This window comes from Nannobrachium achirus (assembly GCF_963921795.1).
Source record: "Nannobrachium achirus genome assembly, chromosome: 1".
Lineage (NCBI taxonomy): Eukaryota > Metazoa > Chordata > Actinopteri > Myctophiformes > Myctophidae > Nannobrachium > Nannobrachium achirus.
In genome coordinates, this window is record NC_137810.1 from 38139122 (window position 1) to 38395547 (window position 256426).

The 256426-nt window shown below is 42.4% G+C and overlaps 9 protein-coding genes across 12 annotated transcripts in view; 5 read left to right on the plus strand and 4 right to left on the minus strand.

Annotated features, from left to right (window-relative positions):
- Positions 1-3606: 3606 nt before the first annotated feature.
- Positions 3607-5617, minus strand: LOC308287563 (mitochondrial disaggregase-like; the record flags this gene model as incomplete). The annotated part of the gene is given in 2 exon segments (XM_080728787.1): positions 3607-3664; positions 3666-5617. Coding segments are annotated over 2 exon segments (2010 nt in total).
- Positions 5618-8365: 2748 nt separating this feature from the next.
- ccdc50a (coiled-coil domain containing 50a) lies at positions 8366-43861 on the plus strand. Of its 2 annotated transcripts, XM_080736682.1 has the most exons (12): positions 8366-8644; positions 12667-12729; positions 24809-24938; positions 27361-27451; positions 28228-28330; positions 34796-35749; positions 36739-36890; positions 37946-37990; positions 39403-39558; positions 39779-39861; positions 40577-40689; positions 40895-43861. In XM_080736682.1, the coding sequence occupies exons 1-12, from the start codon at positions 8596-8598 to the stop codon at positions 40912-40914; spliced, it is 1959 nt and encodes a 652-aa protein (XP_080592808.1). In that variant the 5' UTR covers positions 8366-8595; the 3' UTR covers positions 40915-43861. The 2 variants fall into 2 exon arrangements, with proteins under 2 accessions (XP_080592808.1, XP_080592809.1); XM_080736683.1 differs by lacking the exon at positions 34796-35749.
- Positions 43862-62204: 18343 nt separating this feature from the next.
- On the plus strand, positions 62205-67959 carry LOC308287572 (claudin-1-like; the record flags this gene model as incomplete). Its single annotated transcript, XM_080728799.1, has 6 exons — positions 62205-62418; positions 62836-63000; positions 63736-63811; positions 64421-64581; positions 65907-65917; positions 67852-67959. The coding sequence occupies 6 exons, from the start codon at positions 62205-62207 to the stop codon at positions 67957-67959; spliced, it is 735 nt and encodes a 244-aa protein (XP_080584925.1).
- Positions 67960-82725: 14766 nt separating this feature from the next.
- On the plus strand, positions 82726-188988 carry p3h2 (prolyl 3-hydroxylase 2). Its single transcript, XM_080733859.1, has 16 exons — positions 82726-83019; positions 83165-83380; positions 146510-146662; positions 149037-149226; positions 173982-174113; positions 177939-178066; positions 181184-181273; positions 182528-182568; positions 182799-182887; positions 183734-183861; positions 184464-184559; positions 185462-185612; positions 186493-186610; positions 186861-186936; positions 187482-187622; positions 188351-188988. The coding sequence occupies exons 1-16, from the start codon at positions 82810-82812 to the stop codon at positions 188459-188461; spliced, it is 2070 nt and encodes a 689-aa protein (XP_080589985.1). The 5' UTR covers positions 82726-82809; the 3' UTR covers positions 188462-188988.
- Positions 188989-191869: 2881 nt separating this feature from the next.
- ccdc181 (coiled-coil domain containing 181) lies at positions 191870-198639 on the minus strand (the record flags this gene model as incomplete). Its single annotated transcript, XM_080728810.1, has 6 exons — positions 191870-192041; positions 194549-194709; positions 195168-195317; positions 195526-196335; positions 196667-196882; positions 198535-198639. The coding sequence occupies 6 exons, from the start codon at positions 198637-198639 to the stop codon at positions 191870-191872; spliced, it is 1614 nt and encodes a 537-aa protein (XP_080584936.1).
- Positions 198640-200991: 2352 nt separating this feature from the next.
- cpox (coproporphyrinogen oxidase) lies at positions 200992-209714 on the plus strand. 3 transcript variants are annotated; one of them, XR_013961809.1, is made up of 8 exons: positions 200992-201644; positions 202836-202979; positions 204012-204122; positions 204230-204371; positions 206227-206445; positions 207839-207943; positions 208065-208808; positions 209334-209714. XR_013961809.1 is itself a non-coding variant. In XM_080721135.1 (7 exons), exons 1-7 carry the CDS (start codon positions 201095-201097, stop codon positions 208147-208149), a joined length of 1356 nt encoding a protein of 451 aa, XP_080577261.1. In that variant the 5' UTR covers positions 200992-201094; the 3' UTR covers positions 208150-209714. The 3 variants fall into 3 exon arrangements, 2 of the variants coding, with proteins under 2 accessions (XP_080577261.1, XP_080577262.1); XM_080721135.1 differs by having other exon boundaries at positions 208065-209714; XM_080721136.1 differs by lacking the exon at positions 209334-209714 and having other exon boundaries at positions 207839-207954; positions 208065-208123.
- A 3474-nt stretch (positions 209715-213188) lies between these two features.
- Positions 213189-219613, minus strand: prrg1 (proline rich Gla (G-carboxyglutamic acid) 1). Its single transcript, XM_080725570.1, has 4 exons — positions 219573-219613; positions 218605-218648; positions 216580-216740; positions 213189-214452 (listed from the first exon to the last, which is right to left on the minus strand). The coding sequence occupies exons 2-4, from the start codon at positions 218612-218614 to the stop codon at positions 213994-213996; spliced, it is 630 nt and encodes a 209-aa protein (XP_080581696.1). The 5' UTR covers positions 218615-218648; positions 219573-219613; the 3' UTR covers positions 213189-213993.
- A 10483-nt stretch (positions 219614-230096) lies between these two features.
- Positions 230097-241062, plus strand: tmem47 (transmembrane protein 47). The gene is made up of 3 exons (XM_080736703.1): positions 230097-230401; positions 239046-239186; positions 240435-241062. Exons 1-3 carry the CDS (start codon positions 230170-230172, stop codon positions 240611-240613), a joined length of 552 nt encoding a protein of 183 aa, XP_080592829.1. The 5' UTR covers positions 230097-230169; the 3' UTR covers positions 240614-241062.
- A 2740-nt stretch (positions 241063-243802) lies between these two features.
- Positions 243803-256426, minus strand: part of tab3 (TGF-beta activated kinase 1 (MAP3K7) binding protein 3) — a 13553-nt gene continuing 929 nt past the window's right edge. Inside the window, exons 2-7 of the mRNA XM_080733317.1 lie at positions 256304-256426; positions 254196-255456; positions 249575-249735; positions 247793-247877; positions 247568-247651; positions 243803-244735 (exon numbers count right to left, since the gene is read on the minus strand). The exon at positions 256304-256426 is cut by the window's right edge and continues 46 nt beyond it. Coding sequence (XP_080589443.1) covers positions 244611-244735; positions 247568-247651; positions 247793-247877; positions 249575-249735; positions 254196-255456; positions 256304-256405 — 1818 coding nt within the window. The 5' untranslated portion in view covers positions 256406-256426 and the 3' untranslated portion in view covers positions 243803-244610. The remainder of the gene's footprint in view (positions 244736-247567; positions 247652-247792; positions 247878-249574; positions 249736-254195; positions 255457-256303) is intronic.

The window sequence follows — 256426 nt, forward strand, 5'->3', positions numbered from 1 at the left end:
ATTTCGTTTACAATAATTAGTTCCTTAAATAGGTACGTCTTGAGGCAGGGGGAAAAGGAGCAAAGTGGATTGATTCTATCCCGTCCATAGCCCAACACAGGGTTCTCGCTCTCAGCCTTGTCTGCAGCTTTGATTTGGAGCTGTCAGATCATCCATCAATCACAGGGGCCAGCTCCACCACCCTGCCCCACCTTGAGTACTGCAGTCTATGTTTGTGCATCAAGGAAATCACATGTCACATCTCTGTCTGAGTAATGGATCCAGGGAATGAATGAATGAATGAATGAGCGGGCGGACGAATGAATGAATGAATGAATGAATGAATGAATGAATCAACGAATGAACGAATGAACGAATGAATGAAGGAATGAATGAATGAATGAATATGAATGAATGAATGGATGAATGAATGAATGAATGAATGAACGAACGAATGAATGAATGAATGTTACCCATATTACATTTGTGACATGTAACTTTACAGAGATGGACTTTAAGGAAAATTGTGTGTCTGGCATGCACTTGGCTGAGTTTGGCTTTTGGCCCCTCATAAATGTTCTTGGCTACTGCTCCATTATTCTTCGAGGCATCTCCGGAACCAGTTGACAGCTTCACATCTCTCATCCCGAAACCGTTCAACCCCTTGCCATTCAGCTTTCAAAAGTAAAGGATCTCAAGGACTTGCTGGAGTGACCCACCGTATGATTGAATCCTAAACATTGTGGAGATGCAACCACAATGGTTTTTCTGTTCAATTGTGCAGACAAATGCATAGCATGGATTCCGTTAATTTTAGCATAGCATGACAATCATCTTGTAGGTACTTGAAACTTGCTGTGGTAATTCACACTACAAATCCTGTGGTTATTTATCAAGTGTTTAAGTGTTTTGTTTTAATGCATTTAAAAAAAATGATTCTAGCCAAAAACTTAAGCTGCTTGCACACTGCTGCGTTTTTTCATTGCAAAATGCGTTTTTCAGGGCAAGGAGAGAGAGAGAGAGAGAGAGAGAGAGAGAGAGAGAGAGAGAGGGATAGAGACCAAGGGACCCAGTGGTCCAACAATTAATATGAAACTGGCGGCAGTGTGCAAACGTGATTGACATAACGTGAGGTTGATTTCTTTATTTATGTGCTCCAAAATTCGCTCTTATATTCAGCTGAAAAAGCGCAGCAGTGTGCAACAACCTTTACTATATGAACTAAAGCCAGATTATGATTAATTCTTTATTGTCTTCCACAGAGGACATTTGTTTTCCACAGTCTGTAACACTCAAAATAGGTAAGGCTATAGACAGATGTAAAGCACTGACGAAGGTCCCAGGACCGAAACGTTTGCTTTTTTTATTTTTGCACTGAGCACCTTGAGCACTATGGGCTAAAAATAAAAGAAACTATATTTAAGTCTCAGTCTAAGGAGTATTCCTTAAGTATATATGTAGTGTGCGAGTCCTCTACCAGCCTTCCTTCAAGGCTATAGACAAGACACGGTCACAACAACACAAATCTGTTACAGAGTGCATTTTCTATTGCGGCCAGAGGGGAGGAGGTTGAAGCATGGGTTGAGGGGTGTGGCAGGGGTTGTGTGCTATGTTCAGCAGTGTCAATGAGGGCTGGGAGGTTGGGAGTGGGGAGGCCAATTATTATGTGTTAGTGATTTCAATTCAGAGGTCCATGACCTGACTATGAAATTATGTTGAATCCGTTATTCTGCTACGTTATGTAATGTTTTTGTGAATTTGGATAAAATGTCGAAACCAAATTGTACAAAGTATTTATGTTTATGTACAAAACAATAGGAACAAAGCTGTGGGATGCATTGTCTTTTAAACATGAATGGTACATTGTAGTTTATTAGAAGTTAAAGGAATATTTATAATCAAACTTGTTGATGTTAGAGCCAAGGTCACTGGCCACTGGATATAAGTGAAAAAGCAAGATTTTAAGGGCAATCGACTGATAAAGGCATAATGATTAAATTCTCAAAAAGCAATTAGGGGTCTAGTGGTGTAATAATAATATTATCATGCAATATGGCAATATACGTTGCCTGCCATGGTGCAGATGATTCCAAACAGCATGGTGGCTATGAACCGTCACAGCTTGTCCGTAGACGTCCGTCCGGATGGGTAACGCCTGACACTGTGGTTCCCCTGACACATCACTGTGACATCACAGTCAGATACTCAGGGATCTCCATATATGGGCTTAAACAGGTGACATCACAGTGATGTCAAATACTTAGAGCAGGGATCTCCATATATGGGCATAAAAGGGATTCTGTTAGGGATCTCCATATATGGGCATGAAAGGGATTGTATCCCAGATGATGCCCTGTTAGGAGAACCACACTAACAGAATCCATATATGGCCAACACAGATGGCCCTTTAGGGCGAGGTCGCTTTTCGCCCTTAGGCGTCTTACTGGTTAGGTAATGTGTGACTGCAACCATTCCATTGATTAGCTTCATGGATGACTTCTAGACAATCAAATACATCAATACTTTGAGCGTTCAGATACATTATTATCTAGGCCAAAAGGCCTGTGTGTGTGTGTGTGTGCGTGCCTGCGTGCCTGCGCACGTATGTGTGTGCAGCTAATCCTGCAAACCACTGGACCAATAACAGCCAGATTTCTTGTGCATGCTGCCAGTAGGCCAAGGAAGTCATGCATCGCATTTTTTCAAATATCGATTGCAAGCATTTGTTTTGCAAAAAAAAACTTCCTTGGGCTAGAAATGGTCCCACAAAATGCCCACAAAACTCTGAAAAGTGATGACTCATCCCTAAACCATCGTTTTGTTAGGCCATTTTTAGCCTGAGGAAAGTTTTTGTGCAAAACAAATGCTTGAAAATGGATTCAGAATCATGACAAACCCCTCACATCCTGCTTAAAGCGGATTTTTTTTGAGCGGTGGTAAACTGCTCCATATAGTGGCTGTGCGTGTGTCTGTAGCCTTTTTCCTCAGCGTTTTGCCATAGCAAAACGTGTGTGTGTAGCATAGCCTGTACATCCTAGACTCAAATCCTAGTCTGAAGACGTTATGCAAGCACGACCACCGCTCACTTCACATTAGGTGTGATTTTTTTCCCTGTGTATTCTCCTCCTGTATAGAAAGTCGATGGGAGCCCAACTTGATTTGGCCGCTGTGGTAACCCCGAAGGTTGCAAACTCGGGCGCCCTAGCTAAATCATTAGAGCAAGCCCTGGACTACATTATGTGCAAAATTTTGCGCTTTTAGACTGATTTGCACGAAATGAGCATTTTCTCCCCTTAAGGCCTCGCACTAGTGCCTCCCATAGCCTCTATTTGGGTCTTGAAGCCAAGCACAACATTCATGGTGTAGCGAGGGCGCTTTTCCTTAGTCTACTTGTCACCTTCAGCGGCCAGAAGAACACATTTCTTGTTCTGGAGGATAGTGGGCTGCTTCTGGTAAGCGTTTGTGCGTCTGGCATCTGACTGATTTTAATCAAGGAATAAATAAATAAATCACTTAAACCCCCTTTAATTTGTGTGTTTGTATGGTTTATATATGTGCCTGTGCATTGGTGTTCATATGGCTTATGTCTATATAGTTTAGGACTCAGTGTTGTATTGCTTCAGTGCTTCAGTTGTCCGGGCTGAGCGGAGGCTGGATGTCTAGGGTTCGAGCTGAGCTGTACTCCTACGACCTCCAGGCGCAGTCTGGGCACACTCAGTACCTCAGGGCCGTTCTCCGATTGGACCCTCAGCCACATGGTACAGCCTTTGGGGAGGAGCTCCTGCTCATACGCGGCTGCCAATTGGTTGATGACTTGCTGCTCCACCTCATGTTTGATGGAGCGCGCTCCATAATGCATGATATAACCACCAGCCAACAGGTCCAGAACTGGCTGATCCCACTGGAGGGTGATGTCATGATGCTGTTTAGCCTTCTTAGCCCAGAAGTTGAGCTCTTTGCCGACCAGCTGAAGCAGCTCTGAGTGACGGAAGGGCAGGAAGTAGACAATCTCGTTGATCCGACCCAGAAACTCGTCCCTCCGGAACTGGGCCTTTAGGATCGGTCGGATCACTTCTTCCTTAAACTGTTGGGAGATTTTGACAGTCTTCTGTACGTCATCCTGTCTGTCTTTCTCACCTAGGCTGTCAGCCAGCTTCCTGCGGCTGACCTCCTGGGCTTCCTGGCGGAGCTGCAGTGCATGATTGGCTATGTCGTCGCTGGCCACATTAGACGTCATGATGAAGATGGCGTCCTTGCATTCGATGGTCTCTCCTTTACCGTCCGTCAGACGGCCCTCATCGAACAGCTGCAGCATGATGGTGAGGACGTCGGGGTGAGCCTTGTCCACCTCGTCGAAGAGGACCGTGGCGTTGGGGTAGGCCTTCAGCTGCTTGGTCAGCTGACCACCCTCCTCGTAGCCCGCGTACCCCGGCGGAGAGCCGATGAACTTGGCCACCTCGTGTTTCTCCTGGAACTCTGACATGTCCATTCGGATGAAACCTTTTTTGTCTTTGTGCATGTAGCGAGCCACCTGTTTGGACATCTCCGTCTTGCCGAGTCCAGAGGAACCCAGGAAGAGGAAGACCAGGGGACGTTCTTCATCGTACCAACCATTCTCCTTCCTCCTGATGGCCGAGGCCATTGCATTGATGGCCCCCTCTTGTCCAATGATGTGCTCCTTCAGCCTCCTCTCCAGGGGGAACCTCCTCCTCTCCTCAGCATCCCTGCGAGCCTGTACCTCCTCCTCCCACTCTTTCAACAGTGTGCTCAGCTCTCCATCTTTAGCGTAGGCCCGTGGTGTGAGGCCCTGGCTGTTGGTCTGCAGCGGGTTAGCACCAGCGTCTAGCAGCATGTGTACGGTGCGTGGGTCGTCAGCCAGCGTGGCGTAGTGGAGTGGTGTGGAACCAGACACTCTGGATTCCAGCACTTCCAGAGAGTCGATGCCTTTTTCGCGGGAGGTGTTGGACACGTTGTTGAAGTGGTCTCCTGCATTGGGGTCTGCGCCAGCTTCTAGTAGAACCTTCACCGCACTGTGCTGTCTGTTAATAGCACCCACCATGAGAGTGGTCCAGCCCAGTCTGTCTCTGTGGTTGGGATCTACGTTCTCCTTCACCAGCCAGGCTATCTGCTGGCTGTTGTTGATCCGTGCTGCCTCCAGAAGTGCATCACCTTTGTTATCAGAGTCTTTCTTCAGGCAGAAGGCCACAGCAGCAGCAGACAGAACACCAGCAGATGCAACTCCTCTGTATCCACTCCTTCCCCTCTCCTCTCCTCCTCCTCCACTCCTCTGCCCTCCTTCCCCATCCCAGTACAGGTTGTTATTGCGCCCCCTGCTGGCCATAGCGGCCCACGAACCGCGGCGGTTCTCGAGGTTGAAGAGCCACCTGGGGGCCAGGTGGTGGTACAGCACCGCCGGCTGGTTCATAACACTGGGACATCTGTTAGCCTCTTCGGCTAAAATACCTTTCCTGGTCCCCCGGGAGGACCTGGTGGAGAGCATGGCGGCGCTCCGGCCAAGGAGGTTCGTCTCTGTGCGGCTCGTGCCGGTCTGGAGGACGCGACTGTACGGCGACAGGCTGTGCGACCTTTGCACAAACAGCCTGGTGGCAACGGAGGATAACACGGGAATTAAAGTCATCGAGAACGCGACGCGGGCGCTATCCCTTGTCCCTTTTATGCCCATATATAAGTAGATCCCTGACGTCATCAATATTAAGCCCATATCTGGGAATGCCTATATGGACATTGGACATATTGAGTCAGTCTCTGTTGATTCAGCGCAAGATCGCTTCTCGCCCTTAGGGCGTCTTACTGGTAATGGTGTGTAAAGAATTGCACCCGTGCGAAGTGAGCGGTGCAAACACGACGGCAGATGTCCTTGTATGTGGTTAATGAGGAGGAGGAGTATGACAAACTATGACATCACTGTCGATATATTTATATATGTAGAAAACTGTTGCTTTCTCTGTGTTTGAAGTTTAGACAGGCACTGCTCACTTCGATATTGCAGCCAACTTGCAGGGGAAGCCACTAGTGGACAATCTGATGATGGAGCTACTGAAGTTGTTTGTTCAGCTGGGCCTGGAATCCCACCTAGACAGAACGATATCTGGGCATCGAGGAAGCTAAGAGCATTACTCAAGTTGCCAACTTGAGTGATGTTGAGCTAGTCATATTCAGATACTTTGAAGACAAAGCCATTCAAAAACCAAAGAGGCCAGAGAGCATAGTGAAGGACTTTAACGCAACACGGTGTAGAACAGTTTGCCTGTCTTAACTAAGCCAGGAAATAACCAAGGACCTAAGGACCTAATCAAGAGGGACAGCAGACATCACTCTCTCTTTCTCAGAACAGGAGAACTGCTCAGGACCATATGATCATATTAGGTTTTGATCCTACAAAACGTAATATCACATCTACACGAGGTCCTTGTCGTCAAGGTATGGGATGACCGTTTAACCAAGCCAGAAAAGAACCAAGGACCTAAGGACCCAATCAAGAGGGACAGCAGACATCACTATCTCTTTCTCAGAACAGGAGAACTGCACAGGACCATAGGACATGATCATATTAGGTTTTGATCCTACAAAACGTAACATCGCATCTACACTGAGCCCTAAGAAGTTTGGAAATCTGAACTGGTTTGATTAGCACAAACCAATCAAAGGCTGTTTATATGTATTTTAAACTTGTCTTAGCTGTGTATCATCTATCCACAATTTTCCCCGGGGGTTTACTGGAGACTATCAGGACCAAACTTCCGGGTTTAACAGCAGACATACAAGCTCACGTCGCGTCGCAGATGCAACCCGTTGTGAGCTTGTAAATCGGCGGCGGAAGATCGGTGCAAACGTCTGCGCAATGCACTATGGGGCGTAGGAAAATCGTGGATAACCTGTGAAATTAACCACAGTCTGTCTAAAAGTGTGGTTACTTTCTCTGGTTATGGGTAATATTCATCTCATACAATTTTGAAGTTCTGCTTGACCAATTCATAACAATCAAGTCACATTTCACGGACCAATCAAAGGCCACGAACGGTAGATATTTTTTGGCTAAAGACAGACAGGAAAACCAATCAGAGGCCTCTGTGTCTATGAGGTACTACTTTTTTGGCTAAACACATTCTTTGATTGGTCTGTGCCTCTGTGTCTATGACACCATGGACAAATAAGCACAAAGCGGAGCTTAGGCACCGCTCAAAAAGAAAATGTAGAATTTGACACAGACAAAACCAAGTCTTGCTACATATTTGTCTGTGTACGGACATGTTGATGATGACCCCTGGTCCAAATAAGTAACTGTAGGCTATAGGAGTAAAAAGTGCAATAGGCATTGGCAGATGGCTGCATTTGGAAATGTTTTACACTAGAGGGAGCAATTAGCCCGTGCAGTAGGCTAAAAGAATATTCATTTAAAAGACAGTAGTGAGTGAGTGTCTCTCTCTCTCCCTCACACACACACACTATTTGGTCCCCACAATGTCTATTTCTCCAATTCTACTATACTTTGGGGACATTTGGTCCTCACAAAGTAATATAAACCTGTCCCCCCCCCCCCCCCCCCCCCCCCCCCCCCCCCCGAGAGAGAGAGAGAGAGAGAGAGAGAGAGAGAGAGAGAAATACGATATAGGTCTATATGATATCTATTTTTTTTCCCTCAGATATCCTACAAACAAAAAAAAAAACGATGAATCAAAAATGCAACGTAGGCAGCAGACTAGGCCTATCAGCTGTCAAGTCACGTTAATGAAGACGTATTATGCCTTTTCATAGTAAAAATGGCCCACTATTTTAAACCATTTTTCATCTAATCCTTCCCAGATGGATAACTTGAAATTATTACAAGAAAAAAAATGTCTGAAAGCCTCTATCTAGCCAATATTATATCCCAAGGCCCACTGTCAGTAGTATCATATGGTATTTTGTGCAATTATTATGACATTAAGAATAGACTATAGATAAATTAATTTAAACCAATGTTATTAGGGTTAGGGAATACTTTAAATGGTGTAGTGTAGCGGTATAGTAGGCCATATCAAAATAATAAAAGTCAAGTTCGGGGGTCCGTGACATAGTAAAGTAGGCTACTAGTGAATATTAGTGACCACACACTTACCGAGCGAGGTGATACTGACCAGCCTGGCACTCCGGCTATCACAGCTGTGTCAGCTGGCCAAAAAAAGAACAGATCTACAAACCAGCAACGCGTCGCGCTACGACGCGTTGCTGGTTTGTAGATCTGTTCTTTTTTTCAGCCAGCAGGAGGCGGGTCAGGGGGGAAGGAAGCAGGGAAGGAGGGAGGGATGCTGCTTGGCTGAAAATCTGACGGCTAGCCGGAGTAGGACAGCTGCTGCTGTGCTGCTGCTGTTGCGACCCGCGCGACACGACGGTCACCGAAACCAATCAAAGGAGGGCCGTGCGAGTGACCTTAATCAATCGGGGGTTTGTGTGATTAAAGGCGATCAATCAGCCAGAGCAGAGCGACCCCCCGGCGCCCTGTCACCTTATCGGGAAGCAAGGAAGGAGGAACGCAGAAGGAAGGGAGGAAGCGAGTGTAAATTCAACGTGAAACGGGGGTTTTGACAGAATATTGTCACACTACTGTCTGTCAACATGGCTGAATTTAGCATCGACCAGAATAAACTGCCAGGAGTGAAACTGGGTAATGACAATAACGACACGTTTGGTTTGCTGCACCGGAGTAAAGCTATATAATGTTATGTTTTATTTATTTTACCTCTAACGTTAGCCAGCTAATGTTATATGGGGAATGTATGGACGCAGGTGTTATAGGGTTGGTGTTTAGCTAATGGCTAAAGCCGCTAGCACAGCAGTCCTGTTTAAGGTGTTATTAACTACATAATCGTTTTTCCCCCATCATGGCCGTACTGAGGCATAGTTGTTGTTGTTGCTGCAGTTGTGTGCTTTATTATTAAGCGTAACCTTCTCCATGCTGATCAGTCTATCAGATCACAATTGTTTGTTGTTTAAATTCCAGGGGGTTTGCTGCTCCCTGTCTCCAGAGATCAGTCAGTGAAGGTGTCGCCGACCTTTAAAATGTGTATATTTTCTAAAGACATAACCACTAACCAGACTTTGAGTGAGTCACACACAAGACTGGTATGTGTTGATCTGTGCGAATATATCACACGATGTGGGACATGCATCATGTCACCTGATAGGCCTCACAGTGAGTATTAGGGATTTGAGTCGAGCTGCAACAAACAGATTAAAGCAATGGTTCCCAAGCACTGGGTCGGGACCCATTTGTGGGTCGCGGACACATTTTATGGGTCCCTTAATTGTTTTGTTTCCTACATATTGTTTTTAATTATTTCAAAACATTTTCAAAAAACATTCACAAACATTTTTTATAATAATAATAATAATCATGAATTAAAAACAAAATTCAACGTTTTTTTCTCTCCATTTCATGAAGAAATCAAATAAAAATCTTAAGAAATTCCATAAATTAAAAAACAAACGTTTAAGATGTTAATTTCTCCTTTGGGTCTCCAGCTAAAAATTGCTGGATTAAAGCATGTGGTCACTGGTCAGTAGTCATTAGTCAATTACATCCACATTGACTGCCCCCCTCCTCTGTATCCTCACTCCCCTCCCATGGCTTACTGAGCCTGTTGTTTCCATTTCTCTGGTAGAAAAGCAGCTAGATTTATGCTGAACTTATGGCTTGTTTAGCTGATGGAAAGAAGATCCTTGAGTGGGAAACAGCTGCTCACTGGAATGTTTGAGATGCTGGAGCCTGGAAGGGAAGAATAGAATAAATGGTCTTTTTCCACTACTTAGAAGCTGGGCTCCAGAGAGTTTGAGTTGACTCAAAAAGTGTTTGGCAAAACGTCAGTTTTCCTGCCTCAACATTTTCGGGTTAGTTCTTTTGTTTTTGTTTCAAGGTTTAAGTGACGTGGAAAACGGGAGCAAAGATATTTTGGTTTCAGCTTTCTTTGCCTTCTGGGTCCCCTGATGCTCTGTGTTGACTTGTTTTGAATGAAATGTTTGCTCTAAGTGCTCTTTTTTCTTAACGAACAGGGAGCTGTGACTGCCACACAAACTCAGATTATTGTGCTGGCTGCACAAATTAGGCTGATTATGCAGTAGTATTAATTGGATCAAATGTCTGGTTCTTGGTGTAATGGTTGAAAGAAACAAGCTCCCAAGTTAGTCATAGGGTGTTGTTGAGACAGTGGGGTCTCTCCTCACCTCCATCTGTTCAACCAACCAACTCACTCACCCAGTCAGCCACGTCATCAAGTTTGTCTAGCCCAGCCATCTACTATTGGCATACTTATTTAATACTGGTTCAGCATCTGGGTTGACTATTGTGTTAAGAACGGGAACGTGCATGATTCAGAATGATTCCAAGCTGTTTTTCTGGCCATCAATTGTATTGGCAAGTGTGCTTTCAGTTTCTTACTTTCTTAGAACATTTTCTCATGCACAATGGTGAATGCTGGTGATACTTTGAAGTAGCCCACAGTTGTGTTGTCCTCATGCTTATTAAATATGCATATGGATGAGGTAATCTCTGTGAGAGTAGAGAATGCCAGGGCTCTGAGCCTTGTGGTGTGAGGTGGTTTAGTGATGCCACTGGGTTTATGAATGTTTAATGCAAGCTTGTAGAAAAAAAGAGTAGTAAAAACAGTAGCTGAAAGACGAAAAGCGCAATTATTTTTATTTTGAATATTTAGAATTTGATGGCTAGCTACTAGACAGGCACTGATCAGCATGACAGGAAGGTAACTTTTGTTTTCAGGCCACAGTGAATGCTTCATTAAGCCAAGTTCAGAAATTCACAATTCCACATTTACAGGATCTATAAAAAGATTTAATACCTGTCCTGTGTGCTAGGTTTCTAGTTGTTGCCAGATTGGATACATACCCCAATAGCTTACATTTTATGGATTATTAAATGAAGCCAAATGGTTGAACTCGAAGCACACTCCAGACGAGCAGGAACAAAGGTTACAGCCATTAATGTCTCATGGCATGCAGTTGTGTACACACTAAAATCAAATATAACCGCCAAAGGGAGGTTAAAAGGAAATGTCACCCAAGTTCAGTCCTTTCTTTTTATCTTTTTTTTTTATACTCCCAGTTGCTATATCTTTAGTCACAGTGGTAAATATAGGGTTAGGGTTAGAGTTATTTCGTTTCACTTCAGTGTTTTCTGTTTTCAGGTTTCTATGTTCTAAATAGAAGGCAGTTTAATCCACTTTACACAGCATGACACATACGTCATAAATGCACTGGCAGCTCACATCCATTTAGCAACTTTGCCGTGAGAATGTACTAAATCTAAAATACACCCGTAGGCCTTTAGTCAATTGAGCTATTCTGGGCCCATTGAAGTTGAACACTTAAAGGCAGAGCCAACCATGGTATTAATTTAAATAATCATGTTAAATCAGTTCATAAATAATTATGTCTCAGTTTCTGTGTATTTGTGTGAGAAACTTGAGTTCTACAATGCATGTTGTTTTAATTAAAATGTTATCTCTCCAAGGAAGACTGGAGGCTCCTTCTCAGCAACTCCCTGCCTCACATTCTGCTGCCCACTTGTAGAAACTGCTGGTTACTGAGCATTCATTGCATGTTGCTTAGAAGTGCACCTACGTTAGATCTCTTATTCATCTAGGTAATTCTTTAATGTCGCTCTAATCTGGAGGCTGCTTACTGTGACAGACGCCCATGAAATTTCATAAAAAGAGTACATGGAAAAATGTCAATGTGTTCTGTGTATGCCAGATCTCACTCTCAAAAGCAAACAATCAGCCAAGTTGATTTAGCCCCCAACTAGTCTCTTGAAGGTCAGACAATGCTTGCACAACCATAGTTTCACTTCGTGTTTTTTGAAGATGAAAATAACCTGTTGTAGAGAGACTGTCTCTAAACCACAAACACACCACAGATACTCTTGCGGGTGACACTCTTGGTGGTGGGGACTTCCTGTGTACATTAGGCAGATGTTCCATGTATCAGATATGATCTTAGAATATTCTTATGTTGATCAGTTCCTTTTTGTTTAAGCACACAGTTTTTATGAATAGTCTTACTTTGGCATATGTCATGCTCACTTATGGTAACCCTGAAGTATGTTGCATAGAGAGAGAAGATGGTTCAGTAGTTGTTTTCTAGTCTCTAGTTTCACTCTCGCTTTTAATCATTCAACATATGAGAAAAGCCCAGGCTCAAAAGATTAAACCATCTCCTCAGATCTATCAGCAAATGTCTACGCTAGTTGATTCTGGATGTTGTTTCTACTATCTACTCTGTCTGTATCTTGTCCTAGTCTTAGGTGCCGGCTATACACTTGTATGGATATTTATCTAAACACAATTTTTTTTTGTGCATTTAGGGCTTTCAGCCACACGCAAAAATGGTTCTTTTCCACTACCGGCTAGAAAACCAGCTCACTGCACATGCTCAGCACATTCTTCTATGGTATTACATTGCTTACGCCACCTACAGTACTGGCCTGGCATGCTTGCCGATCACGTTTTGAGGTGGTACATAGATATTCTTCTCGTGTGGACATGGATTTTCTTTTGTAACCGGAGAACGAAAATGTGCGTTTAGAAGAATATCTATACACGTGTGGCCGGGGCCTTAATATTGTAAAGTGAAAGCAATATTTCTGAACAGCTGTCTCGGTTTGTTTTTCCGCAGTGTGTCGAGACTTTGCAGTGCTGGAGGACCACTGCCTGGCCCACAATCTTCAGGAACAAGAGAGTAAGTAACGCAATACTCTGGTGTTGATTTTCCTTTTTGCGGTGTCAACCAATAACCCCAGGGCTCAAGACATTACAAAACAGATTTTTTTTGCAGCTGCGTGGCGATAATGACCACCTCCTTAAACTATATTCCTGTTGGTTGAAATACATAGGCCCTGTCCATACCTAAAAAATCCCCGGGCGTTTCTGACTTCCGTGTAGAAAAATATGTGTGTCCACACGGTATTATCAAAACGCTATAAATCCCTGTCTGCGCGTCACCGAAGCAGGTGGCCGGCTGGCCGCGTCCCCCTGCTCTCATGCAATCATTGCAGCAGCTTTCTATCTATAGGCTATGCATTGTCCAAGTTTCACAATCTTCACACTTTAACATGCACAATTGCTATTTAAATATTAATTTAATATACATTCGCGAACTATTTCTAGAGCAGGGGAGAGGAATCGTCGAGAGTGTGGTGCGCTCTCTCTCTCTCAGCATTAAACGAATGTAACTCGATCAATCAAAGAGAGAGAGGGAGAGAGAGAGAGAGAGAGAGAGAGGGCGGATTCACACTGCAATCCGTTTGATTAGAACTGATTCTGAAACCGGTTGCTGGTTCACGCTGGCCAGCATTCACATTGGCAGACCTTCTGGCCTCCCTGGAGATCACTAGCACTATACAGCCCGGTCCTATAGGTGGCGGTATGCACATAGTGTCATCAACTATGCGACATTGCTGATGGTGGTTGCCAATAAATTCAGGCACGAAAGTTGGTGTAACAATTCAATGACGCGCGACAGCGCAGTGTGGAACATTGTTGCAGTGGTCTTGGGTCTCGCACCCCCCACACCTCGACAAGACAAACAAGCCTATTTGCATATCAATTGACCTGTGTCGCTGATCTACAAGCTCACACTGACCTTGCATCCGCGACGCGTTGTGAGCTTGTAGATCTGCTATTTTCCAGGCGCATAAACGTGCAGAATGATGAGCGAGACATGCAGCGCAGCGCACGTTATTATTTTAATTATTTAATAATCAACATGGCTGAAACGCTTGTGGCTTAATATTCACATTAATGGCACGTCAAGCAGGCACAGCAGTGCACAAGCAGTGCCAAGGAATCTATAACATCGAAACAAAAGTCAGGGATAAAGGAATACTTTTAGGCTATTTTCTATCAACAGCGGTAAGTCATTTTCGGTTTGTTTTCATGGTTTAACAGTTCATGGTTTAACTTGTAGGCTAGTGCTTTCTCTTTCTGCTTTTCTTTCCCGACGGGCGACAGCGCACACACATGCATGCACGCACGCACCAAGCCCCCCCCCCTCCCGCTGTAAATCTGATCCCAGAGCAGCATATAACCATCATCTCACAGTTACAGCCATACTTCATGTCGCTGCCTCGCGGCTAATAACGGACCTGAATCTGATCCTAGGTCAGCCTAGATTACAGTCCCGTGTTCCGAATGTTTTAACGGAGCGCCGGTTCTGGCCGTCCCGTCTCACTTTCACCCCTGCCTCAGTGCGCTGGTGCGAGACAATAAATAACTGTTCGCCAATTGCTACTTCTCCCAATTGGAAGTACATGACACCAGTCCAGCGCACCACAGTAGTAGGCTAACTGGTGATATAAAACATATAAACGAATTTTAGAAGACAGTCCTACAAGCAAGCAATCTCTCTGTGAGATGAAGTCGCTGATCCCATGGCCATGTCGACAACTGTTACCCAGTGTTTATTTGTGCCGACGGCTGACTCGTCGACATTATATGAGGTCACGTTCAACATCAATACCGTTTTTGAGGCCGGTTGCTTCACACTGCGGCTCACCGGTCTCGAGGTCGCACAATGCAGTCTCGAGACTACCTCTTGAGGTGGTTTCGAGGCTATCCGTTTCTGAGGAAGACCGCACGCTTCACACTGTCAAAACCGGTTTAAACATCTGCCAAGTAGCCTCGAGACCGGTCTCGAGACCGCAGTGTGAATCCGCCCAGAGAGAGTGAGAGAGAGAGAGCTTTGTAAGACGGGACCGTTTAACGGTGCAGCAGAGGAGAACGTTGCATAGCTATTTATTAAACCACAATCGAATGTTCTTTACTTGCATAATGGGGACTCTTTTTTAAATTTGTAATAGTCCCTGGAAAATGTTTAGCCTATTTGAACATCTGATCTCTAAGTTGGAAATGAGAACATAATCATATGAATGCTTCAGTGCACTTGTTAAAGCAGCATCTATTACTAAATTAGAGTGACAGACACACATGTTAGAGATAGGAGAGAGATGGAAGATAATGTAGGCTACACAGCCTAGACTAGAGCCTTTTTTTTTGTGCTTGTGCTGATCGTGGAAATAATTTAAAAGGCAGCACATGCCGTGAATAAACAACATATTCTCACCTTCAAAGCGTCAGACAACTGGTGAGAATGGGCTGGAATAATGCCTGCATGCGTGCGTATGTCTCCATTATGCTTGAAATCATTTGATATTGGCAGTTTGATATCCAAACTTTGACAAAGAGAAGAGGCAGGCGCGTCGCGTCAGATATGCTCCGTTAACAAGACGAGGGCTGCATCTCGTTATTGATAATGAGCACCTTATCGATCCAGTTTATTGAGCCGGTGGAAAGATAACTGGTATATTTTGCAACTGTGAGTTCGTGGCTGGCCAGTGACCACCATCTATGAAGATGACATTTGACAAGAGTAACAAATATCATTAAAACAATCATTCATTAGGGCTCCATCCCTAAACAAGACAGCTGAGCTCTCTAATGTTAACATGTCGTGAATGCGCTCATAAATATGGATATTCTACAGAGACCGCCACGGGATTCTCTCATAGCAAGGAGGAGGAGGCGAGGAGCACAAGGTGACGTAAGCATGCAAGCAAAGAACTTCTCCGTTTACGGTGTCCACAAGGCAAAAGAAATACGCCCGGGTAACAAAAATGCACTGCAGCCGGAGTTTTGGAAACTATTCGGCTAGTCCTCCGTTTGCATGCGTCTGCATGTGGACACCCATGGGTGTTCGTGGTTTTACCTCCCCGGTGAAAAATAATCCGTTGTCGTCTGGACGGGGCCATAAGGTAATGATGCCTCTATCTGTCCCCCTCACACTCCTCCTCACTCATCTCTGACAGCTTTGACTGTTTTTCAACATTCAACATTCTTTTACTGTACTAGGGATGTTAACAATTAATCTAAAATCGCTGAATTGCTGTTAAGAAATTATTTTATTAAATTAAACGAATATAATTAATCGTATATTATTTTCTATTGCCTAGTGAAAGTTACAGGTATGGTGTGTGTGATATCAAATGTGATCAAACAATTTATTTTCTTGGTCTCAAAGAATGTTCACACACCACACAAACTCAAGTGGATGCTAGATAGCCTCACGTTGCCACACTATCACTGCGTGCGAGGCAGTGTTGTACCCGAACGCGTTCAAAGAACGATCGTTCATGAACACCTTCATATTTTGGGCGAACGTGAACTGAACGTTCTTGTTTTCGCTTGATGAACGATATTGTCGAACGCAGTCATTCTGACGCCCGTGAACGGCGTTCGTCGGCATTCGTCGGCCGTTCATGTGGCGGTCCGCGCCTCCGCGGTCGTCTGTCCTCTCGTCTCTTTTCATTCACATGCTCCAATAGTACGCACTGCACGCAGCTCCTCGTGAACGTTGATATGCGGTGCTGTCTGCACTCTGCAGCTGCACTGTGAATCTCCTCCTCGTTACGTCTCGCAAGCCTGACTATACTTTGTCGTATGTGTGTTGCACGGCGAAAATAGCTGATCTGCAAGCTCACAACGCGTTGCATCCACAAGACAACGTGAGCTTGTAGATCAGCTATTTTAACCAACGCGGACACATGCTGTGTGCGAGGTTTAGAAACTTCTGCCTTCAGCCCTTCACAATAAGGGTGCAGGAAGACTGGCCACTGGGCAGTGGGCACATAAATATTGTGGACACCTCATGTTAAGTTGGATGAAATTATTGCTGTGTGTGGTTCTATATGGGCTGTGTCAATAATTTTGACAAATAATAGCATGCAGCAACGTCTAAACATTTATATATATATATATATATATATATATATATATATATATATATATATATATATATATATATATATATATTTATTTATTTATTTATTTTTATTTTTTTTTGAATAGCCAAAAGTATAAAAGAATTATGGTTAAAAAGAACGAAAAAGAACTAAGTTAGTTCATTTTGGGGAACCATGAACTTTAGTTCAAAATATAGAATTATGAACTATGAAATGAACTAGTTCATTTTAGAAGTTCTGAAATTGAACTTGAACTAGTTCGTTTTTAAAGTGAACTTTCCCAACACTGGTGCGAGGGCCATTCAGGCTAGATCAGGTTGGCTGTCTATGAATGTGCTCTGGTGTGAACTGGTTTAGCCTGCAAATTGATTTTGACCCATTCCTATTTCTAGATGGTCTGCCTCACAGACTGTTCGGGTACATTATTGTTATTCTTCTGTGTCACAGAAATGACAACCTAGCATACTGCATTCCTGGGGCTCATCTCTCTTTCTTTATAGGAAGACAAGGTATTGAGCATTTTCCTAACGTGTCAGAGAGAGTAGTAGAAAACCCAACACCAATAATCCAGTTTCCTCCACAGAAAATGTGTCAAACTCTTGACAGTGCAAACCGCAGTGTCAGTGGAAACAGGCTGATTATGCCTGTATAAACCCCTGCTTTGCTACTGTGTGTGCATTATGCCAGTACTGCAGGATGCCATAACAATGGAAGAGTAGGGGTTGTGCAGCGCTATGGTGGACTAGTGCACTGTACTATTACCTGTACTATCTGCTTTGTCTGGATCACATTTGTGTGTGTGTGTGTGTGTGTGTGTGTGTGTGTGTGTGTGTGTGTGTGTGTGTGTGTGTGTGTGTGTGTGTGTGTGTGTGTGTGTGTGTGTGTGTGTGTGTGTGTGTGTGTGTGTGTGTGTGTGTGTGTGTGTGTGTGTGTGTGTGTGTGTGGCAGTGCACAGCAGCCATGGCTAGAGTATGGATTGAACTTGGACAGCAAAATTAGATTAGCAAGCACTCCTTTGTACATTAGCAGGAAACGCCCACTGAGACACTAGTGTCTGCACACACCGGAGCCCTTTGCACACAGGACAGTTGCGTTTTTTTCGTTTGCGGGATGAATAAAACGCATTGGATTTGGTGTGCAAGGCTGTGCGGAATCGGCGCTGCGGATCCAAAAAGGAGTCATAAAAGGAGTGATGAGTTTTTTACCGCATGCGACAAGACGCACGAATCGAACTGGGTTCGATCGAGAAAAAAACGCACGGCGGCAGCCACTCGTCGCACGGCTAATTCTGAGCCGGTGTGCATGAGGTCATAGAGAATCATTGTTTTCTTTTCAAAAAATTATATTGTCCGTTTTATCCGTGCGGTTAAACGCGCCTGGGTGCAAAGGGCTTGACACATGCATGCATACTGTATGCACACAGTGAAATGATCAACTCTTATGCTGCATTCACGCTGAGAGAAGCCAAGCTAATGGTTTGCTTGGTAATGTATTCTCTATGCAAACCAGCTTTAAAAATGTCCAAGCTTTTTTTCCAGCTTGGAAATTTTAAAAGCTCGTTTGCATAGAGAATACATTGAATTACCAAGCAGACCATTAGCTTGGCTTTTCTGTATGTGAATGAGGCATTAGAATTAAATGGATAAATTGAGACTGAGTATTTTACTGTGTTCCTTTATCTGTTGACTCCGTGTGTCTAGATATACTATGGGTTATCTCAGCAGCCATAACCCACAGCGACGCTCTTCAAATATTTTTAAGCATCCTGCGCGATAGAATCACATTTACACTGCATCTAAAGACTCCACCTTTTGCACAAAAATCGCACATTTTTACCCCAATGTTCCTAGCAGCTTCTCCTGAAGCTATTGTATTCGCACGATGTACACTTTGTAGAAAAGTGATGTGTGGGTTTGCTATGCAAATCTTTCTCCAGAGTGTCTCCTATGCAATTTTCGTCACCAAAGTATCAGGTTACAGTTTGCTTCAGCAGTGACGGGCGCAGCAGCGAGAGCCTAGCTAGCCGAGAGCCTGTATCTTACAAGAAGTTGGCGGCCCTTCGGGCCACTCACATCTAGAGTTCGGCCCACTCACCTCTTCACAGCAACATACTGTGTGTGTGTGTGTGTGTGTGTGTGTGTGTGTGTGTGTGTGTGTGTGTGTGTGTGTGTGTGTGTGTGTGTGTGTGTGTGTGTGTGTGTGTGTGTGTGTGTGTGTGTGTGTGTGTGTGTGTGTGTGTGTGTGTGTGTGTGTGTGTGTGTGTGTTGCTAAAATGAAAACATTGAAATAATGAAAATAAAACATTGGCAGGCCTATTATAGTAATAATAATAACACAATTAGGCCAAAACTTTTTTTTTTTTCAAAAAAACTTTTTTTTCTCAAAAACATTTTTTTTTTCTCCAAAAAATATTTTTTTTCTCAAAAAAAATGTTTTTCTCAAAAAAAGAACTACCCATATTTGCCCATTACAAATCCATTTGATTGCTGGTATACCGTGAGGGCCCCCGGAGGGGGCCCGAGCTCTAGATTTGAGGGCCCCCAAAGGGGGCCCGAAATTCTAGTTTGTCTTATTGAACTACAGTATCTGACTGACACATGGTGTTTTGTGAACAGTACACCTAGAATTGTTTAACAGCTTTTTTGTTAACATTTTCTCCATAGACATTTAAACACAATGGAGTCAATGTTGTCCTTGCGTGTGGTTAATACGTTATGGATGTTTGGATTTAATTCATAAACCAATCTTTTTTCCAGGGACTGCTTTCAGCTAGACTTTTCGAAGCAATCCATGCTTTAAAATGCATTAAAATGCAATGTTTCAAGTGGCTGCAAGTTGGTTTTCATACTGTACAGGAATGAGTGGAATCCAATGGTTCCTCCATTCAAATAAAGCAATGGTCAAGTATACCATCAGTCATAGGCTAAACATGATGGCAGTGTGATCCGTTTCTATCATGGTGAAGTATGTAAGACCATCCTACTCTTTGAGGTCAAAATGCACAACCTTCTGCCCAAATTAGATGGCATGCTCTGAGCATGACATGAGCAGCATGACCTTACTCCTACTAAACCCAGATGACCAGTGTGGCCACAGCATCCCTTCATGCTCATGTCACTTAACTTTTACATGAAAATGACAGGAACTGAGATGATCAAGTAAAACTGTTTTGTATTTATTTATTTTTGTATTTGTTGTTGCGCTTTGGTTTTATCTTTATGAAGCAAATAATAATAATAATAATAATAAAACTTTATTTGTATAGCACCTTTCATGACATGAAATGCAGCTCAAAGTGCTTTACAGAGCATAAAATGAAGCACACGTGCTTAACAGAGAAAAAGTAAAATAGAAATAAAAAATACATAAAAAAGAGATAAGTAAAATGATTACAATAAAGCAAGAAAAAATAAAAGCATAGAACATTGAAGAACAATTTCAGAGCCGTGCGGACGTCAATAGCAGCATAGGGATTAAAAAATTTAGCTAAAAGCAAGAGTAAAGAAATAGGTCTTGAGCTGTGCTTTAAAGCTATCCACCGAATGAAAGGACAGGCCTACAATCAGAACAATAACTGTAGGCCTAACATTCATACTTGCATGTAAAGTTTCAAGGTTGTTCTCTTGAAAATGAGTAATTTAATTTTGGACAGTGTAATACTGTTGTGCAGTGAACTCAACAAATGAGGCTTGTTAAAGGACAAAGTCGATACATAATTATGACATTCTAAGAAGTTCTAAGAATAGGAAGCCACAACTGTGAGCTGGAATCTGTGTTTTGACTTTGTAAACCCCTGGCCTGTACCCCTTTTTATTTACACAACAGACAGTTAGGCTTAGACTTAGATATCTATGAGCGGAAATGTTATTTGTTACTCTTCAATTATGCTTTCCTCAACCCACAAGCACCTGTGGAATTTGTCTGATTCCCCTGACATGTGACATGCACATGTTTGCTCTTGAAAGCAGCCTTAATGACTTCTCCAGACTACTGATTGTCAACGTGGGGTCCAGGGACTCACAGGGGTCCTTGAGAGTTGGTTCTAAGGTGGTCCCCAGCTAAATGATTGCTTTTTGGGAACCAAATGGACCCTTACAGTCCTTTACTGTAACTCTGAGTTAAATTAAGACTTTATCAAATCGAGGTCTGTGGCCGATTTACACTGATCATTATTTTTAATTCTGTCGCCCTTAAGGCGTTTTACTAGTAATGTTTGTGTGTTTGTTTTTGGTGTCAGCCTTAGTATTTAGGCTGAAATATGGAGGGAAACCTGAGAGAGGGAGGGAAGAGAGAACCAGATGTCACCCTGTCATACCCTACAGTGCTACACAGCAAAATCTGGGCTGTTAATTAAACTCTTGGTTTTGGCCAAAGACCGTCTTTGTGATCATCTTTTTGAGGCTTGTTTAAAAATCCACACCAGTGGAATCTCTTAACCCCGCTCGGCCGCCAGGTTAACTGATCTGGTTTGAGCTGGCAAACTGTCTCTCTTTTTGACCCTGGAGGTCACATAACACAAAGCGCATTGTTGCTTTTCACAGCCCAGCTGTCTTGTTTTTTCACTGCCTCACATCAACAGATGGCAACCCGCTCTGTCAAGCAAAGAAAACTGAATAAGCACATTGTCTTGAGTGTCCAATTGGTATCGTTTCGTTTTTGATCCGGAAGCCCAGAGTACAGTACTGTACAGTATGTAAAAACAAGGCTGCCTGAAAAGTAATCTTGCCAAGGTTGTGTAAACCACTGGTTCTCAACCTTTTTTAATGCCATGAATCCCCAGTTTGATATGCATTAGTCCACAGACCCTCCATTTGATTTATTTTTTACCTTTTCTTTTCTCTTTTTTTTTTCTTCTTTTTTAATCTCTTGGACCCCAATCTATAATGTAAAACCCTCAGTTCATTTAACTCTTGAGAGTGAACAAATAAGAGTGAACAAATGAGAGTTCTTAACTGTCTTATCATTTAACTGGGGGGGGCTAGAACCCCCTCAAGGACTCCTGGTGGTCTCCGGACCCCAGATTGAGAGCCACTAATATAATGTTGAAGGTCTTCTTTTGTTATTTACTTCAATGCAGATGGTTTTCTGAGTTCTGCCTTACTTGGATTTGTTAACAGTTCTGCTGCCGTTGACGATCCTCACCGGCATTTAAAGGGTTAAAATCATGGTGCCGTTGACGGTGAGGACTGTCAATCTTACTGTATTTACAGTAAAAGTATAATTACTTACAGTACGACGCTCCGGTCCCGCCCGCATCGGTAATGTCCGCGATTTGTTTACAACGCACGTTGAGCGTGCACGCGAAGTGAAGCTCCGCCATAGTAAATCCATTGAGAGGCCCATAAAGAGACTTCATTTACTCAAAAAGAGACATTTTGATCCAAAGGGTGGCCTGGTTACAGTAGAAAATACACTTGGCAGGGCGCAGCCATGTTTCTTTTCTGGGCCCACACTGTCATGTGACTAGATGAAGTAAACGTTGCCGTCAAGTGATAATCCAAAAAAAAAAAAAGAACCCCCATGCGGCCCTTCAAAATAATAGCGGCGGCCTACGGAGGAAGCGGCGCGGCACCAAGCATCCCTTCAAATATTAAAAGGCAGTAGTAGTGTTAATATGGGCCATTCACACCAAGCACTAACTAGAACTACTAGAACATTAAATATGTTGTTTTTGAAAAATATTGAAAATAATGTGGACAAAAGCTAAGCACCAAATTCTTTCCACATCCTCTCAATCTCAGCATTTTTTGGTGGCAGCCACATGGTAAGGTGGTTGAAGACGACCATCTTGGATTTCAAAGAGGGCCACTTAGGTCAATCTCGGTGTAAAGATATATATGTTTCTGGGGTCAAGGTCAACTTCTTCTTGAGTGCTTCTCAGTCATGTATGATTTATATGAGTTAGAATTTAGAATCTAGCAATGAAGCACTGGGTAGTTCAGTCAGTTGAGCTCTCGCCTTTCGACCACAAGGCCATGGGTTCGATCCTGGCCACCGCCAACTCTGCATATGAGTAGCACGGCTTGGGTGTGGCAAGTCGTATGGTAGGTTTTCCGGCCAAGGACCCCGTAGTTGAGAGATGGATGAAGCAGGGACCCCCTCAACTTTTTCGTAGATTCCATATAGTTTCATCGTTTCATGTCAATTTGTGTTTTCAGATATTTAACCACTTGAGCCGTCATTAACGCGAGGCGTTGTGAGCTAGTAGATCTGCTATTTTTGGTTTGGTACAGTTCTCAGAATATGGACACTAGGGTTCAAGTTGTTAATATAAAAAGGTTTAGAAGATTTGGAGGACCCCCTGTTGAAGACCCCTGGTCTAGTGAATTGTAATGGGGATAGACTCCTACAGTACACTCAGCTGATACCGCCAATCTCCGCCCTACTTAACGAATCACGGTGAGAGTTGTTTGGGCAGAAGAACAAAACAATGGTACACATTCCAACAACTCAAGATTCACTGCTGCAGCATGTGAAGCGAGTTGCCTACTAGTCTGGTCTCTGGGCCTCGTCTGAACTTGCCCAGCAGCCGACACCCAGTCCAGAAGGATGGGGATGGACATTGGATGTCGACAACCAAGTCTGGCTTGATGTTTGGAGCATTCTACTAGAACAGCCTTTTAGAGTCTAGACACAGTCCAATCTCACCTTTTCTTTCCCTGTTTGTGGAGTCGGACATGTTCAAGGCTGAAAAATCTATTGTCATAACGCACCATCCTGTCGTTAAACTCGAGAGACAAATCCGTATTATTGTTTTTGTGCAAAACCTCCTGTTGGATAAAGATAGCCTCCTATCTTGTCTCTTTGACGTCAGTTTTGACGTCAAACTTTTTTTTCATCTCCAAAGTGTCACAAACGTACACGATTGATCAGTATCATCCAAATAAAATCAATGCTGCCCCCTTGGCTTTTTATCAACTGTCGTGGCTGTGAGCCTGTGACATGTCTTCCTCTTTCCTTCCTTCAACGATGAAGAGGGAACTTTTATGAAGCCCTTCTCGAGAGGAAATTGTGGGATGTAATTTGGGATGTAATTTTCACAAGAACGGTGTGAGCCGATCGATGGCCATGTAAGGGGGAGCTGTTTGAATGAGTGAGTGATGCGCCCGTACGTACCGAGTGGCCGGAGTGCGTCAGCAGACAGGATTTATCACCTGTTATGCCGACACAGCCTTGGAATGGCACCTCGTCTTGAACAAATCACTTCAGTGAATCAGTTAATGGATAAAATAAAAGTTATTTTTAGTTAAGTTATTTTTGTTCCTCTCGCCTCTATTTGTGAGAGCTCAATGAGGTCATTGCCCTTTTCTATACATCTTATCTTTTCAACTACAGCAGGCATTCTAAATTAAATTAAATATAGTTGATATGCCTATGTTATGTGGCCAATTATAGAAACAAAATGTGCGATATGACTGCACACAACTAAATTTAGCATGACAATCGTTACATAGTGCACACTCTGTGTATCTTCAAAGACCAAAGCGGCACTTTATTGGTTTATCTCTTTCTTCTACCAAAGCAGATCTCAACAGCACAGCTGCCCCTCTCTTTAAACTTCAAAGTGTGTGTGTGTGTGTGTGTGTGTGTGTGTGTGTGTGTGTGTGTGTGTGTGTGTGTGTGTGTGTGTGTGTGTGTGTGTGTGTGTGTGTGTGTGTGTGTGTGTGTGTGTGTGTGTGTGTGTGTGTGTGTGTGTGTGTGTGTGTGTGTGTGTGTGTGTGTGTGTGCGTGCGTGTAAATAAACCTCCACTCATACGGAGTGGAATCCTCAATTCATCCCAGCTAAAGTACACACAGTCCAACCACAAAAACAAACTTGACGCATGCAGGTTTTCTCAAAGTGTAATTATCACCCCCTGCCCTCTCATTCCTCAGTAGCAGCAAGCAGTGCAGCTTGGCGGGATGACATGCTGTGTGCTTTGTGTCGTGTATACATGCAGTCTGAAGAGTGTGCACTCGTGCTCGTTACCGGTGTGCGTTTATTATGCGCGCCGTGCTTAAGGGTGGTGTTTGTGTCTGCAGTCGAGAGCCACTTGGCGTCCAACGTCCACAAGAGTCGCCTGGTGCAGCAGGACCTGCAGGTGGCCAAGAAGCTCCAGGAGGAAGAGGATAAGAGGGCCAAGGTTCAGAACCAGAGACAGTTCCGAGACATGTGAGTGTCCATCTCTCTGTCCTCATTGCCCCCCCCCCCTCTCTCTCTCTCTCTCTGTCACACTCATGCACAATCAGACCATGTATGTACTGTATGTTCATAGTATTTGACATCTAGGTCAGCGGTTCCCACACCTTTCCGTGCCGAGGACGCCAAAGAGAGGCATAGCCTCTGTCTGCCTCTGTCTAAAAAAGGCCTTCTCTTATAATTTTGACAATGATGCAGTAATGACGCGCTCAAAATAGCAATGCCAACAATCTTATGGATTTCATTTCAATTTAAATAATTATTCTTTCATTTTCCACTCCCTACCAATTGGCCCTCTTGGTCCCCTTTGTAAAGCACTGGTGTAGGATTGTAGGTGTCTCTGTCTCCCATATTTCTCTCTCTTTGCATGTGTTGCCTTTGTCAACTTGCAGAGGCTGTTCAGCTGCGGTGTGCTCACTACTGTACATTAGATACAAATTCATATTATGTAATACGAGTCCATAGCGACTAGCGAGGTATGTAACCCACAGCCATCACGTCTCCTGCTGGTGTCCACCACTACAGCACCCTGTTACACATCATGTGCTACATACAAGCCACAAAGAGGCTCCACTCTGCTCTCCAAGTTTTGTAAAAATGTGCTGACTCACAATTCAGCTTGCCAGAAGTCAGCTTCTCTTTCTCTCGCACACACAAGTCTTGACTATGCATTGACCTGAGCAAAATGACTTTCCCTTGTGGATAATAAATACGTCTAATCTAATCTCTCACACACACAAACAAATGCACACACTAGTTAAAGGTAATTGGCATTAGAATTTAGAAACAAGTCAAGCAACCATTACATGAATTCACTTCAATCAACAATCAGTTGATCTTAAATTGCTTATGGCTCAATTTCATACACAAGTGCAATTCAAAGTGCTTCATGTGCAGATGCTCTGCTGTTGTTTCAAGCAGGCCACCTCAGTTTTTTACCAGTCTTCCGCTCAGTTTGTGTCATTGTCAAACAGTCAAAGTTGCTCACTGCTCAAGGACACAAGATGAGCTTATCACCTGTTATGCCGACACAGCCATGGAATTAGATAGCATCATGAGCTGTAGAGTAACATCACAGCAGGCCTGGAGAATCCTGCCTGGAGCATAGGCAGGCATGTCATCCCTGATAAATTGATGACATTGTTATCTGATCTGAACGCAAGAGGAATGCTACTCCACCATGTGTTGACTCTTCAAGACATTTTGCTGTTTCCCACGCCATGCTGTTAAGATGATCTTCCATCTTTATACACTACATTTTACGATTATCAGCTGAGCTACCTGAAAACATATAGAGTTAAATAAGACTGGCGGATGATTTTACCAAGTGTATTCTCCTCGTTCACCAGCAAGACAAGCAGCCAATAGACCTTAAGTTGCCTCAAACTTTCACCTCTTTCTAAACTTGCATAATTATAAAATTAAATAGTGTTGTGAATGTTCTGTTTTTCCCCCTGAGCTCCGACTTTTTAACAACAGCCTCAAGGCAAATTGATGCAACAGGAAGAGTGTTACATTTTTTATGCATATTTTATGCAAAATGTGTATATGTAATGTGTACCTGCTATTAATAAACTTGCCACAAAAAGTTCGGAAATCTAACTTTGGTCGATTATATCTCCCCTTTAATAAACTCAAATGGTATTGTGTTTTATATCATTTTCATTGTTGATTTGTCACCTTTACAACGAGGTACAGCTTGTAAGCATCGGGCATTCGAGGCATGAGCTACACAGCCAAACGTGTGGGTTGCGCTGACCCAAAATTTGCCAACATTCGGTCCATTATATCCCCCCTTTAATTGTGCCAAATGGTATTGTGTTTGATATCATTGTTTGTTGATTCGTCACCTTTACAATGAGGTACAGTTTGTATGGATCTGGCATTCGTGGAATGAGAAACACAGCCAAACGTGTGGGTAGCGCTCCTCCAAAAAATGTCAAAATGGCCTGGCAGGCCTGCAATACTGTTCTTTTGGTCTTCACCTTTGTTACTTGGGGCATTGAATGATTGCATTCTCTCACAGTAATAAGGAAAAGAAAAAACAACACATATTGGCAATTTTTACACTTTATTAATGTTAAGCTCAGTGTCAGGGAAGCCCAAAACGAGAGTAAATGCCAGCAGAACAGTATATTGCAAGCCATTTTGGCAAAATTCTGGTCGGTGCTACCCACACGTTTGGCTGTGTAGCTCATGCCTCGAATGCCCGATGCTTACAAGCTGTACTTCGTTGTAAAGGTGACAAATCAACGATAAAAATGATATAAAACACAATACCATTTGGGTTTATTAAAGGGGAGATATAATCGACCAAAGTTAGATTTCCGAAATTTGTGGCAAGTTTAGTTGACTGCTCTCTGCCTTCCTTTACAAATGCATACACACACCTCAGCGAGCGCCAAGATAATGAGATTGCCCATGAGATTCAAGAAGAACTGGTCCGACAGGCAGAGCAACAAAGACAGCAGGAGGAGAAGGATGCGGTAAGAAATACACACACACACGCACACACGCACACATGCACACATGCACATAGCGCACTCACAAATGCCACAGTTAAAGTGGCTAAATAAATACTGTACACTCATTCACTCACTATTGCCAATTCAAGCAAGATATCATCTACATCCCATCAGTCAGCACCCAGTTTCGATGGTGGGTTCTGACTTAAATCATTAACATGGCATGTTTATTGTTATTGTTTCATTGGTTGAGAGCAATCGAGAGTGATAACCAAAGTCCAGAAGTCTCTCAAAACTAGGTTTTGTGGTGCTAAATCTTGCTTTGGGACTGGTTTACATACTGCTGCACATATCTGGCCTACAGTAGTCTCTCAAAACTAGGTTTTGTGGTGCTAAATCTTGCTTTGGGACTGGTTTACATACTGCTGCACATATCTGGCCTACAGTATAACATCCATCCTACTGAATAAATGTCTTTGGGAAAGTATGGAATTCTGAAATAAGTGTGCGTAAACTGTAGGTTCAGGTCTCTATAAATAAATCGATTAGTTTATTGACTTCACAGGTTCACGTTTGTCTTGCTGAAAATGACCAAAATGCAAGCAAAGATAACATTTCAGTACAGATGCTCTGAAGTTTATGTTGTGTGTGTGTGTATACAGTATACCGTAGACGGGACAGTGTAGAGTAGACAGAAAGTGGGAAGAAATGCAACCCAGTTCTACAGCCAGGATGGAACAGGGTTTTGAGAAGGCCATGTAAATCCTGTTATCCTTTTTATTTCCCTCACAATGTAGGCCATCGCTCGTAAGCTGCAGGAGAAGATGATGAAGGAAGAGCGGAAGAGACAGAAACAGCTGGAGGCCAACTTTGAGGAGGAGTACTTTGAGGATCAAGGAGGTGAGTTGGCACCAATTTGTCCATAGTGTGTGTGTGTGTGTGTGTGTGCGTGTGTGGGTCTGTTGTGCCACAGTCTATGATGTCTTCCAGGCATGTGTTGGTGTATGATTGCCCTGGATACCGTCGCTGACCTGGGGCTGAGATTTTCACGAGGGCTGTTCTAAGCATTATGCTGTAATTCACCTCCAGGGAAAGCTCAAGCACACCATTTGTTATCTCAATCTTCCCTTTCAAGTACTGTACAAACACTACAAGTTGACTGCAGAGGTTTGTGTCATCTCTCGTGTGTTATGAAAGATTATAAGGGAGGGAATTAGGATTATTTTAAGATGCCCTCTAACACTGTTTCTCAACCAGTTTCACTGGGACCTGAATTAGCTGAGGGTGACTGTGTGATTGAAGCTGTGTGCAGCTGTAAAAGTTGGTTCCATCACACATCACTTGGCAATCACATTTTGGCCAGAGACCGAGAAATTCACTGATATGGTTGCCAGAGTGCTCATTGTACTGTACTGTTGCATGAGCCACAGGTGTACAGATCAGAGAGACTGTGTGTGGGGTAAGAAGCTGGTAAGGGTTGAGGGCTGTTTGAAAAAGACCCTTTAATCTTCTCTGCTGCCTAATAAAGGCTCAGAAGCAAATCAGCTGTTTTATTATGCTACAGATGTAGTGCGGCCTGTCTGCCACACCACTGCTGGGAAAAAACTGTATATATATATATATATATATATATACTGTGTGTGATATATATATTGTGTGTGTGTGTGTGTGTGTGTGTGTGTGTGTGTGTGTGTGTGTGTGTGTGTGTGTGTGTGTGTGTGTGTGTGTGTGTGTGTGTGTGTGTGTGTGTGTGTGTGTGTGTGTGTGTGTGTGTGTGTGTGTGTGTGTATATATATATATATATATATATATATATATATATATATATATATATATATATATATATATATATATATATATATATATATACACACACACACACACACACACATATATATATATATATATATATATATATATATATATATATATATATGGGGTGCCACGGTTCACGGTATAAAACCGAACCGTACGGTACGCCCTGCACGGTACCCGAACCGTACGCCTTCATGTGAACCGCGGTCTTTTTGTGTTTGCAAATTAATTAATTTCTTACAGCTGGACAGCCACTGTGCATCGTGCACAAGACAATCTCCACTAAACCCCGCTCCGCAAGTAAACACGCACTAATGTCCCATCACCGTTAGCCCTCACCCCCACCTACTCTGTAACAAGAGCCGACATTCACACTCGCAGCAGAGCAAAGCAGTTGAGTCCTCACAGAGACAGAAAAACAATACGAAGCAGCTAGTCGCTAAGCTGTGCAGTGCGGAGCGCACGCATTGTAGTTGTTGTAACATGGAGAACAAGTCCAGGAGAAATCTGCTTGTTGTTGTTAGTCCCAAACATCATTACAGTCTGTTTTTAGACTGACCATAGCAGGCAGCGTTAGCAAGCAACAAAGCCAAACGTAGCGTAGCCCCCAGCCAGAGTGTCAGACACCCGCTACTAGTCTCACTCACTGACTGACTGGAGGAACAACGCATGGTGAGTGTTGTTGCCATGTCTGATTATTATAAGCCACGTTGAGCTTGTTTTTATGTAAAGTTGCTTGTAGGCTAAATAATGGTGGATGCGGTGGTGAGCTTGTAGATCGGCTCGGCCACTTTCAAATAGCCGACGTGTATAGGTTTAAAGACCTCACGTGGCCTATATTCACTTATTTAAGCCTTGTTTTCATAGATCTGGTTGCTTATTCCTCTCGCAAAGTTTGGCAACACAGTGAACACACCCGTCTATTTTGGTTATAGTAAAGAAAACTTACAGAGGCTATTTGCTCAAGCTTGTAGCCTACTAGTACTATAGTATCTCTTGTTGTGTGCAAAACAATTTGTTCATAAATAAAGCACTTTGAAACTGAAGACAATGGCCAATATTGATGATAATAGAAAAGAAAATAATTTTCCCCCTTTTTATTTTAATTTTATATTATTAATTTTTTTAACCCACCTTAAGGCTAAGAGGCACTGTCATAATTCAATTCGCTTAGAAGCAAAATAAAAATAGATTTTTGGAAAGTAATTTATTTGTATTTATTTTTTTAATGCAAAACACGTACCGAACCGTACCGAAACCGTGACCCCAAAACCGAGGTACGAACCGAACCGTGGGCTAAACGAACCGTGGCACCCCTAATATATATATATATTGGGGATGATCGAAAATCGACTCGACTTTTTTTTTCTTCTTATAATTATTCTTTTTCTAAAGTTTTTCCCCCAAAAATGTTTTAATCGCTTGTTCAAAAACGTTATAATCGTTAATGTTTTCCAAATGTGAGAGGACCGGTGTGTGTGTGTCTGTCTCGGGGACGAGTGAATGTCTGTGCTGTGTATGCATGCATCACAGATTCGCATGCATACGGCGCTAGTCAGGTCCGTGGACTACTGGTTGAGAAACACTGCTGGTCTGTTCGTGTGCACACGTCATAGCAGTGCGCGCTGACTGGATGTGTTTTGTTTACATGCCTGTGTGCATGCATGCTCGACACGAAAGCTCGCTTGTTAATGGCAGCGTTGCCTCGTGTGCAGTGATTTCGTCAAGATTGACAATAAAACAACACAAAATAGACTACACTACTCGTCGTTAATGCGACACACCCGTGGACGCGGTCGGGGAGCGAGGCAGAGGCCGGGGGTGCCAGCCAGAGCACTCCCACTACGTTCCATGGACTTTGTCACTCCGCTTCTAGTCTCTAGAGAACAGACTCCATGCTAACGCAAGGAAGAGCAATTATTTATTATAATTATTATTAGGGCTTTGATGCAAGTTCTGATGGGTGCAGCTGCATAAGTTGTGTTGCTTAAAGTAATGCACCGTTGTGCTCTCCTCTCAGCTGCTGCTTAGCGGATTATTTTTGGAGCGGTGAAAGCGCTCCCAATAGACAGGTATGTCTGTGGCTGGCTGGCTATGTGGCTGGCTGGCTGGCTGGCTGGCTGGGTATGTCTGTAGCCTGGCAATACCTTGAGTGGCCACACAAGTTAAAGGAGGGGCGCTGTTGTGCAGGCACAAACACACACACACACACACACACACACACACACACACACACACACACACACACACACAGAGATTCACCGCTCCACTTCGAACCGAGGTTTGATTTTTTTTAAAGTCGATCGACGCGTCGATTCACAAATAATGCGTCGATTAACATCCCTATATATATATATATATATATAAATTCATCATTAAAGGTTCAAAGTAGTCCAACAAATGTGCACATTTTAAATGTTGACAGTCTTTCTTTGTTAATTCGCCTCATGTGACTTATTTCCAAACATTACTTGTGCTGTTTTCTGGCTTCTGAAACTCAATTCAAATCATCGTAGAGAGAAATGGAAAGAGGAAGCATTTAGTTGACTTTTGTCTTGCTCTGCACACTTGTTATCTTTAGCAAGGTTACACCCACAAACTATAATACTGACAGCTGTTTTTCAAGTGCAGCAAACAAGACAATTGGAGTAATGTAGAGATGAGTGCAGCACTGTGAGTGTTGCAGGGCTGCTACATGTGGCCAACAGGCGCGTGCGTCGCTGAAGACTGACATAGTGCTGATATGACTATAATTGATTGATCTCATGTTGTGTGAATACTGTAGCTAACAAAAGAAGGTTGTTCAGTCTTGGGGGAAAAAAACACTTGCCCGTTTGTACAATCAGAAAGCAAACTCCATTTGCACAAATATTTATTTTTCCTTGCACCGGGCAATCAGACAAACCTTATCGTTCATTGCAGTTGAATGCATGTGCTGTCAGTAATTTAAGTTTATTCTGTTGTTCTGCCAAGTATAAATCCATCTGGATTAAACTGTCAGCGTGTCAAAGGTTAACTGAATGCAGGGGAGACATTGGCTGTACTGTAGAAAGTTGGTGTGAGACACCCTGCCATCCCTAATTTGGGCATTACATTATAAGAAAACAATCAAAACATCTTCAAAAATTATGAAAAAAGCAGAACTACATACTCACATGTTATTGTAATGTATTGTGATCTTATAGATCAGATATTTTCGCTATTATTTGCGTGACACGCAAAGTATGAAACAGAGCTTAAGAGGTTAATTATGGCTGTGAGCATGGCCAGACCTTAAGAGTTGTACTTTCTTGTCCATACAGCACTGTGTCAGTGTTTGAAGTGGGTCATCATTAATGACTCCTGTGTACTGCACATACTGTATGATGACTTAAGCCATCTTCCACTTTCTCTCTATGTAGCTTTTGGCTGTTTGCAGTGTGCAACACCATTCTACAATGACGTATGTTGACCGATTTCCTGAGCGGCACCCTGTAGACAGTGTAGAGGGTGCCACCACCATTAGCTGCAGTGTAGACCGTAGTGTCAAGTAACTTGTAGCCTACATTTACTGTACAATTTTGAGTATTTTTACTTTATTTCCCATGTTCAATAATTTTACTTCTACTCCAACACTGGCTGCTGTTTACAATGCGACAGGGCTCTCTACAGGGGAGCGCTCAGGAAATCTGTCTATATCAGGCATAATACTGCAACTTATTCAACATCTGCCATCTTAACACCGAGCTACGCGCTTCTATGTGCACACCTGTCCTGTATACAGTACAACTGGCAGTGTGGCGTGCCGTGAACGTGTACACAGCATAACAAAGACTCAGATTCAGCTGCCCTATTTGTTTTTGTCAAACCAAAGCTGTTGAAGTCCGCTTAAGGCAGTTGTAGCTAAGGCTATGAGTGAGCTTTCACTCAAAGCAGTCTTATGTTTATTCCTATCCACAAGTTTCCAACATCCCATCGTGCATTGCGCAGAAGTTGGACGGAGCTTCCGGCGCCGCAGCCGAGTGTGATCTACAAGCTCACAACGGTTGCATCTGCGACGCGACGTGAGCTTGTATGTCTGCTGTTAACCGGAAGTGTGGTGCAAAGAATTCCCCAGTAAATTCCCGCGGAAAGAGGTGGATAAAGGGACAATCTGAATCACTGACGCTGTCATTTTTTTATCATTTTCATTATCATCCTCTTTGGAGGATGATAAGGAAAAATGTCCTTTTGAACACACAGAGTAACACACACAAGCACACACGCACACATACACATACACATGCATGCATGCATAACTGCACTGCATGTATAGTGTATGGGTGCTCACACACACGCTTATACATACAATATGGATGTATTCTTCTCAATCCTGTCTTATCAGTGATGTAACGTCTCCCTAGGTGTGCGATAGGCTACTTCTCACAGGAAATGAGGAGATGCTTTAAGACAATCATAAAGCAGCATGATAAACCGACAGGACATTGTTTTTAAAGGAAGACTGGTGAAAGGATTCAAGGAAGTGCTATTTAAGTTTATAATGAAATATGAAACACTTAAAGACGTTGTAAATGGTGTCATACAGTTGCGTATAACAATCTGTAGAGTACTATCAACCCACTGACTTGCTTTCCCTTCCACTGTTGTGATAAACCTTGTTGACTTAAACCAAAATCTTCCAAGTCTAGTCGATAACCGAAAGTCTTAATTTTATGGAATTTTTAAATGGAGAACAGCACAGTCTGCAGAGATCAACATCCTTTTAGGCGAATCCTGTCCACTTTTGCAGGTAGTTGGCAGTTTGACTGTCATGCCCTACAGTAGCCACATTTTTTTTTCTTTTTTTCAAATGTTTGAAAGTAAACAGAGTAGATGTGAACCATGCAGTAGATAACTAGCATTCCATTCAGCTGACGAGCGTACTGGCTGGTTCGCTTTGTGCTTTCTCCTCATGATATTCCTTGTGACTGTTCTCACTCAAATGTTGGCCAGTCATATGCGAGTTCACAGGAGGGTGGTTTACTTTGAAATGTGATTCTTCTGCAATTAACTGGAATTCCTATTAACTTTATCTAGTTTGTCCTTTTTTTCTCTTGTGTTCATTCTTGCATTCAGCCTTAATACAGTACTTGGCTTGATGCCAAGATTTGCTTTGTCATGTATTGATTTTGGGCTAAGATATCAAATACCACACATTACTACAGGGCATATTGTGTGTTCCATATTTAATACCAAATGCCTTTGACCATAAGCTGAATTATCTTCTGTTCACCAGTAACGTTTCCATTGTTGTTATAATGAGGCCTGCAATATAGACATCAGTCCTGCAAAACCTGTCTTCCATTCTGGTCCAAAACCTGACCCCATTGCCATTCCTCTGTTGTTCTGCTATTCTCAGGGTAGCTCTGTCTTTTGTATGTATTACTTACACTCTGCTCAGTCGGTACTAACTCTGTGCATACTAACCAACTTAGCTTAGCTCATACTGTGTCTGTGTTGTCGTTCCTGTCTCCATGCTCTCATCAAACATCGTCCCCTCTACCATATGTACATCATCTCCACCTTGCCCAGCTGCACGAGGGCCCCATGACTTGGACAAACCCAGACGCCACGGCTCTGGCTCTGATAGACATTCCCCGAGTCGGCACAATGAACCATATGAACCAATCAGTGCCCATCGCGAACACTCCCCAGAGTACTACTCTGTGGAGCCCAAAAGGAGTAGGTACCCAAAACAGGACCCTGTGGCACCTCATAACCGTTCCAGATACCCAGAACATTACCCACCGGCTGATGGAGGACGTAGCAGGCACGCAGATCCATACCCAGAACATCTACTCTCCCCCAGAGGCAAACACAAGGATGGGTACCCAGACTACCAGCCTACTGAGACTGGCAGAGTCAAGGGTCAGAGGGGGGATGAAGTGGAGAGGGTAGTGAGGAGGAAGGACAGGCCTGCCCGACCGCCAGCACCCCACAGCTCCATAGAGAGAGACAGGGATCGGGGGAGAGAATATGACAGAGAAGGCAACAGACTTGGAGACAGAGAAAGGGACAAAAACCAAGACCGAGAGAAAGGCAGGAACGTAGAAAGAGACATGGGAAGAGACCAGAGGAGAGACAGAGACGATCCCGCCAGGCGAGACAAAGAGAGGGATAGAGGGCAGAGTGGGGACAAAGCGAGGGAAAGGGACAGGCCGAGGCAAAAGGACAGAGAAGGACACAAAGGGAGGACAAGGAGCAGGGAAAGGGTCCTTGAGGAGGAAGCGGTGCCTGGCCACAGCAGAGACTTGTTGAGGGAAGAGAGGGTGTCTCGGACAGAGGTGGAGATGGTGGATGACTATGGTGAAGGTGAAAGGGAAAGGAGGGCCAGGGGCCGGCATTTCACCCACCCTGGACCCGAGGAGGTCTTTGAGGAACACAGGAGCGGTGATGGGAGAGGGGAGAGGAGGGTGCCCTGGGACCCTCGAGACGGGGAGGGTCCCGGCAGGGAGCGCAGTGATACTGACCCTTCCCGGGAGACAGGTACAAGCCCGGCTGAGCCCACCTCCGGGTGTCTGTCCATCTGGGTGTCTTGTGTGGTTTGTTGGGGTGCGAACGTTGGGGCTGCTTTTCTCACTTGGGTGTCATCTTGGGGCTTTGGGTGGTGGTGCTGTAACCCCCTGACGACGCAATCACTACAATCAGCATTCTCTCTGAATTTACCCTCCTCCTCTACAGTACATTGCTATCGTCCTAATCTTTAATTGCGTTAAAGTTGGAGGAGGAGGAGGAGGACAAGGAGGATGATGATGACAATTTAAATTTGAGGCTGAGTGATTACTATTCCAATGGTCTTAAGCTGATCTCTGTTGATGCTGTGCGCGTGGTGTGGGGTGGTTTGCTTAATCTGCCTTCGTCAGGCTAGTAACATCACCCCCCCAAATATGCTTAGATGGAAATGTGTTTTTTCAATGTCTTGTATAATTTTGCTACAATATGCTTCATAATTAATTTCATGCCAGTACTCCCACGATTGATTCCCAAACGCAATATTACTCAAGAGCTGCCATGTCAGTGGGCTGGTTGTACTGTTATTTTCTAAAGTAGTACTTTGCCCCAGAGCTGCCCCATAAGGAAGACCATTTCTGGCACTGAATATATTTGTGTATAAACACACTACAGTGTATATATATATATATTTATTTTAAAAAAAGGAACTTCCAATTCTGACTTTGTCTCGGCATTCTGAGGTTTATTCTCACAATTGCAGCATATCTCAGAATTCAGGTTTCTTGTCAGATGAGTAATTGGGTAAATATATGATTTAAAATGTTGAGGTAAAAACAAAATTCAGGCCTTTTTAAACTTGACTCTCTGGCGAGTGTTGTTCCCACCCAGGCTTATAAAGGCATAACAACCAAAACGACAAGGTTCAAAACCAGCTGAGACACTGCAGCTCTTTTGGGCATGTTGGGAGAAAAACATGTACTCCTGTTGCGTCCATCTTTTAATAGATGTGGTTCCGTATGCAGGTCGCCTGGTCCACCGAGGAGGTGGCCCAGTGGTAGCAGGAGGTGAGTTTGGGCTGAAGGAGGCCACCCAGGGCCTCACGCGGCTGGACATCAGAGAGCAGGAGATCATAGACATGGAGGTCGCCAGGAAGCTACAGGAGGAGGAGCTCAAGGTGAGGCAGGAATAGAGTTTATTAACTGATCCAACTATGAAAACGAAATGCACAAGTAAATATATTACTATTAACTGATCTAACTATGAAAACGAATTGCACAAGTAAATATATTACATACACTACATGTTGTATTACATGTTATAGTTCAGTCATCATTACCCTGAGGAAGACTGTTACAGTCAGTTGGTGGTTTAAATAAATCATTTGCATCGTGGCTGGAGAGCTATGCAGCCTCTTTCTTCTGTTTAAACATTATTATCTGCACTGGTCATCACCTCACCAACCCAGGCGTGCCCTTTGTTTTTACCTGAGACCAGCACTCTGTTGCTGGAGGCTGGAGAACTGGAGGCGCTGAAATGCTGTCAACCTCTTGTCATTGCATTGCAACAATCTAAGTAGCAATTACAGTACCCTGGCCAAATGTAACTGTTACGGTCTGTGCCCACCGGGAGCGTTTATTTTGTGTGATTAATTTGCATGTATTTAAACTGCTTTTGATGAAGCAAGGTCGATTTTTCAGCTTGCATACAATCTTAAACCTGTGTGAATGTGGCATGATCTGGCATCAGCAAAATACGTTTGATGTGAAATGATTGTGACACATTTTTGTATGGTTTATTCACTCCGCTCCTGGTGTGTAATGACTTTGAAATGTACTTGTTTTGCACTTTTCTTGTATTGCTCTTCTAGTGAAATTGATTGTTTTTAGTTTAGTTTTTTATGTTCTTTAACACAAGGCTTGTGTTCCTAACCAGACGGCCTTCTAAATAAACATCACAATGACACAATGGATATTTAATGTCTTAAGCAATTTTCCGCCAACTTCAACATCTGGAACCATTTTGAATAAAACAATGGATCAGCTTCATTTGCTATGTGAATATAATAACTTCAGAGCTTTGGATGCCTTTGAAGCCATACGTGACTTTAGAAGTCTGTTAAAAAGGGTTGTCACTTCCCATGTTATATAATGACAGTCATGGGAACACGGTGTGTCCTGTGCCTGGAGAGAAGGACTTACAAGTTTGTTTTTTCTCTTTTGTTTCTTTCAGGCGAGCAAGGTCGACAAGCGTGCAGCCCAGGTGGCTCAGGATGAGGTTAGTAGCCGCTGGCGCCAAAGTCTGGAAACTTTCATTTATTTTTCTCACTCTTCTTTTTCATCCTCCTTTCTTCTTTATCCATTCTTTTCCACTGTTCAGTCAACTTAACTACACCGTCTTGTTTATTGTTTTGTAGCCACGTAATACACACCCAGAGTGCACACACAACCTTGATGTTTTTGCACCCCCAAAATTTGTAGCTCCTCAAATACCATTGCAATCTTTGTCAAATACTCCTAATAATAAACTAATACTAATAGAAACTATTAAAATCAAGATAACATAGAAGTAGCGACAATCAAAGCAACTACCGGTAATAAAGAACAACAAATGTAATATAAAGTACTGAACTCAAGTTCTGATGACACAGATATTTATCCTTGCCTAGGTGATAATTACCTGTCCGGACAGGTAACGCCCGACACTGTGGTTCCCCTATGGCCAAGACAGATGGCGCGACCTCGCCCTATAAGGCGAGATCGCTTTTTAACCCTTAGTTGTCTTAATGGTTTGTTTACTATAATGATGGTGGGAAAATAGCATTTGATCAATACGGCAGCCATGATTGACATGCTGAGTTCCTTCAGGGCGTGGTGGTGGCACTTCGGCTTGCGTTGATAGTTACTACTATATTGGCCCTAGGGTTGATAACCGCTGCTGACCTGACCGAGATCCCTCTCTCTGTAATTGTATCACTCTCTTCACCTCAAGACTGTGTCTGTTTTAAACAAGGTACAATACGACAACAATGTGAGTCAGGATTCGGAAGGAGGGTGATGTTTTGGGACTTGGTACCATTAGAGGTCTTCACAGCCTCACAGGTCCAATTTTAACTACCCAAACCCAAATGGACCCGGGGAAAATGGAGCCGGACCCAAATGGCCTGTCTATTATTTGGAATTTGAGAACCGTTACCCGGCTAGCCCCGAGACGTGATGAATCCGATCCGAACGGCCCTGCCTGTTATTAGAAAAATTAGATCCGATACCCGGGCAGAGATGTAGAAACCGGACCCGAGATCCGAATTGACCGAATGTCAAGGTTATTATGAAGAGGTGTAAATATTCTTACCGTTGCATGGTTCTGCTCGCCCCTGGACATTAACGTATTTCCCAGTCAATAATGTGGACAGGAACAATAAATCCACGTTTTCTTTAGATGTGTAATCTTTCTTCTTAGTCATTGTTAATGATAGTCCACTGTTAATTTATGTCGCAGCATAGGATATTGTTTTGTTTATCATTAAAACTAGTGTTTAAGGACTTCCTGACAAGTCAAGTGACGCAGCAAGGCAGCCAATGGCACTGACCGGAGGACGGGATCGGATCCCGAGTAATTTCGGATCTTGGACCTGCCCGAAGATCTCTAGGTACCATTAAACTATCTTTTTTTTTTTGTTGCTCTGACAGGAAATTGCCCGGCTTTTGATGGAGCAGGAAAAGAAGGAATACAAGAAGAACAAGGAGAAGGAAAAAGAGAAGGAGCGGGAGAAAGAGAAGGATAGAGAGAGGTTGGCGATGGAGAGAATGGCAATGGAGAGGAGGCGGCATGAGGGAGATTACAGGGTGATCTTTTTTCTTTAACCTTTTCTTCTGGTTTTAACATAGAATTTTGCAGTCTAGCTATTTAGAGTCAAACTCTACATCTTTCAAATGATGCTCTCAAAAGTATTATGTGACTCATAATTCCACACAAACTGTGGCTTGTTGTTGGCTGCTGTAACCGAGAGCGGCAGACCAGCATTTCTTTTAAAACGCGTTTCTTTTTTCCACTGTGCGTTTCCAGCCAAGCTCAGAGGAGGTGGTCCGACCCAGAACACGGGAGGAGCATGAACACCAGAGACAGAGGAACCACAACAAGCCTTCCAGGTACACGGACTGCTCATTCAGTGCTCACGTTGCTTCTTTCAATCTCCTGTCGTTGCGATAAACTAGGATGACGTTGTTGTTGTGGCAGTGAAAGCTGTCATTGTTACAACAACGAGGTTGCCCTTGCTGACCTGAGAATAATAAAGGCGGCTCGCACAAAGTACATATAACACAACCACACCTCAACAGCTATAGTAGGAGTCTAGGGAAGCCACCTAGTGGTTAAAGTGTTGCTGGTTGTTAATAAGCATGTGTTGTGCAGCTGTTGTATCTGGTTTGACCGTAATGTGATCTTCTGATCAGTTTTTGGATCTATTATGTATTGCACTTTTTGTGAAGATCCAAATAAGCGTGCGTGTGTGTGTGTGGGGGGGGGGGGGGGGGGGCTTTCAAATGTTTATAGATATCTTGTGTTATGTTCATAGCTAAATTAAAGACTGTTGCAATCAAATACACTTGCCCGTAGGGGTGACCTGAATGCAAACTCCACCTGCCAATTTTATTTACCTGCCATGGGCAGTCGGGCAACCGTTAGTGTCAGATATCCCTTGGGTCAGGCTCTAGCAACAGGCTGTTGAGGTTTATTTGTAAATAAAGCCGTAGAGATACAAGCCATGAGCTATAATGCAAAAATACCACCTGCTGAATCATCACTAAAAGAAGATGTGAAACTTCTATTATCACTCACACTGTCGTTTGTTACGTGTCCTGCCAGGCCTCCTCAACCCCGTGCACATGACTATGAGAATGTGAACAGCCCTCCCTATGGCTACTCGGAGAACCCCTTCACCCCCCGTGCTCCCTCCAGACCTGAGGCTGCTCACAAAGGTGTGTCCATCTACTAGAGGTCAAGGCCTATAGTAACACACTCGCCAAACTAGAACTATCCTACAATAAAAGGGTGTGGCTTGATTTTGATTAATAGTTTTTATTACGCCTCATATTTAGTCTTGAATCCTAGTGTGAATAAGTCGCAACTGGTAGCTTGATGAGTCAAAAAGCTTGTGTAATCTCTATCTCTCTCTTTTTCCAGGTGCCTACTATAGGCAATGACTCGGGCTCCCTGCGCTGTCCAGCCATTATATCAGTTCTCTTTTGTTACAATTTTTTAAAGTTGGATTTTGTTTTTACCGAACCCTCTCTGGGCTTTTGTCCAAGAGCCATGGGACAGACTAATGCATTGGAAATGGGATTTTTTTTTTCTAACACCCTCCAAAGTTGGACCAGAGTTGAGAAAAAAAAAGCATGTTTTCGAGTGCTGGACCAAGTTAACCTTTCCCTGTTTTTTTATGATCTTTTTATCATTTATTATTATTATTATTTTTCCTTTTTAACTGGCTCGACGCTAAGACGAGCCGAAGGAGCTGCTGCCTTGTGACATGAACTCCAAGGGTTCTTAGCTGTTTGAAGTAGAGGAACCATTCCTCTCTGGTTGTGGTCGTACATGTGCCGATGTTCCGTCCTTCATCTGCGCACCTTTTCCGTCTCATGGGCTTTATGGCCTCTGCTGGATTTAAAACTCGGTACCCTCATCTTCCTCTCTGTGGGATGTGCCTGATGCTCAATCCAACATGGCTGCTACAGTGTCTTAGATCCAACATGGCAGCCGCATGGGTCGTCATTCTCCCAGGCTGCAGCTCTTAACCATCTGTCTACGTGCCATGCTGTGCAAACAAGGTTCCAGGGGCATGTGGTCTACGTGCCACACTGCATATAACTCCTTTCAAGGGACGTGTTTCTATCGTCATAATATATGCACAAAACAAACAATACATACGCTATATCATATCAAGATGCTGGGTCTTTTGGCTGACGTGTTTGCTGTTTTTTCCGCTCCAGAGGAGATGGTGCTTTGTGATCGTCCGTGCATTTATAGCTGGCTGTGTAGACTGTCATCCTCTGCTTCTGAGGGGGATTAGATTTCAAATGATCGACCCTGATGAGGAAAGGTGCAGGTGGAGGAATGGAGGACATCCTGTGTGTGACTCTAAAGTGTTTCTATGTGCATGCTTACTGAAAGTGTACACCTGTGTACATGCATTTCTGTTGCTCTATCAGTCTATCTGGCTGCCTGTCAACTGTTGACAAAGCCACAACAACAAAAAGCCAATAATCTACTCTTTGTGACTGAACAAGATATTATGCTAACCAATATACTGCTTTGAAACATATATATATTTTTCCCAACAGTATTTGATATCGGCTTGGTCGTTTACGACCCAAAATAAGTCGGCTATGCGTGCTAAGCCCTGTCAGAAAATGGAGCAGTGACCTTATGAGATGCATGTATGTCACGGGTCTGTGCCAAAACCGAAATTCATGCTTGTGCTGATGGCATCGACATAGTGTGATTGAACAGTTGCTGTTGTTGATTTTATTTAAATGTAAATAATGAATTTCTACACATGCTCCTTTGATGATTTTAACCACTTTAATCCTGGGGTCCCTATTTTGGCCAGGTCATTATAGATGAACAATTTGAATATAGCAGATCCACAAGCTCACACCGCCTCGCGTTGTGCCGTGTTGCGAAGCTTGTAGATAGTTTTGTCGCGCAACGTATAAAATGGGGCTCAAGTGGTTAACGTTCTCCCCCACCCCAAATGTTGAAAGTAGATTTCATCCTCTGTGCCCATTTTCCTTACGTCATTTATCATTTGAAATTCATCCTGAAAGGGAACTTTTGGTTTTATTGTATTTATTTTGTATTTTCTTTGACTTGTTATGTCTTCTTTCATTCATTTCCCTCACCAACGTCAACGACGCCGTCCCTCCACAACTCACCATTAATTTCCTACTTTCTTTCTTGTCTCTTAAGTCTACCATCCTGCTTGCAGTAAAAGCAAACATTCTCATAATAGAACTGCATCTGGACGCAGGGAAAGACTGAAATTAAACCAGAGAGAAAGAAAAACATTTTAATGAAATAACTCCACTCAAAGGGACTTATTTTACTTCTTATTTCCACTGCTCTGTGGCCAGTACTTTTATGTTCATATTGAATAGGAATGGGCAGTGGAAATGGAAAATACATTCAAACTATGAGACAACTTTTGGATTTTATACCATGTGTTTTATACCATGCCATTGCGCTAACACAGGGACTCACTCTAAACGATCATATTTCAGAGAAATATTCATAAATATTGTACTGTGTTGACCTCTTCTACGTTAGTTTTGTAATGAAACATTTATAGCACATGCTTCCACTAGTAAGTCCTCTGCAATTCAGATGGAGAAAGTTCCATTCATAATCTGCCATTATCCTCTCCATTGATCTGCATAGTCTTGAACCAAGTGTGTTAATGTTTGTATTGACAAAGGGCCAAGACGTAGACTCATTTATAGGTGGAGTTTCTGCATAATATGTTGTGTATGTGCCGATTGTAACTGATGGAATGGATATGTTCATTAGTTTGTAATGTGCTGATTGTAACTGATGGAATGGATATGTTTCTTCGTTAGTTTGTATGTGCTGATTGTAACTGATGGAATGGAGTTGGTGCCATATACAGTACATGTGATTTTTCTTTCAGGGACTTGAAGATGTTATTCTCAGCTCTTACGATGTTGATATACATGCACAGTAAAATGTGTTAATGTAGCCTTGAGAGTGTAACAATTGTACACTTGGGAGTTAAATTTACAGTCAGGATTTTGCTGTGCAGGTTGTAGCTAAACTACAGCTCCTGAGCTGGTGTTCATACTTTCTTTGATAATAGCCCCACCTTGTGGACATATTGATGATTGAAGGGAAGAAAAGAAAGTAGCTTGAGGAGGATGCATCTTGATCCTGAGTGAGTGTTTGATGGGTGCGTTGGCTTTGAGTGCAATGCAGAAGGAAGTTTGAACGTTGAGTTTTAACTTTTCTTTTATTCAGGGCTTGTATGCAATCATGAATCAACACATGTATGTGTTGGCACTTACTGTAACAGAGAAAAGGTTATGGGTATTAAAAGGTATGAGTATTTTTCTTTTGATTAAGTGAAACCAATAAAGGAATCACTCTTACCTTTAGCATCTCAAACGGTAATAAACTTATCAACATTTCCAGTTTTGATGAATTTGGTTTATTAAATTATCCATTGTTTTTGTTAGTCATACTGTATTTCCATAACAGTGGTGTAAGCATTTTTTCGGGGTTAAAACAATTCTGATAGTAAACGTTGCTAAGTCACAAGTCGGCAACCTTTTTGAAATGAAGTGCCCTGTTTTTATTTTCTAGATATGTCAACATAAGTTTTAATTCCAAAATTCAGACATATTTTGATTGTCAGGACATTGTTATAACGATCATTAGATTCAAGCAATAACCCTCCCCCCAGTCAAAGTTCAGAATTGTAATGAAGTAGAATTATGTGCAGGATGTAATTTACAGCGAATTAGGTGACTTAATTTAATTGACCACGTTTTAAAATATAAATCCTCTCTCACCTCTTAGTAAGGGAAAGTTAGCCGAGTGTTAGATCAATCTGGGAACTAAATCTAAATCAATATCTTTCTTCACAAATGTGTTCATACAGGTGTCTACTATCACCTCTGAACTTTCTCAATCACAACTCCCTTGGGGAACTTTGTGGGAGCCAATCAAAGTTGGGGGTATTTGGATACCTGGGCCTGGGATTAAAGGGGATAAAATGAAAAAATTGCCAATATGAGCATATGGGGTGTGTAATTAGGGTATTTTTGGGCTGCTGAATCCATTCCAACCATTAGTTTTCAGTTAAATGACTCATTGGCCATAAAATAGGCCTAATTGGCTAAGGCTTAGTCACTCATGTCATTCAAGTTCACCTGTATCCTGTTAGTCCCTATGTTTTAAACCCTTTTGAGTGTTCCTTGTCAGATTGTATCATGTTATCCTTTGTCATGATGTGCGCTTACCTGCCTGATCTTGAATAGTTTTCATGAATTCAAACCCTACTCCAACCATTTATTTTATTGCCAATATATCTCGTGGACACAAAAAGGTAGTTAGTTGTGGCCTATTTTATGTCCAAGGAGTCATTTTTACTGATAACTAATGGTTGGAATGGATTCAGCAGCCCCAAAATACCCTAATTACACACCTCATACGCTCATATTGGCCATTTTTTCCCCTTTAATCCCAGGCCCTCGGGATACCCCCAACTTTGATTGGCTCCCACAAAGTTTCCGAAGGGAGTTGTGATTGAGAAAGTTCAGAGGTGATAGTAGACACCTTTATGAACACATTTGTGAAGAAAGATATTGATTTATCTAACACTCGGCTAACTTTCCCTTACTATCTGCCAGTGTGCCAGTGATCACTCACCCTCCCCTGTGCCAATCTTGGCACCCATGCATAAGGTTGCCTATCCCTGCTATCCACGAGTTTCCTACGCCCCATAGTGCATTGCGCAAACGTCTGCACCGAGGTTCCGCCGCCGATTTACAAGCTCACAACGGGTTGCATCTGCGACGCGACGTGAGCTTGTATGTCTGCTGTTAAACCCGGAAGTTTGGTCCTGATAGTCTCCAGTAAACTCCCGCGGAAACTTGTGGCTAGATTAACAGGGATTAAGATATGGTAATTGATATGTTGTGGTCCAAACAAAAAGCACTATAGTGTTTGTTCAATGACAGGGGTCCTCCATCTCCCAAGCTCTTAAACTATATCTCTCTCTCTCTCTCTCTCTCTCTCTCTCTCTCTCTCTCTCTCTCTCTCTCTCTCTCTCTCTCTCTCTCTCTATATATATATATTTTATTTATTTTTTTTCCCCCAGGTGCGTTGGACAGTAATTACTGTTTACTAAAGAGATGAAGAAGACACAGTGAGATCCTTGTTATTTAACAAACAGGTCTATAACAATGTTATCACAATATAGAGCTACGTAACACTTATTCTAACAAAAACAAATTATTACTGCACCTTTTCAAGCTGCAATCCATAACTTTAATGTCCTCCCCATCTCCCTCTGAGAGACCAAATTTATATCAATTTAAATGTTCAATTCAAAGGAGCTTTATAGGCATGAGAAAACATACGTTTACATTGCCAAAGTAAGTGTCAAAATATAAAAACAGTTGAATACAGTTGGAGGGGTTACACTAACAGAGATATGAGATATGTCACATTTTGTCGTACAGAGAGTATGAAGCTTTTTGGAACAAATAGCATTTCTTTTTTTCTCAATGCAATTTCATTAGTATGCAAATATTAGTAAAATATTGACAAGATGTGACATTTTTCATAGTTAACTGCGAGCTATGGTCACAATTCACAAAAAGAAAAAAGCCTTGAATTTAAAATATGTTTAAAAGTAGCAGCTCTGTTTATACTGTATGTGCAGTAGGTCTGGATGCCGTTCAATGGTTTGTAGTCCTTAGGGTGGTTGTATTCCATTCTCACTATATTGCGATATGAGCTTCAGGCAGTACTGGTACTGGAGGTGTCCTATCTACCTGACAAAAGATGTACTAGTTATATTGTATCACTACTCTACCATTAACATACTCTGCCATAGTTAGGCCTATATACACGTATGTTATCTTCATTATTTATCTATCAGTCAAGTTCTCCTCTGCAGTACAAAGGCCAATGAGGTGCAGCCAAAGGGTAGATCTTTATGCCCATACATGGTGTTACATGCGAGCCCACACTGTTTCGTAGGAACAGTATTTCTAGTTATATATACTTGTTAATATGACATTTTATTTCATTATAATTTCTGGGTTGTAGCAATTGAGGAAGTTTGTAGCCTCAATTGAACTCCAATGAGGAGGTGTTCTTTTTGACAGCGCCACCCATGTTACGTTTGGGCCACAGCCACACCTATTGACAGTATCACAGTAAACCAAAAATGACAGTCTACCTGCAGAACAGGTTTAAACCATCCCCAATAAGGACATAATTAATTCCATTCAGCTGCAGGAAAATTACACTGAGTGTTATCTTCAAATGTTGACAAGGATCTTTACAGGTTTAGGGCTTAAGGCACACTGCAACTTTACAAGATATACTCTTTACTATTTGCCAACATGTCTCATCATAATGCTGTCCACTGACATGATCACCTTTTTACATTGTCACCTAACTAGCACAAGAAATGGTTACTTCATACAAAATGTCCATGGCCCTTGTTATCACAATTTCTTAGTCCTATAATCAGTACCAATGCAAACCATTGCTTGTGTGATATTTATGAGATTAATATTTTAGTTCATGGCCTGGGATATAGACAATCTCTAGTCTTTATAACAAAATGTTCGTATCCAGTCAGGATGAAGTTTGGAAAACATTTTGATTACATCAATTATGGAGTTTGCTGTTGCATTGTTAACTAGTTATCTACTATTGACAAGCATAATCCTTGTCAATACTTAAACTTCCTCAACTTCAGGTCAGTCCCACCAAATAAACCTGTTTCAACAAAACGATGCCTCTAGCTGTGTGCGTAGAGAAACTGAACTATTCAGCTTTGAAACGTCACTAAAATAAGTGGCGAAGAACAGTTAATTCAAAACAGCAGAGCTGGCTCCTCTGTGCAATCTTTGGTAAAAATTCTGCCAAAGCTACTGCAAATGCAGAAAATCTTGCAGACACCATAGCAATTTTCATGCGCTGTGGTGTATATACTGTATGAAGCCTTGATTTATTCATTGCACAACATTCACCATGTAAGAACCCTGTGACTTTATTACATAATGCATAATGTGAGTGATTGGCAGCATATATTGTACTACGTTTATAATCCACACTTTGTGGCACTCAGTCAAAGGTACAGGTTCCCACCCCTCCATGGAAGTCCAACTCCAGCAGGTTGTGAGTGCCTGAGCAGAGCTGGTTCACCAACATACCTGACATATTGAAGGCTCCTCCTCTGCATGTGGCAACACTACAGCAGCTGCCCACAGCTGCTTATGTCAAGTTACACCCACCCAACCATAGTGGCTGGCACACTGAAATAGTCTTGCACTGAGGGTGGGGAAAAGCTAACTTAAGCATCTGACTTCAACAGCAGCTGGTGTATTACAAATCATACAGACATTTTTAGTAAGAATGACGTGAGATATCTCATCTGTCACATTTGCCTCTCTTATTAAAGAAATCAAAAAAGAAACAAAACAACTATATAGTGTGTGTATTAGATGAGAGAGAGATAAAAGTGTGTGTGTGTGTGTGTGTGTGTGTGTGTGTGTGTGCGTGCGGGGAGAAGGTATATTTTGTGTGGAGTGTTGATAAGACAAGCTTACCAGCCACGAACAAAATGTAGCCTGTTTTTTAGGTCTTCTGGAATCATGAACACCTACTGTACTCACAGGAGGAGTTGGCTTGGTCTCGACTGGAGCATTTGAGGTCTTTCTCAATCCAGGGACAGTGAGTGCAGGCATTTCAGCTTCAACGCCTGAGGAGCTGCCCAATGTCAGTCAGTCCAACTTGATATTCATTCCACCCTGACCTGCATCCACAGGCCTACAGTACTTGAAAATGATGTTACACACACTACCAGAAACAATGACTGAAATTCTTGAGCAAGTACATTCCCAGCCAAAGTTTCCAGCGGTGAGGGTGACACCAGTGACAAAAGTAGGCTATCATCATCATGCAATGAGAAGTGTGTTGTACTTGTAGCCAGGCCTGCTGCATCATTGTGTGTGGTTGGAGTGGAGATGTGTGCTTGCTTACAAGTGCCACATGTTTCATCATGCATTGTGGTCCTGCTGGCTCTGCTACTGTGTAAGGATAGAATGGTTACTGGTTATTCTCTTTCTCTATACGGCAATTTGCCTATCCCTCGAAATGTATATAGCCTATGCCTAAGCTACGTATAGGCTATTAAAGAATGTATCAAACAAACATTTTTAACACAACAGACTGAAACACGAGTAATTAGTAGCCTAGGCCTAACAGGTGTGCGCAGGTAAGGGGGACAGACACTAAACTCACAGTGTGTGTAATGATAGGCTACTTTATATATTTTAATTATTTTTGTTTTAATTAAGACAAACTAAACAAAATATAGACTACAATTTAGGAGTCAGGGGCAAACACTGGCTCGGGAAAGAAACAATTCAACTCACCTGGCTGCTGGTCTGTTGTGCTAGAAAAGTTAACTGGTAATAGAAGTGTGAGTTAAAATAACACGACAAATGTCGTTCTGTGCCTCACCTAGTTGTCAGGTTGAGTGCTGCTGTTCCTTCCACGCCGTGTTGAGACTTGGTAAAGAGAGAAACACGCCCATCATATTGATACTCACACTACAACTGTGAGAATAAGCGCGCGCGCGCACGCACACACCCCTTCTATCTGGGACTGTTTTTTTTACGGTTTAGTCATAGCCTACACTTTACAGTCCGACATGAACGTCAATTAAAAAAAACGAAACGAAAAAAATAAAACATGCTACGCCTACATATTAGGCCTATACAGCATTCTATAAAAAGTATATCCTACTTAGGCTTTTGATTGATTGAAGACTTTATTAGAAGTTTGCATATAAAGGTACAGTTTCATTACGGTACAGTTCACTGGTACAAGGTCTACTAAAAGGAGATCCATGAAAAGACTAAGCTTATTTCCACAGGAAACCATTTAAGTATCTCGTCATATAACATTGAATGACAGACGAATTATTATTGTAATAGCCTATAATAAGACATGCATAATAAATCATGTTATAGGCTACATCACAGAATAAAGGACGCACAGCACGCAGCTTTAATCCATGCATTTTCTTTCTTTTTTTTCCCCCTTTTTTTTTTGTTGTTGCTTGCGACCTGATCAGCCCAAGGCACATCTTCAGGTAAAACCGGTAGAGGTAGGCTACTCAGAAGTCAGGATAGCACTATGACAATTAACCCAGTCTTCACAGACCAACGTTCACACTCACACACATATCATTGGATCTGGTGGGCCCCACCAATTATTGTAATAGCCTATAATAAGTCATGCATAATAAATCATGTTATAGGCTAATAATTACAATGGGCTAATTTGCCTATAATGTGAGGGTGTGTGTAGTTGAGACCGCAATGTCGCAGTTACAAAACCTCCACCGGCTGTTTGCCCTTCTCATATCTCCGCCATGTTGCCCCGATCCATGCCAAAATTTGCACACACACTCCTTGCCTGCCAAACCTCTACCTCCACCCCCCATTTCTCACATGCCCCTCTTCTAGCGCCACCATGAGGCTGATTCTTGCAAAAGACGTTTTTTGGACACTGCTCCTACAAATGTTGCCCTAAAATCACACAAATCGGTACACAGTATGTCTACACTCATCTCATCAACATGGATCTGTCCCATACAGCGCCACCATCAGGCCGATTTTTTCAAACACATTCTTGGACACTGCTCCTACAGATTTGGCCCTAAACGTGTGTGTGTGTGTGTGTGTGTGTGTGTGTGTGTGTGTGTGTGTGTGTGTGTGTGTGTGTGTGTGTGTGTGTGTGTGTGTAACCTTGATGAAAACAAATATCTTAATTTATTGAGTAGCCTAACTATATTTCGCAAGGCTAGGCTACTTGTATACAGTAGGCCTGTATGTTGTATTTAGTCTCAACAGGTTGGCTAATGATAGTTGATTTGCAGATGTAGGCCTAGTAGAATAACTGAAGGCCTAGAATGATTTACGTCATGTAGTATGCCTAGAATGATTTAATGTCGATTATAGCCTATATAGGCCTTTAGGATATAACCGAAATAACATTTCCTACATATGACATGTCATGATATTGTCATTCTGAAGTATACAGATAAACTATCTCAATGTGAGTGCCTAAATCATTATATGACTGACACTATTGAAGGCTCACAGAATCTCACTACCATAACCATAACCATAGGAGGTAGTTTGGGGCTGAATTGCAGGGAGGGAGGGAGTGACTGATGCTGGCTATGTGGGTAAGATCCTAATAGGAAGCAAACATTCCCATCGTCTGTGTCAAAAGTATACAGGCAGGCCGTTTCGCCCAGGGCTCTGTGTGCTCTGCCTGATGCAGGAATGACACCGGACAGGTTTGCAGACCTATCTCTGCGGGGAGTCAACCTTTACATGCCACGGCAATCGGTGCTTCGTCTCAGCTTGCACAAAAGTGACATGGTAATTCAGGCATAGGCCTGTTATATGATTTTATGTTGTTTTATTGATGTTATTAATGCAATTGCCCTTATTATAAGGCCCAGTGATCAAAATAGGATCATGCCTGTCAACTAAAGTAGAAATAAAAGCCAGATGATGTCATAAGTTTATGCCTCAACATGCATGGCTACAGCTACCTTTTTAAAACATAACCTAGCAGAGTTACAGTAGCCTACATAGTAAGAAAATGGCATACCTTAAATGTAGCTATGTTTAATATAATTTCTTCTTTGACTTGTTACACCAGACAAAATAGAACTTTGTAAATTGAAGAATATAGAAAACAGATCAAGATTCTACTTCCTCTTTGTCATAAAAACTTTACTTATGTAACTCATAAGTTGCCATATCACATTTCCTTAATGTCTAATTGCCCTGTCATTACTGAAATGCTCTCATTGTACATTGTTCAATCGTATAGAAATGACAAAACCTGTAATCACAGGAATGTCCATTCCTCAATTATACTTTGAAGCTGTTCCCGAACATCAAAACAATGAATTGGTTTGCTTGACTTCAACACCATCCAGGTTTTACGGCCAGCTCTCTGTGGACCACAACCTGGTGGCCTGGATTGTGGATTACCTCACCACTAGGCTGCAGTATGTCATAGAGGGCAACTTGTCAGATGTGCTGGTGATGAGGCTGATTCTTGCAAAACAATCTGATGTGCACTAAAGGGACCCTGCTGTCACTGGAATACATAGCCCTGGTGGAGAGCTTGGTAGGGTGGTGTGACAGCTATTACCTCCATACAGTTCTACATATAGAAAAGAACAAGGAGCAAGAAGGGGCCCTCACCTCCCATCATCATATGAGGGGAGATGCTGGAAAAGTAAAAGTATCAATAATGCAATATAGAAATACTCTGTTACAAGTAAAAGTCTGGAATTCAAAATATACTTGAGTAAAAGTCCAAATGAAGTTTTGGCATCAAAATGTACTTGAAGTACAAAAACAGGTACCTACCTACCCATTATGCAGAATATACCATTTCAAGTTTTCAAATGTATACAGATCTTTGGAAAATAGTAAGCTCACAATGTGTTGCATCGTGACACATTGTGAACTTGAAGTGGTCAAAATGTACTAAGTAACTAAACTAAAGTTTTCAAATAAACGCAGTGTAGTAAAAGTAGCCTGCAATATTCAATTCCGAGATGTAGTGTAGTGTATTAGAAGTAAAAGTATTGGAAATACTCAATTAAGTTTTAGAAAATCTTCAAAAGTATACTAAAGTACAGTGCTTGAGAATGCACTAGTTACTTTACACCACTGAATGTTGGATACAAGTTCCTGGGAGTATATGGACTGTAATGGACTGACTGAGGCCTGAAGGGACTTACTTAGCTGCTCTTCATGGGGAGGCTCCTCTATAAGGTCTTTCAAATGTGTGCAACAGCCTGATACAGATGTTCTACCATGTCTGTAGTAGCCATTGTCCGCTGTACCGTGGCACAGTAGAATGCTGGAGTAGTGACATCCACACAAGGGAAGTCAAAATGAACAAGCTGGGTGAGGAAGGCTATCTCTGTAGCTGGAGTTGAACTGGACAGCCTGGAGGTCTTTGTGTGGAGAGGAGGAAGAAATTGGAAGATATGGATAACTCCACCTATGCCCATTTTGTTTTAGTTTTTTTTTGTTTTTGTCTAGTGAATCCTGCACATGGATCTGCATGCTACAAGATAGGCCTACTGAGTTGGACATTTGAAGATCAAACATTAACGTAATTAATTCATGTAAGAATTTTGCATAGACTGTAGTCTAAATAGGCCCTACAGTACTGCAGTATATTCATTCAGATACCCAGGCCATTACTGACAGATGGCTGATATTCTGCTTCTCCTCTTTCAATACAGATTTTGACTAAATTACGTGCACATTACCAAGACATACACTTATGTTATATTGTATATTCAGCTGATTCATTCAGTATAAAGTCTCCTTGCTGATCATTTTCTAGGCATTGGATGTCATCCTCAAAAGATCCACAAGATGGCGTCCTCTTCTTTTCCAATTAGTCACTGCATCTTAAGTTTGTAGAATAGAATAGAACAGAACAGAGAGGCACCCACATTTGCATATTAGTATTGGGGAAACAGGTGTATTGGATTAAATGAATGCCAGGTATGTAGGCTACTTGGAAAAAAAATACCCAGGGCTGCTTCTCTCTGTCTGTCTGTCTGTCTGTCTGTCTGTCTGTCTGTCTGTCTGTCTGTCTGTCTGTCTGTCTGTCTGTCTGTCTGTCTGTCTGTCTGTCTGTCTGTCTGTCTGTCAGTCAGTCAGTCAGTACACATTTTTACAGTCTATGGGTTGGTTCCCTTGTCACTGTGACATCACAGGTGATATCACAGGTGACATCACCTATATAAAATTATATGGGTATTCCCCAGAATCCCTTTTATGCCCATATGAAGATCCCTGATGTCATTGATATATATCAATGGCCCATATCTGTGTGGCTGGTTCAGAAAGGGATCTCCATGTATGGGCATAAAATATATTGTATGTATGTGGATACATATTATTATTAATAAAGGATAAAATAAAATAAAAAGTCCATATATGGCATTCCCAGAAACTTTTATGCCCATACTGTATATGGAGATTTCTGATGTCATCAATCCCAGGCCCTAACTGGCCCAAGAGCCTGCTTTACTCTGATAATAAAACGTCCATATACAGTATGGGCATTCCCAGATGATGCCCTGTTAGGTCACCCCTTATGCCCATATATGGAGATCCCCAGGCATCAAACCCAGGTCCTACAGTAACTCGCCAAGGCCCTGCTTGGCTTTATACGTTTTATGCCCATATGGAGATCCCTGTCCCAATGTCATCAATAGGACATATCTGGGAATGCCCATATATGGGCATGTTTTGACATAACATTATTGACTATCATGCAGGGGTCTCCATATATGGGTAACTGGTCCGATATACATCACTGGCCAGATGGCCAAGAATTGGCGCGACCTCAGCGAGGTCGCATGTCGCCCTGAGGCGTCTGTCTGTCTGTCTGTCTGTCTGTCTGTCTGTCTGTCTGTCCGTCCGTCACTCTTCGGACATCACAATGACACCTCATCCCAGCTCAGCAGAAGGATATAGCTGACCTGTTCTGACATCACAATGATGTTGCAAATGAATTTCGTCCTTGTCCCTTTTATGCCCATATGGAGATCCCTGGTGTCGTCGATATCTTTCCAGCTCAGAAGAAGGATGTAGCTGACTTGTTCTGACATCACAATGATGTTGCAAATGAATTCCGTCCTTGTCCCTTTTATGCCCATGTATGGAGATCCCTGATGTCATCAATATTAAGCCCATAGTGGACATATTGTGTCAGTCTCATGTGGTCTATGTGACATCATCTATGATGTCAGACGTCATCTCCATAAAAAAAAACATGGACACATTTTGGCAACATTTTGTCCAACTTAAACATTTTTTCGGTCGAAGGTTGATCCCATGCCAAAGCGCCAGTGCTCGCCCAGCAGTCTGCTGTCAAGTGGTTAAATATCTGAAAACACAAATTTACATGAATCCAAAATGCACAGATGATTGTGCTGTCAAACAATGAAACTATATGGATTCTATGAACAGGTTGTGGGGGTCCCTGCTTCATCTCTCTCTCAACTAAAGGGTCCTTGGCCTGTAAACGATGAAGACCCCTGCTTTAGGGCGTCTTACGTTGTTAATACTTTTAACTATCTTTGTACGTAGGCTACCTCTCGACAATCTGCAAACTGTTTACAAAGTATTCAATCAATCAATCAATTGTGTTACATTTTTCTAAAATGTAAAAAAAAAGATAAGTGTATACATGATTTGATCATTGTCCAGGGCCAGACTTCTCAGGTGCCTGTTACATATGCAACTCTATAAGCTGTTAGAGTTTACTGCTACTTGCAGGAACTATTTGGGGGCTTGCCTTTCGGAATGTCTTGCTGAGAATTGACGCAATCATGCATCAGTATTCCCCAGAAGTGAAATCCTTCTGCCAATATGCAGCTTCCATCTTTTGTGTGACATGGAAAGAATGTATGTGTGTGTGTGTATATATATATATATATATATATATATATATATATATAGAGAGAGAGAGAGAGAGAGAGAGAGAGAGAGAGAGAAAGAGAGTACTTTACTAGTAAGACGCCTCAGGGCGACAAGCGACCTCACCCTGAAGGGCGAGGTCGCGCCATGTCTTGGCCATCTGGCCAGTAATGTATATCGGACCAGTTACCCATTAGGGTTAGGTGAGGTCTGGGTTTAAGGCCTAGTAGTAATCTGAGTTTATTTTCAGAGCTCTGCAGTTTTATTTTTAATGCCTTTGAGGGTTAGGGTTAAAGTAAAGTGCTAAAGTAACACAACGTGCATGCATAGTCAAAATGACATTGGATGAGTGCTTCTGCCAGTGTCCTCAGTGTGTATCTACTTACCACATAGGAGATCCTGAATAGAAAACTTGTACTTTGGTTGACTTTTTTGATTACTTTTGACATTTTCTCACTTGAGACGTTGCCCTTACAACCCAGATAGGTAATTTCATCTTTCCTTGTGATGACATCGTCACCCACTGGCCACTGCCACTTCACAAACTGACCATGAAGTCTTTGGCCTTGAGGTTTATTCTGGACCCCCCATATTGATTCAGTTTTGTCTAGAGTGTAGTGATAGTTTGTTATCAGTGAGCCAGGTGCAGATTCTACCAAGTTCAGAGCTAAGGGCCTCCTGAACCTGCAGTCTGTCCTTGCCTGAGACCAGGAGTGGCATGTTGTTTACGTACACAAGGAACAGCAAAGGCCCTAGTATGCTTCTTGAAGATTGCCACAGCTCACTGGAAGGGGGGAGGACAAGGTTACGTTCACCTCCACCTTCTGTTCTCTCCTCTTCAGATAGGATCTCATCCAGTCCACTGATGTGATCAAAACCTATGGCCTTCAACTTATCCATCTTTATGGAGTGAGTTACAGTGTCAAATGCCCTTTGGAGGTCCAACATGACCATGCCGGCAGAATTTGCCTGAGTGCAGCTCACGTTTGATGTAGTCGTTCAAATAAAGTAGGCATGTGTCTGGAGTGAGGTGTTCTGAAGCCAGATTTTTTCTTTTCTTTATTTTTTATTTTTTTCATTGAGGTATTTACGACCTGTTCATATACTAAACCTGACCTGACCTCTATATAACTTTCGAGATAGAGCATAGAATAGAAAGAGGGCGGTGGTTGCCAGGTTCTAATTTGCTTCCTTTTTTGTACGGCTTTGGACCACCACATGACAACACAGGCTACATCTATTTAAATAGCATAGACAGCCTACGTGATGGTGAACAAGTAAACCAACATCTGGATAACATTACCTGCATCACCTACCAGAATCTGTGCTGCGTGCTTTCACTTTCACTACCGCATACCGTAAATAAATACCGAAAGTAATACTGAAACCTACGCAGGATTCTCTCCATGACACAATCTGCAGTCCCATTGCAGGCACTAATTGTGATTCTCTTGGGATTTTGTGGTGACAGCTTGCTTTCTGTCTCCCAATTCTGTTGAAAATAACTGGTTATGATACTCATATTCAACAATGTGACAGATAGTCAGACACATGTTTCTCCATAGTAAATATCATGAATGTATCAGACTGTGAGTGTACAAATGGAAAGAAATAGACCTTTACAGGTCCATTTGGATCTGTTTGTACACTCCCAGAGTTAAATTAACACTCAGGATTTTACAGTTCACTGCTCCAGACTCTCTGGTGTACTACAACAGTATGCAGAGAATCTTTCTGTGTGTGATAAGGCTTTGACACTTTCCGTCAATGACAAGATGCTGTTCCCTTCCCTCTAATGTGTGTGTGTGTGTGTGTGTGTGTGTGTGTGTGTGTGTGTGTGTGTGTGTGTGTGTGTGTGTGTGTGTGTGTGTGTGTGTGTGTGTGTGTGTGTGTGTGTGTGTGTGTGCGCGCGCGCGCGTGTGTGTGTGTGTGTGTGCGTGTGTGTCCGTGCGTGCGTGCAAAATGTGAGTGTACTGTATGTATCACCTTTGAGTGACCCCTGAGTCACTTATTTAAATGTGAAAATGGACACTTTCTTTTGGGCAGTGAATACATGTCATGTCAACTTCACATGCCATTCTCCTCCTCCTCTATTATTCAGATAGCCTCTTCACAACAGCTGATCCCATTGTGATATAAGACCCATATGACTCGGCTTGCACAGAACCTTCCAAATGCACAGTTACCTGAATATTATGTGTCATTGTATTTTAATTTGCTGATTTCCAGTAACACTATTTCCCATAATTCATGCCATCTCCAAAATGTTACGACCAGTTGGTAATTGGTTAAAACCAAGTGGTAATATATTTTGTAATAATAATCCAAATCTGCAAAGTAACTTGTAACTAGTTTTCAAATAATTATTGTGTAGTTCTGAGATGTAGTGGAGTATGAAGGCCTGTCCATAGTATATACGAAATGTTTGTGAGTTGCAATTTCCAACGTGCAAATTTTCGAACTCTCATTGGGTGTAATGATTTTCAAGAAGTCTCAAGTGACGTCATTTTGTAGTCGAACCGGACCTTTTGACAAAAAAGTTCGGTTTCGGTCAAAGTATGGACAGGCCTTAAGTAAATGTATTGAAAATTGGAAGTACTCCAGTAAAGTAAAAATACCTTAACATTCAAGTACAGTACTTGAGTACTTTTACTTAGTTACTTTACACCACTGGATACTGCTGAAGGCTTCTTTTTATTTTTTTATAATTTTTATTATTAGTGTCATTAGTTAATGCTGTTGTAGCGTAGAAATTTGAGGACCTCACAAAAATTGATTTCAACTGAAAGAAAAAACAACTTTCTTCCGACATTTAATTTCTATGTCTGTATATCTACAGTACAACACAATGCCATTAAAAAAAATCTTTTCTATTTTTTAATTGTTTTTATATATTTTATATATTGGATACTTTGTGCCTGGCTCACTTACTGTGATTTACTGTGATTTACCGTTGCACACAAGTGAAGTACTGAACAGGTGTGCATGTTTAAACTGACCCAAAGAAGATCCATTGCAGATCGAAAGGTTGTCAAGAAAATAAAAATAAAATAAAATTGCGGGCTCTAGGCCTACCTTCCTAACTACATTAGCTTGGGATCCAGACTCATTGCTATGTTTGGCGTGTTTTTTTTTTTCTTCCTGAAAAAGTCAAAAGTAGTGAATCAGCCTGGATTTGAGGCTATAAATACATTGCTTGTACCATTTTTACACTACGTGTTCTTGTTGGTCTTCATCTCAGACAGATGGTAATAATGACTACACAGGGTGTTGTTGAAGAATGGGTGGGTGTGTCTGCTGACCAGGAACTGATGTCATATAGCCCATTGGACTAATGAGATGGTGGCCATTCCTATCATGTGTTTACCAGAATGACCACTGCATGAATGAATCACAGGAAGAAAGCTGATTGCGTGTTTTGCTGGACCCTTCAGTGACCTCTTCTCCCCTTTTCTTTCACTTCCCCCCCTTTTTCTATATTCGAACAAAATACATCAATGAATGGGAATCGCACTGAAATCATAACGAGAGAGAGAGATGTACACTTGAGATGTACCCTTAGATCATACATGGGCAACTGGCGGCCCGGGGGCCACATGCGGCCCCCACCTTCACTTAATGCGGCCCACAGGTTAATACCGGAATACTGATATATTATTGATTTCAGCTGTTATAATTTCAAACATGACCTGCTTTAATTCCATAAGTCTATATCAGTAGCTTAATGACTAGTATAGTAGTATATACAATGTTTTTTTTTGTTTTTTTTATGTCCGATGTATTTGTATTTATGTTCATAAAGTTAACATGAGTACCGTATATAACTAAATGTGTTTGAAATTAAATGAAATCGTTACATTTCAGGATTCCAATTAAAAAAAGAACAAAAAATTATTCAGGATTCCAATTCAAAAGAAGCAAAAATAGCCGATCTACAAGCTCAAAACGCATCGCAGCGCGATGCGTTTTTAGCTTGTAAATCTGCTATTTTTGCTTCTTTTGTACGAGTTACTAGAATGACAAAGTAGGAAGTAGCAATATGCATTGTGGCCCTCTGGAGTGAAGGTGGAAATATAGTGGCCCTCGCCATCATCAAAGTTGCCCACCCCTGCCTTAGATATACTATGCATTGTATACCAAGCTTATATGTTTAGTCAGATTTGATCCGTTCTGTGTCATATTTGCAAAAATGTCTGTCTTCATAATGCATACTGTGCATAGTGGGTAATATGCATCTGTATTCATTACTTAGGTTCCAAATAACATCATGTATCAACACTGTCTGGTTTGCCATGGAATTTGTTGTGCACCTTCATGAGAGAGAGTGGCCCATACTGATAACATTTGACCACTTCTCTCATGCTACTCTTGGGCCATTTGTGCACAAGATATCTCAAAATCCTATGGGTGGATTACTATGAAACTTGCTGAGCACATTCATGGTAAACCTTATAGCCTTTAACCAGCCTTTAATCTATTAGTCTAGTACCAACCCTTTTTAATTGAGGTACTTCTGCTGCTGCTGCTTCTGCTGTTGTTTACAATAATATGTTATGCTGGTTAATCCGGCCCTGTGGGTTTCTGACAATGTGACCCCTGAACAATTTAGTTGAATAGCCCATTGCATGAAGTGGGACCAGTAACCCATAAAATGAAGGCACCTTTTTTACAAATCTCAATGATAAAATGAATGCATATTTACAATCATTCTCAATTAAGTTTGTGTAATGTTTTGTTTGATTTGCATAATTTACTTAAACAAACCAGCGCCTGCATGTTTCTTATTTGATAACAAGAGTAATGATCTGCCCGTAGACATGAAGATATGAATCAGTACTCACTACTCACAAAGAGGGGAGTAGGCTTTTTGCTGTCTCTTTACAATCTTAAGGAAGATCCGAGAGCTGTTTTTGGTGATCAGCTCCTAACCAGAATAGGAGGAGAATTTTGCTCTCCTCCTTACCTGATGTGCAGCATCCCACTGCTCGTGTGCACCTGCTTTTTAAAATACAGTAAGTGTGTAAGGATCAGGAAGATCAAATGTGACTGGGTTTAACCCGTCTGCTTTTTTGAGAATTCATCTAACTAGACCTTACCCGTTCGAAGATATGTGCTCCAAAATATGTCAAACGCACCCGGTGAAAGTGTGTGAGAGAGAGAGAGAAACATTCCTAACTGTGAGAGAAAGGGGTGTGTGTGTGTGTGTGTGGGGCTACAGATCCCATGGCCTGGAGGAACGGACCGTAACCCTGGCAACAGACAGCAGAGTTCAACAGAAGTGGTTAAGAAAACGCTAAAAAAACTGCTTTAATTTGGGAGAAATGAAATTCGGGCTCCGTCAGCGTTGGTATAATGCTAATGGGCAATACCATGTGAACTTTGGGATCAGTTGCTGAAGCGAGTGAATAGATAAACGTAGATAAGCGTGAGCGTTAGAGCGTTAGAGCGTGAGTGAGTTGAGCGTTAGAGCGTTAGAGCGTGAGTTTGGAAAATTATTAGTAGGATATCATGCTAGGGACGGCAGGTTGAATGAAAAGGGGAACAACTGGTCCTTTGAGTGGCTGTAAGAATGAGATAGCTGTTGATTACACATGCCCTATCCTCAACTGCAATTTTGTACCTTTGGCAAGGCACTTACAGTACCTCCACTGTTTCAGTATGATACTCAGTGGTGAATAGCAGAAGACCAATTGTATATTATAAATGATTTTAGCCACAACTGATGTCTACTGTACAGTAGAGAACAATACACAAATAGTTGCTGTGAAGTAGCGTAACACTAAAGTGGTTCACATTATTAAGTGTTTTGATTGAGGCTTATTTCAGGAAAGGGTGAGGCTGATGATCCCAGGCAAATCCCCACTGTTTACAGACACCATGACCAAATATGGTATGATTTCATTTTAGTGTGGATTAAAATAAAACATTAGGCATAGATTAGAGCTGAGAGATCAGCACACAAAATAACTCACATGCATGAAATTATTTGTTTTTAAAGCAGTGATGCAAGCTCTCCTCAGACTTCTTGTTTTTCTTATTGGATTAAATATAATCACAGTTAAACAAGATTGTGATGGTGTGTTTTGGGGCAATGGAATGATAATTTCGGATGGCTCTTCCCTTGTTTAGATGAAAGTCTTCCTGTTTTTTGTTAGCTGCTTTTCCCCCTTGTATTCTAGATCCTGATTTGAACCTGTAGTATAGCCTACTGTGGGCTACTACTAACCAGTTGATTTTATATTAGCAATATTATTATTATTTAAATGATGACATCATCCATCTTTATCCAAAGTAATTGTGTAGGCTACCCTAAATGCTAAAATATATTGTAATAATGTTGAATGTAATTATGAATATTGCAACACACACACACACACACACACACACACACGCACGCACGCGCACGCACGCACGCACGCACACACACACACACACACACACACACACACACACACACACACACACACACACACACACACACACTTATAAACACTGATTGATTGATTGATTGATTGATTGATTGATTGATTGATTGATTGATTGAATAAATACTTTGATTAGAGTTTGCATAGGAAAAGGTACAGGATAGTATAGGCTACAGTTCACTGATACAAGGTTAACTAAAACGATAAAGTCAAGACCATAAGAAAGCTTTTAGGCTTGTTTGAATTGGGATCCCCTACATTAAATGCCAGACAAATAAAACACAGTAGGCTACAATGCAAAATATAGACCTATCAACAAAATTAAAAAAAATGTATTTACAGTAAACAATATCAGGGGTAAAAATATCAGGGGGAGGTAAGGATATATAGGCTTTATCTTTTTTTTTACCAGTTCCGAGAAATCACTTATATATTTTGATATTTCCTAAGTATGTATCATCAAATCCTGGAGATGTGTGTGACTGTGAGTTCAGAGTCAGACCCTCCCCTTCGCCTCGTCTTAAAAGTGAGAGCGCAGCGCATTGAGCGCAACCCAGCAGGATAACGGTGTTCAGCCAGAACCGAGATATACAAGTTCAACAGATTTAGACTAAAATACCACGTAGGCTACGTAGACCGCGCCAGTCAGCGACGATTGACTACGTCTTTATAGGCCTGTAGCCCTAATTAAGCTGGTTAGCGGGCGCTCCTATTTTCTTTTTAATTTATTTATTTTTGCGTTGTTATCTTGGATAGGCTACCATGGCAAGTTCAGCACTGCAACTTCTGGGCTTCTTGCTGTCACTGGGAGGTCTGGGCGCGACTATCGCCGCTACTTGCATGGTGACATGGAAAAGTTACGTAGAGAGCAGTCCCTCTGCGAGACAGATCCACCAGGGGCTCTGGATGACCTGCTCAGGTTATAACCACAGAGAGACCAGCTGCGAATTACACGAGTCACTCTTTGACCTGCCAAGTAAGTAGGCCTATAGGCTATAGGGTAGGCTATTCTTTTCATTAAATTCCAAAACTGTCTGTAGCCTAAATTGTGGTAATCTCAACTCAAGTAGCCTATCACTAAAACAAATTCAACTTGTGATTGAGTCGATTTTTTGCTAGTTATTCAACATGAACATGGCAAATATGTTTTATTTATACTGCATAAGGTGTAGATCAGAAGTCTACCTGGCCATTTGGCCAAGACTGCAACATAGAAAACGTCTGAAAATGAAAATATTAACTGTAGGCTACCCTCATAATCAGTCTGAGTAAGAGAGAGAAAGGAATAATATGAATGAGAGAGTGGATGAATGATGGCAGCTGTCCTAACCTAAACAAAAGAATAAAGAATCCTCCCTGTGATGGCACAGCTGACACCCTCTCTCACCTGTAGTTGAGATCCAGGTGACCAGAGCTTTGATGCTGTTCAGTATCTTCCTGGCCTCTGTGGGTGTGCTGGTGTCCACAGTGGGGATGAAATGCACCCGCTTCCTCGATGGGAACGACAAGACCAAAAATGCTGTGGCCATGGCTGGAGGAATCATGTTCATGCTTTCAGGTAGGTGCAAGCATGCTACAGGCCTAGTGTAGACATCATGAAAAGGGGAATCAGGTGGGACAAAGATGTCATTGTCCATCCAAAGTAAAAAATTAAAAGCCTAGAAAAAGGCTAGAATTAAATAATTGTTAAAATTAGTTTGTTTGTTTTAGAAGATTGGGCATGTGTTTTTGCTTTATTTAGGTACATGGTAGAGAAGAGGAATGGAATGCATTTGTAGTCCTCAGGTCAGAATTGTAGGGGGCTGTTGTTGCAAATGGTCGACACACTATCCCCAAAATATTAAATATATTATGTTTTGTGTAACTAGGAGTAGTCTTACCGAATCTGTTGAATAAAACACAATCACACAATCAACCAAAGAGTAGAGGGCCCTTCAGACGAAGTGCGGTTGCCGCAGGGGCTCCCGATTGGGTCAGCAGGGACCGCGCTGTGATGAGACACAAACACACTCGCTCAGCGAGTAAACGCTGCGCGGTATTTCACAAAGATGACCACAATCCAGCTATCGCCGCCCGTGTCCACACGCACGAACGAGCACGCGCGCAGGGATTTCACGGGACCGTGCCCGCTCGCCTCGCCACCCCAAAACTTCTCTGCGCGGCCAGAATAACCGCCCGCCTCTCATTGAAAATGAATTACTATAGGACGTGGCGACCGCGCTCCGTCTGATAGGCACTTAAAGCTTTTATTTATTTGAAAGTTACAATTTAATAACTTTACGTTGTCTTCCAGGTATCTTGACTTTGGCCATAACCTCCTGGTATGCTAGAAAGATCGTCCAGACCTTCTATGGAGCACACCACCAAAAGTACAGAACATCATAAACATACACCCGCTTGCACATACTGTATAAGAGATTAACGTTGCATATGTGCAAATAATACACATACTGCAACATACATGCTTACACGTACATTGCACGCACGCACGCGCACCCACACACACACACACAGATGTGTGAACTTAAAAAATGATATCTTACACATACTCAGGCATGTGCATGTACATATAGGAGCCTAAGAGGCCAAAGCGCAAAACCTCCTATCTGCAAATTTCATGATTTTTGGATTTCACTTGAAATGAGGACAACAGGCCATGCTTCAACTGGTCAGTCTGTCTGCAAGATCCTTCTGCCCCTCATTTTTCCAAAAATGTCATGTGACTAGAAATAGTAGATAGGTTTTAATGTTGAACACACATTTTCTTTTATATTTTCCCAACAAAGTGAATTTTTCAGATAGGAGGTTTTGCGCTTTGGCCATTATGCGTTTCTTATTGGCTGACCTCCATTTGTGTGTGTGTGTGTGTGTGTGTGTGTGTGTGTGTGTGTGTGTGTGTGTGTGTGTGTGTGTGTGTGTGTGTGTGTGTGCGTGCGTGCGTGCATGCGTGCATGTTTGTGTGTGCCATCTTTCTCCAGATATGAGTTTGGCAATGCAGTGTTTACCAGCTGGGCCGGTGCAGTCCTCATGATGATTGGGGGTGTTTTCTTGAGCTGTCGGAGATGCTCTGATTCCAGCCCCAGGCCATTAGTGAACCTCCCCAAGCTCCAGCCGAAGTTCCATCCAACTCCCAACTCTGGTACTGACTATGTCTAGGATAGAGTTCAGCAGAGAAGCCAAGAGAGATGTTTGTACAACCACATCCAGACCCAGCCACGCAGACTCTGTGTTCTGTGTGGTTCTTCAGTGATAATATCATTTCCCACAGTGGGATCAAATACAGTAATACATATATTACTAATGTACTCACTGCAACTTCAAATTACAATCAGTGGAGTTTTTATAAATGTTTTGTTTTTAGATCTGATTAATTAATACGCTTGTTTGTTTGGTTTATCAGTAACAGTAACAGCAAACTATTATTGCGAAAAGTGCTGGTTTATACCAAACGGTGCCTTGTGTTTCATTTCCTGTCGAAAGGGCCATTAAAGGATTCTACAGTATTTTTTAGAATCATACGGCATTGTACAGTCTTCTATTGCTGGAGGCTTGCCTTGCAGTGCATTCGTTTCACTGACTCTGTACGATTATCAGCAAAGAAGGTTTCAACAGTTACAGTACTGTTGAGAGCACACGTATGCCGTAAGGATTTGAGATCCTCATTTTACAGTATTCCTTGTTTGTATATGTTGTTCTAATTAGATAATTGTTGTATCAGTTTTATCATTTGTCAGATTGTTTTTTTTTTTTATCATTTGTGCAGACCTTTGTACAGCAGAGTTTAAAATGTACATATATTTTTAAATCAATAATAAATCTTTATTTTGACATTGTTTTAGTTGTAGTTTTGTGCAACCTTGTTTTTCTTAATCTTAATCTACTCTCAACTGCAAAATAGTTTTTTGTTAAGAGGTAACGTACAAGTTATACTTCCAGAATTATTTTGAATTCCCCTTGCATCTAGTCTTCAGAAGTGTTATTACACCAATGATGTGATTTTTCATCTTGTGGATTAAACTCTGACATCACTTAGATAATTTCAGTAGAGATGGCATTTATCAGATATTAAATTGCTCTTTTACACAAAAGAAAACACACCAACTCCTCCCTTCTCCCCTGAATTATTATCCCTGCTGCCATGCCCTAAACAAAACCATATAACTCTCTCCTTACCTTCCTCCTGTCTTATCTTGTGATGGCTAGCACCCTTGTCGAGTGCTAGCCCTAACGCTCGCTTGATCATTATGATCAGAGGGATATTGTGATAACACTGGCTCAGACCATTGCACACATCCCGGCTCCAGGAAATACAAGGTGTGTAGAAGAATGAGAGTCGAGGACAAATCACCGCTGCCATAATCTGTTCTGTTCACACTGCTGCTGCGACCACAGTCAAGCAAGCAATACCAGATTATCAACCACAACATCAGACTTCTAAACAGTTTATCTTCTTGCATCCATCAGACGTGCAAAAGGTGCTGCCTATACTGTATGCCTTGTTACCGTTCTATTGAACTGTGTATTATACCTAACTTGAAGTTACTTTTATATACTATTTATGACTTTGAATCCACATCACACTGAGGACATCGATTTGAAAGCTACATTTTATGCACTTCATGTGTTTCTTCTTCTGTATTATTATTCTCCTATTTCCCTACTTTTACTTTTCTTTTAACTGCAATACTGAGAGCCTGCACAAACAAAAACTTCATCGACTTTTGCCCACCCACTCTTTGCTGCTACCCTAAACAGGGCTCTCCGTAAAACTACACATTTCCATGGTATCAAAAATTATAATAAAGAGCTTTATGTTGCTTTGCTAGATTATTTAACTTTCTACCTCTTCTCTTTCACTTCAATCGCGGTAAACTCCGAATTTCACTATTGGCCGCCAACTCGCGTTAATAGGCCCCTCAAATAGTTATCATCTACAACGCACATCAAACAATATACACCACGTCATCGCCTCACCCAATACTTTATTAACGTCTGTTTACATTACAGACGTGCGTGCCACTCGATTGTATAGGTCACCATTTGCGGTGTAACAAATTCTATAGGTCACCAAATGGGGTGTAACATTCCAGCCACACTACACACGCAGTCACACACTCGCCACACATACACTGCCTACACATTTCAGCATTGAAAAACAAACATCTACTGCGGACCGCGACACAGACAGCTATGCCAAAGAAAAAGAGGACACATTCTCTACACGACGCAAGCATCTATCTATGCTCTCCAAGACGCACGCTTCTCTCCAAGACGCACCACCTATGCTCTCCAAGACGCACGCTTCTCTACTGCAGACCGCGACACAGACATGCCAAAGAAAACATGTAGGACATTATTCTCAAGACGCAAGCGTCGACGTTTGCTACCAGCAACAGGTAATGTACTATTCACTTTGTTTGCAGCGATTTCATCCTGTTGCTTTGTGTTGCGTGTGCGCGCGCGTTGCGGTTCGTCAGTGTGTGTATGTTATACTTTAAACGTTTCCTCTGTTACTTTTTTAATTTCGCCTCATTTCTTGGCGTGCTACGCAGAGTTGCGCTGGTGTGTGTGTGTGTGTGTGTGTGTGTGTCTTTGTCTTTGTGTGCCCTGGCGGCCTGGCCATGTTTGAGCCTTAGTTTACAATGCTTTCCCTTGCTTCTCTCTCACGCTGTGTGTGTTTACCATCCCCGCATCTGCCTGTGTGTGTTGTGTGGAGTACTTTACGCACTGTGTGTGTGTGTGTGTGTGTGTGTGTGTGTGTGTGTGTGTGTGTGTGTGTGTGTGTGTGTGTGTGTGTGTGTGTGAGAGAGAGAGAGAATGTGAGTGTGTGTGAGAGAGAGAGAGAGAATGTGAGTGTGTGAGAGAGAGAGAGAGAATGTGAGTGTGTGAAAACGCACACAATTCAATTCAAAGGAGCATCATTGGCATGAGAAAACATAGTTTACATTGCCAAAGCAAGTGTCACAAATAAAATAAAAACAGTTGGAAATGGGAATAGGGGTTACAGCATTGTGTAAACACATGTAGCATTGTGACATTTACAGTCCCTAACCCTAACCCTAACCCTGCCTTTTCTGTTACTCCCTTTCTGAAGCTGCCATCACAATCTCTGCAACGTCTGTCTGACGCAACTTCCTTTCATGGACAACTGCTTCTTCCCCATTGAGGTAAAGCTCCTGCATTGTAACGTGTCATTTCTGACTAAGCTACATAACTCCTCACAAACATAGTTCTTACCACTTCACATCAATAACACTGCTGAATCAACTTGGACACTGAACCAGCTGTCATTTCTAACCTCCCTCCCCCATCAACTCATTAGCTCTGTTCCAATCAAATCTCTAACTCATGACATTTCTTTTAAAATGATGCCTCCAAGTTCCTTATCGCACCTGTGCTATCTGTTCAGGTCACCTGCCAGCTCCACGACCCCGCCCAGGGCAGGCACCACCAGGACAGGCCCTATCTACAGGGCACAGGCAACAAAGTCCTCTGCCTTCCACCACACAGGATCTGATCCAAGGCTTCTAATCCAATCCTCCAATGGGCCCCACACCAAATATTCTATTCATTCATACACCTTTGTAAAATATATCATTGCATTCATTTTGCGTGGTGAACTTTCTTTTAAATAAAATATTAAGGAAAGAAACACATAGTTTTCATACATCTGTGCATTGGAACTGTACTTCATAGAGAAGTGCTTCTTCCTCATTGACCTAATCCTGTTGCATTGTTACATCTGTCATTTCTCAATACTCTATAGCTGATGCTATACAAATACTCTTACCTTTTCGTGTACTACATGGTATTTTTATACTCTATTATACTCTTCTGTCATGTTACCCACTATTACATCCTCGAAACTTACCTACAGCAGAATATGCTGTGTATTCTACAGATATCTATTGCTCTCCATATTTCACCACATGACTGTGAGGGCCGCGCAGCGGCCCGAACTCTAGGGTTTTGCGGCCCGAAGGGCCGCAAAATTCTAGTAGTATTACATTTTCCATAATGCCTTGACCCGGTTACATGAAGCCCTGACGCGAGTCACAAGGAATCCGCTGCAGAAATGTATTCCGTCTTACCATTTGTCCCTTTCATGGCCATATTATGTGGATATAAGCTTGTCCCTATTTGCGAGTTGCTAACAATTCTTTCCTTGTCCCTTTTATGCCCATGGAGATCCCTGATGTCATCAATATTAAGCCCATATCTTGGAATGCCCATATATGGACAAACTGTGTCAGTCTCATGTGGTCTATGACGTCAGACATCTATGATGTCAGTCATGTCCATATTTGAGAAAAGTTGCATTTTTGCATTTCCATTTGAAGTCAATGGAGAAAATTAATTTACAAGAAAATTAATACAAATGAAACTTTATATAACGTATATCTTAGCAAAATGCAAGCAGACGAGTGCCGACTCCCGATGAAGCCGATCGATTTTCATATGGCCCAAGTGCGTGCCACCAAAACTGTGGGAGGAGTAGCGTAGCAAAATTAAGTTTATTTGTTTTAAAGAAAGAAAATAAGTTGGACAAGTAGGCTACTATAGTGGTTGCCCTGTTAGTCCAACCACAATAAAATATACAAAGGCAGTAACCATTCATTGGTAATGGCTGGCTACATAGGGTGAATACTGTTACAATATAAACATAAAGAACATCTGGTGTGGCTAATATTGCTTAATGATGACATTCCATGTACTGCTTCAGTGAATTATTTCCTTAACAGCAAATGTGCTTTGTTTTTCCTCACTGATAAGGAAGTGCAACAAGAGAGTTGAAGACCCTGTGAGGTGCATGGTGATGAGGACTGTCTGCAGGCTTAATGTGTTCTAAAGAAGAGGGGTTGGCAGATCTGTATGAGATTATTAGAATCTTTATTGTTTTACCACATCGAGACAAGATAATCTCAGCCTTGCCATTCAGAATGTGTGTGTGTGTGTGTGTGTGTGTGTGTGTGTGTGTGTGTGTGTGTGTGTGTGTGTGTGTGTGTGTGTGTGTGTGTGTGTGTGTGTGTGTGTGTGTGTGCGTGTGCGTGTGCATGCTTTTGTGCGTGCCGTGCAAGCGTCTGTGCGTGCATGCACAGACGGTGGGACTACACCAAAAAATGTGCACATACGCGCGTACTGTCCGTGAAGAGGCTCGCGTATGCGTAAACGCTCCAGGCTACACCAAGGAGGGAGTATATGTGAGGAAGACCAGATAGTCTGTGTACAAAACGCATAGGCGTGCTTAAAAAATAGAACCGATCCTATTTTTAGGGAATGCGTATCCGTGGTTGGCGCTATCCGTACGCCTGGTGTAGCCTGCTGAACTGACATACATTGGATCTATCCAAAACGCACATACGCGCGCGCGCCCCGCATACGCACGCATACGCACTGACGCGCGCGAAACGGCTTGGTGTAGTCCCACCGTCAGGCGCTCTACAGACGGACAGCGGTTGCCGCCGGGGCTCCCGCTTGGATCTGCGAGGAACACGCCGCGGTGATACACAAACACACTCGCTCTTTGAGTAAACGCTGCGCGGTATTTCACAAAGATGAACACAATCCATCTCTCACCGCCCGCGTACGCATGCACAAACGAGCACGCTCGCGGGGATTTTCACGGGACTGCGCCCGCTCGCCTCGCCGCCTCTAAACTTCGCTGCGCGGACGAAATAGCCGCCCGCCTCTCATTGAAAATGAATTACTAGCAGGCGGTGACCGCGTACCGTCTGGAATCCCCTTAAGGAGCTGGTTAGGGTTGAGGACTGTTTGAAAAGACCCTTTAATGTACCTTGTACCTTGACCTTGTACCAGTGAACTGTACCGTCATGAAACTGTACCTTTTCCTATGCAAACTTCTAATAAAGTCTTCAATCAATCAATCAATCTTCTCAGACTTCTCTGGTGCCTAATAAAGTCTCAGCATCAGAAGAAAATCAAATGTTTATTATGTTACAGATGTAATGCTGGTTAAAAAAATATATATATTCATTAGGTTCAAAGTAGTCCAACAAATCTTGCTAATTCTTTTATGTTGGCAGTCTTTCTTTGTTAATTCGCCTCAAATGTGAGTTATTTCCAAGCTGCACCGCAACTGTGTGTGTGTGTGTGTGTGTGTGTGTGTGTGTGTGTGTGTGTGTGTGTGTGTGTGTGTGTGTGTGTGTGTGTGTGTGTGTGTGTGCGTTTGGAGGTGGGAGGGGTGTCACTGAAAGTGCAGTTCCAAGAATATCATTTTATGAGGAAATCACCTAATATTTCTTCATGTATGTTTTTCCTTTTCTTGGAGGGGCCTACTCTTAATCAGATATTTGTAATTTATTGTTCTTCCACTCCTATGCATGATAATTCCTCACAACCAACATGTGGCATATAACATTGCATATAGCATAACGCATTTTCTATATATCACTTCATATTATAGTGACCTACCTTTTCATCATCATCGTTACATAATTCAGTTATATCATCATTTTAATGCGATTGATCTACAATTCTACATGTTTGGATATACATTTCTCCTGACCAAAGAACACATATCCAACTTCAAGTCATAATGCACAATTCTAAAATAATAGATAAATATAGAACATTAATGTGAATTATTAATGCAAGGAATATCAGCTATGTACCAATTAACCAATATCTTATTAATTAGTGGATTAATTATAATAAAGTAACGCTATATCTATAGCAGTTTCAAGTACTATGAAATGTATTACTATAGTATTATATATTAATTTTGATTGATGATACTTTGAGAATGTCTTGTCAGTTGTTTTTGTTGTTTTTCTTTGTTTTTTTGTTTTGTTTTTTGTTTTGCTTTTTTGTAAAACTTAGTGATCACATTCGTCATGTTTCTTTTTATTTTATGTTCTTTCCGTTAGATTTTTGGTGTGAAAAGGATAGGCAAAATAAGCCACTGGCTTCAGCCTACACCTTTTTTTTATGACCAAAATAAACTACTACTACTACTACAAGGAATCACAACTTTTATTCTTATGCATAACGTTTTTACACGTATGCAATGTTTTGGAAAGATGATTAAGAGATTCAAAGGGAAGTGAAGGTGAAGCTATGGAGCAATGTGATTGGGTGTGTCTGGGGCATTCAGCCATGAGGTCAGAATGGTCAAAACGGACTGGTTTAAACAGGACTTGGTCAGCATGTACTGATATACTTCAGTCATGTGCACACGACTGCCTTAATTTAACTCTGAGAGTGCAGAAATGGACCTATAGAAATGGTCAGAGCTTAATTCTGAAATAGGCAGACGGTTAAACTTACAATGAGAATTTTATACTATGTAGAGCAGTGGTTCTCAACCTTTTCAGGCCGTGAGCCCCCCCAAAATAATCATATTTGAACTGTGTCGTACCCCCCACCCTGACAAGCACTTGGAATGTAGGAGTTGAGGCATTCAATGTTGTTCTACAGAGAAATATTGTGAAAATAGCCATGTGAGCTTGTAGATGGGCTATTAAAATGTCTTAAAAGTCCTTAAATTGTCACTTCCCTGTGATCTGGGGGACCTCCCACCCCCATATCATTTGAGCTCCAGTGATGTAGATGAGCAGTGGTGGAAGAAGCCCTCCAGCTTTTTACTCCACAAGCCTAAAGGCCCGTACACATTGAGCAAATCCTTAGCCTCCTTCAAAATCACCTTCAGGCAGCTGCTACCCGTGACTTGTAAATAGACTAAGCGCCCATGCTCCCCCCCCTTTTCTGCCTTTGTATTTGATGTTATGCTTTTGAAACTGATATTATCCTAGATAAAGTACTATGTTCTATCCGTCTGTCTTTCAATGTTATATGAGATACTTAAAGTGTGGTTCCTGTGGAAATAAGCCTTGGCTTTCTAGGATCTCCTTTTAGTTGACCTTGTACCAGTGATTTGTACTGTCATGAAACTGTACTTTTTTTTTATATAACTGCTTAAATGCTATATAATTACCCAGCCATTAACACCAAAACATTATTACAGCCCACACTTCTTAAAACCACTTAAAACGTATGTAGGCCTACAGTATAGTTGACCGGGGACCTTGACGCCCTCCTTTTCCCCTCTAGTCTACACCAAATCTCTTCGTCGAAAACAGTTGATCTACAGCTCAAATGCATTGCATTTTGACATATTGTAAGCTGGTAGATTTGTGTGATTTAAGTACCAAACTTTAAAGAACTCATTATGCAGTATGGCCCATTTCATAAAAATCGAACCTCTGTTCGAAGTGGAGCTGTGTGTGTGTGTGTGTGTGTGTGTGTGTGTGTGTGTGTGTGTGTGTGTCTGTCTGTGTGTATTGCAGGCTGTGTGTGTGTGTGTGTGTGTGTGCGCGCGCGTGTGTGTGTGTGCCTGGCCTGGCCTGGCCTGAAAACAGCGCCCCTCCCTTAACATGTGTGGTCATAAAAGGTACTACACAGAGGCTACATACAGACAGACCCACCCACCCACCCACATACCTACACACACCGCCACGTATAGGGAGCACACAGCTCCAATAATACAATTGGATTTTATGTGCTGCCAACATAACCTTTTTTTTGTATTACATCATAATGTATCAGTTAATTTATGTTTTGCATTCATCTAAATCTGCATAGTAACTAGTTACTGAATTACTGAAAAAAGTACAATATTTGACAGATATTAAATATTATTTGACAGAAGATACTCACATTGTAAAAGCATATAGGTCTACTGTAGCTATGTACAGTATAGCCGAATCAATGTACTTAGTTACTTAGTCTACCCCGTGATAAAAATAATGAGGGGGGGGAGAAAAAATAATTAGTGAGATGACAGCACAATAGTATTGTTAATCTTTCAATAGAGGCACAATATAATCGTACATTTTTAGAGGTTAGAGGTTCTTAAACATTTCTTCCACATTCCCTCAAATCCACCGTACCCCTGCAGTAATATAGGTTTCCTGAACACTCAGACTTTTCCTTCCTTTCTTATCTTCAGTGAGCTGGAAGGAAAAATATTCACTGGCAAAGCGGCACCTGTTGCCAGAACTGGGAGTGCGATGAAATTCACAGGAAAAGGTGTGTTAGAATGTCTACTGTCTATTGTCCTTCAGCCAACATGTCTGTCCTCAGTTGTCTGTTTTGAAGAGGCAGGAGGATTTTTGCTGTTCTGCATAATAGTTCTTGAGTCTGTTCCAAAATGAGATTTTCACCATTGTGGGAATGGTGATGTATTCATATATATATAACATATATAACATATATTTTAAACATTCTTTTAAAATGTTTGAAACCATATGAAACAGACCGTTACTATGTAAAGGTAATTTATGTGAGAAATGTAATCTATTTCCAAATGGTAAAATGTTTTTGTAATTATGTTCCCCCTTAGTAGTAAAAAGAACTTAAACATACACTTACAGTAAGTATAAACAAATAGCAGCATAGGAAATTACTTATTTTCCTCCAATGATGAATGAATGATAAACTTACGTTAATGGTTCCCAGTGGGCCAATAGAACTATGCCCACACTTACCTCCCTCGCTCTCTCTCCCGCCACCCATTCCTCAATACTCATTCCATGTGAAAATAAAACAGAAAGGGGGGGAAATGATATGAAAACAAGCATAGATTTTATTATATCTATTCAGAAGACCTGATAAAAACCTCTGATCATGACGATAGACCTAAGGATTTTCACAATCTACTGTACCAGACAATGTCAGCTTACCTTTTTGTGTGGCTCTATAAAGAACATTGAACTATGAAATGTCATCACATTGATACCTTCATGATAGTGCTTTCTAAAGTTCTCAGGTTCTTTCTGGATGGAATGATATCAGGCTGTTGTAAATCTTCTCAAGTGTTGCTTACCCACTCCCTTCTTCCCAGCTCCATTAAAGAAACCAAAATACTTTCACACATTGTGAAGCCAGATGAAAACATAAATTTGCGTTGCATACACACTCACTGAAATAGACAGTGCAATATATCACCACACGGTTAGAAATAACAAAGATGGACAACATCAAGCTTATCAACATGCAGGCCAGGGGAGTCATCCGAGTTCAGCGTAGGTCAACTACTAAATGAAATCCCACACAGCAATGAGGAAAAGCATTATCTTGCTAATGTTTACAAATCATGCCACATTCTCTAAACATGTACTGTGGATGGGTAGAACTTACACACTTATCATTTATTTGAACCATTTAAACTGGCCAGGATGTTTTGACCGTTTTACATTCATCTTATGACAAGGCAATTAATCAACAGAAATACTATTTCATACAGTAGGCTTACTAGGCTTACTAGGCGTTAGGGCGGCTGTAGCTCAGGAGGTAGAGTGGGTTGGCCAATGATCCATGGGTTGGCGGTTCAAATCCCAGCTTCTCCTGTCTACATGTCAAAGTGTCCTTGGGCAAGACACTGAACCCCAAGTTGCTCCCGGTGAGCTGGTTGGTGCCTTGCACCGCCACCGGTGTATGAATGTGTGTGTGAATGTAATGCACATTGTAAAGCGCTTTGGATAAAAGCGCTATATAAATGCACCATTTAGGCTACATCTCTGACCTGCACGTACCCTGCTGTTTTTCTACAGAAGTATATAGTTTGGGTTAATTTCTTCTGTCCTTTGACCCTTGACAATGTCATAAGACCAAGTAGAAATTGGACTTACAGTAAGTATAATACTTTGTTGCCACCGTGATGTCGTACAAAAAGGCATTATACTACTGTATGTATATGGATAGACAGTATACACAATTGACAGAGGTGCTACTATAAATGTGCTTATTTGACACACACAATGTTTGTCTGTGGGGCTTTCTACAATACGTTTTAATAATAACTGTGCCACTGTATGAGACATGCTACAGAAAAAACATGGCAAAGACATCTACATATGCTGACAAACACGTATGTCTAGCCTACATAGACACTTGTGTGATGTCTTATATGCCAGGCACAGAATGTACTGAATGTAACAAACACAGCATCCTTCAGTTTAATCACACGTGTTCCACCTAGTGCAGATCAGCCTATGAGGGATACATAGTCCTGATACTGTAAAGCAGACACATAATGAAAACTTTTTTTGTTATATTATTTTCTAATCAACTTTATATCACGTTTGTGCTATGCATGTATAGTTTCTCAACAACATCCTCTTGCAAACTCACATAACACACTCAAACCTGCATGTACTGTCCATTCCAGTGCTTTGCTCAAGGGACTTCTACCACAATTTGAAGAAGCAACCTCCATTGTTGTACATCAAATTGTGAAAGTAGCTGATCTACAAGCTTGTACACAGACAGGTTCAGAAAGTTCAGAAAATCTGTCATATTCGTTAATCGTTAAGCAACACGGCCATACAACAATGCCAGTTATGCCTACTTCATTTATATTGTATGAGTCTAATGATAGCTGCCTCCCATTGTGGCTATATCTTCAGGCTATTTACTGTACATAGTCTTGAAGCCTACTTACAGTTGACAGTATTGACTGCCCTCTGCTGTTGAGATAGCATTTACACTGCTCCCTATGACCTTGCTCACATCGGCAGTGACGACAAGACAAAGTTGCCCTCAACTTTGTGTCACCCAATGCTGAGCAACATGGCATGAGAATGAGCGACTTCATGCGCTCCATATTCGGACAGAACTCCATATATGGTTGACATGTAGCTCCTTATAGGGATCATTATGTGGTTTATTTATTTTTTTGTGATTTTTGGGGTGATTTTTTAAATTGTAATAAATGTTTCTTTAAAGTTCTTCACGCCCCTACTACAGTAAAGTTAGCAAGCTTCTAATCTACCGTCCTTTGGGCTAAGGAGTGTAACATAACATCTTGTGTCAAAAATAAACTCAATATTGATGTCATGATGACACGGTTTGTTTGGGTATAACACACACAACATTTGGATGAAGCTGCTGTGAGAACTCTCTATATGGTTATGTCACTCTGATATACAGTATGGTTACATCAGAGTCATAGTGACGGGGGCCCATGGAGGCCTCTGCTGCAGTGGTCCACCAACCGACTGACCGACCAACCACATTGCCCATTAGGCAATTCTAATATAAGATATTTATTATGTTGTTGTGTAGCAGTAGCAACATGTTCAGGCAGTGTGTGACAATAACGTTCCTTGTGAATCAAGGACCACAGTTCATGTCTCCTCTCTCACCCCCCTTGGTGTCCCCGGTTTTCTAACCTACTAAATCTAAATAAAGCACAAAATGACAAAATAAACAAAACTAAAAAATAACTATAAAAATAAAACTATTGGATGGAGCCTGGTGGCCCAGCCAGTGAGTGCACTGACCATAGTAAGTTGTAAGTTGCGAGGACAGTTTGAATACGGCTCCCCTCAAACCTCATGTCTCTCCTTTCACTTTCTTAAATTCTAAATCTAAAGCATGAAATGCCATAAGTAAATCAAATAAATAAACTAAATGACTGTACTGTATGTCACTGTTACAGAAACCCATCCGTTCCTCTTTGCCTCCCACTAACAGATCCAGTCAGTACTTATTCTCTCTCAGTCAACAGAAAGGTGACTTATTCTCTGTCACCTTTCTGTTGTTCTCTGATACAGAGAGGGTTCTTATTTCTGTGTTTCCAGTGTGAGTTCACACACATTTGATGAGAAGGTATGTTCTTCCTCCATTGGGCCCAAGTGTCCTTTTCAAGAATCAGTTTGCGTCTCTTGTCCTGTTCCTCCCTCTCCTCCCTCAATTCCTCCTGGAGTGGGATCGGAACATTTTACCACTAGTTCTCTAGTTGAACATTTTCAGGACCTTCTCTGTTGTCTTCAACTCTGGAGAGGTATCCGTCCTCTTCCTGAACATCCTCCATCTTCTCTCGTTGATTATATCTTCACTCCTGTGCCCATCAGAGACAAATGTTTGTGACAAAGGCAAAGCATCTTTTTTCTTTCTCATCATTTGGATTCTCTCCTCCCACTTCTTCCTTTCTTCCTTCAAGGCTGCAATTGCCTGGTAGTTCCTTTTCTCCTGGGCTTCCACTTGCTCCAGCCGCTTTTCCACTCTCATCTCTCTGGTCTTCCTCTCTTCCTCCATGACTTTCATCTTCTCTTCTAGCAAGAGGAGCCTTTCAAGCAGTTTGTCTTTTGTCTCATTCCATTCAGCCTGGAGGGTGATGTTCTCTTGTCCTGTCATGTCTCTCCTCTGCATATAAAAGTGACCAAACACAAGTGTTGCTGCCGATGACACGACACCAACGGCCAACACAACATGAATACCGAAGACATCAGTCATTTGTAAAGGGTTTGATGCATCAAATAAGACAAGACTGCTGGTGTAAGTACTAATGGGCCATTGCAGCTCTGACAGGTATTTATATCCCCCAAACTCTCCCAAATTGGTGCATCACAGCTGCACACTGACTGCAGAGAGTATTTTGAAAAGGTTTTGATTGATTCATTTTATTAGACAGAAATACAAACAGCAAACATAAAAGGATGACAAAATTGTTTCCATTGAGGTCCTATATATTTCAATTCAACAAAAGTAAAACACCAAAATCCAAATATCATCTCACATGTAGTGTGAGTGTGATCTCATGCTTGGGGGAAGCAAGCTCTATAATTATGTCATCTCACATACCAGTAAGACGCCCAGAGGGCAAGGTCACGCACATGGCCGCGTGCACATGGGCGCATGCACATGGGTGTGTGCACGCATCAGCCTGGGTGACAATAGACTGCTGGAAGAGCACTGTGCTTTGGCATGAGATCAACTTTCCCTCTGCGTCCTAAAATAAATATTGGCACTTTGGCTACAGTGTGTGCGGCCGCTTCTTTGTCTTTTAAAGACTATATTAATGGGATCAACTTTGACCAAAATAATGCACAGAGCTGGTTGGTTGTTTAAGTTGTAAAAATGTGGACGTATTTTCACAAATATGGAGATTGACGTCTGACATCATACATGGGCAATCCCAGAGATGGGCTTAATATTGAAGACAAGGACAGGACAGAGACAATGACAGAATGAATGTGCAAGTGTGACTCACGTTACGGTTGGTTGTTTAAGTTGGACAAAATGTGGCCATATTTTCCCAAATACGGATGAGCTGGGATGGCGAGGAGCTCATTCGGCTTGAGTTTCTTGCAGGTGGGATTTATGGCTCTTTGAAGTGAGCCGAGCCGGATCTCTGCGATCCGTTCCTTTTCAAAGAGCCGTTCAAAATACTACATGTAAAAAGTACAAACATTCTTTACTACAATGTACACAATACACAAGTAGAAGTGTAATTAAAATGTACTTGAGTAAAAGCACTAAAGTAATGGTATCGAAATGCACGGAGTAGTTCACCCCCCAAAATGACTTTTTTTCTATTGATTTACTCGTGCTATGGAGACTTGAGTTCAATAATGTGTTGTAGACTATTTGTAGCATTCCTAAGACAAAAATATGATTATAGTACATTTAGCCCCATATTGAATAGAAAGTACTCAATATGCAGAACGTCACATTTCACAGGTTTTCCAATTAATAACATTTGGAAAAATCATTTGAAAATAGCAGATCTACAAGCTCACAATGTGTCGCAACGTGACACATTGTGAGCTTGTAGATCGGCTAATATTTTCAAATGGCGGAAATGTATATGGCCAAAATGCAGGCCTATATAGGGTTGAAGTGATTTGTAATTATAATCAAAATCTAGAAAGTAACAAAATAACTAAAAGTAACTAAAATGAGACAGTATTTTGAACGGCTCTTTGAAAAGGAACGGATCGCAGAGATCCGGCTCGGCTCACTTCAAAGAGCCATAAATCCCACCTGCAAGAAAATCAAGCCGAATGAGCTCCTCGCGCTGGGATGAGGTGTCACGCACTGGGCTTAATATTGATGACATCAGGGATCTCCATATATGGAATTAAAGGGACAAGGACGGAATTCATTTGCAACATCATTGTGATGTCAGAACAAGTCAACTATATCCTTCTATCTGCTGAGTTGGGATGAGGTGTCATTGTGATGTCAGAAGAGTGACGGATGGACAGACGGACAGATATGAGCTGGAGGTTTTCATACTAAGTAGCGACCTACGGTTGCAATAAAACACTATGTACAGGGTAGGAAAAAACAGGGGTAAACGGGGTAGAAAAGGGGGTGGGGGTTAACAACTTTCTAAGGAGAAGTGGTAATTATCTCCCCCTTTGGCCTCCTGGAAGGTGGTTTTTCAGTTGTAGTTTTTTTTTAAGTTTTAAAGGAAGCCAGTGATCGACATTTTTAAGGGATGGGGATTGTTCTTTGAGTTTGTTCTAAAGGTGGCTGTTACCAGATCGTTGTTGTCGCTCCCTCTAGTATAGTGGCTGTGGGTGTCGCTCGCTCACTTTGTGAGGTACTTAGTCAGATATGCCGGTATTGGGGGCATTGAGGGCAAAGTTGCATTGACCACTATTGAAAGTCAATCCCATTTTGAATTGCTTCTACCCTGAGCCAGCTTAGTCTATCATAATGTGATGGAAAAGGGTGGGTCATGGGCCCCAGGCCGAGAATTAGTCGAATCTGTTTGTTTTGGGACGTTTGAAGCTTGGTCTTTAGTGTCATTGAGATGTTGGAAAAATAGGAAGTGCAAGCATAGTCAAAGTGGCATTGAATGAGGGCTCTGGCTAGAGTCAGTTTGTTGACAAGAGGAAATTCTGTTCTTGTTCTTTAATTAACTGTTTTGATCATCTTTGATGCCATGCTTTCACCTGTCAGTTTGTTGTCAAGGATACAACCCAAATAAGTAACCTCTTTGCTAGAGATTGCTACGGTATGTCATCAACTCTGACCTTGAAATCACTTAAATTTATTTGTATACGCCTACTGAGCCGGGAATGTTTGGACCCAAATGGAATGGATTCTGTTTTGTGATGTGAAATGCTATGGTATCAGAGATAAACACACATTTCTTATGTGTTGCCGCCTAATGGGCGAGTCATAGATTTTAGTACAGTGTTTGTCCATTATGTCCCATGGGGAGTCTCTCTGTGGCTAATCTTGCAAACCACTTCAGTGTTAAATTTCATGTGCATTCTGCCAGCTGGCAACATTTTTGAAATTATCCATTAATGCAGGGCTACTCAACTTTAGATGGCTCAGGGGCCACTCAGCAAAATACAAAAAGTCAAGGGCTGCAAGCTAAAAATGACAGTCCTATTGTGGACGTTTAGACAATGATTTTATAACACACTACATGAGCAGTCTAAAAATTAAGGAAACACACAGAAAACAGCCAAATTTCCATCTATAAGGCCAAACCTCATTGAACAAAAAGATTGTCATGGAATGATTAATGATGAAATGATGAAGTTTCTTCTTTTGGAACAAACAGAATAGCAAACAAGTTATAATTATATTGTCATTGGTATGACAGACAATCAGACATGCCACAGGTTGAATAGTGCTGCATTAATGCATGGAACCTTTGTGTCTTTTTGTCTGTCTCATGCATAACTCAAGCAACATCTGACCAATCAACTTCAAACTTTGCAAATGCTTGAGAGTACCCCAGGGTGTGTTGGACCAGTGGTTGTCCAGAACCGAAAATCCAAAAATCTCTGTATCTGTCCATCTGTCTATGCCCTATCCCATTCCATGGAGTTCTCTGAATCTGTTTGTCTATATACCTTTTATCCCCATGGCAATCCCTGATGTCACCAGGCTGGCCTTCAAAGTACTATGATAGCAGGTACTGCATTGCGTACTCGACAACAGGTATTCTATAACTGGGTGGAGCATGCGTTCCCAACTTGCATCGTTCCCTATAGATGCACAAAACCTGTGTATGTCTGTCTTGCTCATAACTTGAACACTGTCTGACCAATTTGCATGTGTCACAGAGGACCCACGGGTGTGTTTTGCTGAGTGGGAATTTGGTCGGACCACCAGCAGTTGTTCAGAAGTGAAAATCCAAATATCTCTGTGTCTGTCTGTAAAAAGATAAGAAAACAAAGACAAATAAATAAACAAAAATAAAGGTATTTACAGTAGGAAGGGGAGTATGGGCTTTGTCTTTTACCAGTTTCGAGTAGCAGCCACCTGTAAAGTAACTTTTCAGACTGTTTTTAAAGGAAGTTAGGGATTTACATTCCTTTAAGAGGTATAGTAGGAGAACAAATTTGATCATTTTTTAGAGACAAATCTGGGTTGAACGTGATCAGTGAGCTGCCTCTGGTGTTGTAATGAACATCTTTGAAGTTTTGGAAGTATTTTGACAGTATAGCCTATAGGTCTATAGCTACTGGATTATAATATCATGAGCATATTCACTTTAGTGAAGCAAGTTAGTGTACAATACATCATGTTTGGTGCTTGGAAATTATTTATTTGTATTTACCAGTATTTTTGTTCCCATGCTTTTTTGCAGTCTGTCTGAGATCAGTGCTGAGAATAGATAGAGGCCTAGTTTTTGACAACCTCAAGAGGGAGACAGTGCCATTTAAATAAAGTGATTGCCTGAAGTACATTCACTCCAAAGTCAAGTTTGGGAAGTAGAAGCACTCTACCTTACAGAATTCCTACTGTAAATCTAGTTCGTATGCTATGATATCTTACCAAATTTCCATTAAAGTAGACTATGACGTTTTTTTTATAAATATAGGCATATATCCTTTCATTCTGGCACAAAACGCAGGTCTAGGAGCTTACACAACATTACAAGCTTGTTGATTGGTGTTGGTCTACAAATAATGAATAGACTGAATGAAAGCCATAGCCAACATTTGAGCTTGTAGATCTGCCATTTTCAAAAGATTTGTATGGGCCTACATTTGAAAACTTGAAACTGGAGATTCTGCACAATGATAGGCCTACTTTTACTTTTGGTACATTAAGTAGGCCTATTCCGGACTTTTACTTAATTGTAACTTCTACATTGCAATATTGTATTGATACCTTTACCTTAGTAAAACATTTGATATTTCGAGTAAAACATTTGAGTAGACTACTTTTTCCACCACTGCGGAGTATAATAATTACTAAAAGTCTGTGTTTCCGAGGCTAAATAATTAGGCCTACTAATTATTAGGCTTTATTGCATGGACATTCACGTCTTCGAGGGGGAGGAGTTAGCGGGGAGAGAGTGGGGGTCATTACAAAATGTGTGTCCCCGACAACAAACACATCCCATGTCCTCCTCCGCCAGTGAGTGCGCTACTCTGATCTCTCTGCCGTCCTGAACTCAACCCACTACATGAGCGATCCTACGGCGCGTTCTTAAATGGACGATCAAACGCTCGTTGCATTGCTTCGGTGACTGACAGCCGCTCTGTCTGATTCTACAAGACAAGTCGCTCCTAGGTTTAAAAAGACTACTTTGGAATATAGCGATCGCTCGCTGGTGCGCCAAGGCGGAAAAAAGGAAAAGAAAATGGATGTAAACTTTTCACATTGTGGAGCCGTGGTGGCGACGGTGCTGATGGCTGTCTTATTGTCCTGTTGTTGTTCGGCTGATGTCCTTGAACCGTACGATCTCTTGTATGACAACGCGGTCCAGTCCTTCTACAACAACGACTACGAGAGCGTGGTGCGCTACATGGAGGCAGCGCTCGGAAGCTACGCGGAGGTCCGCCGGAGCAAGGTAAATAATGGCTAAATAATGGCAATGTAGTAGTATTACCTGACATGACGGGACATAGTCTGCATTGAGCTCTTTTATAGTGCATGATGGGGGACTCCAAATCAGTAACAGACTCGACACATATTGACTGATTGAATACTTTAAGGTGCGGTGTCGGCTCCGCTGCCAGGACCAGCATCCCTTGGACGACGTCGCCTCGGAGCTGCAGTTCTTCGACGCGGTCCTCCGGAGGTCCGCCTGCATGAACGCGTGCATCGAGGACAGCGTCGGGACGCAGTCCATGCACAGGGTCAGCGAGGATGTCATTCAGGACTTCCAGAGACGGATCCCTTACAACTTTCTCCAGCAGGCTTATCATAAGGTAAGTTAACGGGGAGCACAATTGAATGTTTATTAAGGGGACACAGAATGCTGTAGGCCTATTCTCGTCTCAAAAGTCACGTGAAATGCCCATTCACTGGTATTTTTGAGGGCAAGACAGACCCACACCCCAAATTCCATAGCCTACAGTGCTTGATTTATCAACCGGCCATTCAAGCCTTCTTTGCCAACGGGGGGGAATGTTTATTGCTGCTCCCTCTGGTCTAAATCAGTGGCTCTCAGAGAGAGTGTGGTGGGGTCCAGAGACCCACGGGGTTCCTTGAGGGGGTTGGGGTTCCAAATGGTTCCATTTTGTTGGCCTACAGTAGGTCTACACTCTCTGGTGGTCCTTTTAAAAGTTTGAGAACGACTGGCTCCACGCGCTGCATTCAGCTGTAGCTGCTCTGCTGCTTGGCAACGTGACGCCGCCTCGCACATCTCATTATAACAGAGCGCAGTAAGGTGCATAATAATAATGCACAAATGATAACTGCAGTAGGGGCCTAATTACTGTACTGTACATCATTGGTTCTCAAAGTGGGGTCCGGGGACCCCCAGGGGTCCTCGAGGGAGTTCCAGGGGTCCCCAACTAAATGATAGTTAGGAACCAAATAGACCCTTATGGGTAACTCACTCACTCACTCACCGAGTTAAATAAACATTGATTTTACAATATAAATGTGGGTTTCAGAGAAATACCATTAAATGGGGGTCCGTTGCCTACTGCATGACAAACTGGGTGTCATTGAAATTAAAATGGTTGGAATCAATGCTAGAGCCGTATAAAACGTCTCTTATGAGGGTCCTTGGCATATCTTTTCAAATGAGGTTCTGCGGGCTAATACATGTAAATTTGGGGGTCCTTGACATGAAATAGTTTGAGAACCACTGCTGTACATCTCTCACCGTCGTCTCATGCTGTGAGAGAATTGCATAGATATTGTTGCAAAGTGGCTGACAGACATTCTCTCTCTCTCTCCACACTAACGGTGGGCTTACTGGGCTATATATTGTCAATATATTACACCCTTCCATATTTCATTTATACGTTTCAGGGGCACCCCCACTACCTGGTAGTTTTTCATTGAACACATCTGTTCACTTGTTTTCCATTTCAGAGAATTTCATGCTTTGTCTTTTATTGCCTTCTGTGTGTGGTGTGCCATGTTAAGCTTCAGCAAATGTTTGTGGGTTTTTCTGGTTTGGTACAGTTATTTCTTAATTCCTTCCTAACTCTTTCCACATTCACATTGGCGCTGCCTCACCTAGTTGAACAACAGACCAAAGAATGACACAGAATCGGTGATTATCTCTAGGGATGTAGTGAGAGGTGGAAGAAGTATGTACTTGCTAATACCACAACATAAAAAATACTCTGTTACTTACAAGTAAAAGTCCTGTATTAAACATTTTACTTTAGTAAAAGTAGAGAGGTATTGGCATCATATACTTAAGTACCAAAGTAAAAGTAGTCAAATGTTTCCAAATTGGTCGAACTTTTTCAAAAATAGCCGATCTACAAGCTCACAGCGCTTCATGATGCGACGTTTGACCTAGATGGGCTAATTTTCAAATAGCCAAAGTATAGGGCTTAAGTGGTTTATGTATTATTTGCATTAATACTAACCTAGAAAGCAACTAGTATCTAAAGTTGTCAAGTAATTATGGTAGAGTAAAAAGTACCTCTGAGATGTAGTGAAGTAGTAGATGAAGTATCGAAAAATGGAAATACTCAAGTAAAGTAAAAGTACCTAAAAGTTGCACTGTACAGTAGTACTTGAGTAAACGTTATACCACTGGATGTAGCCGGGTAGATAAAAGGAGGATATAGCCTATTGTTCAATGAATGAGACATTGTTTGATCTGGTAAACCCTCAATTACCCCCTATTACTGACAGAATGGATATTAGGGTTATTCACTCAGCAGTTAGAGAGATTTTGAGATCAGCCCACTCCCTGAGGTCTTTCTTTTGGCAGAGATATGGCTTCGGGAACGGTCCTGATGACTGATAATACAGTATACTCAGAACAGTATATCCCTTATATCCCCCATAGACATAGCCTGTATGGCTCTCATTTCCCAATGTCTGATTCTACAGCTCTGTATGTATAATAGAGCCTTTCCGATATGTCTGTTACAAAATGATGCTACACACACACACACACTTTATTGCAGATTTATAATCTCACAACACGTCACGTAGATTGCCAATTTTTCAATTTGTTTTAATATGGCTTAACCATATGAATATTAGTGTATTCTGGGGAGAACATTCATCAAAAATAATAGCTCACATCGATTCGCACCAGGTGAGCTTGTACATTGGCTATCTAGGAAAATGTATTTGTTTGCTTAGAAGTTAATTAAAGTTAAACGTTTTTCATTGATCTTATTTTGTTATTACAAAACATCAATCAAAACATCGGTAATTGGTGTTCTATGATTCTTCAAGCTCTGGATCGGCATGGGAGCCAAAAATCTGGCATCAGTCGGGCTTGAATTTATTGTATGATTACCAGTTTGACATAACATATATCATTTGGTGGAAGTTATTCCCCAATGGACCGTATGCTTTTAACAGGAGCTGCACCAGTGGTCATTGAACCCCTAACTTTGGCAGCGCTCGTGACAGGCTTTCAATGGTGATGCAACCCAGGTTCCCCAAACTTTCCCCAAAAATGTTCTACGCTCTTAGCTTCACCTGAGTGTGACAGAGTGTCCTTTCGAACTGGGTTCTGGAACCGGCGTTTGGAGCTCTTCAAAGAGCCCAGCTGGGCACCTGGCACTGCCGTAGCCTCACATGAACCCGAGAATAGATACAGCCGATTTCCACCGCCACTGGTGCCCAGAGGGGCTCTGAGTGCCAAGGTGATGACACACAGGTTCCACCTCTCAGAAGTGGTAGGAAGTTGATCATCCAGATCACTGCAGGCAATGAGTGTTTCTCCATAAACCCTGGATCAGCAGAAAGTACCCACGAGGGTGATGCGCTCACTGCACAACAATGCAACTGTCTAGACGTTGGTCACAGAGATGGCCTTGCACAAAAATGTTAGTCTCTGCACTAAAAGAAGAAAGAAATATTACTCATCTGGGGCTTTAGAGAGTTATGATTTCACCACCATCTCTGTCCAGTGGCAGAGTGGCCCATGATTGTTAAAGTGGTAACCAATTCTGATGCTAGTGTTTTCGCATCAGTTTCTACTTGAGCCGCCCACGCCCTCCTCCATGTGTTCCAGCGCGTTGACGTCTTCATGAATTGAGTACATGGCAGCACATCAAGGCAGAGCAGCGTCTGCTGCTGACCTTAACACAGGTAGGGAGAGAGAGAGAGAGAGAGCAGCACTTGTTTCCCCATTGGCTTGCCAATAAGAGTACATCGGCAGTCTGTGTGTATGTGTATGTCTACAATCCTGAGTGTTCATTTAACTCTTTTCAAATTGAGCAAACTGGACAATTTGTACACTCTGTGTTACAAATGGATGAATTGCTCATAGGATTTTTACTTTGTACTGTGTGTGTGTGTGTGTGTGTGTGTGTGTGTGTGTGTGTGTGTGGGTGGGGGGGGGGGGGGGTGTAGCACACATGCATGTTATCAGCATGTGTAAGTGCATGTGTGTATCCCCATCCGTGCGGGCGTATAAATTGCGGTGGGGGTGTGTGCTGGTGGTGTTTGTGAAAATAAATAGCATTCCTCCAGTATTTAACATTCCAGCCTCACACGCCCACCTCCTGACAGCCTCTCGGATAATGCTTCCATTGGCCCTGGCATTAGAGGACCTACAAACACCAACTGTTTTCACCTCGTTCGGGCCAGTGCATACGTCTCCCGATTCGCCCATCATTTACCCTGGCAAATATTTTGTTTTCCTGTTGTGACCTGTTTGCTTTTCTAAAAAGGAGAGACTTGCGCACCAAATGCGGGAATTAAAAGGGCGACTCTTGTAGTTGCCAGTGGGGCTGGCCCCACGTAGCCCTCAGAGGTCTCTACCCATTGGCCGAAGCTCTGGCTCCAGACCACAGGAGGATCAAAGGCCCGAGGGCTGCCCTGGGGCACCAAGCACTTTCTGGGTCTCGGCCCAGATACCATCTCTAGTGCCTCGGTCCTCGGGTCAGCCAGGCCTCACCACTGTAGTACTGTTACACAGTCAAATCAACAGTGTTCATTTAACCCAGAGAGTGTTCCGATTTACACTTTCTAAATTGAATAAAAAAATGCATCAGAATCTTGTGTCCCTCCCGGTCTCTCTGCGTGGGAGATTACATTTCTGTCCCTGAGCTAAGACAGAACGCCTTCATTTGTAACAGAAGACTGTGGAGACATTTTAAAGGATATAGTGAAATGTGCTGCAGTTGCAGGCGACAGTGATGACAAAAAGATTGGTCACAAATTACTTGACAAAAAGAAGTGAGAACTAGAAGCAGTGCTCTTCCGAGCACAGGTCTCCACCAGGCCACACAAATCGGCCTGTTATAGCGCCACCATGAGGCTGATTTAAAAAATGTGGGGCAGAGGTTCTGAATTAGCATCCAGGGAGTGTGTGTGCTCAGTTTGGCAGCGATCGGGCCAACGGCGCCGGAGATTAGCTGGTAACAACCAGGCCACACAAATCGGCCTGTTATAGCGCCACCATGAGGCTGATTTGAAAAATGTGGGGCAGAGGTTCTAGATTGGCATCCAGGGAGTGTGTGTGCTCAGTTTGGCAGCGATCGGGCCAACGGCGACTGAGATTAGCTGCACACAAACTGCGAGGACACACGGACACACGGACGGACGGACGCACGGACGGACGGAGGGGAAAACATACTCTCCCTCAGCCTTCGGCTGGTGGAGACAATAACACTGACCTACTGTAACTTGGAATTGACAGCTATTGAGAATGACACTGGCATAAGTTGGAAGTGACAGCTTTGCTACATTATGTGTTGAACTACTTTGAGGACAGATGATACAACACATTGTTCTCCACCCCGGCAGACTAGGCAGTGTTTTCTCATCCCCGTTTTGTTTTGGGAACTTTTCCATGCCTCCTGGCAGGATGCAAGTCACTACACTACTATCTGATGTATGGTCTCAAGGCTAACTCTCTCTTTCGCTCAAACACATGTCTCTCACGCTCTCTCTGCAATTATTTCTTCAAATCCAGGCGCATTCAACATTCCATTTCCAGCATGAATGTATTAATAATAATTTGACCTTTATTAATTCCTACAGGGAAATTCTGTGATCTTTTTAAACACCTAAACCCAAAACACAGACATACACTCACATGCAAATGCGAAAAGAGATGATTATTGGAAAATGGCGTGTCGTTGTTTTTTACGCCACCATTACACAATGAAGTAATACAGGATTAAGTGGTTAATCAGACTAATCAATTTATTCAATTATAAAAAATCGATTTGAATTCTTCAAGTCGATCTGTTTATATATAAGACATAAATTATCATCAAAAGTGCCCCCTTCTCAATTATTCGATTAACCTACATGAGCAAGATTAAGTTGGTTATTGGTTCTAATTAAATGACGGTTTCAATAGAGGGTATGCGAGTGTCATCATCAGAAGTCATGCGGGAACGCCTACTGAGTGGCAAAAAACTACTTTCTGGCCTTGACAGCCCATACATCTAAACAGTCCTTTCTGCTTGCATTAAACAACGTTCCCACAACGTTAAACTCACTTTGCTACTCGATTTGCCATTCACTTTATGCATACCCTCTATATATTTTGGGTTAATTGCCCAGCCCTAGTACAATCACTGAGTGCATTTGTCTTGTCTCTTGTTTGTATGTTTGTGTGAGTATTTGTGAGTTAGATGGAGAGTACAGATGTGGTCATCTGCAGCTTATAATAAGGTTGTGGCTTTGTATTATTTAAACTCTAACCAAACACAAATGCTCTCAACCGCCTAAGGCAGGTTGTCGAGTTGGTTGCCAGATTTATGTATTCAATTTACGGTATTGATTGCAAAAGAGATATGGAAACCAGGTTAGGGGAGTGATTAGAGGGTTCAAGATTTCTAGAACTGATTGGAATATTGCTTTCAAAGAGATAGCGAGTGGTGAGAGGTTTTTCATCCATGTTTTAACGATGATGATGAGAATGGTTTTGAGAAGGAAAAAGAACACTGATCTATTATATTGAGACCTTTTCCCCTTCCACAAATACAAGGTTTATGCCTATGGCTTGTTTGATCCAGTCTCAGATGCGTGCAATTTGCACTTCATCAGAGTCCTGTGATGTTGATTAATGCATTTACTTTACGACACTGTAATTTAAGTTTAAATACTCGGCTTAATTAAATAAAGCTTGAATGAATGAACAAGCACACCTGCTGCACTGCCACAGGCAGCTCTCCAGGCTTCCGTGTTGACGCCGCCGACCATGCAATGCCCACAGATGGGCCTCAGACATTGTGGCACTGGCTGTGCCAAAGGCCTTCTGCATGACTGGCCCTGAGTGCATAACAGCACTGCAGGAATGCGTAGGGGCACTCTGTGGTGCAACACACACTGATATCGTACCCTCCTCTGATTAACGATTAGATACATTGTGGGTTGGAAGGAGGCGGGACGGTTGCCATGGACTGCCGTTGCAGACACTGCAGTATTCATGTGAGGAGATGAAAGGACAGATTGCATAGGAGAGATAGAGTTGGCCAGGAGAAGTCCCAGTGTGAAGTGTCTGACATCCCCCTGAAGTGAAGCAGACGTTGTCTACTACCGATGGAGTTGATGTTTGTGATAAGGACTTAGTTTGATATTTCTTCCAACATCCTCAAACTTTTGATTAAGTGGGAGATTTGTCACAGTGACTGCATTCCAACCATATTTCTGATTTATGGACGTTCACTATATCCTTCCCCCGTCACTAGAGAGAGACTTTGGACAGCGATTCAGAGTCCCGATCCAACCAGCTGGTGGACAGTGTGTGTAAAGTATGTGTGTGTATTTCATAATGGAAGTGTTGGCAGCAAGGATAGGAGTCATTGTTGCCACTACAGATTCCTTGGTTGAAGTGTGTAGGAATAGCCTAGTATGTTGTATGCCTTCTGGTGGTTATGATTTTTGGCCCGAAGTAAGGAGGAACACATGGGTGTCCTGAGTCAAGGACTCCCCAGTGTCGGAATGGAAAAAACTGAGTTTGCCAGGCATCTGTTCAGCCTCACTAATGAGCAGAACTATGTGTTGACTGCTTCACATCACCCCTCCTCATCACCCCGATCTATCACTTCATCTCCCACACAGCTGACAAAATGATTGTCCATAAGCACGGGGAGAATGTTTACTCGGCAACCCTGTGTCACCTACAGTTTGTGCCCAGATTTAGATAGATTGGCCTGAGGAGAACTGCATACTGTACGTGCGTTCTTTATACGTCCTGGGGAGTGCGTCAGAGCACAGAGAGACTCTCTGGAGCAAGACAGGAATTGAATGTTGGCGAGTTTGGAGGTTGAGCTGCTGAGGCCAGAACATCTATAAAACAAAGGAGACATTTGTCTGTAGATCTGACAGTTTGTTGTAAACCCCATTGAGTTTTAGGTATGAGAGATTGGGTACTTTTCGATATGCAGGATACTGATGAGGTAGAACTGATCTCAGTGGCTTAGGACGTATTCCTGGTTGCTCTGGCAAGTCTCATGATCCAGTTTGTCAAAGTCATGATCCAATTTTTCAAAGTAAGTACAAAAAAGTGCTTGTGTACACTGGGTAGCTGGCCTTAACCTTCTGACCAGCACAGTGTTGTCACTGTCTGGTACCCTTCTGTTTTCCAGGATGCTGTTTGCTGACACAAAACAAGTTCAGTATCCCAGTTGGTCAGTCCAATATCCTAGTTGAATGGCTCAGTGTCTTTAGACCCTGTGTATGTATTTTGTAATTTGTTGCACTGCGATGACCTGTAACTTTCCTGCTGCTTTCTTGGCCAGGTTGTGCTTTAAAATTAGATTAGAATCTCAATACGTTACTTTTTTTGTATCTAATGAAATGTAGTCTAAACTCATTTTCAGCAGACAAATTCACTGGCTGAGTTTCACACCAAGGAACCTTTTTGGACACAAACTGTAACGTGTTCCTCAGGTTTTCTCAGGTGTCCTATGCAGACAGGCAGCTTATTCTACAAAACCATGTGCTATAAATTGTGCTCGGCTCTCATGTTGCTTCTCTCTCTTCAGCAAAACGTTTCCAGGAAGTGAAGAGCTGTGGTGTTTGGGGTGGAAACTACATAGTAGGGTAGGGGGTACAGGAAATAGGATCTATTTTGGAATATTCTGGAAAGTCAGAAAATGAGTGTATTCCCGTTACCTAAGACTTAGCTATAAAGAATTGCATCTAATTTGTTGTGATTTCTCTTTCAACTGATTTGGGTTTATCAAACAACAACAAGTAGGTCGGGAGTGGCTTATTGTCAGTATCAGCCGGTAACACGCGGGAGTCTGTCCCCGTTACAATGCGCTAGACCCCTGGGAGATGGACTGCTGAGGTGGAGCGCCACACCTACCATCAGCTCCCAGTACTTGCCGCACAGCTTGCCAAGCCGTGCTACTCATACGCTGAGTTGGCGGTGCCCGGAATCGAACCCATGACCTTCTGATCCAAAGGCGAGAGCTCTACCGACTGGGTTTATCTATACACTTTAATTGGGAGGTTAATCTGTACCCCGAATGCTGCAATTCATGTGATGAGTTTGAAAGCTGTAAACTGACTGGATATTTTATTTCAGGGACATACAAAAACAGGTTAGAACTAGAAGCAGTGCTCTTCTGAGCACAGGTCTCTGACAGGTGGCCTCTTGGTGGCGCTATAATAGGCCAATTGTGAAAAGGGTGCCATGTCTTTTTCGGGCGGCCTTTCACGGCAATCAGATGCTGCATGCATGATTTTGTTCCAAAATTGTGTTTAGCCAAAGTCTCATTTGTCACCCCTGTTCACAGGTAGACTTCTCTACAAAATATTCTCAAGAATACTCTAGGAAATATATTTTAACATTTAAAAGTAATAACATTGTTAACTTGATCATAAAATAAACCCATAAAAAAGTAATCACATTCTTACATGATCATACACATTTTCATATGTCACACATGTATATGCACATGTGTGCGTGCCTGCGTATACACACACTCACGTGTCCTTTTTAAGTCATGGTTGACTGCATTGCTATAGTATTTAGTGTGTGGCTGCAGTGTCTGTCTGGTTTTCAGATGTCAGACCTGGGCCACAGCAGGGACAGATGTCTCTAATTACCCGCTGGGATTTAATCAACACCGCCTCAGGTTCCTGAGCAAGACAGCCTGGAGTGATGTGGTGATGAGAGAGTACTTACTGTATTCTCCCACCAGGACCTCTTGGACCACTCAGGTGTCTTTGCTGATCCCGTCAGTTATTACCTAATCGCAGTTATTTGGCATAATCAATCACAATTATTTTTGCATGATAATCATAATCGTTTCCATGTTGGAAAATGTTCATACATTTTCCAAAATGTAAAAAAATAGAGGAAATGGTAGCTATGAGATGCGATGTGTTGTGAGCTTGTAGATTATTATTAGAATATTTGTGTGTAAAATTGTTAAATGTCTTTTTTTGTCATATCTTCCCTGTGCAATCTCTGGTTACAAGACTAAAGGAGTCATGACATTTGTCCTCATATGTTCCAATGTTCAATGCCAAGAACACAATTAAATCGTTAATCGCAATTATTCTGTAGGACAATTCATCTTCATGACTGTGACTGACAGTCCTACTTAACATAGGGAGGCCTGTCAATGGATCGTGTCTGGACTCCTGATTCACCTTAATTTCCCCCCAAAAGAATCCGAGTTTAAATGATGTCTCCTGTGTAGAAGCCCAAAAAATGCATTCATAACTTGGCAGTGTTTCTGCCTTCTTGACCCCATGGCCTGTTTCCTGTGAATTTCAATTAGAGATGTTGGTTGTTTACCCAGGTCCACTCAGCTGTCATCACCCTGAAAGGCAAGGGTCCCAAGGCAGCCATATGAAGTAAATGCATGTTAATGTATGGGTGTGTGTTTGGTGTTTGAGTGCTTCACAGAGTTCGTCTCCAAATACTACAAAATAGTAAACATTCATAGTAAAAAAACAAAACTAAAAAAAGGTCAAGACAGCTAGCATTTCCACTTACCTAAACACACACACACACACACACACACACACACATTTAGATTACTGTCCACTGCCAAAATGTCAGTTTATCCCTGAAATCTATAATGGCAGCTGAGTTTTAAACACCAACTCCCCCCATTTTGTTTGTTTTTGTTTGTGAAAATTAAAGCACCCCCCGTAACCTGACCCCACCGTGGGTGCCATAATAAGGAAGTGAGTCGGTTATGGTGTGTTTGGTCTCGACTCTGGAAAAAGTACTTTAAAGGTCAAATGTCATTTTCTTTTGACAAATGTATTTAAAAAAAATATATTTTTGGGTCTTTCCTGCCTTTATTGATAGTAGATAGTTGAGAGTGACAGGGAGAGAGAGACAGGGAGTCACACAGTAAAGGTCGTCGGGATCGGGAATTGAACCAACAACGTGCGGTCAGGCTGCATTAGAGCCTATACATGGTATGCGCCTGGTCAGCGGGCGCCCCTGACATACATTTCAGAGATGATTTGTCTGAGAATTTAAAACCACACCATGGAGGACAACTTGAAATATTTACCCCCCTTCAGGCTGTGATCTGTAAGTGTTGTCATACCTTGCCTCTCCAGGTGTTTTTCCATGGAGAAACACAGGTTGTGTCAGAAGACACAGAAGAGAGCGCAACGTTTTCATGCGCCGTACTGACTCGACCTCCAGCCCGACACTGACCTCTCACCATCTCCACATCTGGTTCAGATTGCAACCCAACTCTGTGAATTACAGCTAACGACAGTGTTAAAAACAATCTATGTCCCCTGCCTTCAGCCTAGCCTGGCAGAGATTACCAGTGGTTAGCTGCAAGTGTCAGACTGACCTTTCCACTCTATTGGGAGTGGGCGGTGTGGGCAATGGCATGCCAGCTTTGAGCACTTGCCCGCACAGTGAAACTGATCAAATTGTCCTGTCCACTGCTATCAGATCTTGTCTGCGTCTCCCTTTCAATGTTTGTGTATTGGCCAATCTCACTGTGTGCTGTTTCTGTGATAGGTTGCAATGTGTTTACTGCGGCTCCGACAGTAGCTGGCTGGCCACTACCTACTTTACATAAAGACCACTCATTCTCCTCAAATTCGTCATTGGACTTTCACTTAATCCTGTCCTGGGTGCTGTTGCGTGCACGTCAGCTGATGCAGCTGTTTTTTTCATCTCCAGTCAACATAACTGTGACAGACACTAATAGCTCAAGGTCAAAAGACAGCTGCCACAACGGATGTGTGAGCATCCTGGCAAAATATTATGGGATAAGAACATTGGGATGTACGTGTCTTTGCCAGCCTGACCTTAAAGCCCTTGCTTTTTCTTTTTCTTGTTTTTATTTTTAAGATATTCTTTGGGGCTTTTTTTCAGCCTTTATTGATAGGTATACAGTAGGTTGACAGGAAATGGGCAGAGAGATGGGGGGATGACATGCAGCAATGGTCATCGGGATCGGGACTCAAACCCGCGACACGCCGTCAAGCCGGATTACCAGCCTAGTTGCCTCTAGACCACTACCCTGTTGCCCAGGCCAAGTTTAAGCCCTTGTTGACTCCACTGGGAACGTCAACAAGAGTCAGGTATGACAATAACTTGTGCATCATGCTAAATCAAACAAGACTGTGAAGAATCCCAGGAAAAACAGAAAGGTTGACATGTCTATATGCCTACGACATCTCACCATGGGTTTGTGCTCGCAAAATGTGTCTGTTAGGAAGCTCAACGTCCAGAGGTTGACATTAAACAGAATGTGGAGAGGAGTGAGGAGGGGAGTGTGTGTATGTTGGCATGTTAAATCAAAAAGACGTCAGAGGTCCTGGGCTGGATATCCTTGAACAACCCTGCCTGTGTAAATCCAGACCCTTCCTTGGAAAGCAGGTGTACAGTATGTCATCTGCATAATAATATTATAATCGGAGGCAGTTCTGCAAAGGTCTCCTCAGCATTCCTTGAAGATTAGTTGGATTGATGAAACGGGGCATGTAGTAAAGGGGTGTTTGGTCAGGGTCATTAAAATGGGTGACAGTTTTTTGGCCAGGGCAGGGTGTGATGGATAAGTGAGTTTGAGGGTTCAAGCACGATACAAAATCTATCTCTGACTGTGGCCGACTCATTTCAGAGAACAGGATTGTGTGCACCGCGGCTGCAATGCGATGTAGAAGCTTCACTTGGCGTCCAAGCATTATTAGTGGCCCTGTGAGCTCATTAGCAACCACTATTTCCTTGCCAAGATGATGCTCTGGCAGACCAACTCAATAATAATTAGCCGTTATGTGTTTCAACGTTTCCAGACGAGTATACAGCATACAGTTAAAGTACTGCAATAAAGACTGAGTCCCCCAGGCCAAATCCTCTGCTTTATTGAGTGAGATGCTTTAGAGTAAGGTGTCGGGCTGATCCCCCTCCATGACTCATGTTTGACCAGTTGTTTTCTTAGCTGTTTGAAAAGCACTCTGTAGTTAACCCCCAAATGCGACATGTTTTTTTTGTCACACGTGTCGCACTCTTTACTGCAATTGTGTAACTAGAGCCTGTACTCACACCAGTTTACTCTGCTAGGTTGCTAACTCCTAAAAGCATAATGTGATTGATGAATCAATAAGCTTTAAAACTAAAGCTTTAATACATTATGTAAAATACATTTACATGATGATTATGTGGAGGAGATCAACTCAAAACTTTATGGTGGGCAGATGACAGATCTGAAACTGATTCTGGACTTTCACTGTATCATGTGTCTAGATGACTCTGCTTTAGAGTCTGAACTAATGGTGTAGAAGACTGTAGAGGCACTGTGGCATGCCGCTTTTAGTCAAAAGAAATATAGAATACAGTTTCCTGCTTCCATAGAGTGTTGTGAGTGTTTGACATGAATGGACAGGTCTGTTTGGTAATTGCTGTTTGAGATGGAGATTCTGCCAAATGGATGCTGCTGTGGTGTGTACACACGGACGAGAACAACCTCTATGTCAGTCCAGGAGGTAAATAGCCTGCGTCAGCTGAACTGTGCTGATTTACTGCCCGAGGCTTTTCTTGGATGGGAAAGGTACAGGTGGGTGAAGGTCGGAGGTTGCTAAAAATGTATTCGCTGATATTTTTAGCTCCACTGAAACTGTGCAAACCTTTCCTGAATCCTCGCTTCCAGTCTTTGCAAAGGGCCGGGGCATTATTGGACCTTGTTGTGTGTGCCAGGTTAATAATCTGTCATTAGTGCTGAGTTGCTTGGTTTAAGTAAAGCACTCAGAGGCAGGGGCGTCTTAAGGGGTAGGAAAGTGGGACTGAGTTACTAGGGCCCAAGGTGGTGGAGGGGCCTTAATTATTTTATACTTTAGCTATTGAAAAATAGCAGATATACAAGCTCACAGCGCGACACCGAGTGCCGCGCTGCGAGCTTGTAGATCTGCTATTTTTGAAAAGTCGTGAAAATGTGTGCAAATCTTTGAATATATGCATTTTTTAAGCGAACATTTGTAACTCAAATTTAGCTTCTGGGGGGTCCCTGGAACTAAATATTTTGAGATGGGGGTCCGTGGCCAAATACATACCATTTTCGGGGTCCTTCACATGAAAAGGTTTGAGAACCACTACCATCGAAACATAGATTTTTCAAAAAACCTTAGAAGGATTTGAAATATTCAAAAGATTTTCATGATTTTTCAAAAATAGCAGATCTACAAGCTTGCAGCGCGGCACTCGGTGCCGCGCTGTGAGCTTGTATACCTGCTATTTTTCAATAGTTAAAGCACAGGGGCCCCACTGGCCCCCACAGTAAATCCTTGTACCCGGGGCCCAGAATTTGGTGCGACACCCCTGCTCAGAGGTCTGTGATCTCACCCAGTAGGAGACACTTCCTTCAAGTTCATCTCAAAGACTAGACTGTTTGGCTCCATCGCAAGTATTTATTATTGAGCTGTGCTCCTGGACGGTTCCCAAAAAATCTAACCATCAGTTCGAAGTGGAGCGGTGCATTTGAGCAGCTATACCGTGTGTGTGTGTGTGTGTGTGTGTGTGTGTGTGTGTGTGTGTGTGTGTGTGTGTGTGTGTGTGTGTGTGTGTGTGTGTGTGTGTGTGTGTGTGTGTGTGTGTGTGTGTGTGTGTGTGTGTGTGTGTGTGTGTGTGTGTGTGTGTGTGTGTGTGTGTGTGTGTGTGTGTGTGTGTGTGTGTGTGTGTGTGTGTGTGTGTGTGTGTGTGTGTGTGTGCCTAGGCTGAGCAACAGTGCCACTTCTGGGCACCCAGCGGTATTGCAGCTGTTCATGCTAATGGGGACAGACAGACATGGGGCACACTAAGTCAAATGTAGCGGCTTCACTGCTCCAAAAATGTCCGGGCCCCAAAAATGTTGAAGCGTGGCCTACATCTGGCCTACATCTTGGCACAAACGTCTCAAAGTTTGACACCCACGGTCCCATTGGCCAAGCTTCGCAGGATGTGCTGGGATTGGCCAGCGGGACGCTTGATGAAATTAACTCATAAATAGCACTGCCCTCCCACCACCACAAGACCATTAATTACCCTGTGGCTGCATATGCTCTATAAAGTAGAAAGCATAATTTTATGTCTATACACAAGCAACCATATAGTGTGGTACGATGTGTACTTCCGTAGGATTTTTGTGCCAAAATGGATTTTTTTGCAGATCCTGGTTCTATAGAGTCCAAACTATGAAAAAATGATGGGTGCCAACTTTTCCGGACCCCCGCCCCCTTTCTGGGGGTCATCTAGTTTGGGACCTCCCAGAACAGTACGCCAGCCAGTTAATGTCCAATTTTCTTAATATTAAGATTGTTTTGTAGGTTTTAAAACATTCTGAGTTCATTTATTACACTTTTGAAGCAGACAGAATAACCTTTCTGACTTTTGGTTGGGGTCTTTCCTCACCTGGGACCCCTCAGACGTACCCCTGTGCCTATCTCAGTAATCGCTCTGCTCCAGAAAAATGTCATATTAGATCATAATTGAATAAATGTTTTTTGTAGCTGGGCTCTAAAAACAAAAATGAGTAGTAGGCAAATACCAGGGGTCTTCCACAGGGGCTTCGGGACCCCTAGGGGGTCCTCAGAGTTACTACATAGTGTACTTCTAATGATTTTTTTGGCTGAACTTTAATTTTTTACTGATTTGGCTTTTATAGGGACCAAACTGTGAGAAAATGATGAGTGTCAGATTTTCCTGACCCCTGCCCTTTTTCTGGGGGGTCATCTATTTTAGGACCTCACAGAACAGTATGCCAGCCAGTTAATGTCCAATTTATAATATTAGAGCTGTTTTGAAGGTTTTAAAACATTCTAAGTTCATATATTGCACTTTTGAAGCAGCCAGAATAACCTTTCTGACTTTTGATGGGGGTCTTTCCTCACCTGGGACATTACAGTCCTTGCTGGGCTCCTGCTCCAAAACAGTGTCAAATTAGATCATAATTGAAGCATAAACGCTTTTGTAGCTGGGCTCTGACAACAAAAATGAGTAGCTAATACCAGGGGTCTTCCACAGGGGGTCTGGGAGGTGTCCTCAGAGTTACTACAGGGGGCCAGCTAAATCTCTGGTCACCCCAACCTCCCAGTCAGCCAAGACATCTGACTGGAAAATACCCCCCACTCTTTGAATTCCATCCATTTTCTTCAATTGGTGGAAGCTCGGGGCAATTTGTCAGGTATAATTTATACTGCATTGTGGCGTAGTTGGCATTGAGGATATGTGGTAGTAGTGCAGCTCCAAGTTCTTTGACTGAAATCCCACCCCATTACCCTGCATTATCACAGATGTGGGGTTGTTGGACCAAAGTGCTCCAATGACTCCAATGTTGATGGAAATAAGTAAGCCTTGCCCAGCCCTGTGGCTCATAGGGCAGGAGTCTATGTCCTGTTTCTGTGAGGCAGCTTGATGTACATTAAGTACCCCTGGACAGTGGACATGATAATAGTTTGTCACAGGGACATACCCCAATCCAGCCTTTGATGCTGAGGTCATACATTCAAGATGTATGACAAGATGACTGTGTGTGTGTGTGTGTGTGTGTGTGTGTGTGTGTGTGTGTGTGTGTGTGTGTGTGTGTGTGTGAGTGTGAGTGTGAGTGTGTGTTGTGTGTGTGTGTGTGTGTGTGTGTGTATGTTAAATGGACATGTTGTTCTGTTCTGCGTGTCCGCTCTGACATCACACTCTGACTTTACTGTGATGGCACACTAGCAGAATCCCTTTTATGACCATATATGGAGTTCCTTGATGTCTTCAATATTAAGCCCATATCTAACAGGACTTCATATGGGAATATGAAGTCCTGCCACACTAACAGAATCCATATATGGCCAAGACAGCCCATATCTGTGACTGTGTGGCTGGTTCTATAGACAGGGATCTCCATGTATGGGCATAAAAGGGTATGATGTCAGTTGTCATAGACATCATAGGACTTTCACATAACAAATAACTGAGTCAGCATGTTTGGGCTCTCATAGCATATCTCCATATACAGTACATGGATCTCCATATATGGTTACCAGGGGTCTCCATATATGGGTAACTGGTCCGATATACATCACTGGCCAGATGGCAAAGAATTGGCGCCCTGAGGCATCTTACTAGTAAATAATACTGAGTGAGAATACTAATACAGTTTCTAATATTATTCAAAAATAGATAGCAAATTGCAGAACTGGTTGCAAGAATATGGCCAAAACTGAAATAGCCATTTGGCTGGCCCCCTGTAGTAACTCTGAGGACACCTGGGGGTCCCGGACCCCCTTTGGAAGACCCCTGGTATTAGCTACTACAGGTACAAAAGTTTTTATGCTTCAATTATGATCTAACTAATTTGACACTGTTCTGGAGAAGGAGCAGAGCAAGGACTGTATTGAGTACTGAGATAGGCTCAGGGGTCATTACGGGGGTCCCAGGTGAGGAAAGACCCCCATCAAAAGACGGAAAGGTTATTCTGGCTGCTTCAAAAGTGCAATATATGAACTTGTTTTAAAATCTTCAAAACAACTCTAATATTATGAAAATTGGACATTAACTGGCTGGCATACTGTTCTGGCATACTGTTCTGCGTCCTAAAATAGATGACCCCCCCAGAAAGGGGGCAGGGGTCAGGAAAATCACCCATCATTTTCTGAAAATGTGGTCCCTATAAAAGCCAAAGCAGTAAAAAATACATTTTAGCAAAGAAATCCTTAGAAGTACACTTCGTATCACACTTGTAGTAACTTTGAGGACCCCCAGGGGTCCCGAACCCCCTGTTGAAGACCCCTGGTATTTGTTACTACTTATTTTTGTTTTCAGAAAAAAGCTTTTATGCTTCAATTATGATCTAATATGCCATTGTTCTGGAGCAGGAGCAGAGCGAGTACTGAGATAGGCACAGGGGTCCGTCTAGGGGGTCCCAGGTGAGGAAAGACCCCAACCAAAAGTTAGAAAGCTTATTCTGGCTGCTTCAAAAGTGTAATAAATGAACTCAGAATGTTTTAAAACCTACAAAACAACCCTAATATTAAGAAAATTGGACATTAACTGGCTGGCGTACTGTTCTGGGAGGTCCCAAACTAGATGACCCCCAGAAAGGGGGCGGGGGTCCGGAAAAGTTGGCACCCATCATTTTCTCATAGTTTGGACTCTATAGAACCAGGATCTGCAAAAAAATCAATTTTGGCACAAAAATCCTACGGGAGCTTTTTTGTGGGCGCATCGTACCACACTAATATATCCATAAATAAACCATAAATGGAAATTGAACTTTTGGGGTAACTTAAACTCAAATAAAAGATTTCTCTGGTGAAATCATAGGCCTAAACATTGTCATACAGTCATATAGACCAGCCTGGAAACCTATGGAGTAGACAGTAGAGACTTCTACAAACTTCACAAGCACTTTGGCAACTCTGCAAGATACCAAGAGTATCCAATGTCTCTTTGACCCTGTCTGCCTTTGTAGAATGGCTTTTAAGTGGCATGTTTACATTCATTTATTTTGTTCCTGAAGCGTTATGGTTTCACAGTCTGTTTCTAATCTACCAATGTGTTGACCTTTGCTGTCATAACCGTGATTGATACTTGACTACTAAAAAGAAGGGAGCAGGCGGTTCAGAGGTTTTATCTCATGTTGTGAATGTTACTAAACCTTAGTCTCTGTATGGAATACACTTTTTACTATTATCTAAAAACTGCAATTTCTGTCTTTATTAAGATCTTAAGATCTTACACTTATCACAATACTTTGAGGACCTTAGAAAATTGTGTTCCGCTTCTTGTACCTGAATGAGGAGTGACAAATGAAATAAACCTTCTAGTTTCTTGATTCACATTTCCAACACTGCACATTTCCCAACACATATAGTAAGGCAGACTTACCTGTACAGTGTTCTGATATGAGGAGCCAGATACATGTCAAGCAGAAGGTTGTCCTTCATTTCATCCAGTAGTTTGAGACAAGAGGCATACTTGGATTCATAGAACGTAAAGATGATGTCACGCACTTGTGGCTCTAACTCTAGAAATAACTTAAAGGTGTTGCTAGAAATGACATTTCGTTGGAACAAGGTTTGTTTGAACCTGTTGCAACTTGAAAAGGTCATCTCAGAATTTGCATATTAGGCTACACAACATACTAAGCTATACAATTGTAATGCTTCAGGCTTTCCCTCTTATGTAATGTTAAGCTACACATTTGCCAACACATAGTATGGCAGACAAGCTTTGATGGAACCTGTTGCATCTTGAAAAGGTCATCACAGAGTTTGCATATTACAACAGACTGTGCCATACAATGGTAATGCTCCAGGCTTTCCCCCCTATTATACTATAATTATCAGTACATCAAAGCACAGTGATATTCCAGCCTTTATTTAATAGCAGCACGTCAATCATTTGCCTGAGAAGAGTGCTGCTACTGTTGCCATCTCTTAAACACTTTAGCCGGCTCTAATCTAATGAGTGAGGTTAGGGCACTGCTTCCCAAACAGTGGGTCGGGAGTCAGGACCCATCTGTGGGTCACGGACCAATTTGTATGGGTCACACAACTAGAGTTAAAATCCCATTTTCTTTTCCTACAAAAATGTTTAATATATATATAAAAAAATGTGAGCTTGTAGCCAAAAATAAAAGATCCACAAGCTCAGAATGCGTCACAACGTGACACGCTGTGAGTTTGTATATGGGCTATTTTTGGCATGAGATTTGGGGTAGTGTGTAAAAGGTGTATAAAGTACAGTTGCAACACTGGTCCGTATTACTAAGAATAGAGGGTTTAAGTGGTTAAATCCAACCAGAGAGTTTCCTCAGTCATCTCCAAAAACAATCATCTGTGCTATCCTCTTCACTGGCCCCCTGGAGTCACTCAATGTAGCAACTACTCCCCAGAGTTCTCACAGCCAGATTGATCTCAAAATGACACCGCAAACTAGGCTGGAAAAGTAGCTTCTTTTCCAGGATATGGAGACCTAGCTACTGTGGTTAAATTATTTTTAGACTTTTGCTGGCCTCCTCAGGGGGCTATACATTGTTTGCAGGGGGGGGGGGGAGTGCAGGGGAAGGGGGTCCATAGAGTGCTGACGTCTCAGAAATGCACGGCATTCACATGATGCCTTTGATTCGGGTTTACTGGTGAACCCCAAGCTCTTGTTAAGTGAAATCCCATCATGGCCACTTTTAATGATCTACGCATGGTGCTTTAAGTGGTTTTAGTTAATTATGGGTGATCAGTCCTAGAAATATGTTGCATGTCAATGACTCCTATTTGTGGAAGTAAGATGTTTTGGAGGGATCTGGGACAAACTTCAAATATATATTTATTTGTTGCTTTAATTGGCTTTAGTGCTTGCTCTTACAGTCTGAAGTGTTTACCCTAAACTGAGCCACAGCTTATTAAGACTTTTAATTTGACTTTGAATAGCATCTGGTGCCAATGAATGTGCTCACTGATACCACAACTGCGGCCTCGGCTGTGTCATCTCTCCACTGAATCAGCTACTAATTTCTAAAACCCACTGGTGGAGCTCACCTTGTGGGCTGGTTGCTGAGCAACGTGGATACAAACAAGCTCACCAATGAGCAGTGGAGGAAAGTAACTAAATACATTTCTTCAAGTACTTTTACTTTTGGTACATTAAGTAATATTGTGATGCCGATACGTTTGTACTTTTACGCAAGTAAAAGCAATACCACAATCTGTTACAAGTAAAAGTCCTGTATATTCAAATGTTACTTAAAATACTGGAGTACTTTTCCACCACTGCCAATGAGAGGTTTTGCTGCTATGTCTGGAGATATAAGTAATCTCTTCATCATGGAGGCATTCTTGCTGGGCCCAGTGCTGGTTTAAAGCACATGACTGAGCCTTAATGTACACTGCAGATTGTATCATTCTGATTAAATTAGCCTTTATATTCTGTAATAACAGTTCTAATATTTACTCATATTTGGCCCATAAGGGGGGGAGAGGGGTTACTTTCAATACAGTATAGCCATTGTATTATATAGTTCAGTATTTGGCTAATGGTACCACATTTATGATGGATAAACGAAAACAGCCAGCCTTTTATAGTTTTAGTGGGTAAATCTTGCCACGATGTTAGAGGGCCTTACACTGTCATTTCTCAGAAGTAAGCTATTGATGGCTTTGGAGTAGAGGATGACATTTGACAGGAATTCCTGTGGGTCCCGTGGGATTCCCGCAGGACAGGAGTCAAATTTGTATTAATGCCAGGATCGGGACGGGACAGGAATGAAAATCAACAGGAGTGGGCAGGAGCGGGAATCATCCCAAACCAGTTCATCAAATCACAGAAATAAATTGCACAGGAAAGTGAGGTCTTTGAACTGCGAACATTATAAAAGTATACATTATATAATAATAAACATGATATCAAATATAATATGGATCAAAATAGAAAATCTTTTATTTTTTATTTTTTTTAATTCGGGAGCGGATGTGAACGGGAGTGATTTTGACCAGGAGCGGGATGGGACCAGGAGTCATTGTACAGGAGTGGGACAGGACAGGATTTATTTTTTTACTCTGGCCCAGGATTGGGATGGGACAGGATTTTTTCTGCGGGAGTGGGACAGGACAGGAGTGAAAATCCACTCCCGTGTCATCCTCTACTTTGGAGTGCTATCATGTCTTCACAGCACCTGTTTCATAAAGCTATTTCTGGTGCTGATTATAAACTTAACATTTTGGTTTTCAAAAAATTGAAAATTGATATTGCATTGATATCTTAATTTAGGGATCCATTTAATTGAATTAATGGTGGCGAATTTGAACTAACTTTAACACCTTGACGTCCGAAATAGAATGGTGGTTGGTAGATTAGCCGTGAAATTTCTATTATTGTATTGTGATCTGAGACATAATATTATGTTTATAAACATGACCCCGCAGCCCCTCCATCTTGAACAGCGCCGCTGTTTTTTCTTTTTTTTTTTTTCCCAGGCCAGTAACTCACCATGATTTTCTCGATTTCCGTTGGGATAGAATGGGGGTTTTGGCCGATCGTCGATGTCCCCGTGCGTTTCGCGTGCGCGATCCTTTCACGTAAATGTCCCCGCAAATAGTCCATGTGTGACTGAAGAACAGAACTGAAAAGTGTCGCTAGCATAGCCCCAAGCATGGCTGCTGTAGGAGCTCGAGTGTGCAGACAGCAAACGGATGGCTGGGAGTAGCCTTGGAGAAGGAGAGGCGCTGACGTCACCTCTGCTTCATGCACGGTCTGCATGAGCTATCAGTGCACGAGTGGTGACTAGGGAAGGTTAGACGATCGCCGATTTTCGGATCAAAAGTTTTTATTCCGGTTTTAAAGACAAAGTCCGGGAATGTACGACGTGGCTGAGAGTCCCTGGGGGGATGTGCGATATAATACGGTTTTAACATTAAGGGGCTCCCCGTGGCTTAGAAGGTGTTAACAGTGACGTAATGTAGCCTGCCTATGTCTCTCCATCGCTCTACTCTATAAATCAAGTGTGGTCTTCACGGCGTAGCAGCTCCTTACCAGCCAAAAATAATGGACTTTTCCGTCTCAATTGCCGAGAGAGATGTGGTCCACGGCGATGTGGAGGCATGTCATATATGCATACAGTCTGTCTCCCTCGGTTTCATGTTTTCCATGAGCTGTGTCACAGTTTCTACAGTAGATCAGCCTGGTGGTGGTCGGTTAGCTAGCGCGATGTGGTTTTACTGGCTGCCCCGTCAGCCAATGTGGAGGCTTTAGCCCACTGTGTGTGTGTGTGCGCGTGTGTGCGTGCATGCGTGTGCTGTAGAGGAATAGTTGAGAAGCTCAGTAATGGGAAGGACAGTTAGCCTCATGCAGTTTCACTGCCAGGCTTACCTCATAAAGAATTTGTAATGATATCGTACTGTATGTGGGTTTATATCGGAAGAAGGAAAAAGAAAGAAATGACATGAGTCGAGGGCAGAATCACAACTGTACGACGCTCTGACGCTTCCTGACTGACAGGAAATGGGTGGAGAGATGGGGAGTGACCTGCGGCAAAGGTCGTCCGGATCAGGAATCGAACTGGCGACGCTGCCAGGCATCCATGCCTATGTGGCAATGCCTGAGTGGTATGCGCCTGGACCAGTAGGCCAGCGTGCGCCCCGCCAGACCTTGTTTTAAGATCATGGGTATGCTGGGCACCAGCAAGTACCATTGTAAGCACAATGTCACTGCACCCAAGGTTATTGGGTACGGTGAGAAAGCGTTCCCTGTTTGAAGGTAAGCGACCTGAACCTGCTGTTATTATTTTCACAACAGTTTTCACAAGCGTCCAGCGGCCTTCCCCTCCTCCGTGGGAAAATTGACGGCCGAAGTGTTGGGGAACCGAACCCCTTGGCCTGTGTGTTTTCAATCACAGACCCCCTTGTCCATAGGGAATGTTTGTCAGTATGATAATAGACCTCACCTTCAGTTCACCCTTTCCCCTGTTCCCTAAGGCGTATACACACTCTCAGTGGGGTTGTATGGATTCAAGAAATCCTCAGGATAAGCTTTCGGTGTGAGGAGGCTTGGGGGGGTTCGTTTACAGTATCTGCACATAAATGTCCAAGTACATCCCCTTTTTTCATTTGAGAATGAAACCCCATCTTTACAGCTCTGTGGGAAATCCTTTGTCCACAGGCATTGTCCACTATAAGCTGTTGACGGGAGCGTATCGCTTACTTTCACCTGTTCGGGATTAAAAAGGTGAAGGTAAATGTTTGAAAGGGCTTTAACCTGGTTTGCTCTCGTCAAGCCTTGCCACTTAACAGCTGACACGGTTCTGTGTTGAAACTCCCGTTGAAAACAAACATCAATCCTTTGCTGCCTTGGGGGCCTTGCAAAGAGGCCTGGGTGTTTTTGGACGGTGTAACTATAGCCTTTACTCCACCGGGGCTGTGTGCCTGGTGAAAGTTGAGCCAGGCTGGTTGAGCACTTACCTGTCAGCCCCCTGCCCTGTAATTAAGGACACTCTTTGGAATTACCCCTCTTTTGGCAGAGTGCGTTCTAATACTTGCTCTGTTTTCAGTCCCCAGGGCTGTCGCATAACATATCCCCAGTTGACTACCTTTTTTTCCAGTGACGTGATGCCGGAGAATGGGATGATAAAGGTTTTATAACTGTGATTATTTAATTCCCTCGTCGGCTCCCATCTGTTTCCCTACTCAGTATGGTACCACACACGATGTTTGTACCACAGCAGGTCTCGACACGGCATTCAGCCGTGATGCCTCCTCCTTGACGAAGCTCTGTCATTCTAGGACACGGTTATCTGTGGTTCACTTGTTCATGGTCAGCTGCTAATGAAGGGTAATAGAAATGCCTTCACGATGGAGGAGGAGGCATGGCGTGTCTGTCATATCATCAAAGAGACTAGGGAGGAAGTGAGGTCATTCACCACATTGAGAGGCAATGGGATATAGTCTTGTGATGATGGCAACACCCCCACACACATACATCACCATTGAAGACAATTACTGCATTTTCTCAGAATGTGGATCCCATAACACCTCACAGGAAGACACACACACACACACACACACACACACACACACACACACACACACACACACACACACACATACACACAAGCAATTTACAGTCAGTGATAACATGTGGGACGGACCCACTGAGTTCCCTAAAAGGGTACTGTTACAACAAGCAATGATCCGGCCTCCGTCTTCCCAAGCTGAAAGCCAGCTGGTTCTCATGGCAATGGTTGCGGTGGTCCAGATCTGCTGAGAGCTTTGTTTTGGAAGCCCTGATGAGTTTTGTCCTCCCTTTTTCCTCCCACCCACGTGAGATTGCTGGGGATTTCCTTTCATCCCGGGGGGGATACCCCCCCTATCTGAGCAGTGACTCAATGGAAGGATTTCAGACCGGAAACTTGGCTGTTTGTCTCCCAGACTGAATAACCTCCTTTGATTGATGCAAGTTGTGTGCTGTGCTACAGATCTACAATGTACACTACAGTATACTGTATCGCAGTGACCTCATTCAGTCTAAGGTGTCTCACAGTGTGTTAGGGATGTCAGATATTTCATATGGTAAAGGGAATGTAGATGTTACTGTATAGTGTATATATATTGGGCCAGACACTGCCCAGTCATGTCCTCCTACTATTAACAGCTGTGTGTGGGATGACTCAGGTCTGGAGTAGGGGGACAACTGAAAGATGAATGGAATATTCCATTATTTCTGTGAGGGTAAATCTCTTCTCCTTCAAGAAGGTATGTGGTGGCCCGGACCGCTGGCCTAGCGGCTCTAATGCAGCCTGAAAACGCATTGCGGGTTCGAGTGCCGTTCCCGGCGATCTTTGTTGCATGTCTTTCCCCATCTCTCTCTCTCCCTGTTTCCTGTCCATCTCCACTATAAACTATAAAAATCAAACATGAGGTGACAGACATTTTGTTTTTGATAAAACCTGTTCATTCTGGACTGAAATGACCATATATGGACATGAAACACACATTTTGTTTTTGAAAAAACCTGTTCATTCTGGACTGAAATGACCATATATGGACGTGGGACACACAAAGCCACTCATTGGAAGCGGCTTTCACCGCTTCAGAAATAAAGTATCAAAAAGAAAAGGTATGAGGTTTCTGGCTGTCCAGTGCCAGGCTGGACAGCCAAAGGCCGGACAGATGTTTTCATCCCTGTCCGTCTGTCCGTCCATCCATGAGACAGCTAATCTCTGACACCGTTGGACCAATCGGCGTGACACTGAAAATAAATATTTGTTGGGACAAACATGGCCAGAAGAAGTGAGTTTTGAACAAATTGGCTCTGAACTTTCAACAAGCCACAGTCCAAACATAATATGAAGGCAAAAATAATCTGTTGAACAAATGTAGTAGTTAAGAAAGTGATTTATTTTTCATACAGAATCTCTGCTTGCTTTGGATTAAGGACATAAACCATTCATAATATTTCACTGGGAGTTGATGTTACTGCCAGACCCGACCACCATATCTAGAATATAGAATTCCCTCTTTTGTTGGATACAAAGGAGGAGGCCCTCGATCGTCACTAAAGGAGGAAGTGCAATTTGCACGGAATGAGCGCGCCTTCTCCATCACGTCTGGTTAAACGGGAGGATGATTTATGTTATCATCCTTCATAAAGGCCACAACTGAAGTCAATGCTTTCCAGCCTTTGGGCGCACCAGGCGGTCTACTGACGAGGAAAACTTGTGGAAACAGCCGCTTGCATTAAGAAACAAAGTTGTTTCAAGGCCCTCACACACTCCCACTGTGAAAGTAAAAATGCCTGTAATTACCAACATAAACTATGACTGTATCTTGGCACTGTGTTCATGGTCGGAACCTTCCCCAGCGTTGACCTCTCTCTGAAATTCAGTGGACTACTTGACCGGCCTTGTTCGGTCAGCCCCCACAAGCCCCGAATTGGTTTCCAGATGGCCATTTGGGGCCTGATAATTTAAACTACACGTTAAACTGTGGAGTGTTGATTTAACTCTTGAGAGCTGTAAGGATCAATTTATTCCTGCTCTCAGAGTTAAATGAACACTCCGGATTTCACTGTGTATGACCCGTGCCGAATGATGTCACGACCATTCCTCAGAAAACCTATCCCTTTAGGCCTTTTCCTTGAGTTACACGCACACACACACACACGCACACACACACACACACACACACACACACACACACACACACACACACACACACACACACACACACACACACCCTACCGTGAAACCTGACCTAAGCCTGGGTGTAAATCCATGTTGTCCTTTGGCTACTACCTTGGACCTGATTAATTAAACCTTGTGGCGACAGTTTGGCCTGCTCTGCCTCATGTCACACAGCGTTCTCCCCAGAGTAATTATTGTTACTACGAGCGGTGAAGTGGAGAGAGGGAGAGAAGGATTGAGAGCAGGGTCAGTAGTGCCCCGAGGGCCTCTTATTAAACAGCTGGGTGGGGAGAACTCTGACCTTCCTCGCTTGTATTTTAGTTAGCGTGTCAGTCAGATTGTCCTTTTCCCTGATTTTCCTAAAATAAGTCATAATGCTATTCCTGTAGCTTCACTCTTTAAAACATGCTTTTATAGGGTGCTCACTGGGTGTGGACTCCTCACGAGGCAAGATGAAGTTGTGCCGAGTGTAAATCAATAGATTTATTTGTATTGTCTTGTACTTGAATTCTCAATACTGTATCCAAATAAGGATTTTTATTTCATTGCATGTTGTTTCAGTAGTCAATATTATCAGTCTGTCATTTCTTGGCAATCTGCATAGAAATGACTGTCTGTCTATGCAGATTTCCATGCCTTGTTTGCCAGTGCCAGTACCAGGTAGGCTTATGTCCTAAACCAAGGGTCTTCAACAGGGGGTCCGGGACCCCTAGGGGGTCCTCAGAGTTACTTAAAATCTTTGTTTGGTAGAAACTTTTTTCTCCTTTTTTTATATTAACCACTTGAACCCTAACGTCCATATTCTGAGAACTTTAGCCAAAAATAGCAGATCTACAAGCTCACAACGCCTTATGAGCTTGTAGATTGGCTATTTTCGGCAAAGAGGTTGTGGTGTAGAGGGGAAAAAAGTATAATATAAGTACAGAGTGAAAGGTCAAGTTTATTTAGAATTGACAGTTCAAGTGGTTAAATATCTGAAAACATTAATTGACATGAATCCAAAATATACAGATGAATGTGCTGTCAAACCATGAAACTATATGGAATCTATGAAAAGGTTGTGGGGGTCCCTGCTCCATCTCTCGCTCAGCTAAGGGGTCCTTGACCTGAAAACGTTGAAGACCCCTGTCCTAAACTCTACTTATTTATGACAATTTGGAAAGCTGTTCAGTGCCTTAGCTCCCTGGCTGAGAGTCACAGTATAAGATTTGCTTACATTCCATTTGAAAAGAACTATTTTGAATGCTAGTCTTGTGTGCTCACTCCCTAATAAACATACTTTTATAGAGAGCTCATTGTAGGGTGTAGTCTTCAAGAATTCCATTAAAGCTGTTTATTTTGTAACAATGTTTGTTGCTCAAGTATATTTGTTTCACCAGAACAAGCAAAGTTGTTCCTGCCCCCAATAATGGTAAAACACCTTTATTGCATACAAGTTTGTTATTTAAATGGCACAGCAAAACATTAACACACCATCGTCGCCATAATCATCATCATCATCATCATCGTACTGTTAAGACATGATTATGCCATTGTATTTTGTATTTCCCTTCCCCAACAAGTCTTTCCACACCTTGTTCTCTGAGGCTGACCCAGGTGTGTCCTAAAACCTCGCTTTATGGCTGGACTGCCGAGTTTCTGACTCGTGGTCTGAGATGGTCCGAGATGCTTCCAAGTTTAATATCAGTCTGGGGGAGAGCAGACAATCTCTGTTTGTGTCACACTCTTGCTCTTGCATTCTTTCTAATGGAAAAGGAAGTTGCATGTTGCACGTGCACGAGAGCATTCTCAGGTCTTGGATCACTCCTTGTTGTGAGAATGGGCTGATGAACCGATATCTGTCTCTGAGAAGTGCCGACATGTGTTAGTGATTGTTTGTGGTTCTAAATGTGGTTAGATTGGACCAAATCTAGCCAGATGCACATGAGATCACAGTAGCAGCTTAGGAAGTGAGGTTAGGATGTGAGATGATTTGGGTCGTGATCCTTTAGGATTTTTAACGATTCAGATTTCTTAGCGGTTCCCTTTAACGATTCCTATAGGGGGTTCCAAATGGACCCTTACAGATCTGTAACTCTGAGAGTGTACAAGTGGAATTGGTTCAATTTTACACATTTAAATTAAAACGTTTCAGAAATCACTGGTATTGTAATTGTATAGCAGACATGAAAGTCACATACACCGGCCTCTGAGAGTGTGATAAAAAAAAAACGGTTCCGGTTCCTCAATGTTGAAAAACATACCCGCTATGCGGCCACAGACGTGCATAGCATGCGCACTGATCTAATTTCAGATATAATGTTATGATGAGTTTAGGCTTGAGATGGTTTTGTGTGGGTTTGGTGACCTGGGTGGGTGGTCAGCCAATGAGTTTGTGTGACCTCAAACTACCGGGTTCAGAGCTTGTAACAATTACTGTAGGTTCCAGTTCAGGAGCCATGAACCAAAGTGATTTGAGGCGAATTGTGATCTTCAGGGCCTCGATTGCCAGAGCCGCACTAACCAAGTCCTAAAAGGATGAATAAGGATCACTCCTGCAACTTCACAGCCTTTGAAAGTGCCGGCTATTAGCAGTGAAAGCAAGTCTTTGAGCGGTGCTCACCCCCTTGGTGCTGGCATGAGGCTGCACTCTTGACTGACATTATAAATAAAGCTGGCGAGCATAAGATGCCAATCCTTTTCCAGGATCTCAGGAATTAGAGGTTTTTATTAGAAGTTAGAACTAGGGGGCGCCCGCTGGCCTGGTGGTCAAGGCGCATACCACATACTAGGCTATGATGCCTGCTGGCGTCGCCGGTTCGATTCCCGGGCCGGATGACCTTTGCCACATGTCATTCCCCATCTCTCTCCCCATTTCCTGTCAGTCTACTGTCCTATCAATAAAGGCATAAAAAGCCCCAAAAAAAATCTTTAAAGAAGTTAGAACTACAGTATGTCACTTTGAAAAGAAAAAGTAAATTCCTTTTATGTGCATCTATGAATCTAAATGGCCTTTAGCGTATGTTGTTTTCTCATGGCGCTACTACTTTAAATGCTACAACTTTCCTTACTGTGTTGACAGCTTGGTAGACAAGTTGGTGAAACATTAAGTCGGGAGTGAGTTGTTTGTTTATTCGTTACTTCTGGAACAGGTGTTCATAAATATTTTGGGACATTCACCAGCTGCCCTATTCAGACAAACCAGCATGTGTTTGTTGGATGTTATTCAGCATGCAGATTCTTTGGTACATCCGTCTTTAGGAAAGATGCTTCATTGAGAAACGTTAACGAATGTTTGGTGTTTTAACCACACATCGCCAGCCGCCACCAGACTTTCTCCGAAAAAAGGAGCAGGAGACATTTTATAATGAACAGATGTCTCACTTCACATCCAGTCTGTCCAGTACTGCCAAAACCACTTCACCTCATGTAGAATCATGTGTATAATAGGGCTCAGTCTCAGTCACACATGACATCCATCCAGTGAATCCCCCGAAATAGTATTAACGTTTTTAAAAGTCCCAAGAGTCACACTGGTAACCATTTTAAATGGCAACATGTCTTCTGCAAAACAGTCACAGTCTCAAGAATACATTTTATGGGTCGAGCAGCACGGAGACAGTCCAAACTGCCAGGGTCTGAATTGTTGGGATTCTTGAAGAATCTGAGCCTCTCAGGCACTTTGTTTTGTTGTCTGCTGTTTGGGCAGTAGAGCGGTTGCTGCCCGCATCCAATACAAAACATTGGTGGTAACATAAGAGACGATCAAGGGAATGGCCATGGCATGGCATGATCCACCCCATCACTAACACAGGATGTCTGACCCTTCCCTTCCCCGCAACAGCCTTGCCTTCCTGATTTCTTCATTGTGTCTGTCTGCCTCCCACCCTGTCTGTCTCTCTGTGTCAGTGCAACTGCATTGGTGGGGAGGCAGAGACATTTGAGGAGGGAGAATGTCCAAATATATTATCAAGCATCTATACTGGAGCAATTGGTGGCAAACCTAAACCAGAATGTTTAGCTACATATTCTCACAAACACCTCTCACAAACATAGCCACCACGTCGAACAAACGTGAAAATTTACAACTGTCCACATTTTAAACATGCCACTCTTTGAACCGCATTTATTTCAATTTAACAACATCTCGCCTCACGCAGAGCAGCCAGTCCTGACATAGTATTCTGAACATTCTGGCCAGTGCTGAAACGTCAAAATGATCATCAGGGTATCAAGTTACAGAGGGAGGGAGGGGGAGGGAGGGGGGAGAGGAGCTGAGCAGAGTAGAGTATCCAATTACAACAGAGGGGGGTGTGTGTGTCTGTGTGTGTGTGTTCAAAAAACTTTTTTTTTCTCAAAAAACTTTTTTTTTCTCAAAAAACTTTTTTTTCTCAAACTTTTTTTTCTCAAAAAACTTGTTTTTCTCAAAAAAAGAATTACCCATATTTGGCCATTACACACACCACACTGCCGCAACATGGCGGTGAAGGCCGCGCAGCGGCCTGAACTCTAAACTTCTAGTAGAGTATATTTAGGCTATCTGTGGCCCTGGTGTGACTGTGAGGGTCAGTGCTCAGCATTATTCTCCCTCGCTCAATTAGCCCAGGGAGTCTTTAACACCCAGGAACACATTTTAGTGTAGTACAGTACATGTACAGTATGTAGCAAAATATTTGTTTTTGTAATTTCTAATACGAAAATATTTGACTTTCAGAAAACTTAAGTCAGGCCTAAATGGGTTAAAAACTCTTCAAAACTCATGGGAGGGATTGGAAGTGAACACACCTGCAGTCTGTTGCACGGATGAATTTGTGAACACGCACATAAACACAAGGTCAGTTCTACCCCAGGCAATGGCATACATATGCATGGCGTGTAATGATGGACACACACACACACACACACACACACACACACACACACACACACACACACACACACACACACACCATTTCTCCTTAGTCCTTGTTGTATGGTTACAAAATGCATAACAATACTATGTTGTGCATGTGTGTGCAAACGAATGAGCTGTAAAATAAGCGTTATTGAATTTACGCAGAACCCTCTTCGACTCCTCTTTAACCTCAGCAGGTAATCTCCTGCATGTGTTTTCACTTCCCAAATCACCCTGCAAAGGAAGCCCCCAATATTGCATTGTACAGAAGAGTGTTCTGATCTTATTGCCTGTGACCCCCGGTGACTGAAGCAGAAATCATTGCCAGGCTTTTTCTGCCGCAGAGACTTATATATGTGGCGATGGATATCTCTTTAAGTGTTTCGGGGTGGCTGGCATGGACGTACGTGAGTTAGAGTAGAGCCCATAAGTTAAGGCCCTTTTCCACCGGCAGCGATAACAATGACGATAGCCATAGAATATCACAGCGATAATTATGCCTTCACATTGATGTCCGATAAAGTTATCGGACAACAATGTGAAGAGGCGCCAATTAACAGCCGCTCGCGCAGAGCGCACCTCGAGCTGTTTGTCAGAGACCCAGTTCCATATCACTGTGATCTTAACCACATCGTTGTTGATCCTAACGATGTAGTTGTCGGCTATCGCTGTCTTTATCGGTGTTGGGTGGATGCTGCCGATCCACTTCAATTGAAAACCCACTTTTTTAAATCGTTAACGTCATCGTTATCGCTGCCGGTGGAAAAGAGCCTTTATTCATTGTTTTGAGCTGCACCGATCATTTTGTCACCAGCAGTTCATTTAGAGAAACACAACAAACCACTTTCAACATGTCATCCCTAGTAGCTGACCCCGAACGTCTGAAGGTTCGAATGTTATTTATTTGCATTTGAATTTAGTAGTGAATGTTGAAAATCTGGATATTTTAGTTTTTTAGGGATATCTGTCGCAGAGATATTTGTCAGAATCCCTGTTTGAAATCGGGACAACCCTGGTCAAACCGGAGTGTCTGGTCATCGTCGTCACGTAGGCGGAAACGTTTAAAAAATAGGTGATCTGCCATCTCACAATGCCTTGCATTGCTACATTTTGTGGACTTGTAGGTCCTCTAATGAGTCAGAGAGTCAGTCTGTCAGACAGACAGACAGTCAATCAGCTGCAGTTTAGCCAGATATCCAGTCAAGATCAAGATCCTAATACCTGATGAAGATGCTGGATAAGATCTAGGAGGAAATGTCATGGTTCTAGCCGGCAGGGGATCTTTATGGCTTTATTTGTGGGGGAGACTCGGTTTCATCTTTCAGGGCAGATGGTACATATTACTCCCCATCCAAAGCAGTATGGAGTATGGACACAAGACACAGTAGACTTCTGCAAAATGTTCAGACTTGGCCAATCAAACAAGTGTTGAATAGGTTGAACATGCTGAACAGGTTTGTGAATGTTTGGACAAACTGTCATTGATTTATAGCAAAATATGTTCCAGGCCCATACATGTGTTTGGAAATAACGGTGGGCCCTTTTGGGGCGATGTCAAAATAAATGTACACACATAGTGTTATGAAACTTACACACACACTGTGTGTGTGTGTGTATGCGTGCGTGCGTGCGTGCGTGTGTGTGTGTGTGTCTGTGAGTTTGCTAAGGATTGAACAAACAACTTTAAATTTGATTTGTGTTATGCCATGTCTATCTTTTGCATTTGTAGCACCCCCTAGTAGTTGTTTTGAATGATACTTTCAGAGTATGTCTAGTATGTAGCCATTTCATGCACATTTTATGAAGATAGGCCCAACAGTTTGTTTACTTTTGTGTATTTCTGTGCTGAGCCATGCCATTCTGAAGTTTGTTCATTAATATCAAAAAAAAAAAAAAAAGGTTTTGAGTAGGCAATTTTGATAAGCGTGGTCCGACCAATAATGATCCACAGAAAATATAGGCCTAATGGCAATCAGACATCTTGGAGATGATGTTAATTTTGCAATCAAAACTGCAGAAATGGAATGGGTGGAAGCAAATTTGTAGTGGTACATTAAGTAAGGGATAAATACTGGCTCCGCGGGGGTTGTCCATATATAACATCCCGACGACTGATAATCAGTTCGAAGGGATGTTATATATGGACAACCCCCAAGTTTACAGATGGCTGGAAGTGTTCCACAAGTGTTGCGCTGGGTGTCCCCCCAGCGCGACACGGTCGCCTTGGAAAACAATAAGTGCTGATTAGATAGAATCCATTTCTGATACTACGTCGTCTATTTCTCGCTTAAAATATTTTTTAAAACATTCTTGAGAGCAATGTTTAGTTCTAAATGTCGCTGTGTGGTTGTTTACATGGCTGACATGTTGGATACAGCACAAGATTCACGCAGTGCAGCTTGACTGCAGCAGGTCATAGAGCGGAGCGGTCTGTTACCCAGAAATAACAGACCGCTGATTTCAGCAACTGACCAATCAGAATCAAGCATTCAAACAAGCCGGGTAATACAATATTTAGTTTTTGGTATAGTGCAATGTTTTAGTAACCTTGCATTTTAAACTGACATCATAAAGTTGACCCCAAGATTCTTCCTTGATTCCATGATGTTTTGATTTGATTATTCTGATTGAAGCATATGTTATATATATATATATATATATATATGTGTGTATTATGTGTATTTTGATCTGTCTTCCCCATGGCTGTTTTCACTCACCAACAAAACCACAGTTGTATGTCCAATGCATGATCACACACAAACTCATATACTAACACTTGAGGCTTCTCAGTGTATGGCCATATGGGATTCACTACACCAGTAAACACTGTGATCAGGCAAGCAAATGGTGTAAGATTATAACCAGATTGCATACATCGTTCCCTCGCGTTTCGGATGCTCAAACCACGGAAATTCGATGCTGCACTTATTTGTTTTTTGCGGTCACCTATTTAGCACGTGTTTTCCTCCAAGATAAGCAGGCTCGTGGAGAGGAAAAACAGTGTTTTTCAGTCTTCCATCAACAATGGAGTGAAAGCCAAATGGCCAGTCCTCTGAGCATCAATTGACCCCCATTAGGGAGCCGCCCTGGCAGCCTCCCAGGGCCCAGTGGGTCCAACCAGGGGCGTCACAAGGGGGGGAAAGTGGGACTGAGGTACTAGGGCCCAAGGTGGAGTGGCCTTAATTAAGTTATACTTTAGCTATTGAAAAATAGCAGATGTACAAGCTCACAGCGTGGCACTGAGTGCCGCGCTGCGAGCTTGTAGATCCATTTTTGAAGAGTCGTGAAGATTTATGCAAATCTTTGAATATATGTATATGTAACGCAGATTTTGCTTTTGGGGGGTCCCTGGAACTAAATATTTTGAGATGGGCGTCCGTGACCAAATACATATAATTCAAAAAACCTTAGAAGGATTTGAAAAATTCAAAGGCTTGCACAAATTTTCAAGAATTTTCAAAAATGCACTCGGTGCCGCGCTGTGAGCTTGTATATCTATTAGCTATTTTTTCAAAGCACAAAAGAATGCGTAATAATGCGTTCCCAGTCTAAGCGGGTTAAACCCCCTCCCCCTATGAAAAACATTCATGGGGGGCCCGGCGGCCCGCAGTGAATCCTTGTACCTGCAGGGCCCAGAATTTGGTACGACACCCCTGCCAGTGGGTCCAACATCGGAGGCCTTGCCTGGCCGTCTGGCTCCGAGGGAGGTTCAACGGTCCGGGTACTAACAATGAACAATCCAAGTTCAAAGAAGAAAAGTGTAAGCAGCTTCTCATGGCGAAGAACGACAATCGTTGGAGGTGCATTTTTATTTCCAGGGAACTTGAGGGAAGTACGTTACACATGGAGCATGTCTGCTCCAGGGATTAGTTTGGCTAATGTGTGCTAATCACAGATTTAGCATACTTAGTTTCTATACATTTGGCCTGCAGTTCTTCCCGCCTCTGATTTCACATCATTACATATTATAGACGACCTTCACAAATGCAGAAAACGGTGCAGCTCGCGAATGTGCTTGGCAGATGAATGACTTTGACGCTGCAGCGAAACAGACAGGCTTGTGATGTCGGTGAAATTACAAACTGCCGCCTACTCTTTGGTGTTCCATCCTTGTCATGCACAGCCACAATCTAGGCCTGATTACAGAGTGTTGTCAGCCTGGTATCAGTATCAGTGAAAGCTGCCCCTTTGTGGACAGTAAATGGGGGAGCGATGTCACAGTGAACCCCTCAAGGTACTCATTAAGTCCAGGGAGGCTCCTCAGTGACTAAGTTCCCATCACATCTGCACAGCCGACATCTCAAATCCGACCAATACTCAAAGTAGCAGCTACTGGGGATAAAAGAAGCCACGTGCCGAGACTGCAATGTGGAAAAAGTGATCAAAGGAATATTAAGGCTATGAAGCTCATTCTACTACTTTTGAGCTGGAGCCGAGGTCCAGTACCTTGGCAGGAGGATGTAACCTGCGTGTGGACTGGTGTGGGAGGAAACCAGAAGACCAAACCCACATAAACATGCAAACACAGAGGTTCCAACCATGTGTATCAAAACACTGTTCCGGTTCCAGTTAAGACCCGCCCGCGGAAGCTTGTGATTGGCTGAACCGGAGGTAGGGAACGCTCCGTTGTGTTCACCTGGACCGCGCGGAGGTGCCGAAAGTCGGGGGGACTTACTATTCTGTCCATATTGTGACATAACTCTGACGGCGCCGAGTCGGCTCATTCGACCTTCGCAACGCTCAACACGGCGACTCGCTCGCTGCCGCTCGCTCGGCATTGTCTCACGTGGCTCAAAGTTGCCTGAGACAGCGCGCCTCCGCCATCTCCACCGAAAACAAGCGCTCCGCCCATGGAACCGGAACAGTGTTTTGATTCAGGCGTTCCAACCAAGGACCCTTTTTGTTGTGACTGAGTCGACAGTGCTAACTACTGAGCCACTGTGCCACCCACTGTTAATGTCTAATGGCGTGAGGCTCTCTGCGCTGCTGCCTCCAGTCTACTGTTTCCCAGAGGTGAACACAATATGATCTGGAAGATCTTTAAGACTCCTTCGTCACTGCATGGGAATGTCAGGAATGAAGGCTTTCCACCACTAAAGCTAATCCAGTCAGTGATGTCTCACTGCGAGGTTATCAGCCCGGTACACTGTGAGACCACTGGCCTCATCTCTTTTCAACCCCCTCACTGCCAATCACATTAAAGGAGAAGGTCAAAGAGCAGTCCCATGGGGTTCCCTGGAGAGGGCTTAGCTGTAGACTGGAAGAAGGAGACGGACACAAACGTGTAGTACATGCCATGTATTCACGCACACGCAAGCTAGGGCTGTCACGATATGATATTTTACATGACGATTAATTGTCATTCAAATAATTGGCGATTAACGATTTAATTGTGTTTTTGTCATTGACAATTACATTTCTGTTTGGCTTTTAGGCTTTGAAGTTGTACATGGCAGATATGATACATAACCTAAACACACAAATACATTACTGACATATTTGACGACTTACTACTACTACTAAATAACATTGATAGTGGAAATAGCCGATCTACAAGCTCACGACGCGTTGTGAGCTTGTAGATCTGCTATTTCCACTATTTCTGACATTTTTCAACATTCACGATTATGACGATTATGACAAAATAATTGCGATAATGTCAAATAATCACGATTAGGCGATTATGTAATAATTGTGACAGCCCTAACGCAAGCACACGCACGCGCGCACACACACACACACACACACACACACACACACACACACACACACACACACACACACACACACACACACACACACACACACACACACACACACACACACACACACACACAAGGTTATCTTGGGACGTTTGTGTTTCCAGTGATAACAGATGTTAGATGTGACCCAGGAAGTTTTACAGACTGGAGGCTAATGACTCCTTCTTCTATGTTTCTCCTCCGAACACGGCAAAAGTAATCATTTGACTTTTATTGTGACACGGAGAACATCTGTTCACAAACACGATACTGTATGAATGCATGCTGCTGCGCGCACGCACACACGCACGCACGCACGCACACACACACATACAAACGCACACATTCTACATGGACATTGGTCCGTATTAGTAGATCTACTGTAACAAGATCCCTGAGGGAGCCTGGTGATTTTCTCTCTCATGTGATCTCAGTAGTCCTCTTGTGTGTGTGTGTGTGTGTGTGTGTGTGTGTGTGTGTGTGTGTGTGTGTGTGTGTGTGTGTGTGTGTGTGTGTGTGTGTGTGTGTGTGTGTGTGTGTGTGTGTGTGTGTGTGTGTGTGTGTGTGTGTGTGTGTGTGTGTGTGTGTGTGTGTGTGTGTGTGTGTGGATATTTGGCCTGAATTCCACTTGTCATGCTGTGTGTCAAGAATGCTAGTCTTGTGTAATGTGACAGCAACAACAGGAACAAGTCATGTCAATGGATGCAGTTCAAATCCTGCTTATGGGGCCTATAGAGGGACTGAGAACAAAGCTTTTTAGCCCAACTAGTGGCAGGGCTTTAAGGATGGCCATGTCATTCAGTTGGTCCGTCCGTCCGTCCGTCCGCCTGTCTGTCTGACAGACACTGTGTGGCCTCTAACAATATATCAAACTGGTTGGATTGCCATGGAATCCGCTGTGCACCATCATAGACCATCAGACAGCAGTCCACACAGAGGGATTTCTGGCCGTTCTGTCATCCTAGGTGTGATCATTGGTGGTGCGGGCATGTGTTATTTGTGTCATTTCACATGCGTATGATTTATAATCCCCCGATTTATAAACCTCCAATCCAGGTGGCCGCCTGGAAGCCTACTGTATACCTTCAAACACCCGAGTCCACAGTTATTCACACAAACGGCCAGGGGAGAGTGTTTTTTTCCGTGTTTTCTTTCAGTCCGTGTGTATCAAAAAAGCAACTGGGTTAAGGCAGCGGAAACTTGTAATTGGCTGCGCGGAGGCGACGAAAGTCGGGGGGGCGGAGATACACCTAAACCTATAACATTAACACTAACCCTAACCTCTGTAAAACGAACACTGTTGAATGCTAACCAGGTGAAATGCTAACCTGCCGATGCTGGTGAAATGATAACCTGCTGACGCTGGTAAATGCTAACCTGGTGAATGTTAAATTGGTCAGACCAACGGTGCTTAACCCAGTTGCTTTTTTGATACACTCGGACTGAAAGCCCTGCAAAAAATACTCTTCCAACGGCGAGAGCGATTTTCCCCGCTCAATGGGTGTGTACAAAATGTCCGCTTTCTCAGAACACGGAAGCGGAACACCACCATAGACCTTTACACTCACTGAGAGGAAGGTGCCACCACTGTCTCCACTGTCCCTACAGGGAGAGACCAGGTTATTAAAGTCACCACTCGTTACACACACATATACATACACACACACACACACCCGTCTCTACACACACACACACACACACACAAACACGTTAAGGACCACTTCCAAACACGCAAACACAGATATGGCCACTTACATACGGTGCACACACTCACACACCACACTCACACACACACACACACACATCTGCTTACAGACAGATTTAAGTTTGGATTTTTCTCAACACATGTGCGTCCGCACACCCACCCACACACACACCCTGTATGGCGAGTGTGTGTGAAAAGCCAGATGAAATGTAGCAGCGTGCTGACCCCTGACACAGCGGTGCAGGGGGCCGTTGGAGGTGCACCCCAGTGGGAAGTAGCAACCGCTCGAGAATCATGTCCAGAATGAGCTGCCCGGGGCGAAGAGTATCATGAGCTGCATCTTGCTGGCATGTGTCTCCGCTGCAGAGTTTATTTGTTTTCTTTAGTTTCACAATGTATGTGTGAAATTTATGGCGAGGCCTTGTGTGAAATGCAATTTAAAGGAATTAGATCTGCCTTTCTTGGCACTGCAGCAAGCAACACATTGGAATGTTGGCCGCTGTGTGTGTGTGTGTGTGTGTGTGTGTGTGTCTGTGTGTGTGTGTGTGTGTTTATACGCTCATATACATACACATTTATACATATTTGTGTGTGGAGGGGGGGGGGCTATTTCTCAATTGTTCTAAGGTATTCCAGCTATTCATTGGAAAGCTATTCCAGCTTCTAAATTAAATTTCCAACTCTTAGTCCACATGTTTATTACTGTGTGCTTAAAAGACCCTTCCGTGTGCTGATATATTAGACATTGTGAAATAGGGGCTGTATGTCTCTTTAAACTCGGTGAGTGCTAACATGTGGTCCTTTCAGGCCAGCTTCACAACATACACAAACCTCCCCTGCACTGTCCCTGGTTTATGGGGCCGTGGGAGGCCAGACTTAACATGTACTGTTAGGTTTGTGCTGTTATGCACTCTCTGCCATAGAAACGGACCCAGATATCCTGAACCGGTGATGGATGCTTTCCTCTCTCGGTTTCAGTGGAATTGAAAAAGAAGTTTGTCTGACTTCAGTCTTCTTTTTTTGTCCGTGACCGACAAAACCGTAAACAAAGATGAAAAGGACAGAAAAACAGAAAAATGGCAAATGAACAACAGGTGTGATTTAGCTTCAGCTTAGGGAGAGAATGAAGTATCAAGTATAGGAGAAGGAAATGGCAAAAAAGAAAAGTAATTCAGCAAATTCCTGAGACCAAAAGTGAACTTGAATGAACTGGATTTTTTAAAATCTTTTTAGCTTTTCTATTCTCCCATCCACTGAGGATTTTTACGCTTGCAAAGTTAACCACTGTCCTCCTGCCGTCCCTATTTTGGACATGGCATTATACACTATGCAAATATTTTCAAATATTTCCCACAAGCTCACAGCACATAGACCTGCCACGCATTTTAAGATTGTAGTTGTACACGGCTATTTTTCGCTATTCGTTGAACGACAGAAGTATACACCGTATGGCATGGGTGGGTAAAATGAACGCTCCGAATTTGTCTGCGTACAGCCCGGAGCCCCACAGTTACATGCAATGGATACGTTTCCTGTTTTGAGGAATTTGCAATCCGCCTCTGCCTCCCACTGAGTGTTTAGAAGAGTCCTCAGCATCTGTGCTGTCTTGTCCCCAGCCCCACCCCCATAAATGACTCTCACCCCCCTCTGATCTTACCCTGAGGGAACGCTAGTGTCACGTTCCTCTGTAGTGGAACTCCTCTCTGGAACTGCATGGGAAAGGGAGAGAACAAAGCCGTCGGGTGGAAACCTTATATGTCCAAAATTGTTACTTTTCAGGAAATGTAAAAAAAGGACCCAATGTATACGTAGTTATTATTTAATCACAAGCTTGTTAACACTCAAAATGTGCAGCGATGTGACGCGTTGTGGGCATTAATTTACGAATAAACAACAATTGAAATATCGATACGGTTTCTGCTCAACAGCAACGAAGGGTGGAGGACAGTGGGAGAGAGAGGGAGAGAGAGACTTTGTGTGTGTGTGTGTGTGTGTGTGTGTGTGTGTGTGTGTGTGTGTGTGTGTGTGTGTGTGTGTGTGTGTGTGTGTGTGTGTGTGTGTGTGTGTGTGTGTGTGTGTGTGTGTGTGTGTGTGTGTGTGTGTGTGTGTCAGACAGACACAAAGAGAGAGACAGAGAGAGATGGCTGGGAAGTTGTGTCACTTTCTTGATGTTTTGTCTACATGATGATATCTGATGTGGGGATTTGTTGGGGCTCTCTTAAAGGTACAGCTGCACACATTTACGTGACCATCTTACCCTGTCATTTGTTTGGTTCACGCCACTTACTCTGTGCACTAGAGCACCCGCTAAATGCCAAAGTCGTAATTTGCAATTTGTAAATTGTATTGGCTGTCGTGAACCAAAATCCCTCTACATTAGAATCAAGCTGGATTTGATTATGTTAAGTGGAATAATGGCACAAAGAGAGAATTAGTGAAAAGGAACCAAAAAGATGAACGAAATAACACAAAAGAGAGCGGTTAATGGAAGCAGCAGAATAGGGAGTTAGAAAAGAAGAGATGATGTGTTTGTGAAAATGCCTGAGAGAAAAAAGGGCGAGGAAGGGAAATGATGCTGAGCCAGGTACGTCTCCATCTAAGCTCTCCAGGGCTGGAGCGTCATGGGCTGGGGAGTGCAGCCATGAGCTGGGGAGAGCAGCCATGAGCTGGGGTGTGCAGCCATGAGCTGGGGAGTGCAGCCAGTGGCTTGCCAAGAGAACTGCCTGCCAGGCTACTGTCTGCTGCCATTACTCGGCTCTCTCCAACAATAATAACCCCATACATGCGTGCGTGCGTGCGTACATGCGTGCGTGCGTGCGTGCGTGCGCGCGCACGCATGGTGAAATAGGACCTTCTTTTGGACCTACTATACAGATCAATCTCGGATTTCTTTTGTAAAAAAGCATTGCAGATGCTAGCGCTCCAAATCATAACTGACTTCAGAAACTTCCCACTGGACTTCAAGCAACGCTATTCTAAATCCTTGTTTTGAGTGGTCTTGTGTAATATTGTAATATTTTGAAATATGGGTTTTTGTCATTCATGAGCTGTATGCCATAAAAATTCTAAGTTTTAACAAAAAAAAGAAGTTTGGAATAATTAATGTATCTAGAGTATATGAAAGTTTCAAGAAATATATGAAAACTTCAAGAATATTTAGTTTTACAAAATATTCTAATTTTCAGAGATTGATCTGTTTGTCGGTTAGACTGAAAACATGGGGTTGGTTGGTTCTCCATGGGCCGGAGGCCTCAAGCAAGGCTTCATATAATGTAAAGAGATGGGAGGCGTAGGTGTTTTTCTCCTTCGGGTGATCTTCAGACTGTATTGAGCTTGCTATTTTACTTTCTCCCCCCGCCACACCGCCCCCTGCCACATTCCTGACCTTTTACTTCCTATTGTTTGAAGCTGGTCACCGTGTTTTTAGGACATACATTATGACATTCCTTCTTGAGCAGCTGATTGATGGACCCATGGACTAATAAATAGGAACACAGGAGCTCTGGGGACTGGCATTACCTAATCAGGGAGTGGACCTAGAAAGTATTGTATGTCCAGGCGGCTCATACTTAACAATTTTCTGCTGTGGGATGTATTCTCATGACATTTAACATTTAAAGAATTGGAGGCCTAAGGCACAACAGTTCACTCAACAGCTCACTCATATGAACTGTACTGATTAACATTCTTGGGTGACATGGAAAGTAGACTAACCTTTTCAAGAGCAGCTTTGCCAATTTTTTACCTGAATCCTATTGTGTATATACACTATATACCTTCCCAATAGGTGTGATGGGAGCTTGTTCTTTTGGTACTGACAGAATGTGTGTAACATTGCATATTTTATCATGACTATTATTATTTATGTATTTCTTTATATTGTTATTTTTTAAGTCTTTATCTTTAACGGTTTGCAACAGTAGTCAACATAACCAATACACATAATAAAATAAATACATAAAGTACGACTAGGGAAAGTTTGAAGAGGGTCTTGGGGATCCGCCAGAATGGCCTTTGCCCTCTGAGTGGCTCTAACTTGATAAACATGGTCTCGATCATTCAAGTTAGTGCCAAGGGTTGACACTGGTAAAAGTTCAACAATATTTCCCTGCCCATTTTTGCTAACCATGCAGAGGTTGCCAAACCAACAAGTCATTGCAAAATCTGGTGGAAAAAAATGAATAGATTTTCAAGAGCTGTTGACAATATCAGGAAAAAAAACACTCTGATTTTCTTTTTTGCAGATGGAGTCAGTTTTGGCATCAAAAGTAAATTTGTTATGCAGGATGGTCCCCAAAGTACCTACGCATGTTGGCTTACTGTCTGCATAGCTACGCCTTTAATGAAGGTTGGTTCCGTGACAGGAGGGTTTGGTGAAGGTCGAAAAGCACCCTTTTTTGTCTTGGCGATATTGAGTTACAAATATGAATCATCACACCATTTCATGAAATTGTCCGAGGCTGGACCATGTTCTGACCTACCTACCTCATCGTTCTGCAGGAGGCTGACATTCACCCAGCTATCAACACACTTGATTATAAACCTTGGTTCAAATATAATCTGGCAGTCATTGCTGTAGAGCACAAATAACAAAGGCAATAAAACGCATCCCAGGGGTGATCCTTTAGAACACATCAGGGCCTCAGAAAGGATAATTAAAAAAAGGGTTCTGTATGACCTCATTGTCAGGAAGTCGACTAGCTAGCAAACATGGGGCCAGATATTTCAGAAAGACTGCAAGCTAGAATATGGGTCTGCATGCAGTTGAAAGCGGATGAGAAATAAGCCAAAGCATAAGTGTACACACATCTTTGCACTTCGAGTCCTCGTGTCCAACAACAAACTTTAGCACATTCATTGAATTCATTGATATTGCTGATCGTATGGCAACGTGTGACTTCACAAGGGGATAGCTTCGCTGTTACTACATCTGTTCGACACCCAACTATAACCCTTACCCTAAACCTAACCTCCGTGGGGTGAGTCGCTAACCCTCCCGACGCGCCTTTGTCGAACTGGCGGTCGTTCGAAAGAGCGAGATTTCCCCCCTCACAAGAACAAATCACAGTTTTTAAGTAGCCAGCCACTGATGTAGTCGAGCCCATGACTTATTTTCACATTGTTCACAGTTTAAGGTTAAGTCACCTACAGGTAATTGCATGTCCCCCATGGAAATCAATTCTTGGGAATCAAGACAGGAGATTGTGTTGGTGTCTATGTGGAATTAAAAAATCACACCCGTGTGAACTGAGCGGTGGTCGTGGAGGCTGTGCAACAGCACTACTGGGTGGGTGCAGCGGGGTTAGTGTGCTTTACAATGCTGTAGTTTCTTCACACACTCTAATTTATTTGACCCTAAAACATTCAGTTTGTTAATAATAATAATAATACTTGACCACACATGCTGACCCACCCTTCCCCCCTGTGTGTGTGTGTGTGTGTGTGTGTGTGTGTGTGTGTGTGTGTGTGTGTGTGTGTGTGTGTGTGTGTGTGTGTGTGTGTGTGTGTGTGTGTGTGTGTGTGTGTGTGTGTGTGTGTGTGTGTGTGTGTGTGTGTGTGTGTGTGTGTGTGTGTGTGTGTGTGTGTGTGTGTGAGAACAACAGCGCCCCTCCCTTAACGTGTGTGGTCAGAAAAGGTACTGCAGGCTTGAGGCTACATACACGGACGGCCGGACGGACGGATACCCACACACACGGCCACGTATAGGAGACGGTGTGACCACCGCTCAAAAACAAAGAGTGTGCCATTCTACCAAGTTCAAACTAGAGGCCACAATGTAATGAAGTTCTTTCTAAAAAATATATATATATTTATATACAGTATATCCTATTACATTTTAAAATGGGATTTCATTGTATGATTGTGTAATGAAAGTTGTCAGTGTGTTTCCTTTATGTTTTGCCTCCCTCAACTGAAAGCCACAGATACAGGAGGTCAGCCATTGTCCATTACAAGCTGCTTGGCTGTGCCACAGCACCACATTGACTTCAACATGAACAAATACATTTTATATTTCTCTGGGTTAAGGGAGGGCAGGGACAGAACTAGAACTGAGCGGCTGGATGAATGCTGGCATTGTATGGTATTGTACATACACACACACACAGCGCTCTCACTCCCTCCTCCTTAATGCTTCTCCTCCAAACCCACTTGTATGCGAAACAAAATGCTTCACTACTTTGGATTTAACACTCACTCCACACAGAATCCACCTCTGCTTTTTTTTCCAAACCTGACATCTTTACAAGCTCCGGTGGAAAAGCTGAACATGCCCCCGCTCGCATGAGAGGGCGACCCTTGACCCCTGTCTCGGAGGGTTCCCTCCCGTAAACGTTTCCTTGAAGTGCGTGATTCCTCCTCGTAATGTCATCCTCAGACGGGAAATCCCCTCATTTCGGGTGCTTTACGGGGAGGGTGTTTGGGTGAAATATCTACACATCATCTGAAGTGCCTTTGTTTCAAGTTATCTCCTGTGAGGTTGGGGTCAGTTCTGATCTTTTTGGTCAACACTAGCACTGCCAAGTCATTGTTAAACGGCGTCTATACAGCTGCATGAGAAACCCCGGCTCCTCAACCCTCCAGCCTCAGCCAGCATCTGTGGAATTCTGCATCATTGGGTTCAGGGACATGCTGGACCCCTGACCCCTTTATTTAAACTAGTGAAAACAGCCGATCTACAAGCACAAGGCGTTGTGTGCTTGTAGATCTGCAGTTTTCACTACTTTTGTGCGACGGCCTTGTATGATGAAGCAGGGCTTTGCTTTGCGAAAAAATGTACACATTTGAAACTTGGAGATACAAGGTTTCTGCCCGACAGTGACGATTTACTTTGTTGGCCGCCCAGCCCCCAAAATGGAACGAAGACATTTTATTTATTTATTTTTCCTAATGGCCGGCCTGGACCGGCCGTGAATGAACCGGCCGTTCGGGAGTTGTCCCGCTTTTCCCAATGGCCAGCACGTCCCAGATTGGGTTCCTCAGTGTAGAACCCCCCCTCCTACACACGTGCAGCCAATCTGCAAACAAAATGAGCAACCTACAAAGTGAAAGGACACCACACGACTTCTGGCAACGTTTCAGAATTCTGACACTGGTTGGAAAATGTTTTCCACTCCACAGAAAAGGGTCTCTTTTATCATGTGAATGGAAACCAGTGGCGTTCGTGAGATCACGGGATCATGGTGTAAAAATAACGTTGGGACAGCCAGGCCTGTTTTTAGATGTTGCTAGAGAGAAAGGCGAGTGTGTCACTGACTGTACGTGGAGCGTGGAGTAAACGTGAGAGAGGTGTGAAGAGGAAGAGGAGGGGGGGGCGGCGGCGGCCCGGACATTAAAGGCAATTTTCCACCCTGTCTGCTCGACTCAGAACTCCCACACCTTGTGTTGTGAGGTTGGCGTACAAAGCAGGCCTTGTGTGTCCCGATACTGCCCAGGAAGCCAGGGCAGACGTGGGAACGAGCTTGATGGTTGACTAAAGGATACAGTAGTTGATGTCGGCGGCTGCAGCCTCGGGGACCAAATGGTCTAGTGTTTCACCAGGGAACTCCACAGTGGAGATGGGACGATATGAGAATATCATATCACGATTATTGTGACAAAAGAAATCGCGATTTACGATATTATCGCGATAATCAAAATCCACTATCCTGGGGCAGAACATTTGCCAAAAATATTTTTTTGGCAAAGACATTTGATAGAGAGTGAAAAAAATACTGTATCAAGTACGTATATTATAAGTACCTTTTAGATTTAGATTTTAGAGGGATTAAGTGGTACCGAATATGCAGCTCGGCAAATAAAAGGTGAATTGATCCCAGAGTGCATGACGGAGGACGATATCACGACAAATCAAATCTCCACGATACGATTATCGTGAGTGTTTTTTATCATGATAAACGATAATATCGCTTATCGTCCCATCCCTACTCCACAGAGGCTCGGGTGGTTTGTCACTGGAGATGGAAGAGGGCTTAATCCCACCAATCAAACGATGTCAACCACAGAGCCCGGACCGGCTACAGACACACAAACAACCCCCTCCATTCAGCTGAGCCACATATTTGATTACTTTATAATAGACTCGAATTGTGCTTTGGTAACTAAGAGGTTCTGGTCGAGTGGCCGTCTGTTCCCCATCCTAGGTTCCTGGTGAGGTTCAAGCCACAATGACGGAGCGCATATAGGCCTTGGTGTTGTGTTCACTTGTAATCAAAGCCAGTAGTCTGCCTCTCTCCATTCACAGCCCCGGAGACCACACAGCAGCCCGGGCACGCTACCCCAACGGAAGTCCACTCTGTCTGCTCCCGTGCACAGTGGCAAAGATTATTCTTCCTCTTGTTTTCTTTTTCACGTACAGTGGAGTGCACGCCGCCTGTCACTGACTTTATAAGAGCGATGAAGGATGGGGCGGAGGGAGGGAGGGGGTAATGGGCGGGAGGGTGGCGGTGGTTGGTGGGTGGAGGGGATTCGTCGGACAGCTCTCCCTGTAGCGGGGCAGGTAAATGCATTTTTGCACTAAAATACTTCACAAGTGGAAAGAAACCTAAAACTTTTCACAAGTACTCCTTAGGGGTTGTTCCTATGATAAAACACGTTAGACACTGAAAAATCTAAATGGCTGCCATGTTTCCAAGATGGCTGCCTCTGAACAGTACGCCAGCCAGTTAATGTCCGATTTTCATAATATTAGAGTTGTTTTGTAGGTTTTAAAACATCGTGAGTTCATTTATTACTCTTTTAAAGCAGCCAGAATAACTTTTCTGACTTTTGGTTGGGGTCTTTCCTCACCTGGGACCCCCCAAACAGACCCCTGAGCTTATCTGAGTAGTCGCTTTGCTCCTGCTCCAGAGCAATGTTAAATTAGATCATAACTGAAGCATTAAAGTTGTTGTAACTGGGCTCTGAAAGCAAAAATGAGTAGTAGCAAATACCCAGGGGTCTTCCACAGGGGTCCCGGACCCCTAGGGGGTCCTCAGAGTTACTACAGGAGGCCTGCCGAATCTTGATGGGGAAGTTCCTTTTTTTTATATGTATATATATTTTTACATTTGAAACTGTTTTTATTAGTATTCTCAGTATTATTTATAACATGTGTGTGTTAGACAGACAGGTTCACAGGTATTGCAAGAATTAAGGTATTGCAACTTCTCACTTTGGGCGCACAGTCTAACATGTCCATTTATTGCATTGCACTAACACTGACAACACAACAGCACACACCTCTTTGTTATCGTCACCCCAAAACCCGCACCCTATCCTCTTAAAGAGCTCACGGTCAATTGTACCCAAAGAAATTCACTACTATACATGTCCTCCCTAATAATGTTGACAGTTTCCACTATATCATTTGCAGGGAGGAGAGTGCAAGGCAGGTTATTGTTTGAGCAGCTGCACCGTCCCTTGTAACCTGCTTTGCAAACACATTTGATGAGCTTTGCCTTTGCAGCAGGGATGGCAAGAAACCTGACTGGAACATACCCTCCACTCTCTGAATTCCATCTATTTTTTCAATTGATGGAAGCTCAGGGCAATTTGTCAGGTATGACGAAGTAGGCATCATAATACGATACCTTCATCAAGGGACATGATTTTGAGGAAGTGCAAACACATGAAGAGGCTGATACCCCGATTCCTTATCAAGTCCTTGCCTCCGGTACAAAAAAAGGAAATTGATATATTCGAGTGAGTTCAAGTTGATGTTACAAATGTCAAGGGTTCCTTTGCGTTTTTCAGGTGTTGACTGGGGAAGAACATTTGTTGGAATCACCAAAAAGACATGGGTCAATGCCTACTTGATGATGATGATGATGATGATGATGATGACCAAGCCACTAACCGCTTCAAGGACCTTGGCAAGGTCATTGGCCATTCCTCCTGAGCTTATAAATTGTGAGCTTCCATCAACATTGCAGTCCGAACATTTTGCATGCCATGTTTACAGTTCAAAAGGTCCAACAACCCTGGGATTACTCAGATGGGAACTATTTCTGTCAAATAACTTGGAGGGTGAGATGCTACCTCCAACTCGTGCTGCACTGCTACCACATTACCTCCGTGCCAACTCCGTCACAATGCAGGATAAATCATACCTGACAAATTTCCCTGTGCTTCCACCAATCGAAGAAAATAGATGGAATTCAGAGAGTGGAGGGTATATTCCAGGTTTCAGTTTTCTTGCTCTCCCTGCTCCAAAGGCAGTACTTGAGCCCATCAAATGTGTCTGCAAAGCAGGTTGTAAGGGACGGTGCAGCTGCTCAAATAACCTGCCTTTCACTCTATGCTATGGTGGAGACTGTGTCAACACTATTAGGTTGGACATTGAAGATGATGATGATGATGAAGACGAATATATCCTGCATGTCTGAAATTACTGTAGTGTAGTGAATCTCTTTGGGCGTAATTAACCATGGGCTCTATAAGAGGATAAGGTGAGGGTTTTGGGGTGACAATAACAAAGAGTGTGTGTGTGTGTGTGTGTGTGTGTGTGTGTGTGTGTGTGTGTGTGTGTGTGTGTGTGTGTGTGTGTGTGTGTGTGTGTGTGTGTGTGTGTGTGTGTGTGTGTGTGTGTGTGTGTGTGTGTGTGTGTGTGTGTGTGTGTGTGTGTGTGTGTGTGTGTGTGTGTACAAACATTCCCGTGTCATTCCATCCATGTTTCATCTCTGTGATAACTTGGAAATGTTTGCATCTTTGACAGCTAATACACCAGATGTTGTTGTGGTTGATGAAGAGTCCAGGGAAGTGTCTGTATTGGAGATGGCCTGCACCTTTGACCCTAGCCTAGAGGAAGCTTTCATGACCAAGGTCATTAAATACCAACCTCTCCTAAATACGATCTCAGAGCTGGGGTACAGGTGCAGACTATTTGTTTTCATATTTGGCAGCCTAGGACATACCCACAGGCTGGTTGTTAGAGGGTTTCAACTTGGAGTGCCTAAAAAAGAGGCAAAAAGGCTGGCAAAGTATTGTTCCGTCTCCGCTATAATCGGCAGCCGCCACATATGGCGGAGACGCTGTTACTTATACCCGTAGAGTACCAAGTGCCTTGCTATTGTATCATGAAGACATAATGCCATGATTTTGTAAATGTTACTCTACTGCACCTATACTATTTGTGTCCTTGTATGCATCTCCTTTGTGTGGACATAAATAAATGGTTAAAATGTGTGTGTGTGTGTGTGTGTGTGTGTGTGTGTGTGTGTGTGTGTGTGTGTGTGTGTGTGTGTGTGTGTGTGTGTGTGTGTGTGTGTGTGTGTGTGTGTGTGTGTGTGTGTGTGTGTGTGTGTGTGTGTGTGTGTGTGTGTGTGTGTGTGTGTGTGTGTTGTCAGTGTGAGTGCAGTGCAGTAAATGGAAATGTTGTTCTGCATCCAAAGTGAAAAGTTGCAATACCTTCATTATTGCAATCCCTGCAGTAACAGCTGTCAACCATAACTGTTTTAACACAAAAAACATTATAAATAATACTGAGAATACTAATAAACCATCAAAGTACAATACATAAAACCAGGATACATAAAAACATTCAAAGTTTCAAATGTAAAAAAAAAAAGAAAAAAAAAAGATCTCATCGAGATTTGGCAGGCCCCCTGTAATAGCTCTGAGGACCCCCCCAGGGGTCCCGGACCCCCCGTGGAAGACCTCTGTTATTTGCTACTAGTCATTTTTTATTTCAGAGCATATTTCAGATCTAATTTAACATTGTTCTGGTGCAGGAGCAGAGCGATTACTGAAATAGGCTCAGGGGTCTGTCTGGGGGGTCCCAGGTGAGGAAAGACCCCAACCAAAAGTCAGAAAGGTTATTCTGGCTGCTTTAAAAGTGTAATAAATGAACTCAGGATGTTTTAAAACCTACAAAACAACTCTAATATTATGAAAATTCGATATTAACTGGCTGGCGTACTGTAAAACATATCCGAAAAGGCGGCCATCTTTAAAACTGGCGGACATTTTGAAAATTAAGTGTCTAATGTGATTTTTCTAAAGAATGACCCAAGAGGTACACTCTGTAAAATTGTGGTGCTTCTTTCCAGAACTGAAGTATTGTTCTCCTTAACAGCCCCGCTACTGGACTTTTCGTGTCTCCAGACGGCCCTGATTCAATGAAAGAGGCCTTTTTCACAGCGGTGACGGCGGATTGGTTTTTTTTCAGGCATTCCACAGGCATGACCTTATAGGAGGAGAACGTGCGCTGGCTCAGGCCAGGGTGGGGCGAGGACAGGCAAGAGAGGAGCCCAGTGTGTAGGGGCTGTCAGCATGTCGGAGACGGGCGAGAGCAGGAGGGCCGGGGGGAGGGCGAGAGGTTGAAAGAGGACGACGTGCTCGACAAGGGGAGCCCTGACCTCTCAACCCGTGATGTCACAAACAACATAATTCCTCCCTTTAGCCCCCCCCCCCCCCCCCCCCCCACCCCTGCGTTCATGTTTTCCACAGCATGCGCTCAACATGTCCTATAGTCGTGATTTAAATGTATAGGCATGCTTCACTGTGGCCAGTATGGCGGGGATGTGAGTTATAGCCCTGATGTTGCGTTAAAGTGTTGTGTGCTTTAGCGGTGAAGCGAAAACAAGCCGCCCGTCTGATTAGTTTAGCCGGTCAGCCGAGACGATCAAGTGACTTATTCACACCTGTGCATGTACAGTGCTGACATTCAGTGGCCTGCGTGTGTACAGTAGACATGTCCCAAAGCTGTTTTTAGTCAATCACGGTTATTTGGGAATGAAAAGGCCTGTTTAAGGGCCCATTATGGAAAGGTTTATTTGTGGAACTGTAACGTTTTCCTGCCCAATTAGCGTCATGCTCACGTCATCGGCACCCTCTAGCTATTTAATCTTTAAGTTGTGTGTGTGTGTGCCTGCATGCGTCCACGCGTGCGTGTGTCCAAGCATGTACAGTGCACGCATGTGTGTAAGGAAAACGGGTGACTCTTGGCAAACTTCAAAGTGAACTCTGATTAGATACTTGTCTACAAATTCTCCTACAGCAGGAGGTCGTCCAATGGAAACACAGGATAAAACATTAGACAGGAGTTGTTTTTTATGGTTCCACGAATTCCAAAGCCTTCCCTGAACAGTGAATCAATGCTTTGTGTGCTTTTGAACTGACCTGAAATGGAAGGAAGGAAGACTACCACTTTTATAGAATTACGACATTACTCATGGAGGGGACCATTTTACTCTCCCCAGCAGGCCATGGGCTTGTGTACGCGTTTTCCTATACTTAAAAAGTTCATGATGCCAACTCCCAAAAGACATACTGTAGCTGCTACTACAGCTAACACATGGGTCTATGAAATGGTCTGTTTATGAGATAGAAATGGGTGTATATTTCTTTTCTCCGCCAGGAAAATGAAACTTCAATCATGGGGCCATTTGGTAGTGATTTACAGTGAGTGTTGTGAAATGGTCTATTTTATTATATTTCAAACCAGATCCTTTCATACAGGAGCCAAGCAATGATGAGCTGTATGGTACTTGACTTGTGTGTCTGTTAATTAAACATCTTAAACCATCAAATACACTGACTTTCTTTGCAGAAACCGTGAGACTCGCGTCTGTATATGGATAGTTTAACAGCTCATTTCCGGGTTTAATTAAGTAGATTTGGAACCTAACAATCCGGTATTATATAGCTCCCATGTTTTGATGAAAATGTTATTTTCAACACTTAAAGGCTGAAGAAACACTGGGGTATTTTCAATGAACAGAACAAATTGGTTTGACATCAAACAGGATTTATAGGCACGGGATTCTGCACAGCACCATAAACATAAATAAAGGCTGTTTAAAACACATTAATCTCTCATTAACTGCAGCCTCTTGTGAAAATGCAGTTGTCATTATTATAATTCCAAAATCCCAGTAAAACCCAGGTGTGTGTTTTACAGATCACCGGCTAATATTTCCTCTGGAACACTCCTGCCAAATTCCTATCTCATGTTTCCTAACAACTCTGAAACATGTGTTTCTATAGGTTTCTTTATCATAAATTATCCCCTTGTGTTGCGTCTACGAGTTGCTAATGTTTGGCTCCATTACACACATCTGAGTATACGTTTTTGCTAGCATACCAAAGATAGACGCTGTGTGGTTTTCGTGCTTATTTGTAGGATAAACACCTTGTCCAGAATATGTTTTAAAAAGGTTGCCTCAAACACACAAATATTGGTTCAGTGACAGTAAACCTGCAATCTGGTTGGAAGTGTACTACGATGTTTATGCAGTCCCATTAAAACACGCCCCAGATGGGGACTCTGTGCTTTCCAAACAGCTGGATGGAATGTTAAGGACTAGAGCAACAAAGATGGCCTTCCTTCTGTTTGCTGTTCCACAGTTTGAGGTGTAAATTGTACAGAATGATGAGGTTTGTTCTCCGCTGCTAGCAGTTGAGCGGCGTCTCACTGTTTCATAGTTAATCTGCTGGAAGGTGCCACCCGCACATAGAAACTCTTCCACACTTCCCTTTCTTTTTTTCCTCTGCTCGCCAGAACTTATGCAACAAGTGGCTAAACTGAAGATGTGTTTTTGTCTGGGGAGAAAAGGCCCTTCAGCCTTCACACAGAACATAATCATCTACTTGTTATGTCTGCCGACATGTAAACTGAGCTTGCAACAGTCATCCTCAGAGATAAAGGATAGCTTCGTAACGAAGTGACCGTTTCTCCCAAGTGCATTCCTGAGATATGGTTTCTCCAAGCCGTTTTATCTTTTTATTTTTCATTTTTGAAGAGAGCGTCTTTTTTGCTTTCCCTCCCAATGGTCTTAAAACCATTATTGGCTGTGTGCACGGCTGCTGTTATCATGCTAGCAAATCAGCCTGCTGAAATATGCACAGTGCTAAGTGGTACAAAGCCATATTGTACTGTAGGCAGCCAATAATAACTTAAAATAGCTTCTCAGGAAGGTCGTGTCCTTGTCAGCTGAGGATTAGCAGGGCTAACTGGCTGTTTAAGTGCAGTAATTAGAAATATTTGTGTATGGAAGAGCCACAGACATGCGCTTGACACGTACAGCCTCTACATGCTATAGTGATTACCGCATAGGTGGGGGTATTGTTTATCTACGGCTCCCTCCCTGATGGGGAACAGACCCATGGAAAGGCTGCAGAGAAGGAAGGGACCACATTGTTTTTAGTTGTACATCTGAGCTGTATGGGCCTTTGCTCCTGTATTTATTCTTTTGTCTGATTTATTTTTAGTGTGGTTGCCCCTGCAGGGGGTACTTGTTTTCTTTAGTTTACCGGTATTTAGATTGCATAAAACCTACAAATGTTGGTGAAACACAATCAAGGATAAAACAAAACTAGTAAGATGCAATTGGAAATTGCAAGTATGGTTGCTGTGACACAAGTCACACTTACAAATACATATATTTATTATCTGTCAGTCCTTGTCCCTATTGGAGCGTGTGTGCTAAACCATTCCTTCCTTGTCCATTTTATGCCCATATATGGAGATCCCTGATGTCCTCAATATTAAGCCCATATCTTGGAATGCCTCCTCTCATGTGGTCTATGATGTCAGACATCTTTGATGTCATTCGTCTCCATATTTCGAAAAATTACATTTTTAATTGTGTGTGTCTCTCTCCATATATGGAGCTGACTATCATCACCTGGATCTCCATATATGAAGATCATGACACTGACCTCATCAGACCCTTGACTCTCCTGCAACCTTCTGTGGTAGAGAAAATATGCGTAACTGACCAAATTATATTTTTTATGAAAACAAATGACACCCCTGTTATTGGTTGTTCTTATTTAGTATTAAAACCTGCAGATCATGTCCGTCTGTCCGTGCGTCACACCTCATGTCACGCTATATGGCCAAGACATCTCCATATATGGAGCTGGCCAATACCTCTACATCTGACCTCACATACTCCAGATATGGACATAGCCGTCTTGTTCTGACATCACAATGATGACTCGACCAGCCAGAATAATTGCGACCAAAGGTCGCATTATACCCTGAGAAATCTCGTAGCTTGTCTGACTGTCAGTATTGTCTGACTGTCAGTATATAGGAAGTGATGTCACGTGATGTCAGTCATATATGGGCATAAAAAGGATGTCATGTGACATCACTTCCTGTACTGACAGTCAGACAAGCTACGAGATTTCTCAGGGTATAAAAGTCCATATATGGTCATTCCCAGAAAAAGAAAAAAATCTTTTATGCCCATACATGGAGATTTCTGATGTCATAAATCCCAGGCCGAAAAAGAAAAACCTTTTATGCCCATACATGGAGATTTCTGATGTCATAAATCCCAGGCCGAAAATGGGGATGTTAGGGTACCCCCTCATGCCCATATATGGACATCCACAGGCATCAAATCAAGGCCCTAACTCACCAAGGCCCTGCTTGGCATTTCTTACGTACGTTTTATGCCCATATATGGAGATTCCTATATTGTCAATATTAAGGACATTAAGGTCGCAGGTCACCCTGAGGTGTCTTACTAGTAGTTTAACTCCTGCTTCTTAGCTGTGCCGTATTAAGAAGCTCTGATGTTTCAGTGCGACGGTCGCTTCTCTCACTTAGGGTCTTAATGGGTCTTAGGGTCTTAATGGTATCTATATCATATATATCTATATATACAGTATATATATATATATATATATATATATATATATATATATATGTATATATATAATTTATTTTTCTAATCTTACTTTCTTTTTATTTCTTTTTTCCTCGCTCCGCTGAGTGCTCCTTAATGCCAGCCCAGACAAGGGCATCTGTTTAACTTGTCACCACCAGCCCAGGTTTTGTGGCATGTCTGTGGATACGTGCTCTTCATCACTGCACCGGCTTCTCTACTTTTTGGCGCCGCCTCAGTCCTATTTCCATACCTGTGAAGTGAGCATGAGGCCCCTGAGGAGCGGGTCATGCAAATAGCTGTTTGAATTGGCACCGCCGGTGCCCACATCAAGAGCATTTTCTTCAGAGAGTGGCAGGGCGGTCCAAGCAGCTTTAACACAAGTTGCTCTTGAGCGACGAGAGGAGAGGGCAAGCTGAGGTTTCATACTGAGCAGCACTCATTCACCTCTACAGGTGCTGCTTTGAAATTCATGCGAGGGGAAAAGCGTACGTACGCACTCTGTTACAAGGTTTACTGTATGTGTTGAAAGAGCAGCTTTTCATGGTGGAATGCAGAATGGCTGCTCTTAAGAGCGTAAGCAAACTGATGGAATTCAGTTCAATTTTAGCTTTTTTTTTTATGTGTGTCTGATTTTCCATAATCTGTCTGTCTGTATTTAGCAAAACGTTTGACTGTTGAAAATAGATGATAAAGTTTAAGAAAACAACTTAACCACTTAAGCCCTACATACTTTGTGCGATGAATAGCAAATAGCAGTCTCCAAGCTCACAATGCTTTGTGTAGAACAATTTATTTTTTAATGTGGAAAACATTTAGAACATGGTCCAGTGGTTAACAACTACATTAGCAGTGATTTGGTTGATGTAACTCCTATTTTGACTTTGTAAAATGTGAAACCTAAAAAAGGATTGCTCACAAAGTAAAGGCACTGGAAATATCACTAATGAATACTATTTGAATATTTACAATGCAGGACCAGTAGAGCTTTGGGGCAATTTATTCTGTTCAAGAAGCTAAACTTTCCTAAAACATACATTTTCCACTCTTTGTCTGAGCATGTGAGGCAGTCATGATAATGGAAAGAATTTAGATTTAACCATGCAGGACTGTCTTTAGGCTATAACATTTTCCATTTCCCTCTTCTTACAAGTGTAATCTAACTCATAAACTGTGATAGATTTCCGCTCCTTCATCTTTAGGGGGTGAAACAGGTGAGCTTGAGTGTAGTTTGGTTGAATGTTGAATATTACACTTTTTTTTATTTGGGCTCCCAGCAGCCCTCAGCACTATCATCCCCCTCCATAAATCGGTGACTCTCTTTATAAGTATGCAGGTCAGCAATATTGAATATGACTTAAAATCCATTATGGAGCCAGAATGAGTCATTCTTTTTGTCACTCAGGTCAGTTCCTCCAATACTGCTTCCAGTGAACTGCTCCCATGGAGAATATCGAATGTCTGTTTGTTTTCTTTTACACTTTGGAGAGCATTATTTTTATTTTCATTTTACACTTGGATACATTTTAATTGTCGCTCAAAATGAACACTCTGAAACATTAAGTTTTTTCATTTCTCCTCCCTTAAGTGTTCTGTTTTATGACTACAATCCCTGGAGTAGGCCTACACTACTTCTCTTAACCAACTTTGACGTGAGAGAATGATGAAACTGTACCCCGCCTTGAGTAATTGCCAGACCCATGAAATGGGTAGGCCTACATAAGCAAATGTCGGTCTGTCCGGGTTTTCTATATAAAGGGTATATATGATGATGACATGATGATGACATGCCTACAAAAGGCATGATGTCATAAATGATGATGACAGACAGGGGGTCTGGCACAACCAGGTTGACCTGGTCTAGTTTTTCATTGACTCCCCCCGACCCGCCCCGCAGGTGATTATTAAAGAGGCGATAATGATGACGTCACACAGAGAACCTCCACATTAAAGGATTCCCTGTACTCTGCATGTCTCGGGGCCCCAGGACAATGGGGTCTGGCACGGCCGCGGCCACAGCTGTGTTTTGCGGTGGGGTGGCGTGCTGGAGTTGATCCCCCTTCCTTCTCTGGCCTGAGCCAGGACGTCCCTTAGGCGGTTGTGGGGTGGGAGGAGAGAGGGGGAAGAGGGGGATTGTGGGTCCGATCGTACTGCAGGTGGGTCCAGTGCCTCTCCCCAGGTGGCTGCAGTAGGTTGACTGACTCTCTCCTCAGTCCTCAGGGCCATTATTTTCTGGACACCACAGCTCATGTTGTTGGCACTCGGTCAGCAACACTTTGGATGGGAAACAAAAATTTCTCCCTGTACCTCATCCCAGCATGTGGGGGTTGTCTTGGTCTCCCACTTGCTCTCCCCTTCTCTTTCACACTAACACACCAAGCTATAGCCTCTTCGTCTCCTTGGTCTGCAGAGTAGCTCCTGCTCAGCTGTGGGAAGACATCGCCTCAGCAGGAATGCACTCGATGGCACCTTAGAGTCTCTGGCCTTTCAGAGGTAACCAAGCTTGCCTGCCCAGTGCCCACGGTTTATATTCTCTCTTGTCTCTTCTCTGCCACTTGGTGAAAGACCCCAGACTTTGTCCAACAGTGAAATCATTCTTGGGGAATGTATAACGTTTTTTGTAATACAAAAAAGATTCAGTGTCACATGGGACACAATCTCTGAATTAGCGTGTTCACCTTCATCTTGGCAAACAACGTGCTGATTGGTGTACAGTAGGGGTGTAACAGTTAACCAAACGAATTGATTTAATCTATTATTTAAAAATAATAATGGATGTTCAGAAACACAGAAATTAGCCGATCTATCACATTGCTATTTATTGGGCAACACCATTGTACAACTAAATATCTATGTATATAAAATTGATTCTAATAAATCTGTTTGAATTATTTGATTTTGTTTTTGTTGATATATAAAACAATATTTAAAGAGTAATTGATAAAATCACTAAGAATATAATCTATATGTTTGGAGCCTGCAGATATCCTCTCTCTGCTGTTTAAAGAGTGACACTTTGAACTGGCTTTAGTTTTACAGGGACATGATGAATAGAGTCAGGCGGTATCCTCTGTCTACAGTGAGCTACAGTCACACCTCTGGACATTCTGCAACCACGTTACACATTCCACTCTCTACTTAATCTTACTACGTTTCACCTTTGTGAATGTATTTTGTAATACATGAGGATGCAATAGATGACAATAATACTTGTTTTTAAGATATTTCTTTATCCGATATAATGATATGCTGTTGAGGGAAATGGCAAAGATGAGAGAGAGATAACAAAGTTCACAAGTCAGATAGATGCATGATATGATATGGCACATACCTGCCTGTGCTGGGACTTGAATCTGATTGCAATGTGAACAGACAGGCAGGAGGCAATGAGACAATTGATGAGGGTTTGTTGAGTGCAAAAATAAATACATAACTATGAAGTGAGAAGAGAGCCACTGTAACTCTTAACCATAGAGTTATAATATGTATAGAGAGGGCACCAGATATCCCCGCCCGTCCACTTGCATGGAGTTGCTCACCCAGGACCAGCACATGAAGCGTTCTTCCGCGTACTTCTGAAACGTGATGTAGTGGGGCTCAAGAGACGCGGTTTGCATCATAGTTTGTGTACATGGATGTGCTGGGGCTCCAATTCATGAACGAGCACTTCCGCTATGAACGCGCAGTCAATACAAAGAAGCCTAGATGCGCGTTCATGTGCCCTCCCTATAGCACTCTGTTCCATGTTAAGTAGGACTTTCGATCACGACTGCATACTACTGTATAGGTTCCACAGTGCAGCATAATCTCTGTTCTCATTTAAGTAACTTTGGATCACTCATGCATTGACATAATGACATTTTGCTGTCTATGAACAGGGATTCCAGTATCTGTATATATAGGTAGGTCGGTGTGATCTGTCGGCTGGATGTGATTTTCTGATACAATCTGCTGTGTGTAGTCTCTGCACGGCCAGACCCAGTGAAACAATAAACTATTTACCAGGTCTTTATCAGAAACAGTCCTGTCCTTGATGTGATGAATCACACACAAACCACCTTCATACCCGCCGCCGCCTCTTCTCCCATCTAAGAAAACACCTGCCTGTGGAAACACTGTGGTCTGTTGTGTTGTTGACTTTATCTTTCATGTGGGACTGTTTGTTGATGTGGGAATGTCTGTTGGCGTGAATGTTTAGATGCACGCAACTTTCTGGATGAGCAGTTTTTAGACGCCTCCAGTCAGAATCATGGGAAGGTGGTAATCATGGGAAGCATAAGCAGTCCAATAGACGATCCAATAGAATAGCATGTTCCTCTGCACACGTTGTGTAGTGCCTTCCCGGTGAAACTTCTGTCGATGTCATGTCCTCACGCAACCAGACCTGTCAATAATGTGTTTTGGGGTGTGAGGGTTACATAGTTACACATTGTTAGGTCAAGTGGATTAAACATTATGAAGAAGTCTGCCATTAGCTCTCAGCTCTTCAGACGGGGTTGGCCAGCTGCCAAGATATGACAACTGCTGCTTTCTTTCATTTTAACAATGATGTAATTTACACATGACAGTCTGTACAATATCCCCATTAGCACACACACACGTGCAATTATGACACACATTTATAATGACACTCGCAGACAGATCTTCACTACCAAATTCAAGAGAAAGGGACAGAGTTTGGATGTTATCATGTTATCCATGTGTTTGTGCTTATGTTCTTGCAGACCACGTGTCCAAATGCCTACACCTGATTCAGCCTAAAAATCGATCATGCCTGTAGCCCTCGGCACGTGTACTTTTAATTGTTTAACATAAATTTGTATTCGCTCTTTGCCCCAATTTTTGCGTGGCGCATATTAGATCACCGTACTGCCATGAAACATTTAATGTCACCGACCCACACGCTAACGGTAGCAGGCAAGGGTTGGACTTTTGTGAGCCACCCAGTGTGATTGAGTATGGGAGTGTCACGACACTAGCTTTGACTCCCATTGTAAGAATGGAATGCGGAAGTTGCTGTACGTCACCATAAAGCAGGGTTCCCCAATTAGTTTTCCCCAAGGGCCGAATTATGTCTAGGGTACCAAGCCGAGGGCCACAATATTGCAGGGGGCGACGGTGGCGTTCCCACTACTCCAGCGACAGTTCAAATATCGTCATTGTCAGGTGAAAATCTTGTATGTCCAAAACCGTTTGTTTTGCATTTATCATTTTAAAAATGATTTAAACTAGTGAAAACAGCCGATCTACACCGCGAGGCGTTGTGTGCTTTTAGATCTGCTGTTTTCACTACTTTTGTGCGAAGGCCTTGTATGATGAAGCAGGGCTTTACTTTGAGAAAGAACATACAAATTTGGAGATATAAGGTTTCCACCCGACAACAACAATATACTAGTGTTGTTGCTGCTCTTATACCACCATTATTACTGGGGTTGGTGGGGGCCAGACAGTAGCCCCCCGCGGGCCGCAAATGGCCCGCGGGCCGCCTATTGGGGAACCATGCCATATAGCGTTGCTGTAGCCTCCTGAAGTTCCAAACATTGCACTGTTCCCCACTCAGCTCCATTCATATCTAGGTTGCACAATTGCACTCGCATCCAACACAAACACTGGCACACGCACACGCTAGGGCATTAATGACTTGTGATTTTTGCAAGTCGACTCGACTCTGTAAAAGGTTGAGTTGAAATCTACTTTATTGTTTGATGAACAATGCGTGAACGGGGGACAAAACCCCAAACCCTGTGCTTAATTCCATTGCCAAAACACAGTTGGAAAAGGAGCAAATCATTCTGTCCTTAACAATAAGCAATCCTAATGTTTGAATCCTGTACACATGCAAACATGGAGCAAAAATAATGATGAAAAAAATAAGTTTTAGTTGCGTTTTTAGTTTTTTTCAACTTTCAACTTTCCCTGGTAGGAGTCGACTTGTGTACGGAAGTCCACTTGTCGACTTTTTGGTTAATGCCCTAACGCACGCACGCCCTTACTAGCCATCACTGCAATAATTAGTTTGTCTTCTTTATTCCATGAAATGACAATGCTTGCCAGAGTACTTCCATCTTGTTTATTTTACACAAATGTTGCAGTTAAGGAGCGGAACGCTGTGATTACTTCACTGCGATACATCAACAGTCACCAATCCCACATTCTGTCTGCTGGGGAAGCTCATCCATCACACTGGAGATTTTTCCGTCAAAGGATGGCAGCTCGCCTTGCTGACTGACAGGAACTGTCTGAGAACAGACTGTCCCTTAAAAATATTCTCTTTTGTCATAGTTTCAATTACTCAATTACTAATGCAGGGGTCTTCAATGTTTTCAGGCCAAGGTTCCCTTAGTTGAGAGAGAGATGAAGCAGGGACCCCCTCAACCTTTTCATAGATTCCAGAGTGTTTGACAGTTTTCAGATATTTAACCACTTGAACCGTCGATACATAATACACTTGACCTTTCACTGTACACTTAGTCTGCTCTTTTTACCCCTCTACACCAAACCTCTTAGCCGAAAATAGCCGATCTAGCTGCGAGGTGTTGTGAGCTTGTAGATCTGCTATTTTTGGCTAAAGTTCTCAGAATATGGACAGTAGGGTTCAAGTGGTTAATATAAAAAAGGAGAAAAAAATTCTATCACACAAAGATTTGGAGGACCCCCTGTAGTAACTCTGAGGACCAGCTGTTGAAAACCCTTGTACTAATCGGTTCCAAAATGCCTGATGGGTATAAATTAGTTATGGATTGAATGTACCTTGTTATTTTTGGCAGACAGTCTGGGCTTATTTGGAAGAGCATTTGAAGGAGAGACTTCCTCAGATCTCTTGCCTTGTCTGGCTTCAGTCACTCTTTTTCGGATCGGATTTTAAGTACATTAAGTCAGCATCATAATATGAGCAGCGGGACGGATGTTTAGGCTACATAATACCACCCACCAACGTATTTTAGATGCATCTATTATTATCAATAATGAGGCATTCTACCACATTAACACTATAACATCTTCAAAGATGATTTCTCATTACTAGTCTGTCTTTGTGAAACTTAGCTTATAGAGCACCACTGCCGCTAGAGGGCGCTATCCCCCTGGCTCACAGTGTTATTTTTTGTACTGGAATTCCTATAGACCCCTATGGGAATAATACAAACAAAGTACTAATTATCCAAAAAGTAAGATTTTCTTTCTTTATTTATTTTTTCTCCAAACACAGACGTTATCAAATGTAACGTACGCAATACCATAAACGACACAGAGTCACATATACTGTAGCACCTGACAAAATTGCCAGGGTGGTTTGTTTATTTTTGGAGCGCAGTTCTTATATGACGCGATCTAAGATTTCTCTATGGGATTTCCAATACAAAGAAATGTGGTAGTGGGGGTGACGTCAGGCCTTTGATGCTCTATTGACGTCTGTTTTCTTTTTTTCATTTTTTTTTTTCAGCAAGTGATAACAAGTTTCTAAGTTGCCAGAATGTTTCAAGCTCTGAAGGCTGTCTCTCCAGTTATTCATTATTTTTTATTTGTTGGATTCTGCATAATATAATTAGTATGTTATTTGAACTAAAGGCATTGCTCACCCAGCTGGAGACTGATGGACTGAGGACCTTCAGTGTTTATGTGTTGAAGGGGCTGTCATGGTTATTCTCTTACCCTCAGCTGATGTCGTATGAAATAAACCAAATGCTGGGAACAGCTGATGTTGTATGAAATAAACCAAATGCTGGGAAATGTTTGTTTGGATCAGTCCAATACGTATGAACACAGAACCCCAGCTGGCAAACGACTACAGCATTCTCCCATTCACTTGAACTGTGCATGGACCTCTCCCTCCCTCTCTCCCCCTCTCTGATGTACTTTTGTACGTTGAGTGTTTGTTTAAAAATTGTTTATGACTCCAGTGTTTGTCCAGGGAAATCTGAACTTATTTTCTTTTGTTATTCCCGTGTGTCTCCATAGCTGAAGCAGCCCGACAAGGCAGCGGCGGCGGCCCACACCTATTTCCAGGCCAATCCAGAGCACGTGGAGATGGGTCAGAACCTGGAGCAGTACAAGGACCTGCAGGGCGTTCAGGAGGAGCACTTTGTGGACCGCGAAGCCCGACCTCACCAGGTGAGACAGAACCTCCTGAGTCCTCCTGTTTGGATTCTGACCATTAGTTTTAATCCAGGGGTCTTCAACAGGGGGTCCGGGACCCCTAGGGCACTGGTTCCGAAACAAGCTTGTAGATCTGCTGTTTTCACTATAGTTTGGGTCCCGGGCAAACGTCTAATTTCTCTTTTGGGTCTTGAGCTAAAAAGTTTGGGAACCACTGTCCTAGGGGGTCCTCAGAGTTGCCACGGGGGGAGGCCGCCAAATCTTTGTGTGATAAGATTCTTCTTTTTTACATGCGCTACGAGACGTTGGGAGCTTGTAGATCGTCTATTTTCGAGGTTTGGTGTAGAGGGGAAAAAGGAGCAGACCAAGTACAGAGCCAAAGGTCAACTATTGACGATTTATGTGGTTAAATGTCTGAAAATACACATTAACATGAATCCAACCCCAATGAAGCTATCGATGAAATCTATGAAAAAGTTGAATCTGTAACACAATTCTTTATACAATATACTGGGGGTCCCTGTCTCATCTCTCTCTCTCAGCTAAGGGGGGCTGAAAAACGCTGAAGACCCCTGTTTTAAACAATATTCCTTTGTTTGTTCATTATCTCTGCCTACATTCTTTCCTTCCTTGCTTTTCTCTGCGTCCTTTTCTCTTTAATTCATTTTCGTGCCATCCTTGCTTCTTTCTCTCCTATCCATCCTCACTCCCTTTCTTTCATCCTTTCTTTCCTTCCTTCCTCCCTCTCTTCAGTCGTTCTATTGTTCATTGTTTGCTCCTCGCTCTTTTCCTCCGTTCCGCATCGCTGCTATGAACAAATCGAGCGACGTCCATCACATCGTTATCATCATCCAGCTTTATCATTAATCACTGCAGCATGCTGCCAGCTTTTGTCCTCAGATGTCTTTGCACCTTGCCAAACTGTCTAGTCAGCCAGAGGCTGATTCGGGTTAATGTGTTCCTCCGCTATCTGGATGGGGTGAACAGTGGCTGTTGTCCCGTACTATGAAGGAGGCCTTTGTTTTTGTGGTCACCGCAGTTTAATGAGAGGGAACTCATTTAAGGTCACTTGGTGCTGTTTGTGGTTACCTGGAGAATTCAATTCCTCTGTATTTCTGTCCATCTCTCTTACACCCCCAACCCCCCACTCTTCTCTCTCTCTCTCTCTCTCTGTAAAAGTTATTATTAAGGAAGAAATTATATTACATTTACATTTAAATTCTCTTCCCTTCTCTGTCCCCTTCTTTTTGTGTCTCTTTAAAAGACATTTCAAATGTACTTTTATAAGCGATTTTTGATTAACACTTATGTTGCAATGATTTTTTCTCTTCAATGTCTCACGTTGCCATGGTTACCATAGACTTCCATGTAATTGTGCAATTGTGTAAAAAGTGCACGCCCATGCCTAGATGATGCACCACGTGTGTAGATGCTGTTCACAGCTTTCAAACAAAGAAATCCGCTTGGAAATCCGTTCAGGCATTCATGATTTATGGGCCATTATGTTTTCTTCAGATGTAAACAAACATGGCTGCCATGTTTGAAAGAATGGGTTGGTATGGGGGTTAAACCAAGCCCCCAGAACCCTGGGGGCGCTTTGAAGCAAAAAGTACATGGTGGCCGTTTGAGGTACTGCAGTTGGGTCTACTATTCATGAACCGTAATGAACGACGCGCGTTCATGAATTAGAGCCCGAGCGCGTCCATGAACACAAACTATGACGCAAAACGCGTCACAGAAGTCAAATAGTAGACCCACTACGTCACGTTTCAGAGGCGTTTCAAACGCGGAAGTACGCTTCATGCGCTGGGTGAGCAACTCAATGCAAGTGGACGGGCGGGGATATCAGTTGCCCTCTCTATTCTTATTATAACTCTATGGGTTAAACATGCAATTTCGCGATCGCGATCATGCCTAATACATTTCTGGAGGTCCAAAACATTTTTTTTTTTTCAAAAACGGCCCAAACTCGGGAAACTCGGGGTTGGCACAGCGTTGGTATCAATACAAACTCGGGAAACTCGGGGTTGGCACCAGATGTGTTAATTGAGTACAATGGACCCAAATGAAAACTAGCCTTTCTTGGGTTTAAAATCCTCTTAGAAGAGCTTGTATTGAACTGTACTTTTCCCCTGCTTTATTTTTTATATAATACAATAAAGTATTCAATCAATCAATCTTTTATTAATTACAGTACTGGATATTTCTTTCATGCATAGGATGCAGTTCCAAGTGCTTTTACATTTCAGCACACAACATAAAAATAATAATAAACAGAATGAAATGAAGAAAATAAACCACACATTCCGATGGTAACAAAAACAACACAATGCTTTTACATTCATTTATTCATTTCCCTCTGTCTGTCTCTCTCTCTCTCTCTACCCAGCGTTCCTTTACAGCTGGTGTGAGGCTGTATGACAAAGGGGACTATGAGGGGGCCATAGTGATGTTCGAGGAGGCCCTGGTAGATTACTACAAAGCAGATGTGGAGTGTCGGGCCCTCTGCCAGGGGCCACAGCAGTTCCAGGGCCATGACCACCTCCTGTACCGCTACAGTCTCCAGGAGCTCATATCAGGCAAGGGATTCTTTCTCCTTTTCAGAAGTTAACATTTATTGCAAAACATACAGCTATGCTATGAATCATAAACTCAGTTTAATGTGCCTATGAAAATAGTTTTTATAACAGAAGTCCACTTGCATTCTTCATGCAGCATTCCTACATTAGAACCACAGTTTTTTGTTTTTTCAAATGTCAGATTTCTGATTGGCCATTTCTGCAGTTATTCTAATACCCATCAACGCACATGTGGTTAACACTGTATATCGTCAGGCAGAAACCCCATACTCTAACTTTTTGTGTTTTTTCGTAAATGAATGCCTACTTAATCACTCTAAAGTGTCACACAAAAGTAGCAGATCTGCAAGCTCGACACGCGGCACGAAGCAACATGTTTTGAGCTTGTCGATCTACAACTTTACTACTTTCGATTTTTTTGATTACTTTTTGAAGTTTTTTTGGTGGGGCTTTTCTGCCTTTACTGACAGGAAACGGGGAAGAGAGATGGGGAGTGACACACAGCAAAAGTCGTCGGGATTCGAACCCACGACACGCTGTCAGGCCCCAGAGCCTATGTTGTGTGCACCTAGACCGCTAGGCCAGCGAGCGCCCCACTACTTTCGAATTTGAATCCTGAAAAGTAACAGTTTTAGGACGGTTTCCACCCAACAGAGACAATATCCAAAATCCAAAATAACAAATTCCAATGGAAATATCCTATGGAAAACCACGATGGAGGCAACTTCCAGACTTTCCTTGTAGCACTCTGTTCCCTTCTAAAATAGGACTATTTTGCTGCATCTGCTGTGTAGGTTCCAAAGCACAGCATAAGCACACTTCTCGTTTACATAGGTTGATCAGTACTTTGACTAATCACTAGTCTATGAACAGTGCCTCCAGTCTTATACCTAAGCAGGTATGATACAATCTGCTGTGTGCAGTCTCTCCCTAGCCAGACTCAGAGAAACAATAAACTATTTACCCCGTCTTTATCAGAAACAGAGCGCAGGCCTGTCCTCGCTGTGATGAATCACATTGTTTACAACGCACCTTCCCTGCGCTTTTTTTCTCCCATCTGAGAAAACACTCGCCGTGGGAAACGCTTGTGGTCTGTTGTGTTGTTAAGTCTATCTTTCATGTGGTGATGTTTGTTGACGCGGGAATGTCTGTCGGTGTGAATGTTTAGATGCACGTCGAACGCTGTGGATGAGCGGGTTTAGAAACCTCCAGCCCCAGAGTGAATGCAGACTATGTTAGAAGCTTTGGAGTCCCGACACAAAAGGAATGATGGGACTCCGCTAGCACGGCATGCCGTACAGCACGGCACAAACCACAGACCGTCGTGCACTTTGTTGTACTGAGATGGCTCAGTTTAACCCATTTAGACCCTGAGGACCGATTCTATTCACAATCCTAGCAGTTTTCTGAAAAACATTATGTTGCTATATTAGTGGTCCTCAAACTTTTTAAAATCAAGGACCCCCAGAATTCTAGGTATTTGGCTGCAGACCCCCATCTAAAAGAATGTTGTTCCAGGGACCCCACCAGAAGCAAGATTTTTCAAAAATGGCAGATCTACAAGCTTATAGCGCGGCACTCGGTGCCGCGCACTATGAGCTTGTATATATTAAGTAAAGTATAAAATAATGGTTAAAATCTAGTGACACAAATGCTTTCCAAGTCTAAATATGTGGATGATTCATGCCGAAAATGGCAGATCTACAACTACAATTAGCTGTACCTCTGCAACACATTGTGAGTCTGTAGATTAGGCTATTTTCTACATGTGTACTGTTGTACTACTACGGAGCATAAATTGCCCATTACTGTCTGGGTGCTCGTAGGTGATTGAATCTGCCCTGGCAGTCGGGTTGGCAAAAGGTCAAGAGACACTCGATGGAGGGGAACGGAGAGGGCAAAGAGCTGAGGAAGAGACAGAAAGAGGGAAAAACAGAGGAGACAGGAATGTGTCTGTGTGTGTGTGTGTGTGTGCGTGCGTGTGCGTGCGTTTGTGAGGTCTCAATACCAAGAAATACCAACTTTGACTGTTGAAACATGTTTTTCATGGCATGCGATTTTTAGGAGGATATTTCTAAACAGATAGATTAGCAAAGGTGATACTTTAAACGGTGCCATCAGTATTTACATTTGCTAAATGCCAAGTTTTCTCTGGCAGTACAGGATGTGAAAGATATGTTATTTGGATATGATGATGCGCCTCTCTTTGCTTGCCCTGCGGGGGGAGATAAAAGTCAAATATAATGATGTTGAGAAGAAAGAAATGTCACTTTCAGAAGATTAAAGTGGCTTTTTTGTTAGTTAGAGCTCTGTGGATTCAAACCCACAATGTTTTGAAAGGTGTGTGTGTGTGTGAGTGTGAGTGTGAGTGTGAGTGTGAGTGTGTGTGTGTGCACTCAAACCCCTAAATCAAATACGACTGCAATTTTTCAACAATAGGGGGAGTCAGTTAAGTTCTCCAGCACATGTGTTTATCACATTATCTTCAAGAGAATATTTGCTTTTCTCACTGTACATTTCCAAACAATCTCATTCAAGATGACCTTAGCACCTGTGCTATTTTATAGCATATTGGACTTCGTTTTGGCTTCTGAAAGGTGAGACACATTTTTGTTCTCAGCATTTTTCCCCACTTACCATCCCCATATATTGTCACTGGAAAACATTGTTAGGGTCGCTATAAGTGCTTTTCCAGATCTGCGAACAGCCCTCTCGGATAACTCAATCGAAGGAATGGAAAATAAAGAAGAGGAAGAATGAATAACTCATGGGGTGTCTTTTAAGGTAACAAAGCGCGTCCACATGTTGCAGCGAGTTTGGATTTTTCTCTCTCTCTGTCCGCGACGTTCATTGAACCATAGCTTAGCAACACAATGATTGAAGAAGGCACTCTCTCCAGGCGCTGCGAGTTAGCGAGAGGACAGCTCAGCATGACGTTACCGCAGACTGAGAAGCTCCCTGGGTGAGAAGCTAATGGGAAGCAGGCCATCGCAGTTGGTGTGGAAGTGTTTCTGCTCTGCTGCTTGAAACTATTGGCTTGCCCGCAGCACAGCTCAGGGGATTTGGGGAAGACATGCTCTATTACCATCTCTAACTGCATCAGAGGAGGCTCTGAGGCCGGGCCAGGACAGAGCCGAGTCCACTGGGACTCTACTGGTTCACAACAAGACCTCCCTTCTAGGGATGGGGACGATATGAGAATTTCATATCACGATTATTGTGACCAAACCGCGATTTACGATATTATCGCGATAATCAAAATATCCCCAACATCCATTATCCTTTGGGTGGAACCTTTGCCAAAAAATAGCAGATCTACAAGCTCACAAGAAAGAGATTTGTTAGCGTGAAAAAAAGACTGTATCAAGTACGTATATTATTGCGACCATAGGTCGCAGTTTACCAACATTTTTACAGTCTATGGGCAAACCCATTGAGTAAAAATTTGTCATCATGATGTCATCATGCTCTAATGTCACTGTGATGTCAGGGGAACCACTCTTCCAGAATGGGTTTGCTGCTCTGACATCACACTCTGGCTTCACTGTGATGTCACTCTAACAGAATCCCTTTTATGCCCATATATGGAGTTCCCTGATGTCATCAATATTAATGATGCCCTGTTAGAGAGATCCCTGTGATGCCAGGGGGAACAAATCCCTTTTATGGCCATATATGGAGATATGGAGATCCCTGTGATGCCAGGGGAACAAATCCCTTTTATGCCCATATATGGAGATCTGTGATGTCCACATCCCTGATGTCCACATCACTGTGGCGCGACCTCGCCCTGAGGCGTCTTACTGGTAAGTATGTTTTACCAATAGAGGGTTTAAGTGGTCCCGGATATGCAGCTTGGCAAATAAAAGGTGAATTGATCCCAGTGCATGACAGAGGACGATATCACGATAAATTAAATCTCCACGTTACGATTATCATGAGTGTTTTTTATCATGAAAAACGATAATATCGCTTATCGTCCCATCCCTTTTTTTATATTTGAAAATATATTAAAGTTTCTTTTGAACGTGGAATTGAATATATTGAATATGCCCCAAAAAAAAGGATTATCTCAAATAATTGTGATGAGGCGATAATGCTGTGTGTGTGTGTGTGTGTGTGTGTGTGTGTGTGTGTGTGTGTGTGTGTGTGTGTGTGTGTGTGTGTGTGTGTGTGTGTGTGTGTGTGTGTGTGTGTGTGTGTGTGTGTGTGTGTGTGTGTGTGTGTGTGTGTGTGTGTGTGTGTGTGTGTGTGTCTCCCTCCCTCCCTCCCTCCCTCCCTCTCTCTTTCTTTCTTACACCTCCTTCTGTAAAGTATACACAGCTTCAATATGTTTAGTCAGTAAAATAGCTTGAGGTCAGTGTGCAACATTCCAATCCAGAAAACATCTCCAACATGCTGGCAGTCAAATAGAAAACCCTCCATTACTTGCAATGATTCATTATTACATCATTAAGTGTGAGCCACACAGTGTCATAAAAGGCGCCACAGACTAAGCAGTTAACTTGCCAGTTTATGCATTTATGTACATCTCATTGCATTTTGCTGGCCCAAAGTGGTGCTGAGATCTGAGTCATGTTGTTTGGACCTGGGAGGAAACCCACAGGCACAGCACAGCCCAGTAGAAACGCAGGTCTTTCAAACGTTAATTTCCTCACTTCCCTTGTAAAGTACTGTACCCTTCACTGCCTACAAGCAGTAAAGCTTTCGGGTTAATGTTCTGTGTTATCATTGCATTTTGTTGCTCCAAAGCGGTTCTGCATAGCATGGTGTGAGGCAGGGGCGTCGCACCAAATTCTGGGCCCTGGGTACACGGATTCACTGTGGCCCCCCCATGAATGTTCTTCATAGGGGAGGGGGTTTAACCCATTTAGACTGGAACCGCATTATTACGCATTCTTTTGTGCTTTAACTATTGACTATTTTTGACTAACTATTTTTGAAAAATCGTCTTTGAAAAAAGTCTTTGAATATTTCAAATCCTTCTAAGGTTTTTTGAAAAAAACTATGTTTCTATGTCAGTGGTGCTCAAACCTTTTCATGTGAAGGACCCCCAAAATTATATGTATTGGTCCATGGACCCCCATCTCAAAGTATAGTTCCAGGGACCCTCCAGAAGCAACATTTGAGTTACAAAATGCATATATTCAAAGATTTGCACACATTTTCACGACTTTTAAAAAATAGCGGAATTGTAGATCTGCTATTTTTCAATAGCTAAAGTATAAAATCCACCTTGGGCCCTTGTAACTCAGTCCCACTCCCGCCCCCCCTTGTGACGCCCCTGGTATGAGGGCACTCAGGGCTTCAGTAGGCCAGCTGGATAACATTGAGGATATGCTGGTTGTGGGGGAGGTGCGTGAGAAGAGCGTTAACCATAGCAAAACACTGGCACCAGAGCATAATCATATGATTTCACTGATATAGTGTATACACAGCAGCTTTTGTTAACTTAATTGTGTGTTTTTCTTTCTCAGTTGGAGACGGCCCTTTATCACTAAAGAGCCAGGTGGTAGCGGCAGCATAAGCTCTGATTAGTGTGCTTTGTCTCAAACGTATGTACTGTATGGCCCTTGTCTTGTAAACAGTCACTGGGCGAAAAGAGCAAGAATCCCAAAATATCGAATTTTGATTCTTTCTGGAATACGGACATTTCCGTCACATATCCTGACTTTTTTTGATATGCACCATATCTGGTCAAATATGAACCAAATATACATCATGAAGACAATATGGTGTACTAGGATACAAGCAAATATTTTATTTTTGTCATATATATGTTCCGTAAATGACCTTAGGTCATATCTGTAAATATCTGATCACAATATTCTTTCTAGAATACTTGATGTGTCAAATATTGATTCATATATGACCTAAAGGCATATCTTTACAGTGGATCTGCTAGAGAATACTGACCATTTATGAGGCATATTTAAGGTTTTGTTGACATCAACCATATCTTATCAAATATGGACAAAGTATACATCTCCTTGTCATATTTTGACAAGAATAATGACAATATCTGTAGCACATATATCATCAACGATTTTCATATCAAATATGCTTACCACAGATTTTGCCATTTGGCATGTTTTGGGTGAGATATTTAACTGATATTGATTGGTCATGAAACAGAACGTTTCTGATGCATATATGAGTTCCATAAAAATGCCATATCTGGTCAAATATGAACCAAATATATATCATGGAGACAAATGTTGTACTAAGATACAGGCGTAATTTTAATTTTGTCAAGTATATGTCCTGTAAATTACCTCAGGTCATATCTAGAAATATCTGATCATAATATTTTTTCTAGAATACTTGATGTGTCAAATAGTGAGTTCATATATGACCTAAAGTCATATCTTTACAGTGGATCTGCTAGAGAATACTGACCATTTCTGAGGCATATTTAAGTATTTGTTGACATCAACCATATCTCATCAAATATGGATGAAGTATACATCTCCTTGCCATATACAAAGTATGAATATACGCAATGCAGTGTATATGAATATACTGACAGCATATTTTGATAAGAATAATGGCAATATATCATCAACGATTTTCATATCAAATATACTTACTACAGATTTAGCCATTTGGCATGTTTTGGGTGAGATATTTAACTGATATTGATAGGTCATGAAACAGAACATTTCTAATGCATATCCTGACTTTCATGGAAATGCTAGATCTGGTCAAATATGAACCCAATATATATCATGGAGACAAATGTTGTACTAGGATACAGGCGTAATTTTAATTTTGTCAAGTATATGTTCCATAAATTACCTCAGGTCATATCTGGAAATATCTGATCATAATATTTTTTCTAGAATACTTGATGTATCAAATACTGAGTTCATATATGACCTAAAGTCATATCTTTACAGTGGATCTGCTAGAGAATAATGACCATTTCTGGGGCATGTTTAAGGTTTTGTTGACATCAACCATATCTTATCAAATATGGACAAAGTATACATCTCCTTGTCATTTACAAAGTATGAATATACGTAATGCAGTATATATGAATATACTGACAGCATATTTTGTTAAGAATAATGGCAATATCTGTAGCATATATCATCAACGGTTTTCATATCAAATATACTTACTACAGATTTTGCCATTTGGCATTTTTTGGGTGAGATATTTAACTGATATTGATAGTTCATGAAACAGAACATTTCTGATGCATATCCTGACTTTCATGGAAATGCCATATCTGGTCAAATATGAACCAAATATATATCATGGAGACAAATGTTGTACTAGGATACAGGCGTAATTTTAATTTTGTCAAGTATATGTTCCATAAATTACCTCATGTCATATCTGGAAATATCTGATCATAATATTTTTTCTAAAATATTTGTTGTGTCAAGTAGTGAGTTCATATATGACCTCAAGTCATATCTTTACAGTGGATCTGCTAGAGAATACTGACCATTTCTGAGGCATATTTAAGGTTTTGTTGACATCAACCATATCTTATCAAATATGGACAGAGTATACATTTCCTTGCCATATACAAAGTATGAATATACGTAATGCAGTATATATGAATATACTGACACCCTATTTTGATTAAAATAATGAGAATATCTGTAGCATATATCATCAACGATTTACACATCAAATATACGTACTACAGATTTTACCATTATGCCTGTTTTGGACAAGATATTTAACTGATATTGATAGGTCATGAAACAGTACATTTTTATGCATATTCTGAGTTCCATGGAAATGCTAGATCTGGTCAAATATGAACCCAATATACATCATAAAGACGATATGTTGTACTAGGATACAAGCAACATTTTATTTTTGTCATGTATATGTTCTGTAAATGGCTTTAGGTCATATCTGGAAATATCTGATCACAATATTTTGTTAGAATACTTCATATGTCAGATAGTGAGTTTATATATGACCTCAAGTCATATCTTTGCAGTGGATCTGCTAGAGAATATTGACCATTTCTGAGGCATATTCAATGGACGAAAAGATCTAGAATCCCCAAATATCAGATTTTGGATTCCCTATAGATACGGACATTTCTGATGCATATCCTGAGTTGTGTTGATATGCAACATATCTGGTCAAACATGAACCCAATATACATCATGAAAACAATATATCATACTAGGATACAAGCAAAATTTAAAATGTGTCATGTACGTGGTCCGTAAATTACCTTTGGGCTAAAATATCCAGAATCCCCAAATATCTGATTTTGGATTCTCTCTGGAATACCGACATTTCTGATAAATATCCTGAGTTTTGTTGATATGCACCATATATTGCCAAATGTGAACCCAATATACATCATGAATGTTCATGAATACAAGCAGCTGTTTAATTTTTTCATGTATGTGTTCCGTAAATGACCTTTGGTCATATCTGAAAATATCTGATCACATTATTTTGTCTAGAATACCTTTAAGTCTCTGGTAAATCTTGATGTATCAGACTGACTTCATATATCACTTAAAGTCATATATTTACAGCATAACCACTTCCGAATACAGACCATTTCTAATGCATATTTAAGGTTTTGTTGACATCAACCATATCTTATCAAATATGGATGAAGTATTCATCTCCTTGTCATTTACAACATATAAATATGACCTATTGCAGTATATAGGAATATACTGACACCTATTTTGGGTAGAATAATGATAATATCTGTAGCATATATCATCAAATATTCTCATATGAAATATACTAACTACATATTTTGCCATTGGGCCTGTTTTGGGTGAGATTTTTAACTGATATTGATAGGTCACGAAACAGAACATTTCTGATATATATCCTACATTTCATTGATATGTCATATCTGGTCAAATATGAACCTAATATACATCATGAGGACATATTTTATAGAAGGATACAGTTACATCTTTCTTCTGTCATGTGTATGTTCCAAATATCACCTTATGTCCTATCTGGACATATCTGAGCTCAACAACTTTTCTAGAATACGCATCAAATCTATGGTATGTATATGAATGTGTCACAAATACAGCCTATATTACATTCATATATCACTTAAAGTCATATATTTACTCTGGAATTGACACTAGAATTACTACCAATTCCGATATTCAATATTCACTTGGCCCATCCCATATCTAATCAAATATGGAATATGGAAGTATTCATCTCCTTCTCATATAAGAAGTATGAATATGAGGTATTGGAGTATTGCTACTACAGATTTTGCCATTGGGCCTGTTTTGGGTGAGGCATTTAAATGATATTAATAGGTCATGGAAATTCACAGAATTGGGTGATTTATACTGGGCAAAACAGACCAGTGTCATTGGTGTTTCATATTTGGTCAAATATGAACCCAATATACATCATGAGGATATTATATACGGAAACCAGTTACATCTTATCTTTGTTGTGTGTGTTCTAAATATCACTTTATATCTTATTTTTGTCATGTGTATTTCAAATATGACCGTATGTCCTATCTGGACATTCTGACGAGCACTATCCTTTTCTAGAATACAGATCAAATCTATGGCATATCTGAAGGTGTCCCATTTTCGATGGTTCGATTTTCTTGGCATAACCCATATCTAATCAAATATGGATGAAGTATGAATATGGCTTAATGCAGTATACTGTCTGGAATGTTGATAACCTATTTTGAGAAGATGACAATAGGGCCTATACTGTATGTAGCATATGATCACCTTTTGCCATATATTGGGCCTGTTTAGGGTGAGAGTTTTGGGTGACAGTCCAAACTGATATTTCATGAAAAGTGACTGAATCTGGTCATTTTTACTGGGTGAATTCCTCAACGTTTCTATGGAATACGGACCATTTCTTATTCTTAGTTTTCTATTACCTTGGAACCTTGGAAGACAGTGACATATGTCATTTTTCACTGTATTAGCGTTTTGTGAAGTTTGGAAGTTATTAGCAAATGCGGCCACAGGTTCTGTTATCAAGGTTATGTCCCCCAGGTTATGGGATCAGCTCTGTTGTCACAGATACAGTCCCATGCAGTGGATGGAATTATAGCTACAGGATGCAGTACACACACTCGACCCTGTCACACAGACAAGAAACAGACAAGAAAGCAGTAGCGACAGCTACTAAAAGGTCTTATAAAGGACTTGTGGAGCTGTGTCCACACAAGACCGCATTTATGAGCATAGCTTTGGATAGCATGTCCATAGAACAATGTTTATTCACAGGAGCAATGTTAAACCTTGTTATTTGCACATTGTTGTTTGCACATACCGGTATAACCTAGCAGCCCAAAACAATGTAAGTGTAGTGGGTTGACCTTTCCTGTAGGCAATCCTTAATTATGTGATGCTCCCTAATCACCCCTAATCAAGACAGGTGAGACACAGATGACTGCTAGTTTAATAAAAATGAAACACACCAGGCCATCATAGTAGATGGCTGGCTTGGGTTTATCTGGTGGTATGTTAGGTCACAGGGGGAGCGTGTCGCTGTTACTACATGTCATCTTTTCGACACCCGACTCTAACCCTCACCCTAACGCTAACCTCCGTGGAGTGAGTCGCTAACCCTTCGGTCGAAATGATGGTCGTTCGAAAGAGCGTGATTTCCCCGGTCACAAGTTCATGTCCATATTGGCATTCCCAGATATGGGCTTAATATTGATCACTCAGGGATCGACCACACTGGTTATCGTGAGACTGACACAATATTTATGACAACAGGGATCTTGGCAATATATGGAGATTGATATAAGGCATAACTGACACACGCACAGACGGACAGACAGACAGACAGACAGACAGACAGACAGACAGACAGACAGACATGATCTGCAGGTGTTCATGCTAAATAGATTTTAAACTTTGTCTAGTACAAGCAATTGATAAACTATTATATATTTCCCAAACTGACTTCTCTGCTCCTCTCTTTCATTCTGAACTGTGAATTTATAGAGCAAAATCATGCACTATTCATGGTTGTGGTAACGACTTACTCAACATCAGGTAAATGACACACAGCCATGATCAAATGATCAGCCTCCACTCCTGAAGTTTAACTAATCATATACTGTGCACACAGTGAGTGCATAACCCAAAGAGTGCTCATATGTATCAGTATTGTATAATACCGATTACATCTATGGCATATCTTTGTGTGTCACAATTACAGTCTATCTTGGGTTCATATTATGTAAAATATCTAACTGATGCAAGTTACAAAAGAAATGGGTCGAGCTCAAGAGCTTTAAGTGGATACAGACTGTCTCACAGGTCAAAATGGGATTGGGCCTATAGATTCCAAAGACCTTACCAGAGAAGCTAAGCATAATCAGTCTGTTTTTATACCTTTAATAAACAAATTGAGTCAGCTTGTAAATGTCCTTATTTCTGTATGCATTGCAAAGGATTATGCTTTGCTGGGGATAAAAACAGAACATGTCTGGGTAAAGACCACATAAAGTATGCAGTTTAAGGGACAGTAAGGTGTCATTACAGTTAGGGACATCTGAATGTTTATGAAATTAAATTAATTAGGATCATAGCATTCATTGGACTATCAGCGTCTCTCTTGAATGTAATGGTAGTTACAGGTAAGCATGAGCATTACGTTAATCTTGGAAGTGAACAAGACGAGTATAACTGGGGAGTTTATTGGCATTGACATAGTGAACAAGGTATCTAGCAAGAATGTCAAAGTTCCTTGATAAGCAACCCCTGAGGACACTAGCCACTTCATTGGTCCAGCATACCATTACATTGGCTCAACAAAAAAACTAAAGATAGGCCGCAACAATGCCGATTATAAACGAATGTGGGTTGTCCTTAAAGTCCAAGACCATTTAAATTTCAATGTTTTGAATCCTAAATAAGAGCTAGTCTATCTAATCTGAAATGACAGGAACTTAGAGGACAAGTAGGCCTATATTTCTTCAGTGAGGGTATAACAAAATGCATTGTGGCCTGAACTCGGGCGATAAAGAGAGACAGACAAACAGACAGACAGACAGACAGACAGACAGACAGACAGACAGACAGACAGACAGACAGACAGACAGACAGACAGACAGGCACACACACAATGATGCTTATCTAACAGTACACAGCAGCACTGCTTTGATAATGACCTCTGAATCTTGAACCCTAGAGTCCATGATTAAAGGCATATCATTCAGCCACAGAAGGGCTTACAGTACATAGGCTAGAAATGGCTAACTGTTAATGGAAAGGTCTTGACCTCAGCTGTCATAGGTCATTGTTGAACATCTATGGGACACCATCAAATGGGGTATACCCATTTAAAGATAAAAAAATAAATAAAAAATAAAACTCACACAAAAACAACATATCCCATCATATCTCCTGGCACAGGGATCATCAATGTCTGTACATTGACACGTGGCGAGACTTGTCTTTGTCCATGGTAGATTTTAGATTTTACTTAACAATGTTGAAATTTTGATCATGAGACTAAATTTCTGTCCAAGTCTCCAGGGTTTCTTCAGGATATGTATGACACTATAGTCCACTAGTACAGTGGTTCTCAATTTATTTGTATTATTATTATTATTGTTAAGGACCCATAACTCTGAGAGTGTTTATGGGTCCATTTGGTTCCATACACTCTCAGAGTTACATACCTGTAATGTTCGATTTGGACCACATTCAAGGAACTTTGAGGTCCCTCTCAACCCGCTTTGAGAACCACTGTGCTAGTATACATTTGAGACTGGCACTTTGTGTGCTTCTGGTAACATTATTGTTCACTCCATGGCAAAAATATCGTTCAGACAAAAATGTCCACCCCAAGCCAGCATGACGATGAACCCTGCCTGGGGTATATCCACAGTTTAATACTGCATACTATTAACTATGAGGTTTATCAATGTAAAACATTATAGATTTGACATAGAACTTGTTACAAAGTGTACAACTCAGCCCAACATACATGTACACAACCCATTGTGGACGGGAACCCCTGTTTTATCCCTCAGGTGGGGAAAACATTTTTGTGTTGTTTTTCTGAAAACTTAGGTCAGGCTTTAGAAGGTATCGACCTTAGGTCTTAATGGGTTAAAAAAAAACAGTAAAGATATATGGAATGGCAACCTGATATTAACTGCATTATTTCTCGAAGTGGGGTCCTTGAGGGAGTTCCAGGGAGTCCCCGGCTAAAGGAATGAAATGGACCCTTATGGGTAACTCATAGAGTGTACAAATGGAACCAAAATGGACCCATTAACATTGATTTTACAATAAATTGGGGTCTCAGATAGAATGCCATAAAATGGGGGTCCGTACTTAGACCAATGCATGTCAAACTGGGGTTCTTGCAATTAAAATAGTTGAGAATCACTGCTAGACTCAAAATCTTCTCTAATGGAAATGTTTCTTCTTCCACTACCATACTGTATTCCTCAATGCTTCAGAAGCTTAATATAAAACTATCCTGCTTGAAATGAGTATAATACAATAAAAACATCATCATACAACAGACACAACATACAAGGTTATACAAGCAAATTATCATCTGTAATTAAATCTGATTAAAACACATTTTAATGCCTATCTTTTGGGATATTATAGTTTGGAGGAAACATATGAAATATGAAGGGAGGAACAGAGTATATGTGTGTTTATGGAAAACAGTTTGAAAGTCAACTACACTGCCCACAATGCAATTGCAAATGCCTGATTAGCTGTGTGTCATGTGACTGTGACGTGGCCAGCTACCATTGGCTCTGCTGAGAGCACACCCCCACTTTGAAATCCAAACAGCCAGCAGCAGTTACATTAATTTGTCACCAACAGCAAGCATGAGAGCTGCTTGTGTAAAAGTGATTTAGGATAAAGCTAAACTAAATAAAATCACTGTTGATTGTTGAACAGGAAGATAGGTTGCTGCCAATCTATTTGTGGGATAAAATCTACATTATGGAGACTTTTGGCACACAGAGAAGGAGTTTTGGAGCAGGGAGATGGTATGTAAAGCTATTTCAATTGATTGCTTTTGCTTCCATTATTATTATTTTATTTATTTTACAACTTCACTATTTAGAATTCATGCTTCAGTGTTTTCAGCCCTTTTCATGTCAAGGACCCCAAAATCCAAAATGTAGACTATGGCTGCAGACCCCTTTTAATATGTGACAGGAACCCTCATTCCTGTTAAAATGTTTCCATTATATAATGTTTCCAAGGTCAATTATTTATTCAGCAGTTAAATAGCGTTATTGTGACAGTAATCATTGCTATAGAGTATTTGTTTAGTAACATGTTAGGTTGAGAACCACTGCACAAGTGGTCCGTGAGGTGGTTCCAGCCTTCCAGGTGGTCCCCAGCTAAATGATGGGGAGTTGATAACCAAATGGACCCCTATAGATCTTTTAATTATTGTAAAATCAAACCAAATGGACAAGCTAAATTATTGTTACACATGATCTGTATTCCTTAAGTATTGGGTATGAGACTGAGAGGCTAAATGTCACTAAATGGTGGTCCATGGCTCAAATGCATAAATAATTGATATCAAAAAGGTTGACAAACACAGATTTGCCATGGTTCTCAAAGTGGGAGTGGGAGCTGATTTACAGGAGTTCATACTGCGTGTGTGTGTGTGTGTGTGTGTGTGTGTGTGTGTGTGTGTGTGTGTGTGTGTGTGTGTGTGTGTGTGTGTGTGTGTGTGTGTGTGTGTGTGTGTGTGTGTGTGTGTGTGTGTGTGTGTGTGTGTCATGAAATGTGATCTTACCATAATCTCAGTAATCCTTAATAATATTCCATCATATTCAAGGGCTTTTGAGAAAGATACATTCAAATTAGACCACTGCAGAGGGCAGGTGTGTTTGTCCAGCCACCAGCTGACACTAGTTTGAATCTGCATCAAGGCAATTATGCTTCTGCCCAGTCAAAATCATTTCAACAGAAAATGTACTAGTATTAGGCTACTTAAGTGAGTTCACCAACAAGTAAGACAGTAATTCTAAATTCACAACTATATATTATTTTCTCCCACATTTTTAGAGAACTATAATTGCTCAATAACAGGCAGGGTTGGTGACCTGGCAGAAAACCTACATTCAAAATGGGATGCCATCATGGAGAATATTGATGGGGTGGACACAAGGACTTCCTCATCCAAAATCCCATCAGAGTTTTCTGTAAGTACTTTAACATTGTTCAGGCCAAGGACCCCTTATCTGAGAAATATCAAGCAGGAACCCCCCATTACATATAGTGTATACAATTGTGTGTAGTGTATACAATTGTGTACAATTGTGTACTAAAATTGCATCGATGTTGACTCCATATATTGGTAAACAGTGCCCTCTAGTGTTGAAACAGGTACATAGTCAAATGTCTGCTGCATTCTGTGCAAAGTGATAACTCCCAATGATGCTGCTAGCCCTGCATCCTGCGTCCCTGACACATATGTTTAATAAAGGACACAATAAATTAAGTATCACTGCATCCCCAGTACGCATTCAACTCTATCCTTTCTGCTATCAGTAATTTCACTGGACCAGCTGAGCTGCATGTGGTGGTCTCCACAGCTGTGTTCTGGCACTCTGCCTTCTCCATGGCACATGATTTGACACCACTGTTTTAATGTCCCTGCAGTCCTCAGTCAAGCAAATCTACAGAGGCCTTGGAGAGGATCTTAGATGGCATTTTTACATTTTTATTATTTTTCCTTCTGAAAATGCCTTGCTTGGTGAGATGTCAATTTGTATAATGCTATGCTGAATGAGTGCTATCTTAAAAGTGTTTTTTCCCCCCCATAGATTCCGTACCGCACACAATGAGTCTGTGACGCAGGCTGAGGTGCAGGCCATAAAAGACGGCGACTCCCAATGGTCCACCTGCCTCATCAGAAGTAAGTATGATATTGCATTAATTTGGGGACATATGCCCTTACATTGGTTGTAATTTTAACTATAGGCTGTCCTGGCATACTTGTGATCCTAGTTTACTGAGTTACTACACTGTCTCTCTGCATGCTATGTATGTGTTAACTTTGCTCACTGTAAGTTGCTCTGAATTAAAAGCTTCAGCTAAATACCTAAATTGTAAATATGATTTTACACAGTAGAAGAAAAATGTAATATTGGTGCAAGTGATTTGTTTGAAAAGGTTTGTTTTCTATTCAAACATTAGTGATTTCTATAATGTTTGCTAAATTAAATAACAGGGGTCTCCCATCACTGCAACTTGATTCTTTTTAAATATGTTGAATCTAGAGCTGCAACAAAAACCTTTGGCAGCCCATACATCTAAACAGAAATCAGAAAACAAAAGGTGAGTTATACTGTCAGTTAGGACTGTTTGTTTGGATGTACGGGCTGTCAATGGTTAGTGGTGCAGCTCTAGAATAGATTGCAGATTTGTACATTTGGTCTCTTTATTTCTTCGAGTTATCATACTTTTTAGATGCATTTATTTCATATTTAGAGTTAATTTAGTTGTATGTGTTGTTTAATTCACTAGAAGTTTGCAATAGAGCTATGAAAACCTAAAGGCCAGCAAGAAGATGGAGCTGGATGGGCCCATAGAGGACGTGAAGAGGAGGAAGATGATTACCAGCAAGAGAGATCGGGTGAGGTATTGCCCTGTTGTATTATGGTTGCATTTGTTTGATCATGTAACTTCAATTACCTTATGTAAGGGATATAACAGTGAGGTGGTCATTGCTGAGAAATGGTTTCACTACTCACAAAAACAAAGGCAGGTTTATGATCTTAAGTTTATTCTACAGGTCTGGGCAATAGCATTAATAGGTGGCACACTTGAGTGAATCAAAGATTCTGTCTGGTGGGCATATTCTATTTCCTGGCCAAAGGTGGATTTTACCCAAAAGGTGGGGTTCTGAGAGGCTTCCTACCACAGGCTTTCATGATGGTATCATGAAATCATGGCCTTCGAGTCAGTAAATATCAAACTGTTTACTCAAGTGTTGATGATTCCCAAATGGGGGTCCACTGATGAGTAACTAATGCAACATTGTTTTCTCACCCAACTGTAAACATATCAACATACAGCATATTTTTTTAACTGCTTTCATTGTGAGCTTGTAGATTTTAACAATAGTTATCAGTGGAACAGTCAACTAAATGTAATAAATCAACTCCTGCAAGTCCAAGTCCTTGTCAGGGTGGGCATCCCCAGTTCAAGTATGATTGTTATTTTTTTTCTAGACATAATATAGCCCCCATACAGTCATTTTTGATGGAAGCTGGCAGTAAGGGCTGCTTGTAGCAGTGAGTTGGATGATGCCTGTGACAAGCTGTTGAGCTGAAGTTAATGCATCTGTAAACCAATTGAAGTAGTAACTAATAACTACTTTTTCTTCCCATCTGTAACATGTAGAGTATTGTCATACAGTTCATATTGGATGAAAGTAATCTCTGGTTTTCCAGGGCTTTAATGCCTATTTCATTGTTACATTGTGTTGCCAAGAACAGGGTCAGATTCATTTTGTGACCTTGAATAAGTGTTTCATCTGGACCAGAATAATCCCTATTCTTTAAGATCCTAGTTGGTTTGGAGTTTGGAAAGGGTTGACATTAACTTGTTCCTGGTCCTTCTCTAGTCGCCAGCATTGATTATTGCCCTTATCTGTTTCATTCAACTTCCTCCTTAGTGGGCAGCAAGTTTAATGCAGGTAATCGCTTTATTGCCAGGTTTGACAAGAGAAACAAGGGACTTGGTATAAGTAAAACAAGCACAAAAGAACTAGGCTAAGTTTGACCACTCTAAAGTACACCGGCTATTTGAAAATGGCAGATCTATAAGGTTTGTTAACCATCTATGTGTGCAGTTAACCTGGTCACGTCTCCTCCTATCTATGCTGGCCCACAGCTGTTGCTCAGAGTGTGCTCAAAATATGGTTAGCTGTTTGATATATATTAAGTTGATTTTAACAAATGAGGATGGAAAGGCAGCATTCCCCTCTTTATCTGGCCGACATGGTGCTCAATGATGTAGACCAAGTCACATCATTAAGGTAACTTTCCACCAAACAGACTACAAGAGACTCTTTCCAGCTCCTTCAGACTGGCAGTCTGTCGCTTTAGTTTGCACAGACTAAGCACAAACTTTAGTCGTCTGAAAGAACATGTTTTTGTACTGATGTGTGTTGCCAGGTCTGCTCATAATAAGAGACTTTGGACTTGTTTTCCTGTATAGTCGCTTGTAAATATTCATAGTTGCGGGTTGCTTAGTTTGGACTTGTTTTCTTAAGTGTGGTTGCTTATTTGGGCTTGCTTTTAAGTACATAGACCTGTTCCCCATGTTTCACTCACAGAATATATGTGGCAACACCAAACAATCAAACCCACATTTTATTATTCAAGCTTTGCTTAGGAATTGATCGATTTATGTTGAAATAGATACAGTAATATGGTATTGGTTCAAATGTGCAATGGGAAAATGTCCCTGGCTTATTTAGGCTTGTTTCTGTTGCAGACTAGAGGTCCACAGAACTAGAGTATATACTTCCTCATTGCTGAAAGGCTCCCAAAGGCAGCTTTTTGGCGCTTTTCCACTTGTTCCAACGCTGCGTTTTAAAATATGTTTGGTGGGAAAAGGGGCTTTAGGGATGTCCTCAGTGGTTTTGATGTTCAGAGACTACTGTAAAATATATGCACAACCCAATATGCTGTCACGCATGAAGGTCACACGATGGCGCAAACACACACAGTATGCAAATTAAAAAAATATATATTGTTTTTGCCAAGTTAAATTATTTTCATTGTAGGTCTGTTTTGTCTTTACATGTACAACCTGCTGCACAATGTTTTTTGTAACACCAACTAACTTTAGAATGGAGCTCTGGTCTAGACAGAAATCAATGGCAAATATTTTACACAATCCAGGGCAAGGGTTTTTCCTTGGCCTCTAGGTAGTATGTTTGAACAATGTTTATTCAGTGGAGTTATAGTGAAAACGGACAACCAGTAGCAAAAACATTGTCTCCCTATGCCTTCGGCCTGGTTGAGGCAACAAGCCTAAAATTGCTTATCATAAGCAGACAAGGCAAAACTGGGGGCCCCATATCAAAGGTTTTCCTTTTGACCAGAATGGGTGAATAGAACATGTTGAGTCTAACCTCCTCTTCCCATCTGTTACACAGCTCTTCAAGAAACAGGTCGGTGTTGGACAGAAGATACTGTCCAAAGAGGACCAGCTATACCTCAGCGGTGCAGTCGCCAATTTCGTCAGTGACAAGGACAAAACTGTTTTCAAAATCAAATCACAAAAGTGGCGCTCATCACGGCTGTCCAAAAATGGCGGACTGTCAGAAGGTCCTGGATGACAATGGGAAGAAGGTTGTGCAGCCCAGGTCCACCCATGTTCACACCTATCGTGGACAGTTCACAAGAAGAGCCCCCCCTCCTGCCGAGGGCAAGCAGATCTACCTGCAGCAGAGTGAGGAGGACACCTCTGGGACTTAGTAAGGCTTGTTATAGGCTCTGTGTACAACTGTACTCTTGGGTTTTTAGAAGGGGCATAAATGTTTCCTGTTCAGATTCCCATGGCTTTGTTTCATTGGCTCAGCAGCAGATTTGAACCAGAATAACCAGAACAAGCTATGGAAGAACGGGAACCATTCATGCCATCTTCTGGAAACATGGGATTATAGTTTGCACAGTGCCAATTAACGGTGGTGTTCTGTTCATGCTTTTGGTTCTGATATGTTTATTCTGTCCAACACTGACCTGTTTCAAATAGTGTTCTTACCTACCTGGAGTGTGTTAAGTAAGAATTGGATGTGTTCTATTTATTTTACAGTATTTACCACCTGTACCCTTTTGTTTTACACTGTCCTTAATCAGATCTGTGCCACATCCAGATTGGAATCCAATCGGTATTAACATCATGTGACCATTAAAACCAATTGGATTCCAATCTGGATGTGGCCCAGATCTGATTCATGCTGGATTTGGCTGCCAGAGTAAATGAAAAACCTGGGATTGCAGTTTTGAACACAGCCAATCAAGGGTGTTCTGGTGTTTTTTATTTTTATTCTTTTATTTTTTGTTCTCCTCGTCCTTTTTCTTTTTTCCACTCTTTCAACCACCAGTGTTCAAAAGTTTTACCACATGCACCCTTGTTTTTCAGTAATTGAGAAATGTTTCTTTTAAGGAGGTTTTAGCTCATTTTACTTTTACCATTTGTACACTTGTTTTTCCATAATTTAGGTGCTCTTAGGAGGGTTTTAGCCCCTATTTTATATTTGAAGAGGACTTAATATATGGTTACAGGTCGTATCAGTACAGAATCCTGAGATAAATACACCCCGTGTTTGGACTTCATATATGGTCACAGGCCGTATCAGTACAGAATCCTGAGCTAAAATACACCCCGTGTTTGGACTTCATGTATGGTTATAGGCCGTATCAGTACAGAATCCTGAGCTAAAATACACCCCGTGTTTGGACTTCATGTATGGTTATAGGCCGTATCAGTACAGAATCCTGAGCTAAAATACACCCCGTGTTTGGACTTCATATATGGTTATAGGTCGTATCAGTACAGAATCCTGAGCTAAAATACACCCTGTGTTTGGACTTCATATATGGTTACAAGCCGTATCAATAAAGTATCCTGAGCTAAAATACACCCTGTGTTTGTACTTCATATATGGTTATAGGTCGTATCAGTACAGAATCCTGAGCTAAAATACACCCTGTGTTTGGACTTCATATATGGTTACTGGCCGTATCAATAAAGTATCCTGAGCTAAAATACACCCTGTGTTTGGACGTCATATATGGTTATAGGTCGTATCAGTACAGAATCCTGAGCTAAAATACACCCTGTGTTTGGACTTCATATATGGTTACAGGCCGTATCAATAAAGTATCCTGAGCTAAAATACACCCTGTGTTTGGACTTCATATATGGTTACAGGTTGTATCAATACAGAATCCTGAGCTAAAATACACCAAGTGTTTGGATTTGAAATATGGTCACAGGTCATATCAATACAGTATCCTGAGCTAAAATATATCTGGTGTTTGGACTTGAAATATGGTCACAGGTCGTATCAAGACAGTATCCTGAGCTAACAAACACCCAGTGTTTGGACTTGAAACATGGTCACAGGTCGTATCAATACAGTATCCTGAGCTAAAATACACCTGGCGTTTGAACTTAAAATATGGTTAGAGGTTGTATCAATACATTGGATATGAGTTATGACTCATCTCCAGAAATGACAACTGTCCATTTCTGATGAGATATTTTAGACACTGCCTGGAGTTATTTTCAGAATATGGCATGTGGTCGTATACAGTATCTGGGAAAAGATTAACTCCATATTCTAGCAAGAATAAAGTGGTCCCATATCGGGGGTTCGATATGCTCCGAACATGAAATGTATTTCACTTGCTGTTCGGAGAGTATCCAATCTGGATATCAGCACATATATAGTTACAGGTCATATCAATACAATATATGGATTTAAGATACTTCTGGTGTTTGGACTTGAAATATGGATAGTGGTCATATATGTACAATATCTTGACATTGGATATGAGTTAAGAATCATTTCCAGAAATGACAGCTGTCCATTTCTGATGAGATATTTTAGACAGGGATTAGAGTTATTTTCCGAATATGGCATGTGGTCGTATACAGTATCCGGGATAAAGATTAACTCCATATTCTAGCAAGAATAAAGTGGTCCCATAATGGGGGTTCGATATGCTCCGAACATGAAATGTATTTCACTTGCTGTTCGGAGAGTATCCAATCCGGATATCATCATACATGACTTGTATCTGGTAATATTCGGGCAACGATATCTAGGGATTCTTGGTCTTTTTGCCCAGTGAGTGAAAATTGGGTAACTCATTCTTGGCCTGGCTTTATTTGACTTCTAATCAAGGGATTATTTTCTGTAAGCCCACTGCGGCCGAGAATATGTGATGACAGATAGAGTTTATTTGGCCAAAGGAGGCGTATGTATGTTTTTTCTTCAGCTGAATGTAGTCTGTTATTTATGCTGTATGAGGGAAAAAATACATTTTTGTATGAAAACTTCCTTGTACATTGGCTTAAATCTCTGTGTTTAATCTATGATGGTTTTGAGATTTGAGAAACCAGGTCCCTTTTGCTGCTGTGCGTGGTTCTAGGATGACATAGTTCACCCTTTCTGGTTCCTGGAGAGAGCACAGTTCTCTCTTGGAACGAGTGGTGCTGTCTGCTGTGGCCACTTAAACTTGACCTCACTGTACTCCCACACTCAGGCATGTGGATGCACGCACGCACGGCACGTACAACCAATCGTAGATATTTTCATGCAGACACTCGAGCACATGTGCCCATAAAAAAAACCAATTCAGTGCACACGTTAACAAACACGCGCATCAATCATGCATTCAACTAGTCTGCTGGATGAGACTAGAGGGGGCGATAACAGTTTACTGTGAAATCAGTCTCCTGATAGATGAACAAACTCGTGATTTATCCTCCCTCCAAAGAACAATACGGAGACAAAGTTCCTGCACTCCGTACAATTTATAGTAGATGTACTTGTGATCTACAGTATGTTACGATCGTGACAATGATATCATGTCTGTTTAATTTGATACAGATCAGGACTGCCCACTTCCACTGTCTGTTTTCCATTAGGTTCACTTTGTTTTCAGTTTGCGTTTTCAACACAAAACATCGCATTTCTCCAAATGTGGGCCCTCGTAAAAGCACTGGGTTGTTACTAAGGGAACAGTTAATAGCTGTTTATAGTTAGCATGTTTTGATCTACGTTTTTGATGCAGCAGTTGTGAAGCTGAGCCTGCGGCTGTTCCGTTTGGTTCACCTCATCAATGTTGTTTCCTACAAAGGCTACCTCTAGAGTCAAGGTAAACTTTGTGGGGAAAACAACAAACGGCTAGATTCCATGTTTATATGGCAATCTGTCTCTGTCAAAAGGAGACCACAATTACCAGTTCAAGTACCTTATGATCTACCTGATGGCCATACTGTAGGACATGATGCTGGGTTTGGTTTATTTAGTTTATACTGTAGACCAGTGATACTCAAACTCAGTCCCGCGGGCCACTTCCCGGCCCGTGGCACAATTTTGATTGGCCCACCAATCAATCAATCAAACAAACAATCAATCATTAAAAAAAGAGAAACTTAAAAAAAATACATAATGAATGTTTTAGCTTGCATTTTACCATCTCATGCTAATTCAATGCCACTATGTTTAATGCCAGAAAACAGCGTCAGTTGTCAAGATGAACAATATAAAGCACCAAATGAAAGATAGAAGTTATCAATTATTATAAAGTTGTCATTTTATCAACTGACCCCTTGCCATTTGTAATGTGGCCCCCAGGTTCAGCTATTTAAGTATCCCTGCTGTAGACTCAATTCAAATGTCATTTTCCACAAATTCTATTTTGACTTCTGAGTTTTGGAAAGGGGGGGGGACGGCATTGTTTTCTCTTAGCTGTATAACAATGTGCTATGGAGCGGTCTCTAATGCCTTGGGCACTTATTACATTATTACTTACATTATTAAAATGAAACTGAAATCTCCCCATAATAAAAACATACACTCAACACAATATACCACTGGAAAATCAGACTCATGGACTTCCTCTCTGATATCTTCCTGAAATTTCATTTTATTTTTAAAGATTTTTGGTTTTGTTTTTTATTTTTGGCTTTTATGCCTTTATTGATACAGTAGGTTGACAGGAAATGGGGGAGAGAGAGGAGTGGGGAGTGACAGCAAAGGCTGTCGGGACTCTAACCCGTGACATGCTGTCAGGCTGCAGTGCTGCGCCAGCATCCCAGGCCATTTCATTTCATTTTGGTCTAAATGCGATATCGACAGGAGTTTTTGCCATTTTGCACCCAATTTAACATCAAAGTATCAGCACTCGCCAGCTCCAAAGTCTCTTTTCCTCACTCCAGTGTTCAGACATGGCCTAATAGTTCACTGTTCCAAACAGGGGCTGTTGTAGAAGGAGCCAGTTATATCAGAAGGGTAATACTAATGACACAATGTTGTCACTGTGCAGCAGTTAACTAGCTGAGCCACTGTTGGTTTCCATTACACTGGATAATGGCCTATAATGTAAATCTCGCTCTCTTTTTTTTTGTCAGTTTTTGAATGTATCCCATTGCAAGTCAAGTGCCTGCTGCTATCCAATAAGAGGACTGTGCAGTATATCATTGCATTCCCTTTCCCCCTGAGATGACATCACACAGATGAGCTCATCGACAGTCCGTGGTTAATGGCTGTTGGCGTGAGACCACATCATATGGTGTGTTAAATTAGCACCACACCACACAGAGTCCCGGCAGTGCACTGGGCTAACTGTAATATAAATATAGCTAATTATAATGTAAACAGCCAGTAAGGGGACCTGGGGCCACTGCACCTGCAATGTAGGCCAGTTACTGATGTAAGATATTTAAAAAAAAAACGGGATGGCCAATTTACTCAAAAGGGACCGAAAAGTAAAACTATGAATGAAATAACCACCAAATATGCCGGATGCCAGAACTTGTCTAACGTTATAGCAGGCATGAAAATAACATTATATTAGAAACAATTGTATATAATGGGTTAATGTGTTGTATTTCAATGCAGATTTTGAACATTTTCAGTAAGAACCTTCTGAGATACATGTCAATTTAGGTGTCTTAATTGACATGACATTTTTTGAGAACCTCTGCCATAGAGCACCTTGAAGTAACACATGGATCACTTCCATCTCGTTGCAGACCACTTCACTCAGGTTCTTCACTGTGAGCATGAGTGTGTGAGAGATCTGGCCACGCGACCCGGACGACTCTCCCCCATGGAAAACTTCCTGCCCCTGCACTATGACTACCTGCAGTTTGCCTACTTTCAGGGTAAGAGACACACGCACGCACGCACGTGCACGCACGCACGCGCGCGCACACACACACACACACACACACACACACACACCGTGTCTCTCTCTCTCATACACACGCACACATGCACATGCATGTGTGTGTGCAGAAGACGACACACAATATTATTTTGAGGTTATGGAACATGATACCTTTAGTATGACAGCAGATACAAAGCATGAACACATCCATTTAGGGTGCACCACCCTGTGCACTCATTATCATACACAACCAAAAAGAGCGCTACAGACAGGACAGTACACCACACCCAATTTCTTTTATAGGTTATTTCATTTTGAAAAACGAATGTGGGTAATGTTATCATCTACTCAGGCTTTTGTGACACCCCCCCCCCCCCCCCCATTCATTTTATCAGACACAACCTCCTTCCTATACAAACCCATTGTAACTTCAAACTCCATTTTAACCATGATGGATTCATCAAAAACACCCGTCCTTGGTTCTGGTGACTTTCTTCATGTATTTTATCAAATTGTTTTATTGTATTTGTATTTCTTTTCATTTTCCCCATTTTGTTTTTAGTAGTTTTTTTTTCTATAGTAGTGCCCTTTTATAATAGTGCCCTCACGTCTTAGGAGGGCACCAGAACCAAGGATGGGTGTTTCGATGAATCTTATCATGAAAGGGAGTTTGATGTTACAATGGGTTTGTATAGGAAGGAGGGGTGTCTGATAAAAACTGTCAGAGGTTCTCACAAAAGCCTGGAGTAGACGATGTTGAAATAATATCCCTTTAAGTCATTATCTTATCTGTGTGTGTGTGTGTGTGTGTGTGTGTGTGTGTGTGTGTGTGTGTGTGTGCGTGCGTGTGCGTGTGTGTGTGACTTAGTGCAGAAGAGGGTGCTGGCAGTACAACACAGGCTGTTGTTAAAACGCCATTGTGTTGAATCTCTGTGAGATCATAAGATTATACTTAATGACCTGTAAGCATGTGGCTCTCATAAAGTCTAAAGTCAAGTGGATCACAGGATCTGTGCAAACACTTTGCTACAGCGTCCAGGTGTGTGTGTGTGTGTGTGTGTGTGTGTGTGTGTGTGTGCGTGCGTGCGTGCGTGCGTGCGTGCGTGCGTGCGTGCGTGTGTGTGTGTGTGCGCGTGCGTGCGTGCTCTTGTTCTGCTATCTTTATGAGGACCATAAGAAGTCCTCACAAGGAATAGAAGGAGGAAAGTGGTCCTCACGTTATAATTAGGTGTAGATTAAGGTTACAGTTTAAGTTTAGGTTTATATGGGTCCTGGGGTGAATGTGGTTAGTATTGTTGTCCTCACAATAGTTATAGTCACAAAACGGTGTGTCTGGAATCTGGATACTGTGCGCATGTCTTTGGCTGTACACGATGGTCGCTATAAAACTGAAACACTACTTCACAAAGGCTTAACATGCAGTTTTGTGTGGGTTTACGATATCCCAGATGCTCTCTAATACCTGTTAAATCTGCCCTATGAGGGAAGCGTCTGCACATCCTGCTTTCATCGTTCAGACACGTCCATCACTGTTAAAAACAAAGACAAATACAAATATTTCTAAAATATTGATACAGTGGCTTGTTAGTAATCGTTTTTATCAGTAATCGTCTTTTCATTTTTTAACAAATATTTCTTTCCTTCTCAACTTTGAAATTTGCGTTATAAATCAAGTGTTTGGGGTTGCCAGAATGTTTCCCCATAAAATGGGGTCATGGTATAAAAACTTTGTGTGTGGGAATTTATGGGTGTGTTAAATAATGTTCCGTTTGTTCCATCCATTAGCCTTTATGCATTAGAACATGACCGACGGCCCAGTGTTCTGGGTTGGAGTCTGTCTTAAGTCACGTGTCACCTGTCATTGCCTTACTTTCCGCTCACGTCTTTACCTGTCCTGTGCAATGAACCAGAAAATAATCTATGATAAAGCCACTCATCCCCCTGTAGTTCGATGCTCGTGCCCCACAATAGGCCTAGGCTATATACTTTGTCTAGATCTGCTTTTCTTTCTATTTTGTAATAAAATAAATATATCGTCAATGTCAGGCAGAAACCTTGTACTTCCAAGTTTCAAAGTGTATGTTTTTTTTTCTAAATCAAAGCCCTACTTCATCATACAAGAGTGTTGCACAAAAGTTGCGAAAATAGCTGATATACAAGTACACAACGCCTCGCATTGTGTACTTGTAGATCATCTATTTTCACTTTTTTATAATAATAAAAAATGAAAGGTTTTGGACATAAAGGTTTCCACCCGACAACGACGATATATTACACATTTTTATTTGAAAATCACCTCTGAAAATGTTTGACATTTTGAAAAGTTGGCCAATATAGGGATGCCGGGGTTAATGTGGTCAAGTCCACAATGATGTTTTCTCTGGTTTAGTGAGCTGAAATCCCTCAGACTTAAAGGGAGCTGGAAAGCCCAGCAGACACTCTGACCGCAGCTCATGTGCTGTCTAAAAGACTCAGCCAAGACAGGAAATCTTTGGTTAGCCCCTCTCCTTTACAAGCTAGAAAAGCATATGAACATGAGAGACCTACAGAGAGTATATGTACAGTATCATGGAAAAAGGTGCATGGAAGTACAATATATCTTTGTAAGGGCCTGTGTGTGTGTGTGTCTACCTGTTGCCCAGAAGAGACGTCATATATTGAAGGTAGACAGGACAGGATTTAAATCATTGTAGGAGGGCCTCACTCTTGACATGCAACACTGTCTCACTGCCAACACTCTCAACCTGACGACCACAGGCCAGTGGTGAAAGAAGAGGGAGAAACGTGCGTGTGTGTCTGTTTCCACTATCTCAACCAGCCACATCTCATGCTCCGTTGTGGTAATGCTCTTGGAATGTCAGCCGCGATAGATTTCCTCAGCACACGCACGCACGCACGCACGCACGCACGCACGCACGCACGCACGCACGCACGCACGCACGCACACACACACACACACACACACACACACACACAGATCAGGTCTTAGGTAGATCTGTAGACGTGAATCTTGAGTGCTACTTTAACTCAGGTCGTAGGTAGATCTGTAGACGTGAATCTTGAGTGCTACTTTAACTCCTGACAGTCAGATTAGTGGGCATCAGTCAGGTGTGATGACAGCTCCTTGTGTTCATAAGTAAGCCGTGATTTGAAACCAGCCGGTTTTCATTCCATCATCATTTCTCACCTAATCTCTTTGTATTCACCTCACATCCCCCTCTCTCCACCTCCGTCTGTCTAGTCTACTACTTCAACACTCTCCTCCTCCTCTCTCCATTTCTGCTTCCCTCCCTGCCTGTGGGTCTCCCTCTGTCCTTATCTCTGGTCCTCACCTCATATCCCTTATTGTCTTCTACCATCTCTCTCTTCTACCTTCTACAAAGGTTCCTTTAGAAAGGGTCAAATGTCCAGGGGTAGATTGTTTTATCTATCACTGTCGTTTGTTTGGTGTTGTAGAGTGCTTTTAACTATTATATTACTTGCTTGTGAGAGGACCACAACAATGGAAATAAGTCTCAAGAAAGGCTTAGCTGTGTTTTTCCCTGATCTCCTTCTTTTTTGCTTTTAACCCATTAAAGATTTAATTTTAGATTTCTTTGGCTATTGAAAAATTCTTTAGACTTATACAAGCACAAGCGTGTACATCTGCTATCTTGAACGTGTAGAATCGGCCTCAGATCTTAATGGGGTGAACTAAACCCTCTCTCTCTCTCTCTCTCTCTCTCTCTCTCTCTCTCTCTCTCTCTCTCTCTCTCTCTCTCTCTCTCTCTCTCTCTCTCTCTCTCTCTCTCTCTCTCTCTCCATGTCTCTGTCCATACAGTGGGTCACATGGAGGAGGCGTTGCAGTGTGCTCTGTCCTACCTGCTGTTCCATGAGGGAGATGAGTTCATGACGGACAACGTGGATTACTACAGGGAGGTGCTGGGACACCAGGGCCACCCACGAGAGGTCAGACACATGGATGGATGGATGAAATCAAATCAAACTTTATTTATTTAGCACATTTAAAAACAGCAAAAGTGCTGCACAGAAAAACAAAGAACTAAGCATCAACAAGTACAAAAGTAATGTGCACTCACATATCGTCGGTGTTGGGTGGAAACATTGTATGTCCAAATTAAAATTTAAAAATGCAATTTAAAGGAATATAAATAGCCGATAAAAGCTGTAGATTGAATTTATTGTATTGTATTTTCACTGCTGCACACACGGCTTTCTTGTATGAAAGAAGTTGCCATGCCGTGAAGGAGAGTAGAGAGAGAGGAGAGTGGATGGTTGAAGAGCTAAGAGGCAGCATGCTGTTTACTGTATATACTTTGGACAAATGCGCTATTGTTACTTGCCAGAAAGCAGCCTCAGAGGACTTGACTCTCATTCTGACATGATCTCCCTCCAACTGGGTTTATTAAGCCAATATTGCTCTGCCACTGTGATTCATGATGCCACATCATCATTATTTCATCGAACAAATCACCTCCCCCCAGTAATCCTAACAAAGTGACTTATTATAGTCTTGTAGAGTGCCAGTTTATAGAAATGTTGTCGGTAAAATGCGGGTGGAAATATGGGCATTAGGGGTAATGGACAGAATTACCAGCACATTTTATTTTTAGGCACAAGAGACGTTGTCTGTCTTCGACCCAGCCTACCTCTGAAGTCAAGCAGTCTCTTGTTCGGCTCTCCTTTTCCTAGAAAACCCAGTCTTAGAAAGATTCCTCCCAAAGGGCCGGTGTGAATATGGGCTGTGTGTGTGTGTGTGTGTGTGTGTGTGTGTGTGTGTGTGTGTGCGTGTGTGTGTGTGTGTGTGTGTGTGTGTGTGCGTGTGCGTGTGCGTGTGTGCGTGTGTGTGCATGTGCTTGCGTGTATCCTATCCTCTACTTCCAACCATAGGCACCTCATTTGACATGTCCCAGACCGACCTCCTTGACAATCAAAATCCTACTTACTGGGGGACTGTGAGTGTGTGTGGGGGGTATGAGTGAGTGTGCGTGTGCGTGTGTGGGTGGTGCATTTTAGAATGGCCACAGAAATTGGTCGGAACAATTTGAGGACTGTTTGTATTAAAAGGAGGCTGGAAAAGGGAGCACGTTTTCTTCACCCCGTTGCCACAAAAATGCTACTGGCTGCTCGGGTTTCATAACATTCACGATCATCGGCCTGCGCTCGCTGGAACGACCTCCACTTCCCTCCACCCCGCCACCACCTCTTACACAAACACACACACGTGCACACACAACGAGCGATTGTATGTACAGTATAGCCACGTGCACACACAACGAACGATTGTATGTACAGTATACCCACACCCACACACACACACACACACACAAACGGTACCATACACGCATGCATGCATGCTTTCCCTGTCGCCCTGCCTCTCAGGCACACATGCATACTGGCTGCACACACACACACACACACACACACACACACACACACACACACACACACACACACACACACACACACACACACACACTCCTAAGAAAAAGGCTTACTATTCCTGGAAAGTTAGCAAGCTATGATGGAAGTTATTGTTCATGTGTTAATAAAAGAAAATCACACCCAGTGAAGTGAGCGGTGCTTTTTATGAGTTAATTGTATTACGCGTCCTGCGAAGCTTGGCCAATGAGTCAAATGTGGGACATACATGTACTGTATGTACAACCAGACAAACATACATGTACTAAATGTACAACCATACAAAGCCAGATGTAGGAGTGGTTAGCACTGCTCCTGCCTTCCTACCTAATGATGATGTCACTGGTAGGTGAGTATCTGAACCGTCCACAGCCCTCCTATGAGACAGAGTAGAATTTAGTTTTTGTTTTAATTTAATCGTGAGCGTTAGTGAGGACCAATTATATGAAGATAGATTGAAAATGGGTGAAGTCATCCTTTAACCATTAAAGCAAATCCAAATCTTTGTGTGATTTCTTTTTTCTAACCACTTGAACCCTGGTGTCCATATTCTCAGAACTTTAGCCAAAAATTGCAGTTCTACAAGCTCACAACACCTCACGCTGCAAGGCGTTGTGAGCTTGTAGATCGGCTATTTTTGTCAAAGAGATTTAGGGTAAAAAAGAGCAGACTAAGTGCAGAGTGAAAGGTCAAGTTTATTAGCTAATGACTGTTCAAGTGGTTAAATATCTGAAAACACAAATTGACATGAATCCAAAATACACTGATGATTGTGCTGTCAAACAATGAAACTATATAGAATCTATGAACAGGTTGTGGGGGGGTCCCTGCTTCATCTCTCTCAACTAAGGGGTCCTTGGCCTGAAAACGTTGAAGACCCCTGCGTTAAAGGATGACTAAAGTTTAACGCAAGCCCGGGAAAGCAGTCCTTGCTACCGTATAGCATTTTAAATACTTGGGAAACGCCAGGCTTCGCCTCACTGCCAGCAGCCTCCTGTTCTCAGGCCTGGCAGGAAACACCATAGCAAGGAGCTCAGTGTGAGAAACGCCAGGCGGGCAGACAGAAAGGGAGAAGAAAGGGCACCACACTCCATTAACCCTGGCACTGAGGCGAGGAGAAGAGGATAGATTGAGGAAAAGTCTGTTTGGTTGCCTTTACTAGAGCAAGGAATCGTTGAGGATAAGGTTCCCCTCGTGCAGTAAGGGAAGACGGTTTGTTTTGGGAGTTGCTGCTGATGTGGGTGCAGCCTATTCAAAATACTTAACAATAGACACTGGTTTTTAATTCCACCTCATGATCTTGGCATAATACTGTATGTGAACTCTTCTCTGAGCTGTCTCTTTCCCATGTCTCTCTACAGGTAGAAAACTCGAAAATGTAAAAATGGAGTTATGCTGTTTATAAAAATGCATTCTAAATCCTGACCCTAAGTTTTCTGAAGAAATTCAAATATTTGACCCATTTGATTGGATATGTATCTGTGGGACTCGAATCTACACAGTAAAATCATAACTATCAATAATTTGTCTGGAGACCCCCCAGTGTGGGGACCTGTGGGGGTCCCCAGTCCCCACACTGAGAAGCAGTGGAATAAGTGTCTCAGAATGCGTCCTAATGTTGCGATGTTGTGTGCATACCCGCAGAAGGCAGCGTGGTACCTGAGGCGTCACAAGCAGGAGCTGAAGCTGCTCATGATTGGCAGTGACACCATGGGGGTGGAGTTTGTAGAGGGGGTGAGTAAAACAATATATAACTGCAAATGTACCCCTTTCCCCTGTAGATTAGAAGTGTAGCATAAAGCAATATAAGTCCCAAGAGGCTGTGGTATACAGTGAGTTTAGAACAGCTAATATAAGGAGCATTGTTTGACACAACATGGAGCAGATTGCCTAAAACACCTGTGCAGTAGCTGTTCTAAAATCTCTGAACCAGTGTGGTTCTCAGCCTGTACGCCAAAAAACTAATGACAAAATCTGACATTTAGAATAATGTGTTTGGTGCAGTATTACTGTAATCATGTGTTTATAGACCAGTTTCCTGAACGACACATGCGCCGCAGCCATTTCTGCAGCCTGTGGTGGAGTAAAAGTAAAATTATTAAAAATGAGAAATACTCAAGTAAAGTACAAATACTCAAAATTGTACTTAAGTACAGTACTTAAGGCTACACATTACTTTACACTACTGTTTACACGGTTTACACCGCAGAAATCGTGGGCGGCACCCTTTACAGGGTGTCGCTCACGAAATCGTTCTATAGAGTATTTAACATTGGCTTCGAATGCGGCTCAGACAGTCAGTAATAATCAACAAATGGAACTATCGGTTTCAAACCGTTTAATATAGGGTGGGTATTAGTAACAGCATGCTCTCGTTTTAGCCCAAAACCCAAAGACGGTGTGTCATCTAATTGTTTATTGGGAATATATGCTCAAAATTGGCCTTTAAATAGTTTTGAGATGCCAACACCCTCGACACTGTCAGCTACTATTAAAGCAATGCCTCACTGTAACGGTTTTGCTTACAGACAAGAGGAAGTTATGTTATACAATAGGCATTTATATGGAAGGTATAATTTTGTCAACTGGGAGTTGTAACTGCAAGACCAAGTAAGTGAGTCACTGTCTCAGCCTTTCTCACAAGCAGAAGGAAGTTACATCATTACAGTTATTTGGAATTTTGTCACCCATTTCTTAAATCCAGAGCAGAGCTCATGCTGGGCCACTAGCAGCCTTAATGAGCCAGGGAGCTGAGATCAGACCCAGAGCAGTGGAACAGGTGTTTGGAACAGCCTGCAGAACTCACCGCATTGACAGTTAACAGCACCACCTACTGGTCATACAGAGACCTGTGCTGCTTGCAATACAGACTGTGTACACCATTAACTGACACTAGACAACTTTGAGAAATGAATAAATTATGAATTAATTCATTAATTGCATATTGAATACATGCCTTTAAAGTATCAATGATGTGTTCTGTTGTAGCAATACTGGAGTGGCACAGGTGGAAGAGAGCACTCAAACAGGTAAACTGGATTTGGAAAAATATATTTTCTCTTCACATTTACCGTACTGTACATCTTAGCTAGGTGTGGACAACATAAATACTGAAAAGGTCTTATTTCATAATTCTTTAATGGGTGACTAAATACAGATGGTTAATCAATCAAATAATGAATTGATTCCCAACTAGAGTGAAAGTGTATTGTGTGTTCCCAATGTTGTGCGTTATAATTTATGCTCTTTACTTTCCCAGGATCCCCTCTGGTACAGACGGCTGGATGGAGTACGTTCCAATTTCAGAGAAGAAGAACAATACCATAGCTTCCTTACAAAACAGAGAAGGTACCGTGTACAGTGCAAACATCAATCCTAGTCTCCTATATAGTATCTCCGATAAAGGAGGGATGTCAGGTTGAAAGTGGTTAAGTCTGCTTGTGGGTTGTATAAATATTTATTTAAACAATGAAAAGTATTAAGAGCGTGTGACTAAGTACTTTGGACCCATTGGAACACAGGCTTTGTTTCAATTCCAGAAAAGTAATGGTTTTGGACATCCGCCCGACAGTGACAAATGGTATTTACAAACAGTAATGCTTAATCTAGTACGGATGCCTCCCGAGCGTCTCCCTAGGGAGGTCCTCGCTGCACGTCCCACTGGGAGGAGACCCCGGGGCAGACCAAGGACCAGATGGGGGATTATATCTCCACACTGGCCTTTGAACGCCTTGGGATCCCCCAGGAGGAAGTTGCTAATGTTGCTCTGGAGAGGGAAGCCTGGAAATCTCTGTTGGAACTGTTACCCCCGCGACCCGTTTCCGGATAAATGGTTGAAGATGGATGGATAATGCAAGCTGGTGTCTTCCTCTGACACCAGCATGAAACAACGCATAAATCAGGCTGAACTGAACAGGACCTGCTGTACAGTCACAGTGTTCTGCACTGGACCACTGAACTCTGCAAGTCCTGAACAATAGCTGTTTAGTGTGTATTAATTTAGCCTTTTACCAACCATCCCAACCACCCTGAGCTGAAATAACTCTGCATGTACCCCCGCCACAACTTACTCAACCGCAGGCGTTAATAGACATTCAAAGCAGAAGCAACATTTATCAGTGTTCACTTTAGCTTACATTTTCCCACAAGCACAGTTAAGATAACACGCCCAACGTTGTGCTGTGATCTGCCTAGGTGGTCCGCTGCTGTATGACCATGTGCAGCTGGTGCAGAACTCTGCTGCCCTGAATGGAACCCAGAGGGTGCTGCTGGATCACGTCATCTCTGACGAGGAGTGTGCAGACCTCAAATTCCTGGCCCATGTAAGAACGCACACAAGCGAGTGCACTTTTGTCAAATTGTGATTCCACTGACTTACTGTACAGTACTTCCTCTGATTTCTGTGACCAGTTGATGAAAAGGTTGATTCTCGGCTTTTACAAAATACAAGTCCGCATACTGTAACTTTGCAAGCTTCCAGAAAAGGCTTTATTATAGATTAACATTTCGACACAGAAGACACTGAATTTTCGATCTGTGTCGACTGGGAGCTTGCAAAGTTACAGTGTGCAGACTTCTATTTTGTATCTTGCCTTATCCACTGTCGCTCCTGCACATCTCTCTCGTCCATCAGATGAGTTACTTTTATTCTTTCTTTTGTTTTACTGCTTTTAGCATGTGCAGTGTGTATTTGTATGGATTTGTAGCTGAATTAGCCTATATTAATCAATTATCACTGATTCTCCCAATTATTACCTCACAATCACAAATCCACATTTGCATGTAGTGGCATTCAATTAACGATGGACTATTGTTTTATGTAATCATTTTTCTATACTTTTGATTACTGAAATGACCAGACTTGCCCTCAATACTGGAAGGTAATTAGATATTTTATTTGATGTATTGTATGTTTGCCTTCCAGACTATCACCTTGGCAGGAGATGGATACCGAGGCAAGATGTCTCCACACACTCCCAACGAGAAGTTTGAAGGAGCCACTGTACTCAAAGCCCTGCAGGTACAATAGCCATTACACAGAAAGTCAACTTAATACTAGAAATACTAGTTCTGAGAAGGAGAATCACACATTTTAGTTGATCCACACAGGGAACAACTCTAACAAGTTGTTCACACTGTAGGACTTCCAGTATCTTCAGGAAGGTGAAACCCAAACATATGTCAGAAGGCCACGTACATATCCGCCATAATCTTGTCCAAAGCAGTTTTTACTCTGATCAACTCAGATCGAAAACATAAGTCCTTGTACCTAATGAAAGCAATTAACAAATATCTCTTGTGTTCTGAACATTTCATGGAGAAATAATACATGTAGATAGATGATCAGAATTACTGTCCAAGTAATGACAATCTCAGCATGCATTCCATTGCAGTTCTCACTGCAGTCTACGGGACCGTTTCAGTGTAGACGCAGTGTTTTCGTGGGGGTGATGTTTCAGTCATGAGACCGTGGTATTGGTTCATTTATTTCCTAATGTTAGGCAATACATTTTACTACGTTAACACTTAAAAAATCATAATAGTGGTGTTAATTTGTGAAGATTATCTTGCTACAAAAACATGTGTATGTATCATGAACTTTAATTTGCCATAGAGTTCATTTTCAGCAGTAAGCAAAACTTACAATACAAAAATCCCATAGGATAGTATAGGGAACCAGGAAGGTGCTAACTTCTTCTTTCAGTCCTAGAAAAATATGCCATTCCAGGACCACTCTGTTGAAACATTCGTTAATACACTTTTTAAGCTGAGTGTGTGGTTATTTAATGAGGTTTTCATTCTGCCTTTGTGGCAAATTACAGTAGGTGCGTGCACTTACTGTAGATACCTGGAGAATGTAATCCCAAGGAGGTGAGACTGTCATGTTATAATGGTATTGTGTGGTTTTGTTTTGTTGTTCAGTTTGGGTATGAGGGCAGAGTACCACTGGGGAGTGCCCGTCTCTTCTATGAAGTCAGTGAAAGAGCCAGAGGTATTGTCGAGTCTTACTTCCTGCTGAACTCCACCCTGCACTTCTCCTACACACATCTAGTGTGTCGGACAGCCATCACAGGTGAATACATACACATGCACGCGCACACACACACACACAGTTCTGTATTAGACAAAGTTTCATGTTGACAAAATTACAAGCATTAATATATATGCCATGGCTCTCGAATGGCTACACTATGTGTGATAGAGAAGTGCTTCATAAGGAAATGCTGATGAGTCTGATAACACGGCATACCTACAATCAAGTCATATTGAAGAAACAAATCTCAATTTTGGCCAAATATGCCAAAATGTTAGCTTTTCTTTGTCTGGCCAACATACATTTATATAATTGAGGCACTGGCCTTGTCCAAGTTGGTGAATGTCTTGGGTACATATTGTTTGGGTTTAACACCACAGAAGATCATTCTGAGAAGGCCTGTTCAACAGCTCCATTGCAACATTGTAACAAATATTGTTTTTAACGTTTAATATTTTACTTATAGGCCTGTGGTTAGAAGCCAATAAGCACAGTATTTTCTCTGTGTTCTGTGCAGATGCAAAAGAAATATCCTGTCATTGCTGAGTATTACACTAGATGTTGCATTACTGATGTGGGTCTCTAAGCAAGGTTGCTGCTGACAATGTTCAAGCTTATAATGCACATAAGATAAGAGCCATATCTAACTAGCAAAACATGGATTACATCTCTATTCCCTGTAGTTGGAGAACCATGTAGGATGTGACTCACAGAGTTGGCAAGTTGTTCTTTTACATTAGATGCTCCTTTTTAGTTCTATATGGCACAAGCTGTACTGATTCTACTGCTATGTAAAACGAACTGAAAAGACAGTTGACAACCATTGACAACCCATACCGTTAAACAGTACAATTCACCACACTAAAACTAGAGGCCTTAATCTCTGGGATTGTTTGTTTGTGACTTTGTTTGTTTGCAGGCCAACAGGACCACAGGAATGACCTCAGCCACCCCATACATGCTGACAACTGTCTGTTGGACCCTGAGGCCAATGAGTGCTGGAAGGAGCCTCCAGCATACACGTACAGAGACTACAGGTTAGAGCAGTGATTCCCAAACTGGGGGTCCCCAGACTCCCCACATTATTTCGGGGGGTCCCCAGGAGGATTAGCTTAATGTGCAACATTGTATTTTCTCACCCAACGTAAAAAATAAATAAATAGTATAGGGCTTAAGTGGTTCGAACATCTTGAAACTTGGTTTACTGTAAACCATATCATATCCGCCTTTCATTTTATGTTTACTGTGTGGAAGTTACTGATTGTGCTTACTTACTTGTGTCTTCAGTGCACTGCTGTACCTAAATGGAGATTTTGAGGGTGGAGAGTTCATATTCACGGAAATGGATGCCAAAACAGTCACGGTAATTTGTCTTTCTTGTCGTATTTAGCCCTGTGTACAGTAAAAGATCACCAGTGTGCATATTTGTACTATATTTGTTTAAGCTTATTTTCTCCTACACAGATTCATCACTGTGACTTGTATTTAGAATATGTTGACACATTGAGCCACTATTTTGGGCATGTCCTAATGAAAAAGTTCGAAAAAATGTAAAAAAAACAAAACAAACTGAAATGGCAGATCTACAAGCTATTTTTGCCACGTGACACATCATACGACCAAGTATAAAATAGGACCTATAAGTGGTTAATAGTTAGTGGTTCTTATGAACAGTAATAATAATACATCAGACTTATTCAGAAATTGTCAAATCAAACAAAGAAGAAAACACATATTTATTTTCTTATCTCTCTTGCTGCTTCCCTTTCCTCCACCCTCCTTCACTTCCACTCTTGCATGCTTCCTCCCTCCCTTCCTCTGGCCCCCTCTTTCCTTCCCTCTCTTTCCTATGTGTGTGTGCGTGTGCGCGTGCTTGCGTGCGTGCGTGTGTGTGTGTTTTCTCTCCAGGCGTCAGTGAAGCCAAAGTGTGGTCGAATGGTGGGCTTCTCCTCAGGAGGGGAGAACCCCCATGGTGTGAGGGCCGTCACCATGGGACAGAGGTGTGCTGTGGCCCTCTGGTTCACCCTGGATCCCCTCTACAGGGAAATGGTAAACATAGCACACACCAGGACTCTGTTTTCACCAGTGGTAGAAGAAGTACTCAGATTTGTTACTTAACCCATTAACACATGGGATGCCTAACACGTCTGTGAACGTGATAGCGACCCCCATGAAGTGCCGCTGCTCTGTTGTCACGTTCAGTGACGTGTTAACAGGTTACCATGGTAGCCGATAGCCCCTGCGCTGTGGCGGCCGGGAGTGAGCGAAGAAACTCAATTTCCCTCACGGAATACTACATCCAGCGACTTCCGGTGCCCATTGAATTGTATTCATCCTGGCTGCAGAAACATGGATATAGCTCTGCATCTTTTCCCATATTGCGCGTTTGGTCAAAACTATTATGTTTTCTCTGGACATAGCTTACACATGGATCAATAGATAATTTTACACCAGATGGGGCTGTTCATTAACTTGTGAACAATGCAAAAAAGATATGTCAAGCTCCATCAATGGCGCTGTGGAGCAACTAAAAGTAAAAACCTGAGTTGGCTCTGTACTTGGTCTGCTCTTGTTTCCTTTCACACCAAATCTCTTCGCCGGAAATAGCTGATCTAAACGCTCGCGTTCAGCTATTTCTGATGACTGTTTCAGGATAAGGGGGCGCTAGGGTTCAAGTGGATGGTAACTAAACCACTTGTACTCAAAGTGATGTTTGACTTTGACTGAACCCTTTCCCAACCTTTCCTCCTCATCCATCTTTTCTTCCTCAACACCAGGAGAGATTACAAGCAGACGAGGTGATGGAAGCGTTGGACCGCCAGTCTCTCCAGCAGCACCAGCACAACTTCGACCAGGCCTTTAGCATCAACCCTAAGGATGAATTGTAACACCTACTCCTCCCCCTGCCCTCCTTACAGTCAGATCTTTCTATCTATTTTTATCTATTTATTGAATGACCTTTTGGATCAAAACAATTCTATTTTTGTACCATTTTAAAGTGGAAGGGTATTATTAATATTGATCATTGTTGTTGCTTTGTTGTATTGATTTTTATTTTGTTTTATTTTTTATGTTTTTCCTTACATTTTACCGGTGCGAGTAGTACAGTAGATGCCGTATTACAGGACAAACTAAATCTAAACAAAGAGACAATCCCCCCTGAGAGAGATACTGAAATACTGGTATTGTTCAGAGGAGTAAAGTCAAACTATTAGATGTATAGTGATATTATGAGGTGGCCGAAAGTAACTTATAATCACAGATATGTGTGTTCCTTTTGAATGTTGCTGGCGTCGGATAGGTGTGAATAGATGCAGGGTTCCCACGGTCATGAAATTCCTGGAAATATTTTGAAATTAGAAAAATATTTTTCCAGTACTGGAAAAGTTTTGGAATTGATTAAGGGTCCTGGAAGGTCCTGGAAAAAATAGCTATGCATTGTCTTTGGTTATTGATTTTGTTAATAACTCTGAAATGACAAATTTAACATCGGCCAAATTGTCAAATATTATAGCTATTATTATTATTATTAAATAGCAGATCTACATGCTCACAACGCCTCAGCATGTAGAGTGGCTATTTTCACAATAGAACCGTGTTATACAAAATTCCTCAACTCGTAGTGCTCGCCAGCGTCCCCAGTTCAAATATGATTATTTCGGGGCTGAGAACCACTGGCATACACTACCTGTCTTTGGGCATTGCGCATAGGAGTAAACGACTGAGCTGAATTATTGTTATATAGTGGAAATTAAATATTCTGGAAAAGTTTGGGAAATGAATTGGTAAAAATGGGTGGGAACCCTGTAGATGGATATGTGGGTCCCACTGGAACTTGAGGTGACAGAGGCAAATATGCCTCACTGGGAGCCAGATTGAGGGTCTGATGGGGCAAGCAAGCAGCAGCAGGGGAAATCACCAAAGAACGTCCGATCACAAGCTCTGCGTTTTATTTTGTATTTGATTTATTTGGTGTTTTGTTGATATATTATGTTTTCTGCACTGTGAACAAGCCAAATCAAAGAGCAATATGCAGTCCGAGAAATTCTTTGTTCAAATGATCTCCTGTACGTAATAGATAATAATCCTTTTAACGTTTCAGAAATATCCTTCCCTAACGCATTTTACTTTAACCCCAGCAATAATGTTTTATCAGAGTAGGTGTCACTGTAAAGCCTAATTTATGCTCTGTCGCATGACGGCGGAGGCAACGCTTTGTGAGCTTGTACGTCGGCTATTTCCGGTGCATGACGACTTCATGCAACGAAATGTGAATCAAGCTCAAAAAATGTCCTTCTGTCATTTTTTTTTTCCTGAAACGAAGATGGCCTAGAGCACAGAAAGGGGACAATATTGGAACTAAAGATATATTTGTCTGTGATTTACATTTTGTATTTGACTTCTTTCTTGAAACCAGTGACTGATCTTATCTGTCACTACCTGTGTGCACTACCTGCACTTTCCTCATGTTAGGAGATAAGCAGAGACCCTTCCCTTTGAACAAACAGAACAGTATAATAGTTTACAAGTTCATTGATGTGTGTGTGTGTGTGTGTGTGTGTGTGTGTGTGTGTGTGTGTGTGTGTGTGTGTGTGTGTGTGTGTGTGTGTGTGTGTGTGTGTGTGTGTGTGTGTGTGTGTGTGTGTGTGTGTGTGTGTGTGTGTGTGTGTGTGTGTGTGTGTGTGTGTGTGTGTGTGTGTGTGTGTGTTTTGTTCTTTTTTTGTTTGTTTTAAGATAGCTGCTATGGCAATTGTCGACTTTTAATACTAGTAACTTTTTTGATAAAATAACTCAATCATTCCTGTTTCAAGGAATAATGGTTATTTTTTAATGGTTATTTTAAAAGTGGGTTGTAGTAATACTTTATTTTCAGAACTCCTATTTTGCCAGCAATGCATGCACTGTAAGTCCAGTGCAAGTTGGAAGTGTCATGTGTGATGTGTTTGGTTTTTTCACCGATTCCAACCGCTATGAATTTAACCCATTGATGTTGAAGAGCTGTTTTTAAGGATTCGTGTCTGATGGAGAGGGTGGCCACTTTGCTTTGTTTCACTGATAATTAACTATGAAATGCTGTAGGACATAAATTGATGTATGTGTACAGTATGTGCCTATAAATTAAAGAGAACATTGCATATCCAAAATTGAGGAATAAAATGTTTTTGGTTCAATATTTGCCTTTTTGTGTTTTTTTGCATTTCTCATTGTTGATGTCATCGATTGTCAACTTCCCTTGTATGCAAAAAAATGTATCCACCTTAATAAGAAGAACGTGTCCATACAACTACAACTGATGTAACCTACTGTACTGTATCGATTCAACCAGAGTAGTAGTTGCAAATTCAGTTTCAGAGAATCAGGCAGGGTTTACAACAGTCAACATGGTGTTAAGGTTTCTTTTTTTTTTACTTACTTTCTATTGCCATTTTTGGCAATACACTCTTACATGATACACCAAGCAGAGACATAATAAAAATGCTCCGGATTTGCACAAACGGCTGTATTTGTCCCAGGTCTGCTAGCTGTTACAAAACACTTATTGATACAGACTATGAAAAGGCATATGGTCATAAGAAGGGTATGATCCTCAATTCCTCATGTCCAGACTGTAAAGTGATGAGCTCCATTTAACAGTGTAAAGTGCATCTGCCCCTACAGAAAGTATTAAAGCTTGTTAAAAAAAAAAAAAAAACACTCCATAAAAACAAAACAATGTATCCACAGTAACCTCATTGATCTTTGGATCATTTCATTAACCCAGCTACATTCACACTGATAAAACGACAACAAAAAAAGTTTTTCGTGTACTGTATATACCCGTTGTATTATGATATTTGTAGCAGCAAAAAGGATTGTCAGTAATATTATGACTTCTGTGTGAGGTGATGATGGATCACAACTTCAGCAGGGTTGGGATCCGGAACCAGATGAAACACTGAGGAACAGGAATCGTTTCCATCACATTTGAAACAGTTTCTGGAACCTTTTTTGAGCTGGTATGTGGACTTCCCCGGTGGTTCTCAAACTTTAAAAATCTCAAGGACCACCATAACTCTGAGAGTGTTCAAATCGAACCAAATGGACCTGTGAGGGTCCATTTGGTTCCATTTGAACACTATCAGAGTTACAGACCTGTCGGGGTCCATTTGGAACCCCCTATAAGGGTTTGCACCGTTAAGAGGGAATCGTTAAAACCCTAAAGGATCCCAACCCTAAACTTCAGTGTGGAGATGTGATCTATCCTGGTCTCGTAGTCCCACGACGGCCGCCTGAAAGGCGTGCTGTGAGCGGCGGGTTCAGAAGCGGTATGCCAGGTGTTCAGAGAACCTGAAAGGCTTCATGTCGTTGACGGCACACAGCAGGTCCTGCGTACGCCGCGCCCGCCGCTCATCCAGCACCAGCCTGCGGGAGCGCTCTCGAGCCGCCTGCTGCTCGGCGCGCTTCTCTGCCCGCTTCCTCTTAAGCCACCTGGGAGGGAGAGGAACAGATAGTAGGGAATATAAGCCAGGACAGTTTTCAGGACCAAGTACAGCTGCTATGACGCTATCGCCGTAGCAGTCAAAATCGCTTAGTGACGCGTCTATGCAGCACTTGTTCATGATGGTGTAGACACTACGTGGAAAGTTAGTTTCTGCCAGAGTAGGATGGGCTGTGATGGCAAGCAGGTTTATCTATCAAGCACTGATCCATTTCCGGTTACTGGAGTGGACTGCCGTAGCCGTCCTTGCTTAAATTCCCTAATATGAATGAATGGCTTGTAAAAGGGTTTGGTCTGAGCAAGGATGATGGAGGAGTGACATTCAAAAGATGATGGAAGATAATGAGAGGGAAAAAGTAACGATGAGTGGTTCGATCACGGCATGTCATATAAAACATAATTTATAGTGCATGTCACTTGCTGAATTACTGATCTGCACTTGAAGAATAGCATTTTTCTTCTTTTATATCTTGCTATTGGTCCTCCCCATCGATTTTGCCATTGACGTTTTCTGAACTGGCAAAACATGAACATGACTGAAGAGCTATTTCAAATATATTCTTTCTTGAAATCAGTGATTGATCTTATCTGTGCACTATACCTCCAGGTCGGAAGATAAGACCCTTCTCTTTGAACAAACAGAACTGTATAATAGTTTACAAGTTGTGTGTGATTTATGTGTTGTTTTGTTTCTTTTAAGATAGCTGCTATGGCAATTGTCGGCTTTAATACTAGCAACATTTTTATTAGTGGGTAGGCGGAAATGGTGCCATCTTAAAATGAGAATTGGTGAGGATCAATTGTATATGAAAGATACGGTTGACAATGTGTGAATAGCAGATATACAAGATCACAGCTTGGCGCTTCGTGCCACTCTGCGAGCTTGTACATCTGCTATTTTTGAGCAGTTTTGAAAGTCTTGAAAATGAAGAGAACTAGAGATTTAGAAGGCATGCATAGAATCTGCCTCCGGTCTAAAAAGGGTTAAGCTATCAATCCTCAGCTCCTGACCAGTGGTAACAAAGTACATTTACTTAAAGGGGCACTCCACCACTTTTCAACCTATGTTCATATAATTGGTCCTCACTCAAAAATAGCTTTTCTTTTTTTTTTCTTTTTTTTTCTTTCTCAGAGGAGGGCTGTGGGCAGGTCAGAAACCCATAGTCTTGTGACATCATCGATTACCAATCCAGCTTATAGAAACTGCAGGCTTTCTATTCCTGAAAAGTTGCAATTTTAAAGTGGAAGCCATTGTTCTCGCGATATTAAAAATCTAAATATTTCTTTCAAAAATATTGATTACATTTTTTTTGTTGGAAAATGATGATGTCACAAGACGATGGATTCTGAACTTCCCACAGCTCTCCTAGGAGACTTGGACTGAGTAGAAAAAAATTGTGATATTTTATCATGAACATTAGTGAGGACCTATTATATGAAGACAAGTTGACAAGTGGTGAACTACTCCTTTAAAGGGATATTCCACTTTCAAAAAAACGTTTTGTCATTGTATGGTCTAATCAGGCTTGTATGAACACCCTGAACAGTTTTTAATTTTCTTCATTCAGTATTTAAATATTTGATGTAAATGTTATCTGGCCCTCCAGGCTCAGGGCCTCTCCCCACACACACTCATTGTAACTTCAAACTCCATTTTAACCACGATAGATTCATTAGAAACACCCATTATTTTTTCTGGTGACTCATACTACCATCCTAATACGTGAGCAGGCCGTGTTTTTTCCATAACGTTTTTCATGTAGTTTTAATAATTCTTTGGGAAAATGGAAAAAATTAAACACAATAAAAATATATTAAAAATACATGAAAAACGTTATGGAAAAAACACGGCCTGCTCACGTATTAGGAGGGTAGTATGAGTCACCAGAAAAAATAATGGGTGTTTTTAATGAATCTATCATGGTTAAAATGGAGTTTGAAGTTACAATGAGTGTGGGGAGAGGCCCCGAGCCTGGAGGGCCTGATAACATTTACATCAAATATCTAAATATTGAATGAAGAAAATTAAAAACTGTTCAGGGTGTTCATACAAGCCTGATTAGACCATACAATGACAAAACGTTTTTTGAAAGTGGAATATCCCTTTAAGTAATGTAAAAATTTGTACTTGAGTATATCCAATTACAATACTTTTACTCCACTACATCTCGGATCCAAATATTGTACTCCATTACATTCACTCCACTACATTTATTTGAAAACTTTAGTTACTAGTTACTTTGCAGATATACATTATTATAATATTATAAAAGATAGATAAACATTGGCTATTTGAAAATAGCCGATCTACAATCTCACAACGCGTCGCATCACAGCGCATTCCGCGTTGTGAGCTGTATATCTGCTATTTTCAAACATTTTGTACTTTTACTTTTGTAAGTACATTTTGAATTCCGGACTTTAGTATTTACATAATGCAGTATTGGTACTTTTACTTGAGTAAAGAATGTGAGTACTTTTCCCACCACTGACTCACGTTCTGAAGGCCCTGTCGGACTCCACAGGGTTGTGTAAGTAGATGCCTCCTCCCTCCTGCTCCAGCCTCCTCATCTCCTCCATCTGCCTGTCCCTCTGCTGCTGCTCCTGCTTCCTCTGCAGCCACGACCTGAAGGCCACTTCTGGGTCACTGGCGTCTCTCTGCTGTGGGGAAAGGAACACAACAGGTTTTACAGTTCTGTCCCCAGGCCGTTACCCTAACCTTGCATTTAGGTTTTGTAGCAGCAGTGGATAGCCGTTGGGGGGACCGTGTAAAAATATATCAATATATTCTGTACAATCAAAAAAAGAAACAAGAAAAAGAAGAAGAAAAAAAACAACATACTATCCTGTATGCCATGAACAGTCACCGCGACGCATTGTGATTTATATTTTAAAATATATGCCAAAATGTATTAACTAATTTCATTCAATTCTATGGGGTAAAGGTTATTCTATGCCATTGAAATGGAAATTGCACATGATTTTGTCATAAAAGACAAAATAGTGATAATATCATAAAAACTAATCTCAACAATATAGGCCTACAGTCAGAAAACGGCATATTACAAAGCTGCATATTATGGTGTACAAAAAAACTCTTCAGTCTTATACTGTACCTTGCTACTGTTCATTCTCTCCATCTCCTGTGCTCGGTGGATCCGCCTCTCCTCCTGAAACTGCTCTCTTTTCCGTATCAACCAGGCCCGAAATGCCACCTCGTTTTCCTGACGCTTCTCCTCCTCTTCCTCTCGTTTCTTTTGCTCTGCCTGGCGGGGAGAAGAAGGGAGAAGCTAACACATTACCATGGCATGAAAAGTACAACAATAGACCATTTTCAACTAATGGCAAGTAATGTAGCTTTGGTTCATGGTGACTTGACAGCTTAACAATATACATTATATTAACGCATCTGGAATCCATTATTTTCTCACCTTTTGGTTCATTTCTAGATCACTGACTTCCATCAGTTCCTACCTCTTTGGCCAGCCTCTCTTTCCTCTCCTGTGACCTTTGCAGCAGTTCCTTCTGCTGTGGGGACAGGGTGTAGGTGGCCTGGCAGGGGGCTCCGGTGGCCGACTGCACCCTGCGGTTAGCGCTCCTCCTGTGGCCGTCCCTCTGACCGTGACTGGCTGAGTTGGGTCGGTTCCGCGGCTTGGCCGGAGGCCTGGGTGCTGGGACGCCCTGCTGAGGGGAGGCGGAGGAGGAGAAGGCAGGGGTCTTATTATTGGGGCTCAACATGGGCTCCTGAGGGCGAGGTGAGGAGAAGGAGGTCTCGGTGGGATGGTTTGCCAGCGGAGGCAGCAGGCCTTGGCTCTCCATCTCCTTCAGACTGACCAGTTCAAACTTGCCGTCCTTTTCTACCAGGACTCTTCCTTCCTTTCCTCCTCCGTGCCCCGCTTGGCTGCTTCCCTCTGCCTCCGCCTTCGCCCTGATTGGCCCTCCTCCTCCTGCCGCCCCTCCCTGCCGCGGGGAGATCTTCAGCTCAGACAACTTCCCTGACACCTCGTTCTCTGCCTCCGTACCGTTGGCCCTCTCTGCGCCGCTGCTGCGCTCCCGTCCTTCCGCCTTGGCACCGGCAGGCGTTCCGCCTCGCTCGTACTCCAGGGGAGGAACCACCAGGTCCACCAGGTTGTCTTTGAAGTGCAGCCTGATGTGGCGGGATGCGTCCGGAGCCTCCTGGTCCTGCAGCTCCCGGTTGGCCTGCTGGATCTTGTCCAGGATGTATTTCTTCTCCTCGTCCACCTCCTCGTCGTCCGGCGCCAGGGGAGGGGGCGGAGCCGTGGGCTGAGAAAGATTGTACAGGACAGTTTAAATACAGAAACACAGAAACAAATGACTGACAATGACCAATACCTATAATCAAAATAAATAATGTACTATAGCCTAAATAGGCCATATTGATTCATTTTATATTTTCATAATTATTTAAAAACAGTGGGAAAAGAAGATCTAGAAGCTCAAAACACATTGCAATGTGTGCAAGCTCATAGATCCATGCTATTTCCATTACTTTTGAAAAGGTTTGAAAATATATGAACATCAATGGCTGAATTTATAACATATGAATGTAATAATTGCGGTCAGGCGATCATGTAATAATTGTGACAGGGCCTACCGGGACGTCTCCTTCCAAGTCGCATTCCAGAGGCTCCATAGGTGAGGGCCACCTCTCTTCTTCCTCCATTACTTCCAGCTCCTTTGATGCCTTCTTTCCTTTCCCTGCCTTCTGGCTTTTCTTCTTCTTCTCCTTCTCCTTCCTCCCTCGCTCGTCCTTGTCCTCTTCCAGCAGCTCCTTGTCTATTTCGCTCTCGATTTCCTCATAGTCAGGGCCCTGCGGTGACAAAGTAGGGAACAGCTATTTAAACCCTTAGTGGTTGACAGTAACGAAGAACATGAAGGACGACTTCACCCATTTTCAACCTATCTTCATGTAATTGGTCCTCACTAATTAGTACAATATGGTACCATTTTTGTAGAGGAGGGCTGGCTGTGGACAAAACCCGACATCATTGATGGGGAATTATAGAAACTGTAAGCTTCTATTACTGGAAAGTTAGCATAACGATACGATGGGAACTATGCACGAAAACAATTTTCACCCACTTTTACAAGTACCGGTAACTAAAGTTTCTGTATATTCAGTGTCTCAGAGGAGGGCTTTGGACAGTTCAGAAACATGCCTACCAGTGACATCATTGGTGGGCAGGTTTGTTCATTTCCAACTTATTATTATTATTATTTTTCATACATACAGCCCCACACATCCCCCCTCCCTACATACAAACCAACATACATAAAGGATAGGACAGATAAAACATGATAAAAAATAAAGGTACAAAAAAGAAAAGAAAAAAGGAACGACAAGAAGAGACCAATCTACTGTATCATTAAGTAGCTTCAAGAAATAATAGATCTAGACTGAGATAGCTGTAGATAACAACCTAAATATCTGATAGTGACAATGTTTCATACAATCTAAATAAGGTTGCTAAATATTCAAAAATGTGTCAAACCCATTTCACAGAAGATAAGTCATCTTCTCAAGAGGAACACAACTGATTATTTCTGAGAACCATCTCGCAATGAGGAGGGGGGAGTCAGACTTCCACGTTATTGCAATACATTTCCAAGCAACTCCAAGTCACTGTTGATACTTAAGCTACAGACGTGATGACGGAAGTCTGATTTCTACTTATTTGTGTGTCGATGTCATAATAGCCAATCTATGTTGCGAGCTTGTAGATCGGCTATTATCAGCACAGCGCAGCTAAGCATGAATTAAGTATTAAGTGTGCATATTCAAGTCTATCAATAATGTATCCTATTGATATCTTTTCCCCGGCACAGAGAAAGTATGCACGGCGGTGTCACTTGAGCAGGTTTCCTATGCAGACGGTGGGACCGTGGAACATGCCAGCGTTGGGTTACTCAACTCTCTCTATCACACTTTCACAAGGTCAGGGTCATGGACCCATTGGCTACTCATCTTCACTGCAGGTAGACAGTTTATCTGCGAACTGGCTACATTGAAGTGCTATTTGGCAAACTATTGGGTTCTATGAGTGACATACCAATAAATAAGATTGTGTTACAGTAATTCAATGTATCTTTCAACAATTTAAGGGAAAGCTAAAGTACCTATTTGTTGGTTCTCTTTCCCTTCCATCCATTATAAATTATAAGGTTATTACAGGTTCCAGCTGTGTGGAGGAAACATTTAGTAAATATCGAGTGGGCATGAGTCTAAAATTAGTAAATAAAGGAATTAAATGTTATGTTTTATTTGTCACTTATGTACAAGAACAAAATGAAATGCTGGTGGGACTCACCTATTCTGCAGAAATGTGCTAACATAATTATATAATACAAGGTAATATTAAAAAAATAAAATAAAAATATATTTTTTAAAGTTGTTGAATTAAGGAGGTGTTGGTGCATCAAATATGGAAGTTAAAATAAGTCCAATAAGCAGGTGGTGCTCACCTGGTCCTCAGTCTGACCCTCCTCCTCACTAATCAGCCAATCAAGGTCCTTCTCAAAGTCATCCTCGTACTCCTCCTGGTTCTCTGTACTCACAGCCTGACTCATCTTGGACCACTGGGAAAAGAATGACATACATGTATTTCACATGAACTAAAATATGTAGGTGTTTTTATATGGTCAATATTAACTGTATAAAAGTTACCGCTGTCTCTGAGAGAGTACAAATGGAAAGCAAAGGGCAGGGTTGTTAAGTAACGGATTACATGTAACGGGATTACGTAATCAGATTACAAAAAACAGGTAAATTGTAAAGTCTCAGGTTACATTTTAAAATGTGTAATCTGGATTACAGTAACGGATCTGAATGATGGGGGTTACATGCTGGATTACATTCTCCCCTTGCCCTCAATCAATTTTACAAAATAGTTATAACACCAAACAATAAAATAATCAAGTCGAATCAGCATAAAGTACTGCCACTTTGTTTAAGTAAAATTCTGTTGACCTTTTCCTACTTTCATAGGCTCAATATTCTTGTCTAGTTATCAATGGTAAAACTTGATTTATTTAATTAAAGAGAGTTTTGCTAAAAAAGAATCCAAAAGTAACTGAAAGTAACTAGTAGTTACTTTTTAAATTGTGATAATCAGATTACGTTACTGACTACATTTTCTTTGCAAGTAACTTGTAACTGTAGGGGATTCCTTTTTAAAAGTAACCCTAACAACCCTGGCAAAGGGTCAGTTTGTTTCCATTTGTACACCCCCAGTTACAGACATGTAAGGGTCCATTTGGACCCCCCTCAATGAAGCCTGGATTGGTCTCTACTGATGTAGACACTAGACTTCAACCAAATTGCTATAAAGACATGTCAGTTAGCATTTAATTATAAAGATAATACATACATAAATAAACAAATAAATGCATTTAGTATTTTAATATTTCCTCATCTTATACAAAACAGAGCCACAAAACAATGTGTAACTAATGTGTACCTTTATTTGGATGCAAGCCAAGGAGTGAAATTACAGCATTGGTTCTAAAAGTCCTTGAGGGAGTTCCTCAAGGACCTTGAGGGAGTTCCTGTGGGAATGGATCCCGACTCCCCAATCTAAATGATAAATAGGAGAGTTAAATTAACATTATTTTACTGTATAAAGTGGGGTTTCAGAGATAGAAATGCCATTAAATGGGGGTCCGTAGCTTAACGCATGTCAAACTGGCCCTGGGGGTTGAGAATTGTTGAGAATCACTGCTATATTTAGAGCTGTAAAAACCTTCTCTTATGGGGGTCCGTGGGCTAATAAGTGTCAATTTGGCACTTGATTTTTTTTATTTATTTTTTTCAATTATTTTTATTAACTTTTAACATTTCATCCATGTTACAAAATTTTGCTTTAAAATCATTACAACACTATTACAAAATGCATAGCTATCAAAATTTGGCACTTGATTTGACATGAAGAAGTTTGAGAACCACTGAAATACAGGATTGAGTGGGGTTGCGTGTGAGTTTTTGTTATTCGTTGCCCTCTCCTGGTCAAAAGGTAATAGTTCAGCGTAAAGTAACAGGCTATGTAATATCCCACAGACGCGCGGTATTGCTTTGTTTCAAACATTTATTCATAATTGTTTACCTTCCTAGGGCTCTCTAATTATGTATACCATATACATGTAAATATCAGTGACAAAAGTGAGTCATTTAGTGTGCACAACTTGATAATCGACTGATGTAAGGACATCACATCAACAAACTACACAGGCTACAAAAGTAAACGTCTAAACTGTGAGAATAAAAAAAAACAGCTGCGTCACACTGGATTGTTCGTCTTTAAAATATAGCTAATGAAACTGAACAATATTCATCATGGTACAACAGCTGTAGCAAAGTGTTTATCGGGTCGGGAATGAATGTGACCACAACAACCTACCACTGAAATTATTCTGTCTTCTTCCTCTTCTTGCTTCAAAGAAGTGAACAATGTCTTCAAGAAGGTTGTCTGGAGACGAGTTGCACCTTATTAATGTCCTACATGTTCAACTATCCGTCATCTGCAGCCCATGATCAACCTAATCCACTTCTTTCTCTGTCTGCTGCCCTAAAGGCTTTAATAGACGTTGTCATGGCGACCTACAACACGCCTTATCGTCGTGCACATGCGCATATGGGGTTACACACTCGCGCGCTCACGCACACGCACGCCCAAACCACACACGCGCACACGCCGCTGTCGGTCACGCTCATGGTCACGCTCAGGTCACTAGCTGTATAGATGTGACGTCAGAGCCACGCGTGGCCTTCTGGGTGTTGATGTTTATTCGTGGGCCACTGGTGCTGTGAGCTAGGCGCGCTATGAGCGCCGAAGAACTACATTTCCCATGTCTCCTCGGACTGTTTCTCAGAAAGGACACTCCCCCCCGACCTAGCACGCACCTAGCAGCACGTACGTCAACTTACAGTATGACAGTTTTTAGATGACTGACTTTAGTAAAATTATCATAACTGCGTGTTCTTCCCATTAAGCACGCTGAGCGCAGCAGCCAGCAGGTCTTTTTACTAATGGCTACCGTCGCGCTTTACTCCGTGAACAGGACGCTTCGGACGACAACCGCGAGAAAATGTTTTATTTCGCCTTTAAAAGGAGCCGCTAATAATAACAACACCGCGGCGCTCTGCTGCCCTCACAGCCCGTCAGCGGTGGGTTCTCTACCGGGGACGCGGTGGTTCTCCAGGGCCACCGGGGTCAGGTTCATGTCCCATGGGACGGCAGGCTCCTCTGCCCCGGGCCGAGCCAAGCGGGGAGCCCTGCTGCTCGCCGCCGGAGCCGCAGCCGTGGGGTTCGTGGCCAGTGCGAGTCACATCATCCAGCGGGCAGAGATGGCGTCGGTGGTCCCTCAGCTGGCCGTGGAGGAAGAGGGGGACATTGTGGAGAGGTGCAAGGGCTTCATGTCTCCCCCCGTGACCGACGTCAGCGTGCTGCTGGAGAGGAGAGCGGAGATGAGCACCAGGATGGAGATGCTCATCATGGAGACGCAATCCGACTTCTGCAGAGCTCTGGAGAAGGCGGACGGCGGGACGTTCAAGGTGGACCGATGGCAGAGGGAGGAAGGCGAGTATAATATAAGCACACACTGGGGTGGGGGGCCTGCCGGGGGTGTGTCGTGTCATTTGGCACACGAGATGCGATGCCCACTAGCCCCATCATGTAGAATCTCACCCTCCGCTCAAGAGCGGCTCCGGACTGTAGCAATACCCTTCCTTCTCCATCCGCTGGCGGGCTGTTCTTAGCTCGCCAGTCGAGGGTGAGGTTCTATATGGGGCTAGATGCCCACCCTTGGCTTTGCGCGGGTGGGCATCGCATCTCCAAACTGGAGTAAACGATGTTACAGAGCGATTCAACAAATTGGTTGATGCTGGTTATGATGCTAAATCTGTTTCTGATAGTTTAGAACCCCCAACGTTTAAATTTTTACGGCTAATCAGAGCTGAAGGAAATTGAACAATGTATTTTTCATTTATGTGCTACCGGGTGTAGCATGATGTATGTACATTTAATTTCATGCTGACATGACACAGAAACGCCTAAATGAAACACACACACACACACACACACACACACACACACACACACACACACACACACACACACACACACACACACACACACACACACACACACACACACACAAATAAAGTTATTATTATTACTTCAGCTGCGTTTACCTGTACATTTTTTTAAAATATCCTGTGACTGTAATTACACTATTGAACAATGCCTACTGTGGAGGGGAATTGCTGGGCATGCCCAAATATGGATTCTAGGCCAATCGATGACCATGATGACATCAGCGTACTCTATATATGGGGATTTATCTTTGGTTTTATCAATATTTTTGGTGATCTGACCAACTTCCCACTCAACGCATCTCCCCCGAAGGTTCTCTGCGATATGCACAGTTAGTTGAAATCAAGTTGGCATTGCGGTCAGCCTTGGTGGCTCTGGGCAACCCAGATCTCTGCCAGTCCGACAGACTCGATGCCGGGCACCTCTGCGAAGCACACACACTGAGTTTGAAGTCAGCCGTGACAGATATTTTGGGGCGTTTATAGTAGGACGTTGCATGTTAGACCTAAATATCCAAATAAAGATTACTCTAGTCACACAAAGAGTCCTTTGAATTAACACCTCCTGAAGATCACACTTGCCACTGTGCTGCTAATTTCTACAGACTGATGTCACCGTCATTGTTTTGTCAATGTGTCCCTATCTTATGTTGTGTGCATGTTTTGTGTGTATCAGGCGGTGGAGGAATCAGCTGTGTGATGCAGGATGGTAAGGTGTTTGAGAAGGCGGGGGTCAACGTGTCCATGGTGTTTGGACACTTGACTGAGGAGGCTGCCAAGCAGATGAGGAGCAGAGGGAAGGTTCTCAAAGGGAAAGATGGTAAGTCTACTCAAATCAATATTCATTATAGAGTAACATTTAAGCTATCATGACATGACTACTGTATAACTGAAATCACAGACAGACAGTCTCATATCACCATATTGTATATCAGTATACAGTACTGTCCAGCTTAGACCTGCTCAGGCTTATATATTCAAAGTGAGTTATTGTCACTTTGAATAAGAGCAATAGCTAAATAAATATCTTAAAGAGTCTTGCATGAGCTATTGGCTTGTCATGTTTCCGACCCAGTAGCTGCAAACCAGGTGGTGCTTGCAACAATGGCTCAGGTGGTAATGGTCTTCTGGGAACTTTTAAGTTTCCTGGTTTGATTCCGGCTTCTTGTGGTGTTGTGTCCTCGAGCAAGACACTGAACTGCTTTTTGATTCATATTTATGAAACAAAAAGGCTTCAGTTGCACCGGTGGCATGGTGGTTAAGGTGAATACCACATATAGGCTCTAATGCAGCCTCTCCTGTATACCAGGGGTTTTCGAAGTGGGTGACGGGGCACCCTGGGGTGTCGTGACGGCAGTCCAGGGGTGCCGCGAGATAATTTGATATTATTTGGAATTGAATTGGACACTTAAAAAAACATCATAAACTTTAAACTTGAAGTACAAAGTTATTTCCAGTCAGTTCTAACCAAAATGGCTATTATCGCAACCTTTCCCTCACAACATAGTCGCTAAAATTTGCTATAAATATAAGGTGCTGGGAGTGACAAATATCAATAGGCTATAATGTAGGGGTGCCTCAGATGAAAAAAGTATTTATAGGGGTGCCCTGAGCCAAAAAGGTTTGGGAACCCCTGCTGTATACTATTAATAAAGGCAGAAAAGCCTATAACATATCTAAAATAAAATAGGCTACTGAAACTACTCCCGATGAGCAACGCTGGTGCCTGGCATAGTAGCCTCTGCTGTTGGTGTGTAAACGTTAACGGCACATTGTAAAACCTTGGATTAAGTAATTCTAGAAATGATGAGCATTTACCATTTACCATGTGTTTTCCTGCACTCTGCCCCAGGTAAGCTGCCATTCATTGCCATGGGGGTGAGCTCTGTAATCCATCCCAAGAACCCACACATTCCCACAGTGCACTTCAACTACAGATACTTTGAGATTGATGAGGAAGATGGTGAGTGTGTGATTGTCAAGCCATGACGTCAGTAGTGGTTGTGTCTTGGTGTCAGTGACACTATTGATTACATGAATGAACCCTTGTCCTCTGCTTTCTTGTGTCAGGCTCTAAACTGTGGTGGTTTGGTGGAGGCACAGATCTCACTCCAGTCTTCATTAATAATGACGATGCCTTTCACTTCCACAACACGCTGAAGGAAGCCTGTGACAAGCACCATCCACGGTACTACCCTGACTTCAAAAAATGGTACGGACTTACTCTCCAGATGTGTGTATGTGCATGTGCAAGCTACGCATGTCTGTGTTTTTGTGCGTGTGTGCATGCAAGAGTGTGCGCACCAAGCATGCCTTATTGGTCCTGTATAAAGTATGTATTGTTATGGTACTATAAAAAGCTTGGGGTGAAAGTGTCCACCAAATGGCTCATTTCATGTGTGTGCTAGGACACCAGTGGCTCAGGAGCCACCAGGAACCGGACGGTTCTCTGTTCGATCCCTGGCTCCTCCTGGTTTCGTTTCGGAAGTGTCCTTGAGCAAGATACTGAACCCCACCCTAACTGCTCCCAATGAGCAGGTTGGTGCCTTGCATGGTTGCCTCCCTCCTCTGTGTATGAAAGACTGAATGTAATACACATGGTTAGCTCCATCCTCTGTGTATGAAAGAATGGATGTAATGCACATTGGATAATACAAATGAAGTATATCTGTGGTTTAAGTGTGCACATGTGTCTGTGTTTCATAGCAGTGGGCGTATCCTTACTGTTTGAATATGATAAGGGCAAGTCGCTCCCTATCATCTGCAACTGCAGAATAACTGTTTAGTCAGAGTTCATGAGGTGAAAGACCCTGTAAGTGCACCAATGAAAGGGAGGGTGGGATGTTATCTTGCATAACCTTGTGATGCACCATAAAATGTATGGTGTACTCGGACAAAAGAAAGTTAATTGACCTCAGATGGATTTGTGTCTCTGGTTAATTAATTAATTAATTTGTAATCTGGTAATGCTAACTTGAAGTTGATTCCTCCTATAAACATGTTCATAGTCAAACACTGAACCCCCCTGTTTTTGTCCCATTCCCAAACCAATAATTTGATGACCAGCAGTGGTTCCCTATGGAGACACAAAGAGCCTGCTTTGTTCCCTATGGAGACAAAAAGAGTCTCCTAAAATTATTAGTTTAGGAATGCGATAAAAACAAAGTAATATCCATGAATTCAAGTCTCCATGGGGAGAGTAATCGATCGGGGGGAAAAAGGTAATTTTGGGGGTGAACTATCCCTGTAATATCCTGAGCGTAATACTGTCACAAAGTATGTCAGCGGGACAAATATGATACCATACTGTAGGTTGTGGACACACAAGTGCTGCAAAGTCTCACATTGTACTATCATTCCCAGGAATGCAGGCATATTAATACTTTCACAAGGTATTCTATTACATACTGAAATGCTTCAGGCTCATGTCGTATTTTAGTATAGCGTCAGATATACTCTGTAAAGTGTTGTAGGGACACATTTTCAAGGTGGTTTCGAGGTGAACCAGGAGGTTGGTACATGTCAGTGTTTCCCCTAGGATGGAGTAACACATAACAGTGGTGCTGAATAATAAATAAAGAAATTGCCCTCCAATTAAGAAGTCAGGTGTCTTTGAGATTGACAGCTGTCGTGGAGTCATGATGGCCAGGCAAAGCACAATGTGGACAATGCGTCTTTTTGTATGTAAGATCATTTATTAACTAAGATGGAACTTTAAATGTATATTATCACAGATGTTTCCTTGCAAATTTCCAATCAAATAATTACATTTAAAGTTTAATCTTATTAATTTATACTCACAACGGTGTTGCTTTCTTGACAAAATAAACAAATCTACAAGGTTTCCACACACCTTGCATCGTGATGCAATGATAACCTGCAAGTCTGTTCTTTTTGGGAGGCAATGCAGGCTATGTAATGTAGTGAAGTTGCAGGACCTCCTTGCCTCCTAGCACCCTCTGGTGGTCAGATTTGAAACACATTGATGGACCCTACAAGTCATGTACACTCTTGAGTTAAATGAACATGGATGACTGTGTAACATGTTCTTTTCTGTTCTTCTCCAGGTGTGACAGATACTTCTACATTCGCCATCGAGGAGAGACGCGAGGTATAGGTGGTATCTTCTTCGATGACCTAGATTCGCCTGATGAGGAGGAGGTCTTTAGTTTTGTCAAGAGCTGTGCCCGCACCGTGGTGCCATGCTACCTACCCATCGTGTACAAACACCTCACTGACCCCTTCACTGACGAGGAGAAAGACTGGCAGCAGGTTCGACGAGGCAGGTGAGTGAGGCACACCCTGTGTGTGTGTGTGTGTGTGTGTGTGTGTGTGTGTGTGTGTGTGTGTGTGTGTGTGGCTTTGCACAATTTTAATGTACAATGTTAATTACAGAATGCACTTGAAAATGTAAAATGTTGTAACTACATAAGAATGATAAATATTTCATATTTTATCCAAATGAATGAAAGTGTTCTCATAAAATGTTTTACTTTATTTTGAAATATCAAATGAAAATTGGTTTTATTAGCATTATCTCTAGATGTATTTTTTGGGCATTTTTGTTGCATTGAGCGGGACATAATGCTGAGAAATCCTTTCTTCTATATCTTTGAAAAATTACAGTATGTAAAAATTGTTTATTACACTGCAGTAGAGGATTATGTTTTATCCCACGTTTCATTATTCCACTATTTTCCTGTATATTATCATATTCTTGTGAAAAACACTGGTTACACCAATTGACACAACCCAGTTACACCACTTGACAATGATGGTTCTATATAGTCGGGGGCGTTAGGGAGATAGAATGGTAATTTCGTGCTAATCAGTCTAAAACTCTAAAAGCGCCAAATTTTGCACAGATGTAGCCCAGGGCATGCTCTAATGATTTAGCTAGGGCCCCCGAGTTTGCGACCTTTGGGGTCGCCACAGCGGCCAAATCAAGTTGGGCTCCCATCGTCTTTCTATACAGGAGGGAAATACCCTGGGTATTTAAGTAGGATGTGAGGGGTCTAACTAGGGGTTTGTCATGATGCTGAATCCATTGCAAGCATTTGTTTTGAACTAAAACATTCCTTGGGCTAGAAATGGCCCCAGAAAACGCCCACAAAAGTGTGAAAAAAGTGATGAAAAGTGTTGAGTCGTCACTTTTCATCACTAAACCATCGTTTTCTGGGGCCATTTTTAGCCCAAGGAATGTTTTTTGTGCAAAACAAATGCTTGCAATGGATTCAGCATCATGACAAACCCCTAGTTAGACCCCTCACATCCTACTTAAATACCCAGAAAAAAAAATGTTTTTCGGGGTATTTTCCTATAGAAAGTCGATGGGAGCCCAACTTGATTTGGCCGCTGTGGCGACCCCGAAGGTCGCCGACTCGGGCGCCCTAGCGAAATCATTAGAGCATGCCCTGAGCTACATCTGTGCAAAATTTGGCGCTTTTAGACTGATTAGAACGAAAAAACCCTAAGGCCTCCGACTAACAGTAAAATTTGACTCTTTGCTGAAAAAGTGACACTTCCAAGTGAAATTAAGTGTGAGTGTGTCAATAAGTTCAAATTGTATGGGAGAGAGAGTGGGAGGTGATGGAGAGAGTACTTAAAATGTCATGTCATTACACATCCCTCAAACCCCTTAAAGATTCCCCTGAGTGTCTGTGTGTACGTATGTTTTAGGTACGTGGAGTTCAACTTGGTTTACGACAGAGGTGTGAAGTTTGGCCTGGCAACCCCTGGCTCCAGAATTGAGAGCATCCTCATGTCCCTCCCCCTTACTGCCAGGTAAGCAAAAAGTATGCCTGTGGCTGTACATCAGTAATTAGGTGTGTGTGTGTGCGTGCATGCGTGCGTGCGTGCGTGTGCGCGTGCGTGCACTTGCTAACCAAGCTCTGTTTATCCCCAGGTGGGAGTACATGCATGAGCCTGCCAAAGGTACCCCAGAGGCTGAGATGTTGGAAGCACTACGGAACCCCAGGGAGTGGGTGTGACAAGGCCATGTGCATCGTGTTTACATGTCACCATGAAGATGACCTCCAAGTGTTCGCTTGTGTCATCAATCTGTGAACTCTAAAACAGAATTTCCAAATAATGTTGCTTTCTTTTGCAAATCTAGGCAGGAGAAACTAACCCTGCATTTTTCTAAATGGACAAATTATGACTTACTACGAACCGGTACTGCTTATGTTTTTATTAATGTTTGTATCTATTTACAGTGAATAATTACTTGTATACAATTGCTGTCTGTGGCATTATTATAGCTGAATGGCCTGGGGAACCAGAACCCCTGGTTGTCCCTGGTTTGATTCCTGGCCAGGGTAGCAATGTCGTTGTGTGTCCCTGAGCAAGACTAACGCCTAATTGCTCACATGCTCCTTGTGGGCAGCGAATCAGCTGGGTTGGGCTGAAAATACAGAATTTCCCCCTCTGGAGGACATAGGTAACTATTATTATTATTATTATTGCACATTGTCAATCAAATTGAAGTCCGAGACAGCAATGTAATCTCCAGGTGATGATGTCTACTTTTCAGTCTTCACATATCACTGGAGCATGATTTATACTCGTACGCCATGGCTCATCTAACAGCTCAAAAGTTGTCTATTATCGGTGTACAACAACACCAGCACACAATGATGTATATGTTACAGTATGTTTGGGTAACTCAGGACGTTCATTGTAAGAGCGCTTGTTTCGTTCACCACACACTAATCACCACCAGATGGCGACGACAGCCCATAGACAGCCATTCACTAGTGCAGGCGCTGACGTCACTCGTTTGCGACTCCCTTTCTTTATTTACTAGCCTAGCTGGGCGGTGTTTAGCCATTAGCTTAGCCATTAGCTTAGCCATTAGCTTACTATGAGCGTTTATCTTGGGCTTGCCCAGGCCTTACGGCCTGGGCATAAATATAACGATTGCATTCACCACGGCTTCGTAACTCGCGCGGCGCTCCGCCGGCCGCGCGGCCCTGGCCCGCTCTTCGCGGCCACGGCGAAGAGCAGGACCAAGGTCCGCTGGCCTTCGCGCCGCTTGCAATGTCGTGGACAATCGATGGGCTCCGCCTGGAGGACGTTGTTGTGGGCGACCGCTTGTTCCGCCCCGTGCGGCACCGCGAGTGCTCCGTTTCTCGGCCGTCCTGTTTCTCTAACATCCGGTGACATATACATTAAGCATTATTTCTCCTTTGTGTGTGTCAGAAATACGCTGTGTTTGTTTTCTGTGCTCTGCTGTGGTTGTAATTTAGCTTGCTCTAAGCTGTCACAGCTGTGTGCACTCTAGGGCTACCCATTAAACACAGCTCATTTAAAAGGGAACGTTTAGGAACCGTGCCGCTCCAATGGTTTGCAGGGAAGAAATAATAAATCTGTTTTTGATATTTTTATGTCTGATCATTGGCATGTTTGGAAACAAAGGACTATAAAATGGACGCCCAAATATATTATCAAGAACATAGTTTGTTTTAGTTTTTGAATCAGCAGGGTTTTTGTTTTTTTTAATTGGCAGGAAAGGTTTTCTAATGAAATGGAAGTGTGGTGTTGTTTGCATAGAGCACTCTTCTGCTTAGAAACCACTGACAGCGCTCTTGTGCAACAGAAGAATGGAAGATGCAAGTGAGAACAAAATACTTTACTTTGTGGAATTTAGATGGAGAGTGGTTATGTGAAAATGTGTCTAATGGTGGTCTTGAACCCCGAACCTTGCGCTTACAAACCACTGAAAGAGCTCTCGTACCACAGAAGCATGGAAGATACAAGTGAGAACTAAAAGTTGACCTTGTAGAATTTAAAATGTGCCTCAAACTCACATCCTTAAAGGCATACTTAAACCGCTAACCTGACAAACAATAAAGTTACAACAAATTGCTCATTCTTCTTTCTACTCTACCAAAACAGGACTTACTTAAAGCAGGCTTCTGTTGCCCAGTGCTTGCACATTACAAAAGGACTAGAGGGAGAGGACAAAACATACTAAATAAATAGGCGTGGGTGGGTGGACACCACTACTTCCAAGTGCTGTCAGTACAGAGACCACAGGTGTTAAGGCCTTAAAGGAATAATTCACCCTCAAAACAATTTTTTTCTATTGATTACTAACACCATGGAGTTTTGTTTTTGTTGCAATATTACGATAAAAATGTGATTATAATAAATTTAGCTCGCACTCACTTTCTCTGTAGCTCCAATTTTTATTTAGCAAAACAGCAAAAAATATAGACGTTTCGACCCCTAAGGTCTTCTTCAGTATGACAGGAAACAGGAGAACAATGTCTTTAAATACATTTGTGTCACTGATAATCATTAGCCCCACCTGGTGTGTGGGAGCGCATATCAGTGATGAGTTAGACATGATTCATAAGTAGAAAAAAGATTCACAGAAGTTATATCATTACAAATGACTGTACATGATTTTCTAGTAATATTTTTATGTTTTTTTTCTTTTTTATAAAAATAGACATTTGCAAAATTAAAAACGTCTCAAAGGAGATCAGATCCTGACTCTATTCCACCCATACGTTTACCAAATCACAGAAATATAAGTAGACTATCACAATAGTAAACCACCTGTTATTTTCTTTTACAAAAAAGGCCTAATATCGAAGTCCTCGTTTAGACCTATAGGCGCCATTGTTTTCAGATATTCAATCCACCACACTTCTCTCTTTAGAAGGAGATTGTCGATATCACCTCCCCGTCTAGGAAACTGTACTTTCTCTATTCCTAGATATCTTAATGATGAGACATTATGGTGTGCTTGTTTAAAATGTGCCGCTACTGGGCTTTTCTCGTCCCCATTCCGAATAGTACTTCTGTGTTCTGCAATGCGGGTCTTTAAGGCCCGTGTAGTTTTTCCAACATATGCTTTCCCACAAGGACACTTAAGCATATAGATAACATGAGTAGTTGAACAGGTTATTTTGCCTCTTATTTTAACCTGTTGACCTGTAGTAGGATGATAGAAGAAGTTACATTTTTCAGTGAAGTGACATTGGGCGCAAGACCCACATCGTCTGTTCCCGTCAGGTAAATCATCTAAAAAGGTTTGTATTTTCTTGGGAGGCAAGTCAGATTTCACTACCATATATTAGGCCTTTTTTGTAAAAGAAAATAACAGGTGGTTTACTATTGTGATAGTCTACTTATATTTCTGTGATTTGGTAAACGTATGGGTGGAATAGAGTCAGGATCTGATCTCCTTTGAGACGTTTTTTATTTTGCAAATGTCTATTTTTGTAAAAAAGAAAAAAACATAAAAATATTACTAGAAAATCATGTACAGTCATTTGTAATGATATAACTTCTGTGAATCTTTTTTCTACTTATGAATCATGTCTAACTCATCACTGATATGCGCTCCCACACACCAGGTGGGGCTAATGATTATCAGTGACAAAAATGTATTTAAAGACATTGTTCTCCTGTTTCCTGTCATACTGAAGAAGACCTTAGGGCTCGAAACGTCTATATTTTTGCTGTTTTGCTAAATAAAAATTGGAGCTACAGAGAAAGTGAGTGCGAGCTATCTTGTTTGTTTCTAGTACTACTGCACTGTCAGTTTTTAGCTCAGCACCTAAGACAGGAGGATGTGCGTTACTTTTTCTCTAAATATAATAAATTTAGCCCCATTGATTCTGGTCTCCATCTGGAATCAATAGCGCTAAATGTATGCCTTCTCGCTGGACTCGCCAGCATAGCTTGCTTCACTTCACTAAACTAACTATGGCACTAACCATGGTACTGTGACTATAGTTAATGACTATTCTGACTAAGGTGATGATGACTATGGTACTGACTACTAGACTGGTGCTGACTATGGTACAGAGGAAATTTTAATTTACTTGCAAAAGTAGTGCTTTACCTTGGCCTTGACCACAGATAATTTTATTTCAATAGCTACAGAAAAAAACAATTTCGCTTTTTTACAACCCTTTTTATTACAAATTAACATAAGCTTCTGCACGAATCCAATTTTGATTTCAACACATTCCCTTGCATTTTGTTATTAAAAAAATGTTTAACATTTTCTTTGTTTGCTTGATAAGGCATAATAAAAAAGAAATACAACACACTTCATCCCCCCATCCCAACCAAGCAGTCAAACCCAAGGTCAATGCGGAGGAGCTGGTGCTGAGATTCACAGGTTAGATCAAAATAAATATCAGTGCTCAACATGGGTAGTGACAATATGACATTTCAAAAAATATCAAATGAATATTAGGCAGAAATATTTGGCTTCTAGAATGTCTTCAGGAGTGTTGCATATTGATTACGAGAATTATTTAAGAGTAACATTTGTTATTGCCTAGGAGGGCATTGGGAGACACCAAACCAGACTGCCTTAGTATTCATTACTAAAATAAAAAGTGCCTTCATTCACCACCTAAAATGGTTGCATTAGTGATCAATGCATTCACTGCAATCTTATGCAATAGAAAATATTAGCACTCTAAAACTCACACATACATACAGTACTTACATTGTATATATTACACATGCTAAACAGTTTCTGGCCATGTTGATATCATGTAATACTGCACGTTATTGGCTTCACACACCCACATTGCTTTCTGTCCCATATTCCCCTCAAAATTCACTCCACGGCCCTACCTAACAAAATAGTAAACAGTTTAAACAACACTGTCCTGTTTGAGTGCTCTTCGGAGTATCTTTCCCTTGGAGTGTTCACATCATGTGATAGGTGAGAAATAGCCCAGCATACATTTCCAAGGCATTTCCTAAGGCCGATCAAATGTAGTTAAGATCTGCTTTGAGGAAACCATCACAAGGAAGGCTAGACTACTTTTTCCACGGCGTTCAAATGATGAGGCCCAGAGTAAATGTCACATCCACCATGAGCCGGTAAATGAGCATAAAGCCAAGTATTGACCATCAACAAACATTGGGCTAGAATGGACCAAATCCAAGTGTACAGAGCCAGTTACAAGGCTGAACATAATACAGGCTTACAGGACACATATACACAAAATATACATTTATCATTACCATAATAGAATTTTCTTGCCTTTACGTTTCTTAAATCCCCATTAACAATCAACAAAATAGTTCTATACATTTAGAAATGTTTTCCTCTCTTATACCTATGGCAAACAGGAAAAGAACATGTTTTCCCCTCTATGTCACATGCCTTAAATGATTTGCTACAGTGTGATAGAATGGAAACAACTTCAAAGAAGTTGAAGGATTAGGTCACGGTGTGTTGGTTTGGCTCCATCCAAAACATCATTCTACTTCCATGATGAGTGGTTAGTGCAAGTTTCAACAGCGCTGGCTCCAGCAGAAATTGACTCTAGTCCATTAAAATAGTTAATGGTTTATGGAATTTTAGTGGGGGGTTTGGGGAAGCTGGTGATACCAGGATAATGGCATTGTTATTAGTGATGAGGTCTTAGTGGAGGTTAGGGAATTTGTCAGGATGGCCCAATCCTAAAGTCCACCTTGCAGGTTCCTGGACTTGCAGACATGCTCTCCTCTAGTCCATAGGACCAAGCATTGTCCCATCTGAAAAACAGCCACTTGAAGGCTAGTGAGCAGACTTTGAGTCCTTCCGCAAGTAAGTATCTTTGCCAACTTTTGCTATGGTAAAATTATTTACATTGCCTCATTGTGTTAAACCAAAATGTTGCTTTTGTCCCCCAAAACATGTTGCTCCATAACTGAGTAATGCACTTAATGTCCCTGGTGATGTCAGAAGTGTGTCCCTTTTGCCTTATTATTATTATTTATTCACTTGTCATGTAACTCGGTAAGTTACATGGAAGTCCAAATCCAGAATCTGCACTTTGGGATTGGGCCATTGAGACTGGCTTAGAGGCTCACTTGTCCAAGCCAACGTTGACACTGGTAGTGTTGGTGTTGACAATGTCCTCGTACTTTGGAGGAGGCTCTGTCTCTATGTGGACGTCTGCGTGGCCCACAGCCTCGTCGTAAGACGGCGGTGGGTTCCCAGCACTTCCTCTTCCCGATGTGACCTCTGAGCCCGGATAGGCTGGACTACTGTGACTACTTGACTGGTCACCAAGGTGGTAGTCCCTTCCCCACTGGTCCATGGAGACCACTGCCAGGCTGGGGTCGTGGTGCGAGTGCCCCGTGCCAGGGCTGCGCTCGGAGCGCTTGCGGGCGTGGCAGCGCCACACGGTGATGGCTACCGCCGCGATGAGCAACACGACCAATAGCAGCGGCAGGATCAAGTAGAGAGAGTGGACTCCGCCCACCACTGACTCTAGCCCTCCACTTGGACTGCTCTCCCGCACATACTCCTCCCAGAACCGTCTCTGCAGCCAATCAGAAGAAAAAGAAAGAGATCAAATGTTATCAAAAATGTTTTACAACAGTCCAAACGTGGCCTCTCTCTGTTGCCCTCTACTGGCTGTTTCCACTGTATACTGTAATTTTAAACCCCTAAGCTTTACTGTCCAATATATGGCATTACGAAAAATAATGTTGAGACAAACTGACTATACAATGTACTGGTATACAGCCGTTCTGTAAACATTTCAAGGACCCACAGTTTAACGTGCATTATGCCACGGGGGTCCCAACTTTGAGAGTGTACAAATGGACCATTACGGGTCCATTTGGTTTCTTTGTACAGCACCTGCCTTCTTCAAAAGGTTTTTGGATGTGCCGAGTGCTGACTACTTTGAACTTGTTGGATATAATAGAGAACACAAATGTCCAAAAGCCAAAATTCAGAGTACAGAATGTTTGCCTGAAACCCAGCTGCACTACGCCTTTGAAAAAACAATGGCCAAACAATGACCCTCCTACATGATTATGCATGTCCATCCACATGATCGTGCTCTCCAAAGTCTCACAATCGTTTTAGCGTTATGCCTCCCTCCAAAGCATACACTCAGCTTTTCTTCCTGCTGATTATAATCGCTTCCTGAAAAACAGCCACATTCCAGAAGCAAACACACTTGGGAGTAGGATTTCACTATTGAGTACACAGACACACACTTTTGTTAAGCGGTTTATCAGACTGGTGCATGAACAAATAGGTGTGGCAGGTGTTTTTAACTGAACTGCCGCCCCCATAACAGTAAATGACAACCCCATACCCTCTCTCCCCCTATACTTTCACCTGTCACCCAAACCAGCTCTCAAAAGCCCCTTTTTCCACTGACATGGCCCAACACCACACCACTCCACACCGCCCATTTGTGCCAGGTTTTCCACTACAAGGACCTGGGTAGAGTGGTGTGAAAGTGGTACCAAACTTGGTACTAAAAAGTATCCACTCCAGAGTAGGTCTGAGCTAGGCCAAACAGGGCAAAAACACTTCATAATGACTGAACACTCAATGACCTTTCATTTAGACCACCAGGATATAGTTGTAATACATGAAAATAGATTATATTGTGTTATAACCACTATTATAATCTATTATAGTGTATTAGAGTTATCATAGTAATACATTAATACTTTATAGTGTATTATAATCACAGTTATAATCCATTATATTGTATTATAATTAGGATAGTTGTAATCAAAATGTATATTGTATTATAATCACAGTTAAAAGGGTAAATTTGTTTCTTACCGATAGAGGTACTTTCGTTTAATGGAAAATATAGATATTTTTAGGTGGTGTGGTGTGGTGTGGTGTGGTGTGGTGTAGTGTGGTGCTAAAGCTACAGTCGAAAAGGGGCTTAACAGTTGCATACAACTAACCCTGCATTGATGTGATAGGATTGTGTATGGCCTGGTTCTAAATCTTACACATTCTGGCCCCTTTTCCTACAAAATAACTTTGGTTCTAGCACTGGTTCCGTTCTAGATTCTTGGTGCTTTCATGGAACCAGGACATTTTTCGGTTCCAGTTCTGAAGTAACTTTTAGGGTTCTGAACCAATTCATTTTCAGTGGAACACTCTGAACTGGTTCAATATTAGGCAGGAAAAAAGAACTGAACCGGTTCAACCCCGGTGGAAAAGCGGCCACAGAGAATTCGTGACATTTTGACAATGACCTTCTACTAGCTCTAACATTACACTCTCCACTAGCAAAGCATGCATTGTTGTTTGCCGGTGTAGCGTAAATGAGCTATCATCAGACGATAAATTAAGCGGTATTGGATCGGCGCATAGACAATTGTACAAGCAGATACATGATCCGACATTTGAGGCTGTCTGAACTTATTCCAACAATATTTCATTTCAACCAGGATCAAAAGAAGAAATTTGAGCAGGAAATGTGTGACTCATTACAAATTCCTACTAAAATCTTATAGCGTGCAGCTTAAACGTGTACTGCACACAAGTGAGAAAAGAAAGCACAAAAGATAAGATAATTACACTTATCCATTGTGTGTTGATAAACTGTGTGTGAGTGGTTCTCACAAACACCCAACAACCCCTGGGTGCTTTTTTTAAAGCACCAGTGTAAGGATCCTCTCACCGTTTTCTCGTGGTCCTCGAAGGCCTCGTGTGCCTCCTCATAGTTGCAGATCTCCTCACGACACTCCCTCTCGATGTTGCCCTGCTTGATCTCCTCCAGCAGGGAGTAGGCCCTGGGCAGCCTCTTCAGAACCGCATGGGCTTCATCCGCCGACAGGAACACTGGAGGGGAGGGTGGAGGAGAGATTAGAGTTGTTCTGATACCAAGGGTTTGATTTGTGTAAAATAAAATGTGGTTAACAAGCTTTTTTTTTATTATTACATTGTGATATTATCAGACAGTCTATATTTCCCAAAAGGAAACGCATTACTTAATCCAGAAATGGGGATATAACATACCCCCCACCCCAGGAAATTGAACCCTGGATAACAATATTGGAAATGCTTCAGATACAGCCTCAACCTGCTGGTTGAGGCTGGCAAGTATAATAGGCAAGTATAATTGCCTATGCACCGATCCAATACAGCACAATCGGTTACCCACTTTAGTCCACTACAGTATATAGAGTATAATAATTATTACTGTACAATCGGACACCACTACAAAATGGTGTGATCACTCTCGTGTAATCACTCAATAGTAGGGAGTGATTTCGGACACAGACCTAATCAGACAATGGGTTGAAAATGCTATATGACCAATAACCAATGACTTTGTGAATGTACAACCCCAATTTTCAAAACAATCCCGGATTGGCCCTTTAAGTGAGTGAGTGTGTGGAAATGAGTGAAAAAGAGAAGAGTGAATAAATGAGGAAGAAGATGACATAAAGAAGGGGTAGAGAACCAGATGGGTGAAGTGTTTTGGGGAAGTAAGAAAGAGACAGTAAGAGGCAGAGAGACGGGATGAGAGTAGAGAGAGAGGGAATGGGAATGAGAGTACTGAAGAGGGGGGACAGTGTGAGGGAATTAGAGTATTGAAGAGGGGGGACAGGGCTTGAAGGAATTAGAGTATTGAAGAGGGGGGACAGGGCTTGAAGGAATTAGAGTATTGAAGAGGGGGGACAGGGCTTGAGGGAAATAGAGTATTGAAGAGAGGGTGAGACAGGATGAAAATAAAAAAGGGAGGCATCATAAGGGTGGAGGAAAGAAATTAAGCAACCCTAAGAAGGAATACTGGAAGAAAGAGGCAAGGTATAAAGGGGGGAAATTAGAGAAATATAACAAGTGAGAGGCAAATAAAGAAAGGAAAGGGTGAGAGATAGAGAGAGAGAGAGAGGGAGGGAGGAGGGGACCGAAACAAAGCCATCTGAGGAGAGCTGAGCGCTGCCCACTAAATGCATTTTTGGATAAAACAAAAGCTCCTTTGATTAAGGGACGTCCATCCCTGGGAAGTATAAGAGAAACTAGAGGAATGAAGAGGCAGCGACAGACAGAGCAGCCCTCTGTTCCAAATATCAACGAATCACAACGATAAGAGCAAAGGCAGGCAGGGGGGTAACAACACAAATCCGAGCTGGCATTCAACACGTCTCAGAAAAGTCCACAAAAACTCTGAGACCAAATTTGGTTCCATACGCTCAGAGTTACAAATTGAGAAAACAACACAGATGATTTGACTGTGTACACAGAAAGAACATTTGAGACCCTGTGACTCATAATTATAGGAATGGTGTTTGCATGCACACACACACACACACACACACACACACACACACACACACACACACACACACGCACACACGCGCACACACACGCACACACACGCACACACACACACACACAGCAGGAAATAATGTACACAAAGCAGGAAAACTGGGACTTCCTGTCAAAGGGAATTCCCAGCTGTGTGTCCTAAGAAAAGAAAAATGTTAATCCAAAAAACAAAGAAGAAAAATAGTACTATAGGCTACATCCTGGTTTATGGAAACTTATTCCAACAATTAGGGACTAGCCTATATTTCATTTCACCAGAAAAAAGGAGAGACATTTGAGCAGGAGATGTGTGACTCATTATGAGTGTCAATAACCCGCAGCTTAAACATGTACTGCAAGTAAATGTCTAGTCTAGTGAGAAGAAACTTACCATCGCCCATGATTCCTGCGGGTCTGCTTGGAGTGATTAGTTGTCTGTAGATAGACACACACACACACACACACACACACACACACACACATACACACAAAGTTATACTGCAGCTTTCAACTGTTGACATATATCTAGCCTATACTCACACAGACATGATGTATGAAAAAACATCATCTGCAAATCAAATGTTGGGTAAAACACAACGATAGCAGCCACTTCTAGAAGTAGACCTATTATGTTGAATTAAGACCGCTCAATCCTATAATACTATTAGAGGCATTTAACACTGGAACAGCCGTTTGGCAGCTACTAACCTGCCCTACACAAAGTAAAGTCCTGTCCTGTGTTGATGTGTGCTACACTTATCAATTTTCAATCTGAGGCTACAAATGGTTCGTTACATTTGTAGCCTATACACTACTCTGCGGTTAAATGAATGTAAGGTTTTAACTGTATATAATAAACATCACCAGGCGTCCGTGAATTCAGTGATTGGTCAGCGGATGCCGCTCATGACGCTGGTTCCAGGAATGTTACTGTGTGTGACAGAAATAAACTGACCAGCGAGAAATGGCACTCACAATCACAAAGCATCATCATTCGCCGCCCGTTAGACAGGCTGGAAACATGGGAAAAACGGATTTGACACACCGTTATAAGCGGGTAATAATGATGTGCCCGTGTAGGCCTGGCCTGCTGCTTGTGATCACAGGCCACCACAGCGGCATTTGTTGTCCGAATTTCATGATGGGCGACCGATAGAAGAGAGGAGCGGCATTATAACGGTCGATATGCATTTGCTGACAGGCGAGATTATTTGTATCGGGATCAGTGGCCGCTCCGCCTATTCACCGTAACAAAGCGATCATTGAGCAGTTAAATATACATACATGCGCCGACAACGATGTGTGTGTATACTCGGATATGTTTACCAATGTACGGCTACAGAGAGAAACTTTATTTACCTGATTTGTCCCCCAGCTCTGTCTGTGCCACAACGCTCCCTTTGCCGTTTCTGTTGTTGAAAATGTGGCTACGCAAGCGCACGACTGTGCTCTGCTGCATAGCAGCCCCCTTTCCTATTTTAAAGGGACAGTCCGGGGATTAAGAAGACCCACCCACCTAGACCCAGGCCAGTGGTAGTTTATCCATCATCCAAACAGTGGGTCGGGAGTCTTGGGACCCATGTGTGGGACACATTTTTATGGGTCCTTTTATTTATTTTTATTTCCTGAATCTTGTAATTATTATTATTCTAAAATATTTTCAAAATACATTCCCAAAAAAAAAAAAGGCTAAAATTGTCATGATTTAAAAACTAAATTGAATCTGTGCAAATTCAATTACCGTATGTGACTTTGGTACCTCTTTTAACGTTCTCTTCAATCATTTACAAGTGCACATTTACTTTTGCAACTGTACAACAGTGCAAAAAAAGACAGTTAAATGTGCAACAGTAAATATGGTGCACATTTAACACCCAGGGTCACATTGGCCAAGCTTCATGGGACCCTTAATGAAATTAACTCTTAAATAAAATAGCACCACAGCCACCACTCACTTCACACTAGGTGTGATGTTCTTTTTTTAACATTCAATCAAGTTGATTGGATGACATTTGTATTTGCATTAAAGGGATATCATTCACCCCCAACATATATTTTTTTCCTATTGATTAGGCCTACTCAGTACTCACCCCATTGAGACTTAAATTCTTTTTTTTTCCCACATTCATAAACCAATAATTTGTGTCTCCATAGGGAACCACTGCTGCATCAAATTATTGGCTTAGGAATGCGGCAGTAAAGGAGTCAGCACAGTGTGCACCCCAACAGCTCTTATGTTGCAGAGAGCTGCATAGCCCAGTCAGTGAACCCCATATTCGTTCGGGGGAGAATTAATGTGTGTGGGAGTAATGTTATGATGAGTCTGCACTCTGCATGGTTGCTTTGCAAATAAACGAGGGTTCCTAAAGAAAGACATTGTCATGATCAATCTTGCTAATCAATGAGGAGGAGGGAAACACCAAACGCACCCAAATGACCAATGTTATATAGCCTACTGTACAAATACATATTAACGCATACATAATAAAAAAAAATGGCTCTGGACAAGATTGGTTAGACCAGACCAATGCTGGGCCCTGATTGGTCCCCCAAATTTTGGGGGAGAGGAAATGGATTCGCAATTGAGTGGGGCCAGACCCATGATCGCCAAGGGCAAGTTTTTTTGCACAGGCGGATACAGTATTTGTTTATACAAACTGCAGGGGTAAATTGAAGAGAGTATTAAGAAAACTGCACATTTGGAGGGACTGGTCAGTTGGTTGCCCCGAAGAGATGATTAACTTTTGGGTCAAAAAGGTGAAGGGCCATGGTCACCATCCAGGTCAAAGTCTAAAAGACATTTATTTGACTATACTGTATCTAGAGACAAGAGATGTGGGCACTCTGGCAGTGTTTGCATGACCAGGTGCATGAACTTGGCCAAAGATTCAGGGCCACTTGTCTTTGTAATCCTACATAATTTATGGACTCTAGTCTAAGAATTGAAACTCTCAAAAGAACAGCAACCTTGACTCGGATACGATGTTAAAAGATAATAGAACACATGTATTTACAGCGCTGTAACAGTCACACACAAATACATACATCCTAGATCCTACACCAAAGACACACAAGACAAGACTGCCTTACCCTACCCTGACTCTCAGTTCATAATTGGCTGAAGCAAAAACAACTAGAAGCAGTGCTCTTCCGAGCACAGGTCTCCGCCAAGTCAGGTAGGTCCTGGTGGCGCTAAATGTGAAAAGGGTGCCATGTCTTCTTTGGACTTTAACGGCAATGTGACTCTGCATGAATGATTTGAGGCATTTTGTTCCAAAAATTAGTTTGGAAAAAGTCAACCTGCTGGTGGCGCTATAACAGGCCAATGTGAAAAGGGTAGCATTTGTTCCTTGACCTAGTGGGAATGTGCGTGCCGAATTTCTCTGCAATCACAAGCTGCGTTCATGATTTAAGTCATTTTGTTCAATGGACGAATCCTGCTAAACTTTGGAAGCCAATGTTAGCCAATTAGGATGGAATATGAAATATCGGACAGATCCGTCTTGTTGTTTTACTTAAGTCGGCCTCCTGGTGGTGCTATAAAAGGCAGATATGAAAAATGCAGGGCAAAGGGTTTTCCTGGCCTCTAGGGAGTGCACATACAACGTTGTACACTGATCAGTGGAGTTATAGGTAAAAAACAGGAATCGGCCTGTTATAGCGCCACCATGAGGCTGATTTGATTTTTTTAAGTGGCATTTATTCCTCTGCCTATTGGTAATGTGCATGCACAATTTCACCAAAATCGCACACTGCGTTCATGATTTCAGGCATTTTATTCAAAACGGACCAATCCTGTAAACTTTGGAAGCCAGTTTTAGCCAATCAGGATGGAATATGGAAAATCGGACAGATCCATGTCGATCTGTAGAGATACTTTCTATAGGAGTGCTGGCAAAAGTTAGTTTAGCAAAAATCGGCCTCCTGGTGGCACTAGAACAGGCCCATGTGAAAAAAAATCAAACGTCGGTTCGAAGTGGAGCGGTGAATCTGAGCAGCTATACCCTGTCTGTGTGTGTGTGTGTGTGTGTGTGTGTGTGTGTGTGTGTGTGTGTGTGTGTGTGTGTGTGTGTGTGTGTGTGTGTGTGTGTGCCTGGCTGCCTGCACAACAGCGCCCCTCCTTTAACTTGTGTGGCCACTCAAGGTATTGCCAGGCTACAGACATAGCCAGCCACATAGCCACCCACGGACATACCTGTCTATTGGGAGCGCTTTCACCGCTCCAAAAATTGGGCAGAGGTTCTGAATTGGTATCCAGGGAGTGTGTGTGCACAGTTTGGCAGCGACCGTGCCAACGGCGCCAGAGATTAGCCGTTGACGGACGCACGCACGCACGCACGCACGCACGCACACACACACGCATGGACGGACGGACAGACGGAGGCGAACACTCCCAACTCTCCCATGCCTTTCGGCTGGTGGAGACAATAACACATTCTTCTCTATGTGTTATTTAGTTAAAAAGCCAAGAACTCCTTATCTCCTTCACACGGCCATAAAACAAATGGGCTACTGACTGGCTGCCAGCTGTGACCGTCCATCCTATACTCCCTACCTTCTGACCTTATCTACAACTGGTGTTTACAAGTTCTCAGTGTTCAAACTCAATCTAGCGACACAAAGTATTCACTGCTAATAATATAATGTCACCTCATCACTACTTGCTCCTGAATGAATGAATACATGGATATGGATATTTATCTCATTCTTATATGTCTTATCACTGGCGTAGGCTACTGGACAAGGGCGGAGGATTACGCCACCGGCTTCTGCTGCTCAGGTTTCTGCCTGGTCTCCTCAGGAGTGTATGTCCTCCTTGCTGACCTCCCCTTTAAGTAGAGTCAAAGGTACAGAAGGTAAAGAGGCTGCCCCAGTGCCCCAGCAGCACAATGGACATTTGTACGCTTGGCTCTCCCCTGATGGTGAAGTGAACCCAGCAGCAGCTGTCAGCAAATGGTTTCAGGGCAGGACCAAAGTGTATTAGGTCAAACACACTTCTATTTTTAAGATCGGAGTCGGTGACACACTTCTCACCAAGAAAGAGACTTGGCTCTGTTCACATATTTTCATATTCATCTCTGTAACACTTTTGAATAACTCTCTGTATAACTAGCTGATGCTGTAGATAATTCAAAAACTGTTAGTTAATTAGTTATTCATGATTTGTTAAATGTTTGTTAATAGTTGGTTTGATGGGCTCATGCAGCTGAACCAATCAAACCGACCTGGAACAGGAAACGGGTATGCCACCTTCTTGGAAATGGAACTACCTTATGCAGAGTCTATTCTTACTAACATGAGTAAATAAGGAATAGTTGCAACTTTAGAATAATGTTCCTATAACGTATATAAAAGATTTACAAAAGTATTTCGTAACCATTAACCCTTTCTTAGAAACCTGGTGACACTTTTGGTGTTAGCGGGTAAGATTTGACACGTGATATAACTCAGCCCAAAATACTAAAAAAAAAAAAGTTTCCCTCTCCCACCTCATAGCTGACTTGTTATGCATTCATATCCATGTAAACACTATTAAAATATTATTTTGGTTAGGTTTAGGGTGTCATCCTTCAATATAGCTTGTTTTCTACATGTCAAATGCAAAGCAAATGGATTTTTTAGATTAGTTTTTTGGGGCTTTTATGCCTTTATTGATAGGACAGTAGACTGACAGGAAATGGGGAGAGAGATGGGGAGTGACACGCAGCAAAGGTCGCCGGGATCGGGATTCAAACCCGCGACACACTGTCAGGCATCAGAGCCTATGTGGTATGCGCCTGGACTGCAAGGCCAGCGGGCCCTTGTTTTTTAATGTAAACTTTTCTTCTTCATATTATTAACAAATATTAACAAAAAGGTCACACTCGACTCGTGGTGTTACGGTTCAAAATTTAACCATATACTGTAAAGAAAGTAAAGTAAAAAAATGTCATAAACCCAAACTTTATTTTACTCCTAGCAAATGCAAATTGAGTGTCTCTCTCTCTCAAACATGTAAAACATTTATATTTCTCTTTTTTGACTCGCAACACCACAAGTGTCACTTTATTTATTAACTAAAATGGTAATAATTAATGTTGTCGTGTTAAAATAGCTGTTTCTGAGGATATCATGAAGCCTTGTTCCAATAAATAAATGTAAAACATACTTTTTACATATTTAAACTTGAAAACGGGTCAAACATTACCCTAACACAATGGAAGGGATCTTTATTTGTATATACTAGAGGTTCGCGGCCCTTCGGGCCGCTCACATCTAGAGATCGCGCCTGCTTTGCAGGCGCTCACAGCTACGTTGCAGCAGTGATCCACCCACATCCATCCATCCACATCCATCCATCCATCCATCCATCCACACACACATCCATCCATCCATCCATCCATCCATCCATCCATCCATCCACATCCATCCATCCACATCCATCCATCCATCCATCCATCCATCCATCCATCCATCCATCCATCCACATCCATCCATTCATCCATGCATCCATCCATCCACATACATGCATCCATCCACATCCATCCATCCATCCACATCCATCCATCCATCCATCCATCCATCCATGCATCCATCCATGCATCCATCCATCCATCCATCCACATCCATCCATCCACATCCATCCATCCATCCATCCATCCATCCATCCACATCCATCCATCCATCCACATCCATCCATCCATCCATCCACATCCATCCATCCATCCATCCATCCATCCATCCATCCACATCCATCCATCCATCCATCTATCCACATCCATCCATCCACATCCATCCACCCATCCACATCCATCCATCTGTCCATCCACATCCATCCATCCATCCATCCATCCATCCATCCATCCATCCACATCCATCCATCCATCCATCCATCCACATCCATCCATCCATCCATCCATCCATCCATCCATCCATCCACATCCATCCATTCACATCCATCCATCCATCCATCCACCCATCCATCCACATCCATCCATCCACATCCATGCATCCATCCATCCACATCCATGCATCCATCCATCCATCCATCCACATCCATCCATCCATCCATCCATCCACTTACTGTACTGTACTTTACTGTACTCTACTGTACCTTACTGTACTGTACTTTACTGTACTCTACTGTACCTTACTGTACTGTACTTTAAAGTACTCTACTGTACCTTACTATACTGTACTTTAATGTACTCTACTGTACCTTACTGTACTGTACTTTAATGTACTCTACTGTACTCTACTTTACCTTACTGTACTGTACTTTAATGTACTCTACTGTACTCTACTTTACCTTACTCTACTGTACCTTACTATACCTTACTGTACTGTACTTTAATGTACTCTACTGTACTCTACTTTACCTTACTGTACTGTACTTTAATGTACTCTACTGTACTCTACTTTACCTTACTGTACTGTACTTTAATGTACTCTACTGTACTCTACTTTACCTTATTGTACTGTACTTTAATGTACTCTACTGTACTCTACTTTACCTTACTGTACTTTGCTGTACTCTACTGTACCGTATTGTACTGTACTTTGCTGTACTCTACTGTACCTGACTGTACCGTATTGTACTGTACTCTACTTTACCTTACTGTACTTTGCTTTACTCTACTGTACCTGACTGTACCGTATTGTACTGTACTTTGCTGTACTCTACTGTACCTTGCTGTACCGTATTGTACTGTACTTTGCTGTACTCTACTGTACCTTGCTGTACCGTAGTGTACTGTACTTTGCTGTACTCTACTGTACCTTGCTGTACCGTATTGTACTGTACTTTGCTGTACTCTACTGTACTTTGCTGTACCGTATTGTACTGTACTATGCTGTACCTTGCTGTACTGTATCTTACTGTACTACCTTACTTTACTGTACTGTACTTTAATGTACTCTACTGTACCTTACTGTACTGTACTTTAATGTACTCTACTGTACCTTACTGTACTGTACTTTAATGTACTCTACTGTACCTTACTATACCTTACTGTACTTTAATGTACTCTACTGTACCTTACTTTACCTTACTGTACTGTACTTTAATGTACTCTACTTTACCTTACTGTACTGTACTTTAATGTACTCTACTGTACTCTACTTTACCTTACTGTACTTTGCTGTACTCTACTGTACTCTACTTTACCTTACTGTACTTTGCTGTACTCTACTGTACCTGACTGTACCGTATTGTATCTTACTTCTCTCTCTCTTCTCTCTCTCTCCTCTCTCTCTCTCTCTAACCCCCCCCCCCCTTCCCTCTTGAAACCCGATACTTTTGTGATGAGAATTACTGTACTGTACTTTAATGTACTCTACTGTACCTTACTATACCTTACTGTACTTTCATGTACTCTACTGTACCTTACTTTACCTTACTGTACTTTAATGTACTCTACTGTACTCTACTTTACCTTACTGTACTGTACTTTAATGTACTCTACTGTACTCTACTTTACCTTACTGTACTTTGCTGTACTCTACTGTACTCTACTTTACCTTACTGTACTTTGCTGTACTCTACTGTACCTGACTGTACCGTATTGTATCTTACTTCTCTCTCTCTCTTCTCTCTCTCCTCTCTCTCTCTCTCTAACCCCCCCCCCCCCCCCCTTCCCTCTTGAAACCCGATACTTTTGTGATGAGAATGACAAATTCACTCTACAGAGGATTGCGCAATAGGTATTGCGAAATAAGCATACAAACACAAACTGTACGGTAAATATGCATTTTGAAAAGATGACACTAAGTGGATTACGTTCAGCATAGCATGCAGTATATATTTCTGTAATAATGGTGACTTCCAACATGACCGAATGTCGGGAACCGCCGAACAAAATCAGTCTTTGGCCGTCTTGAGTTGGTGTGGCTGAGATATATATATATATATATATATATATATATATATATATATATATATATATATTTTTTTTTTTACTAATTTTAAAGGTAGACTTAGTTGCTAGCATGGCTTTGGCTTGTACTGAAAGTCGTTAATTAACTATTAACAAATACCTAAAAAGTGAGTAAGTAGATTTCTAATTGCTTGTTCATGATCTATTAAATATTTATAAATTGTATCTACCTACCTATCTATTAACTATATATAAGGCATAGTTATAAATCATTGACCAAATATTAACAAACACTTAACAAGTCATTAATAATTAAATTAACTAACAGTTTATGAATGATCTATTTAATACCGTTAGTTTTCTAAAGTGTTGTTATCACTGGCCCAGTCAGTTGCTCATGTCATACCTACAGCTAAGGTCAGGCCTATATATAGACTGAAATGATGATTAATTTATGTTTTGTAATAATAATAATGAAAACCTTACAAAGTAAATAATAACTAAAGTTTTATAATAATTTAGTAGAGTAAAAAAGTACAATATTTGCAGTAAAGTAAAAACACCTCAAAGTGTACTTGAGTTACTTTACACCACTCCAGCCCAGGTCATAATAGCCTACTTGCAGTCGCTAAATTTACACAGAGAAGACAGAGATCTGTTTTCATAGTTTGCCAGCACAAATCCTCTCTGTTGATGGCTGCCTTAGGGCACAGTCACACCGCACCTTTATTCTAACTACTCTATATTATGTGTGCCTAAATCTACTGCCCCAATGGGAATTAAAAATGAATTCCCCTCATTTATATAGGGGTGGTGTTTTAGGCCGTATGATTTAATATTCACAGCTTAATGGTTTATGATCTCACTCTATATACATTTCTGATCTTCTTGTACCACATCATGAACCATCCAGACCTCTCAGGTCGTCTGGGACAAGTCCTGCTTTCTGAACCCACAAACCAAACTAAACTGTTTTATGCTCCATATATCTGGAAGAAACTCATTTATGTTTGCAGCTGTGCAGTGAAAGTGTAAGTGTAAGAGTTTTGAGTGATAAATGTTACGTTCCATGTGGGTTTGTCTGGGATTTTTGTGTCTTCCTTCCCTCCTGTCTCTACTTCCCTCTGTCATACTCTCAGGACTGAAGTCGCCACCTCATCAGCTGTCAATCAAACTGTTACCTGGCTCCACCCCATCCAATTATCACCACCTGCTGCCTATAAAAAGCTGGGCCCCACCTTTGTTCAGTCTGCCCCAAACGTTTCACCTGTTTGTAGCCTGTCCTGTAGTGTGTTTGTAGAGTTTTTGTAGTTGTAGTCCCAGAGCAAACTTTTAGTACTTTTTGTTATTTCACTATGCTGTGTGCTTGTGCAAACTTTTGAAATTGGTACATTTGTAAATACTTGTAAATAACCATAAGAGCAGAGTAAAAGCACCTTGCACCTTTTGCTCCAAACTGGTCTCCATTTATTTGCACCTTACTGCTCAACATCCCGGTTTTTCAATCTTTATATTTTATGTTACAACCTTTTAACCCTAGATCTTTTTTGGGTTTGTAACAAAGCAATTGCCCTCCCTCTAATAAAGGTAGTTACTTTGTTACTGAATACCTGCTTTCAGGTCTGGTTGTTGTTAGGAACTATCACTGCTATCTATCAGATTCGAGTTGGAAACAAGCTGATCTTGGACTTGGACACACATTAGCATGTCAACGTATCATGCAAACTGGCTGCTTTGAAACCACCAAGTAAAGTGTCTTATTTATATGAAAGCACCACAAACTTCATATAAGGTGAACTAGCTTTAAAGCCTTTAGGCCTACTAACTGATTTTCCTTTGTGTAGTTTTATTTTTTATTTATTAATTCATGGGGATGAAAATTGATGAGCTGTCCAGTCTTGCCTGTCAGGTTGAGGTAAATCAGTCCTCTAGTAGCCTACTGACTACCACCAATTGCCACTAGATGGTAGTGTTGCCATAGTTTCTCTAGCGATAGACTACTCAACATTGTTTAGGGGCCACACAGCTAAATACAGCTGTGTCCCAGGGCCGCCTTAAACTATGTGGACATGACTATGTATTATGGATGTGGACAGTGACTTTTCACTGATGTTTTGAACTGTTTTTGTAGAACACTACATGATTTAGTCTAAAATGAAGAACCTAATTAAGAATTTATAATGCCAAATGGCCAAGATGAAACAGTTTGTTATTTAAAAAGAAAACCACAAAAGCACATTATTTTTCCCATGTTTGTTGGAATGTTGATTGATCTGTTAATTCGCATAGGAAAAGCACAGGACAGTAGGCCTACAGTTCAGACAAACCCAAGAAAGCATAATGGCTTGTTTACATTGGGGTTCTTTTGTAGGCAACTCAATTAATGTCCAATAATCATTAATGCTAATGATTAGTCTTTGTCTTGATTTAACGATTTGTCCTCACTTAATGAAACGAGGATAATTATGCAAACATGGGCCAAGGCCCAAGAGAGTGGCGCTGTCTACATGAACATTTTTAAAAGATATTAAGAACTGTCATGTTTGTTTTTGCCTGCCCTTGGTCAGGGAGAAAACGACAAAGGGGCCACTTTGGGGTGTGGTGGTGAGTAAAATATCCTTATGAAAGAAGAAACCCCCTATGCGAACTTTCGGGCAAGTGGTCTTTCAGGTTGTCAGGGCAAAAAGTTCTCTGCAAACCAAGTGGCCTTTGGCATTTTTCTTTGTGACTATTTTAGATTAGAAATAAATACATCCATCAAAAATTGCCTTGCCTTCCTGCTGCTATTCATCAAGAAGAAAGCTGTAACCTAACGAACCCAACATATTAGTCAACCTAGCTGTTATTATGAAGACCACCAACCGGAAGCCACATCCTTATATGGGTTTGGCTTGACGATCCTAGGAGAACATTGACAGATCTGGCTCCCCATCCCGCTACGAGTAGGCTACACGATACGAGACGGACCCCAGGCTGGGGGAAGAAGAACAACACGAAACACTTCGCTGGACTTTAGAAACCACAGAAGCCCACATCTCACGGAGGGGAGAAGAAGGCTGATGTAGGCACCGCATCGCGGAGCCCCGTGCAGTGCACCGAACATGGCCTCATCCGACGCGAGCGGCGGCACAGAGGAGGTGCGCGTCTCGGCCCTAACGCCCCTGAAGTTGGTGGGAACGATGTGCGTGTTCCTCTCGCTGTGCCTGGACGTGGGCGCCGTGCTGAGTCCCGCCTGGGTGACGGCGGACGAGGAGTACATGCAGTCTCTGTGGTCGTCCTGCTGGAAGCCCGTCAGCTCCCAGGAGTGGAGGTGCAAGTCCCCGCTGGACTCTGGTGAGTCAGACGGTCTGAGTGAGACCCCTGCTTGGGTCAATTGAACGAGTCGAGTCGCTGAAGTTTCAGTGTTGGCCAATATCAGTGTTTCTCAAACTTTTAAATTTAAAGGTCTCCCCTTAACTCTGACAGTGTACACTATCAGAGTTACAGCCTTGCATCTGTCCATTTAGACCCCCCTAAAGGAACCCACAGGCACAGAGTTCCTGGAATCCACTTTGAGAAACACTGGCCTATATTATAATCAAGTTTATTTTTTTATTAGTTTCTCAGAGGAACCTTACGGCAGTGGTTCTCAAAGTGGGGTCCGGGGACTTTTGAGGGAGTTCCAGGGCGTCCCAACCAAGCTATATGATTAGGAACCATATGGGTCTGTAATTAACATATAAATTGGGGTCTCTCGAGATAGAAATGCCATTAAATGGGCGTCCGTAGCCAAATGCATGTCTAACTGGGGGTCCTTGAAATTAAAATGGTTGAGAATCACTGCTAGAGCCGTAAAAATCTTCTCTTATGGGGTCCCTGCCCCGGTATATCTTTTCAAATGGGGGTCCACAGGAAAATAATAGTCAATTTGGTTACACTTAGGCTATACTCTGGGATCTGCAAATGGATAAATTAACACAGGACTTTTACTGTGATATTATATCACACATTGAAATGTCCACTATGTTTTTCTTGTATTTTTTAAAGTGTTGATATGACATATTATGATTATGTTCATATTTGGGGACCCTCGCCAGAGTCGCCGCATAGAACAGACACCCACATTCATATTTAAATCATCGGCAGATGCAGGGAGCTTCAGTGATAACAAAGGATCTCTGCACACAGATAGATAGTGCCCTGCATGGTGCATCGGTCTGTTGCTCTGTTCACATTTACTCACTTAATTACCAAGCAATGGATCCTTAACTGTTAAGTAGACTACTTGCTTAATTAGCACAGCAAATTTTAACAGCAAAGTAACACTTTAAAAGGTTATGTGGAGACTTGGAACAATGGGCACTGTATTCATCTCCAGGTGGAAAATAAAGGTCTATAAAAGTTTATTCTTGAACTGGTCAGTCATCAAAGTCTGAATAAGCCACCTTTGGTTTTCTTTAGTTAACCTTTTTGTTCCAAAACATTTGCCCAGTGCGCCGCTGAATGATGTGGGAATTCTGCCCGGCAAGGAGCGGTCCAGCTGGGGTTTCATTCTGCCCTTTGTTGCTCTCAAAATGAGCCTTTGTATAGGTTCCTACACCGGCCAAGGAGCGAGGGCAACTTTGAGAGGCAAGCTCCCCAGAGATCCAAATGCCGGGAGATTAGTAACCAGGGAAACAAGTAGCGCTTTCTAGCAACGCTGCTTTTCCCTTTAAAAAGGGAAACCTATATGGGAGTCCACACGGAAGCTTCCCCTGGAAGCATTCCGTTGCTTCGATCACAGCCCCTTCGATTTGTGCCTCCGATGCTGTCCGGGACAAGAGTCCTGTGTGTGCTGGCCGGTGAATAACTGTTTCTGTTCAGCTGACAAAATGTTTTCTTTCTGTCTGAGGGATGAGTAGCACTGGGGTCATACTGGCTCCAGGCCTCTCCTGTCAGAGCAGACAAAGTGCAGCCTGGTGCCATATAAAGACATGTAGTCTCCGTGTCAGCACTCAGCAGCAGCGACAGAAGCATACCGCAGTAAATGAACACAGCAAACTGCCAATTTCCTCCGGCTTGTGCTTGCCTAGGCTTATTGATTTGAATCCCAGTAATCAGTTTCTACACTCGATATTTTCTCAGTGTCATGCTCCCGGGATTAAATAAATCCTGTTAGTTTGGAACCCCTCCTGGCAGCTAGAGGCGATGTCCTGACCTTGTTTAGTTTCGTGTATGTCAGAGAAAACATGAAAGGCCTATTATGCAATGTAAATAAGGATACAGTATATAAATGCACAGGCAATTCAGTCACATGCACGGCACGCACACAAACGCATGGACACACACAAGTAGTGTATAATATATTATACAGAGTTGATGTTGGTCCCTGGAATTTGGAACATTCATGCAAGAACATTCGCCGCTGATACCAGGTCAGTGAGAGGCGAGGACGCGAATGTGGAACGAGTGTGTGAGTGAGTGAGCCCTCTCTGATTCCAGTACTGTCTGCGCAGTGATGATGAGTGAGAGGGACTGAACAGACTAAAATTTTAAGAGAAACACAGACTGAAAGGCAGATAGATGATGAGAGACATAAGGGACTGACAGAGACACAGATGGAAAATGTCTTTCATCTTGGTATAAACAGGGGCGTCGCATCAAATTCTGGGCCCTGGGTACAAGGATTCACTGCGGGCCCCCCATGAATGTTCTTCATAGGGGAGGGGGTTTAACCCATTTAGACTGGGAACGCATTATACGCATTATTTTGTGCTTTAACTACTGAAAAATAGCAGATATACATTTTCACAACTTTTCAAAAATAGCTGATCTACAAGCTCACAGCGCGGCTTGTATCCACAACTTTCCAACATCCCATCGTGCATTGCGTAGAAGGCGAGCAGCATTTCCGTGCGTCGCAGCCGAGTGTGATCTACAAGCTCACAACGGTTGCATCTGCGACGCGACGTGAGCTTGTTTGTCTGCTGTTAACCGGAAGTGTCCTGCAGATAATGCTACAGTAAAGTCTTGCGGAAACAGGTGGATATATGCTATTTTTCAGTAGCTAAAGTATAAACTAATTAAGGCCCCTCCACCTTGGGCCCTAGTAACTCAGTCCCACTTTTCCCCTCCTTGTGACGCCCCTGGGTATAAAATAAACCCTTATACAGTAGGTCATTCTATACAAAAATCTGCTTTGTAGAAAGACAGAAATCGGAGAGACAGAGAGAGATGAGAGGGAGGGTCGTCTTTGATGACACAGATCCTCCAGCATTGTTTCATACGAAAGCCTCCAAACGTTTTTTTGATGAGCAGCTTTGACAGCCCCAAATGCAGAGGGGGTCATATACGTAATTCTCAGATTGGATCTCACATACTGTATCTTGCTTTTCCATCTCTTATCACACTGGGCTCAGATTAGTAGTTTTGCCACTGGGGGATTAATAAAGTGATATCCTATCCTGTGTCCTATCCTACTTCCTGCCCATCAGGCATTGCCACTCTGGCTATACTGTATATCTCACACAGCACACAGGGCTTGTCCCAAATCTGCGGAGATGAGATGCTTCTGTTTTAGTGAGACGTGCCGATAAGACTTTGCAGTTGCCCCAGTGCGATCTCTTCTCTCCGCAGACGCAGAGTAATTGGTACAAAAGCAACAAACTCCACCAGAAGGAGAAGCAATTTGAAGGATGGGAATGGAGGGAGCTGGGTCAAGTGTCTTTGCCCCCCTCGTTGAGAAGCAGCCAGTGAGGTTATGAAAGAGAAAGTCAGGGCCAGGGTCGTTCTGTGAGGTTACCTTCTAGTTGTTGGAGCTGGAGCCCGGGAGGAACGGGAGCTCTGCTTTTTGTGGTCTCCCTCCAACATCCTGTGGTGACAAGGGGCCATTTTTATACCCTAAATCCTATGCCTTATTTGGTCAAACAAAGTTGATGTTTGTTTATGTTTGAGACGCGAGGCCCCCGGAATATAGTTTCCATCCAACACGAGTGGGGACTATACTTTAAGCAGCTTACGTTCTGTCACTTTCTCCCCGCCGGAGGATGTTTTAATGATTTTCTGCCTCGCTAGAGAGGAAATATTCTTGGCAACGCTTAATCTTGTTCCTGGGCCCAATAATGGACAATGTACTATGTGTATTTTACAAGAATAAACCGAAAAGGATATTAAACAAGTTCAGCCTCGAGGAAATCATTGGGATGTGAACTTTTCCACCCTCTCTACAAAGCTTGAATCAGCCATATGATGGACCAATCCCCCTTTCAGCTTTGAAGTTATTTATTGTTGTCCACCGGACTGTACTAAATTATTTCCTCCCGTGTAATCAAATACCTCATCATAACATCCCCTGTCTGTTTACATATAGGCCTCCTGTTTCCAGCTCAGCCCTGAGCTAGGAGCTTAATCTCTCAACACTGTCCTATACTTCTCTCAGCAGTCCTTCCCTGGTTTACCTTGCGCTGTTCGGTCAGTTTCCAAATGAGCAGTTTTACCGTCTGTCAGTATATTGATTTGTTGTGCTCACTCCAATTAACCCAGCATAGGCATTGATCCCGTCAACAGTCACCTAGTTAAAATACTCAATACCAAATTGCATTTAGTCTTTTTTCTGTGGGTTGACAAATAAGCTGATATATACAGTATATACACGTTAAGTAGCACATTTCCTTTTGTCCGGTCCTCCACTTTTCTGCCCGTATTTAATTTCCCTGCTGACATTCCAGGGAGGACAGAGAGAGAGAGAGATGGAGAGGGAGGGTCAGAGCAACTAGACAGCTATTTCCAGTCCGTGTGTGCTGTGGTCGAGTGTTTTTTCGAGTTACTTCTGAATGAAATGCTGGGAATGTTGCTGACCTGGCATCAGACACGAGGGAGGGTTACACGTTATCTGAGTCACTGCGTAGAATCACATCGCTGTTCTGCTGCACTGGGACTCATTACTGAAGGCCTCTGAGTACAGTAAAAAAATCCTCTGTTATTTTAAAGCAGAGAGTGTAAACATGTTTACTCTCTCAGATATGTGGCATGGACAAAATCTAATATTACTATATTTTTGACTACCTCTTTAATTGTGACAATAATATTATATTGTGTGACAATATAAAATAACATTGTTAAAGATTATATTTTTTTAAATAGCTCAAATAGAAGATCTATTCTACAATGTAGAATTGGGTCCCTATTTTGACCGAGTTCCTATTCCTTAATAAAGTGATAACGGCACCATCTTATGCAAAATTGGTATTATGCAAGTGGCACTGAGCACAAACACTTATGGTTTAAGAGTCGCCAGCATATTTAACGCATGATGTCGGAAAATAAAGCAGGGATCCCAAGTAATCTTGTGAGATGTGCTTCAAATGTATCCGTGTGTCCTAGCTTTGCGCTCAATGAATCCGACCACTTGACCACTCTTGGCACCATGATCCATATCTCGCTCAATTCTCAACCGATGTTTTCCCCCGACACCAGCCATGACTGTATTGTGTACAAAAGATAGCAAGCGAAAACGAAACATCGGCCTGTGATGGCCACGCATGCATGAAAGCCAAATGGACCCTGTTAGATCTTTAACTCCTGAGAGCCTAAAATGAAACCAAATGGACCGCATAATCTAAGGTGACCATATTTTCAGCCGCTCAAACCAAGACGCGAACCTCTGTTGCCTAAAACCGGGACCCTAAAAGCAATGCGCACGTTATCACGCACGCGCGTGCCCATTCTCTAACGTTCGTGCACGCGCACATACACGCAGTGATTGATTGACAAACAGCCTCGGTGTTGAATTCAGACGAGACACACAATGAATTTGTTCATGTTTTCTGATTGGTTAGGTGTGCATGTTTACATGGAAAGAACATGATAAATGTCTAAGCAACAACTGAAAACAGCTACTATTATTTTGATTCTGGCGAAAACCGGGACAATTTTGTAGTGAATGTTGAAAACCTGGACATATTGGTGTTTTATAGATATTTGTCGGGACACCTGGACACGCAGCTTGAAAACGGGACAGTCCCGGCCAAACCGTGACGTCTGGTCACCCTAGCATAATCATAACTCATAATAGCAAAATGGCAGTTGGTCACGCCTCCATCTCTTAATGTAAAAGCCGCAATCTCCTTAAGAGCTGCTATTTTTTGCGCTGTCAAAATAGGGCTCCTAGTCTCAGAGAGATAAATGAGCACTGAACTGCGTGACAGTGTGCACACACAAGTTGCGTGTATGCCCTCATGCGTGTGTGCAATTTGCTCCTTTTTAGCTCGTATCTGCCACGCTGGGCTGAGTGCTATTCACCGCATGGTTCACATTCTTCAGCCATTCGACATGACCCCGACCCCCCTCCCCTCCCAATCCCCTCCCCGGTGCAGGGATGTCACAAGGGGGGAAGTGGGACTGAGTTACTAGGGCCCAAGGTTTGAGGGGCCTTACTTTAGCTATTGAAAAATAGCAGATATACAAGCTCACAGCACGGCATTGAGTGCTGCGCTGCAAGCTTGTAGATCTGCTATTTTTGAAAAGTCGTGAAAATGTGTGCAAATCTTTGAATATACCGTATGTATTTTTTAAGCAAACATTCATAACTCAAATTTTGCTTTTGGGGGTCCCTGGAACAACATATTTTGAGATGGAGGTCTGTGGCCAAATACATATCATTTTGGGGGTCCTTCACATGAAAAAGTTTGAGCACCACTGACATAGAAACATAGATTGTATATTTAGGGTTAGGGTTATGGTTAGTATATCTGCTATTTTTCATTAGTTAAAGCACAAAATGTGAGTGAATCCTTGCACCCAGGGCTCAGAATTTGGTGGGACACCCTTGCCTCCCCTCCCAATCCCCTCCCCGGTGGTTCACATCAGAAACATTGCAAGCTGTTGCCAGCTTCTCAGAATATGTTTATGAGGAATTGCTTCAGCCTCTCATTATTATCACAGAAGCCACAAATAGCTCGCTGCAGTAACTCATCACAGAGCTTGTTATCATGGGGGGTGGGGTGAGGGGGGAGGTCATTCTTCTTGGTGTCTGACTGTGTGCGCAGGCATCTCTGTGAGACTTTGCAGGCTTATGTTACAGTGCCTCTCGCTAACGTACCATCTGACCTTAGGCCTGGGCGATTAACCGAAACGATGTCTAAATCAAAATGTTGAACCTCTAAACCGACATCTTAAACAAGAAGCAGGTTTTTTCCCCGAATATTACAAAAAATATATATTTTTTATAATTCAATAAATAGATTAGTTATACGTAATGGGCGGCGTTCAAAAATGAAAAGTGAAGACAACTGATCTACAAGTTCAAAATATGTGGTGTGTGAGCTTGTAGACCTGCAATTTTCAAATTTTTAATCATCATTAATCGTGTTATTCTTTTTTAAAGTCATATCGCACAGCCCTAGTCTGACCTATTTTACTGCCTCTCTCAGAAACCCCTGCTTCAGTGTCTTGCCATCACTCACTCTAGCCTTTTTCACAAACCCGCACGCATGCGCGCGCGCACACACACACACACACACACACACACACACACACACACACACACACACACACACACACACAGTCACACAGTCACACACTCACACACATTTTCTATACCACCTCATCTATCACTTCCCACCCCTCAGCCCTCCTCCCTCCTGTCAACACAGTAGACTGGTCGCTTTTAAAGCAGTGGTTCTCATGACAAGGACCCCCAAATTGATATTTGGGGGGGTCCCCCATGGCAGGAGATGGGGGGGTCCTTGAGATGACCACTATGAAGGACACGGAACATGAGGAATGCTCCCAACAGCTCTCTACACGTCTCTCAAGACGCGTTTCTTGTCGATCGGCGAAAAATAAACTGATGCTCATTTTGCCGGGAACCCCTGCAAAGACCCCCAGGGTTTCCTGGACCCCACTTTGAGAACCACTGCGCTAGAGTCCCTTATGTTTTAGCTTCCAGTGTCCCTATCATTTTTTATTGACCTTTATTTAATCAGGCAAGACCACTGAGAGAACGCTCTCTTTTCCTGAGTTCAACATGATCATAACAAATACAAAAATGTAATACAATTTGAAGTGCAATATAGTGAACAATATATTTTTTTAAAAGATCCCACCATCACTTACGCACACATATAGAGAGGGCACTGTAGATTTCTGTCGCGCTGTTTAGAATGATGTGGAAACAGCGTTTTTTCCCCTCCTCCCATAGTGGTGGTGAGATAAGTGCGAGGGTTTTTTGCACCCTCTTTGTCTGAAGCTTTTTACCACTTGTCTGTCTGAAAAACCTGAAAAAGAAAAACAAACATCATACTGCAAATACATAAGGGCTGCACAAAGCAGTTGCAGTCCTTGTATAGTGCATCCTCAAGTAGTACTCAATGCACCCTGCATCCAGTTTTAGAGAGCCCTGGAGTTTGGTCCATTTGTCAGGGGCATAAAAGATGAAGGCAGTCTAAAGCCTCTATCTGAGTCCAGGGTGAAGAGCTATTCACTTCACCGCGGTGTAGTTTTCTAGCTATCACCTAAAAATACATAACAAAGCCTAGGACCTACCGGTAGGTGATAGCTAGGAAACTACAACGAGGTGAAGTGAATAGCTCTTCACCCTGGACTCTGTTAGAGCCTTTAGGGTCCTTGCACATTTCTTCGGCCGAATATCGGAGCCAATTTCGGAGCACGTAAATTAAAAAATCAAGCTTGCGTTATGTCAATCACGTTTGCACACTGCCGCCTGTTATTTCGTCTGTATATATAAAATAAATAAAAAATCGGACCAGGGTCGATTTTTCTCGTTTTTCACAGCTGTCGCCACTGGGTCCCTGCTTAGATCTCTCTCGCACCAATGTGCAACCACCTTTATAGTGTGATGTTTCATGCCTTGACCCTTTCTCCCCTGTGTGTGTGTGTGTGTGTGTGTGTGTGTGTGTGTGTGTGTGTGTGTGTGTGTGTGTGTGTGTGTGTGTGTGTGTGTGTGTGTGTGCGTGCGTGCGCGCGCGTGTGTGCGTGCGCGCGTACTGTATGTCCCCAGACTGGCAGATAGCCACGCTGGCCCTGTTGCTGGGGGGAGCGTTCCTCATTCTGGTGTCCTTCATAGTGGCGCTGGCCTCCCTGTGTTCCCGATGCAGGAGCCGCTGCTACAAGCCTGTGGCTGTGATGCTGTTCGCTGCAGGTAAACAAACACACACACACGCACGCACGCACACACAAACAGAATTCTGTTTTCACGTATTTGTATTATGTCAGCTTAAAGCCATACTGTGTAAGATGCCCAACTAGTGGTCATTAGCCCTATAGCAAACCGCGGTCGCGTTCGCGTCTTTCGCCCGTTTTTCGTACCTTCACACCCCCGCGTCTGCCTCCACCTTGCTGAGATCTATCTTTTAAGGGGTCCCTTGTTCCTGTGCGTTCAGTAATTCCAGAGATACGGACTCCTTCACCCTGCCTGGTAGGCGAAATTACCTAGAGAAGGGATGGTACAAACGGGCGACAACAAATATGGCTGCCATAGCGACCCCACTTCAAGATGCGCTGTGATTGGCCGGCAGTTGTATAACCCTCGCTGTGATTGGCCGGTATTGTGATGACGCAATTTTGGCGCGAGATCCGGTCCACGGCAAGGATCTCAGTTTACATATAGAGAAGGCTTTACAGGCTGAAATTCACGGCGCGGATCTTCTAAAACTTTTGTGATTTAATAGTTAGGAGAATTTTAAGATTTGTTTTATAAAAAAAGTTACATAGTACAACTTTAAGCTATAAGGTCACTAGTTTGAGAATTAGTTTGAAAAAGTAAAAATAAAAAGACTAAAAAGTATGTATTCAAAGAATTGGTTTTTCACATCATCAGATATACAGAGCAGTTTGCAATTCTGCATTATCAGCATTATAGCATAGTTTAATTCTACTGTATGCCCTTTCCCCAATTTTCATGTTCTCAGTTTAAAGGTGCGATATCTTCTTTTGTCAAAAAGTGAAAGCTCTATATTCTGATTGTGATCATTGCTTTAGTCTCCCTGTATCTCCAGCTATCTAATAAACTGAAATTACATTTTCGGGTGGGTTTGTGTCACCAATTTCATCCAGTCCGGAGAGAGAATCAATGTTTCTGCTTGTACAGTATAGTGTTTCAATTCCAATTTTGTCTGCACACATTTTGTTTCATCACTTACAATTTCACTTGTTTATCTAGTATTGTATCCTACATGAATTCTCACTCTTAATTGGATAAAATTGGTATCTAGACCTGAAAATATATAGACAGGGAGATCTGTGTTACTGAATAATTGTTGGATTATAGCGATATTTATCACTTTTAACAAAAGAAGAGAGAGAGAGAGAGAGAGAGACATTACTTTAAACTCCAGGAATATATTTTCACCTGATGATTGTAGCCTAACTACTGTCCTCCTACATACAGCGGTGTTACAGGTCTGCAGCCTGGTACTCTTCCCCATCAAGTTCATTGAGACAGTCCATCTGAGGGTGTACCATGAGTTCAACTGGGGGTACGGCCTGGCCTGGGGGTCCACCATCTTCTCCTTCGGAGGAGCCATCCTTTACTGCCTCAACCCCAAGAACTACGAAGACTACTACTAGAGTCTGGGAGACGAAAGGAGAACTCTGGGACTCGTAATCCCCCCTCCCCCCGTGCGATCACAGTTTGGGAGTTTTATTATTGCAGAAGTGAAAACCTCAAATCAACATAGTCAGTCAAGCACATATTGTTTCTTTAAGACTGAACAAAAACAACCCCCTCATTGTTAGGTTCAGATCACTGCTATATTGCACAATCTTTGTGGGCAGTTTCACTTAGAACTGGAAAGGGAGCTCTCCCACATGATACTGTGAGCTTAGTGACTCGAAGGCTCTCCGGCGTCTCCGCACATATTGGACAGGAGCCCCGAGGCCTTTAGTGCTATAGCAGCGAGATTACAAACTGTAATGGAATTCCACAACCAATGAGTCAAATCCTCAAAAGAATGCCGCCAATCAAAAAGGACTGCAGTTCCTTTTAAACAGAACTCCAGTGGGTCTCATTTCTTGGCACAAAGATCCTGAGGGAACAGATGGATTTGGAGGAACCCATGCAGGGATGGGACCGGTGGTGGACTCACTGACCAATCATAGCAGGAAGGGGGGTGGGGGGGGCACACATAGATGAACAGTGACCATGACCAACCAGGGAGCAGAGGGATCTAGACAGGAAAGAGATCCTATTGAAGTGACATCCTGAGGATGAAACCGTGAATGAGCCATCGAAGCGTGGGTACGCCCAAGGAAATGCCAAACGCTGTACGTTCCCCTTGAGAAACATTAAGAAATTTGGCTTCGCCTTCCTCCTATTATATTATGTATTGGTTTGAGGAATGTGTGGAATCCAACAACGTTATGTGTTGGACCGGTTCGTATTGTCTCATTGCTTAATAATTTAGACACAATAAGGGACAGGAATACTGGTCAATACAGTCAGCAAATGGAAACCACATATAAGACAATAAAAACAGGCCCCTATGCATTGGCCAAATGACTTGTTATTGTCATACTGTGAAAGATCCACAGCTAAGTTCTGAGGAACTTATTACTGACTGACTAGATTCCATTGCACACACACACACACACGCACACGCGCGCGCACACACACACACACACACACACACACACACACACACACACACACACACACACATTCATCTAAAACCTTGGCCTAGTCACTGAACCCTACATCCTATCCCCAAGCTATTCCTGCTCTTTGATTTAAAAAAAATAAGCAATTGTATGATATGTAAGTATTCTATTTACAGCTTGTGCATTACTTCCAAGTATTATTCACAATCACAAATGACGCACGTGGACTGGGAAGAGGGCAAATGATCAGTTCTGTTGAGTGTACATTGGCAGCACATACTTGAGACTGTCTCCTACCACCATGCAGTCATGTGCTTGCACACACCTCCACCATGTGATGCCTCCTAGCTCTTCACTCTGTGGGAAAATGGGCTTGTTCTGTAGAAGGCTCTTAACGCAGCAGGCACCATCTGGAGTGTACAGTAGAGCCCAGCAGAGAGACTGTATAGCACAATATCATAGTGGTTTTATCCAAGTTTAAGTAGATGTGTTTAAACCCCTTAAACCCTTGTGTCTCCATTCTGGACATGTCATATAAGGCGATCATTCAGCTAAAATAGCCAATCTACAAGCTCTTAACGCACCGTAACAAATTGTGAGCTTGTAGATTAGCTCTTTTCAGCCTAGAGGTTTGGTGTGTAGAGTGGGAAAAAAAGGAGCGGGCTAAGCCAAGGCTACACGACCCTGGGATAACAAAGTAGAGGCCATAGCAGTGGGCGTGGATTACTGGTGCCACTAAAATATCTCCCATTCATAGACTTTTACAAAAATATTTATAACAATTATTTTAAGCCTAGAATCAAGCCATCCAGGATCCTGGTGAATCATGACCATGAAACCTTTGATTCTGTGGGGGGAAAAAAAGAAAAGAAAATCGCTAAACAAAGGGTATTTATTAACTGTAATATATCATATCATTAAATACTTTTTTCTTTTTTGTCACAGAATCAAAAGTGCATGAGCAACTTTCACTGTGTGTGTGTGTACTGTGTAGTATTATGAGATTCATGACAACTGGGACCTGGGAAGTTTTAAACGTGAGGACTTTGGCACTGGGTTGTCATGGCAGATGAGGTAACATCAGAGACGAGAGCATGTTTTAAAGCTCCATTGTCGGACCGAAGCCTCTGCTCATTTATCCCAGGGTTTAGGGCAGCAGTAGCTGAGTGTTTAGAGAGGCTGTCAGGTGTCAGAATGTCGCCGGTTCACACGCCCCGTCTCCCCGGTCCGCCTAGTCTTATGTGTAAAGGAAGGTGTCCCCGAGCATTGTGAGCAAGACACTTAAACTTAAAAAGAATCCTGGCTAATAATCCTTATATGCCTCAATACATTATAATTGCTCTCTGTAATTAAGAATTCAATTAAAAACACCTACATATAAAAGCACCACATTCATCTTTCACTCAATAGGTCGCAAGTTGATGACAAGATGATGTCATTTGTCCATGTGTGTTCCAGCCGTATGGAATTTATGGAATGCATGTAAATGCAAGTATTAAAGATATTGCTTTGATGCTCAGATTAACCGTAGGAAGTATTATGTTGTTTTCTTATTGGCACATGCATTCCAAACATTCCATAGGGCCCACACATGGACATGGACATATGACATCAACTTGCAACGTGAGTGAAAGACGTACTATTTCTAAAATAAAAATTAAATAAAATGTTTGAGGGGTTTTAATTTCAAATTTAATTATAGGGCAATTATAACGTATTAAGACATAAGGCATTAGCCAGGGATCCTTTTAACTGCTTCCTGGGTGGTGTATTAAGAGCACTTATAACTATTACTCCTAATAGTTAGGAGGATGGGTTAAATGAAAGGCAAATGTACAGTGATCCGTACAAAAGAAAAAGGTACATCAAACCTTTACAAACAAAACTAAAAGCCCCAAAAACAACTAAAAGGGTCAAACTACCAGGTTTCCGCTTGTCATGATGATCATGGTATGAGTGAGTTGACTGGCTGAGATGGAGCTTTATGTCTCCAAATCATTTGCTGCTGTGTATTCGGTGACCATTGGTTTGTTTACTAACATAATAAAACATGTAATGCAAAAACCAAAAGCCTGCGCTTTTCATTTGGGCCCGAGGAGGGAGCCTCCATGAATTATGACGCATGATCTCAAACACAAAACAACATGGTGGCTGTGTTCGGTCAAATCACATAGACTCAGCTCATTTATTAATTACGGCAACTTGAGGCATTTGCACAGGAAATTAACATCTTTTTTGAACACTCAAGAATACAGTGTGGCATAATATGCATCAAAGTACCAGGAATATATTCATACGCGAGTCTCTTTAGTGTTCTTCATTCAATGAAAGGAGCTCTTATACAGAGCCAGATACAGTGTACAGTCTACATAATGTATTAGTCAGACCCTACATTACCATTGCATTCATGGTCCCACGTCAAGAGGGAAATTCATCATCGTGCCTCCATTTTTTAAGTTCAGGAATGGGCGCAGTTGTGTAAACAGGGCAGTCACTCATTCTGCGTGGAATGTTCGCTCGGTAAATCAAAAGTTCCTCCTTCCCTCCACTTCACGATTCTTGTTCATTTTAAACAGTTCGAAGCCCCGCCCACCCGCTGTCCAGGTTGCAGCTCAATACTCCCTTTTTTTTCTCCTCGATTTCCCACTTGCATCATCAGGGGAACAGCGTTCCTCTGTCCTGGAAAAGCGTTGCCATTTTGCCAATGGAAACAGGGTCAAAGTGCATGGAGGTTCCTCCAAGAAGGAAGCAGGGATGTAAGGGTGTGTGGGGGACATAGTGGCTCTTCCTCAGCAAGTAGGATGGGCTTATACATAGATTAACAGAGGGGAAAGGGTTCAGGGAGCTTGTTAAAAGGGGAAATTGGGAAGTGAGGAATTTAAAGGGTGGTCTGGACATATTCTATCCGGGGGACGGAGGAGACAGGGGGGTGCAGAACGGAGCAGTGCAATGCAAGACAGCGCCAGGCTCAGGTACAGCGCGGCATCTCGCACTGTTCACAGCGGTTGAGTGCAGGGTGGTTTAGGAAAGTGCAGCTTTCACAGTTCCACTGGGCGCCCTCGAAGTCTTCGTCCCTCTGGGGCTTGGGGGCTTCTGAAAAACAAGAAAAAATAACAAACATGAAGGAAAAACAAGGGAAAGACTTCCCTTTGTATTTTTATTAAAGAGATAATTTAATATTGTATTTGCTCTGAGGGGCTAAGGCCGAAACACTAAGAGTTTCCAATAAATTGAGAATTTGTATCTGAGCCAGTCTAGCATTGTTTATTTTGGAGTGCCGCTTTTTCCAAGTATCCCTGACTGCAGTAGGCAGATCGGGCGGGGTTCTGTATGCGGGGAGGCCGTTGTGTTTGTGGGTGGGGTTAAGTGATCATCAACCAACTCTATGTCATCAACCCCACCCGTTGCGGGCAGTTTTAATGGCGGCTTAATGTTGATCATTCATAGAATTATAAATTTAGTCCCCCCGCGTCTGTTTCAAGGCGTCCTTTGTTTAAAGTGGCTTAATGGTGATCATTAATATAATTATCATTTATGGATCATCTGTTTTTTTTTATTTTATTAAAGTGACTTTCAATTATGTAATTTAATTCACATTAATTCATTTCAGAACAAAAGCTCAGGTCTGAGTTGGAGCAAAGCTTAATTGTTACATTTAATTAGCATATAATATGATATAATATTATACATTAAATTTCTCAGAGGACCCTGAAATGTGTGAATTATAAAATAATGAGTGTAATTAATAAATGTTAACACTTGCTATGCATCCCATGTCTGTGATCAAAGCACTATAATAAATTACAACCTGTTTATAACACTGTATAATTATGTATAGCCAAATTATAAGCACTCATAATTATACTTAATGATTTATTAAACTATTAAAAATACATCATAAAGAATTTGACTAATAAAGTGAATTTTTACAATTGTCAATGGCATCTTACATTGACTTATAACAGTAAAATGTATTATAAGAGAGATTATGAAATGTTGAGAAACAATGGTAATTTTAATTTTACATTGATACATGGAAGGGTCACATGGTTTATAAATTATAAAGTGTTATGACTGAGTACTTATATAACTGTAATTATTAGTCTTCTCCTTTTCCTTTCGGCTATTTTTTTTCCCAGGAGACACCACAGCAAATCATCTGCCTCCATCTCACCCTCTCCTGTGCCCCGATCTGCGTGCTATGGGCGGGATTCAAGAAGCTGGAATGGGCAGGGATCAGGGCAGGGATCCCGCCCATACGTAACCCCGCCCCGAGCTGCCTACTGCTGTCAGGGGCTTCTCGCTTTTTCCACTTCTGTGTTTTCTCTCTGTTTGAAGTTATATGTATAGTTGCCTAAATAAAAAAGGCACCTAGAGGAAGCGCATCTGCTTTTTTTTCCCCAACCTTTTTTTCCCAACCTTTTCTGGATTCGGGCCCACTTGAAAACCTCACAAGCGTTTGCAACCTACCCATCTGACCACTGGTCAGGTAGTTGGGCCGAATGCATTGGCTAGCCTCGTAAACAAGGCAGGAGGAGTCAGTTTACTAGGCTATGCATTTGCATCTTTAGATCGATTGTGTTCCGGCTTGGATCGGTGTAGTATATTCATCGGTATCACGCTGAAAACGTTTCATATAAAAAATATAAAACAAAAAGTAGAAAAAGTCAGGGTATTTATTTGTTATTGTTATAATCTTAGTGCTATGCGGTTATATGGCATGTCCTCACATCCCACTGGTTGGAAATCTCTGTTCTACTTTCGTCTTACGATACCTCAACAAAAGCCTATTGGACCATCATGAATAAATGAAAAAAGAATGTGTTAATCAGTTATGTGGAATACCACAGTGACAACTGGAATGCCATCACCTCAATGGCTAAATTAAACCACGGTTGTCATTCGGGAGACAAGCGTGAGGCATGCATTCAACCATCAGGCAATTACGTTTGAATGTCGACAGACACAGGAGTCCAGCTAGGTTCCTCATCTGGTTTCCACGCCAATGAAATTGACCAAGGTCAGTGGGCTCTTTCAAATACAAAAATGACCGCAAATAACTCTGATGAAAGGTATTACAGGTATTACAAAGCATCGTAATCTAGCGAGGGAAACTAGCGAGTGTGTTGGGAAGGAGAATGTTTGTCTTAATTGTCTGGTTTTGCGAGGGAGGCCTAACATTTTACCCACCCGTCAAGTTGTGTTGGTTTCATTTCATTTTCATTATATATTATAAATATAATTTTCCATAATGTTTGTATGCAGACAATAGATGCTGTGCATCCTAATCTTGTGTCCCCATTTTATTTTTATATATATCATTATTTTCTGCACAACCTCTGCAAGTTACTTACCCATTTTCACTGAACTTAAGGAGCAGTTCATCCAAAAACAATTAAGTATTTTTCTATCTATTACAATTACTCAAATAGTCTCTGAGTCTCCTACTGACCGATGACCCAGTCAGCGAATAATTGGCTCAGGAATGTTACAAAAACTAAAACATCTCCATGAATTCAAGGCTTTATGGGGTGTGCAATTGATAGAAAACCAGTTTTTTGGGGTGAACTACTCCTTTAAATGGCAATTCTTTTCCTTCTCAACTTACAGTATTTTGAAATGATCAAAAGTGGATGGACTCCATAGAGGTTCCTTAATAGAACCCAGTTCCCCTTAATAATAGAATCAGGTTTCACTTCCCAACCCTAGTCAGCTACCAGCATGCCCATTGCCCCCCAAACAAAACTAAACAAAAAACATTACAGATGCGTTAACTAATTTATGCTTTGGCAAAAAGTGTCACGCAATGCCACTCAACAGACCTCAAATATTTCTAGTGTCAAGGCTTTTTTTCACCAGTTGAATTTTTGTTGCGTTACATGTATTTCACCAAAACAAGAATTAGGCTTTATAGAAAGCTCTCACCTTTCTTTCCCGGCTTTGGCGGCATCACCGGCCCCGGCTTAATGTGGTCATAGAAGTTGTTCATGGCTTTCGGGTCAAACTTTCCTGTAGATAAAAGCAAAAAGCTAAATATCAGAGAGACTGTCCGCTTCCGGGCTCAGCTCTTACAAGATGTTGTGATATAAAAAAATCCGGCACACGCCTATGAGGCCAGTGTGAGATTGTGTTTGTTTGTGTGTAGTGTACCCAGTAGATCCATCTCCTTCAGGGTGCAGTCGATATCAATCTGAAGCTGTCTGTTCAGACCTCGCAATCGGGTCATCTCTTCAGGCTGCCAAACAAAGTGCGCATGCACACACGCACGCACGCAGGCACAAACACACACACACACACACCACTTACGATTAGACATAAATAGATAACTACGTTTACTCATTCTTCCGGCTTGTTTGTTAGGACAAAGACTTGCATGATTCTGCAGCGATGTGTAAGCTGTGTCAATTTGTTTCAAAGTTGACTGTATGCATGTACATGTATGTGATTGTAGGTGTTGGGGCGTTACCCTACTGATAACTGGTGTGCTATGTGTATGAGCACACCTGTCACTCCAGGTGCTGTGGCTACACCGATTGTTTGGTGCACTCTTTGGTGCCTGGGTGCCCATTTGCTTGTGCAAGAGCGCTCCCATGTGTACACAAGAGGAACTCTCCCCACTTGTGGCATTGCATTATGAGGCAGACCCCTTGCCTTTAACATTCTGAGTGTCTGTTTTCCATGATTTCAACACAGATTTGTTATTTACAATGTAGCCCTATCAAGTGCCACCACATTCAGTTTCGGTATAATTATTCATGTGTTTTTTTTTCCACTCATGGTCAAACAACAAAAATGTATTTTTAAGATACTTGCGGACGAATAATTTCGGGCCACTTAACCTTCAGTGCATCCAACTGTTTATCAGAGGCGTAATTTCAGAAAGAAATGGTGGCAAAAAAAATTACAACTTAAACCCCATTTCTAAAATTGTGAAAATAGTGGATGTACAAGTTCTCAGCACGTCGCTTGGCGACGCGTTGAGAAATTGAAGATCCACAATTTTCACTGTTGTTTGTGGAGCGACGTGAAAATGTTCACTTATAATGACATTCCCAAAATAGGTTGTGCCACGTTGAAAGTGGTTCACAGAGGTTAAAGCAAAAACAATTCCAATTTTCAGACCATGTCCCAATATGTGATCTTTGAAACATGGCACGTGCAGCGCACACCAATATTTGGGGTGTTTCCCTGGAGTTCTGAACTGCCTTCACTGAATGTGTGTGCCAAATAAATCCATGCTTCATTTTATAGAAGTATCTTCTGAAGTTCTGTTGTATTCTACGCTAGTCTGGCCAATTCAAATACTCATATCTTGAAATTATAACTACTTTTTAGTTTGAAGATCGCTTACATCGCTTATTTATTTTTATTTTTGCGGGTCTTACACTGATCTCAGAAATAGCCCCTAAAGAATTCTCAAGACTGAAATCAGTCCCCAGGACTGAGAACTTTAACCTCTGGGTTCATAAATTAACGGTTGCATGTGACATGTGTCACATGTAGATGCCGGATTCAGATTAATCTGCAAAAACTATTTTCCCAATTTTAGAAATGGGGCTTGAGTTGTAATTTTGTTTTGCCACCATTTCTTTCAGAAAATACGCCTCCGATAAACAGTTGGATGCACTGAACGTTAAGTGGCCAATTGCCATCCCCTGTTGCCCCTGCTGTATATCGCCACAGCTGTGCAGAAACCTTGTATCTCCAAGTTTCAAATGTGTATGTTTTTTTCGTAAAGTAGAGCCCTGCTTCACCATACAAGACTCTCGCGCTGGCTAGACTAGCGAAAATAGCAGATCTACAAGCACACAACGCCTCGCAACTTGTAGATCGGCTATTTTCACTAGTACAAAACCAACAGTTTTGAACATTCAAGGCCTCCACCCGACAAGAACGATATACTGTATTCCTGGGAGTGTGTAGTGTATTCACCCGGGGGATGAGGCTGGTGGAGTTGACCCTCCTGAAGCGTCTCTGCAGAGCATCGTACTCCATGTCGTTGACGTCGGCCTTCAGCTGCTCCAGCTTCTGTTTCTCCAGCAGCAGCTCCTTCAGGAGACGCTCCATCCTGGCTCTCTGGTGGAGCAGGAGGGCTGCAGGGGCGACACACACACACACACACACACACACACACACACACACACACACACACACACACACACACACACACACACACAAACCACTCAGTAAAGACACGCACAATGAAGACAGATATACACACACACAGATTTAACCAGGAGCTTCTTGTCTTGTGACACTACACACAGTAACAGGAACAGGAAACGGTCACTGACGTTTAATGAGAGAACCAGGTTTTGCTGCCTTCACAATACAGAAGGCAGTGTACTGTTCAGATCTTGCCAAAAACAACAGAAAGGTCTGAACTTAACTAGCTGACTTAGCAATAACTGGGTGAAGCAGGGTGCCTCTCTTAAGGCGTCCTTGTCCCGTGTAACCTCTGTGCCAAGAGAATGCCTTTCTATGTTATTTCTGTGTTTGTTTGCAATGTGTCAACTATTTTATGAACAGATTTATGTTCTATAAGCCATTTGAGTTGCTTGGTGTTCATGTTACAGTATGGCTGGGATGTATAGTAGTCTGGGGTGGGCAGTGATTGGGCCAAGACTCACCTGTCACTATAGCACTATAGCACTTGAAATTGTAGGTACAGTATTACATTTTAATGTGACTCGCAGGGTTTCCTGCAGGAAAAAGTCTTGACCAGGGGGGGATTTCGTTTTTGATAATTAATTAATTAATTCGAGTAATTAATTCACTTATTTTTTAATATTAATTCTTATTTTTGCCCTATAAAAAACACATGAATGTGCCCATGATGACGGAAAACACAACTACATGCTATCATCCACATTTATTCAACATTGAATAACTTATATTGCCGGTTCGCCACCAAAGGGTTAAAAAAAATAGTGTGCACGCTGGTGTACGAATTCGTGCACAGATGATGCACTATGCATGTACACGCTTTTCACAGCTTTCAAACAAAAAAATTCGCTTGGAAATCCGTTCAGGCATTCAGGAGATACCAGCCCTTATGTTTTCTTCAAATGTAAACAAACATGGCTGCCATGTTTGAAAGATAGGGTTGGTATGGGGGTTAAACATGCAATTTCGCGATCGCGATCATGCCTAGTACATTGTTGGAGGTCCAAAAAGTTTTTTTGGAAAAAAAAAAAAAAATTGAATTTTTTTTTTTTATACCCTTGGGGAGGCGGGGGGGTTTTCTGGCCAGGCGGGGCGCCTGGCCTGTAAAGTGCTGCAGGAAACCCTGACTCGGTTCTACAGATAAATATTGTGAAAATAGCCGATCTACGGCTATTTTCACAATTTTCACCTCTTACTTACTTAATCTTTTACAGTTTGGTATTAAAACGGTCTTGAAAGTCCTTAAATTGTCACTTTATAAATGTGCAGATACTTTGTATACACTTATACTGTGTTTAGATTTGTTTACTGTTGGGTGAGGGGGAAAAATGACATTAAGCTAATCATCTGGGGGCCCCACAAAATAATTTGGGGACCCCACTTGGGGTCCCGACCCCAAGTTTGAGAACCACTGTTCTGGACTGATTGGGTTGATTGACACTCAGAATGTTTGTGGCACCTGGAGAGTGTGACTCTGGCAGTCCAGGGTGAATCAGAGAGAGTAGGAGCAAGAGGATTCTTTCCCAAGTCTTGCTATAATCGTTTCGGATTGGATTCCCCACTGGATTTATAAAGTTACTTTTTATTTCCATTGTGGATTATTTTCTTGGATTAAGCCTTTCTATTGAGGACGGACTGTGAACGGTGGTAAGAAGAGACTGACTTGCCATACTAACTGTATAGACTGATCAGAGACAGTATGGAAATATCTTGTTATTTGAGGCTTTATTTGTTTTGCTGTTTATTAAATTCAGCTTGAGTTATTTGCCAATTATTTATTTATTCTGAACTGACCCTCCACCTCCCTCATATTGCTGTTGCAACCGTTATATTTTCCTTTTTCAACCAGCTTCATTTCACCCTCTACTACCCTCACCCCTACTCTCAACTTAGTATAACGTACCCGACTTTACACCTGAATTAAGGTAATCATTTCTGAATAGAAATGTCTGTTCTATATTTATATGCTAGAACGCAATACACTAGTGCAGTAGTGCTCCTGCAGGCTTTTCACACTGGAGCAAAAGTAATAATATAGAAATGTCAAACTAGCAAGCTAACAAGCTAGCTTAACTGTTAATTAAACTAACTAACTAGTAGCTAGCTTAACGTTTACAAAAAAATACACAGAGTAATTGCAAGTGGACTGGAGAACCACCCCACCCAATTGACAGAACAGCTACTGTAGCTTGTCACTAAATGGCACACAGCAATTTGACGTTGTCTCTCTAGAAGGATTTCCGGCTTCATCTACTGTAATTATATCTGACAAAATAAATAAATGTTTCTGCAAAGCTCATGGTTTGCAGAAAGCATCAGCTGATTGAGTTAGGATAGGTTAATGCTATTTCAAAGAGAGAAACTGTGCTCAGCTAAAATACAATTTGAATGAGGTCTGTACAGATTGGCTTCAAGTTCATTCACAAACCGCACACTTACAGCATCTATTACTTAACTATCATTGGCTAAATAGGAAGAAGAAAAATACTTGTTTTTCCATACATCCCCATGTCCCACAATACAGAAGAGCTGCTAAAAGTTTACATAAGACTACAACATACCTTACACTATCCAAAATGAACTACAAGTCACAGTCATGTGTCCACATGTCAATTGTCATTGTCAATACAGTCACATTGGCAACAAGCACTTATATGTATAATTGTATATAGCTCCATGCCCTGCTTGGTAGAGCTCAACCCTGCTATGTGGCACCATGAGTATATATGCTTATTTTAAATTAGTGACTACAGGAAACTTACCAGAGATATAATCGACCATGATGACGTTTTACCTCTAGTCTGATGGCGTGGCTCTATCGTCTAAGTGTTCACTCGCGTCTCTTCTCTATGAAATGGGTAGTGTTTGAGTAGGCTACTTAGGGACAGCAGGGGGGAAGCATTTTAATCACGGCGGGAAGGAGGACATTTTTGTTACTTCCGTTACTTCCTTCCTTGGCTTCCTTCCTGTTTTAATTGGTGTATTCACCAGTACTCCCTTGTGGAGTTATAGGAAGTGGAGTTTTTCTGTTTCAGGGTAAACACTACTGTTTTTATTCTTGTTAGAAGTGAACCCCAAAGTATAGGTTTTTTGTTGATGTTATGTAACATGTTGATAGGTCCTTTATGGGGATTTAATATTACTGGAGCTTCTTGAGCTTTATGGATGTGATGTGTTCCTCATTCAATGTAATATCAGGCTATTGTGCTATTATTATTGTTATTGACAGGAAAGCACCACTGTACAATCCTTTGTGTCCTCATCCAACCCTGTCCAACCCAAAGACAGGTTTCCCCGAAAAACCTAAGGCAAATCCTCAGTCCTGCAGGACATGAGGATGATAGATCTTTAGTGCCCTTACTGCCCTACTTCCATGTTCACAGGCAATTACTATGATACTATAAACAACATACAATATCAAACGAATGCCACAGTGTTGGTATGACTGTGTATTGGTGAATGCAGCCTCCTTGATGTCCACATGCACTGATTCATCGTATACTCAGTGAGACCATACATTGGCAACTGGCAGCCCGGTGGCCACATGCGGCCCCACCGTCACTTTATAATGCGGCCCGCAGGTTAATATCGAAATTAACGATTTCAGCTGTTACAATTCCAAACAGACCTGCTTTATGTTCGATGTATTATTCATGAAATTAACTCAAGTATAACTAAATGCCTTTTAAATTAGATTTGAAATCTAATTTCTATTCAAAAGAAATAGCAACAAATAATTCAGGATTCCAATTCAAAAGTATATTTTTTTCTACTTTTGTGTGACAAAGAATGACAAAGTAAGCCATTAACTAAAGTTAAAACACAGAGAATTATCTTCACAAACTGTCAACGTTCCACACCAAAAGCCTATGGAAAATACAGCGAAGATTCTGGCCTAAAACCATCTCCAATCAACACCTTCTTAGCCTGTGTAAACAGGACAACATGGCTACCATCCTCATGAGAAGGTGGTGGAAATGGATTGTGCATGTAATCCATAGAGAGCAGGACAACATCACCCAAACTGCCCTTCACTGGACACCAGACGGCAAGCGTAAGAGAGGCTGACCCAAGAACACCTGGCGTAGGACAGTGGAGGGAGAGCTGAAGACCCTGCATCACACCTGGGGCACACGCTGGCCCAAAACCGACAGGAGTGGAGATCCTTTGTTGCTGCCCTACATGCCAGCCGGCATAAAGGGCAGTAAGCAAAGTAAGTAAAACACAGAGATAACAGGTTTCTGCCTGACATTTAGATTATATGCAATATAGAGTGGAGTGAGTGTGGAAATGTAGTGGCCTTCTCTATCATAAAGGTTGCCCACCCCTGGTGTAGAAACAACTATAAACTGAACACAAGATTACTAGGGGGGGGGGGGACACTCACCTTGCGTGTAGGCGTAGTCATCAGAGCCCGAGCTGGAGCGCCGCGGCATGCGCTGGAACTGGCTCGCCACGTTCCCCGGCAGGGCAGAGATGGGCAGGATGGGTGGCGGGGCAGCGTTGTGCTCCCCCTGGTCCACGATGTTGAGCAGGGACTCCGCCTCGGCCACAGGCGGCGAGCTGAGCGGCCGCTGCGCATGTCCCCCCGGCGACACCTTGATTTTGATGTAGGCCGGCTGGCCCGGCTGCGGCGACGAGGCCGGCCGCGGCCGCGCCGCCGGGCACTGGTGCAGGTACATGCCGGGGTGGTGGAACGCCGCCGGGGTCGGGGGCCCGCTCATGCTGATGGCCCGCGAGGGCGAGCTGGGCGAGGGGCTGGAGGACCCACCCCAGCCCTGCTGCGAGTGGGGGCTGTGCACGGGGGAATTGCTGCGCGGCCGCGGCAGCGTGATCTCGATCTGGTTCTTGAGGGAGCTCTTGGTGGAGAGGTAGGGCCTGTAGAGGGGAGGCGGCTGTGGCTGCTGCTGGTTGTGGTAGGGCATGTTGGGGAGGGGCGGCGAGCTGATGGGGTGGAAAACATACTGCTGGTGCTGTGGCGGGGGCTGGGGTTGATGCTGTGGCTGGACCTGATGCTGTGGCTGATGTGCCTGATGCTGGGGGGAGCTATAAGGGGAGCCGTATGTGGGAGTGCTGTAGGGCGACTGCTGATGCTGATACACCGGCGTCCCGGCTGAGGGCCAGGGGGACGGCTGCGGGCTCTGCGAGGGCGAGGGTCGAATGTACAGGGTGGTGTTTGCACTATTGTAGTGGCCGGGGGGGATTTGCAGGGCCTGGGGTGCGTTGGGTATGTTCTGGGACACGGTTACCGTTATCGGGCTCATGTAGCGCGGGATGGGGCAGTAGGTGGGAGACATGCCCTGCATGGTGGGGGGAGGGGTGGGCGTGCTGGCAGAGCGGCTCTGATCGTTCATGAAGAAGGGGTTATAGCTCGGAGAGGGGGCCATGGTGGCGGGGGCCGACAGTGGCTCTGGGTAATTGGGCCGCTGAGGGTCTATGTGGCCATCGCTGGAGCTGTGCACGAGCGAGCGCCCAGCCCCGCCATTGGCATTGCCTGGCTCTGCGGGCGGGTAGTGTCCCAGACTGATGTGCAGCATGTGGTTCCGATTGAGCCGCACCTCCTCTGGACTGTGGTGGAACTCCCCATAGAGGTATCTGTGACTCTCCTGAGCCAGCAGGCGGCAGCAGAGGTCCAGGTTATTGTTGTTCTGAGAGAGACGGGACAGACACAGGCTCACAGTCACTCCATTTATACCAGTGGGAGTGTTGCATACATTCATTGCTATTGTGGCCGTCTAAAAATGGTATTCCCATGAAGCCTACCAAAAGGGACAGGAACAGTCTTGGATTGCCAGAGTCGGATGAATATAAAAAAGCACAATATCACAACCAAAAGAACAACTCTCCATTCCACAGCTGCCTTGACAGGTTATGGTGCCGATTGCTTCTCTGTGTGACAGAGATTCTATGGAGTCACAGAAACATGTTTATTCCTTTGTCTTGACACTGCGTTTTTGACCCTTGGACTTCCTGCTGCTGAAAACTTGTGATGTTAGCATTTTGAGGAAATTAAGGTTATTCAATCAACATCTTCACTCACTGGGCCTATGAATTGTTCTGGATAAGAGCCTTGGCTCTGTGTGGAAAAAGGCAGCGAGAGACCAATGCTGCCTGAGGAGTACTTGCACGCCGACTCGCAGAGTTGTGCAACAAAAATAGCAGATCTACAAGCTCCATCAGCTATGTTCGGTGCACAACGTCGGTGTGCAACTACCTATAAAAAGTGTATATCTGTACCTTCAGAAGGCACTGAGAGACGGTGTATGTCTGTACTTTGTACTTGCAGAAGGCACTGGGAGACATTGTATTTCTGTACCTTCAGTCAGAAGGCACTGGGAGACTGTATGTCTGTCTGTACTTTGTACTTGCAGAAGGCACTAGGAGACAGACAGTGTATGTCTGTACCTGCAGAGGCAATGTCTGCGTACCTGCAGAAGGCACTGTGGATGTCTGTACGTGCAGAAGGCACTGGGAGACAGTGTATTGTCTGCGTACCTGCAGAAGGCACTGGGAGACGACTCCCTCTGGAATCTCGGGGAAGCGCTGTTTGAGGTCCTGCAGGATGTGATAGTCTAGCTGAGGGCCTCCCTGCGCCATCCTGAGCCCAGACAGAGAGTC

Excerpts from the sequence above, each read along its gene's own strand:
- ccdc50a (XM_080736682.1), top strand. The coding sequence starts at position 8,596 with ATGGCTGAATTTAGCATCGACCAGAATAAACTGCCAGGAGTGAAACTG. Across the intron at positions 8,645-12,666 it reads ACTGCCAGGAGTGAAACTGG|TGTGTCGAGACTTTGCAGTG; the intron begins GTAATGACAATA and ends GTTTTTCCGCAG. Across the intron at positions 39,559-39,778 it reads GGCATGAGGGAGATTACAGG|CCAAGCTCAGAGGAGGTGGT; the intron begins GTGATCTTTTTT and ends GTGCGTTTCCAG.
- p3h2 (XM_080733859.1), top strand. The coding sequence starts at position 82,810 with ATGGATGTAAACTTTTCACATTGTGGAGCCGTGGTGGCGACGGTGCTG. Across the intron at positions 83,020-83,164 it reads CGGAGGTCCGCCGGAGCAAG|GTGCGGTGTCGGCTCCGCTG; the intron begins GTAAATAATGGC and ends GAATACTTTAAG. Across the intron at positions 149,227-173,981 it reads TCTCCAGGAGCTCATATCAG|ACCACTTCACTCAGGTTCTT; the intron begins GCAAGGGATTCT and ends ATCTCGTTGCAG.
- cpox (XM_080721135.1), top strand. The coding sequence starts at position 201,095 with ATGGCTACCGTCGCGCTTTACTCCGTGAACAGGACGCTTCGGACGACA. Across the intron at positions 201,645-202,835 it reads CCGATGGCAGAGGGAGGAAG|GCGGTGGAGGAATCAGCTGT; the intron begins GCGAGTATAATA and ends TGTGTGTATCAG. Across the intron at positions 202,980-204,011 it reads GGTTCTCAAAGGGAAAGATG|GTAAGCTGCCATTCATTGCC; the intron begins GTAAGTCTACTC and ends ACTCTGCCCCAG.
- prrg1 (XM_080725570.1), bottom strand. Across the intron at positions 214,453-216,579 it reads TCGAGGACCACGAGAAAACG|AGACGGTTCTGGGAGGAGTA; the intron begins GTGAGAGGATCC and ends GATTGGCTGCAG.
- tmem47 (XM_080736703.1), top strand. The coding sequence starts at position 230,170 with ATGGCCTCATCCGACGCGAGCGGCGGCACAGAGGAGGTGCGCGTCTCG. Across the intron at positions 230,402-239,045 it reads CAAGTCCCCGCTGGACTCTG|ACTGGCAGATAGCCACGCTG; the intron begins GTGAGTCAGACG and ends GTATGTCCCCAG. Across the intron at positions 239,187-240,434 it reads TGTGATGCTGTTCGCTGCAG|CGGTGTTACAGGTCTGCAGC; the intron begins GTAAACAAACAC and ends TCCTACATACAG.